This window comes from Dermacentor variabilis, chromosome 11, assembly GCF_050947875.1.
Source record: "Dermacentor variabilis isolate Ectoservices chromosome 11, ASM5094787v1, whole genome shotgun sequence".
Lineage (NCBI taxonomy): Eukaryota > Metazoa > Arthropoda > Arachnida > Ixodida > Ixodidae > Dermacentor > Dermacentor variabilis.
In genome coordinates, this window is record NC_134578.1 from 45,318,458 (window position 1) to 45,574,858 (window position 256,401).

Genomic DNA, 256,401 nt, shown 5'->3' on the forward strand with positions numbered 1-256,401 from the left:
ATGACGTGAAATGACTCATTTAGTATAAGTTCGGAGGCACGAAGTGGGGACCAAACAAAAGAAGAAAGCGGAGCAAGAGACACTACGTCGTCCGTCAGGTACACTACACCATCAATAGCTTCTACTATAACCGCAGGACAGCTGGTTCATAACCGACCAATTTCTATTGAACACTAAATTCGAAACACGGCAAACTACAGGAGGGACACGCACAGCTGCTGTTGAAAGCAAATTAGTAGACCATTCTGACATACAGAAATTAAACAGAAAAATAATAAGTAGAGTAACAGAGATATGAACCCATCAAACAAATGCGGGCCTCTGACCTCACGGTGTGTTCATCATTCGCACTTATTTTAAAACCCACGGATCAGTCAAAGTCGACTAGTTTGTCGCTTGCTTTTTCATGCGCGTCGTCCCGCACGTAGCCATTCCTTGTTATCTGACATTTGCCGGCCTCTTCCTCCTAGGGCCCTTCTGTCCCCGATCCCCTTATTTATGCAGAGCAGCATGTAGGAGCCTGCATATGCGCTGGCAGAATTCTTCATATTTCAACAAAGAACTTTCTCTCGCTGTCTCTATTTCTAACAATATGACTTGCCTGTAGATAAAAAAAGCGCAGTGCTATCACCTGACTAAGCACGGCTCCAGTCTGGGCGAGATAAAGCTGTTTCTATCCCGTTCAACGTGGTGGCACCCAGGGTAAGCATTCGAGCATCGTTTCTATTATGATATCTCGTCGGACTAATGGCCACCTCATCGAGTAATTTATATCAACGGTGAGAATTCTGCAATTCTGTCAAAGGCAGTTCTTTAAAAAATTTGAACTTCTAAAAAAACATCCGATGCCCGACCTCTATTGCACTCTAGCATTGTGCCTGCCTCTCGATCTTTTCTTCTTTTTTCGATGACCTATACTGCATTATACAGTTGCTGCAGCGGACACATAGCTCATTCTTTTGCGAATATTTGATCCGGTATGTTTTTGCCCTCAGGCAGGGAGCTCAGGCATCTCTTGGCAAGACACTGCCTTTTGTGTTATCGTGCAGATTCTTCCAGTTTGTTTTCTTTTCCTAATTTGTAAATCTCCATGGGGTCTCTTGTTTAGGTCATTTTCGTAACGTTCAGCATCTCTGGTTCTCTCCTTTTTTATGACTGCTGGTTGTCTATCTACATGTTCAATTATCCTGTATTTATATGCCGCATTTTTTATATCGTTTTCCTTTCCACGTCCCCGCTTTGGGAGTACAGATATTTCTGCACTTTAGCCACGCACTTATTTTTATCCGTGCTCCTAAGTCTTTCTTGACACCCAATTGTGATTTGCACTTCTATGAGTTCAAAGATGATTAACCTCATGTCACCATGCACTGCGTTATTGCTGGTTTGAAAGTGGACCCTAAATGTCACTCATCATCATCATCATCATCATCATCAACCTGGTTACGCCACTACGACACTACGACACTATGTCACTACGACAGCACACATGTTCAGATCAAACATTTCTAAGCTTCTGCATGTCATCTGATGGGAAAGGTGCCTTTACTTTTTTATCATAACCGGGAGCAATCATAAGTTGTTCCAAATAAGGATCGGCAAACGACCTTTAGTTGACTTACAACTCTGCCAACATCTCTTGTTTTGAGCACATATTTGGACTTTTCGAAGTTAGCGCTGTCAGCATTACTTTTTTTTTAAAGCACCCTCCCACCTCATATTTATTGCAGCTCCAAAGTGCTGTATATCTTATATTGCTCCATTCCGTTTCCCTGTCATTTTAGAATACAATGGTGTGTGTTTTGCCTTTCTGTCATGTGACGTCATGAAAACCGTGAAAAATCCCCATCCGATATTACGTGTACACACTGATTATGAATGATTACACCGCAGAAATTAAAAATAATTAGTTTCGATTCTACACCATTTTGCCAATAGCCCGCCGGTATTGATTGTGACGGCACAAAACCCACCAAAACTGAGCAGGTCACAAAGCCATGTACTCACTAAAGATGCATTAACCTGGAGAAAAAAATCGATATATTTTTTTCGGAAAGCCGCACACTTCCCTGCTCCTACATAAAAGAAAAGATGGCGGCCCGACAATCGCTCCGGCAGTGGCTACTTGGAGATGCCGGGGAGAATGAATTTTTCTGGGAATAATAAAAAAAATTTCCATGTCAGTATAACGTTATGCAGCCCTCTAGTCACGTATACAACAACGCTCTGCCAATTCTTCTTTGTTGAGAAACCGTTTTAAGCGGAATATTTATCTTTCGTTGAACGCCGCCGCGATTTTTGAACAGCAACCGCAAGCTAAGCAAGGGGAAGCGGACCAATCGCAGACACCAATACCACTCTTTTCCCTCCCTTATCAACTTTCACAACAGTAGCTTGGTCCCACCGAAGCCCTCTCCGCTTCTGCATGCTCCTCGCCTCTCGTCAGCCAATCAGCTAACAAAAATCTGTCTATATGCGCGAGGCTATTTGTTTTGAAAGCAAACTAAAGTGAATTCCTGTAAACCAGAAGAGTCTGCGATTGGGGCATTCAAACAACGCTGCGGGTCGCCTGTCCCAATGTTAGCGTCGGCGCTTACGTAAATTTCACGCCAGGAGATTTGAAAACAGATTGGTACCATTTTACGTCATAGAGCCCATAATTCATCGTTTCGCAATCGTATTTATATGCCCTTAATACAAAGCGCGAACAATGATGGAGGCAGAGCACATCTCTGCTTCAGTATTAGATGAATTTTTGCTAGTTATGTGAATTTCTGGCCTTCCTATATGATGTGCGCTCAGTGGTCTATGTATATATATATATATATATATATATATAGGCATATCCCTCTCAATAACTACATGAAATCGTCAGCTATGAGCTCGTGTTTTGGAATGTCCCATAGCAATTCCTTGTCTACGTTGTGCTAAACTCGATTAATATCTAAAAATGCTATCCATAATGGTTTATTGTGAGCTGACGAAATCTTTATGCAATGAGTCAGCAGAAAGGCATTATCCTCTAAGTGCTTGCCTTTGCTTAACAAGCCGCGTACTTCCTCTAATATATCATTTATCACCGCTCACTTCAACGCCCTTGGTTTTATTGCTGGAATCCCCGCTTTGCAATTATCTTTGACTGACACATAGAATGGGTCACTAAACGCCAACTGCAAACACTGGGCACAGAAAGCCGAATCTCGAGGGAGTTTAGAGACACAGTTGTGTTTCTTGAGCTGTGCGCATCCCTCTGCCAACCTATGCTGAAACATGCAGCTGGCGCTAGGGGCAGTACTTGACGGTGTAACAAAGATCATGCAGACAGTGTTCAGAAGAAATTTTTCTCTGTACATCGATATCGGTGCTCCCGGCAGGTCTGGCGTGAGTGGCAGCACCACTCTGCCATCACTCGATCTAGAAGATAAAGTGGGACTAGAAGTTATTATTTGTCTAATTTGTGGTGGCATTGATCTTTAATGATAACCTTGAAACCCAAGAACAGAATACTAGTTTCTCGATTGCTTTTCAATGCGCAATTCAGGCACGTAGCCGTTCCATGTTCCTTTGGGCGATAATCTTTGCCCGCCGTTCGGATGGACAGTGCTATCGCCTGACTAAACACAGCACGAGTCGCGGCGGTTGCCGATTGCCTCCCGAACACGACGATGACACCCTGGGGCAAAGTCGAAGCGCCGCTTCAAGATAAGCAGTGAAGGTTTCACTGTCGCAGTGCTTCTGTAGCCGTGCGAGCGCCGGGCCCCTGCATCCATTTGTCGCCATGCCTGCACAAGTTCATCCGTACACTGTGTTCGGGTTTTCCGAAGACCTCGACTGGTGCACCCTGCACTTCCTCAGACCCGTCGACGACATCAGGGTGTGCAGTGCATGCAGAGTGGTCGCCAGGAAGAGCGCTTTCCTTCCATGTCGCCATGTTCTCTGTGAGCACTGCTATGAGCAGTTGAAGGCCCGGGGCCACATCTGCGTTCTGGAGGGCGAGCTCTGTCCAGAAAACGAAGTCCACTGGAGGGAGTTTCCCGTGGAGAAGATGATGAAGAGTGAGGTAGGCGATGCGCGACGCAGGCTTTCATATGTGTGGGTCTCATGGGCTATTGACTGGCTTGGTTGCTAGTCTTGTCTTGAAAACTCTCACAAGTAGCCTCGATGTCGTGTAAGGCTGCTTTACTGTATCGGTCTGGCCGCACGCGAATGCGTACTACACGCATATCGCGAAAGATGCTTTTGGTAGGGTGCTCCACGTCGCCTATGATTGACCGACGCTGAAATAAGTGATGTCACATGAACGGTTACATCTAAGTATGTTCATGGGAATGGTCAAACCTCATGATATGCCCTTCAGCGTGAAGAGGAGGGGCGCATCTAGTGTAGTATATTTATATATTTATTTATTTATTTATTTAAAAATACCCTACAGGCCGAAGGAGCATTGGCTGGGGGTTTAGTTATTATAACGAAAGCTAGTAAAGAACAGGGTTACAGAGCAAATGAACACCAAAACGCAAGGCAGCCCAAGTTGGAAAATACAAAAGAAGGATCCAATACAAGCGAAGAAATAAATTAAGAAAGAAAACGCATCACAACAGAATAAGTTTGCGAAATAAACACTATAAGAGCGCTTGAGTGCAAGTGAAGAAGAAAATGCAACACATCAGAAAATAAGCAGATTAATATAATAATATTTGGGGTTTTACGTGCCAAAACCACTTTCTGATTATGAGGCACGCCGTAGTGGAGGACTCCGGAAATTTTTACCACCTGGGGTTCTTTAACGTGCACCTAAATCTAAGCACACGGGTGTTTTCGCATTTCGCCCCCATCGAAATGCGGCCGCCGTGGCCGGGATTCGATCCCGCGACCTCGTGCTCAACAGCCCAACACCATAGCCACTGAGCAACCACGGCGGGTAAAATAAGCAGATTAAGAACTTAAACTATGAATCCATGTTGCAGCGCTATTGCAAAAAAAGAAAACGTACCTCTACGTCGTGGCGAAATGTATTCAGGTTATTATCAGAGGCGATGTCATCGGGAAGATGACTCCACATATGGATGGCTTGTGGAAGTGCGGATGTGTTAAAAGCGTTCGTGTTACCAAATGTTCGCGTGAAGCTGAGGTGATTATGTAGCCTGCGCGACGTGAAAACCGAGCGTTCGAGGTGTAACAACGCTATTTTATTTCTGTAGACGTACTTGTGACCCACACAAAGGTGAGACATTTCACGGCGAATGGCCAGTGGTTGAAGGGACTGGTCGAGTTTGAGCTCAGTCACACTTGAATGATTGTCGTGGTTCCTCCAAATATAATGGGCTGCTCTGTTCTGAACTTAAAGAATGTTAATTTGATAATGAGTGGAAGAGGAACAAACGGATAAGGCGCATTCAAGCTGTTGGTGGACGAAAGTTAGGATAATTTGCGAACATTAGAGGGACAATGAAGGAGGTTGCTGCGTAAGCACCCTAATGTTTTTGAGGCTTTCGCCGAGGTAGCAGTGATGTGACTATAACAGGAGAGGCCTGGTGTAAGGTAAGTGCGAAGATATTTGTATGATGATGATGATATTCGGGACAGATTTTCTCCTTGTATGTGGCAGAAAAAAATTGAAAACCTCACAAGTGCGCCCAAAAGAAATAATTTTGCATTTGTTAGTAGTTAGGGTCACGAGCAAAGCGTTACACCAGTTAGAGATAATGTTAACATCGTCTTGAATGGTCAGGTGGTCCCGGGGGCGGTATCTTGATCTGGATAACATGCAGTCATCAGCAAAGATGCTAATACTTGATACGTTATTTTGCAGGCCGTTTATATCGATCAAGAAAACGAGTGGGCCTAGAAAGCTGCCCAGAGGAATGCCAGAAGAGACGTAGGAAGAGTGAGAGGGGGAATTATTAACCGTCGTGAACTGCTTGCGAAGGGAAAGAAAATTCCTGTCATGATAAAGGGCGGGAATTTAATGCAAGGGCAAATAATTTAGAAATAAGGCAGCAATGCGCGACATGATCAAAAGCTTTGGCAAAATCAAGAAAGATGCAATCGGTCTGTAGGCCATTGTTCACGCTAGAATGAAGGACAGCGGTGAATTACAGTAGCTGTGTTTTGCATGAGATGTCGTTCCTGAATCCTTGCTGGCTTGGAACGAAGAATTTATTAGCCTCCAGGTGATTGTAGACGTGGGAGACGATTATACGCAGAAGTTTACAACAGATGCATGTGAGCGACATGGGACGGTCGTTTTCAGGGGAATTCTTATTTCCATATTTTAAAATATGGCTATTAGATTAGCAATTTTACAGTCATCTGGCAGTAATCAAGATAATAGTGACTGTCGAAAGTTGTAGTTTAATATGATGCTGGATATTAAAAGGGTATTTTTAGCATTTGAAGTTACATCGATACCGGCTGATGAAGATACCTTGAGCTGTTTAATTTGAAATGTGATACCATCCACCGGAATTTAAATAGGCTGCATGTCTTGGTAGTTGTCTTCAGGGGCATATGGCACGTCCGAATGATCTTCGCGAGCGGATAAAGCGAAATACGAGTGAATAAAGTAAATACAACAGAAGGAAGGGGTAAAGCACATCACGCTCCATTTTGTCAATGAAAAATTTAGAGGGTGGTAGACAAAGCTAAGCAAGCCGCGGGGATCGCCGATCAAACACAGCACGAACCGACTTTTGAACTATTTATCTCTCTCGACAAAAGCTAGCAGAACTTATGTGTAGAACGCTAAGAACCCCATGTAGCGAAACACGAAAACGCGTAACGGATGACCAAATTTGCTTTGAGCGTAAGAACTGCAAGTGCCTTAGGAGCCCGCTCATAGCGTTCACGAAGTCTGTAATACTTTTCATGTGAGTTTCTGCCCGCTTAAGTGCTATGTGTGAAGACTCCAGAATAGCAAAAAAAATACGTTCTGAAATTTCCCATTGTCTTTACGGGTTTACAGCTTCATAGCTTCACAGCTTCACAGTGCTTCACAGTGCTTTTTATGTATGCCATGCCGACTTATATGATGTATGAGTTTACACAGATCTCCCAATGGCTAATATAAAGCGAAGCATTTCGAGGCAGGATTTTGTGTGCTGTGGTTATTTATATTATTTTAGTGCGCAGATGAGGAATTTATAGTTTGCGCGTCAAGAGAGAAGATATCTGAAAATAGGCTGCTCTGGTGATCACAAGTTCTGTGGAGAGCAGGATATATGCTGTCATCCGTCGCAACGGTCCAGTGGACAACTATGATCGGTCGATGGTAGTGAGGTATTACGTCCGGCGTCGCATGCTGTCTGATAGTGGTATACGCGACAAAAATCAGACACGTTGCCAACAACTTTTACCCACAGCTGTGTTTTTCGCTGTCATGCTTGCCATGTACTTCAAGGTGCTGCCCTGCAATGGCCACAGAAAACGCCTACCTTTCAAAGAGCCAACAGCTTCCAGAAAACAACAATGAACACAGACATATGTGTATGTCATATTGAACAATATTGTTCAATATAACATACACATATCCTTAAGACCCTTTCTCCCTTTTGTCTTCTTTAGAAGAAATTATTGTGTTCTACATATACAACGCTTAAACTGAAAAAAAAACGTTTTCTTTGTTAACACGGCTAAAAATGAAACAAAAAATAAGCACATTTTTTGTTAAGCCATAGGAAATTTTGGTGCGACAAAGGTGTTCTGTCACATTATTTTAGCGTCAGGAATGTCCGCCGCGGTTTCTAATTCTCTTCTTTTCCGACAGGTCAGCTGCTGGAACCGAGAGAACGGCTGCGAAGCAAGTGCGGTGGTTTCCAGCATAACTGAGCACTTTCGCCGGGATTGTGCCTTCCACTCCGCGTCCTGCCCAAAGTGTGCGGCGATGGTTCTTCGTCGAAACATTATCGCCCACCTGGACTCCCACTGTGCCAAGCATGTCCTGACCAGAAGGTCTGGGCCACCACCAAGCGAAGGAGTTGCGAAAGAGATGGAAGACATCCGGACGAGTCTTCAGGGCTTAGATTCGGCATGTCGAAACGCATCACACAACAATGCTTTTTTGCTCTCGCAGCTTCGGGAAATTTCAACTGTCCACGAAGAAATTCTCGGCCCTCTATCGTCTATGGCGAATGAAATGAAGAAGGCGTCGCAGACGTCGAGAGTGGCATTAAGCGCAGTTGAAATAAGCGCCAGAACTAAAGAACAGCAGATAGCACGTTTGATGCATTTAGGGGCAAGCTTGTGCACTCACTTGGACGGAATTAAAAGAACTGCCGATAAATGGTGTCATGACAGCTCAGCCCACGAAGCGACGACGGAGCGTCAGAAACTTCTTGAGGACCTGGCTGTGCTGCAGAGCGAGCTACAGAGCGTAACAATTAAACTAGAAGAATTGAAGAAGGGGAAGTCTCTTTGTGGAACAGCAAAAGAAGAAGGTACGGCCGCACTCCGCTTGTCAGAGGTCTCAATCGGGAGCGTCTTCTTTATAGGGTCAAGAATAACTTTCAGAAACAACAGAAATAATGAGCCAGTCGGAACTATCCGTATCTTCGAAGAAGTACCGAAAGGTCACAGCCATGTCGTATGGTGCGTGAAGAGGTGGCTGTCGATAAGGGATGCTCTGCAAGCCGATGACCGCTTCATCGAGAAAGCACGAATCTCTATTCTAAATAGCCACGTGACAGAGTATATCTTTCAGTTTTCATGTAGGGAACAAATGATCAAATTTTGTGCGCGTGTCGAGCAAAAGCTAGATGCTCCTCTCACTCTGTTCCCTAAAAAGATTAAGCTTTGCACTGCCAATGAAAAAGTGGCTCACATGTTAAACGTCGATGAATGTTTAGGTGCCGTTGAAGAAGGGACCCTAAGATCGCTATTGTACGTTTCGGATGAAATACTCCTTCGGAATTATGACGCTGGCGCAAGTGTTGAGCCCGACAACCTAGCACTGTGCTTCACGTTTTTGTACTGACATCTGAAATGGACTGAGATTGGCCTTAACAAGGCGCATATATCTGTTGCTAATCTAACCGGGCCAGAGTCATTGGGGTCAGCGTAGAAGAAATCATTGCAAGTTATCAGGCAATCCTTTTTCATATAGCGTCATAACCGTCATGTACTAAGTGCTCTGCCAGTTAGTGTTAGGCAATATGTGATACAGTCTGCGAAAGTTCAGAGTGATACTGCACGGTGACATTGCGTAGAGTTATGTTCATTCAATCGTCCTCGCTCACTTTTTTACTTGGATCCATGTATTTCATAATTTATCTACCATTCTCACAAGTGAACCTGCAAATATTCCGGCTCATCGGGACCTTATATGCTTGCCTATTCCGTTATCTGTCTGACCTTTGTTCTGAATTCGTGCAGCTGTATCGACGGGACAATCCTGGACCTCACTTAATCAAATAAGCCGTCTTGCTTCCTTTACTGACATTACAGCGACCTCTCATGTCTTTCTCTCTTTCTTTTTTTTTTTTGCTTTCCTTCATGCACAGAAAAGTGCAGCCGTCAATTCCATATGTCGACTCTATTTCTACTGGTGTGTGTTTTAATAAAGAATTCTGCAGAACATATCGACGATGTTTTTCAGTGTAAGATAAAAGGCTTAATCGTTTGTATGTTAAAGGAATGATGCGCTTGTAGGCGTATATCGGTCACAGCAAGGATGTTTAGGAAGTGGTCGTTCTTTCATTGCGGATTTCTCTATGAACGTAGCCGTTAACCAACACATGTGTGGATCTAGTACAGGTGGCTCTCATATGCCTGTTGTGACCTGCAGCGCGAGTGTTGGCGCAAAAGGTGTCTGCCATTCTCCTTTCCTACCGCCTTCTTCCTCTCCCGCAGCCACCACAGCAATAGAGGATGGCGGGAGGAAGGATGTCCTTCCCGAGCATTTAACCACAGCATCCAAACCACCGGAAGCCTCAAAACTGTCCCGCGGAAGCACGTACGCCTCAAAGTGGTACAGTACTCGCCGTTCGCTTTGGCAGCGGACCCACCTTGCCACTCGGTTGCACCAGAGCTCGCGGCCTGAACATCAGTGCCTCTTAAAGCGAAGCTTTCTTTGTGAACCCTCCTTGACTTTCCTGACTGAGACCGGTGCTGCTGTCTTTCAGAATAACTCATACTTAAAAGATTGAACTACGCATCCGATGGTAGGATCTGACCTCTGGCTTCCAGGTATGATTTGGTTTGCACAGGTTAATTCGGCATTGTTTGCCCGGTAGTGTATTCTCAGTTCCACGATTCGAATTGTTCTGGCCACCACTCAGGCGAGTCTACAATGGGGAAGAGAAACAACGAACACGATTGTTAACGAAACACGTATGTAATTAAAACAAACCATCACACACGCAAACCCCTTTAAAAAAACATGCCAAGACTAACAACAACGTTCATGCAGCTCTGGATGTTCGCACACAAGTAAACAATTATATAAAACAGCGAGGTCTGCGAAAGGTCACAATTAGTTGACATGCGGTACATGCAGCTGCAATGCGTCGGTCGCGTAGCATCAGTCGCTGCTTGCTTCTTTAGTATTATTTGCAGCTCGGCCAAAGAAAGAGTCACCGGAGGGGAGTAGTAGGATGTTCTTGTCTTGAGCACCATATCACCAGGACCCGTGTACACCCCAGCTTCAGGTAGGATGGAAGCCGTACCACCGCTGAAGTTTTGAAGCTCAGGCCCGCAGCGTGCAAGATTCGCTCCTCCGCCCGACGCTCCTGACATCTTGAGCTTCGCACCCGCAGCCTGACAGCCTCGCTTCCTCCACTCCGCACACCCGACTTTTTCTCCCCAACACAAAAAAAAAACTTCCGTTTTCTTCTCTTTTTTCCTCCCTCTTCCAGAGCTCGTGTGTCTTCGTGATTGGCTGCTCGTTGAGGTGCGTGTTCTCCAAGCTTGCGCCGAATCCCACTATTCTTTCTATTCCTTTAGAGCCACTGGCTGTCCGCCAGACCAGACACGCGCACATTAGTCTTTACACATGACAAAAGTCTCCCTTTTCAAGAAACTTTTTTGATGAGGGAATGAAAGGGAAAAACGGCGGCGGTGCACGTGTACTCCTGAGACTTCAAAGAGTACATCCATTAAACAGATTGAGTGACATACAGAATTCAAGCGACAGAAAAAACAGGAACGTCCTTACGCTTGTTTCAATAGATGACATTTACCTACTCAAATAATGAGCTAGAACATTTTACGAGCCTCTTGTCTGCTCGACCTAGAAAAAATATTCTTGAAGGGGTAAACTCCATCGAAGAACTCTGCTGTTAAGATACTTGGCCCGCAACAAATTCAATAGAGGTTGGTGGCCTGTTGGAATTGTTAATGTAGTGCCGTATAGAAAGCGTGCAACTTCTCGATCACCCATAATAATGCTAAGCATTCCCTTGCAATGGCGGAACATCGTGTTTCGAATATCGCCTGCTTCAGCTTGAAAGCTTGGTAAGACGTCTTCAGTTTCTGGTTCTTCTACCACGACAAACGAGGTAGTTTGCAACGCGGCTAGTGTTTGGCTCTCGTCATAATGCTTCACCATGTTGATGTGGAAAGTTTAGTGGTATCGCCAACGTCCAACCAGTAGTCAAAGTTATTTTTCTTACCAGTGACTACAAATGGTCCCTTCCATTGCATCATCAGTTTGCTTTCACAGGTTGGGAAGAGCGTGAGTGCGCGTTCTCTTATCTTCAGTGTTAGGCAGCAAATGTTTCGGTCGCAGTTTCCTTTATGAGTCGTCTTGGCTTTGCACAAGTTGAAGTGAGCTACCTTCAAGGTCTCTTCTAGTCGGTTTCTGAGGTCAAGGACAAATGTATATCGCGTTCCAACATCTTCGCTGAGCCGGTCTCTTGTCCAGAGACCCTTGAGTATGGCCAAGGGCCCTCGTACTTGACGCCCGTATATCAGTTCAAATGATGAAACGCCGAGGCTCGTTTGGGGAACCTCACGGTACGCAAAAGGAAAAGGGGTGAGTTATCGATCCGAGGCTTTCGGCTTTGCTTCGCATAGCTAGCGCAGCACCACCTTAAGGGTACCGTTGAAGTGCGCCACCATTCCATTGCACATAAGATGATAAGGCGTTGAGTTCAGATGCTTGATCGCGAGTAAAGCATTTATTTCTCTCATCAACTCTGACGTAAAACAAGATGCCTGGTCCCAGAATCTCGCGTGGGAAACCCATCCTTGAGAACATCTCAACCAGCCCTTGGTCTAGGGTTGCTCAGTCGCTCGAAAGTAACGGGACGTGTTGCGTGAATCGTGTTGCGAAATCCACAAGAGTGAGTGTGCACCGGTTGCCCTTAATCGATGTTGTACTCAAAGGGCCGACGATATCCACCGCGCTCCATTCGAATGGGGTATCAGTAAGCAGCATTCGTTCAAGTCGAGCCTTGTCCACTCTACCCTTGGGAAAGTTTGTTGAGAGGCATCACACGACCTCACCAATTTTTTAACGTCCTCTTGGACGCCGGGACAATCAAATTATCGAAGGACCCTTTCCGTGGCTTTCAGAATGCCTTGATTCCCAGACAATGAGTTGTCATGCCCAATGTTAAGGGCTTCGAGGCATAGGCACTTCGGTACCGCAGCTTGGTCGATTACTTTTCCCGGGCACATTTAATGGGATCGGTACAACGCGCCCTCAACCAGGTAGAATGAATGGACGGATGCACCTTTCCCGGAATATTTCTTTCCGCTTTCTTTCTACAAGCTGGAAGTGTGCCTTCCTGCTGTTTTGTCCGAAAAATTTCTCTCGACAGTTTCAAAGCTCCAACGTCTAATAGAGAACATGGCTTCGAGATCTTGGCACTCACTATAACTAGAAGAGAACGACTATCTTCTTTAGATGTGTTCATTTCACTTGGTGCACTTGCTACAGGAATAGACGAGGACGCTTTCCAATTGAGATCTGGTTCCACGGATCGGCGTGATCCAGGAACGTTACCAATGATCAAACAATGGCCTTTCCATGCACTTTGCAACCAAAACACCGGAGAAGTACGGTGATGAATTGTTTACCTCAGCCTCCGGAACATTAATGGAGCTACCGTCAGCCAGTAGTATAATACATTGAGTGCCTAGCATTTCTGTTCTCGGTACATGAGCTCGTCGCAAGAGTATACTGTTGCTTCCTTTATCCCTCAACTTCCACATGGTCTGTCCAAAAAGCTGCCCTTTCAACACCGGCAAGCCAAAAGACTTCCTCGGCCAGAGTCCCAAAGCAATGAGCGAAGGCTGTTCATTTCGCTGTTTGGTATCACTTTCAAAGCCTTCCCTTGCTTCTTTTTGCTGGCCGAGAGGTATTATGCAGCATGCTGATGAGCCCTTGGTACCAGCTTCATTCCATTTGCATGATTGCATGTCGTGTCCATATTTGCGGTGATGTCGCAGTGTAGCTGTTTTATCTTCGTACGGCAATTGGATGTGTTGCGCCCTATCTTTTCACATATGAAGCAGCAGACTTGTGACTTCACCGCTTGCTCATCATCCGTTCCTTTTCAGGGCTTTGTTCAAGCTTCTCCTTGAACACCAGTAAATTACGTTGTCTCTTAGCCTCGAAATGGTGATGTGCTGCTTCCGAGGCCTCATCCACGGTCTTGCACTTTCTCTTACGAAGGAAAAGCGCCAAACAACTATGGCAGTTGCTCAGGAATTGCTCTGCGACTATCAAGCCTCGAACCACATTGAACGTTTTCCCTTGGTTTGCTATTTCCACCCAGCGGTGGAAATTGCAACCTAAACTAAATGTTTCGCAACCAAATGCGGTGCCTGCAATTTTGTTTCCATTCACGTTACGCACCATGTAACCTAATACAGTAGTTATACGGTTGCGGCGACATATAGTTACTAGCGCGAGCAAGACTACGGAAAAAAGGTGGGACAGTACAGAGCGCCACGCTTCAATTGACAACCTTTATTCAGAGAACATGCAGAGAGGCCATTGTGTGCTAGGTGGTACGCTCGGTAGCATACGGTGGCCTCTGTGCATGTTTTTCCGAGTAAAGCTTGTCAGTTGAAGACTAGCGCTCTGTCCTGTCCCACCTTCTTTCCGTAGTCTTGTTCGCGCTAGTAACTATGTCACAGCAACTGCATTAGCACCGCTAGCTGAACTGTCATCGTTAATTAAAGTGTTTACGCGCCCCACAGGTCACAACTTCATTCTTATACAAGCTTTTATTCATTCACTGTATCATTCATGAGCTATACCTAACTGAAAATAAATACCACATCAGGCGAACACACACTGTGACAAGTCGACGAATAGCTTCCACAAGGACGAAGGGGATATTTGATGCTTCTCGAATAAAGACTGGTAATTAGAGGTGTAAACACAGAAAAGTACGACACAGGCTGCATAGACTAATACAAGGGCCGCACTTTGGCTCGTGGTTTTAGCGAGGCGCGGCCCCTGCACGGGACCTAGTCAATTGGTCTAATGTTCTAAGCAGCAGGAACTCCACGTATTCCCGCGGAACATTCCCCGATTTTCTCGTTTCGACGAGCTCCTCTTTCTTCTTCAGCCGCCGACGTACACAATTGTAGACGTCGAGTTTGCGGAAGGATTGCCGTGCCCTCGGCATACGCGAGGCCCTTGAGCGTCGTACGCCATCAAACGCTTCCTCTCCGTTGAGGACTGACAGATGAGCCGAAGCTGGCCGCGTTTACTGCGAAAATTTGCTATATAGAGAAAAGATGGCACCGGCGACTTGCGTGCTACCACGGAGGAACGCGGAGGAGCCGGTCGTGTCCGCTACCGTAAATCGGAGCTAACGGTGAAAGAAGTCAAAAAGGTCAAATAAGGAGGCTACATGCAAGCTTTGTTTGAGGGAGGTGACAGCCTTTGTAAGGGTACTTGCCGGTGACAGCCTTTGTAAAGGACTTGCCGCCGTCAGCTAAATTAGCGGGTTAAGCTTTGCGACAAATTATGAAATGTGGGGAATCAAAATGGCGAAAGGCCAGCCGACAGACCATGTTTTCCGCAAGTTTTGGTGACGTGAAACTAATTACCTTTTTTTTCAGTAAACTTTGGCCTCTGCAGCCAGAGACATACAGCGTGTCTGAGCGCGGTACGCGGCACGTTTACGTTTTTGTTAGAAAGTCTAGTAGGCAGTCTTCATCGCAGCCGACTTCGAAAAACACCCTTTATATAGTACGCACAAGTGGAAGGCAACGACAATGCTTAATGCAGTTCCCATCCTTGACGCGAGAGAATACGGCCACGAGCACGCCACCGTGTCTTTTAACTTTTTGTTTTACACGTGGCGCGCGACATGCAATAAAAGAAAGAAGTTTGATGTATTAAAATAAATAGAAAAGGCGACTAGTATAATAAATATGCATGCAGGTTTCGTGGGCGTATTGGTATACAACTAAATTAAACAAATTTAATAGATCGCGCGCCAACATGGCTATATCAGAACACGACAAAAAAAGCAGGAATGCGTCGCTACTTCTAGCGAGATTGGAAATCAAAATGGCTACTCACCAAATTTGGCAGTAAATAGTGGTCAAAACTTTGGTGTTGTCACCACCCTAAACTGAGCTTACATGTAGGTCAAAGTTCTGCTCCCGCAATATTGTACCGGCACTCGTAAATTCGCCGACGCGCGCACGGGAATCAGCGCACCGAAAGCTTCATTTCTCAGTTGCATTTTTTTTCCCACAAGTTCTATCTGCCAAACTGGAGGGTGCGGCCTATACAGTGGCTCTCTATCATACGGTATCCAAATGTATTTAGGAATTATCCACCCTAACCGTCCACTTCTTATATGACAAGTCCGCAAGGCCAGAGAACTGGGAGAAGAATTAAATTGCTACAGAAACCAACGAAAATTATTGTGAAAGTAGAAGCGTAGCCTGCGCAGACCGCAAAATAATATGGACACCCTAGCAGTACTACCGCAGCCTGCTAGCGTGGATAACGGTGCTTGATGATGGCGGCGCAAGTTCTCCTAGGCGTGTTTTACTAGACAACGTGACAATGACGACATTGGCACGCTGACGACAACGGCCGCACGATGACAACAAAATCGCGACAGCGTGGCGACGAGTAAGCGATGACGCCGACATGACGACAGATGACGTTTTGGCGCTTGCTCTCTTGCGGTATGCCCAGGAGACTGGGGTGCTCCATCACGCATGAGGAACTGCTTGATGCAGGATCTTCAGTGCTGCTCCTCTTCCCCCATTCGCTAACTCATTTTCATTTCCCCACTTCTACCACGAGCCAGCATTTTCGAAATAAAACACTCCATCCATTCAAGTCCAAGTGACTTGTGAAACAAGGTATATGCGATTATCTTTAAATCTAAAAATGCCTATCTGCATGGAGGTGACAATCACGAGACGGCATGTCCCCTTGCCTAGAACAATGGAAGCCGACGTCCGAAGACGCAGGTCTCTCTTGTTAGGTCGCCGTTGGTCACTTCAAAGCTTCTTCTGACAACCACTCATCTAGTTAACGAGTATTAGACATCCAAGCGAGAAAGAATCTCACGTGAAGGTGGAGGCCTGTATTGACGAACAGCGATAAAATCCCGGACTGTCGTTGAAGTCGACCTTTCGACAAGTGGACATGTGTACGTCATGACAGCAACGGCTACAGTTGCTGCTCTGGCGGAGGCGAGTCCTCCGAAACACACAAAATACTACGGCTCTTTTCGGCTCTTTGTTTTCTTTGTCTATTTCTCTCCAGGTTGTTCCACAAGCAATGCTTTGTACCTCGACGTCTGCGTACTCGCTGACTTTTTTTTAAAGCGCAGGCTAGTTTTGAACTACCAAGCGTGTTCGAATACGAAACTTTTCCAAGGTAAGTGAGGCCTAACTTAGGGGTAAAATTAAGCTTGAGCTAACGAGTCGAAGAGACGAAAATAATGGCAGAAAGAATAAATAATGAAATACGGAAGCCGGGTAAGTCGACCGATATGCCCTCAAACTTGCAGCAGCGCTTGAACGAGCAACACGAGAAAGATTATAGCAGTTTGTACGAGCACCATTACGACTACGATAAATTACGTTAATTACGCAGAATTATGTGACCCTCTATGTTGGTGTTTATGCACGAACACAAATTTTGTGTGCTTCGCTAAACAACTGCTTCAAAAAGCATCAGATTGACAGTGCGAACGCGATGAACTCCATCAAGAGAACGACAATCAACGTCGTGGTGATTATTCATTAAAGCTTGTATCTCTCTCTCTCTGTCTCTTTCTCTCTCTCTCTATTTTCCATTCAAAATATGATGGGAAAAGCCGAAAGACAAGCATTTCGAGCTGTTGCTAAGAAACTATCTTTTTCATTCATGTTAGCATTATGTAGACTCTATGGAATTTTTCCTACACCCAGTATTCGGCCAACATAAACTGTATTCGAAATTACCGATGCTCGCACACCACTACGCTGTGCTCACATCATAACACAATGTACGCCGGCTGTGACCGCCTTCTGGCCGCAACACTACTGCGATCTCCATGATTCTTCTTGTCTGTCCTGCGACGACTGTATTGGAAACGTGTATTGATCGCTCCTACTGTGTAATTTTTTTCTCGAACTTCATCAAGCCCGTTTCGCGACCTTCGCGCGACAGACCTTCTCCCTGGACGCATCCCGAGATGAAATGCTGGATACATGGCCCTCACTTCCGTTCCCTATTGGACTACGTGCACGAAACAAATCTGATGCTATATCTGTGACTGCGTATTTATAATGCCTAAAGACAGGCTCCACAACCAAAAAAAGCAGTTTAAAAGTATGCCGCGGACCGCGACGCAAGTCGCCCAACTCCAGTTTTATCCCACGCCTGCGGCGTCAACGAGATTGTCAGAAAAGCGAAAGATCAGCACTGTTCTCGGGGGCAAACACAAGTCCGGAGGGTGCGATAAGGGAGCGATAGTCGCCGTGCCAACGAGTAGAGAATACGAAGTGCATGGCCGTCTGCCTACAGCATAGCTCGGACGGCACGGCGGGCTTGTAAGCGGCATTTCGGCGCGTGTGTTTCAGTCCGCCACCATGCCACACGAGACGGACTCGTACAAGCTGTTCGGGTTTTCGGAGGAGCTGGACTGGAAGCCCCTGCACTTCGTCCAGCCGATAGACGACGCAAGAGTGTGCAGCGCGTGCGGATTCGTGCCCAAGAGAAGCGGCTTCCTGCCGTGTCGCCACGTGATGTGCGAACCGTGCTTCGATCAGTGCAGGAACAGAGGCCACATCTGCGTCATGGACGGCGAGGCGTGCCCGGAGACCGGAGTCCACTGGAGGGAATTTCCTGTCGACAAGCTCGTCGACAGAGAGGTATGTGATTATCGCTATGAGCGCTTCTAAGATGAAAGCTGTCTTATTGAGAAAGAAATTGTCCTACCTTCGCTTTATCCCTGAACAGTTACAACGATATCACTAATGAAGGAAAGCCTTTATGGAATCGGCGCCCCAGGTTGAAACTGATTGAAAACAAAATTCCGCGATCTTGTCTGACATTCTACCATCCGAATAAGATCGCTTTTGTTTCAGTGATAGAAATTTATGTGGCCGATATGACGTCCCTTTGTTACGCCAGCTTTTAGGGCACAGCTCTTACGCGGTTTTCCTGCGTTGAGCGTCGGCGTAACCGAGCGAAACAGCACGGCGAAGGAAAAAAAAGCGAACGCAGAGCGCAGCAGGCGATGAAAGGCGGCTATAACGAAGAGAGCGCGAGGAGGAAAGTGGGGGAGGACGGTGCCGCCGAACCATGAGGCGGAAAGCGGAGGAGGGTATGGCGAAAACCTGACATGAAAAGCGTAGTGCCACGTAAGACGGGCTCTGCGGCGACGAACGCTACGAGATGGCGCCAGTCTAGCGCACCGTCGTCCATTCACGGATGGCATGCGCAGACAGCGTCGACCGATACGATATATGTAAACAAAGCGCTGCATGAACAGAGGTCTTGTCTGCGGCGGCTGACGTGATACCTGATTACCCGATTATCGCGGCAGTCCCGGCAGATACCTGATTATTGGGGCAGTGGCGCCGCACTTCGCTCCGCTTGCAATGTGCCGCACGAGAGAGATTGTCCGCACTAGCCAATATATCGCGAAATGAAAACACCGTATTGCGCTGCACTCAAATTTCAGATTAAGGAATATCGTAATCGTCGGTGAAATTTTCATTGACTATGGGAAACCTTCTCGTGATAAAGGCTTGCGATATTAATATTTCTCGCACTTCAAGTCATTCGATGTTGCCTTCAACAACTGTTTTTTGTGTTCAACTATTCTGATACAAACCCAGTGTTAATACAACATTTCTTTTTGTTTTTAAACTGCAGGTCACCTGCTGGAACAAAAAGTATGGCTGCGAAACCATCCCTACAGTTGCAAGCATAGTCAACCACTTTTACGAAAAGTGCGCCCACCATTCCACGCGCTGTCACAAGTGCTCGGCGACGGTTCTTCAGAGAGACATGATCGCACACCTGGAGTCACGTTGCTCTGCCCACGTCTTGGGCAGGAAGTCCTCGCCATCAAGTTCAGAACGCTTAGGCAGACAGGAAATACAAAACGTCCAAACAGTACTACACGACATAAAGCAGTCCTTACAGAACGCTGCCACTGAAAACGAACACATAAGTTCGAGAATCGACGAAGTTGTCAGACAGCGCATCGATGCGCAGGGTGAACTGGGGGACGTCATCAGGGAAGTGACGGAGAGAATCAATCTGACACTGACGGTTGTCGAAGGAAACGTCGAAAGAGACGAAGAGGTTCAGCGGGAGTTCGATGCCCTGCAAGCGACTTTGGAAGAGCGAGTGGCCGCTGTAAAAGCGACGATGGAAGCTTTCATGCGGGAACACGATTCTCAAGCCGACCTCAGAACCAAGGCGCACAGTGACGTGGTGCAAACTGTGAGTGACATGCATCGAGAGGTGCAGCGCATGAAATCAGAGCTGGAAGACATCCAAGCACAAGATGTGTAACGAATCTCTCCTTTCGAACAGCGTCATCGACTGGCCTCTACGACCAACCTCTTAGTCTTATTATACTCATATGTTCAATTTTGTAAAGAGTGAATTTCTTTCTAGAAAGTTACCCCTCTGCAAAGGAAATACGCGTTCGAGAGTGCGCGATATTTTGCAAAGGAATGCTGTTAAACCAATCTAGTATTATATGAATACATTAAATATGCTTCTCCTGCGCCTGGATCCTCGTTTCACATACATTTGCACTAAACTCACGTGCATATGCGTTCCGCTGTTATGCATTTGGTCCCAGCATTTCAACTAAAAGAGTAGCAATTTGTTGCTGATGACAGAACAGGTACGCTACATATTCTGGGAACATATCCGCACAAATTATCTATAAATTCTCTATAACTTCTCTATGCATTCTCTGTAATAGCATTCAGAGCCTTTCTGAGAAACTAACTGCGTCATTATATGGTACTCTACCAAACGCAGACGATCCTAAAGTGGGATTACTTGCACACTAATGTTCTCCCTGGCACAGAGATTGAACATCAGCCATAGCTTAAACAAAGAGATGCCTTTGACTACCGAACCCGCGATAACATTAAAGGTGCAGTGGCACTAAACTTTCACTTTCTGCCTCTGAAAGAGGGCAGAAATCGCCCCACTAAGTGTCGGATCGGGTTATCGGTGGTATGGTGAAACCTGCACTGCTCTGGCGTTTCGTAGTCGTGCGCCAGAATCCGTCCGTCTAAAGTCGTACATCGTGACAGTGCAAAATGCAGCAGGAATGGCAACCGAGCCGGTTCCATACTATGGGCACATCAGCTTGGACGGTGACACGCAGGGCGCGTGCGCTTCGTGTGCGGATTAGGTCGGTGGTGCGAGCGTGCAACTGTCGAATGCAACTATCGACGAGCTTTTACAGTGAAGCTGTTAAGGGCTACTTCCTATCATATCGTGTCCGCGTATCCCGAAGATGGGACGAAGATATCGTATCCCGAAGACAGTACAATGCCGGGCCGACCCGCGGCGAAAGTTACGCAGGAGTTAAGCACTCCCCATACGTGGGCCGATCCCGAAGATAGTGCAGTGTCGGACCGACCTGCAGTGGAGGTGAAGCGGGCGTTAAGCACTCCCCATACGTGGGCTGTTCCCAAGAATAGTGGAATGCCGGGAGGAACCGCGGCGAAGGTGCAGTTCGCCATTAAGGGGCCCACATACACAGCTTCGCTAGTCATCTTTTTTCACAGAGTGGTAGGGCACTGAGTATCTTTAAGGCGAAAGCCTTAAATGGCTCCTGGGTCAAAAAATTCGATGTCCGGCGTTATGGCGCCAACATTCATAGGGAGTCGAAACCTCAACTTTTGGTCCTTCTCGAGCCCACGCCCTGTGGTGTTAAGGCAAACTTATTAAAGATCCTCGACCTTCGGTGGGAGTCAAACCCACGACCTTTAGTGTTAACCAGAGCAAATGAGGCCATAAATTTATTTATGAGAAAGCATGAACCCGAGGCGAACAAGCGTCAGTACGACCTGTGGTGTTAAGGCAAAGTTTATTAAGCTACAGCGAAATAAAATATAGGGAATTAAAGCCTTCGAACCCAGGACCTTTAGTGGGAGTTGAACCCACTTGGAGATATGGGCGAACCGGCCATATCTCCAAGTGAACCCCCCATTGCCATCGTGAAGGTCGAGAGTCGAGCTCACTACCTCTGGTGGTAATTAAGGCGAAGTGAATTAAGGCACACTGAATTAAGATGCAGTTCATTAAGGCACTCGATTCTACCATACTTGGGGAGAGTCGAACCCTCGATCTTAGGTGCGAGGTGAACCCGCTTGGAGATACGGGCGGATGGTTCATATCTCCAAGTTGGATTCCAATTGACCTCGTGAAGGTCGAAAGTCGAACCCACGACCGTTATGGTTAATTAAGGCAAAGTTAAGGCACTCGAAACCAGGACCAGCATGGAGATATGGGCGAACCGGCCTCTCCAAGTTGGACTCCAATTGGCACTGTGATGGTCGAGAGCCGAACACACTACCTTTGGTGTTAAGGCGAAGTGAATGAAGGTATAGTTAATTAGGATAAAGTTAATTAGGGCACTCGAGCCCACGACTTTTGGTGGGAGTCGCACCCTCGACCTTTGGTGTTAATTAGGTCGAAGATAATTAAGACAGTTTATAGAGTAGACTGAAGAAAGTCACTCGAACCCATGACCTTAGATGGGAGAAAAACAAGTAATAGGAAGTATCAACACATTGGAATGAAAATTTCTAGTAATGCAATGAATGTCTTGCAATCGCGCAGGCTTTCGCCTTCATCCTATTCAGCGTATCCTAAAATGGCTGTCGACTCTTTCTTAATTTTACGTTACCTAGGTGCTTAAGGGTGATAACACGGTAAAAGCTCCGCGACAAAGACACTACGCCCACAAGCTGCGATGAGCACATCTTTTCATAGATGGTCAAAAGCCTTGTGCAAACACGAACGCGCAAAGGCATCGAATCTTCAATGGACACTCACGAGAAAAGTAAGTTGAGCTGTAACAGTAAATTACTTACGTAATTTACTAATAAGCTAGTAAACTCCCCGGAATTTCACTCAGTGCGCGTGGACATAAATATCCATTCAGATTTTCGCATGCTCTGTTTGTCTTTTTTTCATCATCTTTCTTATTTTTCTGCGCTTGATTAAGCACGAACCATTATTTTTTTTTTGTCTATCATATCCATGCTTCAAAAAAAATTCGATAATCTACTAGCTCTCACTCATTTATCCCTACTATGGATTTCTAAGTTCTTGCCTGATGCATTGTTTTAAATCCGCCCCTTTATTGGCCGATCCCGCCGAGTGGGTAGGTGCTACTGTCCTTAATGTCATTACCATCATCATCATCATCATCATTTATCAACCTGGGGAGACGGCCTACATTTTTTGCCGCCCTACATGCTAATAAATGTGCTATGTATTTCGGACTACAAACATTGACGAGGGACACTTGTGGCACGCGTAAGTAAACCGCCACCACCTCGTACAAGTAATTCAGCACCACTAGTGGCTATTGTCCTGCAAATTATGTAATCCTGCATCACACGTACACATGTAGTGAAAAACTGGACTATCAAATTCGGAAGCCAAACGCAAGAAAACTGGCTGCTCCGGTTAGAAACATGATGAACAAATAATCTGCCTACACAATGCACCGTGTTGGAGTATTAGCAGTCGACCCATTGTTATAATTCTAACTGCGCGGAAGCAATTAGAGTCGCGATAAAGTTTAGCCTCGAGGGAAGCCACATATACTCAATCGCAGTTTATTAGCAAGGAACTTGCGCAAATCATAGCAAGCGATAGCTCGGATTAACTAATTAGTGTCGAGATTCCTACTAAAACTTACGAGAAAGCCATTTTCATATTCAACCTAATCATCACATGTTTTGCGCCTCGAACGGGTATCGTCTCTTGGGCGCCCTAACGGCGGGCTCCAGCACTACAGGCGCCGCAGCGAGTGGCATGGCATGCTGCGGCCACGCCAGGAGATACTGTCCCACGCCTTCGGTGCCCACCGCCGGGGGGCGCCCCAGTTTCCTTCCCGGTCCCAAGTGCCTCCACACGAGCACGGGCAGGGCTCCGACGGCGATGAAGGTGACCGCTCCGCCGCAGAGGAGCAGCACAGTCTCGTACGCGGGAGGTTCTTCTTCGGAAAATGACAACATGGCTGAACCGCCCTCCCTGAGCGAAAGGACAACCAGTACAGTTTTGCCACTGGGACGTGATTACGCCACATTCAGCCTGGTTCAGGTCCTTTAAATACGAACTGCCGAAAGTTTATATCGGGGCAAATTAAGCTATGGATGAGTGTATAAGATTATTTAAAACTGGTGGTAGCGCTAAAAGGGACGAACACACGGTGAATAGACGACACGATGACGAAGGAACGCTACTGACAACTGGTGAAAACCAGTTGTCAGCAGCGTTCCCTCGTCGTCGTGTGGTCTTTTCACCGTGTGTTCGTCCCTTTTAGCGCTACCACCAGTTTTAAAGAATTCATCGCCAACTAGCCCAGCACCAAGTTTTATTAGGTGTATAAGAGTTCGGTAATCTTGGCAGGCCTGCATGACTGATAATTTCCTTCCACTCTCTCTCTCTCTCTCTCTCTCTCTCTCTCTCTCTCTTAGCAACGTTTGAATAACACTAATCAGACAGCATCCGAGCCTCGTGCAACTCAACTGGTCAGCGGTGGCGAGGCAGGTGCCAGATCATGGACTCCGTAATTTTGGACGCTACTCGTATTTCAAACGGAAAATGCTTCACAGTGGCTGCTTCATGTCTATACAATGAGGAATTTCAATTTTTAACCGCACATTGCTTTATGATCGATTTTTCTTATTATCATCGATGACAAAAACAACCCATGAAATTAATCTTTTTTCGCCACAAGATTGCGCTGTTATACAGAAAGAAGCATCGACATCAACGAGCTACCACGCTGTTGCTTTTATCGGTGTGTTTAGCTGGGCAAGTGTTCTTTACCCGAATTGGTCTTAGAGATGGTCAGTTCGTCCACATACATTGTGATGGGGATGTGCGGCCGTATTCGCGGCATCTGAATAAACGGTTGCTTTGCGGGTCCATAAAAGACCCCTTGCTAGCCAGAGCTCCGATAAAAATGTATAATACCACAAGGCATTTCCTCGCTTTCAGGGCGTCATAGGAAATATTGGCGGTGGCGATGACAGTTGCTTAGCGCCAAAGGCTTTAGGAACACCCACCTGCACGAGACAGATTGGTTGCCATCGGCGCACGCACACGCGTAGTCCACGCAGCTTGCGCCCAGCCCAGGACATGTAAGGCCGTGGTGGCACTCTATGGGCGAGCACGTCTCGTATCCGCCAACAGCGCGGTACACATATCCGGGACTACAGACGCACCTGCGTTATGGATATCAGCGTCATACTTGGTTGACTGAAGGATGGCAGCTAAGGCGACCGCGGTCATACTTTTGTAGCGTTTTCTTCAGACAAATGCGGTTACGGTCATGTCGGCTCTTCAGTGTTTTCGCACGAGCAAACTTGCCGATTGTTGGAAGACTAAATGTTTTCTTACTCCTTGATGCGAAGAAGGTAATGCTTCCTTTCTTTCTTTTTTGTACTAATTGACATCTAGTCCACACCTTGTCCTTGTCTTATCTAATCTGGTCTAACCCTTGTCTTATCGAAAGGATGCTGTGGAAATGTCAATGCAACGCCCCCTTGTGCCTGGGTCACGTGCTCGCTTCACACCCATGTTATACAGTGTGCGCTTACTTAAGACTTGTATTTTCGGTACTGCACACATTAACTCTCCTAATAAAGCCTAATATACACATTCGGTCTGCCTTTTAAAGATGCTTTTTCACTGACAATTTAAGCATGACGTCGAGTGATATGTTTTCGGCATGAAAGTGATGCGTCCCGTCAGCCTACCAGAAACGATGTTTGGTGGTACGCCTCAGATGGGGAAAAAAGGTTGACTCATGGATCCCCATCTCTTTTATGTCCGCTGCAGTACATTAACAAGCAATATCTTTATGAGTCAGAAATCCTTACGCGACGATCACGCTACACCGAACGCGCCCACGTACGTAATGATCAGCGGCCGACAGTTGATTATCACTCCTTCCGGCCCGCTATCATGAGTCGCTGATATGACGGCGACAAGCACAAGCTACCACCGCATTGCATGTAGTTGGTCAGTCGGAGTACGGCTATATTCGCTGACAGGTCAGGAATGCAGCGGCAATTGCCCCGCAAAAGGGACACTATGCACTCGCTGGCAGTCGCCTTCTCCTGGTCTCGCTTTCCTTCCTTACATATTGTATCCTTGCTCGCACCTGCGACTTGCATGGGTTCTTCCTAGGAGTCAAACTTCAAGGTCTGCAGTGGGAGCAGCTTTGCGTTCGAGTGATACCAATGTGAATGGATCAAAGGGGCCATTCAGCCTTTCGTAACGAGCCTTCTCGGCGGTAGCCCTCAACGATACACTGGAGGAAGGGGTTGCTACCGAAAACGTGCTTCGTACAGAAGTTATTTACAGTTGCTAAAACAGGAAAGGTTCTGCCTAGAGCCAACGTTTCTACGAGGCGACTTGTCCTCTTCAGGGCCCTTTCACACCAAGTTCCTGAATAAAAAAACTAGCTCCTGCTTAATGTTTCCCTTGTTCGGCAAGTGTTTACGACTTAGTGCGAATCTCCCTGTGAACCTCCGTCTTGTTTGTATTTGCGCAGAAAGTTAGGCCATGCCTCTCCGGAGTCATTTTGAGATGACTTGCATGTGCTACGAACTACCTGCTTCCTCCCCCGCAATTATAGATTTCAGCTGTTTGTGCTTGTGATAAGCAACCGCGTCTTGTTCACTGTTGCTCAACTACAAGTTAGGACTGCGCTTCTCCGTGCCATTCGTGTCTTTAAGGAAGGTGGGCCCGAAATCACAAAAACATTTCTTTCGCTGGAATTATTCGTAAGAGAAAATTGCAGTTAATCCCGATGCTGGACATATCATTATCGGAGGCGGCGGGCCAGTGGTAAAGAGCCCGTACGAATAAAATGCCTTTTGAATGCGACCTAAATGTCTTTTGAAGCGCGGAGTGATACCACAGTAAGGGAATTACGTTCTGAAGGTCAAAGTGGTACAACCCCAAGGGAACTAGTTCTATAAGTTGGGATAGATGAAGAACAGGTGCCTCTACATGGCTTTTTCTTTTTTTTTTTCTTGCGCGGGGGGGGGGGGAGTCCTGCAGGCTCAATGCACCGTAAAACAGAGCACCTACATGGCCCCGCTTCCGCACTGGCTGTTGAGCACCGACGTGCAGCCCAAGCTGCAGCTGCCGAAGTACTCCCGATCGCAGTCTCCCTCGATGATTCGGTATCCCGGGAGACACACGCATCGACCTTGGACAGAAACATACGGAAATAACGCCATTTCAAAGCACTAGTCACAATATTCACAAAGGCATGTTCATTCTGAGGAAAGCTACAATGACCGGTCATTTTACGGTAGCCTTGATGGCATGGTATTACTTTCAACAATACTTTTCTTCTTTCTCTAGTATGTTACGACCTATTTGCCTGTGAAGTCCACTTTATAGGTTGTGTCCAAGCCATGCCTCACTGATTGCTGCCTCTGAGTGACAAGAAATAGATCCCGAAAGCTATGCTTTCCTAGACTGCATGCACCGCAAAAGATAGCGGAACCGAAAGCACGTTATAGCCTGCAACTTTTAGACATCACCAGTTTTCTAGCTGAAACACTGATAGGACTTCGAGAATAAAAGCTACTCAAGACTTGACAAGGATGCTGGCAAAGATGCAAAGTCGAAAGCAATCTCAAAGATCGTGTTTGTCCTGTATTGTTGGTGCCGGAAATAACCACTGACATGGTCACAATTTTTGTGGACATAACTAATTAACAGCGCTATCGAGCACAATAAAAATCCCTATAAAATAAAAAGAAAGAGAAAGCATTATGAAAGTTACAAAAATTAAATAGACGCTATTACTACAAGTCACCGGCACGAAACTAGTACCACCACAGGCACCAGAACCAGCTATCAAGGTCTAGTTATTGAGAGTGGTCTACACATCATCACACAGCAATAAAGTCCTGCACCCCACTGTTCAAATATACGCGACATCCAAACTAGCCCGTAAGCACAGTAGCGGAAAGCACAACAAGCAAGTGACACTCAATCTAATAAATCGTTGTGCACTAACAAATTGTGCGAAAAGCGCCCACGGCACACTGATGCTTACCGGGCTTAGCAATGTTCCAAGTGATTTGCTCACTGACAAAACGCGTCTAAAAATTAATTTCAGTGGCGTTACGGGCTGAAACGACGATCTGATTAGAGGCACGACGTAGGTAGGTGACTTCGGAATAATTTTGAAAACTTGTACTTTCTTTAACGTGCACCCAGTGCAAGCTGCAAGAGCGTTTTTGGATTCCGACCTCCTGCTCAGCAGCGTGACACCGCAGCCACTGAGCTACCGTGGCTGGTCTACAGCATCTGAACTACTGCTAGGCCGTTAGGAAAGTTATGCAATTGGGGGGGGGGGGGACATTTGGTAGCCAGCAGCTGAATTTACAAAATATCTCGCTCATCAGTGTTCCTTACCATCGGCTGGCCGCCTTCGCAATCAGCATTAGCAGAAATTCACTCTTTCAAACAATTCCAGCAGAGATGATTGTCCATATGCATGGGTCTTAATCTTTTCTCTGCCGGTCTTATCAGTTTAAACCTTCGTTGGCTGCCCTGAAGCATGAAAGACATTTTCAAAGCCTTCCGTTGAGGCCCGCGAGAAACGACGGTGTAATGTATGTCGGCCTACCTGAAAAACACTCAGTGTTCTTCCAGATGCAGTCGGCGTCCGTGGAGCACTCGGCCTGGACGCACCGTCCATTCTGCACCATGTAACCCGGTCGGCAGAAGCAGCGCCCGGAGACGCATGTCTCGTTCACCGAGCAGTAGACGTGCTGGCCGCATCGGTTCGGTACGCAGCTTCTGGAAGATAGCACGTCAATCGAGAACGGCATTGATCAAATCAGCGCGAACTGGTTCTCGCGGCTGCTGTACCTGCAGGGTTTTTGTTTGTAAGTTGTTGAACTCATAGCCAATGTTTTGCCAGGTGACTGGCCCAAGCGACTCAAAAATATTATTCAGCCACTGGAATATACAGTCGGTTTGCTATTGCGATAACTATACCGTTATTGCTAATGAGTGAAACAATTGACAATGTTTTGATAAACGACTTGCAAACAATGGAAAAAAATTACAAGTAAACAACCTTCTCCCAATGCGTTTTCACACAAATGCCAAAACTATTCGATTGCTGCCAATGAATACCAATGCGTTCTGTCATTCTGAATGAGAAAATGCAATTAGATCTTGCTGAAGCTAAACCAGTCGCAGAGGCATAGGCACAGTAGGCTCTGAAACCCTTAAGTGACAAGCCACCGCTGCATTTTACTATACCTCAGCAACGTCTATGAAGTGTACGTGGATCTAGCCAGGACAGATAGCCTTTCGTGCTATTCGACCATTGCGGATTTTTAGCAATTCTCTTAAATATTTTTTTGCACAATGCACTGGAATCTTTCTCCACGGATAAAAGCTGCGATCTGCGGCTCGACTGGTCCCACGATGTGTCGTACTTGACAACAGGTTACAAAAGGTAATGAACAAAATAGGTAGTATCGCTTGCAAGGAAAATCGTGAGAAAAAAATCCGACCCTCACACAACCAAACAAAACTGTGCTACGCAATATATCTTAACACTCTAAACCATATGTGAACCTAATTTTGAAATTCAGCGTACAATATAATGAGAAAATTTAGGGAAATATATACCTTTCTTGATGCAAATAACCTTATAAGAGCCATCAGCAAAACAATATACAAGTTTTATAACAAGGTGAAAACGAAGTTATCAGCATCAATAACAAGCATATTTCAAGTACGTCGCAAGTGCTCTTAAGGTGCTAACTTTTCACCAAACGACGGATGAAATCAAGCTCGGTATACAGGAAGGATTTGTGTGTCCAGGGCTTTTCTTTATCTATTCCTTTTCTCCTAGCATTATACACGGCAAATATGAAAATGTTTGCGGTGCTAAACATTACCTAAGAATATTATGGCAACTAGCTAAATCAATGTACATTTGAGGTGCAGGGTGGCCGTGCAAAAAGCAAACGCCTCGACGGTTTCCCTTACACAAGCACCGATTACATCTTGGTAATAAACATTTTGAAAATTCACAGACCTGCGTCAACGTTTAGCAAGCAACAATAGACAGGGAATAGTCCCCTCTTTTTGTCATTGTTATAATATGCGTTGGTTTGTTGTAGATTCCTGAAGTCTCTCAAGATGTAGCGGCGGCAACGACCGGAGGCTTCCCTTTATGCGCAGCCGTACGCTTGATCAAACAGATTGATTGATTGATTGATTGATTGATTGATTGATTGATTGATTGATTGATTGATTGATTGATTGATTGATTGATTGATTGATTGATTGATTGATTGATTGATTGATTGATTGATTGATTGATTGATTGATTGATTGATTGATTGACGTAACGTGCGTCGGGGCTTTGAGAGGTGCGTTTCCGAAGGTTCCGGAATAATTTCGATTATAGGTGCGTGTATTTCTTCACATTTTTTTTTCACAGAAATGTGGATGCTGCGTTAGACAAATTGAAAATCGCGATCTCGTGTCCTTCATCAGATTGTCATGTAGACGCATGGCCACAGCGCGGGCATGAGCGAAGTCTCTGAATAGCTACGCGTAAACCATGGTCCAAATGTCCGGGCCGACCTGTTGTACAGGTGCAGTCCCTCAAAGCACGCGCAGACGCCGCCGAAGCAGTGGCTGTGCTGCACGGAGTCACAGTCCTTGGGCTGAGTGCACGATGCCACGCACTGGCCGTCGACGGGGCGTCCGTGGTCTTTTCCCGTGCTGTCGGTGCACGAACAACGGCCCTGCAGCATATCCCAGTCGTAAAGATGCGAGAAAGACGTTTCGGTCATCATGACGAGAGTCTGGGTGTTTAGCCACCAAAAAACGCTGTTTCAGGCGCCTGTCACTTAAGGTACATATAAGCTCTCAGCTGTACGTAAGTTGTATGTACCTTAAGCTGTCACTTAAGGTACATATAGGTTATGTATCTGAGGAGAAATTAACAGTTCTCCAAGGTAATAGCCCCATAAATTCCTTGTTTTATTTGGTTAGTTTTATTTTTGGAAGTAAACAGAACGATGCATATTGCATAGTTTACAAAATGTGTATCAAGTCTAGCGCTATTGGATGCCGCCAGAGAAGTTACGAAAGCAGTGACAAACAAGCACCATCGGTGCTTTAGGCTTTATGTTGCGCCTTTTTACAGCGAAGCTGTACATGGCTAGCTGATTCGCCCGTCCGTCTGTCGCCTGTACGCCGGCAACTCCTACGGCGCAACCCCATGCGCATGCGCGAAAGAAAAGAGAAAGAAGTGCGTGAGTGGCTGCGCCAATAGTGACGCCGTTGCTTTCCGTCGCAGCCGAGCGCGCGCCCAGCAGTTTCTCTCCGGCTCCGAAATGGGTAGGCGGCGCGTCATACGTACTCCTGAGGAGCAGGCAGCTTTCCATCAGCCATGTCGCGAGCAGAACCCGGAACGAGCTCTTCTACGCCGTGCTGATGTTGCAGCCCAGACACAAGAACAGGGTCGTGCTGCCGAGCGCAAGCAGCAACTGCATGCGTGCCGAGGATCCGGCAGCCTACCAAGCCGTCGTTTAATGAAAAGTGAGGATTGACCCAGTGATTAACGCCGATGCCGCACGTTTCAGCTTCACTGGTTAACCATCTGTAAGCAGTGTTTGGGCGGTTATTTTTTCAGTGAGTATTAGTGTATAGCACAAAAGGAACGCTCAACATACACCGACGCTTGCGACATTTGCTTATTTTTCTGAACATCGGTGATCCAGTGCCATCTCGAATTTTAGAAAGTGGGCTAAAACATTTGACAGTTGTCTAAGTATACCAAAAACTCAGGATTCTTTTTCTGATACAGGTCGAAGCTTCAAACTAGCTCTCAGGAGTATTTGTCCACTAGGAATGGTAGTGAATATTTCCTAAACTTACAAAATGAACTTCACATTCTGCGAACGATTTGCGCACGAGCATTCAACTTTCTCAACGATGTCGCCTAAAAAATTGACGTGAGCGTATAAGTATGCAAAGCCACCTACAAGTGTATCGACGCGTAGAGTAGGTCGAGCCCTTCCCACAGCGAAGCTCTCGTCTCTTGCAAAGATGTTAACAACTTTTAAACTGCAAAGTACCTTACATCCTTGTTCACTCTCAGGGGTACAAGTTATTTTACAGTGTACACCGCTAAATATCTGTGGTGCTAATTAACTACCCTTACCAAAGCTCTCCAGCGCGTTTTGATATTTTAAGTAAACTGAAACAATGACACAGCACGGAAAAGCTCCATTTCAGGCTCTGAAAATTCAATGTAGGCACCAACATCGAAATGGGTATTTGGAGCCGCGATAAAGATGCTACTGAATTGTTTCTTGCCTTCTATAGTTCAAGCTCATATGATAAATAGGCGTGGAAAGGGTGCAAGAAAAAAAATGGCATTTTGCTGAAAGTTTAGGGCCCGTATTCACAAAAAGTTCTTACGCTTAAAGCGTTCGTACCAGCCAATAGTGATGTAAGACGCATGATTAGCAAGGGCGATCAGCCAATGAAAAACAGAACTTACGAACAGAAAGCTTTGCGATTTCGGCCCCTGGTCTTTGTTCATGATTCCTTACGTCACTCAGAACATATTTCCATGATCCCGACAGAAATTTTTCGAGTATTCATGGGCATGCCCGCAGAAAAATGTGACACCCTCGTTTCACTACACGGTCGCTTTCGCCGCTGTGGCCGCAACTTCTGTCGTAAGCAAAAACAAATAGTACTTAGGCCAGCTGGTTGATACTTGGTGAAGTCAATATAGAGCAAATAACACTAAATTAAACGAAAATGTGATAACATGAAATGAAGTGATCTTGTGCGCATGCGGTACGATATCTTCTTTTTTCTTCTAGTATTCTAAGAGACGGCGGTCCGGCCTTCTCTTCTTCGTGTTTGGTTTACTCAAGCTACAATGGCTTCACAAATGCCGTAAGCCTGGCGTTGTCTCCGCGCAACAATTTCAGTTCAGTAGCGGAGACAGAGAGCGCTGTAGTCTTGAAATGACGTGAGACTGACTGCCCGGACACCTCTCTCTTTCGAAACATTTCGTGGTCACTGTCACTTAAACGCATAATTTACTTCTTCTGCAAACGCCTGTTATGGTAGACAAGCTGCGTATTAGTAAACAGACGTGTCTTGCAGGCAGTGGCGCGTAAGGGGAGGAGGGCAAGGGGTGTACAAATATGACCGGCGACGGGAAGTGGGAGAAGGGGATAGCAAGGCAGGAAACGCCACATAATAACAAATAAATTTTGGAGGGAGAAGGGGAGGGCACGCAGCCGGTTGAATTGCCTTAGCAGTTACAGGCAACATTTTTTTCTTTAGTTTGGTAAAGTGAAAAAAAGAAAAACACTAGGGTATGTCCTGGCGAACAAATTCTTATCTTAGAACTATTCGTAAGAAGTAGTTCGAGCCCATAATCGTTTTGCACGTATCATTAGAGAAGGCGGCCGGCCAATAACGGACAGCTCTTACGAACCAGACGCTGGAAAGACTGTTTCACGCGCGCAGCGGCAGCTAGACCCAACTAGACCCAACCCACAAACCCCAGAAAACACTTGTGGCGTACGTGTTGGATCAGTCTAGTAATACCGAAAAATTCGTGTTCTTAAGTTGGTCTAACCTGCCGGATGACTCTTTTCGCGGGTTTTAAATATATAAATGGTCTATACTAATATGCATATTTATTCTTATATCTTACGGCATGATTAGGTTGTAAAGTTTTGCCTACCTGCAGTGTAAAAGTGACAAAAATCTCCTTGATTCTGTTTTTTTTTCCTTTATTTGCTATGTTTCTTTTTGTCAGTGCTGCCGTGTGCCGTTGCCTTTCAATCGCCCGCAGAATTAAACGCGTCACGAGCAAAGCCGGCAACCATCCAGGGTCCCTCTTTGTAAACAGCGAAAGGGTCTTGTGAGCCACATGTTTCTACCTTCATGCAGAACCCTTGGGCGTTACTGCAGTCGGCGTCCTCCTCACAGACGTCGCCGATCTGGTAGGTGCTCTTGGGCACGTCGATCTGCACCAACTTCGACGTCGGCGTGCCGGACAGCACCGCGGTCACGTTGACGGTGCCGCCATGTGTGAACTCCCGCCGTCGCAGGTAGATGGCGCCACTGAACTGTCGCCGCGGAGAGTCGACCATGACCTTGGCGACGGAGCGGCCGCCGCGCTCCCGGTCGCTGTGCCACCTGACGACGGTGTCGCCGTACGTGACCAGGTAGTAGCTGATCTCGAGCAGATCGAACTGCGTCAACACGCGGAAGCGGGACACAATAACGTTTCTTCGGTTATGCTTAGTTTTGGTGAAAGATAATCGGGGGGCTGGAGGGGGGGGGGGTACAGTGTGGTGACATTACACCAGGACAGGAAAGTTGCAAGTTCGTGAACAAGTCGCTGACCTGCATATGTTAAAAAACATGTAAAAACTCAAAATCTGTATGCACAGCGAATCCGAGAATGCGTTGCCCCATTGCTCAATCTCGAAGGCTATGCTCCTAATGTCGCCTTGTTTTAGTAATATAGCAGAGATGGCGCCAGCACATCGGCATTGTTTCATCTCTCTCAAGTACAAAATTTAGGCGGTAAACACTAGTTGCTGCCAAAACGTGCCTTGAGTTGCAAGCCGAACAAGATCGTGACGGCTGCCCGGCTCATAGGGAAATGGACGAAACGGAAACCTGAGCTACATAGCTCCGTCTGCTACGAGAAATTTTCAAGGAATTCAAGTTCTTAAGTCTGCATCGTTACAGAGTAGGACTCCTCACAGTTTGATATGCATGCATTATTATATTTACCTACTTTTCTGTTCATTTTGCGTGTAAGAAACTTTCTGCTTAATTAGCCTTCAGAAAATTCAGTTTACTATCGCATACTGCACTTCCTTCCTGGCGAATGTCCTAAGAATATAGTAACATAATATATCTATAAGAATGGGTGCAGCCTCGCATCGTGCAGGAAGCACCTTAGGTCCCTGCAATGAGAGTAACGCGCGCAAAAAAGTCGGCATGTCAGTCACTGTGGAAGCCACGTACAGCGTCTAAGCAAGGGCTCTTATATATGTAATCTGCCAGCGCAAGCTCCGATTACACTTTCTCTGCTAAATTTTTAAGATCTTTACTTAACAAAGCTCTGGTTGCCAAAGCAATTCTACCAGCTAAAAAGTGCGTAACGCATCATAGCAAATCCACCGAGGACACAAAAGATGGCAAAAACTGCGAATTTACCCCTTCTTTTTGTACCCCTGTGACACGTCAACTTTCAATTACCATTAAGCCAAGAACTATTCAAATTGGGAACATTAAAGCCCCATTTCCGGCAGATCGTGGAAGGGAGCCAAAGGGTTGGCGTATTTCAAGGTGTGTCGCTTAGGCGGTCTTTGATGAAAGTTCGCGTATGAAGTATGAGAGGATGCATACGTCACGTCAACGACAAGAAGCAAACCAAGAAATTATACAACGGTAGGTTTGCGCCAGTTGCATGTCGATCGTAAAAAGGGAGGGACAATAACTTCCTCTTAGGTGTACCGGAGTCATTCAATACTTTGGTTAGCCTCAGTTGTTCCAAGGGGCAGGGACTTTGGAAAGGTATATTTAGTGAGGAGGCACGAGTGAGGCCTCACTTCGCCCTGGCATAGTTTATTTGTTTTGAAACACTGGCTAAATTCACCAGTGATTAAGGGGTATTGGGCCTTCAAAGCTGGGGAGGCATGCGCTCTTCCTCTTACAATGAAATTTGTGGCAGGCGGGTGATCCCACTGCAAGCCCCCTGTTCCGGAATCGGTGCCAAGTGGCCAATCACAGAGGTAACAGCTTTTCAGCAACGACCAAGTCAATGACTGGGATGGCATAAATGCAAAAAAAAATGGATCTAGCAGATAATTACCGCGAAATCCCGCAAGGTGGATGAAGGTTCACGAAAGGGAACGATTGTCATCCATCCGAGTGCACAGCACTAAGCTTAGACGAAAAAAAGCGTACGGGTTTTCTTTGTGGCATCGTGCTACACGATTGAAACAGATGGGTCGTGGACCTGTGGTAGTCGACAACTACGGGCTCACCGATGAGCGGGGAAGTGCAGTCACCCTGGCGGTTAGGCTCAGCGCTCCGGCGATGCGGCACCGCCGGTGCCCCCTCTTGGAGAAGAAGCTCATGTCCGAGGAGCGGCATGTGCACAGGTCCCTCCAGCAGCTGTGACCCTGGGCCTCGGTGCACGACTCGTTGACGAGGCAAGCGGGGGGACGCCGCTCCACGGTCAGGGCCCACGACACGTTCACGACCGGGGGTTCACCGCCTCCCGGCACGGGCTCTCGGGCCTCGCACGTGTACACACCAGCGTCGCGGAACTTGAGCGAGCCGATGCTGATGGAGCGGTTCAGCTGCACCGTCTCCTCGCCGGGAACCTGTGGTGTTTTTTTTTTAATTTAATTTTAATATGGTCAAGACATAACACAAAATCTATCGCCTACACATATTGGCCCTAACCATTAGGACTTGTCTCGGTTCCATGTAATCATGCGACTCGGGTATAGATATAGACAAAAAAAATAACAACAGTGCAAAGCAAATATGATTTCTAGAAACTCCAGCATAAGAGCTATAGACTGTACGTGTACAGCTCAGACAAGAGAATACTTAAAAACTGTTAAAAGCAACGTTGTAATGCGTGGCTCTTACTTTGCTGGCACTCTAGCTGCAAATGCTTACTTAAGCTGTCATTGTATTGCACAAGAAGTAGAAATGTGCCAGTGTCGCCAATCACAAGTCTTGCAAAGTCCAGCGACTGTGCACTTGCCAGAAAAAGAAATTCGCTCACCTAGTACGCGCAAGCGTTCTCTTTCACAGTGTAACGCACGGTACATATGATTATAAAAACGAAGACAAAGGAAATCCTAGAACCTATACGCAGACTACTGACAAGTACAACAGAACTGAAATATTAAAGAAACAGCTCACCAAGATGGAGCAGAGACACAAAAAGTGAAAATAAATGACTTTACGCGAAGTCATTTGAAAGACATCTCTTATAATAAACTGTTTCAATGCAAAGGAAAGTTGCTCCTCATCGTAAAGGTGTTCCGGCTTTGGAACAAAGACTGCTCTTCTTGTCCCAGCCTGTTTCCTGCCTTTTATCTATGGGCTAAGCTTTTCTTTAAGATAATCATCCGTCAACGCAACATTCGCACGTCGAATATATTATTTTACCAGATACGCGCCAGGAAAATAAATTCCGCTTTACCATTACATCAATTAGCTAGAATAAGCAATAGTTATCTGTATTTCGGTCCAATAAAACTGTCGATTAGTGGAATAGCACTACTAGTGATATTGTAAAAACCAACTGATTCTCGAGTCCGATGCTTTCTGAACCTTGAATTACGTCTTAAGCTAACATAGCGAAAGTTTAAAAGGCCACAGTTTATCATAAATCGAATCTCCGTTTTTACAGCTTCGTGACTCAGTAACAAAAGCAGATACTTAGATCCGGGAATAGTGCCTGAGATGGCATTTAAGCAGTGGCGTAGCTAGGTCTTGTGGCAACCGGGGCCCATAGGTCTTCTGACACCCCCCCAGGTGTAGCCGGCGGAAGGAAGGGTGTCTGCAGCTGTATATGACACCCCCCTCTCCACAGGCCCCTTGCGCCCGGGGTCCACGGCCCCCGGCCCCCCTATTGCTACGCCACTGGTTGCATGTGCATGCTTAACAAGTGGTTTACCACAAATCGATGCGCGTGTGCTGAAAAGAGCAGCATGGGCGTCCTTGGCACGTCGTTTGGCGGAAATCCACGTGCCCGCTCTGCCAAAAGCTGCATGCGCATGCTTAGCTTGTGGTTTGGCAGAAAACAACGTGCGCGTCTACGGAAAAATGCATGCGCATGCTTAACAAGTGGTTTGGCACAAATCCATGGGCGTGTGCTGAAAAGAGCAGCATGGGCGTGCTTAGTACGTGGTTTGGTAGAAATCCACGTGCACGCTCTGCCAAAAGCAGCATGTGCATGCTTAACTTGTGGTTTGGCAGAAAAAACGTGCGCGTCTACCAAGAGATGTATGTGCATGCTTAACAAGTGGCTTACCCCAAATCGATGCACGTGTGCTGAAAAGAGCAAAATGGGCGTGCTTAGCATGTGGTTTGGTAGAAATGCACGTGCGCGCTCTGCCAAAAGCAGCATGTGCATGCTTAACTAGTGTTTTGGCAGAAAACAACGTGCGCGTGCTAGCAAAAGCTGCATGTTCATGCTTAACAAGTGGTTTGGCAGAAATCCATGCGCGTGTGCTCAAAAGAGCAGCATGGGCGTGCTTAGCACGTAGTTTGGCAGAAATCCACGTGCGCGCTGTGCCAAAAGCAGCGTGTGCATGCTTTACTTGTGGTTTGGCAGAAAACAACTTGCGCGTCTACGGAAAGATGCATGTGCATGCTTAACAAGTGGTTTGGCACAAATCCATGCACGTGTGCTGAAAAGAGCAGCATGGGCGTGCTTAGCACGTGGTTTGGTAGAAATCCACGTGCGCGCTCTGCCAAAAGCAGCATGTGCATGCTTATCTTGTGGTTTGGCAGAAAACAACGTGCGCGTCTACCGAAACATGCATGTGCATGCTTAACAAGTGGTTTGGCACAAATCTATGCGCGTGTGCTGAAAAGAGCAGCATCGCCATGCTTAGAACGTGGTTTGGTAGAAATCCACGTGCGCGCTCCGCCAAAAGCAGCATGTGCATGCTTAACCTGTGGTTTGGCAGAAAACAACGTGCGCGTCTACAAAAAGATGCACGTGCATGCTTAACAAGCGGTTTACCACAAATCGATGTGCGTGTGCTGAAAAGAGCAGCATGGGCGTACTTGGCAAGTCGTTTCGCAGAAATCCACGTGCGAGTTCTGGCAAAAGCAGCATGTGCATTGCTAACTTGTGGTTTGACAGAAAACAACGTGCGCGTCTACAAAAAGATGCATGTGCATGCTTAACAAGTAGTTTACCACAAATCGATGTGCGTGCGCTGAAAAGAGCAGCATGGGCGTGCTTGGCAAGTCGTTTGGCAGAAATCCACGTGCGCGCTCTGGCAAAAGCAGCATGTGCAATGCTAACTTGTGGTATTGCAGAAAACAACGTGCGCGTCTACGAAAAGATGCATGTGCATGCTTAGCAAGTGGTTCGGCACAAATCCATGCGCGTGTGCTGAAAAGAGCAGCATGGGCGTGCTTAGCACGTGGCTTGGTAGAAATCCACGTGCGCGCTCTTCCAAAAGCAGCATGTGCATGCTTTACTTGTGGTTTGATAGAAAACAACGTGCGCGTCTACCAAATGATGCATGCAGTGGCGTAGCTAGGTCGTCTGGCAACCGGGGCCCATAGGTCTTCTGTCTCCCCCCAGGTGTAGCCGGCGGAAGGGAGGGTGTCTGCAGCCGCATATGACACCCCCTCTCCACAGGCCCCTTGCACCCGGGTCCCACGGCCCCCCGGCCCCCCCTATTGCTACGCCACTGCGTTTAAGTATGTTGAATTTAGCATTGGGTTACTGGTTGCTTGAAGGTACAAAGGCAGCCGAAGAATTCATCATTTGCAAACAGGGCAGGCGCGCTAGCAAATGCACCTAAACTGTCAACATTCTGGAATTTTATGAGGACGTTAGTTAAAGTCCAGCCATCATCCCGTACTGAACATCAATTTCTCAGTAACTTCACATGCAGCAAGTCTTATACATGCAGCTTCAGTCATTCGTAATTAGAGTCTGTGCGTTTTACAGGCGCACTGGCTGTTTCCGTTAACAGGAAGCTTTATCCCATGTTCAACTCCCATTTCTCTATTCAAATACACGATAAATGCAGAAACACTTTCATTCAGCAACTGGAGGCTCATTTTGGAGTTAGGGCACCCTGTGCTCTCCAAAAATTGTCGAAAACTGATTTTGACAAAGCCAGGCCAGAACTTAGCGCTATCTAAGTATGATGCTGTAGCAAGCCTAAACTGTGATGATTGTGACGTATCGACGGGCGGATGCGTCACTAATGACCACGCACTCTCATTTATGAAAGTGACGTCTCAATACCTCGCAGCACTTTGGCGATTTCCCGCACACTCTGATGTGATCGCGCACTCTTAAAATGCGTCGAGTTTCCTGTTACGTAGCCCCAAAGTGAGTAAGTTCTGCCTATCAGGTTATATAATATATGCCTGACCGATGATGGGATTGAAGCTCAGCATTCCAGCTCAGCAGTCCAATGCTCTTAAACGTAGGCCACGATCGCACGCATGATTCTACCGTGTCAAAGTACCTCTTTGAAACGGACAGCACAGGCGTCACGGGCTAATTTCTCCCAGTCTTCCCTCGTGACAACTAGTGCCTTGAGACGCCGCGTTAGACTGCTCGGCTTTCGGGATCGGCTCACATTTTTCGTCAGATGGATGCCTACAAAGTCTGCGAAGTCCGCCTATAGCGCTATCGAATCACAACTGGAGCGCAAAGCGCATATCATACGAACGCATATCATAATCCTTTACACTCCATCTGTTAGATTGTCTTAACCGGAAAAATATAGTATTTCAATTTGTAGACTATGTCAAATTTCTACATTGTTCGCGTGTTTTGCAAATTTCATGCTCACAAATTATTGTCATAACCTAATTCGGGGATGATTTTCGCACGTTTTATTTGCCTGAGATGCGGCTTGCTGAATTTTCATTTCTTTTGATAATTCCTCAGTTACAGAGCTCGAACCTTGGTGATTCTCTTCCGTTTGGTGTTTTCGAAATTTCGGCCAAATTTTATATAAAATATTTTTGGCCTAGATTACTACTGGCTAACACTAGTCCGTGTTTTGAACTTTCACCGCTAAAGGATACAACAAACATCGACATTTCGTCAGTGGAAACTTAACAAAACCATTTAGCCGATACCATCTAATTGGGTGCGCATTACTTCGAGATAAATTAAGCTTCTTCTAAAAGGCAGGCTTGTTTGAGCACCCTAACTCTGATAAGCAGATATATCGAATTTTACAAACTGTATCTGATAGATCGTCTAGAGGAACATGCTGCGTTAGTTGAGAAGCTAGGTGAAATACCTAGATAGCCTTACGATGATTTTGCGAAAGCCCGACTGCGTAATTATTGACATATATGACAACGGCGTGCAGTAAATCGGTTTGACATAATAGTCCTGCGGAAACCCGCAAGGTCGAGAGAAGTAATTAATAAAGGGAAAATCAGACATCCGCCCATTCGTAGCGTTTGCGACAAAGAAAGCCCATACGGGTTCCTCGAAAGAAAAGCCTCACAGTTGAAGAAAAATTCGTCCTGGTCCGGGACTCGAATCTGGGACCACCGCCTTTCCGGGGCAGCCGCTCTACCTATCAGATGGCAGGGTGAAGTCGAATTTGTCGACAACACGAAGTACATCGGTGTAAGACATATTTCTCCAAAGGTGCTGTTCGCAACATTGTGATGCAGCGTGAGGGTCATGTTTCTAGTGGCCTATTGGTTTGTTTGTTAATAATGCGATTCTGGACAAATGTTTACAAAAATTTATGGCATACATTAAAATATCCGCTCTCAAGATCAGGAGATTTCGTGCGTCACAGATCATCAATCCCTGTTCGATGTTGGCCAAGTAACACTTTTTCTCCGTTTCCATGCATTAAGAGAGGATTTGCTCGGTTGAAAGTGCCTCGCAAGTGAACGATCAATCTAGCGGCATTGCCTCTAGGCAGCGCCCGCTGACATCCATACGCAATCATTTCCTCCAATATATGAGGCTTCTCACGCGTGCCACTTTGTAAGCTTTTCGTGACATCCATTCCTTTCCACTTTTATCTCGCCCATCGTGATGGCCGCCCATTTGTCGACAGCTGCCCAATGCTGCTTCGGTTCACCTTGTTGCGCAATTCACGGCAGAGCGCATTCCCCTGTTATCTGCTGGTTTCTTCACTGAAATCCCTCACTGGCATGACCGCTAAGTTTAGGATGCAGTGCTTGATTACAGTTCCAAATTCTCAGACATTACTCGCTTACGGAGATGGGGAGAATTATAAAGATCACTCAAATTCGCTGTGTTACTACTTACTGCCCTCCACCTTGTTTTGGAGGTTCTCCAAGAGTCCTCTCTATAAAAGGGCACCCGACAACTAGTTCGACCAGCAGTTCGTTCAACAGCAGCTCTGAAGTCACCATGGTAAGCCTACCTGGTCCATACTTCTCCCTGTAGACAATCAAACGGACGAATGACTCGGAGGAACTGTGTGCACATCTTTTTCTGATAAGTCATTCCAGATCGAAGCAGCAATGGTATCGTACCCGCTGGCTCATTCATTCAAATCTGCACGCACGGAATTACTTCTATAAAAAATAAACACGATTCAATTTACCCTTACTTGACAGGCAGTCAACTAAATTGCCATGGAACGCAATATTCGGCGGTGCTTGAAAGCCCTCTTTTGCAAGCGTAGCGAATTTCTCGGGTTGGTACTAACAGCCAGCTGAGAAGCGCGCGTATATTCGTTGAAATTCTAAGCGAGAATTAGGGTAGGTTATGTAGCTGCGCATATTGGAGTAGTAGAATGGGTGACAATGAATTAGAAGTACAGCATATGGCAGCAAAGCACTAATGGGAGGGATCAGATTACTAGATTTGCCGGATGCGGTAGCCCGACCCAAAACAAGGGCAATAGACCTCTAGGAGAAGCTCTCGACCTGTAGTTTACACGATAGGATTATTATGACGATGCTGCTGCTGATGATGACGATTACAATGCGGCAGATTTTTCAAAAGTAGTGTGATCATGGAATTAACGCTACTACCCTATTGAAAATATTCACAAATGTAAGATTAGACGGCATAAAGGGCACAGCCAATGATGAGGGCGATCGCATTGGATCCATGTAGCGATAAAAATTTCAAGGAAGCGTAAGGCTGCCGCCGTCATGCGGAGCTAAGTTCGTCTTTTTACTAATGTCTCTGCCGCCATGGCAATTCAGGCGATTTAAACGAACAAGTTATAAATAGGCACAATCGGCATTTCACAAGCGTTTTCACTTGATCTCAACGCAGAGGAACCTAAGGAAACGTTAACATGAAAGCAAAATATGGCAGATTTCTTTAAATGGAGATAAATTTGTCTACGTACAGGTGTCGTTACATTTGCGAACTAGATCTGTTATTCATTCAGCAGTGAAAATGCATAGTAGCGCGAGCTTGGAAAACTCCGGAGAAAGTTAAAACAGGACTAAATGTACTCTCCGCTCTCAGTTCGAGTTGGAGCTACTATGGATTCTTCGTGCTCTATATTGCTCGCCGTGATCTGTAGCTAGGGGTGTTTCATGAAAAGAGCAACATCAAAGAAAGTACGTTTGGCTGGGCTACGCAGATCCGCGCCTGCGTCCTCTTGGCTCTCACCGCCAGTGCTTTCGCTGTCGACATCGGCAACGGCCTCGACAGCGGTTATGGTACCGGCTATGGCTACACCCTTCGCTACCCCGGATACTCCGGCAACAGTCCAGTCATTGCCACCGTTACTCACACCGTTCCAGCCGTCGCCACCTACCACGCCACTACTGTTGCCACTTCTCTCGCTGCGCCATTCGCTACTTACGCTGCTGCCCCAGCTGTGGCCCCTTACGCCGCTGCCCCATTAGTGGCCACCAACATTCACCACACCCCAGTTGGGGCCACCGTTGCCCACGCTGCCCCGGCCTATGGCTACGGAGACAGCCACTACGGTTTCGGTCATGGTCTCATCGGCTACGGCCTCAACTACGGCTATGGCCTCGGCACCCCCTACGAGTACAGTGTACTGCTTCGCAAGAAGAAATGTGAGTGTATATCTTTCAGTCTCTCTCGAACCTATGAACTGATTAGAGCAGCTTACATTTATCGTTCTCTGCCATCGAGGACAGTACAGAATTCGGTGGTGTTATGAAATTTGGAGATTCGCAGACATACCTTTTAATGAGCTAGCGCAAGGCCAGAGTAATTGGCGATCGCTGGGAGAGGCCTTCGTCTTGCAATAGGCGCGATAGGCTGATGATGATGATAATGATGATGTCGCCTACTGTTAATACACTTGCACGGGCCCGATGTGCCACCTGATGGCTACGTCACTGGTTGCGAGGCTTTGGAAGAGCGCCTGATACCGTGCCGCGCAGCTCCATTGCGTTCCTCGGCGTTAAGGATTTTCAACAATGAATGGTTTCACAGCCGGATGATCATTTCACTGAATTGTCTAGTTACCTTAAAACTTCTGATAACAACGGTACATGAAAAGACAGAAAAGTGGAGCAAGAGACCGTCAATGCCGTGGCTCCGCCGACGAAGCACCCAGCTCGTGGAGCGTAGATTGAGCGTTTGGATCCCATTGCATGTCACTCTTCCTATGGTCTTTTGTTTTGCTTTCATTCCTTTCCAATTGATACGAATGTGAGTGAATGCGTAAAATCAATGCGTTTCTATAAAGTGAGTGAGCGCTCGCTGGTTATACATTCAAAGACTTCGTCCATCGTTTGGTGCCTAACGAATTGTTCTCTTTCCTTGTCTTTTCAGAAATCACATTACCCGAACATTTTTGAAGACAAAGAGAAGTTGCAAGCATTTTCTTCTGCTGTGCGCCAGCATCAAGCTCAAACACACTAAAGCGGCCAGTAAAATCGGTCTGCAGAACGATACGTGCTCGAATTATGCTGTCCGAGAAGAAAAATTGATATGTCAAGTCACTCTTGCGAAGAACTCGGTTTTCTTGTGGGACGCTAAGCATATTCTTGGTGGCCGTAGTGCGACAACGCGCCTAAAGTTGGCGCCAAGTGTGATGAGTCTTCATCAGAGCTAAGAAACTGGGCCTTTATTGGCGAAACTGATTTGACGTGAGAAATGAACTTGAAGTCTTTTTCTTTCTGTGGCACCTCGCTTTTATTGCACCTACTGGTTAAGAGTGCTGTCTCAACGACCGAAATTTGACCAATGACGGCTCGTCCGTGAGTGGCGGGAGTTCAAATTTCAGCCAATGGGTAAACGCTCTTGCGTAAGACACACAAGAAAGATAAAGGTAAGAATGCAATTTTAACTGGTTGGTGGTTGAATTCCCGACGATAATTTTCAACCAATCACTTTTGGACAATGACTTCCTGCCAATGACGCCGTTATATCACGGTGATCACGATATTACGAGACGATCGCCGCGGCAAAGGACCAATTGCGGTTTGGCGCTTACAGTGGAGGTCGCTTTGTTATTAAAACCCGTAATCCTTGCAAGCTTCTTGTGATTTCTTCCATGAGTTGTTCAGAGTTGGTTCAAAATAGAAAACAAAGCTCATTCACCCTCCTGCACTCGCATTCTTGGACAAAGCAGACAGGTACTGAAACGGAACAGGGGTTAATTCAAACTGACCTCAGAGTGACACCTCTGCACGGTATTACAGCACAATCTGTCCAACAGTTTAGGTGGAAAAGCCCTTCCTCGCGGATTTCTTTAATAACAGAGCACTGCAGTTTGCTTTGGGAGCCCCTTGACAGAACAAGTTCAATGACACATTTGAACATGCCGCGAGATAATTGGAAAATGCACGCCACGAAGGTTCACCTATATACCGAAAGCGATTTTCCGGTTCTACATTGCTGGAGAACCGGAATGGTCTAAACATTAATGGCAGATAAAAGGAAGCGCAACTACGACCAAGAGCGAAACGAAATAATCGAAAACAAAATATTGATTCGACGCTTATTTGAATATAAATTAGGACGCTACAGTCGGTAATTATACTAAAATGTCTACAGCCAGAAATAAGATACTGGCATAAGAATGGGTACCATTATTTAAAAGGTAGCTCTTACTAGCTTCATATTATTACGTCGCGCATTCGTTACTCTGTGAGAGCGATGCGTGTAACTACACCATTGTCATTTGTATATACCAATCACCCCTATCGGCTATCGTCACCTTCTTTGAGGCTCTCTGAGACACAACTTATTTATGTTTATTTATTGATATATTTATATATTTCGCAAATATTCGTCACTTTGTGAGATATATGAAAATACGTCACCGCTGTCATGTGCATATACTCACCACCACCATCATCATCAGCATCATTCCCTGTCGACTTCTTGGTTCGAGTCTGACTCAGGCGATTTCTCATAATTAAACGTTGAGGCAGCCAGCGCCTTGCACGTGCTGCACTTCGACTCCCATGTCTGTCTTGCTTGGTCCCTTATTTTGCGCTACTTGCAAAATACTAAAACCACTGGCACGTACTCATAAGACTCCTGCTTCTGTACTTAAACTCCCGCTCACTCCTGTTTCTTACTCCTGTACTCCTGCTTCAATTACTTATAGAGAGACAAATTATTAACAAGTAAGGATTGTAAGCTAGAAAGTTGTGTTTCATGACGATTACAGGTAAATGGCAAAAGGAACACTGCGACGATCAGGACAGATTGCTTGTTGTTGTTGCCACTGCCGCCTCCGTGTCTGCCTGGTCCTCCAACTTATCGCGCGTCAATTATGATAATTTAGATAATGAATGGTGAAGATTAGTACGGTTATATTCCACTGTTTCGAACTGTCTACAGAATGCTCTCGCGGTGCGGTTTCTACTCGGCTAGAGGAAATCGAGCGCTCGATACGCGTTCGACGGATACCTTTAGGGCGTCGTGTTCCACCTCAGAGCGCTCGGAGGCGCTCTTGCGTTTGAGCTCGGAGCGCGACCAAGATCGGACAGAAAACTCGATCACGTGGCTACTCCGATTGCTCTTGAAGCACATTCAGACATGGCTGCAAGTTCGGCTGGGGCAGGTTTTATCCCGCTCCAATCTCGAGAGGGCTCCGCTTCGTTGCAAACGGAGGTGGAGCTTGGTAACAACCTGCCAAATGTGCCATGAGTTTCGAAAAAGTTAAGACACCGACTTCCCAGCAGTCGACGGCCCCAACTCTTGGTAAATTAAACTCGGATCGATTAAAATTTCTCGCAATTTCTGGCACTTACCAGAACTTGTGGTACGCTCGGTTTTCTTTAGATTTATTTTCCTTTTGCTCTAGCGGAATAATTATAAAACATTTCAAATTAGTGCAAACCTATAATTTTCAGAGATATGCAAGCTGACAGCAAAATTATGGATTTAGAAGCGCAGGTCGCGAAATGGTACGCTCTCTATCCGACGTGGGCATCCACCTTCATTGAGGTATAGTAACATAAATAGTATGGAAAGTTCTAGTATAAAGGCAGCCTCTCCCATGCGCGTATCACGCTACAAAACATGAACATGTTATTCGCTTTTTGTAACACAATCTGCGATCAGACATCCGGTCATGCTTCAACTCGTGCTCCAATTTTTATTTTAAATGCACATTAAACATAATTGTTTAACGGTTTGTTTTTTCTCGAAATGGTGAACGGATGTTCTCGAGGTTATCATTCACTCGGCTAACCTCGGTAGTAGGTTCCGGGCAAGATGCGAGGGGGTGGTTTAACGAGTGTTTAGCGACGTGGGTGTACGCACCAGAACGTAGTACGAGGTGACGTGGTCGGCGTTCCTGGTACACTGGACGATGATGCCGACTCGGGTGCTGATGTTGTAGGTGAGCTGTGCGGGCTCTCCCACCCAGCCGACCAGGCTGGTCGAGTTGGTCGTGACACTCATGTTGACCTCACGTGCAACTTCAGAGGAGGCCCCGAGGATGACCAGGAGCAGTGCGACGATCAACATCGCCTTCCAGTATTCTACTTCATCTTCTTCAACTTGCGCCAGAACGGCTACGGCGCGAGTTTGCCAATGGATGATTCTGACCACGTGGTTGACACATTGCCAGTTGACTTCTTCGCGCTTGTGAGGACAAACTCTTTGTTTGTTTGCATGATCTTTGCCTTGCTACCTTGCATGTTTTGCTTTGCTTTGTATTGTTTTGTTTGCTTTACTTGCTTTGCTTCGTTTCTTCTGCTATTGTCAGTTTCGCTTTGCTCTGCTCTGCTTTGCTCTGTTTTGATCTGCTCTTATCTGCTGTTTTTTTCTTCTTTGCTGTGCTTTGCTTTGCTACACTCTGCACTGCTCTGCACTGCTCTGCTCTGCTTTGCTCTGCTCTGCTTTGATTTGCTTTTCTCTGATCTGCTTTGCTTTGCTTTGCACTGTTCTGCTCTGCTCTGCTCTGCTTTGCTCTGCTCTGGTCTACTTCTGATCTGTTCTGCCTTGCGCAGCTCTGCTCTGCTTTGATCTACTCTGCTCTACTTTGCGTTGCTTGGTTCGCTTGTCTGCTTGCACGTTTCTTTGCACGTTTGCTTGCTTTTTTTTTGCTTGTTTGCTCGTTTGCTTGCTTCGTGTGTTTGCCTACTTCCTTGTTTGATTGCTTCCTCGTTTGTTTGTTTTGTTTACTGTGTGCTGTTTGTTTGTTTGTTCACTTGCATGCTTGCTCATTTGCTTGCTTTTTTGTTTGCTTGCTTGTTTGCCTCAAGGATTGGAAATTCTGAATACGGCAACCAAGCATCCAAACTAGCTCAGTCAAATAATCCTGCATGCTGTGAGGCCACCGTATGGCGGATAATTTCAGCCCAGAGGACCTTACATGCGTAATAACTCCCTTTATTATTCCGCGATGAGGGGTTTTCCACGATAGATGATCCACGGGGCCCTTAACGCTACTCGCGTTCAAAATTAATGTGCACGATTACAAAATTTGATTACAAAAGGCGGGCATCTAAGCAGGCACGTTTCGGCAGCGCGCTTCGGAAGTTGCTGAAGGCCTTTTTGTAATTCTTGAATGCGTAAAAACTTCCTTGATTAGTCCGCGATAGACGGGTTTCGCTGATCGCGATAGGTGTCACAATATAGAATCATTTCTAAATAGTTCTAACCTCGTAGTTCCGGAATCTCACGTACGCAGTCGACCGTGAACGCGGCTATGTATAGAAGACGTTTCGACGACCTTGAACAGCACTCAAAATGAGCAGTGGGCAAAATAATGGCGGAACTGATCTCTTCTCTTGCCGGAAAAGCCACAAGACACGGAATACATTCATCTTGTGCGCTACTTCGAAGGCCAAGCAGTCGAGTGCGAATAAGATGCCCTGGCGCATACATATACCTAATTATATACGGAAAATTTCACTCACGAACAAATCCGAAGACTCCGACGCCGGATTTTCTACGATACGGGGCCCTTAACGGTACTAGCGTTCAAGAATAACGAACGCGATGCGCTCGCTTCGATTACAAAAACGGGGCCACCAAATCCTTGTCAATCATAAACGTGAAAATGCTGACGTTTCATTGTTGACCCACTCCCCCCATGCTGAGAATATAACAAAACGTCATAAACTCTCGTGCAGCACGAGTTGGCTGCGGCTTACCGAATACATATAGCACGAAGATATTGCAGCACGCTAGAAGAGCATTGGCTCTTTTCTCAATTTTTGTCTATAACGCGGCTACTCATATACACAGAAAGCGTCATGAGCCCAATAGGCATATATTAGGCATCCAAATACTCATGTGTAATCTCGATATGTCCTATCGCACAAAGGGTACATAAATGTCCCACGGACATCAATGCACATTTCTGACATATTCTAAGCACCTCCCGCTGATCATCCGCAGCGAAACCTGTAAAATTTGCAGAGCAAAACCTGAAACATTGACAAACGGAGATCTGAATGCTTTTCAGCAAAGAACAAGATTTATGATGGTGATGATGATCATGATGCTGGTGACGATGATGATGATGATTTGGGATTTTAATGACGCAGCAGCAGTGCAGGCTACATGCTTGTGACTATGACAAACTGACACTGAAATATGTGATTCTGCGCACGTAGTTTATTTCCCTTGCAAGAACATGCTATCTAACGTTATAAAATATGTTAGTAGCTATACATTACTGGAAACAGCTTATTTTAGCGCGTCATAAATAACGTCGGCATAACGCCAGCATAACGTAAGATCTCAACATGAAGCTCAAACTAGTGTCATATAAAGTATAAATTTGAACATGATTGAATATGGACAACAACAGCGTGTATGACAAGAGAATAACGAACAGAAGACACAGAGAGAGGCGGTTCATCTTTGCTGTTACTTGTTCTTACAGGCTATTTTATCTGACTAGCTTCATTTTTGTCGTTGATTTTTGTCATCGTAAGAAAGGCGCACTTTCAAAGAAGCTGGAAGTGGAATTGTCGAACTTGTATCATCAAAATGTACATTTTTTTTCATTAAAGCGTAAAAACCAAACTTCTCATTTTGCACTCAAACACGATGTTCGAAATGCTATTCAGGCGAGGTCAAAATAGGAATAAAACGATACATGGCACGAGAACGAATCTTGTTCCTTCTTTAGACCATGAGCGGACATTTAAACATTACGAAAACTATAGTCCGCATATATAAACGAATAAATCAATAAAGGTGATAAAGCTCTAACGAAAAATCTACGTCATTGCTTAAACACAGCCCATGAAGGCTGAACGCAAGTCGTGGCATTTAAAATATCACTTTGTTGCAGCAACTGAAGCTGCCTTGCAAAAACTTGATTCTTGTGCAGTACAACCAGGAGTGATATTATCAGACGTAATGGTTGCATGCCAGGCACTCCAGCGAGAATTCCTGCATGACATCTGCCTGCAGCGGTGTTTATGCAATATCAAGCATCTACTCAGTTTAGGATTTCCCCATATTATTTCAGCGGTTTCAATCACACGTGGGCATGTCCGGAAATGATGCTGCTCACGATCTTGCGCGCCATGGTCTAAGCTCAATGGTGAGACTACCACGACGTGTCCAGCGGGCATCTAAGATGATCGTTCTGAAGCACTTTCATTCCTTGGTGCCTCCATCATATCAGACCTGCGCGACCAAGGGACTTAGTCGAACGGTAGCACGCTCACTATCCCATGTTCTCACCCTGCAAGCGAGAACGCTGGCATGGTGACACAAGATAGGACTGTGGCCCTTACGAACGTTGGTGTTCGTAAGGACCACAGTTGTGGACTGTGGCTTAGCCCATTGTGGTATAAAACATTACTTTCTAGAATGCCCAGAGTTTGCGGAGAGAACCCAAAGTCTACTTTACGGACAGAAACATGAAGTATCGCCGTCCGCTACCGTGGAGAAATTGGTCTGCCTGCAAGGAAACTTAATTTTCACGAGAAAGGTGCTTAGCTTACTCCGAAAGTATTTTTTAAAAAAACATTACATATTCATCGAGTGCCGAACTTCAGCAAGTAATACTAAACTTTACCAATCACGTAATTCAACTGGTAGCCACATCGCATACGGAGTGAACTGTATGCTGTGATGAACTGCTTACCCATATGCATATATGCATATACACATAGGCATGCCATGTTACTCCCGCACGGTAAAAGACGTTTCGAACGAGCAACCACTGGCATGCCCCCACAAGGCTAGGTCCGCCCATAGGTTGCATCCTCCTCGCCCTTCTCCTTCTCTTAATTGTAGCACTGATTAGCAGGTCCGAAATCTAAAGGAGGCCGACATCTCAGCTTTCCCTTCATAAAAGGTGTATCTCTTTATCCCTCTTGTTTTAGCACTAGAAACTGAGTTGCGGCAATTGAAACAAACTTCTTGCGTTTTAATGCAGATCTTTTCTGCGTCAAAATACCTTGTAGCACTTAAAATCAACTTGCGGCAGACGAACGCAACTAACTACATGTACAGCACCAGCATAACCCTGAGTCCTGCTCAGGAAACAAGAATTTCTGTTTTTGTGGAAAAATATTAAAATATCGCATACACCCGATGCTATATCCGACTTGGGCGTGCAAGATGAGCGTAAATCTGAATTCTATATTTAAGTGGTGCCTGTGACGTCTGTACAACGAATATCCAGAGGTTCTGCTAGTTGGGACGCTCCTTTTGAAACATTTCTGAAGATCTCGAGAATATCCAGGCTCGATTAAGGATGGAGTTGCGGATACTAATCGGACTATACCGTCGAACACAGCCTGCTGCTTATAGGTGACAGAGCAGTCACCCTCGCAAGGTGACCACTTTACCATCCTTTACTGTGATTGCAACGAAAAAAATATAGAAACATGATGTTCTGCACGTGAAATCCTTTACCGTCGGCTGGGACTTTAGGAAACTTGGCTCACATGCATATGCGCGCAGTGCCATCACGTATTAGAGCAAAGTATCAAAAATTGTGGTACGTTTCCGAAAACACGAGGTGTTGTATGTTCATAATGGTTTTCTGAGTAATAGGTAGCATGATGACATACACTTGAAGAGTGGAATGAACATGGAGAGGTAAGAATAGGCATGACATGCTTGCGTGCATAGCTTTCAGCACAAAGCTACTATAGGAAAAGATTGTTGGGGCCTCCACCTTTAAATGAACCGCTATATACGTGGAACATGGTCATCACAGCGTACTTCATTAGTACAAAAGGCCACTGACAAATGTCATAAAACAAAAAAAAAGATTTTTTTTCGGAATCTGTACAACGCAACGTTAATCGTCAAAAATATTATTTATATATTGAAACCAATACAGGTCCCGAAACCTGATTCGTAGGAACCCGTGCATGTCCGGAAACGTGAATTCTTGTCTTTTTCACATGGGTAAGCGACCTGTTCCAAATAATGGTTTTCTCCTGCCAAGCGGTGTTCTGTTGAGATCTCGAAAAGCTCCGTGTGCTCCAGTTTATGCCAGAGTCGCAACACTGGACCACCAGTGCTGGTGGGGCTTCTGGGACTTCTGTGAACTGTAACAACCCGTGAATCCTAACACGTTTACGGGCGCTGGCTTAAAAAAAAAAACCTCCCTAAAAGTCCACGGAGAGGCGAATACTCTTGGTTGTGTTGAAACCCAGCATGCCCGGTCGCTGTCGCAGAGACTAAAGCAGTTTGTTCCAGCAAAGGCTGCCACCACAAGGAGTCACTCAGGCATAAACTGCGCGCGCCAAAAGTCTCTCGGAGGCACAAATGGCCACTGGGCTTTCACGACCCCGAGACCTTTTATTGCCGTGAGGGCACCGCGTTGTCGTGCAAAGCTCGACGTTGAAAAAAAAAGAGCGAAGCCAAAGGGACTCTTGTTCGTGGAATGGGAGGGTTCGGAACGGGACCAATGGCCCGAACACGCATTCCTGGGAAGCCCGCGGTGTTGGGTGCCCACGGGTTCAAAACCTTCGGCGACGACCTATCCCGCTCGCCCTGTTCGGGCCCTTTTCATTTCCTCCTCACCTCTATTTCCCTCTGTTCTTTTGCTCCAGGCTTTTTTTTCTTTTTCGGTCCCACGTGTCGCGTATGAGAGTGAAAGTACATCGATTATATTTCTTCGGCAGGTGACGGATTACACAACGAGTGTTAGTGGCGCTCGTAGACACGTCGTCACCTGGTACAGTGGACCGAGTGCTGCGACATTATGCATGTACGTTCGTTTCTATACACCTGGTCCGTTGCACACAGTAATGTTGTCCTCGATAGCTTCGAAGGTCCTCGCAGCTTTCCCAAGTTTAGCATTGTTAACCGTGGTCTTGTGAGTGCTGACCGCGAGGTCACTGATTCGATGAAAGCGCAAATAACCTTTCTTTTTTAATGCTCGTGTACTGTGTCTTGGTTGGAAGTTAAGGAAGCCCAGGTAATAAAAACTAATCAAGATGCTTTTATAATACCGTATAATAGCCCATCAGTTGCATTGGAGCATTAAACGACATGAATTTTCGTTTTCTGTCGTAATGCCGGCATGCGGGCATTAAGGGCAACAAACTTGTTCTTCTGCGTAGACTATGCGCACAAGTGTATATTGCTATAACGTGCCCAATGCTATTTCGTCGGCCTCAGCGAAAGCATTTCCGTAACTGTGTTAGGCAATAACGTTCGTGCAGTTAGGTTCAGCAACACTTTGAGGAACCGCAAGCGATCAATACATTCTTATGTCCCATACACTACAGCGTACCTCGTAAATCAGAGCATATTTTTGGCACGTAACACCCCTGAATGTAATTGAATTTTTAATACTAAGTGTTAGCGAGTCAAGGGGCAAGTAACCAGTGCCGCATTACCTCGCGAGCAACTTCTTTTTTTTTCTCTGTCACTCTCTCAAGGAAAAAGGCCTTATTTTGCGCGCACTTCAGAAGGAGGGAAAGAAAGCGACATTCTAAAGCGACAATATGATGCTTTCTTTGTTTAATGAAGATTGTTTCACCAACCAGCCCGAGCATATCTAAACTCCTTCTATTGCCCCAGTAGTAACAAAAAAAAAAGAGCTGTCATTTTCCCATCACGTCGTCTTTCCTGCAAAGCCCTTCGCTCGCGGGACGACACCGGATGTTGGGGAGAAGCGCAGTGAAGGTAATAATCGCTTCCGTTTTACTCTCAAAGCGACGCGGGCCTTCCGAAGAAAGCAACGGTCCCGCGGCCGTCCCGTTGTCAATTTGCGTTGCCCACCTTCGGACTCGCAGGAGGTCACCGGGCCAATTTTCGGCGCTGCCGCAGGTGCTTTCGAAGAGCCGCGAGGTCGCGACCAGCGAGAGGCGGAGTTCCGCTGTGGGCTGCTCAAGGAGCGCATGCATTGATTCGGTGGCATCCCGGAGGAAGCAGCGGCAGCGCACGCGAGCGCGCGCGCGTGCAAGCACGCACGCACGCATGCATTGACACGGCTGACTTCACGCGACGCGCGCGCTTTTGCGAAGATGCGCCTATCCTTATAGCGAGGCCCGTTTCCCCGGGGGAGGGAAGCGAGCGGCGATTGCCGAGACCTGTAAAGGCCAGCTGCACGCAGTGCGCGGCGACTGCGGCTTCGGCCGGAAATGGATTCGTGCGCGACGTGAAGCTCGTCACGGCGCGAGCATGAATTAGCAGTAAACGGCGACGAGAGAAAAAAAAATACGCAGCACCGGTGGGACACGGTGTGTCGCTATGTTCTATGTCCTGCCAGATACAAAAACGATTACAACGTTGACTATTTTTTTTCTTCTATTTTCTGTCACAATGATCTCTCCTGCGAATACTTCGCGCTGCGAATCTGTCCATATTTCTTTTTTTTCAATTTTTTTTGCTATATGACTGGTCGTGTCCCTGCTTTGGAAGTTCACGTCGTTGCATTTATTTTCATGAATACTATTTAAGTACTTGTCTTTCTTCTTGTAGTAAATAGCTGAATTGGTTCCTACTATATGGCTGTAGGCAAATCCTGCGTAGGGTCTGTGCCTACATTTATCAAGAACAAAGACAACAGTTCTTGATGTAGCGACCTTCCCCGTCTCCTTTGTAATTCGCAAATATTAATTTTGAAGTTTGAATAAGGCGAATAGTTTGATCTTATTATTGCTCGCTTACATTATTTTTGGCTTGCGCAAGTAACAAACAGATGTTACATCAAAACCAAAAATTAACGAATCCTGTTTGCAGCAAAGTTCTTCATGGAAAGGGTTCGATCAAATTTCCACGTGTGCGAGTAAAAACTATCATCATCAGCAATGGCTGACACCCCCCTAAGCAAGCAAAAAATGCCCCGTACGGTAGAGCAGTAAGGCAGAGGCTGCAAGCACTCAGCAAGATGAAGCGAACAGTGCTCACATTCTTTCTAATCACGCATACAATTAAGGAACAACACGTTGAAGACTGTGATCATCAATGTCTCATACCCATGAAAGCAATGGTTCATACCCCTGTATGTAATGGCTCGTATCCCCGTAAGCAAGCAAAAAATGCAATAGTTCATGGTCCTGTTCATGCCCCTGGTTCAATTCCTTTGTGAGCAGCACATGGACTCGTGAACAAGAGGTGTTGCCATATACGCAAAGGACACAATGTATGTTCATTTGTCCTCTTGGCTCGCGCAATGGATAATGGCACCGCTGTGGGGATGAATGTCTGTGCCATACAAACGGAAGACTGAATTGTGCTATCCACTTTACATATATCTCCAGGCACACATAAGTGTGATATTGAGAAGTTCATGACCACGCACTTTGCAGGGGTTAACCGTGATGACACTACGCCTGTGATCATAGTTGGAGACTTAAATGAACATTTCAAAGCCAGACAAGACATGGTTCGCTCAATTTGTACGAGGAAAGTCTGGTTTGAAGGGCCACACCAATCCGAGTCACTCAGCTACTCAACAATGGTCTTGTATAGATTTAACTTTGACCGAGATTCTTTCTAAGGTCGTCATCGAACCAATCAGTGTGTATTACAGTAATCACAAAGCCATCGTCACTCCCATTACAAAATCATTAAAATAAATACATTTACCGTTGTCTATAACCCTGTGCGATGTGCTACAGCTTCGCTGGTCACCCATTTTACAGAGTTGAATGACTCCTCAATTTGGTTTTTGTGCTTGCACCTCACCGTAAACAGACACCTCCCTTTTCAGCAACGGTGAGGCAATCAATAAAGCGTGACTCGAGCTCCTCAATCTGCAATTATCGCTTGACCGCATTCTCTGCGGCCGAAACAATCAGCCTGCTTAAGGCGCTTCTATCGACGCATAGAGTCGTGACGTCGCATCTTTACCAGTGCAGCTGGACACGAATGAATGGGCTTCCGTTTTGACCAGCTTACTCAGACTTCTTCCGCTCGAAGTCGGTTAAAGAAACTGTGGCTTTTTATTTAACTCTTCGGAGATATAACCACGCCATCGACTGCTTTCAACCTTGCGTTTATCGTATATTTGCACCAACACGGTAAATAATTGCGTCCTGTAGCGTCTGCCTAGCTTTTCAACACATCCGACTCTCTCATCTGCTTGCCAAGCTGCTTCTGTGCGGCAGTTCTGCTTCATGTCATCGATTTTCCACGTGTACGTTTCAGACCCTGTCGTCTGTTGCATGGAGCCATGACTTTTTCAAAACAAAAACCACATAATCGCATTAACCAGCTGATAGTGCTTAGAGATGCTGCACTTGCCATCGCAAGTCCACCTTTTGTAGAAGCTAAACTTCCGTCGCAAAGCGGTTAGACTAAACGCATTAAAGGCAAAGGACAACAGGCCAAGGAGTGCAGCCAATGAGTGTGAAGTAATTTCCGGTTTCGTAGCGGAAGTTGCGTTTGCCGTTTTGTATGTGTAGAGACGGAATGTTTTCTTTGATGAAAACCGACCAGGTGTGATTGTTTGCTCGTTAGAAGTGTGAGAAGCCAGTTAGACAAGACAAAAGGGCAACCGTAAAGGAGAAACGGATGAGCGGTTCCCGGTGAAGATGGAACAGGTAGCAGGAGTGGGCGGAGCAGTCGGGCGGATCCTCTTCACTGGGTGTAGAGAGATGGTATCTTCGCCTTTACACGCTAGGAGGCGTAGCGTGCGAACAAGCCGGAAAGAGCCATCTTTACCGCGTCGGAGAAGGACAGCCGTCATTCTTCTTTTTCTCGGGACTGAGGGACGAAACGAGGGCTGATAAATGACAGTATGCTAGTGCGCTGCGCATGCGCATTATCTCTCTCCTTTGTTTAAAACAATCATCGTCATTGCTGCAGCCGGAACCACACAGGCAGGATGTAAGGGCCGTGCTATCGAAGGCCGTGGAAGTCAGCAAACACTCAAACATTCGTGTGATCGAATGGCGTACGGCGTGGAGACACGCTAAGCTAGCCTTTCCCAACAACAGCAAAATTACACCGGTGGGCTTTTTTTTTTCTTGGATAGGTGGTGCAATCTTTTATTTGTGAAGGACACACTTTCAGCGTTGCTTCTTGTGGTTTTTGGTCTCAGCCTAGCCACACATCTGGCACGACGGATCTTTAGAGCGACATATGAAGGAACACGTGTCGACGAAGTACAAGAATAATAAATATGGATAATAAGTTAGGTTTCGAACATTCCAACCCACAATTCACAAACTTATTGAAATAAGAGCTCCAAAAGTATGAATGTCATGTAATGAGCTATATGAGGCCTCGTCATTGCTCTGGTCACGCAAGTATAATAGGAAATGCTTAACGGCTTATACCGTGGGCTAATAAAACAGCTTTCATTAAATGCTCGCGGTTCGTTCACGCCTCCGTGTGCGACCGACTGGTCGACATTCAGCTACATTATCCAACAGTATAATATGCGTGAAACGATACGTTTCAACTACACAGTTCAACTACAGTACATTCCACCGTCCAACTGCACACTTAATCTATACACGATGCATCTACCCGCGGCGCTCTTTCGGAGAGCAATCGACCCGACTCGGAAAGGTGCTCCGCAGAGGTCAACACCCCTCTCCACTCGGTATTGAGGAGGTGACGTCAGCGACATATGGCGACCATTCACAAGAGACCTCCCCTCCCGTGGCCAATTCGCGGAACCGGCAAGTGGCGCGGCGTAACATGCAGTCTGAAGAAGCTCGCTTTACAAATAAACAAGCAACCAAGCCATCGGAGCGGTTCGAACTCACTGTCTCCAGTGAGCCTTCTTTGGCTCCCGATAATCAAAGGGGTCGACGTAGAGCAGCTCCGTGAATGGGTCGCTGTGACGAAGAAAAGACGACGTTGAAAAAAAAATGAATTCCTTGTATACGCCCTTCTGGACGGGGCGGTAACCCCTTTGGTCCCCGTGGGTGCCCCTATCGGAACGTCGTGGTGGATTTGTTCCTGCGGCTTCCTGCAGCCGAGCGAGAGGTTGCGAGTTCAACTCCCGGTCGCGGCAGCCGCTTTGTGACGAAAGTAAAAAAAAAATGCGGACAAGCCTTATTTCCCAGCGAGCACAGACTGCAACGTTTGCTTAGGTTTCCCTATGATCATCATGATTCTCAGCCTGTGTCTGCCGCATGCAAGGCGAAGGGCCCAGCCAGTGACCTCCAGTTGATCCCGTCTGGCATCGGCAACTGCCTCCAGCGCCTGCTAGTTTTCTAATCTCATCACCACCCTTTATGATCTGCCATCCTCTCTGTGCTTCCCTTCCCTCGGTCATCCATCCCTCTACACTAAAGGACAACTCTCTATCTACCACAAGCATTCAATGACCTCCAGAACTGCACTCTTTCTCTTAATAACTATTCGAATGTACGCTGCACCTGTATGCTCTGCAGTCGCTTCTGCCATCTTCTGGCTCCTTAAAGGGACACTAAAGGTTACCAGAAAGTCAAGTTAAAGTGGTAGAGCATTGTACTAGAACGTCTAAGGCGTCAATCTAATCGCGAACAGAGCTTTAGTAACCGAAAAATTGAGGTAAATGCATGACACGATTTGAGACCCCCCAGCGACATTCCGGTACTAGCCCGATGACGAAAGCACTCCTCATAATTTGTGTTACTAATAGTCAACTACTCGTATTAAAAATATCATTTCATTCGATTATAAGACGGAAGAAAATGCTACTTGTCTACGTCTATTCGATTCTAAGAAAAAATAACATTTTGACGTTACCCTTCAGTAGTATGGGTGGTCGAGAGGTTTCGTTTTCGCTCGACTCTGCGCGCTCGACCCTGCGCCGCGCACGCTTTGGAGTTTAAGTATTCGTCGTGCTGTGCGGGTCCTGCTGGCTCGCGAAACTTTCATTTCGAACAAGCAGCGAGAATGCCACGTCCTTGTGATGTCGTGGGAAGCCCTGGTTGCTTTCCCGCTCCGGAGAGCCGGTGTCGAGGCCGCCGTCGTAGTACGCAACGGCGCCGGCAGCGCGAGCCCTCAGCAGCAGGTCGCGCTCGTCAGTGCTCAAATCGCTGAAGTTGAGCCCAGCATCGCGAGCCAATCTGTCGTTGTCACGGTCCATTGTGACGAGCGTCGAAGTTTGCGTCATAGAATAAAGTACCAGCTTATGGTCGCGCGTTTCTCCTTCCGCTAGCCACCATACTCCCGCTTTCGCTCTGCTGTCGGCTCTGTCTTGGCTCTGTTTCTGGCCGCGCGTTTGCGTTTTGCGCTGAAAAGCCGTAGCGCCGTCTGCGGACACCGTTCTACTCACCGATGGCGCAACGTCACTATGAGACCATGATGTCAGTACTCCTCGATCGGAGGGCGGGCGATTTGAACTGCGCTAGAGGTACGCGAACGCTTCAGAACGCATTTTCTCTTAAAATAAGTCTCTCCTTGGCACGAAACAAGCGTTTCAAGGTTTCTGGGATGGTATTTCAACCGTCCACGTTCACTTAATAGTAGCCTTTAGTGTCCCTTTAATATCACACGTGTTTATTTGCGTTTCCCCGCTCGTTGCGCGGCCCTGAGCCTCTTTGCAAGTTTCTTTACCCCGTATGACTGCACTATAAGTTAGTACTGCTAACAGTACTCGAGCGACGAACAGTGCTGAGATTTAGTTATATTTCTAAAAATACCATAGGGCCATAATCAGGCGCTCACCGCTACGGCATGATATTTTTTTGGAAGTTAAAGCATTCATTTATTCAATCTGTCCGCAATCCTCCTAATTTCCACGTTCCGCTTCATGCAAGCGCATGAAGTGTGTGCAATATTTATGGTTATTATCGGTTCGACGACAAGTCAAGCACCAAAGGGCATAAAAATAATTTAGTACATTTACTTGTTTAGCGACGAAAATTAAGCTAACCTGTTCCACACGAGCTTGCTGGGCGAGTCCGTTCTCCATCGTTATAGGAGCGACAAATGACATTCACGTGAAGAAACGTTAGCTAAATTCGTTATTGTGGCTTAAATTTTGCCTCCTGGCAAATTTGCACAACTGGTAAATAAGGACGTGTTAAGGGGAAGCTCAGTTTGGTACCCCAGAAACGGGTAAATGTCCTGGTTGCGTCGACTGAAATTAATTCAATAATTGAAGTATAAGAGATGCCTACTGGTGGGACGATATTGTCATGTCTGGCATCCAAGAACTGGGCGGCGTAGACGTAGCGTCGAAAGAACGTTTATTCCTGTTACTTGGCAGGCAGCCAACAGGTTACATACTGCGCGCGGTGGGCCCGTGCGAGCGGTCTTTTAAAACCAGCACGGGCTACCCGATAAGAGATAGCCGGGCAGAGAGCATGCGCAGACAGCACGCGATAACACGCGTGCTTGGTTTCGCGCGCACACAACATCTCCTTCCTCCTAATGAGCACAAAGTCCTTTTGCCACATTATACAATGCAACTAATGCTATGGCTGATATCTGTCAGGAGGTCGCCGGTCCCTCTGTGGATAGCGTCGCTCCCCTGGAGGGTCGGTCGTTGCCGCAGGGGCCGCAGCTGGAAATGGCTCGTTGGCGCTCTCAGGATCCCTGAAATCTGGAATAAAATCTTCCGTGATGCTCTGCTTTGAGCTGTCGATGCTGAGCAGTAGCTGGTCTTGATGACGACGCCAAATGAGCACCCCATGATTCGTTCTAACGCGAACCTTGTATGAAACGGGGCCAGACTGCTGAATGATAGTGCCAGGGACCCATTTCTCAGGACCTCTGTAATTCCTCACGAGGACCTCATCATTGATGTTGAAAAGTCGCTCACGTGCCTTGCGTCGCACCATATCGGAGAGCTGTTGCTGAGCCACTCTTCCCCCGACAGAAGGCTTGACTGCGTCGAGTCTCGTGCGCAGTCGTCTACCTATGAAAAGGTTTGCTGGAGTTTCTCTTGTAGTCGCATGCGGCGTGTTGCGGTACGTCACCAGGAACGTCTGTAAGGTTGCCTGCAAGGAGTCTTGGGGTCGTCCTTTCCGCAACGCAGATTTCATTGTCTGTACAAATCTCTCCGCAAGGCCATTCGTGCTTGGATGGTACGCTGCACTCACGATATGACGACCACCGAAGCCTTTGACGAAGCTCTTGAATTCTTCGGAAACGAACTGTGGTCCGTTGTCGGTCACGATGGTCTCGGGTACGCCAAAACGCGAGAACAGGTCTTGGAGACACTGAATTGTGTGGTACGCCGTAGTCCTCTGCATGACATAAACTTCCGGCCATTTTGAGTGTGCGTCCACAGCAACAAGGAACATTTTGTCTTTCATGGGTCCAGCAAAATCCAAGTGAACTCTTTGCCACGGCGAAGTCGGCCATGACCATGGATGAAGCGGAGCCGGTGCTGGTTCGTTCCGTTGCTGTTGACACTCTTCACATTTCTTCACGTGTTGCTCTAGGTCCGCGTCGATACCAGGCCACCAGACGTAGCTCCTCGCGAGTTCTTTGCATCTTACGATACCGGGATGACCCTGATGAAGTTCCTCAAGCAAGAAGGCTCGGTGTTTTGAAGGCACAACTACTCTCATGCCGTACATTAAACACCCTTGATGAACTGTGAGCTCCAAACGCTTGTCGAAGAAATGTTTCAACTCCTTCTCAGCGACATGCGACGGCCAGCCAGCACTTGTGAAGTTCAGTACCTTGCTTAGTAATGGATCACGCCTCGTTTCACGAGCGATGTCTTGGCCTGTGACAGGCAGCGTTTCCAAACGAAGCGAATAAAAAATTTCGCTTTCTTCTTCTGATTGCTTTTCGCTGCTGTCGAGCGGCAAGCGCGATAAACAGTCTGCTTCCGCATTATCGGAAGATTTCTTGAATTCAAGAGCATAGTTGTAGGCTGACAGCGTCAGCGCCCAACGCTGCATGCGGGCAGCTGCCATCGCGGGAATGCCTGTTTTCGGGCCGAGAATTGCTTGCAGTGGTTTATGGTCAGTCACAAGCGTGAAGAACCTACCGTAGACGTAGAAGTGAAACTTCTTTACGCCGAATACGAGGGCAAGGGCTTCTTTCTCGATCTGACTGTAGTTCTTTTCGGCACTTGACAAGGTGCGGGATGCGTAGGCAACCGGTCGAACTGATCCATTTATCATTTTCTGCGAAAGAACTGCGCCTATACCGTACTGAGATGCGTCGCAGGCAAGTTGAAGCGGTCGCTTCGGATCATAATGGGCAAGAACTGGAGGGGAAGCCATAGCTGCTTTTATCTCCGTGAAAGCAAGCTGGCATGACGCATCCCACGTCCACTCCGTTGTTTGCTTTAGCAGCCTGTACAACGGCTGTGCCAAAGTCGAGAGACGCTGAACAAACTTGCCGTAATAATTGACCATCCCAAGGAATGACTGCAGTTGCTGCTTGTCTTTTGGAGCAGGCGCATTTAGTAGTGCCAGTACCTTTTCAGGCGATGCGCAAACACCCTCGGCGTTGATGACGTGGCCCAGATAACGGAGCTCTCGTTGAAAGAACGAGCACTTATCGCGCCGGATGCGCACACCGCGTTCCTGCAATCTTGACAAGACGGCTTCCAAGTTACGGAAGTGCTCTCGCTTGGTCTTGCCTGTGACCAGGATGTCGTCAAGGTAGCAACTGACTCCTTCCAACCCTTTCAGCATGTTGTCCATAATTCTTTGAAATATGCTTGGGGCGGACGAAATGCCGAAAGCCAGACGGTTCATAGTATACAAGCCCTTATGCGTGTTTATCGTCAGTAGTTTCCGGGAGCCTTCCGCCATAACTACCTGCTGGTAGGCCCTACTCAGGTCAATCTTCGAAAATTCCTCCCCTCCTGCAAGCGCTGCGAGAAGGTCATCTATCCGAGGTAGCGGGTAGCGGTCTACTTCTAGACAGGGATTGACGGTGGTTTTATAATCGCCACACAGTCGGAGGCTTCCATCCCTCTTCACTACCGGTACCAAGGGCGTTGCGTATTCGCTTGTAGCAACAGGCGTTATGATGCCAAGCTTCTCCATTTTCACAAGTTCCGCTTCTACTGCACGTTGCAGAGCAAAGGGAACGCTTCTTGCCTTTACAAACTTCGGCTGTGACCCTTCGCGAAGGACAAGCTCGGCCTGCTCTTCCGTGATGGTACCTAGCTCATCCTTGAAAAGTTCGGAATGGCTTTCTAGCATGGCTTCCAGCTTTTCTTGCCAGTGCTTTGATATTTCTCGAGAGAGACCAAGGTGATTAAAAAAAACTAGGTTCTTCCAATCCAAACGAATATCTTGCAACCATTCTCTGCCGAGGAGTGCCGGTCCTGTAGAGTCCACGACGTACAGGGGAAGCTCCACGCACTGGTCGTTGTGGCGCACGACGACTTTCGCCAGACCCTTCGGTTTTACTATGGCCCCAGTATACGTGCGCAGCTTTAACGATGCTGGCTGAAGTCGCTTACGTGGAAACAACCTCTGGAATTCGCGCCATGATATGACGGATACGGCTGCGCCGGTGTCAAGCTCCATCGTCAGTAGGACACCGTCAACGTTCACGGGTACAGTAAATGGGTCTGCGTTGAATGATTTAAGTGAGACAGACGACTCGTTTCGGACGGACGTGAGCATCTTCACACGTTTCCGGAGCTTTGCCTCCCTAGCTTTCTTTCCTTTCCTGCAGGCGCGTTGAATATGCCCTTTTCGGTTACAATTGTAACATGTATCGCCGATATGAGGGCATGCTTCGCTAGAGTGATTGGGTGACCCGCAACGGAAGCAGCTTGCCGACATCACAGACTGCTTTTCGCCTCGAACCTTATTCACTTCGTACGCCGGGGATGCGCTGTTATGCGTGAACGCCGCGCTAATCGTTGCAGTTTCCATGGCAAGAGCTCTATCTACGGCCTTTTGGAAGGTTAGCTTTTTGTCTTCCGTGAACAACACACGCTGAATGTCCTCGCGGAGCAGGCCGCAAACGAAACAGTCCCGGAGCGCTTCATCCAAGAAACTTCCAAATTCGCAACTCTGCACCAGCCTTCGAAGTTCCGCGACAAATTCGGTAATGGACTCACCGCTTCGCTGTGACCGCTTGTAAAATTTAGCACGCTCTGCGATGACAGACGACTGCGGTGCCAGGTGATCGCTCAGGAGTTTCAGGAGACTGTCAAACTCTCGTGACGACGGTGCGTCCGGTGCCGTCAGCGACTTGAGCAGCGCGTAGGTCTTCGCGCCGATGAGACTCAGGAACGCAGGAACCTTCTTTGCTACTGGAACATCGTTGACCAAAAGATAGGCTTTCAACCTTTCCTCGTACGAGCGCCAGTCACTCGTGGTCTCGTCGAAAGGTTCAATGTGGCCGATGTGACTCATGACTCACTTGGAAGTTTCGGCTGCCGTGATGCCAGTTTCAGGAATTTCACCGCAGGGAAATCTTCGTGGCGGGAAGCTTTTACACAGAGGCCAGGTTCTTCACACTGCGAATTCCGTACGGCGGTCATCCCATCCTCGTCGCCAATATGTCATGTCTGGCATCCAAGAACTGGGCGGCGTAGACGTAGCGTCGAAAGAACGTTTATTCCTGTTACTTGGCAGGCAGCCAACAGGTTACATACTGCGCGCGGTGGGCCCGTGCGAGCGGTCTTTTAAAACCAGCACGGGCTACCCGATAAGAGATAGCCGGGCAGAGAGCATGCGCAGACAGCACGCGATAACACGCGTGCTTGGTTTCGCGCGCACACAACAGATATGCTAGCTGGAAAGGAGTCGCTGCGGTAATCAATCCGACGCTCAGCCAGCTCACCGAAAAATACCAGCACCAAGCAATGGCGATCCTGCTTGCTTGCGTGCGCAACTTTCTTTTTTTTTGTGTGTGTGGAAGAAAATAATCTCGTAGAACTTCAAACAAGGAAAAATGTTCTATTTGGTTTTGTGAAGCCATGTACAGTTTTGGGCAATATAACTCAAGGAAAATAACCGGTAGGTGCGCGGCAGGGGTAATTGGAGATCGCTAGAAGAGACATTCCTACTGCACTGGACAATCATGATCATGACGATAATCATAATGATCATGATGCATTTTATTACAGGACCCACTGATGGCGGCAAGCATCCCTGCACCGTGATGTAAAGAAAAGTGAAAGAAATGGTGTGACATCTCAGCGGTTCTCCGCCGACCTATCTACCACACTTTCCTACTTCCCAACCTCACTTCTATGACTGACTTCCCTCTCCGAGTCCCCTTCTTTCCTACCGCCGCCTGTTCTCTCTTCGACGGCTTTTGTTTGACGCCTCTTTGTAAATAACCACGGACAACCCGTGGCTTCCCCTATCGGAAGAGAGACAGACGAACAATGCCACTATTCGAGTTTGCCTCGAGGGCCAGATACGTTGCACATGCTTCACATCCACGCACGGGGAGACCCCCGGCGACCCCAAGCGGTCGCGGCTCGCGTCACTGATGGAATCTGCGTTCGCGCCAAAGCGCGCGTAAGTTCTCTCGTGGCCACCTCCTTCCCTCCTCCACCCTACACGTAAGGCCCGCGTTTGCAAGAGACCTTTCAAGCCTTCCACCGCAGGCTACACGGCGTTTCTTTCAACGGGACAAAACTGAAGGAACGCCGCGCGTGGTACAAATAAAAAAAGCGTACGCCGGCATTTTGTCTCTCGGCGCGACCCACGCATGAGGTCTAGCTTTGGCACGTCGCCGTCGTCACGACAGCGGGAGTACAACAAGCATTTGCATACATTATACCCGTGCCCCCTGCCAGGACGCCACGGCCGGCGCCACTCGAAGCGTAAGGTTGAACCATTCTTTTTTTTTCTCTCTCATTTCTATTCTTCTCTTTCTTTCGCTCCGCCAGTTCAATGTATCGCATTGTTGGAGGGGCGCGCTTTCATTCCAAAAGCCGCGCCAGAGACGCCGGCCGCTGCGCTCCGATGAGAAACGACCGCCTCCTGGTCCGTTCGTCGTCATCGTCAACGCGGCGAGATGCAAAGGCCAGCCAACGTCGCGCACCACCGCAGCCAACCATTCACTCCGCACATCGCGCAAAGCACGCGCTCGAATAGGGAAAAAAAAGATGCGACGCCATCGCCTCCCCCCTCCTCCGACCCCCATCTTTTCGCTACCCTCTCTCGCATAACATCTAGCGCCCCGCTGTTCGACCAGGACACTACATCACACCAGGATGCCTCTCACAAATGGCGCCCAACGTGAGGAAGCGTGAAGCCGTTAATGACGATGGCGATCGGGGGCTTCCAAGGGGAACGCGCCTTCCCGAGATGGCGTCGTTCAATTTATCGCCGCGTCAACAGGTTCAGGCTTTTCTAAAGGAAGAGAGGTCATGATCCTGGTTTATGAGTACGCAAAGGGCACCTTAAATCACGATCGACTGCCCCAACTAGAGGTGCCGATACTGACCCGGGCGTGAAGCCTTTAGTGGTGCTTGCGATTATGAACGGCACGTAGAGGCGCTGACGAGAAAGTACTAGTCCTCCTGGGATTCATCGAGCGAGAAACTGAATGGTGTATTTCTTGCGGACCCAATGGCAGTTCATCGCAAAAAGAGCAAATCTCTGAAAATGCTCAGTATGTATGTATGTATGACATTGTATGTATGTATGTATGTATGTATGTATGTATGTATGTATGTATGTATGTATGTATGTATGTATGTATGTATGTATGTATGTATGTATGTATGTATGCAGGCGTACATTAGTGCGGATGGATGGGCAGATATGTGTGCGTGTGTGTAGTTGTCGTCATGAGGTAAGCCCTGAAAAATGCGGTTAACGTTAGTGACTTGCACATTATTAAACAGCACGAAGATGCCGTTGACGCCATAGCTTATACACCTGGTATGTATTCATTTGCGATTTCTGGCGAAACGATGCCTAGTTAACGAGGGAGGTGACTTCATTGCTTGATCAAGTAAGCTAGAGATAGTTAGGAACCTACTGATGTAAGTTGTAGTCGAGCTAGAGGTTAAGAGGTTTCCTGGAAGGTGGCTGCAGCGTGTAGTGTGAAGGGGAAGGCTTAAAGAATGTTGTCTTTTTCAGTACTGTGAGAAAATGCGGCGTGCAAGAATGTTTACTAGAACAGTAGTACATCTTGAAGCATAAATATTCTTCAAAACTCCAGCTTTTTTTCAAGAAATAGAAGGACTCTCATGCTTGACAGGGGCTTTATAGGGAACAAAGCTTCTTGGTTGGCTTCTATTCTGCAAATAGAACACACGCTTTATATTTCCCGAACTAAACATGTAAATAGTGAATTTTTATAACATAATCATTGTAGATTGATTCTTCATATTTGTTATCCACTGGTACGGCAGCACTCCACTACGCAAGACAGAAAAAATTGACCTCTTTATTCTTGCTTTGTTGTGCTCTGTAATCACTTGAAATATTCTTTCAAACATACCGTTTATACCATCAAGCCAGTGGGACCAGCTTATCCGAACGATCAGTGGACTGTAACAAATCAATATTCTAATGAATGGAATCGATGAATCCGAAGGCAATAATAAATAAGGCAATATTGAAATGAACAATATAATTGAATATGAGAAATTGAAAACTAATAATATAGTGTTCTGCAAAAAAAAAAAAAGCGGGAACTCTGCCGCTAGTATCTACGGTAGGTGCGAGTGTTGCGCTTCCGGCAACAAGAAAAAATTGGTTAGTGCATGGATTTGCCCAAAATGTTGTACATCGGGCTTGAAACCGCTTTGCGTCCTTGCCCACTTATAAATTCCAACAGCATATTAAGTTATTAGTGAAATCATTCGCTAAGACTATACACGTGCGTGGAGATACCGCCTAGCTGCGTTAAAAGAGAAAAGCTGGGATTGCTCGAAAATTTAGAAAGATAAAGCGCGAACAAATATACCGCCAAATGGAACGGATGAATCCACAAGCACGAAGATTAAACAGATAACCCTTACTACCCATCGTTATCGTGGTAGATTAATTATCATGCTATCTAGTAGTTTTCGTATATAAGCTTTATGGAGTGAAAGCACAGCCTCCGAGATAACGCGGTGCGCGCCGATCTCGGATGCCACGAATGCATACTCTCAGCTGCCGGCAAGTGTTGCAGAGTGGCCGCGGGGATTTCCCTTGTGACACGCACCTCCGCTCTGTTCTCTTTTTTAATCTTTTTTTTTTGCTGCTTTGTGTGTGTGCACGCGCACTGCGCGAGCTGCATGGAGAGAGAGGCGCCGCTCTTTAAAAACATATCGCTGCTAGCGACACCTGCCAGACGTAATAGCCGCCGGCCACTACGCGGCGATCACCTGCCCGCCAGTTAGGTCCTGAGCCGGTGGCGCAATCCGGTGCAGTGGAAAGCCAGCTACAGTATAGAGACCGTTGACACTGCGAAGGTGTTGCGCTGCCGGTGTGAGAAGTCAGGAAGAAAGAAACAAGAGAGAGAGAGAGAGAGAGAGAGAGTCGCAGAGAGAAAGAGAGAAGCGTTGCTTCCTTCTTTCCATTGTTGCCAACATCTGCGGTGGCCTTGCCGCTCACAGCGGTGCCTCGGTGCCGCCGCGTGTTCTCTGACCCCATGAAGAGGACGTTGTCGAACGCAGTGAACTATGTAGGGGCCGAACCCATATTTTCGTTCTCATAGTCTATAGGGTTCGACGAAGGTTCGACTGCTATGGCATAGGCTGTAGTGAATCACACTCACTGACCAAGCCTGAAGAGAGATGGACGTTTCGGAACCGTGCACGGGTTTCTTGTACAGCTTACCGGTTCCTTGGGCGGCTTGAACAACTTAAGAGTTGTACGGCCCTTACCGGAGCTGCAAGCAGCTTCCTTGCAAGCAGCTTCGCTGACCCGACTGGCCGGCGCTCCCCTTTTCACGAACTTCCCTAGCATGCCAAATGACTTTTGAGTACGTGCCTTAGTCTGCCAGTTTCACTTCTAATTCATTCACCGATTTCGATCGCACTCTGGAGCTTGAGGCCGCTACGCTTTCGAATTGGCGCCCCACTGATTACTACTTAGGCAAATAGGTAGGTGCCTAGTCGGACACAACTTCAGTCTGCAGTGGAGCCCCGCCCGCGCTCTCGTAACCGCCAGCCACTGCTCCTCCGCGAGGCTGCAAGTAGTTCGTACTTCATACTTTCCCTGTTGCCTAAATTAGGCGGTGACCCCCAACATAAAATTATTAGCCCGTAGTTTTATGAATTTTCACTCGTATATTATAGTGGAACGGTGAAAGCCTAGTTATTTATTGAACTGAAATAAAACCCTTGCTTCGCTGTAGCTATTTATTGTCAAGTTTCACTTCAGTGGCTAGTGAAGTTTCGTGAGTAAAACGGACTCAGCAGTAAAATGAACTGTACCGCGGACTTTTCAAGAGTGAAATTCTCAGACTCCATACACTTTGTCCATTTTTGTTGCGCATCTTATCGCTTCCGCCGATGAAAAGACTCTTCAAGAACAGCAGACCTTCCGGAGGTATCAAGTACCACGCCTTTATGAAAAGGCCGCATGACAACGATTTTGTCTGCTTCTGTGATTGGCTGGTGGAGTAACACAATCCCGCGTGGTCCGTGCGCCTTGGTTGCCAACTGCTTTTTTTTTTTAGTTGTATCCCACTATAGAGGTGTTTAGGCTGAGTTGTAACCGTGCAAGGGAATCAAATAGACACATGAGCACATGAGCGAGAAGCCACAGTCCGAGTTCGCAAAGCAGTGCAGGGCTATATTTGTTCGTCGGCACAAATTTGAGGCACCACATACAGGAACATCACCTCCCATGGTTCTGAGTAAACCATAGTTAGAGCAACAGAGGATGTGAGACTGGGTGTCTGCGAGTTTCACAGACACTCAGTGAATCTCAGTAGATGAGAAAAAATCAGTGAGTGGGGCTGATTCGGAGCTGGCATGATCACGCATATATAAGCAGGAGGTGGGGGGGGAGGATCTTGGTGCATGCTTACATGTGCGCGTGCTTACCAATGTTGCCTGCGTCGGAAAATGGAAAAAAGACAACCGACGAGCATGCGGAGAAATACGCCGACTGCTTTTTAATAGTGCCCAAATTCATACCAGCCCTGAAAAATCCTACAGCCTCAAGAAATTTTCTTCAACGAGCTGAAGCACATTCCCAATTATCCCTCAGCTCACGCAACTCACGCAATTTCGTGGCACGGCCACGTATAATGCCGCCTACACGTTTCGTACTCCGGTCCACAAGAAAAAAAGCTCGAATAAAGTTGACCGCGAAAGGCCAGCGGGGCAGATCCCACTCCTGCCCCTTTTAGATAAGTTCGGCTCCTCCACCAAATTAAGTGTCTGCGCATTCTGTGTGTGACAGTGAAACCATTCGACCGCGGAACCCGTGCCAAGCTCCGAAGCTCGGACAACCTGCCAAGCAACGCCGCAGAACTAGCAGAGCGTATAAATAACCTGACAAAAGAAAGCTTCCTCTCACACTCCGCAACGGTGTCGTCGAGAAATATCGCCGTGGGTGCCGGCAGAATACCAAAACGAAGGTGGTTGAGCGAGCGCGGCTCCGCGATTAAACGCATCTGCTGGGCAGCATTTAAAACGCTCCCAAAGAGGCCCGTCGTACGGCCGTAGACCCCGATCTAATAGCACCGGTCGTCCGAACTGCATCGAGATGCGAGCATCGTCGCGTGGAGGACGTTGGCCCGCTGACACAGAAGGCGTCCGCATTAGCACGAGGGGAAGGCGGTAGGACTGAATCCCGCAGCCGGCGCAGCGGTTATCGCTTCCTCTCCAGGATAGTCCCCGCTTCCCCCTCCCCCCTTTTCTTCCGTCACTTCGCGAACACCTGCTCGGTATCGAGCGAACGCGCATAGTTGTGCTGGTCATTGTCTTCGGATGGATCGGCTGTGGATTGCTTGTTTGATGGCTTTTTATTGGGCGAGGTACTCGTTGGCACGTTTTGTTTGAAACCGAAGTGCTTGTTCGCGTACTTTTGTCTGACGATGAACTAGCCAACACGTAATGAATGAATGAATGAATGAATGAATGAATGAATGAATGAATGAATGAATGAATGTGTGGTGGCAGTCTCATCGGCATTGTCCGCAGTCTTGCTGAGCTGTCAGCTGGCCCAGGGCAACCGCAACTGCCAACGCTATGGGCGAGCGGGTGCCATGCAGGGTATATAGGGTAACGCAGCGCCAGCGGGAAATTAAAAGGAAAAGAAAACGCCAGTCGCCTCTTTTCTCTCGCTGGCTTCTGTCATCCTGTCTTGGAGCTCCACAAATAAATTACTAAGTTAAGCTTGACGCCACGTGCATAGAAAGGCTGCGAGCTTCTCGACTACCCGCTCGAGCGTCGTGAAAGAGAGCCGCCAATTTGCCTCTAAGAGGACAGTGGCTGCAAGCGCACCGTGTTGCGATTAAGAGTGTTCAGTGAAACTGCTTGCTCGACGGGAAAGCGATTTGTTACATATCAAACTGTCAGACTCGAATTTAGCGAGTGGGAAGTAACTGTTGAATGAAAACGAATTCGGCGTTCCTTCGGCAATATTGCTCACATTATCCCCGCTGTTTTTTGTGAGACCTACTGTTATCACAATACCCCACCGTCTCATGCCGTTTTCCGCGTAAGCATATTTCGCGAACAACTTCGCGCTCGTTTGGCATTTTGATATCTTCTGACGTCAAACAAACATATTTGAATTGTCGTGTTCCTTCTTATGTAAAATTTACTCGGCTTATTTTTTGCTTTCCCCTGATCGTTGTGAGTTTCCGGTGCTTTGTGCCACTACGACGCTCGCACTACTACTTCAATTTTACCTTTAATCACTCTGCGATAGACCCGCTTTCTCATGCCTCATAACGAGTTCCTCGACGTATTATAATTATATGTATCGTAAATGTACAAGTGTATAAGGGGAAACGAGGTAACGATGACAACTGCCGCAACAAGTACTCCGGCAACAGTGGCTCCAACCACGCCGAGAAAGAGAAAGAAACGTCGTTGGCTTACTTAGTACAGCTTATCTCATACGTTTGCACGCCACGCGCAACAAATTAAGCCCTCTTCGGCGCGGCATCTTCGTCGTGCGGAAACGATCACCACGTGTCCGGACATGTGCGCACGCTTCTACAACCGAACATCACCTGGAAGAGGAGTAGGCTATCAAGCGCTTGCGTGCAACAACCTTTGTCTTTCCACTTCTCTTTCTTTCTTTCTTTCTTTCTTTCTTTCTTTCTTTCTTTCTCTCTTTCTTTCTTTCTTTCTTTCGTTCGTTCGTTCTTTCTTTCTTTTATTCTTTCCTTCTTACGCATATCCGCGGCTGTTGCTCCATACACCCCCCCCCCCCCCTCCCTCCCGTAACAAGGCAACGACAAGCTGCGGGCGAACACCTTGACTGTCTTGTCCAGAGTACTGCCAGGTGATCTGGCGTCGACGAACGCGTAGAACAAGAAAGGCAGAGAGAGAGGGAGAAGAAGAAGGCCGGTGTGGTTTCACGGATCGCCGATCGGCGCAGGTGTTTAAAGGGAACGAATTGACCGCGATGTCGACGTCACGCCAGTGCGCCTATATAAGTGCCGAAGCACGTGGCAACGGTCGAAAACAGCCGGGACCTGATCAAGCCGCCTGCCTTACAGTTCTCTCAACAGCGCCTCGGGGCAGCATTCCACTTTCTCCACGAACGCACGGGCCCCTCAGCCTCCACACTAGCTCTCCCACCCCCCTTTCCCACTTCATACTCTTGTTGCCATCCCCGCACTTCACTTTCCCGCCATTACCGCATTTACCGAACTGTAGTCCGTAGGCTATGCATGACTAAATGTTAAATTTCTGTGATGCGCAATGTATAAAGGTGCGGACTGTACATTGTTTACATTATTCAAGGTCGTTGTGGTCTCAAAAAAACAAAAGGTAAAGACGCGGCCCGACGGCGCCTGGAAGCATTTGCCGTGCTATATCACATATTGAACTCAGCTGACAGTCTAATATCACGCTGACTGAATAAGGAATCTGCAGCCTTACTACCTGAGAATAACATTTCTTTTTATTCTCTCTCTCTTTCTCTCTTTGCTTACCCATGAAAACTGGTTGCGGACAAGCTCATACCTCCTCGTCAGCCGAAATTTGCCACAGCGGGCTGTAAAGCAGGTGCTAACTCTAGTCTGGAAAATGCGGTACATTCCCGCAATTCTATTGTCGACCACTTCTTTATATAGATTGCTTCTTTCGTTGCTGAACGCCGCGGGATGGGACAACAAAAAAATCCCCAAAACGCAGAGAATAAACGCTTCAACTGACGCCCGCTGGCGAAGTACATTGTACTCGCACGGGCGAGGGCGAAAAGCGGGCCTGAGCAGTTAGCGAAGAGGTCGCTGCATTGGATGAACGAGGCAGGTGATAGCCGATGTTCGGTGCGGTAGCATAGAAAGTTGTGTGTCAGTAGTGGTGGCTTGATCTGCACTTCGAGATACAGCCCTCTAGAGCCTTATTCCTTCCGAGTCAGCTGAAGAGAGATGTCCGCGAAAGAAAGCAGCGCTGGAGCCAGTAACTCGCACGAATTCATCCTGCCGAACGAGGTCACTAGGGAGCTTTAGATTTTCCGCTATCGAATTACCCTTTGTGGAAGGCCGAGATATGGAGACGTAAATGGCGAGTCGGTGGCGCAGTTGGACTAAGAAAGACACAGAGCTCTTGCTGCAGTAGCCCATCACATTTTACTTAGCAGTAGTTGTAAAGTGTCAGCAGCTACGTGATTCTTAACATGCAGTCCTTTTTTTTTTTCGTCGACAAAAGCACCCGTGTATCAGGGAAACCTGTCAAACGTGTTGTAGTCAAATTTAAAGGGCTTCGCTATAAGATTCATTAATGCAGAGCAGCAGCACGCACGTACTCCCAGTCGCTGCAACCCATCCTTCCACTAAATATATTCTTACGGCGCATTTGTACAGGGCCGTGGGCGAAAGAGAGTGACGAATAGGATGTTGTAGACTGTCTACTGGACCTGCGATCTTGGTACCAACCTGCGCGTTACCATTCTCCGAGAATATTGTTCATCTGTCCCCCCAACATTCACGCCTCATCCGCTTGGTATGAGTACCAGGACACATGAGACACACGGCAAATGAGTCAGCGGACGCACTATAGCGGGCGGCATCTCTTAGAAGCCCGGTACTGAGGATCCTGAAACATTCTGCATACATCACGGCTGCGAGATTTAGAAAACTTTGTGTTCAAGAAAAGCATGTTAAATCGTGTGTATTAAATAACGCCGATTTCCAGCACCTTAGAATTCATCGGCACAGCACGTAGTGTTCAACAAGAAAATTTGAAGTTTCTTTCACGAGAATGCGTCGCCGAATACCAATGCTTAATTTTTTTATTCCCACAGTTCTGGTTTGGCAGCTTCCTCTCAATGTTTTTAGTGCAACGAACCTGAAACTGTCGAACATTTCTTTATAGTATGTCGTAGGTTCGACGTGCACAGAAAATGACTTCTAGAACGTCCCCTTCGCCAACTTGCATTGGTCATCACGCTCCCTGTGATATTGTCTCTTGGGGCGTCCGCGCTAAGACACTGCAATAGGGACGTATTTGATTCCATATTTAATTCTGTAAGTGAAACAACGAGACTGCCATGTTAATTTTGTTGTTTTACTTTCGTCAATATGAACACAAAAATATTAACTTCGAATTTTAAAATAATACAGCCTGAAAATTGATAATAACGATTAGTGTTCACTTAATATCAATTTTAAATTACAAAATTCTATTTAAGTATTCTTCCCTTCTTACCAACTTCCGCCCGGTTCATGGCCGATTCTCCGTAGTGGGTTGAGCCATATCTGTGGGCACCAAACCAAACCAAACCAAACCTGCGCATTTACCACTTCCTGTACAATATATATCTAAATATATCGTAAATGGCCTAGACGGCGTTTCAGTTGCTTATGTAATCATATTTATCAGAACAAATATACATCACCCTCTGTTATCGCCATTACATGTCATTCGATCTCGAGAGCGAACAGCGTTGCTCTTGTACTATTTTGCATAGGCTAAACGTTTATGTTGAGCATATTTTAAAGCATATTTTAAAGATCTTTCCCCTAATTTGATAGTGCATGTTAATGTCGGGCCGTTTATGTGACCTCGAATATATATATATATATATATATATATATATATATATATTCGAGGTCACATAAACGGCCCGACATTAGCATGCACTATCAAATTAGGGGAAAGATCTTTAAAATATGCTTTAAAATATGCTCAACATAAACGTTTAGCTTTAGCCTATGCAAAATAGTACAAGAGCAAAGCTCTTCGCTCTCGAGATCGAATGAGAGAGAGAGAGGAGAGAGCACAGAAGCCTGAGGCTCTAACCATTAGGCCACGGACGAATACCAAAAAAGAGGGAATTGAAACACTTTACGAATCTCCATCCGCGCAGCTTCTAGACGACGATCAAGACAAAAGTTACGGGACCCGTTCGTCGCCGAAATTTGTTGCAGGCTTCTCATCGTACGTACTGTAGTGCTGCTCTGCATTTCTGTACAAGGTCAAGCACGCCGTGTCTTGTGATGCAACACTTTCTTAACTCGGGACAGTTTCGCCTTCTCTGCCATGTCCATCACGGTGGCTCACAGACGCATACGTCGCTGTAATTCGCAGCGTGTCTCTTGTCAGAATGCACCATTTTTCCTTGCTTGCTCATGAAAACTTCTTTTTTTTCTCAAACTGATTTCTACACTGCGTGGGATCTGAACATTTCTTCCCTATTCTTTTACTGCGCATAACTAATATCGGTACTCATCGTAGATTGTTGAGTACTTGCAATTTTTATATTCATTTACACAATGTCGTTGCATAGAGTAGTAAACATATTGCGGGATGGGCATCCCTTCCAGAGATCATTTAGAGCTCTGGGTCACAAATTTTTAATGGTTATGTACAGTTGCTGACAAAAGTGATTGGAACACGGGAGCTTTAGCCTAATAGCATCTCAACGCCCTCTAACAGCCTCAAGGCTGCTGATTGCCTCACGGAACTAGGGCATTAGGATTCAACTTCTGTGAACTTCGGCCTGCGCGCATGCGTAATACAATTGTGTTTTGCCTTTGAGGCTGCTGGAGGGCATTGAGGTACAGTGCGACCACAGCTCACGCCTTCTAACTACTTAGGTCCGCACCTGTGCTGTATTTCGTTTGGATACAAAAAAATTACGACTCTTCATTCGCCTTAGCGTACCGTTCTCAAAACAATCAAATGAGCGGAATTAGATACCAGATTAGACATTCCGATGCCACACAAAGAATTTTTATAAGCCTATTTTTGAGGAGGCTATGTAAAAACAATGTGATGAAGCTTGTGGAAGATTGCGTACTCTTTATCGTCATCACTTTGGCTTTGACGTAATAGTGCTGGCGGAGCCAGACATTGTAGCAGCATATTTTTCTTTCACGTTATTATTGTGAGAACGCATTTTAAAAAGCAGCTTTTCTCCCGGCGCATTATTTGCCGTCAGAAACGCAGACAAAGGCGGGGAAAAAAACACCTTGCGCCAGCGTCCTAGTGCGTTCTCTCCTCGCGAACCCTTCCGCGACGTTGCGATAGCGGCGGCTAGAGAGTGCTCCATTATGACGAGCCTAGAATTTCACTTTCATTGACTCACGCCTCAAAGGAGCGTGCGCGCGCTTTTATTCGGCGCCGTCACTCCTCATGCCGCCTCCCTAAACATCAACACGCTGCGGCTTCGAAAAGACCACGCTTTTTGAGCGGTTTCCCCATCGAATCGGCGACGCAACGGTGAATGGCTCCTGGTCCTTCAAAAGTGGGGAAAAAAGGAAAGAAAGGATGTGCACCTTCGATGCATCGCGACGCGTGCAACGCGGCGCGAGGACCTCCCGCATTGTTTGCTCCCTTTTTGGGGAAGAAAGCGCCGCGCTCTTCGAGGAGCGCCATCTAGGAGTCCCCCTTGCGCAAAGCGACTGAAGCGCCTCATTTGCGCCGACCACAATGCAAGCGTCCGCTCGTCACGGAAGCCTGCCAACTGTTTGCGCTCCACCTGCCCCTTTTTCTTTCGCTGCGTGTAAATAAGACAGAAAAGGTTCCGGCCTAAAGAATGCGAAGCGCAGATACCCAAGAATGCGGGAAAGCACAGTGCATCGATGCCTGATGAGACGAGGAAAGGCGCGGGGGAAAATCGAGTGGGAAGAATGTGGCGGGAACATAGGGAAAAGTCCAGAGAATGCTTGGGAGAGCGAAAGGGGATGGAGAGGAGGGGCTCTGATGAAAAGAAAATAGGCAACAGGGAACAGACATGAAGGTAGATGTCTGTTTTTAGAACCAACTGTTTTTAAAATGGGGGAATGGGGAAATAAATGAATCTTAGAGCGCAGTGGAACCTTGTTCACGCGCGATCAGAGAGGCACAAACATCTCGACGTGTTGGAATTTGAGGAAAATAAAAATTCAGAAGGACAGACACAGGAAGAAAGGGTCACATTGCAATGCTGGCTGTGGAGGAAGGCAGCTAAGAGGGAAAGTAGGAAGTGAGAGAGAGAGAGACAGTCAAACGTGCGTGAAGGCACAGTGATGCCTCGAAGTACTTCGTAGTTATGGTAATCAGTCGAGGGTCGGTGAATTCACTCCCGTTTCGCGGTTATTTTCAATCCCTGCGTATCTGAATAGCACATGCCGAGCTGTGTTCACCGAGGCACCGCATAACGTTCTTCAATGCCCCGAATATTGCAAAGCTTTTCTTTTTCTTTCTCTCCAGTTTCCTATAATCATTTTACCATCGTTGGTCATCCTCATCTTTCCCGACCATTGTTAGGGATCTTTTATTTTCCTCACCATGCATGCTCGCGGCGCACCGTTTCCCAGCAACGTCATTGTGATTACCCGCCGCTGGCAGACTTCGATGCGCCGCCGTTTTTTGGGGGGAGAATGCGCTCCCGCGGTAGGGAACACACCGCATGTGCGATGGAAGCGCTCTCAGTGGGGCGTTCGAGAGCCCTCCGGTGGTGCGATCGAAGTGCTCTTGAATGTTGGAACTCTCGCTCTCTCTCTTTCTACAGGGTGAGCGCACAAGTGGGTTCTCGGCACTCAATGACGCGGCATTTTGTGTGGCTGGTTGCATCAATGCGTGCCCGCGATGAATTTCGACACCGTCGCGCTATGCGAAACATCCGCGCATTGCGCGAGCCCTGTGCACTCCCAAAGCTCGGTCCCTTCTATGCATATTTCATATGTATACATACGTGAGCAGTACTGTGGTGGTAGAGCATAGCTACCAGCGTGTTTAGAGAGGCAATCGAAGGTGGTAATCACAACCCGCAAGCTTCTCTCGACGGAGACGTTACTACTCGCCCAGCAAACGATATATCTTCTTACGACGCGTCGTGGCGATTCTTCAGACGTTCCTTATGCAACAAGACATGGAGACACCGAACAGTTTCTTTGGTGGTCATCAAAATACCTAAGTGAACACTTTTCTTTTGAAGATCTACCAAAGTGAGGCCTTCCGCAAGTGTTGTTTGAAAAACTTGCGCTGCCAGAAGGTTTTGGCATAGTCAAAGGAAGTTTCACGTCCTCTACCCGGCACTTCTCGCAGCAATCAAGTGCAAGAGCCACAAGACCTTGCATGTTTTCAGAATTTTTTTGTTAGGACTGAAAGATACAGCATCGATGTTCTCAAGATTGCAACGTGCAACTGCAAGATGTTATCAACTTCGACGCCAGACATCATATTGTTGTGCTCCCCGATGGAGGAGCAACCAGTGTCTCGAGCCCCGGGAGCTCGAAGATACTTTCCATGATTGATAAGTCACTCAGCGATCACGAGCGTCGAGTTTTGATAGCCCTGCTTACGAAACATACCTCGGTATTCGACTTTGCGCAGCACGATGGCCCGCCATCAATTCCTGCGTCCAGAACTCGTCACCGCATCAACACAGGAGCCGCCCAGCCAATCCGACAAAAAACCTATCGTGTATCCCCGTCATAACGCAAGATAATCAGCGATCAGGTCCAAGAAATGCTATGCAAAGGCGTCATTCGAGAATCATCTAGTCCTTGGGCAGCCCCCGTGATATTTGTGAAGAAGAAAGACGGTACGTGGCGGTTCTGTGTTGATTACCGTCGCCTAAACGCCGTTACTAAGAAAGATGTATATCCGCTCCCACGAATTGACGACGCCATCGACTGTCTCTGTGCGGCATCTTACTTTTCCTCAATCGATTTACGGTCAGGTTACTGGCAAATTCCTATACACAAGGACGACAGAGAAAAGACAGCATTTGTAACACCCGACGGACTATTCGAGTTTAACGTGATGCCTTTCGGCTTGTGTAACGCACCCGCAACGTTCGAAAGGTTCATGGACACGATATTACGCGGCTTAAAATGGGAAGTTTGCATGTGCTACTTAGACGACGTTGTGATCTTCGGGCGAACGTTTAGTGAGCACAACAAACGTTTGGATTTGGTCTTGAACTGCTTGGAGAAAGCGGGTCTTGTGCTCAATTGTGACATTATCATACATGGCACAACAGGACGATCGGCGTGGTAGTTATATTTTGTTGGCTCATATGAATCTCCTTCAACTTTATGCAATCATTAGGTGCCATATCACCTTATTATACCAATATTTAGGGCACATATAACTAGTTATAAGCGCAACGAACTCCAGTTAACTATCAAAATGAAAAAAAATGAAATAATGCCCCCTTAGTGACATGGTTTCAACACACTCAAGACATGGTCAAATTTCACAAAAATTAACGATGTCTCGAACACAACCTTGATGGGCTAACATTCCTGTTACATTATGCTCTTCACCTACACTACGCATTGTTTGGGGTGCGACTAGCCAACCACTACATGAAACTTGAAAGGCCTAATTAACTTACCATAATCATATTGCCATAAATTAAATTACGTTACTAACTGCACAAACATTGTTGGATTGCTTATTTTTGGTTAGGTCTGAAGGTATCGCAGAGCAAACATTCTCATCTGACAAAGGCAGAGAAGTCAGGCGGCACAGCTTTGTCTCTGGCCTGCTGTGCTCTGTGTAGGGGAAAGGCAACAAGGGAAGGAAGAGGAGAGGGTGTGTGGATGATGATAATTGTATGCAGTGAACTAGGTACACATGAGATGCGCGTAAGTGCTCTGCGCATCTACCGAAGGTGTCGTAGAAGTTAACAAAAATTTACGGGGATATTACTCACTCAACGTCAGGCTTTGTATTGCGCCCTGTAACATGCCGCATGACGCCAGAGACTGAGGTTCACTCCTTAAGATATGAGTCTTTATAATGTCAACTTTAGCCTGGACGACAAGTATACGAATCATTCCAACATGCGCAATTATTACTATTACCTAGGGTAATGATCACCGGTTACGGAGAGAAAGTGAAAAACCTAGCTTCACTTTTGTAAATGTTGACAGGTGTACACTACATTGGCAGCATTATTTTTGACTAAATTATACTTTTGTGAACTCAGTTTAGCGGAGTCATGGTTGAGAACGGAGAGTCTACTGGCTTTATTCAAAAGTAAAAGCTTTCATGTTTTCAGAAATAAAAGTATTATTATTATTATTATTATTATTATTATTATTATTATTATTATTATTATTATTATTATTATTATTATTATTATTATTATTATTATTATTATTATTATTATTATTATTAGAGCAGGCAGTGGTGAGGCCTCAGTCGAACAGCCGCATCGGTTCGAGCAGGGGGCAATGACCTCCACGGCGGGGACGATGAAGTGACGGATAGCCGCTACAAAATCACTTCAACTCAACCAGTTAAACGGTTCCGAATTTTCTCTGTGTCTTTCTTATATATAAGAAAAATAAATAAATGCGATGAGTCTGCCTACTTCGAACCCTCCCTGCCGTGTAATAAAGAATTGCAATTACATTCTTTATTTCTGCAGATTTACTCGCGGGAAAAATCTATAGAAATTACGCCAGGATTCAATTACGCGTTGCGTTGAGCTGTGTTGCTCGACCTTTATCGCACTCCTCGAGCGAGCCTCGAGTTCTCACGGATGCGGATGGTTGGATTTTGGGTTTTTACGTGCCAAAACCAGGATTCCATTATGAGGCACGCCATAGTGGGGCACTCCGCATGAATTTCTGACCACCAGGGGATCTTTAACGTGCCCCCAATGCGTGGTACACGGATGTTTTCGCATTTCGGCCCCACAAAAATGCGGCAGCCGCGGCCGGGATTAATACCGCGATCTAGTGCTTAGCAGCGCCACACTAAGGCCGCTAAGCCACCGCGGCGGATCGCGCGGATGTCGAAAAGATTCCGACATAAGGCGTTTTCATTCGGTGACATTATTAAGTCTGACCATCCATATTATTTCCTGTAAAAAAAATTGCCAACGTAGTTGGTACCACTTTCGTTGACAAAGTCGTTCCAGCCTACAGTTGCGTCATTCATTCATTCATTCATTCATTCATTCATTCATTCATTCACGGCGAATGGTCACCACATTTTCTCCCAGTAACCACGCCAGCCCTGTTATATTAAGATTCTGTCAGAACCATCCAAGCCAGGACGGCAAATTCACTCTAATTTCCTGTTTGCCTTTTTTTTTTTTTGAACGACTGCAAAATAAAAAAAAGGAGGTTAAATGACCGTAACAAAACAGGAGCTTTTCCTTTCTACGCATCTACGCACATGCAACGCCGTGACTTTCACACGGTGACGCGCTCGCAAGAAAAAAAAAATAAAACGATGGAGGCATTCGTGTATACGCGAGCGTAATCAGCGAGAGCGCACGACTTTCCCGTCCGCGCACTTACGCAAGGGCACCGTGACCTCCTGGCTCCGTGGCCCCTCCGTCGCGCTCCACCCTTCGGTGAGTACCCGGCATCCGCGCCTCGTAGTAACAACAACCTCGAGGATGAGTAAAGGAAGACAATAGGGCGGTTGGTTCGCAGCTGAGGGGCATCTCCATTCATTGTTCTTACGCACGAGTGTTGTGGAACGTCGTAGGACCCTCCTCTCTTACGCACGCTCGCGGGCCTCCATTCACGTATAGAAGCAGCGTGGGACAGTTCTTCCCTCGGGGACGCAGGAGAGTTCGTACGGGGGACCGAGAGGTCACGTCACTGGCCACGGCATCGTGCGTGGGGTTCATCAGAGCAGGCATTTCCGTTCACCCGGACGCAAAGAGAAGGAACGCGCGTGTACGGCTAGCCACGCAAAGAAGCCGGTGGCGAGGGAGGTTAGTGACGCGGAGGGCACTGCGTGGGCAGGCAAGACGCAAGGGAAGGCGCCGGCGAAGTCGGAAGAGGGCGGGGGTGAGAGGTGTAGGACGAGAGGAGGCCTTTCCCGCATCGCTCCTTGACCTTGCGTACGCACTCCCTCCTCGACCGCATTCGCTTTCGTGAGCATCCTCCGAGACGCCGAGATGGGACGGCCCGCTGCGATCTTGTCTCCTCGTGTCCTTACCTCGAGACAAGCTATGCTACTCTGATCGTTCGGTTGCGTCTGGGAAGAACGTTTTCTTCAGGGGGGGGGGGGGGGGTAGGGTGGAGGAACGGCTGAAGTCTTCGGCACAACTAACGCGTCGTTCTTTTGTTTCTTAGTGTTACACACCTCCGCAAAGTTTTGCTTTCGTGGTACGTTTTTTTTCGGCCTGTCCTCGTTGCCTCCTGTTCCTGACCCCTCGTATACAATTAGCGGAACTGTTTGCTTGCGTTTTGGCTGTCGCTCTTTATGAATGAACGTCGTAGTCCATGGACTCGGTACGTGGGAACCGTTCTTACCCCTCGGGCATGCGTTGCTAGTGCCGGCGTTATTTCTGCACGGCGACAATGAAGGCGCCGTCACGATCATTGTCTCGGAGAGACGGCGGAAGTGCTACCGGCAGAAGTGCGCTGACACTTTAAGTCTTCGAAGTTCATGGTCGCTCGCGGGCGGGTATGCAACACCGTCGGCCTGTTGAAGCCTGCAAGCGAAGCAGCTCTCTCGGGATAACGGTAGAAGATAGAGACTGGAAGCAGTGGCAAGAGGGGATCGCTATAGCGACCTTTAAAATGTGAACCGGCAGCCAAGCAATCATGACGCAAAAGGCGGTGTTTCACGCTACAAAAACAGCTCCCTGATTAAGATATTGTTTAATATGTGAACCTAAGAGAAATTGGGGAAAAAGTTATTGTAATAATGAGTGATTTCTAAGCCCCCACATTCATTCATTCATTCATTCATTCATTCATTCATTCATTCATTCATTCATTCATTCATTCATTCATCCGTTCGTTCATTCTTTACGCCCCCTCAAGTATGTTAGTATGAGACATTACATTAGGGGACAAGTGTACCTAAATGAACGCTTCTATAACCTATGTCAGCAACCTGTTTCATTTTTTTCTTTATTTCTTCTTGCGATTGACGTAGCAATTTGTTTACGGCGTGACAAGGAACTCGAGATGGGCTTCGACTCCGCTCTTAGCTTCCCGCGCCAGCGCCACGTGACGTAATTCATTTTGACCGCATGTTTGCGGTGCTACATTACTGTTTATCACTGAATAAAAGACGCTGAGGTGTCTCAGTGGCTAAGTAGTTCTGAAGCACAATTCTCTGCAGCAGCCCCTACGTTGCGATGGACGCAGAATGCAGAAACAGTTGCCTAAAATTTAAGTACCGGTGGATACTAAATAACCTCAACTGGCCACTGTTAAACCCGAGCACTCCATCAACCATGTCGGCTGTTTTAACCCAAGCTTTGGAACACTAAATGCCATGAATGAATGTCCTAAATTAAGTAATTATATTAAAATGATTTCAAAAGCACACTCAACATATCAATTTTCGGCATCTTCTGGTACACTTAAAAAAAGGGTTTTCAATACGCGAGAGACCATCAAGTCCGTCACGTCACTCCATGGTTAGCATTACTATAGTTGAGAGGAGCAGGAGGAGGAAACAGCTTTATTTCGCCAATTTGGTTTAGTGAGGGGTGGCTACCAGGCAATGCCTTATAGCCACCTCCTCGGCTCTTTCGGTGGTCCGAAGTTTAACCTCTAGGCCCGCGTCCTGGACTATTGCTTCCCACGCCTCAGGCGAGGGAGCGGCCAGGCGCTCAGAAATTTAAAACTAGAACGCCTTCGCTTTGGTTACCCCCGCGAACTGCCTTCTGGTGAAGGAGCGAACTACTACGCCCCAAAAAAGATAAAGTGTGTCTGTACTCTTGAACGGAACACTTCTTATTGCGATAGCAATTATACAGACACTCCAGGCGCATTTTTGCTGTCGGTATCGGCGCCGCCGTCTCCCTGACGTTCCGTGTAAAGTACAAGGGCGACAACACCGTGGCCGTGTGCCGTATGCTGTATGTGCGAGTGAAAGCGTGCGAGGGGAGCCGACGATCGCGGCCAAATATCGCGCGCACAATGGTAAAAAGCGGGAAGGAAGCGCGCCGTCTTCCATCGCGCGCTAGGTCCGTGGGTATACGGGTGGGAGGGGGGCGCCGTCGTACTGCACATTTCGCAGCCACGCGCGCCGTACCTCCAAGTGGTCTGCGTTGAGGGCACGGTTTAAGTGCGCCGACCACTCATGTCTTTGTGCGTGTTGCGCTCTCGCCGCTCAGTTTGCGTTGAAGTGATAGACAGCACGAAGGTCGCTTCACTCCCTGCTGCTGCCGCGTTTCCTCACGCAAGCGTTTTGACAGAGAGTGTCTGCGCTTATCGAGTGTGATGTGTTCATATTTGCATGTGCGTGCTGTTAACTACTTAATGAGTTAGTTACCTAATTGTTAATTAGTAAGCGAATGTTTGCACGTTTATACGGCCGATGAAACAATTTTCCTTACTTTGTATAGCTGTCTATTACTTTGCTATCGTAATCAATGCTTCGCCTTTCGGGCGAAGCAGCTACTTTTCTTTCTTTTTTTTTTCTTTTAGGCCAAGGCTCCATCGTCGTTTAGAGCCGCAATCTCCTCGGAAACGTACCGCTCGTTTCCAGACAATAGACCAGAGCTCACTGCGTCACGTGGTTCGTTCATTCTCGTGTCGCGTGACGTAGCCACACGAGTTCGCTGCCAACCCCGTCGTTTTTCAGCTACAGGACGAGGTCGCGTCAATGTGCCTCGTTACTGCTATAGGCTTCCCGTCCGCGAGTCGTAATACGGGCGTAAACGGGTCGCTGCCGCGCCGGAATGCGCGCTTCCTGTCACTGTCGTTCGCGTTGGCTCACGCTACACCACCAACGGCGCTTGTCTTCTTTGTGTCCCAGGGTCTAGGACGCGCCCTCCTCCCCCCGATTCCTACGCGCGCGCTTTATTGTCGGCCACTCGACGAAGCGAAGAGAGGAGGAGCTCCATCTTAGAATGTCATGCTGGAAAGCCGCCTTTTCGAGCCCAGCTCCTGTCGAGACGGATCGGCTATAAACGGTGCAGCGGAGTGGAGCTACGTTTCATTGCACATTCGCTCCACCATTTCGCTCCACTTCACTCTATTTTCATTTTCATGCAGCAACAGAGGAGGCCCGGACGTAAAGGCTAGTTCACTTGAGAGGTGCCCAGCTAGGCCTCTTTCAGAAAGCAAGCAGTGCACATACTGTATTATCCGTCCCACGTAGCTTGTGGCCAAAAAAAAAATGTGCTAGTCCCAGAAAGCTGGACAGAACCAAAGACGATGTTGTTGCCGTCGATTCGAGCAAGTCATGATTTTTTTGCAGTTCGCCTGAATAAATAATGAGTTATTATTAATTATTCAACTTCTAAAATATATTCAGAGCAAAAGTGTCAGCGATAAAATTTTAGACCAGCCTGGAAAATTCCCGATACAGCTTTCTCTTGCAGAATACCTGCTACACAAAAGTTTTTCTGAGCCTTACAGAAGGCCTGAGAAACACAAATGAGCGCCGCGCCACTAGTCGCGTGACACTTTCCTGGTCACGTGGTACAAACAAGGTAGCGGGATCGTTTACCGGCAGCAGCGGCCGCATTACGGTAAGGGGCGATATGCAAAAACGCTCGGCTAGTTACATGAAGGTGAAACAAAACCACAGGTGCTAAAAATTAATCGGGAGTGCCCTAGAACGACATGCCTCATAATCATATCATGGTCATGGCACGTAAAGCTCCAGAATTTAACTTATCTTTTAAATGCGCAAGCACCTTTATGCCTATCCAACGAGTAAACCCGTCCTTCCGTCCATACGTCCCGTAAGACGATGGCTTTCAAAATAGGGTCCGCTGCAGCGAGCGAAGTGACCTTCGTGCTGCCTCTTGCTTCAACACAAAATAAGCGGCGAGAACACAACGCACACGAAGCTATCAGCACTCCGCGCACTCTGTCCCCATAGCAGATCGCTTTCGAGATGGATCCCGTGTGGCAGCGCCATACACAACCACCTATGGAGTACGGCTCATCACGGGTGACAATTAAAAAGAACTTAATTATGGGGTTTTGCGTGCTAAAGCAAAGATCTAATCATGAAACATGTCGTAGGGGGAGACACGAGCCATGTCGTAGGCATGTTGTAGAGCATGTGCGCGTGCATGTATGTTCACAATGTGTGTTGCATCGCTGACTTGAACAGCTCCACTCCAGTTGCCGCTAACCTGCACGTATCCTTGCGAGACGCTGTGTCGTCTTGCTTCGCAAGCCAACTTGGGAGAAAATAGCCGGATATGAACGCAATCCTGCTTGGTCCTTTCCAACGCATTCGTCTCGCGTGTCCGCAGCAGAAATTCCACCGACGCAGCCAACTGAAATTCGCTGCCCTTTTGTTTAATTTCTTAATCGCCGCAGCCGTCGTACATCACGGTCATCAAATGACGATCGCGTGAGCTAGCTGCTTCATGTGAACGGCGCATGCCTTTACGCAATTTTGCTTGGTTTCCACATGCCGGATTTCTTTTTATCCTCCGCGGGGCGTCCTACAGTGATGACAATGTAATTCGTGCAAGGCTCTTCTGCGAATCACGCGGTGCTTTGCAACGCACATTTCCCTTGCAAAAATCCTGGGCCTAACGTACTTGTGCGTGTATAGACTCATTGTGTACTGAACAGTCAGCTAATTACTTGCACCAACTCACTGTGGGCGACAGAGCTTCTGGCTGCGACTGGTCAAGTCACTGGTTATTAACGTTCATAGTTTCTTTTATTGGTGTAACCTTGAATGAAAGAGAGGACGATTTTTTCTTCATTGATGTTGGAAATGCTTTCCTGGTCATACGCCTAGCATGCTACTAAGATTCGAGGATGACATAAGACATACGGTATTGATACATAGCCCACATGCCACTAGCATACACAAAAAAACACAGTGACGAGTAAATAGAATGTCCCACAAAGGCGAAAAGCGTCTTCGTTATGGCGCAAAGCTCTAACAGCACTGCATCAAAGTCGAAGTACACTTGACGCAGACTAAAGCAGCTTCCAAGAAAATTTGGGAAAGATTTCGATAGTTTCTGACGTCACAAAGCGCGTGCAAATGCATAGAACCTGATTAAAGTAGTCGCAGACATTGAAAACGTCGCACAGTGTAGGACGCATCCCATTACATTTTGAACAAATAATAGTTGGGTAGGCAACGCTTGCCGGATATGGTTTAGCCGAACACCTACTGTCATGCCTTGTAAGGCCACTCGTCATGTGAAGGTTACATGTGCCGTCGATGCTACGAATGACATCGGGCTGTCGCTCCGCTTAACACCAGATGGCACGCCAAGAGCGCCATGTGAAGGCACCGAAGTGTGCCCGCCCTTGGTATGGAGAGCAGCTAACGGTAAGACACTGCCGTACGCTGCTCCGGCATCGCGATCAGCCTGAACGCTGCCCGCTATGCCAAAGTGAATGAGCAATCACGCACTGAAAGACAATGTTGCGTGACAGACTGCATGCTTCGCGACGCAGACAGTTGGTTCCTGAATAACAAGCCGATGTCGACTTCAGGGAGAAAGTGGCTGCCTAGAGACTCGGTGGGGATAACCCAACGACTTGCTGACTGGTTCTGATGCCTAAGTGGAAGCTGCAACCACCGCATCGAGATCCATGGCAGTGGTACGCGCCCCATGGTTGAGCCTGTAATGTCCCAAGAAGTTATCCCTGTCACACGGGAAGATTTAATGTAATTCGAATCGAATGGCATTCGCATATAATCCCACTAATCGGGATTTACACGGAAAAATTTTATGTCATTCGAACGGAATGACATTTGCCATCGAATGAGCTAGGGGAACTCATTCGCATTCGATTTCGAACCGAATGTATACTATTGACTCCAGATAGACAACAGTGACATACAACGCGAAAAAATAATGCGTGCATCAGCAAAGTCAGAAGATATCTTTTTATACTTATAAAAGCAATAATTATTTTTGCCGCGATGATATTTTCACCATGGGCTGTGCTCAAGCGCAATTACTCTTTGCATCAGGAGTCTGTAATGGTGGGCGGTCATACTGGACGTGTTTGTTTAGCAACGGCAGCAGTGGTGTTGTGTACTCTCGTGGTGGTTCGTCGGTGTTTGACATGTGGTGCCATGGCTACAGCTGCAGCGGCTGCGGAGCCGAAAGAGAAAGCGCACAGGAGCCCCGAAGAGACATTCGCCCTTATCAAAGTATGGGAAGACCATCTAAATGACTTAAGAAGGGTGAAGCGGATTTGCTTTTGGCTTTAGTTGTGACATGGCTTGTGATTAACGAAGTGCCGATAGTTGTGAATAATTGGCGTCAAAATGTTTTCGTCCGTTTTAAAAGTGCTCGCAAAAGTTCTTAAACGTCTTTAATAGGCACAAAATTTCTTTGAATTTACCAATTTTGTTCCAGATCATCATTGCTATCATTTGCGAATGCCATTATATTTTACTGTGTAGCACCACAAGAGACCTAATGTCATTCGATGCATCGAATGCCATTCGATTCGAATGACATTAAATCTTCCCGTGTGACAGGGGTATTATAGTCAGGAACAAAAATCTCAAGCTGATAAATAGAGCCAGATAACAGCTATAGAATACATGAAGGTATTCAGGTACCCAATACATGAACCAAATATCGCATTTAGCTACCCTGGCTAGCTATTTCACTAGCCAGAGCAAAAAGTCCTTGACAAGAGTGTATTTCTTAAATGCGCTGTAGTCGTCATACTTTATAGCCGGTTGTTTGTCGGAAGTATTTGGATAACGGTCGACAAGAAACGTAAGGTTGCATGTGTAGGCTGTCTGTAGAGAACATACGACACAACAAAACTGCATATTCTGCAGAGGGTTAAAACATATATTGCTCCAACACCACTGGTCTAGACGGGTTTCGGTACTCAAGACTTTAAGAGCTTTGCTCAAGTTTTTATGGACATGTGAACTGTGCGACCGCCTTTGACTATTGTTGCGCGTAACGTCGCCGTTACTGTGTGCATTTTTCTTGTTTTGTTCTCTCTTCCTTCTCCTTTTATTTCCTTTACCTTTTTCCCCAGCACAGGGTAGCCAGTCGGTACTTACACTGGCTAAACTCCCTGTCTTTCCTTCCCTTTTCTCTCTCTCTCTCTCTCTTTCTCTCTCTTGCTCCAACAGCGGTTGAAAACTCGAAACGCGCTTTGCTTTGTCCTCACGACCATACGTTTGGGTACAATGGCAGATATTGCTGTTATCGTGCCGTCGTCACGCCGCCTCGCCATTGTAAGCTTTATCCTCGCCATAGGGCAAATGAAAAACTTAGCAAGCAACTCTACTACGTTCACTGCTCCTGCTACAGACAATTCAAGCCAAGCTGGAAGGAATCCAAGGCTGTGTAACGTTCCAGTGGCAGTAAAGAAAAAGACAGTGCCAAAATTTGCATTAATAATCGAAACCAATTTGACTTTCTGGCCCAGAAAGGGAAACAACACTCAAATTCCAATGGCAGCGGGCGCAGTCGTCGGTATAGGCAGGCAAACTCACTAATGAGTCGATTCACTCGGACTCGGACTGACCGATGAACTTGCAGATGAGTGAGTCTGGCTGAGTAGAATTTCGGTGAGTCTGAGTCCGAGTCAGCCTGGCAGAATAGAAACTTTGTTGTGTCTGAGTCCGAGCGAGCCCGTCTAAGCAGAATTTCGGCGACTTTGAGTCCGATACTGAGGTACGGACGAGCATAATTCTTGTGAGTCTTACTCCAAGTGGGCACGGCTGAGTGTACATTTACAGAGCCCGAGTCCGAATGAGGTTCGGCAAAGCAGAGTTTTGGTGAGCTTCGGCCTGATTGAGGTTCAGCCGAGCAGAATTCTTGTTAGTCTCAGTCCGAGGGAGCACGGCTGTGTGTACTTTTACTGAGTCCGAGTCCTAATGAGGTTCCGCAAAGCAGAGTTTTGGTGAGCTTCAGCCTGAGTGAGGTTCAACTGAGCAGAATTCTTGTGAGTCTGGGCCCGATCGAGCACGGCTGAGTGTACCTTTACTGAGTCCGAGTCCGAATGAGGTTCGTCAAAGCAGAGTTTTGGTGAGCTTCAGCCTGAGTGAGGTTCAGCCGAGCAGAATTCTTGTGAGTCTCAGCCCGAGGGAGCACGGTTGAGTGCACTTTTACTGAGTCCGAGTCCCAATGAAGTTCGTCAAAGCAGAGTTTTGGTGAGCTTCAGCATGAGTGAGGTTCAGCCGAGCAAAATTCTTGTGAGTCTCAGTCCGAGGGAGCACGGTTGAGTGTACTTTTACTGAGTCCGAGTCCCAATGAGGTTCGGCAAAGCAGGATTTTGGTGAGCTTCAGCCTGAGTGAGGTTCAGCCGAGCAGAATTCTTGTGGGTCTCAGTCCGAGGGAGCACGGCTGAGTGTACATTTACTGAGTCCGAGTCCGAAGAGGTTCGTCAAAGCAGGATTTTGGTGAGCTTCAGCCTGAGTGAGGTTCAGCCGAGCAGAATTCTTGTTAGTCTCAGTCCGAGGGAGCACGGCTGTGTGTACTTTTACTGAGTCCGAGTCCTAATGAGGTTCCGCAAAGCAGAGTTTTGGTGAGCTTCAGCCTGAGTGAGGTTCAACTGAGCAGAATTCTTGTGAGTCTGGGCCCGATCGAGCACGGCTGAGTGTACCTTTACTGAGTCCGAGTCCGAATGAGGTTCGTCAAAGCAGAGTTTTGGTGAGCTTCAGCCTGAGTGAGGTTCAGCCGAGCAGAATTCTTGTGAGTCTCAGCCCGAGGGAGCACGGTTGAGTGCACTTTTACTGAGTCCGAGTCCCAATGAAGTTCGTCAAAGCAGAGTTTTGGTGAGCTTCAGCATGAGTGAGGTTCAGCCGAGCAAAATTCTTGTGAGTCTCAGTCCGAGGGAGCACGGTTGAGTGTACTTTTACTGAGTCCGAGTCCCAATGAGGTTCGGCAAAGCAGGATTTTGGTGAGCTTCAGCCTGAGTGAGGTTCAGCCGAGCAGAATTCTTGTGGGTCTCAGTCCGAGGGAGCACGGCTGAGTGTACATTTACTGAGTCCGAGTCCGAAGAGGTTCGTCAAAGCAGGATTTTGGTGAGCTTCAGCCTGAGTGAGGTTCAGCCGAGCAGAATTCTTGTGGGTCTCAGTCCGAGGGAGCACGGTTGAGTGTACTTTTACTGAGTCCGAGTCCGAAGAGGTTCGTCAAAGCAGAGTTTTGGTGAGCTTCAGCCTGAGCGAGGTTCAGCCGAGCAGAATTCTTGTGAGTCTCAGTCCGAGGGAGCACGGTTGAGTGTACTTTTACTGAGTCCGAGTCCCAATGAGGTTCGTCAAAGCAGAGTTTTGGTGAGCTTCAGCCTGAGTGAGGTTCAGCCGAGCAGAATTCTTGTGAGTCTCAGTCCGAGGGAGCATGGCTGAGTGTACTTTTACTGAGTCCGAGTCCGAATGAGGTTCAGCCGAGCAGAATTCTTGTGAGTCTCAGCCCGAGGGAGTACGGTTGAGTGTACTTTTACTGTGTTCAAGTCCCAATTAGGTTAGGCAAAGCAGAATTTTAGTGAGTCCGAGTGAGCACGGCTGAGTGTACATTTACTGAGTCCGAGTCCGAATGAGGTTCGGCAAAGCAGAGTTTTGGTGAGCTTCAGCCTGAGTGAGGTTCAGCCAAGCAGGATTCTTGTGAGTCTGAGTCCGATCGAGCCCGTCTAAGCAGAATTTTGGTGACTTTAAGTCGGATATTGAGGTGCGGCCTAGCAGAATTCTTGTGAGTCTCAGTCCAAGTAAGCGCATCTGAGGGAACTTTTACTGAGTCCGAGTATGAGTGACGTCAAAGTAGAATTTTGGTGAGTTTAAGTCCCAGTGAGGCTCAACCGAGCAGAATTCTTGTGAATCTGAGTTCGAGTGAGCCCGTCTAAGTAGAATTTTGGTGACATTTAGTCCGATATATATGTACGGCTAAGCAGAATTCTTGTATCAATCCAAGGCAGCACGGCTGAGTATACTCTTAATGAGTCCGAGTCCTAGTGAGGTTCGGCAAGTAGAATTTTGAGGAGTTTGAGCCCGAGTGAGTCACAAGCAAAAAGCATAATTTGTGAATGGATTTCAATCAGTTCCGCTTATTTTGCCGAGACATGCGTCAAAGGAAAGTGTCCTCTGTGTGTCTGGGCGCAGGTCTCACCAGAAGAATACGCTACTATCAGAAAGCCAGCTTCCAGGATGCCATAAATCGGTAAACTGCTTACACGTAAGCGATTGCACCATTGCCATAGTCGCGGTGACAAAACGTGGCACAACGGGTTCGAGAGAGAAAGAAAGCACCGAAAATAAAAGAAGAAAAGCTGCTCCCAAGTGCCACGAGTATAGTAATTACCCCGAGCTCTAAACCATCAACAAACAATTTATTCCACGCTGCTGGATCCATTTGCGTACCTGGCTGTGTCGTAACATTAAAAACAAACGTGACTCCATAAAAGTCTCGTAACCGGAAACAACGAGCGTTTATTACTTGTTCGCACATGACGAAACTGCGATTGCGCGCCAGAGCACCACTTGTACGACCGCATGTACGATGCACACAGGTTGGCGCCGCGTGTCGACTGTGGGAGAAGCAAAACTGTTCGGGTGAGAACATCAAAAGAAAGTTCGGCACCTTGCTGCACCGTAAAGCGCACTTGTGCTCAGGCATGCGTGCCGAGCTACCAGAAGGGCCTTTGCGCGCGTTCACCTAACTGCGCAGCCCGCTTCGATAATTGTGTGCAGCATTGGTTACGATCCTCTTATGCATGTATGGTTTGCTGACATGAGGTGTTCCGAAAGCGAAAGTTTTCTGACCGAAGCGTTTGTTTGAAAAATACTAGCTTCAAACACAGAATCAAAAACTCACTCTTTCCTTTATGTGAGATCGTATTTACTTGCGTACACTCCTCCCCCCCCCCCGGTTTACTGTATCTGGCTACATTTCCAGGCCTCGAAGCTGTGCGCAAGTAGTGGTATACAGTAGAAGTAGTAGTAATAGTAGTAGTAGTAGTCTTAGAAGTAAATTATGCTGATGCAACACGCACTTTATCATCTACCTGAAGCAAAGCTTTCGTGAAGCGGTTAATTAGACGCTATACTACGAATGGCGATACGTACGAGTAAGCCTACTTTCATTCTATACATTTAGTAATCTCGTGCAGTGTTTATTTTTATCTACCACAAAGGTGGCAACTTTAATGTCAAGCAGTTTTTTAAGTTTAGGCTCAAGAATAAAATGATATATGTAAGAAATGTGTTTATATTAGTGGGGTTCGAAACAAGAATGGCGTAGCTGCGATGCGGGTGCTCTTTAACTACTCCGCAACCGCACTGCACTGCCTGCTCAGAAATAAAGCAAAAAGAAATAGAAAAGGGGTAAATATGTTGTAATCTTTCTGTGTTAACCGGTAAATTGCTTCTACCGTATGCCTTCAAATGCATCCCTACGAAACATAAACACGTAAGAACTTATGAATCCTGACACTGTTCACCCTAGTACTGATATGCTATTGGATTCTCATCAATATAGTGATCAGACGAGACCACTGCAACGATCTTTCTCCATATAGCGAGAAAAGAAAAGGAACACAGATATGAAAGACGTGAGCAAAATATCCATTGTATTCACTTCAACGTTACCTTTGACGCCTTTTGGAAGTCCGTTCGACTGATAAGCTTGCAATTCGTAGCAAAAAAAGCGAGAGACTCCCACAAGCCTCGGTGGACTCGCACAACGGTCACCTCAGCCATCAGATCAACCTTATGCGCAGTGCTTAACGGCAAGCAGGCTCCTACCTGAACAGCGTTGTCTCGATTCTGGGCCAAGTTCGAATATTTGAAGAAATTTACCGTTCTCGAATCGCAACGTTTAATCTGTCTTCCAAATTGAAAATATCTGTTCACATTGATTACAAGGCCATTCGTCGGTTCAACCAACCGTTAATTCTAGATCAATCTTTTTTTTCGAATGTCCTGCAGTTCCTTTGTTCCTAAGATATGTTTCGAGAATGTTATGGATGGTGACAGTACATATCATGATGGTAATCTTGCGAGTTCATTAGAACAAGTGCGCGTACAACACACAAGTAAATTATATATCTTAAGATGAGCAAGAATACGAACCTTGAGAGGGCCTTCTACTATAATTAAATAAAAATGAAGCAGGGACTATCCTTGGTGATTATCTGTCCTGCAAAGCGTTTCTTAAAGGTACAGACGACGCAGCTGTGAGGAGTGGCGACGATGGCATGACAACACTGGTGTGTCGACATCATGAAGACCGTGGGATGAAGACGATGGCACGATGGCGACGGTGTGAAGACCATGGGCTACGACCATGGTATGACCACGATGCGGTGAAGACTACCGCGCATAATGATTATGAGACGACGACCCTGGAGTGACGACGACGGGCACTAGGACAACGTCATTGTCATGACGTGACAACAAAATAACATCACACTGTCATGAAGGCACTGAAATGACGACGACGGATCGAAGAGGGCAGCATGACAACGACAGCTTGTTGCTGTCGGAGCTCGCGTCCGAGCTAGCATGCATCACATGTCGCCACCAGCGGTCTTATATTCGCACTGTATCCGGCGTTTGTTTGCACTACGTCCGATAGCTTTTCTAGCTTCGCGGTCTCCGGTATGGGCCCACATTTATCCAAGACAATATGGCGGCGTGCTTGCGCGTGACCTTGCTTCCACCTTGGCTCCGACAAGCAAAGTATCGCTTCGCGCTTAAAATGAATTAGTAGTACCCACATCTGTGAACTGAGGCTAGCGTGGTGATGAATACGACGGTGATGATACAACAGAGAGGTAAAATCCAACCGCCCAGGTAGTTTAGCGGTTATGGTGCTGCACGAGTTCAATCCAGGCGGCTGCAGCATTTCGATTGGGGACGAAGTGCCAAAAACACTCGCTTACTTCGATTTACGCGGAAGTTATACCATCCGAGGTGGTGCAAATTATTGCGCGTTCTCCACTACGGCATGCCTCATTTATGAAGAAGAAGAAGAATTTTACTTATTCACTCACGAAAATAAAAGCACTGTAGCAAGATATACAGAAGGAGGTCCCAAAACTCAAGACGTAGGGGGACCTCCTTATTATCAACCTTGTAACACCCCTTACGCAATGCCCCCATAGGGCCTGTAACATCTATTAAATAAATAAATGAATAACTAAATATCGTGGCTTCGGCCCGTAAATTCTCAGAAGTTTGCTCTAGATCAAATGTAACATGCGCCGCTTTTTTTTCCGGGCTGCATGCAACTGCCGAAAAGGCAATTCAGAAAAAAAGAAGGGCGCGTCCATTAGGCCTAACGATGCACTCCGACGGCGCAGGCGCCGCGTGCAGCGACCCCTGGAGAGAGCCAGAGCACGTTTACGGCCTCTTTGACATGTTCTCATTGACGAGGCCGCCGAGTTGCGGCGTACCGTGAACGACGCACGATCGCGGCTGGGCGCACAAGTATAAGGCTGCACTCTGTCGTAGTAGAAACAGCAGCCAGCTGAGCTGACCAATCGCTCTGCGCTCCACTAGAAATGACAGTGGCCATGGCCAATGTTGCGTGAAACGGCGGCGCTGCAGACAGCGCCGTCTGGTGTCGCCATTTTTGTTTTTTATCCCACGTGTGAGGTTTACACGCTCGTCACAGCTGAGGCAAACAAGAAGGGAAGAGGCATTCGTCATTTTCGTTCCTCCAGGCGTCGGTAAAGGACAAGAAGTGAGCCCAAATGAGAGTAGCATTCCTGGTTAATGATGGAGCGACTAATTTAACTGCTTAAAATATGGTTACGCGAGATATTTAGACCATGCAGTGTATAAAACGTTCTTTTCTTTGGGAGGGGGGGGGGCTACATATTGCTAACAGTGGTGGACAGTAGCAGGTGTGTGAAAAAAAGTTATAACTAATTAAAATAAAATATCGGTAATTGACCTTTAAATCATCTTCTACGGGCATGTTGCGCTTATTGCAATTCCGAAAGCTGAAGCTGGTCAGTCGCCTAGGCATTTCCACTAAGTGTGCATCTTACATTATAGCAGCCGTTTCAAGATATTTGGTCTAAAGCTCGTCAGGGAAAGAATGAAGGGAGATTGGAGGGGGAGCGGGGAGCTACTTGCAATGAACGCGCATTTCATCGCACATTTGGGGCTGAATTCTTCTTCCCAGAGTGCACCATGCACAAGTGGCAAGCACTGCAGTCGGTTCTCTTCGACGCAGGAAACATTGACAATATTTTGAAGGACCGTATTGTAAAGTTCTTGATTCATATCATTTGTATCAGTTTAGGTGGTCTATTGTTATCTGAAAGTTGCCGACTGTCTAAAATGCAACGTAACAATTTATACTCTAGGCGTCGAAATGTCAACTAATGGCACGACCATGCCATTGTCCTTCTTCGGCTTTGATGGCCCGCTGCGACCATAAAAAAGCGCTAACGAATGCCTTATATCAATTTCTATGGGCACTCGGCAACAAGTATAATGGTGATTTCGATCCTCAATAAATACCTACACGCACGCCGGGAACCTCACATTGAGTTCCCGTCCAGTCAAGCGACAAGTGCGGGCAATTAAACGCGTCCAGCAGGTTACAGGGGCTCATTGTTTCTGTTTCCCATCGCCACGGCTTCCTGGTTTTGGCCGCCATGATGCGTGCAATGGTGTGCCCATTTTCGTCTGCTATACGTACGCCGTCTGCGTTTGCCAGTGTCACGCACACGTATATGTTCCAGCAGACGACGCGGTTGCGAAAGGGAAATAAGGTTCGGCAATGGGGGAGGCTTGCGGGACCGGCGTCATGTTGACGACGAGGAATAGCTGGTCCGAAGCGGAACACCTGCCGTTTCAATGGAAAATGGCCCGCTACGGTCACGTGACTCTCCCCTCCCTCTCCTCCATTCCCATCCTCAGTCCATCTGAGCGTAGCAGACGACGCGCGGGCGGGAACACACGCGGCTTGCAAATAAGCAGACGACACGTGATGATTTCTTTCTTTTCTTTTTCCGCATTACGACGGTATACCTATCAAGGCTCTTTCGGCCCTGACGGTTTTCAGTGTTTTAAGAAATAAAGTTGCCTTGTCCGATGCTTGTCAGCAAATAGTGTATATTAAGGTGGAATGCGGCCACAGGACAAGAGTTCCTGCTGTTTAAACGCTACCTATAGGAATCGCGAACTTCAATGACGATCCCCTTCCCCAGACTATAACAGCAAGCTGGAGTCACATCACTCACGCCGACTTCTCCACTTTTCTCTTACTGAAGTCCTCCACCTCTCTCTCTCTCTTATCGAGCAGGAAGAGGCTACTTTGTGGAATTTGTTTCTCTCTCTTCTTCTTCTTCCTTATACCGCGTGTCACCGAATTTCGCAGGTCATTTACTGTCGCATCAGCGAAGTCCTTGAACTATTGGCAGCGCCCCTAGAAGTTCACACTAAAGACACTAGAGCGAAACGTGGCGCTAGCGTCTATACTCCGTTTCTTAAATAGCAGGCACCGCTACGAACGCTACAGACTTCTCTCACTGCTTGCATTGCTAAGCAACAAAAAACTAGTGCGTCAGATATCAGTGCTCCGTCCCCTGCTCCATCAAGTATGCATCCACGTATCATTAGAGCTATTGTACAGACTGTATGGAGTCACTGCTTGTACCGTATGCACTAGCTATAGGCATTGTATGTATATAGATATAACATATAAAGTTACTGCACAGCGAAACTGCATACGCAGCATTAAACCGCAGCGCCACCTTTACCCTGGTTGTTCTTACTGCTGAGGGCCCCATAAGCTTCAGAACCATGTAACGTCGTGCTTGATAAATCTCCCTCCAAAATTGCATGGGAAACGCGGGTTTGGTTGCATCACTGACTAAAACCCTGACAACACGACGCCAACTTTATTAGAAGCGTTGGGTGGGGATGTCCAAGCGCTTTTCTCTCATCGCATGTTCATTTATTTTTTCTTTTATGTGAAAGGCATACAATTGAAGTGTGTTCTGGCTCTCTCGCAGGCCATTGGTAATCTACCATACCGTTCACTTCGCCCCCCTAGTAACCAAAAGTAATGTTACGTATTTTTGCAATCTAGAAGCACTTTATATATCTTCTCTTACACTATGTCGTCTCCATTTTGAGTTCCATTTCTGGCGATATAAAATCTATTGATTTTCTACTCTCTTCTAAGCCGCGTTGGCATAATCATCATTATTGTTCTTATGAAATGTGCGCATACAGTCCCCTCATAACAGTGCCCATATAATGGTATGTGGTTTATCAGCTAGCAATGCCACTCTTTGAGACCGTAGGAGTATAGTCTGCATACTAAGAGGCGCTGACACTAAATTCTTTTAGTTAGAAGGTTTTTTCCCGCCGCCTCATTCGAAGCTAAGCAGGCCACATGCGGTCACGCTCAGACTCCTGCAAACTAACTCCTACCCAAATCAGGCGTTTCTTCAAAGCATATATCCTTACATTTACCCGAAGTGTTCTTGCGCGGCCTGTGGTGAGGCTGCTACTTTGTCTCACGTGCTCTGGGAGTGCGGGTCGTTGGCCCGAAGTTCACCAAGGAAGAGTGGGACGCGCTCCTGCGAAGTCCCGGCTTTGAAGACCAAATCCTAGCCTTCCAGCGCGTCAGCGATCGGGCCGGCCGGCTGGACTTGTCGGTCCCGTCGTGGGATTAGCCAGGTGGGCGTTTTATCGTGTTTTGCTGGACCCAATGAAAGTTTATTCACTCACTCTCTCACTCACTCACTCACTCACTCACTCACTCACTCACTCACTCACTCACTCACTCACTCACTCACTTCCTCACTCACTGTCACGTGCGCACATTGCCTTCGTACTTTTTCCTCCTTCACTGCCACAGTAAGTTGTCCTCGAGAATGGTGAGCTTTCGGGAGTGGGATCCGAGGTCTCGACTAAGGCCTGTACCCAGGGTCTATCCTGCGCCCTATAGGGGCAGAAAGTTCCAACGCGAATAGCTTTTAAATCTTCGGCGACGAGAGCGTAGCGTAGTATGCGCCAGTGGGAGAGAATTATGGCATGCCGCCTTCTACGCCAGCGCTCGCACCGTTGGGACACCATGCAAGTCGCGCTGCGACTCATATCTATAACCGTCTATATATAACCTTTAAAGATGTGCTGCTTGAGCTCGGTGCTCCGCATAATTACTCAATGAAACGACAAACGCTGCAAAAATATTCTCAATGTAAATATATACGCCTCCAAGCAGGTCATTCCCTTAATAAAGCCGATAGCTCTGCAGAAACGTTCGGCTATTCGCCTGCATTGACTGTCATAGTCCATGGTTTCTGCACAACATTTCGCGCTGCATTTTCTTGCTTTTTTTTGTTTTCTGCGCAATGTAGGCGACTCCACTGAGGCGAATCCCCCCGCCAATTCTAACACCTGCCGGCCACAGCGAGACTTCTCCGAAATACTCTGGCACCTTTTTACTATTGGTTGTGCCGAGCGCAGGCATCGCATCGGCGATCACGTGCTTCGGCACGTGCACCTGCGAAGCTTGCGAGCGTGGAGCAATACACGACGAGCACACCGCGGGCGACGGTGCGTGGTGGACGTGTCATGGCAAGTGTATATATATATATATATATATATATATATATATATATATATATATATATATATATATATATATATATATATATATATATATATATATATATATATATATATATATACATATATATATATATATGTTGTATTGAAGTAGACGTGACTCGTGTTTCCGGTAGCAGCTCGAAGACGATGACGACCCGTGCTGTGATTTCGAGAAAGCTCGGGCTGTTCACTGCTGCTAGGCTGCTGCTAAACTAATTACCACCTTTTAATTAAATCTCAGTCCATTCGTTGGAGGTGCTGTGAGAGGTGTCTCTCACACCATCGACAACGGTTCTCGTGCCCCCTTGAGACAACATGCGTATCGCATTTCCACGGGAGGGCGCCGAGTTATCACGCAACAAGTGGACGACATGCGGCGGCTCGGCATCATTCAGCCTTCTCAAAGCCCTCGGTCGTCACCTGTAGTTCTAGTTCGCAAAAAGAGTGGCTTCATTCGATTTTGTATCGGCTATCGCCACCTAATTAAACAGGATTACAAGCAAGGACGTTTACCCACTTCCTCGTATCGACGACGCTCCTGACTGTCTGCAAAGAGCTGAATACTTCTCTTTAGATCTCCGCTCTGGCTATTCGCAGGTTCTAATGACTGAGGTGCACCCCTTAAAGACAGCTTTTACCACTCCCGATGACCTTTACGAGTGTTAATGTTATGCCGTTCGGACTCTGCAATGCGCCCGCCACCTTCGTGCGCATGATTGATACCATCATTCGCGGACACAAAGGGAAGGCTTGTTTATGTTACCTGGATGACATAGTTGTTTTCTCAAAGAATTTTCCGACACATGTCGTCCGTCTGCATGACATCCTGCCGTGTCTCACTGCAGCTGGCCTGCAGCTCAGCCTGAAGAAGTGCCGTTTCGCTGCCCGAAAATGAAATGTCTTGGGTCACGTTGTCTCGAAAGAAGACATCCTTCCCGATCGCGACAAGCTTCGCGCAGTCGCCGAGTTTCCAAATCACACATCCATCAAGGGCCTGCGACATTTCATAGGCCTGTGCTCTTATTTTCGTCGCTTCGTCCGGAACTTCGCATTTATCATCGCACCCTTGACGAAGCTGCTTACCGCAAGCAAAGGCATTTCCGCGTGGTCATCAGCATGCGATGAAGGCTTTTAAAAGTTACGCGGGTGGCTGACATCACCTCCGAATCCTCACCATTACGGCCCAAATACGCCAACAGAGGTTCAAACCGACGCCAGTGATGTCGGCCTTGCTGCGCTCTTGGCCCAACAGAAATCCACGAACGGAGAGTACGTCGTCGCTTATGCGAGCCGTACCCTTAAGAAAGTTGAGTTGAATTACACCGCTATACAGAAGGAATGCCTACCATCATTCCGGCATTGGGCAAGTTTCGTCCTTACCTCTGCGGTCGTCCTCTTAGCATCATCACTGACAATCACGCCCTTTGTTGGCTCGTTTACTTGAAAGAGCCGTCAGGCCGCCTCGGCCGTCGGGCGCTTCGCCTGCAGTAAGATGACATTCGTGTCGTATACCGCTCTGGTTGAAAGCATTCCGACAATGAAGCGCTCTCCGGCTTACCGATGACAACTGATGTGGCTTCTCTTTCCGTTCCTCCTACGACCTCAGACCCGTCACTACTAACCGCCATTGATATGCCCTCCGAACAACGCAAGGACCCATCGTTTGCCCTCCTGCTCGACTACTTTGCCACTCCATCGATCGTTCCTTCAATGCGGACGCTAAGCCGTCAAGCAACCCACTTCGCGGTGCGAGACAGCACCCTCTACCGCCGCAGCTGTATGCCTGACGGTCGGAAACGGCTTCCAGCTATCCCTCGCCGCATGCGCTCCTATATCTGCACGTACTTACATGCCGAGCCCCAAAGAGCCCACACCGGCGTCCTAAAGTTCGGCAGCATTTTACACTCCTGTAACACTTGAAGACGAAAGCCTGCTCCACACGTGGTAATGCATTAATTTATGCGATCACAGGTGTCAGGACTTCTTGCAAGACATAACGAGCCGCAGTGTGAAGTAAAAGTATGGCGCTGTAGGTTGACCTCCTCAACGACACATGCGAGCACCTAATGCTCTATATCAAAGGCTCTTTCGTTCCTTCGTTCGTTCTTTCTTTCTTTCCGTCTTTCTTTCTTCCTTTATTTCATTTTTTCTTCGTTCTTTCTTTCTCTCGTTTCTTCATTCATATTCAGCCATTGCATGTTTGCTTGACGATGATGATGGCCTCATGCTATGGCTTATACCTGGGGAGTGGCCAAGAATTGTGCGCTGAAACTTGAACCTAATGTTTTCAAGTACCACCTACTCGATGTTAAAAAATGAGACATAAAACACACAAAAACAAAAAAGAACATTAAAAACATTTTTCGTTTAGTTGACTGTATGTAACCGCAAACGGCATCATATACGCCCCTGTAGCTAAAACCTATAGCTTATGCACCTAAGTATAGTATTTCAGATGATAATATTAACCCTAATTTAGCACGCGGAATTTCTAGAACTCTTTTTCTTAATCATTCGTATCGGCAACACAACAAAAAAATAGCGATCTTGAAATTTTGTTTCTTAGCAGTATTTGACGTTATTGCCTCTGTGTAAATTTTGTAAATTTACACAGAGGCGATAACGTCAGACCATTGCTGTGTAAATATAGGCTTGAAGGGCGAACACCGCAGCGTAATATGGTGATCGCTACTTCCGATTTCCTTGATGGACACCATTGGATTTTCCATGGAAAGTTTAGGGGCTGAAATTCGGTTCATATTGTTATAAATTCAATGACATCTCTACGAATTGAATATTTTCGATATCTTGTCGCTTTTATATGCCCCACTACTAGGAGAACCGACATTATCGGCTCATTCAAGAGTGCTCGCACTAATCAACTTGCTATTTCATTTAAATGTAATCCACAGTGACCTTACACCCATAATAGCTTTAGAAAATTCAGCTGTGAAGGAACTGCGTTAGAAACGTCTTTACGGTTGGTGAATTGGATGAAGCTGTAAGCTAAGTACAGACAGAAAGAGAATCTGTTATAATAACCGCACTTATTGCGTTCGAAGGGAGTTTCCGGAGTGCTAAAACCATTGCTAAAATCGGCTTCAAAAGCGCGACTGAAATCGGGCCGTCTCAAAGAGAATGGCCAGCCAGGCGAAAGCGAGAAAATGCCTACGCCCGCCTTATCGTTGTTCACTGAAGCGTCTGTGGCTATTACGTTATTTGTTCGTTCGTGTCCAAGGCAATCTTACAACAGTTTATTTAACGAGCAGTAAACAGCGCTAAACAGCAGGACGAAGATAGGGACACAGACTACAGCACTGACTAACAACGCTGAGTAACAACGTAACAATGTCTTTATTCTTTCAGTAAGCATCTACATGTACTCTACCGCTATCTCAAAGCACAAAATCAACCGAAATTCAGCATGCGCAGGGGCAATAAATCGCAATAAATGAGATAGGAAGGCTATCTCCTTCTGAAGGAGGGAAATGGAGGGAAGGCTGACGCATGATTCACCGCTACTATGAACCGACCAGCCCAAATGTGTACTCTTCGGCAGGTTATTTAAGAACATGACTGATCGAAACTTGGGCTTTCGGGAGAAAATGTCATCAAATTCTATCGCAATATTCTGATTTGACTCAGTTGATGGAATTATCTGTCGAATGTTCACATTTAGGCTTTGCTTTTGCACAAATAAAATCTGTGGAGAGGAAAAAAGAAGTCAATGAGCAAGAAAGCAGGAATTTGGATCATTAATAAAGGCGTATCAGTGCGTCTAAGCGGAAAGCTGTAAAATTTCAGAAATGTTTGAATCATTAAGATGCGAAATCTGCCGGGCTATTTAATATTGGTAGGCGCACTTCTTGATAGATAGCATCCTTAGGCACAAACTAGGGGAGCCCCAGACACAGGCGCAGGACTTCCTGTTCCAAAGAACCAGAGCCTTTGTTTTATAAGCAGCGCAGCCTGAGAACAAACAATACACACCCGAAGTCCAATATTGGGCCCATATACATTTTGTAAATCATTAGCAGAGAATTCCTACGTAGTCCATATTGTCGGTTTCTCAGTCTGCGCAATAGACCTAAAACGCGTTGCGCCTTAGATTCTAAACTTTCTGCGTGGACTCCAGTTTCTATCATACATGATTCCCAAATATTTTAGACTTAACCTGGGGAATGGGTTCTTGTTTATAAGATGTAGAAATTGAAATCTGATCCGTGAGTGGGAACACTAAGACTGCTCTTTTCATCATCATCATCATCATCATCATCATCATCATCATCAGCCTGGTGACGCCCACTGCAGGGCGAAGGCCTCTCCCATACTTCTCCAACAACCCCGGCCATGTACTAATTGTGGCCGTGTCGTCCCTGCAAACTTCTTAATCTCATCCGCCCACCTAACTTTCTGCCGCCCCCTGCTACGCTTCCCTTCCCTTGGAATCCGGTCAGTAACACTTAATGACTATTTTCATTTATTTGTTGTTTGAGACATACAGCTGTCTCAGGTGCTGCAGCAAAAGGCAGTATTCTTGCCTGACAGAGGCTGCAGCACCCAAAGCACGTTGACACTCTGAAGCAAACAACAGCACAACAAGTGTTACAATTTTCGAAATATGATAACATATCAAAAGCGATTAATAATTCGAATCTCAATCAGAACACGTTAAAAAGGAAAACAAAACAATTACATTGTGGTACATAAGGAAGTTATACAATAAAGCAGCGAAGAAAATACGTTTCAACAGATTTCTTGAACCTCAATCTTGATTTCGAGGTTTGTAATTGTTCCAGGATTGTGGGATTATTGTTTAGTAAGGTTGATATTTGAAAGTCTAATGCCTGTTTCCCGTAGTTCGTGCGAGTAAGCGGTATAGAGATTGGGTCACGTCAGAGATTATACGGAGTTTCTTTGGTGGCGAAGGTCTGATTAAACTGTATGTGATCAGCTTGACGGAGACGGAACGCCTCGAGCGATAGTTTATGCAAAAATAGGTGGTCTATATGGAGTATGCCAAGCTTATCAAAAAACGGTTTAGTGTGTGCAAGAACAGGTAGGTTACAAACTGCCCTTACGGCTCTTTTTTGCAGCCTATATAGTGACATAAGGTTAGTTTAGGTAGTAGTTCCCCAGACCAGAAGTGAATAGTGTAGACGAGAGTGTATTAGTGTGTAATATAGCTGTTTCTTTAAATTCATTGGAATAAGATGCTTTAACATGCTAATCATTCCCGTCGCTCTACGAATGTCGGCTCTGAGGGTCTCCACATGAATGGACCAATACAGGTTTTCGTTAAACCATACGCCTAAAAATTTTACGCACTTCGTATTTTCTATAATGCGCCCCCCAAAATTTAACTCGTAGTGACCCATCAGCTGCTTTCCTTTAGGTCTAAATATGACGTACTTTGTTTTTTCGCAGTTCAGTTGTATTTTATTTGAATTTAGCCAACAGTTGAGGTCCCCCATCCATCTATTGGCTGCGTTAAATGCTTCTTGAATGTTATGATCACAGAAGAACACGCTGGTGTCATCTGCATACAAAGTTATGCACTGTGTGTTTGGGATGTTAACAATATCATTGATATAGAGAAGAAACAAAGTTGGGCCTAGGATTGAGCCCTGAGGAACACCGCAGTTTAAATCAAGAAGTTGGGACTTAGAATCATTTAGGCAAACAAACTGCTTACGGGAACTGAGATAGTTCTTAATTAAAGTATATGCTACACCTCTTATGCCATACCAGGGTAACTTTCGGAACAAAATATCGTGATTAATAGTCAAAAGCCTTTCAGAAATCCAAAAACACTCCAATAGTGTAAGTCTGTTTTTCAAAGTTCTTAATTAAGTGGTCTTTCGCATGCAAAAGCGCGTGCTCAGTAGACTTTTGTTTCTGAAACCCGAATTGTGCTGGTACTATTGCTTTGTTTTTTGTCAAGTGCCCAACTATTTTTTTATTTAAAAGGCGTTCAGGGATTTTAGAAAGGATAAGAAGAACTGAAATGGGTCTGAAATTATTGAGGTTATCTAACGCAGCCCCCTTATGCAATGCCACTATTCTCGCAATTTTCATGAGCATGGGAAATTCACCAGTCGATAAGACGAGGTTGCAGATATGCGAAAGCGGGTGACATATAACTTGCGCTACACTCTTTATAGGCTTTGTACTTATTTCGTCCGCTCCGCATGCGCAGTTATTCTTTAGTGTAGATATGACGTCTGCTATCTCGGCTGGGCTTGTTGGGTACAGGAATATAGTGGGCATATCAGAACATCCTTTGTATGCTTCACATCGGCCTACAGGAGCATCGCTACACTGCGCAGCAGAAACCTGGAAATGCGAGTTAAATTTGTCGGCTAGGCATTCCCCTGATAAGGGTATCCCGTCGATAACTATTGACTAAGGACAGTTCGCTTTGTTGCCCGTCAATAATTCTCGAAATGTTCTCCAAAGCAGTGAAGGATTATTTGCAGCCGCAGTAAACTTATTCTGATAGTACTCGCGTTTAGCCTTCTTCATTTTAAAGTTTGTTTTATTTCGAAGCTACTTGTAGGCTTGCAGGACGTGTGGATCTTTCGATTTAATGAATGTTTCAAATAACTTTTTACGGCGTTCAATTTCTTTATATAGTTCGTAAGACACCCAAGGCTTTCTCATTTTTCGGTGCGTTTTGCGCATTTCTAGTGGGAGACAAGAGTCGTAAATTTCTTTAAAGAGTGCTATAAACTTACTGTAAGCCTGGTCAACATTTTGTTCTCTCTCTATTACAGTCCAATCGGTGTTAGTTACAAGCTCCAGGAACTTCGTAATGTTATTGTCACTTATTTTTCTACTTGCTCTCGCTTCTTTCCCATTCTGCGAAACACTACGATGGTTAGAGCGCGGTATAATGCAAAAGATTGGTAAGTGGTCACTGATGCCGCTAGATATTATGCCCGAGACCACTTCATCACATAAAGGGTTCGTTATACACAAGTCTAACAGTGTACGTGTTTCGACATTAATTCTTGTTGGCGCTTCGATTAAATTCCGACAGCCATAAGAGTGAATAACATCGAGTAGATCACATCTATGAGAGTTCTCAAGAAGGAGGTCAATATTAAAGTCACCAGTAACACGGGCACTTTCAACAACAAGCTGTGCTCCAGGATCTTTTCAACAGTTTGCAAAAAAATATTCACACTACCTGCAGGTGGACGGTACAGGACAGCAAGAAGCAGGCCGTCACACTCAACCACAAGTGATTCGCAATCATCGTTAACCATACTGTACTCTTTTAACTCGTTGTACAATACGTCATTGCGAAAATAGAATGCAACGCCACCACCTCTTCGTTTACATCGCGAAACAGACACACAGCTGTAACCTTCAAGTTCGGGAATAAAATCATTAGAACTGAACCAGGTTTCTGTAAAAGCCAAGACATCGAAACTATAGTGCAGAGAGTCAAGAAGCATGTTAACTTCGTCAAATTTGTTCCTGAGGCTTCTAGCATTCATGTGAAAAACTGAGAAGCATTGCCTGTTATGAACATAGTTGCCCACATCTACTCGGAACGTTGTTTGACTATAGTATTGGTTGTCTCTTTGGCTAAGTAGTTCTGCCATTTTATATCAGTGTTACTGACATTGTCAGTTTCTATTCTATCTTGGACAAGTCATCTTCTGATTGAACTCTAATTGCGCGATCCCCATGACGTTTCCTGACGAACAGCTTTCCTTCCTTTATCCATGTAAACATGTAATGCTTTTCAGTTGCCATTGCTTTCATTAGCCAAAATAGTCTATTGTTCGTAGCTGTAAGGTTCTCACGCAAACCCACAGTTGATTTCTCCCTCAAGACAGCTCTCTTTCTGATCTTCCCTCCTCATTACATGTCCTGCCCATGCCCCATTTCTTTTTCTTGATTTCAACTAAGATGTCATTAAGTCACGTTTGTTCCCTCATCCAATCTGCTCTTTTCTTATCCCGTAACGTTACACGCATCATTCTTCTTTCCATAGCTCGTTGCGTCCTCCTCAATTTAAGTAGGACCCTTTTCTTAATCCAGGTTTCTGCCCCGTACGTGAGTACTGGTAAAACACAGCTGTTATACACTTTTCTCTTGAGGAATAATGACAACCTGCTGTTCATGATCTCAGAATGCCTGCCAAACGCACCCCAGCGCATTCTTATTCTTCTGATTATTTCAGTCTCATGATCCGGATCCGCGGTCACTACCTGCCCTAAGTAGATGTATTCCCTTACCACTTCCAGTGCCTCCTGTAAACATGCTGTGAATAGCATTGGAGAGATCGTATCTCCCTGCCTGACGCCTTCCTTTATCGGGATTTTGTTGCTTTTCTTATGGCGGACTACGGTGGCTGTGGAGCCGCTATACATCTCTTTCAGTATTTTTACATACTGCTCGTCTACACCCTGATTCCGTAATGCCTCCATGACTGCTGAGGTTTCGACAGAATCAAACGCTTTCCCGTAATCAATGAAAGCTATATATAAGGGTTAGTTATATTCCGCACATTTCTATATCACCTGATTGATAGTGTGAATATGGTCTATTGTTGAGTAGCCTTTACGGAATCCTGCCTGGTCCTTTGCTTGACAGAAGTCTAAGGTTTTCCTGATCCTATTTGACTTTGTAGACAATGAACAGTAAGCTGATCGGTCTATAATTTTTCAAGTATTTGGTGTCCCCCTTCTTATGGATTAGGATTATATTAGCATTCTTCCAAGATTCTGGCACGCTCGAGGTCATGAGGCATTGCGTACACAGGGTGGCCAGTTTTTTTAGAACAATCTGCCCACTATCCTTCAACAAATCTGCTGTTACCTGGTTCCCCCCAGCTACCTACCCCCTTTGCATAGCTCCCAAGGCTTTCTTTACTTCTTCCAGCGTTACCTGTGGGATTCCAAATTCCTCTAGACTATTCTCTCTTCCATTAACGTCGTGGGTGCCACTGGTACTGTATAAATCTCTATAAAACTCCTCAGCCACTGGAACTATCTCATCCATATTAGTAATGATATTGCCGGGTTTGTCTCTTAACGCATACATCTGATTCTTGCCAATTCCTAGTTTCTTCTTCACTGCTTTTAGGCTTCCCCCGTTCCTGAGAGCATGTTCAATTCTATCCATATTATACTTCCCTATGTCAGCGGTCTTACGCTTGTTGATTAACTTGGAAAGTTCAGCCAGTTCTATTCTAGCTGTAGGGTTAGAGGCTTTCATACATTGGCGTTTCTTGATCAGATCTTTCGTCTCCTGCGATAGCTTACTGGCATCCTGTCTAACGGAGTTACCGCCGATTTCTATTGCACACTCCTTAATGATGCCCACAAGATTGTCGTTCATTGCTTCAACACTAAGGTCCTCTTCGTGGGCTAAAGCCGAATACCTGTTCTGTAGCTTTTACTGCTCTTTTACTTACATTTAATGACATGCAGATTGTCTTAAGCCATACCTCAAGCATACTCATGTATCTTTGCAATTTTTGGTATAGAGCGTAAATGCCACTGTAAGCCGCGAAGAATGCAATGCCATCTGCATGCACATAAACTTGCACGTCGGGACAAGTGGGGATGCAACTTATCAACATATTCAATAACATTGGAGACAGATAGAGATAATACTTAATGGGAGAAAGGTAGAGAGGTCAGCCTGAGGGAAGTGCCTTTAGCTTGCTAGTCCACGCTACGGAAGGGGATTGGGGGAACAACAGAAATAGGCTGTGAAGAGGAAATAGGGTGGTCGTATGGTAAATGTGATGAGGGCTGCACAGCATACTGTTTCTGTGCAATACGTACTTGTACACTTTACAGCACAGCACAGCCATCTTCGCGGGCAGAGGCATAAGTTATTGTAGTGTAGCTAGGAGATTGCCTATAGCTTTCATAATTTTTGCCGCTGTTAGCACGACTGGCGTATTTGAACCAGACATTAGTAGCTGCATGGCGTCGAATATTTGTCGCAGCATGGCTTTGATGACAGAGTCCGATGGTGGTACCTGAGTGCACTGTCCTTGCTGGCGCCAACAGCCTAAGCCCCGTGGTCGTGGCGGCAAGCGTGGCCATACATTCGATTCCAGGCTTGCGCGGCTGGCTTGAAGCAAAGGTTTGGAGAGACCTATCGATGCCGATTCAACTACCTTCTGGTGGACCTGCGGAACTGGAGCCCGGGAGCTCTCATTTGGAGCTACAGCTTGTCCACGCTGACGACGCGTTCGTCCCCTCCGGTTTTGCTCTGGCGCTGCCTCCTTGTTTGACATACTTAGTTTGCTCACGTGGTTCAGTATTTTTATCTCCTTTTTCTGTTTAGGACAATCCTTGGAATAGCCTCGTGGGGTCCATCGCAATGCGAGCACTTTATTTCTTTTACGGTGCATCAATGCACGTCATGCCGTGTGGCCTGTGCACACAATGCTGACATGACCTAGCTTTAGGCACTTGTGACGTTGCAGTGGTCGGAGCACATAAGGACGCACAGTGTGTCTCACATAGCCCACCTTGACATGATCAGGTAGTGTGTTTCCCTCGAAAAGAAGCTTGACGCTCGTCGAGCGACCGAAGCAGTGAAAATCGATGGCCTTCACTGTTGAACACAAAAGCCTCTGTAGCTGCTCTTCGATGATGTCAGTCACAACATCGGAAATAACAGCTGCACTAGTAGGACCACCATGCACGATGAAAGACCGGACTTCTACGTGTCTTAGTATGCGCACGGCTTTCAATTTTTCTAGGGCAGCCTGCGTCGCTACTTCCACTGTTGCTATGTTTATTTTTAAATGTTAAAACGCACTTCGTTAATTCCTTTTGGAGCCGCACTGCCAAGATAGGTGTTAAGAATTTCCCTGCATAGAGAATTTAAATTCTTAGAGACGTCAAGAGGAACAATAGCAATCCTGTAAGTCCGAGTAGGCGGTCCATTGGCTCGCTGTTGGGAGAAACAAGAACCGGACACCTCCGTGTCTACGTGGCGAGCCTTACAAAAGCCAAAATCCCTTGGCCGAAACCTAGGCGGGGTCCACGCCCATCCCACGAAATCGCAGGGAACTCAGTAAAGTTATTTGAATGATTGCCTTGTCGAACAAAGTTATGCACCACGAATCTTTCCCTCTGCGATCAAGTCTGGATTCGAACTAGCTGCATGCCGTCAGCGCAATCGTTCGGGACAACGCAAGCTTCAAAGTGGGCTGTGCACAACGCGTTTCTTAGGCTTTGTTTTTCTGGACATGTTTTTTAGGAACTACTCCTTCTGCTAAAATGCCTTCCGATTCGAGAACTATTTAAAAAAATAAATGAATTGTGATGATGGTGTGGGTAGTGATGATTATGATGATGGTGGTGTGGGTAGTGATGATGACGACGACGATGATGATGATGATGATGATTATGATGATGATAACCTGACCATTCCTTTGTGTAGCGTAAACGAGCCGTCCTTTTCACGTGTGTCCCAATATTTTACCGGAAAAACGTTTATTTGCTTGCTTCTCGATGGTAACATGGTGCTTACGCAATATGGTGTGTTACACGCGAAAGGAAGAAACGAGGGAATGTTGAAGCCGTAATACTAATAATGAAGCTGGCTAACCATTGTTAGGGAGGATAATTGCGCTCAGTTTGCAAAGGAATGTCACGTTATGGAGTAGTAAACAGTGCTGCCATTCTAGCAATTTTGTCGCTAGATTTAGCGACTTCTTTCTGTCCAGCGAAATTTCTTTTCTATTAATGCGAGTGGCGACTTTTTCTTAGCAACATGACAGAACAATATTCCGACATTTGAGCGATTCCACTGTTCAAAAAGTCGCGCGAGAAATGATTTCCTAGAACACACTGCAATTAGCAAAATAGGCGACCGAAATTGGCTGTCGTAGCCTTGTTAACAACCTGTAATAGCTCATGTCGCTGAATTTAATTCTCGTTTCAGAGCACCCAACGTTAGCAAAATTGGAGGCATAACCTCCACTAAGTGCGTTAACCTCTGCACAGATCAAGTTAGCCATGTCCATTTGAATTTGTCAGTGCTGATCGCACATGAGAGGCACCATTTAGTCCAAAATAGGCGGCGTCAATCCGAATTTCCATTTGTGCAATTTTCTCTGTTACAAAAGCTAGGTTCCCGCCACGAATAGCGGATTATTCATTACACAAGCCTGGCCCTTCAGTGCAGTTCGGCCTAACATTTTCATTGGTGTCCATTTAAATAACTTTAACCAGCAAAAGTAGGGACAGATGGACAGTTGAGAGTCAGCGCACCATCTTGTTGTTGTTTTTCTCTGTCTGCGTGCCTGGCGCTGTTTTATAATTATGTTACCCTTAACCAGTCAGTCAGTCAGTCAGTCAGTCAGTCAGTCAGTCAGTCAGTCAGTCAGTCAGTCAGTCAGTCAGTCGGTCGGTCGGTCGGTCGGTCGGTCGGTCGGTCGGTCGGTCGGTCGGTCGGTCGGTCGGTCGGTCGGTCGGTCGGTCGGTCGGTCGGTCGGTCGGTCGGTCGGTCGGTCGGTCGGTCGGTCGGTCGGTCGGTCGGTCGGTCGGTCGGTCGGTCGGTCGGTCGGTCGGTCGGTCGGTCGGTCGGTCGGTCGGTCGGTCGGTCGGTCGGTCGGTCGGTCGGTCGGTCGGTCGGTCGGTCGGTCGGTCGGTCGGTCGGTCGGTCGGTCGGTCGGTCGGTCGGTCGGTCGGTCGGTCGGTCGGTCGGTCGGTCGGTCGGTCGGTCGGTCGGTCGGTCGGTCGGTCGGTCGGTCGGTCGGTCGGTCGGTCGGTCGGTCGGTCGGTCGGTCGGTCGGTCGGTCGGTCGGTCGGTCGGTCGGTCGGTCGGTCGGTCGGTCGGTCGGTCGGTCGGTCGGTCGGTCGGTCGGTCGGTCGGTCGGTCGGTCGGTCGGTCGGTCGGTCGGTCGGTCGGTCGGTCGGTCGGTCGGTCGGTCGGTCGGTCGGTCGGTCGGTCGGTCGGTCGGTCGGTCGGTCGGTCGGTCGGTCGGTCGGTCGGTCGGTCGGTCGGTCGGTCGGTCGGTCGGTCGGTCGGTCGGTCGGTCGGTCGGTCGGTCGGTCGGTCGGTCGGTCGGTCGGTCGGTCGGTCGGTCGGTCGGTCGGTCGGTCGGTCGGTCGGTCGGTCGGTCGGTCGGTCGGTCGGTCGGTCGGTCGGTCGGTCGGTCGGTCGGTCGGTCGGTCGGTCGGTCGGTCGGTCGGTCGGTCGGTCGGTCGGTCGGTCGGTCGGTCGGTCGGTCGGTCGGTCGGTCGGTCGGTCGGTCGGTCGGTCGGTCGGTCGGTCGGTCGGTCGGTCGGTCGGTCGGTCGGTCGGTCGGTCGGTCGGTCGGTCGGTCGGTCGGTCGGTCGGTCGGTCGGTCGGTCGGTCGGTCGGTCGGTCGGTCGGTCGGTCGGTCGGTCGGTCGGTCAGTCAGTCAGTCAGTCAGTCAGTCAGTCAGTAAGTCGGTCGGTCGGTCGGTCGGTCGGTCGGTCGGTCGGTCGGTCGGTCGGTCGGTCGGTCGGTCGGTCGGTCGGTCGAGAACTTCAGTGTGGTCCTGAGGAGTTTTAAGCCGTTAGAGATCCCATGCGGGGAGCTCCTCGGGCCGAAACCGTAGGCGACGCCCAAGTCGGGACGGGAACGTGGTGACGCTCCGTCAGTTCTTGGGCCCTCTGGACGGCCTTGAGCTGGAGTTTGAGGTCCGGGCTTTTGAGGGCTTCTTCCCTTCGGGCTCACTGGAGAGAGGGCCCTATGGTAACGCGGTACATTGCCATAGCATTTGCGAGAGTGAACAATAGAGTTATTGGCAGTCTGGGCAATTTGCCGGGATGTCTGAGTTATAGTGACTCAGTAGGCCTCGTGACGGATACGGACGGATAACCAGACTATTTCTTTTTTTTTTGCGAGCCCTCCCCGTTTATCCCGACCATGGCTTGCTGGTCGAACAGCTCATAGTTACAAAAAGTTAATAATGATATTGACCTAATGCTTTAACTTTTGTACCATAGTCGCATGTGTACTTCTATCGTGCCAACGTCAACCAGCTGATCTCCGTATGTCACGTTATGTAGTACGCCAAAGACTTAGCAAGCCAAATAGGTAACACGCCTGGAATTAAACGGACAAATTGATAGCGTAAGTTCAAAATATAACACAGATTCCAAGATGTGCGTTTGACCTGCATATTCTTTTTTTTTATTGCTGTTTACGTTTCCCAGCCTTTCCTCGAAGCAGGTTTTGTCCTGACTTTCCAGAAAATTCTAATGTCGCCCAGCCTGTGTCTCCCTGCGTTGGTCCGTTTCCCGCTTTTTCCACATGCACTCACTGCCAACTTTCCTTCAGTACATCACTACTTTCAAGTCCCCGCAGGATTAAAATTTCTAGAAGGAGACAGAGTTACCAAAGAACTCACATAGGAACCGCTAATCGCAAAAATAATGGCACCGTCTTTGACAACTTTTTGGCCAAGCGAAGTGGGTGGGATCGTTAGTAGTGGGGTTTTACGCTCAGTAGCCATTCTTATAGTGACCCTCTCTCAAATAGACGTGCTCTATCCTGTCTCTACATGTCAAACAACTAAGCGTCGCTGTTATATTGATGGGCTCGCGTTCGCCCCAGTAATTGTTTTTGAGCAGCAGACGACATTGTTTCCAGCAGCTCATCCTGCGGCACATGCCTGTGTGCTTAACCTTGTAATGGCAGAGTTCAACGCGAAGGGAAATTAACTTGTGTCCGAGTTAGTCCTAGTCACGGGGTTTACATTCGTATGACAAGAAAGAATGAACAGTAGCTTTTTTTTAAATCTAATCGTTATAATTGCTGTTTAAGTGGTAATTGGTTTACTGAACTACCTTTAGTGGAAGCCACTCTCCAGGACGTCGAAAAGAATATATATATATATATATATATATATATATATATATATATATATATATATATATATATATATATATATATATATATATATATTCAAGAACATTCCTCCCCTCAACGCTCCTGCTCGAATCGAGAAAACCTGCCGTGGTTGCTCAGTGGCTATGGTGTTGGGCTGCTGATAACGAGGTCGCGGGATCGAATCCCGGCCACGGCGGCCGCATTTCGATGGGGGCGAAAACACCCGCGTACTTAGATTTAGGTGCACGTTAAAGAGTCCCAGGTGGTCGAAATTTTCGGAGTTCTCCACTACGGCGTGCCTCATAATCGGAAAGTGGTTTTCGCACGTAAAACCACATATTTTTTTTTTCGACTCGAGAAAACAGGTGCCTGGATGCCAAGCCAACTTTCAGGGCGGGAACCCGGTTTCCGCCGGCGCCATATTGGTTACCAGCTGCGCCCGGTCACCTAGGGGGCGCATACGAGAGCCGTCGTAATTTGTCGAAGTCGTCCATATTTGCCCGGGAAAAGTGAGCCAGAACCCAAACTTTGGTAAAAGGAAGTCTTCGGTTTCGTAAAACATTCGCGGGAATGTTTTAAACACGAAATTAGCCATTTAAAAGAAAAGTTCAGTTGGGAGCTTCTGTTTACATACATGTGAACGGAAAGACTCTTTTTTCTCGTCAACCAGTGCACCGATTTCGAAGAGGTTTGTTTTATGTCGAACTAAAATTTCATTTACTGTACGGTATACATGCATATATATGCACGCACACAAACACGCAAACACATAATCTCAATCACTCACAAACATGCGCACACACAGACACACGTGCATAAACACATGCGTCCGCACAAGCATGCAGCATTAAAGGCGCGCGCACACAATTGCTCACACGCACGAATAGCGAATTCGTGCGTGTGAGCACGCACATACAGCGAACAAGCACGCATACACGAAAGTGCGCACGCATAAACACGCCCGCATTCCTACACAAACGCCAATCAATTCCTTAAGCAATTATCAGACTTGCAGTTTCGCCCAGATTGATTCAGTATTATATAGACCACTCAATGTTTACCAATTTAGCCAAAGTAAAATTTCGTTGAACTTGGCCTTTGAGGATGTCGAATGTGTCTCTTTCTTTTGTTCATTCTTTCTTTCTTGCATTGTTTGTTTCTTGCTTTTTTAATGCATGTGCCCTGGGCTTGTTTGTTTACATTGCAGAGAATGCGTGTGCGATGGTGAATGACGCACAGGTAGCGGGAGCGTGTTCCGTGTTTTGTGTGTGTGCGTGCGTGTGTGTGTGTGTGTGTGTGTGTGTGTGTGTGTGTGTGTGTGTGTGTGTGTGTGTGTGTGTGTGGCTTCAACGTTTGTGATTGATAAGCGCCTGCACTATACGTGTGCGTGTGCGCTGTGGTACGACAACCTTGAATTTCGTGGGAAACGATAAACATTTCGCTAGAATTTCCGCCTGCGACTGCTTGCTGACGTCGTTGCTCGCGCTAAGTCGAAGCGCCGCGGCATTTTGACACTGGCAACGACTTGTGAATCTCAAAAGGAGTGCAGGACGCTATTCTTTTCAGAAGACATTCCGGCAGAGCCCACGTCACGATGATTGTCGGCGTCAGTGCGATTAGCGTTGAAGAACTGCAGCGGCACACCGCATTTCGAACGTCAAAACATTCGTGCAGAAGGGCGAGCTCCCTCTCTTGCGCGTCGCACTGCACAAGCGGCTCCATCTAGCGCCGCCGCCGCGAAGTTCGAGCGTGGCGCGTGTGCCATTACGCCGAGAGCAGGAGAAATTGTAAAGCATCTTGTTTGTCACCGAAGAGTGATACACACGCAGTGACGCATACCAAATTACTGACGTAGGCGTCAAAGAGGTTCGTTGAAGAGCGGCACATACCTACAGTAGGACGCACCCAGTGCTCCAAGTTGGCATGAAAGAGGTTCGTTTAACAGTGCCACATACCCACTTCCAGATACCCAATGACGCAGGTTGGTTCGAAAGTCAGGTTCCAGCCCCGTTCCCACAGCAGAGCAGCGCGATGCGCAGCCCTTTGGACCATGGACGTACCTACACATTACACAAGTTGATGGGAAAATGTTTAGAGACACACATAGATAGATAGATAGATAGATAGATAGATAGATAGATAGATAGATAGATAGATAGATAGATAGATAGATATATAGATAGATAGATAGATAGATAGATAGATAAATAGATAGATAGATAAACCCCGGAAACTTCGTGAAGTAACTTAAGAATGTTAATGGTATTAAAATTTGAGGCGGTGTACAGTGATTTAAACATTAACATTTTCAATATCTTTTGTAATCATGGTATAGCGTACGAAATTATGCATTCGAATCTCGATAGTGTAGGTACTTGTGAAGTTAGACTTGCTGGTTTGCATAACTGCGGCAACAAAAAAAAAAGAGACAATGTCAATTGAGGACACCAACAGCGGTTTCGACTGGTCTCCTAAATTCTTTAGACGCTTTCATCGCAAATTGTACAGAATTCCTTTTTTTTTTCGCGGCTCCTCACTGGTCATCGCTCTCACATTTTTTTTTCACGAAAGTTATAAGCCCGCGGCTAACCTACTAAAGAAAAAGAAACAGACAGATCAATTCCAACTGCACACATAGACCAGAAACCTAAAGGAAGAAGCTTAGTCGGCCGCTGCGTTCGTAATTCGGAACGCATTCGCGTTAGGAATAGTGACACAACAGGTATAACCTGGAGCTCCAACCCCCAATGTCTGGTGTTGGCCAAACTCTTTTTCGAAGAGAACGACCTTTTCCCTGTACTGAATTTCGCACATGACGCATTCCAACAGACCCCGCCACCTGCGCTCTCAAATATCGCGCTTGATTATCGCAACACATGATATCAAATTATCGGCCAGCTCCCAACAGGGCGCGCCCTGACTCCACACTGAACCGCCCGCCTCCCCCTCACCCCTCGTTTTCGCACCATGCATGGATGATGTCTCATCGTCGAAACAAGCCACACAATACAGCTCTCAACAACAACAAAAAAAGTGCACCACGTTAGGCGAATCGTTCATCTATTATCTGTTTGTCCATTTTACCGCCCTCCCGTACTGCCCTCTCATTGCTTGCCCGATTCTCCATATGCTAACGTACAGCACACGCTAACGGAACCTCCTCTCCCACAAAACATTCAAAATAAGAGAAGGAGAACACAACGCCAGCGCCACCGCACCGGCGTTCTCCGCATCCTCGCTCGAAAAGTTCGCGGCGAAGCAGCAGCCGACCGTCGGTGCTACTCACTCTACGATCTCGGCTTGCTCAGTCGGCGCGTTACGCCGCTGTCGTCTGCCCCGAATTCAAAACCTCAACGGGCTCAGCCGTGTCTCCGGCGTTGACGTGACTGTCCGTTGCGGCGTGATAATAGCGTGGCAGCGAGCGGCTTCTTCGTTTATCCCCTCGTCGAGACCCATAATCGGATTAACCTCACCGACAAGCTGGCTCCGACAACGCTAAACGCGCTGCCTGCCACTCAGTCGACGGCGATGGACGACGAGTGCTTGGCGCTGATGTGCATGGAGGCGCCCCATTACGGACAGATCGCGCGCGCGTCGTACGATTCGGCTATCGTCGGCGATGCCGGTGTCATGGAGAGGCTCATCGGACTGCAGAGCCGCTACACGGTCACCTGCGACTACTGCGCCCGGGTTCAGACTGAGGTGCAGAAGCCGATGAGAAAAACGTTGGCGCTTTGGATGTCGGAGGTAAGTGCCACTCGCATGGTATCCGAGCGTGTTCCTCTCTTCAACTGACGAGAGCCCGTATCGACATGCCCCTCCGCCCCTCGTAATTGAGACTCGCGCGATCTGAATCAAATTACGCGTGTCAGAACGGCGTTTGATTTCTTTTACGCGTACAGCCGCGTTTAACGTTAAAGTTATTCGTTTTATATCGGCAGCGATGTCGCGCTCCGCATATGTCGACAAAGCCACGTCTGTCGCGCCAGGGGCCAGTTGCAAACGGCTTCCGGCATGGTCGCTTCTTCGACAGCAGTTCAGAATTTTGACTGCTGCCGAACGGATTGCATACTTCTTGATCGTATGAACGGTATAAGTGCGTCCTTGTGCGTTTGTGCAGCATGTCTCGACTGCGCGTTCTTTGGTAAGTCTATAAGTGAGAATGCGTTGTTTCTATATCGTTTTTGAAGCGCTAACGTGGTTCGTTTTTCTATTTTCTTTTTCGCGCCGCACTGGCCTAATGGCGCTATTTTTCTTATGTTTAAGGGGAAGCCGCCGGCGGAATTCGTCACCATTACTATCGGGTCAGATTGGCGGTCGAGTATGTGTCAAAGTTACTGCCACGTAGTCGCTGGTCAGATTAGTTTCGTTTGGGGCTGCGTCAGTTAAAGTAGGCGTTGCGGTGGACTTTTCTGAAAACGAAGTTCTCTCGAAGTCGATCGCTTTCCTCAATACGTGTTAATTTTAAGCAAGACCTTTGGCATTCACTGGCGACATGTTGGCTTTTGGTGACCGTTCTGTAACCGCGCTTTGAACATTAAGTTGCCGTCCGTGGTTGAGCGAAGTTGTACAATCGCTCTCATTTATCTCTATGAAGTTTAAGTCTGTTTAATGTCATTGCTTTCGCTGTTCTGTCGTGTTTTGAAGGGGCATTGTAACTGAAAGCTTATCTTGATTTTTTTTTTTTTTTGCCCTGTTTTACCAGCACTCATATTCTCAATTCGTTTCAAGCTTTTGCAAGTACTAACGCTAATTGCTTTATTTGCTTGTCAGTTCCTTTGTCATCGTCTACTGAGCTCGCCTGATGTCTGCAACTGATTTCCTTTTACTTTTGAGGACGCCTGCGTTCTTTCTTGGTTCTCGCGTATTTTAATTTCGCGCGCGCGCTAATTAGCGGCGTGTCTTCTGAATCGCGGTCTTCGTTCAACTGAAGGCTTGTTGTTAGCGTAATGGGAGGGATTGGGATCGCTTATAAAGTTTTATCAATGTCATTACCAGTCTCATTATTATGTATAAGTTCGTCTGTTCCACGACCCACTACAAGCCTAGACCTACACAGATATGCGGCTTCTATGGGAACCGCTGGCGCCCACTTTCGTTTAACCGGTGGCCGTAGGTGGCGCTTCTGTCCCTGTTCGTCTGCTACTCGGCGTTCGAACGCGCGCCTGCTCTCCTGCTGTGGATGACTGCTAGCATATGTGACAATTTCTTGCGAAGACAACAGCTAGGGTGTCAAATTTGTTTAAGTTTACTCAATGTGGTGATATGTAATAACGTTTCAAATAGCACACGAATTATGCGGAACGGTCGCGCCGCTCCATAAAAGGAATAGAATTTACCGATGAAGTGATAGTTTACTTCATTGTTCGGGCATGTCCAATGTGCATTGGGAAGCTTTTATGAAACTGGCAGTCTCAGCATTAAGACGGTGTATGATGCGTCACTTAGACTCAGTGCTTCTATTAGGCAAACTTCCTGACGGGCAGCATCACGATCGAGATCATAAGCGAGGTAGCAATTCTCCGTAAAGAAAGCGACTACAGTGCGGAAACAGACGAGATATGGATAGCATGAACAAACTCACGCACCGTAGCCGCTGCCGCTGTGGATTACCGACTTTTCCGCTCATAAAGCATGTTGCAATTATCCGTACGTCGCACAACGGGAAACTAATCGCCTGGTGCCCATTGCCAGCTACAGTTAACCTCCAAATATTAGCGTATCATAACAAACGCACTGATAAGGCCACTGACATAACCATCCGAGGGATTTTTGCTTCTTGGTCGAGTGTCTGCATAATTATGTATGTGCGATGTGATAAACAGCTAGCCTTTTAGGGCGCAGTTCCTAGACGCCCGTTCCTGGGTCGAGCGTCGGCTTTACCGCGCGTTCGTCGTAGTCTCCTACCACAGCTGGCTCGATGGCGCTAATGTAGCGTTGTCGTACCGCTCCAGCCTCCGCTAAGGTGCTGATGGCACTGAGCCACTACCAATCGTTGCGGTGATTCCGGTCTGAAATTCTTTGCCTCTACATATCGCTCGCGCCTTTGTTGTCTTCCACAGCTGGCTCCGATTTCGGTCATCATTCCAGCGTTCCCATACTGCCCCTCCCTCTTCGAAGGCTCTGACGGCACTCGCCCACAGCCGGTCGGAGCGCTTTCTTAAAAACAAAAGTAACTGGAACGCTCATGCATTTCCTCGGACACTCCGAAAATTGATGTGTCGGAATTGGTGCTGACCAGAGAACTCGTTCCAAGTGGATGCGCCGTGCGAACTCAGCGGCTATAATTCGCGGATTGAAACTTGTGGCCCAAAGTGATTAATTAGAAGGTTGATTAGCGCAATTACGTTAATTATTCAACTGAACGTTTTGATTTCTCGTGGCAGCAATGGCCGCCTCGTCGAGTAATTTAGATCAAGGGTTAGAATGGTGCAATCTGCCATAGGCAAACTTTGAAAAGTTTGGTGCAGCTAAAAACAACAGACACCCTGTATGTTCTGAGAAGATGGTCGTAATTATGTGAGACGCAGGTTTGATTTCGTTCAGCACCGGATAAATTTTAAAGCATTTCTTTTTCAAAGCGGGGCATACCCTTTGGCACATACCAAGAGACCCAAGTTGTCATGAAAGAGGTTCACTGAAGAGCGGGGGCATTTTCAAATATTTATTGTTAGTATTTATAATCACAATTATTTAAATAAGCGTAATGCACACCACTAAGTTAACCAGAAGCGAGGAATTATGTTTCTATTACGAAACTTAGCCAATCGCCCCCTCGTGGCGATTGGTAAAGGGCGACACAGCAACATAACTCAGTGATCCCAAGTTAGCGTCAAAAAGGTTAGACACCAACACACATACCGCGAACACGGCGAAGTTCCCAAAGAATGCTAATCGCAATAAAAACGCCGAGATAAAAACCGTAACAACTTGTTGTGGGTTGTCATGGAAGAAGGAAAGCTTAGGATAGGCACTGGCTAGTTCGGATCAGTTGGAAGAGAGTGTGGCGGAAGTCACGTGGTATTTTTCGCAAAGGAGGAGCACTGGGACTGGTGTGCGAAACATCAACGTTGCCGTAGCATCCGCGCTCCTGAAGCTCTCGCTGCTGCCCTCGTCCTCTGAAAAGTGAAATTACAGTTCTCGGTTAGTGCCTATCTCGCAGCACATTCTGTTGGCGAGACAAGCTGACTTTGGAGTGCGGTTTGTAAGCTTGAAAGTTGTGTTTTGGGTCTGTGAGTGTGAGTCGTTAGCAACGGAGACATTGAAGCAGTCACGGCTCGGGCCTTCGTCGTCTTCTTCAAGTTGCCACAGAAAAACACATGGGCGCGTCTGCTTCACGAAAACTGTTACAGATGTTTCGTAGGCTTTGTCCAGACGCGAGTCCGCAGCACACACTTCCGGCGGCTCGTAGCAGTGCAAGTTCAAAGCTGACGCCTATCAGCTCCGGCGAGCTGATTGGAGGCACAACAAGAGATGGCACACCAACATGGCGGCACTTCCGGTTTCAAGAACGTGACGTCGATGCCTCTCCTATTTTGTGCATCCTCCATCTGGGTTTGCCACGTCGACGCTGCGTCCAGAAATTTCAAACGCCATTCGGCGTTGTTCGAAACGCAAGTCACGGACGCTTCTCGCCGTCTGTGACGTCACGGCGGTCTGTGTGACGTTTTTAAAGCCCGCCCCTTGCAGTTCCGCGGTAATCCGACTTCATGCATGGGAGGAACATATTGCGTAATCCTTTTGTTTTTCCCGAGTGTGTTTCGCGGTTCGAAATCGACGTGCAACGTAATGTGCAATTCGTCTCATTAAGATGTGAAACGCAGCAATAAAAGTGGCTTTGTAGAATACTGCTAAAATGGCGGGATCGAATCCCGGCCACGGCGGCCGCATTTCGATGGGGGCGAAATGCGAAAACACCCGTGTGCTGAGGTTTAGGTGCACGTTGAAGAACCCCAGGTGGTCCAAATTTCCGGAGTCCCCTACCACGGCGTGCCTCGTAATCAGAAAGTGGTTTTGGCACGTAAAGCCCCATTAGTAAATTTTTTTTCCAACATTCTTTTATTTTGTATTTTTATTGCCACTATCAGTGCCTTTTCTGTGTTTTATGACATCTCGTTCTAATCGTAGCATTGACGTATCATTCGCACTACTGACGTCTGTCTGTGACGTCATTTCAAGGCGTTTGGAGCTACGTGCGTTCTTAAGACTGAAACTTCGTCGCGGTATTCCATCGGAGTCTAACCGCTTTATCATCATCATCTTCATCTTTCTTTTTTTTTCATTGACATCTTTATTTAGCCACTCGAGCTCACAACCGGCCGGAATCTCCCGTCGCACATATAATTGACGCGGCTACCTTTAATAGCCATGTCGTCGGAGGGCAACAAGCTTTCAACTTTATATCCATCATACAGAGAACACTTGACGCTAATTCCAGTACCAGTATCTTTGTAGTTGTACTTTTTGATGAATAGCCTTCGATATTTTGCACGTGGGCAGCGACTGAGTTGGAGTATAACGCTCCCGAGTGACTCGAAAAGCGAGGCTCCGACAACGGTAGGGCATATCTGTATTATTATTATTATTATTATTATTATTATTATTATTATTATTATTATTATTATTATTATTATTATTATTATTATTATTATTATTATTATATGTTTTTAAATGCTGTGTGCACAACTGGGTGCGCCAGGATGGCGCGCCCAAAAGCAAAAGCACTGACGAAGATACTGATGTCTTTAAGACGGTTCAAGCACATCAAGCACACACAAAAAGAAATGGGCATGGGCAGGACACGTAATGAGGAGGGAAGATAACCGATGGTCATTAAGGGTTACGGAATGGATTCCAAGGGAAGGGAAGCGTAGCAGAGGGCGGCAGAAATTAGGTGGCCGGATGACATTAAGACGTTTGCAGGGACAACATGGCCACAATTAGTACATGACCGGGGTTGTTGGAGAAGTATGGGAGAGGCCTCTGCCCTGCAGTGGGCGTAACCAGGCTGATAATGATGATGATGATGAAGCACATCCTGAGACACTTCCGACTGGACTTCGGCTGCAAATGCGGATAACAGCGCAAAGTGGATTTAGTGAAATGAGTCGTAAAATAGTCGTCGGTGTGTTTCTTTGCGCACGGTGCCATTTCTGTTGTCACGCGTTAGTATGGGTACACCTCTTTCGTTGTTCCTGGCGATGGTTCTTTCTTTCTTTTTTTTTTACATCATGCTTATCTCTTCGAAATGGCTGGGTTTCCGAGCGTAGGTATCGGCGTGCAATAGTAGGCGCTCTCTATATGTATAGGTCAAAAGCGTGGCAGTTTGGGCGAGTAGATATGTCATGACTTTCTTTAGTCTTATAGCGCAGCTCAGAAAAGAGCAAAAAGGAAGGTGGAAGAGGTAATGAAATGGAACGGAGAACAGATTGAGCGCTCACACTGCTCTCGGTTCCATTTCATTACCCCTTCCACCTTCCTTTTTTTGCTCTTTTTGAGCTGCGCTACAAGCCTAAAAAAAGTCTATATATAGGCTTTATTTACGAATAAGTGGCTTGTTTACATCGCAGAGAATGCGTTTGCGGCGGTGGATGAGGTATGGGTATACCGGGAACGCGTTCCGTGTTTTTTTCTTGCGCTTCAGTGCTTGTAATTGATAAGCACTTGCACTGCACGCGTGTGTGTGTGCTCTGTGCTGAATATATATATATATATATATATATATATATATATATATATATATATATATATATATATATATATATATATATATATATACATATATATATATAATGCGCGCAAGCACAAGCGATCAGTCTATAGAACGTGAATGCGGCGATGCGTGCGCAAATGTCCGACGGACTTGACCTGCAAACTCGCGTTTCGTCGACCCGAGGACTGCATTGCTCGTCACAGTCGTTGCGATTTGAGTGTTTCTCGTCTTCCCGGGCATAATTAATAGTTGGCCCAATAAAAAAAAAAGAAAGTCAGATTATCAAACTGAGACATTGAGCATTCGTTCGGTTCTTTGCCCTCGCCACGTCGTGACGATCGTGACGTAATCTATCAGTTCGTATCTTCGCCCGCAAGATGTCTGGAAGCTGTGGCTTGCATGCAGCCGCAAGGACCATCCCAGTCCCGGCGAATGCAGATCAAGTGTGGAAAAGCGTAGTTGACCAGACTAAGCGTAACTAAGCATTGCCCTTTACCATCCCTTTACAGACGCACCTACGGCGGCTGTCACTTCTCGTTTTAATAAATGGGAATCGTTCCAGTACATTAACGTCCCTAACGCCGTTGACGGTCGTTAACATTTCGCGTTGACGAAATGACCCAGCTCATGTTGATCGGTGTGACCTTGACGATTTCGTCTGCAGCTATTGACGTACGAACGCTGCGGGGGCGCGAATGACGGTTTTCTTTAGCCTCGGATAAGCAATCCGTGATTTATTTATATATTTAACGTTCGTTTTTGTTTTCTTTTAGTACACTGCGTTCTGCGTACGGTACGTAGTATGCCGTGCCCCCTCAGTGGCATTCCGAGAATGAAAGGTCACTATAATTTCCTTTCTTTCCTTCGGGAGAACTGACCTCCGCCAAGGCACATGGGGTATGTAAGAAAATCAAACAAAAGCTTGCCAGACTGCACTGTGCCGAAGCTGAAGCAATGTATCGGCGGACATATTGTACGTCAGCCCACGAGCGTAGTTTTCAGGAGCGTCTGGCTTCAGTTCAGCGTTCATTCTTTTTGTGTGTGTGATCTGAAGTATTTTTTTTAAGTTGTGCAGAGAGTCCTAGTCGTTTTCACGATAGCCTTGCCGGCGTAGGGCTCTATCATATTGCTGCACAAAAGCGCGCATTTACGAATATTTACAAGAAACAAGAACAAGAGGTTTCAGTCAGAACAGCATCCAAGATGTGCACGGTGTAGCAATTGGTCGTTTATCTAAATAAACGAATAGAAGAAAGAGAACGGAAGGAACTTGCTGCTGACCGCACTGTTGCAGTCTAGCGCAGTCTGCTGACACCCGAACGGCGTCGTGCATAAGGAAAAGGGGGGGGGGACTACGTATTAGTTTACATGTGTTAAGTCGCCAGACGTAAACCATGCAATGGTGTAACAGCGGATGCCAATTGCGCCAACCCGCGCCGAGAGCTGGCCTTTGCTCCATCCTGCGCCAAAACGGCATCTTAGCGGAAAATTGCGCCGAGCCTGCGCCAAAGCATGCGTAAGAGCGAAACCTTCCTTCCGTCGACGCTTCACAGCTAGCAAAAGAAATTAAAAGCGACAGCACACTATCATCATCACAGAAGGAAGCAGAGGCCTGCTCACAGAGTTTCTCACTGTATAGTGACAAACTCTGTGGGCCCGTTGGAGTTGTCCGGTTGGTCATTCGCGGAATTTTTCCCTGATGGATGTGCAACGTAGGGCCGCTGTACTGTCTTGCTGGCGCTTTATTTCGGTGTCCATCGAGCCTGCGTTGTGCCGCGGTGTTTGCCGAATGAGGATGGCAGATCCTTTGATTAAAGGCAAGCTTTCTCGATGCCCCGCAGCTTGTCCTCGCTACGACGTACAACGCCTCTCTCTCAGGACAACTCTAAACCGACTGGACTCGAGGCCGTTCTCCGAGTTAAAAGATACTTGGACAGTGACCGCACCCTGTACTGGCACGAAAAGCTATTCATGCATTAGTACACTACTTGAAGTGCATCGGTTTAAGAGACCGCCTATCGTGTCCCTGTGCATCATCCCACGTGCAATAAGTGCTCACTCTCTCCCTCTTTTCCTCTTCCTATTTCCCCTTTCCGTTACCCCCAGTGCAAGGTATACTCTCTCCCTCTTTTCCTCTTCCTATTTCCCCTTTCCGTTACCCCCAGTGCAAGGTATACTCTCTCCCTCTTTTCCTCTTCCTATTCCCCCTTTCCGTTACCCCCAGTGCGAGGTATACTCTCTCCCTCTTTTCCTGTTTCCCCTTTCCGTTACCCCCAGTGCAAGGTGTACTCTCTCCCTCTTTTCCTCTTCCTATTTCCCCTTTCCGTTACCCCCACTGCAAGGTATACCAAACGGGGCGCTCGCGTGCATGGTTGACTTCCCTGCCTTTCTCCTCCTTGATCTCACTCTTTTTCGATGCTAATGGATATTAACGGGGCTTTGCATAAGAGCCGATGCGACCAAAATCGCACGTGGTGCGTAGTTAAGAATGGCATTGGTGAATAAGTTCGAATGTGGTACGCGGCGAGAGCCCCGCCAGTTCGATGAGTGCCGCCATCTTGGTTGACGCAAAACTATATTGCGTCTAAGTTGGGTCGCTGCCTTATTTCTAGGAAATATAGCATCGCCGACGCAAACGCAAAACCCTATTTGCGTCTCGCGCATGTGCAGTGGCGCTGACGCTATCTTTATTTTTTTTGTGTGTGGTGCCTGTACGAAAACTCCCTAATTTGCATGGCATGACGAGTATTTTGCATGACGTTCAGTGCAGGCGCGCGTGCTCGATCTCCCGTGCGGTGAGCCTTTGCGCACAAGCCGCGACTGACGCACTTTGTGGCATCTTGGGGCAATAAACGCGTCTGTCGACGATCTATTCTTTGATGCCTTCCCTGCGCCGTATCGCCGCACCTGCCGTAGCGCTCCTTGTGCGTCGAGGTGTGGAAAAGCGCCACGTCATTTCCTGACCGCGCTTGCAGGCTAATCCTCGCGCACATCCGTCTCCGCAACGTATCGACTATATATATATATATATATATATATATATATATATATATATATATATATATATATAGCGTACAGTGTGCATGGTATTTGGTAAGGACACGTGCGTTTGGTTTCGGCGTGAAATTCAAATACTGATACTTGGACCTTCATTTTCTCCTCTAATAATCAAACTATTTTTTTTAAATGACTGCCTGCAGTGTTCTTAAACAATGCTTCATTAGTCTAAACTGATTTATTGTTTCGCTTTAGTGTCCTTTTAAGAAGGAAAAAGACGCTATGGTGTAGAAAGCTGTCGTTCCAGTTCATAAACATAGGAAGACAGAGCGTTGGCAGGCCATGTAATGCGTATTGCAAATTATAGGCCGTTATATATATATATATATATATATATATATATATATATATATATATATATATATATATATATATATAATGATGTGGCAGGGCAACGAAAGCAGTCTGGATAGCCCGGAAGTTTCCCGATTTACATTAGTAGGTTTGCTGGCACACGATAGAGTTAGCGGAAGGCTTAACTGTAAGCGGAGGTCGGCGGGGCCGGCCTTCATTCATGTTCACGGACAACGAACAGATCACGGCCTCAATAATGTCCAACGACGGGAAACGTCCAGCAGTGGACATTCCGCGTCGAGGGATGCTCGTCGGACACGCGTCTCGTGAATATTCGGCTCTCGCTATATATATATATATATATATAATTTACTACTAAGTCAATTATTTGGGTTTTACGTGCCAAAACCACTTTCTGATTTTGAGGCACACCGTAGTGGGAGAGACTCCAGAAATTTCGACCACCTGGGGTTCTTTAACGTGCACCTAAATCTAAGTACACGGGTGTTTTCGCATTTCGCCCCCATCGAAATGCGACCGCCGCGGCCGGGATTCGATCCCGCGACCTCATGCTCAGCAGCCCAACACCATAGCCACTGAGCAACCACGGCGGGTATACTATTACTACTATTAGTATATATATATATATATATATATATATATATATATATATTCAGTCTCTGAATCGACATGGAACTGTCGGCCCGACGACGGCGATGTCGGGTCGTTCACAATATTGTTCCTTTTTTTCTTTTTTCTTTCTCAACTCGTAGGTGTGCGAGGAACAGGGCTGCGAGGACTCGGTGTTCCCGACGGCCATGAACCTGCTGGACCGGTACCTGTCCGTGGCGGTGGCGCGCAAGTCTCACCTGCAGCTGCTGGGCTGCGTCTGCCTCCTGCTGGCCTCCAAGTTGCGTCAGACCCGCGCCCTGGCCGTCGACGTTCTCGCCTACTACACTGACCACTCAGTGACCGTCCAGGAGATACAGGTGAGTTGTTTTCTTTTTTGACGCGAACATTGGACTCGTATAGCTTCACTAACGCGCAATGAGACAACGGGCAATGTTGTTGTGGGGCCCTGTTGCAGGGCAGTGTTGCAGACTTTGCGAGGGAGTCGCTAAATATAGCGAGTTTTCGGTCACCTTAAAGGGACACTTGATTGTTGTGTTCATAGGAGGTTGTGGCCAAGTACTGCACCAGGGTGGCCAATCCTGCTCTGGGGAGGGAGTGCGTTACCGGTTCTGGTCACCGGGATCAGGCCACACTCCAGGCCTGTTAGTGCAATTTTATCAACACGCGGATTGTTTTTTTTTTTTAATCCGGTGGAAAATTGCCGGCACCGGGATTCGAACCACGGACCTCTTGCACGCGAGGCGGGTGTTCTACCTCTACGCCACCGCTGCAACCTGCACTAAAGAGAAATATGATTTCTTGTGCACCCGTAAATTATCTTTCTACGACACTAAAAGCGCCACTCTTACCACAATAAAACGCTTGGTAAGCCAGAAAAAGCGCAAGAACGAAAGACGGGTGGTGACGCCTCCTGTACGCTCCCCGCACTTGGTGGCTGTGACGTCATGGATTTTGATGACATTTTCTAGCACCTACTTATATAGCGGTAGAGATTGACTACATTGTGTTCTAAAGAAACCGAATATTGAACACAGCAAGTTTCGGGAACCTTTACTCAGCCAAGGCGGCCCAAATGCGAAAACATACTTTGGAATCCCTGACGTCACACGGACGTACCGGCGTCGGGGTTTCGGCGCGAAATTGAAATACTCACACTTCGACCTTCATTATCTCATCTAATAATCAAACTATTATTTTGAAATGACTGCCTGCAGGGTTCTCAAACGATGTTTTATTAGTCTAAACTGATTTATTGTTTCGCTTTAGTGCCCCTTTAAAAACTGCCCCCTCCCCGACTTTCCTTTTACGTCTTAGCGTCAGCTTCAGTGACACATTCGGGGACGCAAATAGCCAGTAAATTGATCTGGTAAAATTTATTGCGGGACTTTGGCTAACTACAATGCCTCGCACTCCCATTTTGTCACTGTAGCCTTCCAAAGACACATAGCAGGGCTTATTTGTGAGCCAACGGGGTGCATCAAAAGCTGATTTTCTAGGCAAAGCGCACTCTTCAGATCTCACACCGTTTTCGAAAATCGCAGGTTGTTTTCTCTTACCGCGTTCCCATCGTTGACTCGCCAGTCTAAGGCAATTTAAAGCTCTTGTTTTTAAAGAATAGCGAGAAAGATATCTGGGAACATTTAAAACATTAGAAGAGCAAAATTACGGGCTAGTCATCGTCGACGTAACTTAGCGATTGCCCGCAAAAGAAAAAAAAATGGAGTGACCTGGCGACTTTGTCCAGAACCTAGTCACCAACAGAGTGGCGTCGGGTTCGTGCTCTCAAGGTTGTCGGTTCGAATCCCTGTATACAAGACACCAACATCTTTCAAGCTAAAAGCGGTGCTTGATTCCGAAACGAGACGTGTCGAAGACCAGTGGTATAACATACTGTACCCGGCCACGACCCTATAATTCAGTACTGCCGCCTTCAGATTTAAACCGAATGACGAAAACCAATATCTAGTGGCTTAATGATAACAAAGCAAGTGTTAAGTAGCAAAACTTGAGTGGTTTAGACTGCAGACTCGTTAAGCTGGCACACTTAAGGCAGCCCAACAAGAACAAATCTCGAGCAGCATCCGCATAAGAAGCAAGACATGCGCTTAAAGATTTAGCTCGGAGTTCGTTAATCAAATACATTTAAAGCACAGAAATGCTTTCACAGACCAGGACTGTCACATGACTGGAGTGACTGAAATAGGATTGTTGCACTTGAGATATAAATATAGTTACTCTAGGAAGCAGAGTTCTGGTTTAGTGCCTGTAATTTTGCACGATGATTATCAAATAATTGTAAACTTAAAAAAAGAGGATGGAAGCACGAAACTTACAAATTCGTAACCCCGCACCAAACACAGGTGTCGCAGTTCTGTAAGGTGCATCTGTTAGAGAACCTAAAGCACGCAAACTTAATAATTAATTTACAGCTTACGTGGAATTGGTAAAATGATTACGAGAGTTTCGGTAAAGTCCTACTCACGATTAGTGGTACGTATATATTTTAGATCGGTGTATGATGACACATCACATTTTGTCCGCTTTATATGTATTATTTGTGGTTTACAGAATTGATATCGAATTTCAGTGCGGAGCTACAGATTTCTAAACTTGGTAGTTGAGCATTGTTTTTTATTATTGCTATCTTCAAGCATATGTCTAAAAAAATTGACGGCACAAATAAAAAATCTGCTTTCTATAGTCACTAGGTATTAAGTTTTTCTTGACAATGCAAAAAAATAAACATAAAATTCACTGTAGCTGTTGCTGAGCAAAACGATTTATCCTCTACAAAGTATTTAGATCAGGACCTGTCGAGGTAAGGAGGCCTCTCTAAGTGTGTTCCGGTTAAGTATGGCGGAACCTGTGCAAGCTCCGACCACAGAACCGCAAAGCAACTGCTCTCTGTGACTACGCTCTCCAAACCATAGTTCAGCGGTGTTTAGCGACCAATACAGCCGCGTTGTATTTGGCCTTATGAGGAACTCGCTAGCTGTTGTTCCGCGCCTCGCCCAGTGAGGTCGCCAATTCCCGTAGCCGCAGCGCCAGCGTGTTGACCTCTGACCTCCGGTTTTAGTGGGGGAGGTATTACCGTTCGTAATAGCGTGCGTAGTTCATGCCCTGTTTCAAGGATGTCGCTCCGTGGTTCAGAAGCGGCGGGGAATGCCTCATTCGAAGCCACCGCCGCCGCCGCTGTTTAGCGACTCTCCGTCTCGCCAAATCCGTGCAGCACACTCATGGCTGTGGATCTCGCGTCGACCAATCAAGAACGATAACCAAGCGAATAATAAAGGAGTTCGTCCAAACTTCCGCCATTGATCCCTCCCCTTGTGTGAAGACGGATCGATGAAAGGATTACGGCCGGATTGCACGGGCACGTCTGGACAGTGGGCTTTCTCTTCTTCCCGTTGCTGCGTGGCCGACGCGATGCGTAGCTTTGACTGCGATGCACGGATTTCGCGGGGCGGAGCACAGTAGCCACGCGCACGGAAAGGCGTTAGCTGAGGGCCTGATAGACGGGAGGCGGCGTCCTAAAAGAGCACAGGGGTTTCGTGACGCATCGCTGCGGGGGGGCAAAGGTCACCGGGGGAGACCGATCGCTGGGAGAGGGTACGAGGCTGGAGGAGCCAAACGCTGGTCGGCGCTCCGTATACTTCTGTCCAGGATGGTTGAGACCGTCCCTGACACTTTTGTTACCGCTGTCGAAGGATTGTTCGTCCCGCTTCTTCGTTGAGTGCTTTGCCGAACGCTTTGCAGTTCCGCTATTCCACGCGCCCAGCACACGCCCGTCTGAAACGGAGAACGCGTGGCGGCGAGTGTTGAAGACTTGACTGTTGACGTCGGAATGGGCTGCCCCCACCGCCGTCTGGACAGTCTGTTCGTCTGTCTCTGAGTTCTTGCGTCCGGTCGGCGTAGCCTCGTCTCCTTTGTTTGCTTTTTCTTTATTCTCGTCTGCACCGATGAGCATCCATCTGGGCTTGCTTCACTTTTTCTGTGCACTTCTGCTAGCCGTCTGTTTCGCTCTTTTACTTTACTTTCCGTCCGTGTTCCGTCTGCTTACTTTCTCTCGCATACACGGTTGTTTTTCTTTTTTTTCTGCTGCTGCTGCTTCACACTTTGCCCGTATATTCTGTCGTGCTCGTTACTTCATTAACGTTCTGTCTTCCCATTTCCGCAGCGGAAGAAAAAAAGTCCGCAATTTGCCTCGCATGTCCGCGGTCAATGACTTCCCGTCCATCTGGTGACCAGCCATATCGTTGTCAAAATCTTACGCGCCATAAGCTTATTTTCTATTCCGCGAGAGCGCGCTGTCTCCTCAACTATACGCTACGGAGGAGCCTACACGTTCCTGCCTACGCCAGCGCTTGATCCCGTCCCTTGTGCGTATGAAGGCTTCCTAAACTACGCGTGCGAGCTGGCGAACAGACTGCCGCACGCAGTCCGGTTGCAGCCGTCTTGAAAGGCGGCAGCTTTGGTGTTAGTCAGTCTGGCAACTTGACAAATGCATTTCTCTCTCTCTCTCTCTCTCTCTCTCTCTCTTCCGCTGCCTTATCTACTGCTTCTCACCGTTATGTAGCAGTTCTGATCGCTACCTGCTGACGCCCGGCTCCTTTTCCCCGCGTATGCATCAAATGGGGTGGGGAGCTTGCGGGAGAGGTGTTTGAGAGATAAGAGGCCTGCTTGACGTTCCCATTTGCCCGCCGTGCACCATTAGCCACCGATTATTCAAATCAGCTCTTGCGAGTGGGATGCAGATAGTATATAAGGGAGACCGCAATTCTGCTGCATTCTGTCGTGTTCCTCGCGCTTTTTATGTTACTTAAAGAGCGTATGGTGGGCACGCGTACCACTCGTCCATTCTGTTAGCAGCGTTAGGCAACTGCAACACCAGGTGGCGCCGCTAGCAAGCATAGCGGCTAGGGGACCCCGCCCCGTTCTTAATCAGCGTCATCAGCGGCGTCCTTGCGCGAGGCAGCAAGATGGCGGTGCGGACGCAATAGCAAACGGGTCAGCGGGTATTTTGGTTGAGATTGAAAAGAAGAAATTGTGCTGGGCAGGCCGCGTAATGCGCAGAGGACATTTTGACGGCAAACGGGAAGGTGACACAGAAAAAGAAGGCCATCGGACAGCGTTTCTCCTGTGCCCTTGTGTTGCCGTCATAGCGAACTTGAAACAAGTCGCCCAAGTTTACACTATAAATGTCGCAGAGCACTCGCTGATAGTTAAATTATATATAGAAACAGAATGGGTTCCCAAGGACAGGGAAACGCTGTTTAGAGCAGTGAACGATTAGGTTGTGTGCTGAGATTACAGATTTTGCGTGCATTGGGGGGGGGGGGGGGCGTGATGGAATCGGCTTAAGACAAGAGGGATTTCACAAGGCTGGGAGATGGTCTTCCTCGCGCAGTGGGCATAAAGGGTCATGATGATTATGATGACAATGGCACACAAAGCGAGGATACCTGTTTAGGGAGGCATTCTGGGTAGTGCCAGTGCGTGTACGTGGGTGGGAAGGCTTCCGCTGTAAGAACGCGTATAGGTATCGTTGAATTAAAAACAAATGCGCATCTGTGGGTCCTATAGTCATATCCTTGTGGTGGCAGCTTGGATATTTAATGCCTTGGGTTGTCATTTTGGAGACCTCTACTGGCGGTAATTGCATATCCCAGACGGTGCAGCAGCTTGCTGTGTACACAGGGCGAGTTGGTGTGTGAGCACTGTACATTTCTCAAAGGGCCCCTCACCAGGTCTGTCCATCTTGAGCTGACAAGGGCAGAGAATACAGTGCGCGCCAACGATCGTGTTTGCAAAGAATTACATCGCTACGCGCCGAGGAAAGGTCTGAAATTTCAATCCGAACGCTGTTTTCCCTTCTCCTCGCGGCCGCTGCGCTCCAAGCCGGACGGTGACGTATTCGCGTCCCAGCGCCTACGTACTCGGGTCCGCAGTGTGACGTCGCTCGTGGGGACACGTCACTTCGAGAATTATACGAGGCACCATCTGTTGTTTGTGTGATCTGTTCTTTCAATTGATAATTGAAGTTTAGAGAAATAACAGAACATACAAACGGAATGTCTGCGTGTTTTTTTGTTTTACTTCGTACCGAAGCAAGAGAGATGTGCTTCCGCTTCGTCTGCTTGTTCCCATGGCCCTGCAGTCACGTGCGCAGGTACCGAAACTGCGCCATTTTCTAACGTGTTGCAGCGTGCGATCATGCTCTGCCGTCTGCTTGTTCTGCCTCAGCATTCGTGTAGCACTGAATTATACCGCTAGTCACGTGCTCTTGTCCACAGCGCGCAAAATCGTGCACTGCGCGAACGAGACAACAGCTCGCGCGCGACGTTGTCAGCGGAAGTGCGTATCGCCGAAAAGGAAAGCCAGGAGAAAAAAAATGAAGGCGGGGCCTGTGACGTATGCGTCACGCGATCCTCGAGTTCCGGTATGGGAGAACGTAGGGAAGGAATTTCGCTTGCGGAGGCTAGACGGCGCGAGAGGAGAGAGCGCCTTGCTTGGCAGTGGAGCCCGCCTGCTGAAATCATTGATTCGCAGCACTGAAACATTTCTATCTCGGCTATTAATGAGCCGATTTGAAAAAATTTTTGCGGCAGAACGCTCCCCAGAGAACATGTAACAACTTGCAGCATGTGACAAAAATTTACTACGGGGCCTCGTGAGGAGACTTCTAAAAACCTAAACGCCCACCGACTCTCCAGCGGCAGTGGCCACTCCTATCGATGAGTCGAAATCCGTGCTCCAGTACATTGTATCCTCTCTCTCTGTTGCCAATGTCGAGCTATGTCATAGGTCTATAAAGGCATCGCTAAGTCGGACGGAAAAAAGTCTTAGTCAAAATCGAATCCTGGATCGCGGGACCTTAGGCTCCACGTAAACATCCAGCTGCTGCGTTCTATGGGCCTTCCGTCTCCACGAACCGGGCTGGGAGTCACCGAAGCAAATCAGCGCGCGATGCTTGCGTGATCTGTGCCCCACGTATACGAGTCTCGAGTAACTACACATCCTTCTGTACATCTATATGTATCCCTGTTTGTATAAGATCGACGCCCTCAGAAGATCGCCTCAGCCAAAAGGCTGTCTTCTGCGCAGTTGGTGACCACAAGGCCATAAGCAGCAATGTCAAGATCGTTTTCGAAGCCCGTAAACCGTCCGGCGTTAGGACGCACGCTCAATTTCCAGCTGCTCGCACTTGACGGCTGATCCGGGCCTTCCTTGGGGCCGCGACTCCGTGAGTGCTTCGAGGCAGACGTAGCTCGCCCAATAGACTTCTCTTTTCTGACGTCGTGTACAGTGAAGTACGCCCGCGCAAAGCCGAATGCGTGTTGGTTTCTTCTTTGCAAGAAACAGAAGTTCGCACGGCGTTTGCGATATTCCCAACACAATGCCACATTGTGCTGCTTCTATGATTGAAGATGTTCTCGTTTCGCACTCGAGAGCATCAACTAGGCTGTTAAATACGAGCCCGTGGTAGCGTTTGCGCACGGTGCTCTCGTTCTGACTTCGGCTTCGGTTGCGACCCTACGTCCTTCCTCCTCGTGGTCTTAATAAGCGAACCGTCTGTGCGTGCAAAAAAAAAGAGGACTTTGGGACAGACGACGATCAGTCCAGAAGGCCGTCTGTTCCTCCAGTACTGGTCTGGCCTGTTTAGCCTCTTTCGATATGGGCGCGCGCTAAAACACTGGTCACGCGTAACGAAATCACGTTGCATAATACGGATGGGTTGCGACCCCGATTGATCGTATACCGCGGTGACACCTCCGAATCTGTCCTGGCGAGCTTCCAAAAAGCCTTCGCTGGGTCGCTTGAATCCTCTTGCGCTTCGACGCAGGCCGTTCATCTGGTCTTGTTTCTCGTACATGCTTGACGAGATCGAGTCAAGCGAGACAGATGCGCCATCGTCGAAGACAGCTGTCCCGGGGCTTTCAGAAGAAAACGCCATTCGGCGGCTCAAGCCCATTGTACCTTTTTTTTTTTTCGCCTTTCTCACTGTTTCCCTTTTCATCTTGTCACGGCTGTCCTTGGAGGCACGAAAGACTACGCGTGTTGCCGGAAGCTGTCTTTATTTTTTTCACTTTGGCTGTGACATTGTTGTTTGTTTACACTATAACGCGCATCTCGCGAGTGCTTGGTTCGCTAATTTATTGTTTTTCTCATCAACTTTGCGGCGCAACTGTTTCGTCGACGATAAAGAAAGAAAGAAAGAAAGAAAGAAAGAAAGAAAGAAAGAAAGTAAGAAAGCATGTGTTTCCCCAAAACCCTTACGTTCTCACAAGTGTCACATTCGAAACACCTTTGCGAGACCCGTCGTGCGCGCACGCTTATTTGTCTCCATTTTTTTTTTACGACGCTTCCTAGCTGTCACCTCGTGCTGGCGAAAGCCAAGCAACACGCGTCGCCAGCGCGACCCTCTAGAATTTGAAAACTCTCGCCCCCTTTCCCGTTCTCACGGAGCTACGCGGGCGGGGGAACCTCGTCATTGCTCAGGGCGCTGTCTCGCATCCTCATGTTGTTCGCACTTGTCACTCCAATTACGAGATTGTGTCACTTCAATGTAGAGATTGTGAGTATACTGACTCAATCGCTTGCGCTGCGCGCCGTTGGCACTTTCCCAGGGATACACGAAGTAACACAAGTCGCGGGCTTGGCACTCGTCACTTTGTAGAAAATTGCCGCACTGCTTCCTTCTCCTGTGGTTGCGGGAAAGCGATATATATCTGGACGTATACTCGAGACATATTTGAACAGCTGTATACGCCGAATACGGACAACGGTGCAGGGTAGCTGCTTAATCGGTTGGACATATCGGGCGAATCGCGCTTTATCTACGCCAGGAAGACCGCTGTGTCCTTTTCTTTCTTTCTTCATTTTGAAGGAGTCCTATATGAACCTTCGGCAAATGTGTGCAGTGTGTGTTCGAGTAAATAAGTACGCCTGTCTTCTGCTGCTGAACGACTTGTACGTGGCTAGCTGATGGGCTCTTTGCAACTGTGCTCAAATATTTGCAACTACCACATACTAGGCCATCCATTCACTACCATGCAAACAAGGACACACAACGACATAGTTCGCAAAGCGAGGGGCTGAGGTAGGGGATAAAGCCCGCAAGCGCACTGCTTCCTATTAAAGCGAAAGCCCCAACTGACTCATGGGTCGACAAATCCGATGTGCGGCATTATCGAAAAATTTACTGTGCGGTGTTACAGCACCAAAATTGGTGAGAATCGAACGCACTGCCTTTGGTGTTAATTACAGCGTAGTTAAATGAGGCACATTTAAATACGGAGTTAACAGGCACTCGAACTCACGACCTTTGGTGAGAGTCCAACCCACCACCTTTCATGTTAATTAAGGCACATTTATGTAAGGCAGAGTTTATACTAAGGCACTCGAATCCACGACCTTTGGTAGGAGAAAAGTAATAGGAATTAACAACGCATTCGAATGAGAATGCCGAGCACCTTAATAAATGTCTCGTGAGCGCACAGGCTTTCGCCTTCATCCGCTTTAGCGTGTGCTAAAGTTACTGTCAACTTTTATTTTTCTGCTGTTTCTCCAACGGCACTCTACACGCGAGAAAGGATAGCGCGACACAAACACCTAACGTAACCTACACGCTACGACACGGCACCGCTAACTGTAGCTGGAGCTGTCAACAAACCTAGAAGCATCGTTAACGAATCTAAACTTGTGACCGTACCCTCCGTGGTAGCCCCATATCATGTCAGAAGCGTGAGGTGCATTCCGCCCTGTTTCCTCTCCTCTTGCACCAGGCATAAATGGTGTCTTTCGCGATCTTTTAATAACGAACAACACGGTTAGTAGTCTTCAGCTATACGGATAAATGTGTCGTGCATAAAGCTCGCATATACTATATTACCTTGGTGGCAAAAGGCTGTTGTTTGAAGGAATGTGAATGTATGACACAATGTCACCTGTGAGGGTGGCATCTTGGCGCGGACTACCATTTTAAATGCGAAGCATTTCTTGGCGAACGTTTGCCACTTTGACAGTATCTATCTATCTGTCCGTCCGTCCGTCCGTCCGTCTGTCCGTCTGTCCGTCCGTCTGTCCGTCTATCCATCTATCTGTCCGTCTATCCATCTGTCCGTCCGTTTATCTATCTGTCCATCCGTCCATCTGTCCGTCCGTCCATCTATCTATCCATCTATCTATCCATCTATCCGTCCATCTATCCGTCCATCTATCTATCAGTCTATCCGTCCATCTATCTATCTATCTATCTATCTATCTATCTATCTATCTATCTATCTATCTATCTATCTATCTATCTATCTATCTATCTATCTATCTACATATCCCTCTGTCCGTCCGTCCGTCTGTCTGTCCGTCCGTCTAGCTGTCTGTCCTTCTATCTATCTGTCTGTCCTGCTATCTGTCTGTCTGTCCGTCCTTCTAGCTGTCTGTCCTTCTATCTATCTGTCTGTCCTTCTGTCTGACCGTTTATCTATCTATCTATCTATCTATCTATCTATCTATCTATCTATCTATCTATCTATCTATCTATCTATCTATCTATCTATCTATCTAGTCACCTATGTCTTGGCGTTCTCATGGTCGTTTTGTCACCTTGGTATGTACCAAAATTGGCGTAGTACAAGAGTGTATCACGAACATGAATGATCAATTGTGATAGGAATATCATGACGTGTGTCATGTAGGTCTTGAAACAGCCGCCTACGTCTTGGTGCTCTCATGGTCGTTTCGTTAACTTCGTATGCACCACAATTGGCATAGTTAGACAAGAGTGTATGACAAACATAAATGACAGGTCGTCACATGAATATCATGGCATGCGTGTCATCTATGTCACGAAACAGATGCCTACGTCTTGGTACCCGCATGGTCGTTTCGTTAACTTGTTAGACCCCCTGCACACGTGCTCCTTCGCATAACATCGATTCCCACGTGGCGTGGGATCTGCAGGCTTTTTATTCTCACATCGCTAAATTTAGCGGAAAGCCGACACCCCCGCCCCCCTTTCCTCGTCATATTTAGCGTATGGCAGCACGTACAGATTCAGAAGATAACGCCACCCAACTTAATTTACCCACTCTAAAACAGTCTTGAGACCGGGCTATTTGCATGTTGTTCCATGTTACTGCGACTTAGCACACACTGGGATGAGGACGAAGACGGGTCTTGGTCGTTTCTGGTCCTTGTCCCGGTGTGAGCTGTTAAAGGGCAACTCCGGCGTTTCTTTCTTTTTTTTTATATAGTACTGTCACCGGTAGGGTGATTCAATTTGCATAGAAAGCCATCGATAATTTTAAATAACCAATAAACGAGATACCGAAACGGGTAGCTGATTCGTGGGAAGGCACGATGAGTCGATGACGTCAGATCCTGCACTACCATAACGTAAACGCGCAGAACGCGTGCTAACCACGGCAGTACACTTCACGCTAACGCCGAAGAAGCGAAGCCGATGATGTCTCCTAACAATACACTGAGTCTTTATATAGAGTTCCCAAACTTGACAGCTGCGATTTAAGCGACGATTTCAGCGGCTGTGGCGGTTTCGTGTTTGACGTCACAAACACAGGGTGTCAAGTAGAAAGTCACGAGTCGGAGACGAAACTCATCTCTAAAATTCATTTTCCAAGAAAACTGAATGACTTGCAGCCATCTAGTTTGGCACAGGTAATACATGTATTCAACATTTTAATAAGAACGATGGACATTGAAAAAATCGCCGGAGTTGCCCTTTAAGTCACGGTAACTGGAACAGGCGTTCGTACGAACGCTCCTTAACCGCCTTAGCCTGCACAGAATTCGGTGAGCTAAACCTAGTAGCAGTTCATTTGAGATTCTGGAAAGCCCTTCAAAACTTCACGAGAAGTTGCGTGCAGTGTACGCAGCGACAGCGCCGTGCTTTTGACGTCCGTGTCTGGCATGTGTGTGCCACTTCGAGTTGAACTATGTATACGAAGTGCACTTCACATATTTCTTCAAACCGGATCTGTTGCTGCGGACGTACGTACGATGTATTTTACGTCGTTCATATGTCGTGAACTCACCCGTGTCGCTTGTGCGCGTCACTGAAGAGAAATGTCGCCGCCTCGCAATGTCACTGAACCGAATGCGTCAAACCGTGAAGTTTAATGATGATAATGACGAAGGTCATCTGCAGTGCCGACGTTTGCATGGAATCAAGATTCGTGTGTAGGCCGCGTGGAACAGCCCCCAGAATGGTCGGTTGTCTGGAGGACGGTGAATTCTGTTCAGCGATATTGCTCTCCTATACAAACGCTAAAGCGCTTCAGTAACCTCGCCGTACAGTGTTGGTGATTGCTATGGAGACAAAATCGTTGCTTGTCCTAATTTCGCGCTGCAATCTCGCCAGTATGACTTGACGAATTTTGGGACGGTTTTCTCGAATTTCAGTCGCGTTTCGGGGGAGTAAAAGGATGTCAAAACCTGTTAGACTGGTGCTGTTCGTTTATTTTTTTGCCTCTCTCTTAGAATGCAACGTAGTGCTGCTTTACCGATAAGCTCCTAATTAGACCCGTCTAAGATTCTGTCGCAGTCTATGACGTTGTGGCGACATGTAATGCGACAACTTTTCGGTGGCATCGACACAGCCGTCTTCCGTTTTCTTTAGACGAGTGATCAGATGACGCCGTAGCTCAATTGGTAGAGCATAAAAAAGTACAAGAGTATTTTGTTGCACTTCTGTTGCGCAAGATCTAAAGCGTCCAGCCGTGCGCTATATAGGTATGATTCAGCGGAGATGATAGAGGCAATGTTTTCTCTTTTTTTTTTCACCTTTCGAAAATGCGCATATATACTAGCCCACGCTTCATTAACTACGGTAAAGTTTCGCGCACGACATACTTAGGTTGTGGGTTCGGCTTCCACCGGTGGCAAGTTGCCTTTTCTTCCACCTTTCGAATTCCTCGTCATCATGATTTATACATTTCGATTAAAAAAAAGAAACATTTTAATTCCCTTACGCTTTCCTCGGGTTCATTGTCTGTGGGCTCCACATGCTCGTTAATGCAGCGCATATACGCATATGCCATACACGCACGTCGATTCTGATGACCCCCCGAGTTCGCCTGCCTACCCGTGCGTCGCTGACGCCTGTCGAGAGAGGCATTCCAGCGAAGTCGCTCACAACGTCTCGTCGCCCAACTGACGCCCGCGGTGTCAGCCGTCGGCGCCAGGGCGTCGCCGCCGCTTCGCACCTCGCGCGAGAAAAAGCCGCGCAAAGGGCACGCGCGGTAAACGCGTCAGCACGAACTGAGTCGTCCTTTATTTTTTTTTTCTCTTTTTTTTTAACTATAGGTGTGGGCTTATGTGTCGCCGTTTTGTACGCCGCGTGACCCAGCTAAGGTCAGCGAAGCTTTTCAAAAAAGAAAAAAAAAAGAAAATCGCGGTTCAAGATACGATTATAATACTTACGGTGTTCGGCCTTCAGATGTCTCACGATATCCTAACACCGCTGGTCTTACAACCGTGTCAGCTTGGCTGAAAGCTTAGCTGGGACACGCGGGATGTAGTTGCGCCCTTGCTCTGTCACCTGGGTACTTTTGGGCCTGCTTCGGCCCCAATACAGTAAACTTCGGTACAACAACCGCAGTGGTTGCTTGAGACTATATATATATATATATATATATATATATACACGCTGTTTTACTGGTTGAGAACGAGTTCCCGGGTTTCTCAATTCCGCGGTCCGCATTTCAATAGGGGTGGAACGCAGAAATACAGGTGCACGTAATCTGGGGTGGTCGAAATTAATACAATCGCTATCGCAACATAATGAAAATGATATCAATTATATTAACGCATGCAGCCCTATGTGATGCTGCTATACTGCAACAATGAATTAGCGAATTGTTTTTGCGTTATCCAATAGGCGTAGCCCTCTGGAACATCAGGCTTGAGCTTGACCCGCCGCGGTTGCTTAGTGGCTATGGCTGCTGAGCACGAGGTCGCGGGATCGAATCACGGCCACGGCGGCCGCACTTCGATGCGGGCTGAATGCGAAAACGCCCGTGTAGTTAGATTTTGGTGCACATTAAAGAAGCCCACGTGTTCCAAATCTCTGGAGACCCCCACTACGGCATGCCTCATAATCAGGCAGCGGTTTTGGCACGTGAAACCCCATAATTTAATTTTAACTTAAGCCTTGAGCTTGCCCTCCCTGAGAATGCAGTGGCTGATATCCAGAGTACCAGGACACAGCCACAAAAGATGACGTCTGTTTACCGCAGACACAGGCGCCGGACACTATAGGACACGTTGAAGCGTTGTCGCATGCCGATCCGCAAATGCAAGTCACTGCATGTGTTAGTTGTGTGGTGTGTGTGCGTGTGTCTGTTTGTTTGCATATAGGGAGGCGCCAATATCTCACAAATATGCGCACGCTTTCTCTTCGGTCGCAGGCTTGGGAGCTGCAGGTGCTGGACCGGCTCAACTGGGACGTGGCGTCGGTGGTGGCCAACGACTTCGTCGACCACTTGGTCGCCATGTTGAGTCTCCCCGACTGCGGCGACACCGTGCGGAGGCACGCGAACACCTTCATCTCCCTCTGCGCCTCTGGTAGGTGATCGACTGACGTTTTACAGTACATAGTACATGCTCCAACTGATTTCGGCACCTTTCGTACGTGCGGCTTACACGTTCTTCGTCATAGGAGCCGCCATGCAGCGGAAGGAGGAGAACTGCGAAACAAACAACTGCGCGCATATTTGTCGATTCGTTTGTGTGCAACGAACTGTAACGGTGGTGTGGACTTAACGTAACTGCCCGTGCGTTGAAGACGGCCGGATTTGCGTAACCCGCTGCGGTGGATCAACTGCGACGTCTTTGTGCATGCTGAGATCGAGATCGAGGTCGCGGCTGCGATCCCTGGGAGCGGCAGTAACGTTCCAGCGGAGGCAGAATGCAAGAACGCTAGCGTGTGTCCTTTTCTTTAAGCGCACGCTATAATGAACACCAGGTAGTGGGCGTAACATATAGGACGCACACAGAGAAAAACAGTGCCGAAGTTTTATACTGAACTGTGTGTCCTAAAACGTCCCCAAACACTGGACAGTCTCTTATTATGCTCCCCGTACGTCGTGGAAGGCTCCGGATTAATTTAGAGCAGGTGGGCTTCTTTAACAAGCACCTAAAGCATGGTACACGAACGTTTTTTTGTCTTTTTTTTTTTTCATTCCATGCATATCGGAACGGGGCCGATGCGGTCGGTAGCCGAACAAGCGACCTCGTGCTTAAAGGAACACTAAAGAGACGAATCATTGCACTCCGTATCATTAACTTACTCATCTAGACAACAACACACAAAAAAGAAACGCCACGCTTACCACACTTAGGCACTTGGTAAGCCAGGAAAGCCGCAAAAATACAAAAGACGGGTGGCGACGCCGCCTGGAAGTTCTCGCAACAGGTCGCCGTGACGTCATAGATTTTGACGGTGTCTGCTAGGGCCTTGTTAATTGTTTCTGAGTAAAAATTGACTAAAGTGTATTGTAAAAGAGTCAACCACTGGATTTGGCTTTAACCAAACCAAGGAGACACAAATACGAAAAAAAATTCTTTTAAATCTGTGACGTCACACTGACGTACGAGCGCTGGAGTTTCGGCGCGAAATTCAAGAAAGCTTAACTTCAAAATTGAGATCTTCTGGTTTAATAATCCATCCATTATCGCGAAATCAACGAAAATCGAGTTTTCAACGAAGGCTTAATCAATCGAAACTGATTTAGTGTTTCATTCTGGTGGTCAATTTAACAGCGCAATGCCATCAGCCGCTGGGCTATCGCTAGGGGGGGGGGGGGGAGGCAGTTTCGAAGCTTCACGTGTAATTACAGTAAAAAAAAACGAAACTGCCGTACCTTAGAAGCAAGAAAGGGCCCTGAGCTGCGGCCGCTTCGACGCGATACATGCGTCCAGGTGCTTCGGGCTAGTCTCCATAGAAGAGAAATAAGCAAACGCAAACAGAATGGAGACGTAGAAAGGGTATGAGGAAGACCGGTGTTCATGGCTCTCTAACAACAATGCCCGTGCAAGATCACTTGCCCGCTTGTTTCAATACGCAAGGCTCATAACAGGATTTGACGCCTGGCGCGCGTGAGGCCATTGTGCGGGGGCCGGACGGCGTCGAACAATGCCCCGCACTTTCCCGTTGCAAGGCTCCTCGCGTGCGTATCACCTGCCCCAAACCAGTTCTCTCGCGTACGCGTACTATACGGAAGCCGGTCTCTTTAAAAGGCGGAAGGGACGTAGGCGCCTTTAACAGAGAATCTCTTACCGCAGCTGTAGCGGACGATTCCCTTCACCCCTGGTCTTCAAGTTTTGCGAGGAAAAAACGGAATCTTCTCTTCCTTAGAAAAAAAAATATAGGGAGGAGGTTGTTTGAAGAACCGTTGCATCTGGCGTCATCGAGTGGGCCGCCGTCTGCGCGAGAAACCGGCGAAGCTTTCTCCTCTAAAGTGTCGTCTGCTCCCGAAGCCAGGGTTCGTCGACGCTTCTCCCCACCTTGCCCCTCGGTTGTTCGTGTTGGTGGCGGCTTTTGGTGTCCTGCGGCATCGGCTTGACTTGCGGCTTCCCTCCCTGCGCGCTTGAGTAAACGTTCCGCGCTGTGTCTGGCAGAGGAAGTGGTTTGCGTTTGTTGTAAGGGGAGCAGGACGTAAGCTTTCACTCTACACCAAAGGCCATCTTCCGTGGTCTTGCGCGCGTGCATCATTTGATCCTTGAGGCTGCGGGTGGCAGCGTGCTTCTTTGGCTCGTAAAAAGAGATCACCTGATGTACGTTCGTGAAGTGCTGACCCCCCCGCCTTTCTTTTTTCCATTCTTTTATTTTTCCGTACGCGATTCATCTCTCCAGTGCTTGCCACGCGTCTGCTCCAAGCGGCGTGTGCAGAAGCGACCTCCCTGCCTTCCAGTCTGTTGCTGTAACCTCGGTGCGTGCATGCATACGCGCACACAACGCTATTGCCAGAAGCGTCCCCGCTATACTGCTATGCGGGGACAATGGCATGACGCGCCGGACAGAACACCTGGATGCATCGGAGTTCTTACCGCTGTTGCCGCCTCCCTCCCCGCCCTAACCTTCAGACCTCCCCCCCCCCCCCCACCTCCTGGTACAACAATGAAGGCACCCGGCACACGCCGTACGCGTGCGGCACGTCTTTTGTGTCGCGCGCCACCGCACCGCCGTTTCCTCCGGAACGAGTTTTTAGTCTTTATTACTACCTTTAACAACCCCCGCCTTGGCCTATAGCTAGCGGATAGAATGCCTTTGCAGGCAGGCTTCTGCGATGTAGGCTTCTTTTAGCCGCACGAGAGATATGTCGTCTGCTTCACCTCTGCTGTCATGCGCTTTAGTTTGTTGCGTCGTCGTCTGTTCGTGCCCCCCCACCTCCTTTGCGGGGGTTGTCGTGCGAGGTCGTCGGCTGCTGCTTTCGTCTGTCTTATTTTCTTTCTTCCTTTAGATGGCTGTCGCTGCGAAACCTAGGCTTACCTTTCTCCTGGTCTGCTACGTCGTCTGCATCTTTGTCTGCAATGGTCAGCATAGTTTACCGATCTACGGTATCTTTTACTCTCCTCTTTTGAGAAAGATAGAGAACAGCAGCCCCCGCCGGCTCCATTCACATGCTCGGCGTCTTAAAACAGGTAGGACTGGGCCGATAGGTGGTTATTAAACAATGGAGCAGTGAGCTAGCTTCAAACAGAAACATAAAAATAAAGGAGGGTCTCATCCATGCTCATCTGTAGGGACTCGAAGCGGGGTTAGAGCCCCCTACCACCTTCTTCGGCTTCTGCACCCAGCTGTTTCCGGTCTTTCTAGCTCTTCATCTGCTTTCGCTTCTCCCTGTGGCACGCACTTATTGATTTCCACGTCGGAGATTATCCTCGATCCGATCCTTCCCCGCTCTGTGTTAAACACACATACAAAAAAGCCTCGCACGTGCCCGGTCCCTTTGTGTTTGGACTGCGATTATTTCAGCGGATAAGAATGGGCTTGCGTTGCAGCTTAGAGCTGTCGAACTCTGCGGAGGTTGGGGGATGGGGAGGGCTGGTGAACCAGTCCGCCATAGCGGAACGCCCTGGAGGAGCAGAGGGGTGCTCTGATTACGGAAGCTGCGAGCGGATCCCTTTTTCTCGAACTCGCCCTATGCCGTGACGAGCTGGCTACCGCTTGGTTCCATTTGCGTCACGCACACCACACCCTCTTGTTAGCTCCCCTACGGAGTGAGTCTGTTCTTTTTTCTCTCTTTCATTTATTCAGCTGTTATGGTTCAGTGGCCCGATAATCTCGCGTTCTTATTGCTCCGGCCGTCTGTCCGTCGTCTGTCCAGTGTCAGAAGCTCGTCTGTTGCGTTTTTAGCCCTTCTGCTTTCTCTTCTGTCGGCCGCGGTGCAGAAGCCTGCAACTTCTGTTCCAAGCTATTCTCGTGGACCTTTTTTTCCTTTTCTGCTGCTTTGTTTCTGCCTGGCATTTTCTGCCTGTTTCCACCTTATTCATATATCTGTGGTTAGTGTTTTTTTTTCTTCTCTCTGACGTTCCTCCTCGCCCGCTCACCGCTACTGATTTCGGCCTGCCTCGGTTCCCGAACGCGTCCATCCCTTCCTTTTCCTAGCTTTCCTCTTCGCGCTAAGCGAAGGCACCCAGGTGCGAACCACGCGCCGTAGCATAGCGGTACGTGCAGCTAATCGATTGTTCTGTCCCCTGCCCCCACCGTAGACAGAGGGGCATATCTACATATCTATCCATGCTGCAACTATACAGTCTACGAGAGTGTTGGCGCCTGTCACGTGCGCCACGAGAGCGCACCCCTCCGACCGGCTGTTGAGTTTATTTTCAGCTGTCTGCTTGCCGGTTGACGAGCGGACTGGTTTTTTTTTTTCTCGTTAATAAGTATTACCGCGGTGACTTGTAGCTGCTGATGGTCGCTGAAGCCTTGCGTACTATGAACTTCAGCTGACTTTTTTAAAGACTTGCGACAAGCCTCGCGAAAAATTGTTGCGTGCTTAACTTTATAGAGGAGCTTTCTGGGCCTCTTCCCAGCAGTTTGCAGGTACTGGCTGCTGATATGTTTACGATTATATAACTTGGGCACTGGGTATTTGCCCGAACAGACTACTTGGGTCATTGCGTAAGTGCCCGTATGGACTACTTAGTACACTAGGCATTCGCAGCTGGTCGTATTCCACTAGGTATGTGAACATTCTTGGTCAATCCCCTAGGATGGGTATGTGCCAGTGGGCAAGGTGGCCGAATTGACAAGCAGAACAAGAGGCAAGAAGCGAATTCGGCGACATAGAACTGGAAAAGTCGCCAACAGAAACAGAGCGAAGTGTCGAGAAAAAGGGGAAGGGAACAGTTAAGATGAGACCAGAGCATGTGTTGAGCGAGGAGCGCTGACGCACAGAAAAGTAGAGATGTGAATGCATTTCAGTAAGCGTCAAAGAAATCTTCGCTTCTAATCGATTTCCCCGCATGGTGCGTGGGGTGCGCTGATTTCCTTCCAGTATTTCCTTCAGCCGTGGTCATACGTTCCTTTACTCATTTGCTTCTGTAGTTTAGAGTGGCATTCGTTTGGTTCAGTTGATAAGGCATGATGAAAACGGATAGTGCGTTACCCAGGACCGAAAAGATAAACATATATCGTGAAGTGTGCCCTTCCGGCCCAGTTATCTTAAACCTTCGTCCTGTGTATGTCCCTTTCCGTTTTGACTGTGCCTCTAACCATGATCTGAGTGGCACTAAAGCTCTGCTAGGCATAACACTAAAATGCAGGAAGGTCACAGTATGGATCAGTAAGCAGGTGGGGGCGGCTCGAGCTTGATAAGCAAATAACTGATAGTCTATTAATAAATACACTAAAAGAATGGGTACCGGTGGATGGAAGGCGTGGGTGGTTAGGTGGCCTGTTAAAATGAATAAATTTGCAGGCATAGGACTGAGTCGGCTGGCGCAAAGCGGGGGAGATCGCTAGGGGAGGCCTTCGTCCTGCTGCATACGCATCGAATAAGCTAATGGTGATGCTGATGACCGGCAGAGCATGAGATCTAGAAGTCAGGATGTCAGGGCTAGCTTTACTGGGAGATTCTTAGCATACCAGGGGTTGAACTGCAAGGTCCCGCTCGTTATACCATGTTGAAGCAAAAAGTATGTGAAAGGGGAGTTAACGTCGCAAAACAACACGGGCTATGAAACGACGCTGTAGTTTGGGAGCTCCGGAGTAATTTCGACCACCTGAGGTTCTTTGACGTATACCGAAATCTAAGCACACACAAACGCATCACTACTTGTTGCTCAGCTAGTTTGTTCGTAGTTATTAGGGCAGAAAAACGTGAAATCAACGAACAGCAAGGGCAATTATTTCGTGTCGAGTGGTTTCTTCATGTGGTTTCGCGTCTTTTTCAGCACACTACATAAGCGCCCTTATCAGGCAACGTTCTCTGCACTGAGTATATTGCTATATTTAGACACACGTGGACCGTGGCTCTACTATGCGATACTTTGCCATGCGAACCTAACCGGATGGTATTAAGCGTAATTTGCGCCCTTTTACGTCTCGGGAACGACGGCTTTAGGAAACCGTGCGTATCAAACAGATACGTATCGACATTCGAGCAGTTTCGTATCGGTAAAACCCATCGCATCCACGTTCCCGTGAAATTTTCTTGTCTCCGCCTTCCCGCCCCGCTATACTTTCTTATTTTTATTTTTTTTTCGTAGACCGCTGTCCGAGTCACAAGGGCCAGTAAACATGCGCCCCAGGTGGTCTAAGGGCAGCACAGGGGTACGTGAATTGAAGAGAAGGGTGTTCGGGCTCTTTGAACGGCTGCTTTTAAGCACAGAGAAAGATCAGACCCGTGGGGGAGCGAGAGATAGCTAAGCCGCCCGTAGGAGTGCCACGGTTTCGGGCCGCGCTGGAGGGGGTCGAGATCCCCGAGCGTCGCTGAGCGTCACCTGCCTGTGGCGCCCCCTAGAGCCACCCCGACGAACTACCGGTGTGTCGAGACGGGTCTTTATAGTATGAATGCGACAAGCCGGTCTGGGTGTAGCGGGGTTCTGGGTGGCTAGACACAAGTTCACCAGCCGCTACTCGTTTTTGTGGCGTAGAGCGGAGGCAAAGAGTTGGTGACCGGCCCGTTTGAACTTTGACCCCCGCAGTGGAGTTGTCGGATCGATCGTGCTCGTCGTGTCTTGGTGGACGCCCGCCTAGCACTGCCCATCTGCGTGCGTTTGATGGCTTCTGTGGTCTGCTGGCTTCTGCGTCGACGCGTTCTCGAAATGACCGCAATGCTTCTTTTTATTTAGTGTAAGCACGTTTCTACGTAAGTTCTGTCCCATGTGGAGCGACGGGTTGTTCCGAGTATGCAGTCAGTTTTGCGCTGACCAAACTTACGTCTGATTACCGCTGCAGGCCTGTTATGTCTGATGACCGAAATGTCTCATGTGTAGCGACTGACGCATGCACTTTTTGTCTGTGTGCGTCTTTCTTATAGATATCCTTTGGCATTTGTATTTCTGCCCTCTCTTTCGTGAGAAGGCAGGAGTTGCGCCATAACAGTTGCCTGCAAGCTGCTTGCTTCCTTTCCTCACGTTTATATAATTTCCGACCAAATAATAATAATAATAATTTGCACCAAAATGGTAATGTTCAATCTGCAAACACTGAAAACGAAAGCTGTTATCGTGACTAGCATAGAGGAGAAGAAATAACATGTCGCTGCAGTACTGCACGACTAACTTATTTTATAAATAGTCCCCTTAGTGGCTTCGGGAGCCTCTAAACAGTGACGGTGGTTTCTAATCGCGCCATTGGCAGATTCGCTTTCTAGCTTTCTTTTTTTTTATCTAGCTATTTCATTCCTCTTTTCCAGCGTAAGCTTCCACGAGTCGAGCCAGCATTCTCGATTAGTACCGCCGTAGAGTAGTGGTCAACCTCACTGTGTCGGGACCACCCTCGGATCGGTGTATTCAGGCACCCTACCCCTACCGGCACGCGAATACCCCCCTAGAGGCTTACGTTCAGCGCCGGGCACCCCTCGACCTTAAGGCCTCTGCCGGACATCCGAACCACCCGCTGATCTTCTTAACTTTCTCTCTTCTCCCACCCGCCCCGGCTCCTGAAATCTACCCAGCCGATTTCCCTTTCACTTTAAGGCGCTGATCCGTGCTCCCTAAAGAGCTGCAGAAAATAGCGTCTCTTCCTCTCCACAATCATTCCCTGTCACTTCTCTACACACGGGCCGCCATGCAAACAAGTCGGGGAGCTTAAGCCTTTCCTCTACAGCTTCCATCGTATAGTATCGTTTTTCGCTTTGTAGTTCGACTCGTCTATCTCGTTCTGTAGGCAGCAGGCAGCTTCCTGAGGCACTTCAGAGTTTGCGCGTGGCCGTACACGCATGAACCCTGTGTCTTCTTGCGTCTCTTGTGCCTTTTCCTGCACTACAATTCGCTCTTCCCAGGAAGAATGGCGGTGACGCAGGCGTGACCAAGCATAGCTGGTGGCGCCATCTTTTGACGTTGAGTTGAGCCAGGCCGCGCAGAACTGTTTTCGCAAAAACGTGCTTTGCGGTATTGAGTTGCTTGTGTAAGAGCGTCTGGGCAAGAGCACAATCATGAATGTATATAGTGGCGTCAGATAACGCGTTGTGGTGGAAGAAGGCGTCACAAGATGGCGCCTGGAGCACAACAGCACAGCTGTTTACGAAATAAAGCAGGTAAGCAGGATTCTAGGCTACAATATGGGAACACATAAGCAACTCACACACACTATAAGTGTCTAGTGGTCGCCACCATGATTCAGAGCGGATGCCCGCTATCATGATGACTGTCTGCCGTTGGCGTTCAGGCTTATCTGTTGCTCAGTGCGCGTATTCGTTTGCTTATTGCTGATCGCGGCAGCACTGAATGCTCTTTTTGTTTCACTGCGTGTTATCAGCCGACGTTTTCTAAGGACACACAGCTCTTTCATGCCAGTATATGCACAAATATTGCAAGGTAGACTTGTATGAAATATAAATGTTGCCTTCTTAGATGAAATAGCAATCACGTATTTCATTTAAAAGGCGCCATTTTGTTTAAAAGGCGCAGTGTGGGGCGTGGACGGAATTGATGTTCTGGAAAAGGGCGTTTCCCTGACACCTCGAAATGTGGCGTGAACACTGATTTGTTCACGGCAGATCGCGAAAGAGGACACATGAAACAAATATGTTCGAAGCGACTGAACTCGCCAGTTCAGCTAGACACGTGACCTGTACCCTAATTTACAATGTAGCACTGCAAACTGCAGCCAGATGGAGCAAAGCGCCGAGCAGCAACAAGCAGACGACGGGCGCTGCAAACGGATGCCGCAGCCTTGCAATGTGCGTGTGCGTAGTGCCCTCGCAGACGACACGGTCGCGAAGCGCAAACATCGGGGTTTTTCGTCGCAGTCGAAATCGAAATGCATGGGAGAAAATGGGAAAAAAGAAAAAGAAATGGCGGCTGGCCTGACAGCAGGCTGCAGCTTCGCGAGCGTGTCGTGACGAGGGGCGCGTGTCGCGCGGCACGTGGCGTCACGCATGACGTCATTTAATCCAGCCGGCCCGCTTGTTTCGAAGCAGCGGGGCTCTCCGCGCAACCGGACAAAACGCCACGCTGTCTGCCTGTGCCTTTCTCGTCGCTTCCAGGTACCGGTGTCTTTGCCTGGCTTTTTGCACACCGCGGTGGTGTGGTGCGCGCTTGAGTGATGCCGTCTGCTGTCTTTGTTGTCGTCTGCTAGAATGGAAACTAGAGGGGAGAGAGAGAGGTAACAGCGGCTGCATCGCTTTGTTGCGTAGAGTTATGGCGACAGCGAGGAGGAATAAGCGAGGGTAGGCGCGTATGCAGTGACGTAAGTAAGCGAGACGAAATAAGCGGGGTGTCTCCATGTACTGCTATGACCTCGCCAGGTTTGCCGGGAAGATGGTAGCAGCGTAGAAATAAAAGGAACAGCCGTCTGCTAGAGAGAAGCTGCGGCAGATGCACCACAGAAGCGTGTCTACGTGCGGGAAGTGTCTCAGCACGCGCTACTGCGCATGCGCGGGCGTGAAAGAGCAGGTTTTGTAACGTCACGTGCTACGTGCGCCCCGCCTCTATGTGGCAAGATGCACGTTATGTTTTTAAAAGTATGTGTGCCCATCCCTGGCTGCTGAGTTGTTACTGTCTTCGCCTTCGTGCACTTTTGCTTTAACGATATTTTATGTCGTCTCCATCGCAGCTTTTACATGAAACAGCTGCCTTCTTGCTTGTGCCGTTTAGCACGAAGTATGTTAGTAATACGTTGTCTTCGTAAACTACGCTTTAGTAATCCCGTAAGGTCTGAAAAAAACTTTCTCAAGACGGAAGTACTCACCATTTCCTTGTACCTGTTGGGATGCTTTCATTATGGGTTTACTCTGTGCTTGGATGCTCCTGAAAGTGATGCTTCTCGTGTTCAATCGCCTTGTCATGGCAGCTGTTCAGACCCAGTGGTTCACCTTTGGCTGTCGGCGCCTCCAGCAGCTGATCGTTCGGTGGTTTAGCCCCCTTGTGAGGTCCGTACGTTTCTCTGGAAAAGCGAAGTTAACGCAAAAGCGCTTACATGTGTACTGTGATTGTACTGCTCACAGAAGCTTGAAACCCTTCAATGAACACGCTTAAGTTAGTTTTAACTATAGCTTGCAAAATTTTATCCCATACCTTACATTACACAACACTGCCACAGCTGACATTTCATGACCATCTCAAGCCCGCAGCTTTTCACTTCGTCCTCTCGCATTAAATCAATTTTAGACATATCATCTGCATGTCCGCCGTAGCTCTGGACAGTTCTAGATGACCTAAAGCAAACCAGTGTCATTTCATTGTGTTACAACTCTTCCTTCGGCAAAAAAAAAAAAAAAACTGCAGCTTTCTAGTGCTAAGCCCTACTGATCATTGCTGCCACTGAATTTTTTTCTCGGCATTTCTTCCGTAGAACCCCATGTGGGGACCATTTCTCATCTGCGAGGCTCTCCAGCCCTTATTCTCCCCACACCCTTCTCCGCCAACCACGTATGCAAATTAGGGGACGCCTGCGCGCGCTCTTTATGGTAGCAGACGGACAATGCGCCGCGAGAGATGCTGAGCGCGCACGTCTGCTGCAGCAGGCGAATCCCCGGTTCCAGCTCTTCTGTGCCTGCGCATTAAAAAAAGAAAACTATATACACGGAGGAGCAGGGCGCCCTCTCGACGCCACACGGTTTAGAAAGACAAACGCCTTAGTGTAGACTATAGCGGAACGCCAGATGGCGCGGCGGGATCGCGCGCGCGCCATCTTTATTTCTCATGCATGAACTTTTCGTCTGCTCCTCTGGCGCCACCCCCCCCCCCCTTCCCCTGTTGATTCGATTTGAAAAGCAGACGTACAGCGTTTTCTTTTTTCTCTCTGTAACCATTCATTCTTTAGATTTGATATTAAAAGCAGACCTGCGGCGTTATTTTGTCTGTAACCATTTGTTCTCTTGAGCGGGCCCATATGTTTTCTATATGAACGTGTGCCGCTGCCCTTGCCTATTTTTACGACGTCACTTGCACGGACGATTTAGTGTTTCATTTACTATATAGCACCCCATTAGATATAAGGCATTACAGTTGATAGCGACCATATGGGATTTCTGCGAAAAAGCGTGGCTTTTCAAAAGCTAGCTACAGAATGCGAAAAGTGTGTAGAAATGTTCGCGTCACGATCATCGTAATATGTTGCCTTTCAACGCTTGTTTGATCTGTGTGCGATACAGCCCGTAAACAGTCGTTACGATTCGAAGGCTATAACATTTGTTGCCGTTCTCAGTGCGATACGGCTCTCAAAGCATTGCGAGTCTTAATCTTGGAGTTCTCCAGTCTGGGTGATTCCGTCTGCAGAAAACTCTCCGAGACGTCTGCATATGTAATATTCGCAGTGGCCGAATTTGGCAAGTTTCACATATGACTGGTCGGTTGCTTTGTTGTTTTTCTGCGTAGAAAGGTCGGCTCGACTATCATCGGGCGGTGAAGTTGGGTCAAGAGGACACGAAAGGATTTTTTCAGATATTAGCTTACACGAAATTGATACGATTAAATTTCGATATATATATATATATATATATATATATATATATATTGAGTGACAGGTAATGAAGCCAGATGAAACGTAGAATTTAATTGTCATGTTTCAGATATGCGAGCATAATTTGGGTGAGGATGTTTCTCTATATTGTTAAACAAATATCATCTCACTTTCTGGTTGAGCTCAGCGCTACACAAGTAATGCTATTTTTGCAATCTATTCGTACCAACCTTCGCACTTCGCTCTCTGAGAGCCTCGCCGCTAAGAAAGAGTGATTCGCTGATACAGCTCTATCCATTGAACACTTATAGGCGAACTACAACGTATATTCAGGCGACGTACTTTCATGTACCGTAGATATAAGGAAGCCTCCGTGGAAAATCTTGCGTTTGAAATAGGAGTGGATGCGTCACAAAAAGGTCGCGGTTGTAGCAGGCTTTTGAATTAAAACAGGCACTGATCGTACTCGCAAATCTATGAAGTATTTATTTGGTAGTTGGTAAAGGAAGGAAAAGCATTGCATAACGATCGTTTCCCCATTTGTATTCTTTGGGGATCGTTGTTTGGTCCGATCTCTTTTGTCTTTGCAAATTAGATTGGCTTCGCGATGTCGTAGCGCGGCTGCTACCTGCACGCCATCTGGGCTGGGAGGGGGCAACGTTCTTCGTCTGCCCGTGTCAAGGCCAAGCGGTAACAGGTTCAGACGCGCTACACGTGTTGTCACATGTCCGCTCTCCCCAGCGCACTTCCATGGCCGCCTCCGTATACAAAATAGTTTGTCGGATGAATGGCCGCAGGTTGCGTCAGAGGCGAATAGAAAGAGCTCTGCGGGCGTCGTATGAGAGGAGGGAAGGGAGAGAGGGCACAGTGAGAAATCGTCTGCTTGTCGTCGGGCCTCGCGCGATACAGACGATGCCTCAATGCCGTCTGTATCGGGCGAGGCTGACGATAAGCAGACGATGACAATGCGGGTGCCCTCGTCATGTGGTGCGACGCTGCATCAATTCTGGGCTGTCATGTGTAATCGCACTACAGGGTGGGCCATTGTAACGTCTACAGCTCTATTTCTCGATAGAATAGGGATCATTAACATGGCGTTCAGGTACATCTCTATCTGAAAGACCGATCTTTCCTTGAGCATGAAGCCCGCGCATGGCCGTTGGATGGCGAAAGGCCTAAGTTCAGACAAATCCGTCTACTGTCCATCATTAGAGAGGTTAGAAGGTTGGTTAGTCCCACGACAGAAAGTTGCCCAGAGCTTTCCCAAAGTCTGACGCGGAGTTCTTGAACCACATTTGTGCAACTGCCTATGAACGAAGAACTCTATAAAACGCCGTGTCTCCGTCTGCTCGGCGTTGTTTGTGGCGGAGCCTCCAGATGGCTCTCGATGCAAGTTGCCGCAGTTTCAAAAAATATACTACCCTGTTTCTTTGCTGATTTTACACCAACAAACCAATCCATCTTTTGGCGGGTACTATTCTGTTGCCTGGGTTGCCCGCCGAGTAGTATAATGTATAAAGTGAGCACAACGCCCCATGCCCCCACCTGACCCCGCGCCCGCCTACGTCTTCTTTTTTTAAATTTACAATGTATTAAACCGCAGTATTCGAGCCACTTGCGTACCTTCGACGCGACGTGAACAAAAGTGTGATGGAAAGGCGGTGCGAGAAAGTTATACAATCGTCTTTTCCGCAGCTGCATTGTCTCGCTTGAGCTGCCATAACAGAGACATAAGAGGATAACAGCGAAAAACATAGCCACAGCTGAGAAGGGCAACCAGGTCCCCGGTTGGTGAACGCGTTACGAATGCGGCAGCTTGTCCATCCACTGCAGCACTACGCGGCATACACCAATACTATATTTCTTTTCCTTTTTTTTAAATTTCTCTTCCTCTTGATGTTCACATGGCGGTTCTTTGAAGTGTTAATTAGTATCCGTGTTCGCAATGCCATAGTCTATTTCTTTCTATTTTTACTGTGACACCAGTACGGGGAATACTCCCACTCATTTTTCTATGTTGTAGAATATACCGCACGTTTCTGGCACGTAAAAGTATCAAGTACTTTGCTGGTAGAGGCCGATATCACGAGGCCTTTCTTTCGTAAGCGCTCTTTTCCACTGGCTGGCCGGCTTTGCTAATACGTTCTGCGTCCGGATTGGCCGGCGTTTCCTCTTACGAACGATTCTAGCATAGGGGATTTTCGTCAATGCAGGGCCTACAGGAGTGCAGCACGCGTTTTTTTTTTTTTTTTTGTTGTTGTTGTTGTCTCTGTGTTCAAGCGACGGGGCTGCGGTGATGGCAGAAATACAGCGAGCCGCCGTATCGTGACGTCATAATGACGTCGTGTGCTGATGTCATGATTCGTAGAAACACGTATTAATCGGAAGTTGTTCACGGCGCTCGGACGCTTGCCATTTTTCCCAGACAAGGGCCCGTATTTACACAGCAGTTCTCGCTCTAGTATATTGTTCGTAAGAGAAACTTTCAGCCAATCTTGACTCTGGACATATTGGCGAAGGCTTCCAGTCAATGGCCAAGAGCACTTACGAACAAAAAGCTTTATCAATTAGGCCCACGATGTTCTTTGGCGAGTTCAGGTCGATTTGGGCTGCATGGGTTCGGGATTTCTAGCCACTTTCGTCTGGTAATTTCTACGATTCGAATATTTCTAACGCATGCAGGACAGCAAAAAAAAAGGCACCGAAACGAAGCCTGGTATGAAAAAGACGCACCAAGGTAGCATGGACCTATACGTACGGAGCAGTAATAATGCTTAATTGGCGCAAAAAGGGAGGTTGAATTTAAACTATCCCAAAGTAGTGAAGTGTAAACAACCAATGCGCCCAAGAAGATATTGGCTTTCTTCGATGTCAACCGCTTTTGAATCGCCTTCTTTTTTTCTGTGTGTGGGGTTTAGTGGGTTTGTATGCACGAACTTGGACGTAAAATAAAAAAAAAATCATCGCCTAAGCACTCCGCATAGATGATTAACCAGTGAAGCTGAAACGTGCGGCCGCGGTGTTTATCACTCGGTTAATCCCGACAGTCGATCAAACGACGGCTTGGTAGGCTTCCGGATCCTCGGTACGCAGTTGCTGCTTGCGCTTAGCTGCACTAGCCTGTTCTTGTGCCCGAGCTGCAGCATCGCCACGGCGTAGACGAACTCGTTCCAGGTTCTGCTCGCGGCGTTGCTGATCGAAAGCTGCCTGCTCCTCAGGAGTACGTATGACGCCTCGCCTACCCATTTCGGAGCCGGAAAGAAACTGCTGCGCTCGCGCTCGGCTGTGAAGGAGAGCAACAACGTCACTACTGGCGCAGCCAATCGTGCGCCTCACTTTCTTCTTTTCGTGCTTGCGCATAGGGTTGTGTCGGAGGAGTTTTCGGCGTGCAGGCGACAGACGGCCCGACTAGTCGGCTCGACATATACAGCTTCGCTGTCATAATGTAACATCAGTGACCGCTTAAAAGCTCGAGCCAGCTTTCCCACCACATGCGTATCGGAACTCGCGGGTCTTGTGCGGCAGTATTTGGGAGCCGGACGTGCTCATTCGTGGAGCGAGGCCTTGCGCACATCTAATGCGAAGGCTCAGAGATGTGTCGATGTCCGTGCGTATATTTTGGAGGCCCCACAGCGAGCGATACTGTAACGGGCGAAGACGAAGTTCTGTGTCATCACAACGAAGTTCCCTGAGAAGATGTCGCAGTGTCCGCTCTGATATGCAATGCTAGTCTGATATGAGCTGATTAACTGCAAGATTTGTGAGGCTGTATGCTTCACTTTTTTTATTTTGCGATATTGTCAGAATTAAGGTAACTTTTCCTTATCAACCTTATCGAGACCGGTTTTTTTTTCACAACCTTATTGAAATATCTTATATCTACGTCTAGATCGTCCAATGAAATGCTGAGAAAAAGCACACCATTCATATGCATATGAGCTCCAGGAGTAAAGCTCGCTCTTGGAACGACACATACAAATTATGTTTTTTAAATCATATTTTCTACAAATGGCGTGATCCGTCAACTTAAGGCGGCGATTAATAACTCCAGTCCACCCGGGATCCCGTGGGTAACGGAGTTAATTGCCCAAGAAACTAGGTACTTGTTTATATTGTGAAGTTCTTAAGAATGTCTTAAGTATTTCCTTTACCTGTGGTGCAATGACAGACCTCCATATGGCGATCACGCGTTGTATATATACAGGCGTTACTTCACTTGGCTAAGAGCCGTGGCTCGGGTTGGATTAGGTCATTGTTGTTGCCGCCGCGACTCTGTTATTCTTTTTTTCATTTCGCTCGTAACTTTTTTTATTTCATTTTCCGTCAAGGGGAGTCGCGGTGCTTTCCTGTGAATAGAAGCGTCAGAAGAAAAAAAAAAGCCGTTTCTTACCCACGAAAGAAACAATGTGTCTGTCGCGCTATCTGGCTGCATTTTTTTTATCCTCATCCTCGCGCAATTGTTACGGGACAATTTATGACAGTCTCGACCCAGAACAGCTCGGTTGTACTGAGTACAGAACAAGAGAGGGGTGGGGGAGTTTGTGGTCGCGACTTGAGAAGCTGGTGTACTTACTATGGCACCTAAAGTTTTTACTGGCACGAGTAATGATAAGGAAAAAAATGTAAGCGTCTCGTACGCGTTAAAGAAAATTAGAAGAATAATAGGAAGATAAACACGTTCCCACATTTCTTTAAGCTCTTTAAAAAATGCAGTCAGTTTTTAAAGCTCTAGCATCGAATGAGACGCCCGCGTTAGGGTAAGATTACGCAGTGATTTGGAGTGCGTTGTCCTCGGATAGAAATAGCGTTGAGACAGCGAAACCTAATACATGCCTATCGTTCCTTCGCAGGCATGTATGCGTCTTCTGTCGCCTTTCTAACGCGACAGCGTTAAGGGCACCGTGTCGCCGAATATCTGGCGTCGGCGTCGTTGTTCATATGAGAAAAATGATCCCGATCCACGCAGGCGCCGCGCATGGCACCGAGGCGTTACTGAAATAATTTAATTTCTCGAAGTAAAATGCGTCAGAAAAATTCGTAAAGTATGACTCACACTCTACCTCCAGACATGATAGCGGCGAATTGTAATTTAAACATACGAGAAAACGTAATTTTCTTACGCGGAAAGTCGAACGCAAACCACTTTTCCAGCTGCCGTTTGAGGTCTGTCTTAGTAGGTGCGGCGCGCCACGTTCGGTTCCTTGCAACACCATCTAGATGGCGCGCGCATCTGCGGCAGCGGCGGTGCCCGCCGTGGGGGGGGAAACAAATAAAGAACCAGAAAGCTCGCCTTCGTGCAGAGCGTTCGCAGTCAGCGTTTCCAGGAAAACATTACGGTTACATTAGCTGCATTTGCCGGGAGGCGTCAAAAGCATTCAGGAGTCTTTCAGCGACGAAGCTTAAACGCCCTCCAGTATTTATTTTTTTTTCTGGTTAGGTGCATGATGTATTCGTTTGTCATAGTGACCATATACCTTGTTTTGGGGAAAACCGCCGCAAAGACCGTTTGAAGTAATAAATGCAGGCTGGGAGAAAAGACGAATCAGGGGAACTTGCAGGGAGCCATGCAGCATGCAATGCGTGTCGCCATGAATCCTAAGCGCGCGCGTACCGTCATGAATTGCAAACTAAGCCGTACCAGTTTCCGCTGTGGCTTCGGGGTAGGCTTACTAGCCGACAATGTAGCCACTCCAAAGCTGGCCAACCCGGCGACGGAAGATCTTATTCTGAGGCCTACCTACCACGTGTATGTCATATACCACTCGTAAGTGCGGCTCAAACAATCTTCGGAACCTTTCTTTCGCCTTTGTGGCTGCACCGTTCCGAAGGCGTGGAGGCACCGCCATTGCGAAAGGCAAACGAGCCCGCGGTTCCCGAATTCGCGTAATCCCGGGGATGGCCCTTCTTCCGGGTTTCTCCCAAAACCGCGATCTTCGAGTGGTTTGCAAACCCGTAGGGTAAACGTACTTGACTCAACCGCTCAGCGTCCTGAAACGTGGCAGAATAAAAAAAAAAAGTTTATGTCGGTCACTCGTAGGTCCCCCCCCCCCCAATCCGTTGTAATCCTTGCTTTTTTTTTATTTCTTCAATGTGTCGCCCGTACACGCTCGAATACAAATGCGCGATCTTTGGGAATTCCGTTTCGCGCGGCACCGCCGACAGGCCCATTGTGTCGTAACTACACCGTCCCGAAGCCCTTCTTTTGGTGGGACGTGCAAAATGCGAACAAGTCTCGCCTCGCCTCGCTTCCGAGATTGGAGCAGGATTCATCGGATTCCAAAAGTCATCTTTTCTTCATTGCTACTTTGTTAATATATAGCAGGGAAAGTGGCCGTTTGACTGTAGTTACAGGGAGTCACCCTTCTGTATAGTACATTGTGTGCGAACTGGGTCTGTGAGGCCGGTGAGTGAAGTGTGTCGCAAGTGTGCCTGTCTCTTTCATCTGTGACCACCGCCTTTATTTTTCTTTTTTTTTTTGCCAAATCGGTCGCATTCAAGGCAGCAGCCTCGTTCACCTTGTGTTCAATTCACATGGGTCCCGGACAACAGAGTTGTGCGACTGGTGTTCTCCTGCTGCGAGTCGCGAACAGTGTGAAAAATCATTACAAACTTGAAAACGTGAAACTGCAACGTGGGCTTCGTGTCGCTTGCCGTCTATTCCGCTGCATGTATTTTCTCAGCGTCAGTAATGTTGGATATTTCTCTATGTCCTTCTCTGGGAAATTGTGGAGAGGGGGCGGGCGAGGGGTGTAGTTCGGCCGCCGTAGTAGCGGCTGACAAAATTGTCAGCCGTAGCAGCAGTGCATTTATTGATATGGGAAGATAAATACGAGGCGGCAAGGTTGCATGCGTGTCAACGTCACTTCCTTGTCTGCCTGCAATCTTATCGGGCGTTTTCCCGTATAGGAGCGTTTTCGTTTGCCAACAAAGATGAGTTGAGAGAGAGAGCGCTTCGTCTCGCGTACCTTGTCCATCTGTCAGCACTAGTGTGATATATGTGTAGCTCTACCTCTCTTTTCTTTTTCTTTCTCGTTGGGGGCTAGTTTGGAGTTTCAGGCGCATTTCAACAATCCGCGGACTGTTCCCGCTATTCACACAAAGCACGCTGGCAACGCCTGTTTCGCTACGACCGTGCCTCGAAACCGCCCGTGTTCCAGAAGAGAGGGGTCGAGAACCGTTCAGGACTGAGGAGACCACTGCACGAATGGTTGAAAAATTTGCCTCCGCGCAGGTATGACTGTCCACTCTTTTATTCAAGGATCGTTGCGACGCCCTGTCTTCTCGTAAACTCTTTCTCACACACATGCCAACACACACAAAAAAAGAAGAGCAGCACTAAAGCAGATACGGAGAGGCTCGAGTACTCGCTCATTCGGAATGCGTAATACGACTTCTCCTTCGCAAAAAAAAGAAAGAAAGAAAGGCACCCTGGTGTCGATGAACCCGGGGCCTCATTGCCGACACCGAAAAGCCGGCGCGTTCCGCGATGGGTGTTAAATAGAATGGCAGCCTAGGAAAAGAAAAGACAGATACGCAGAATTGAATGAAATCCACCGCGGAGACACGCAGATTACAAATGGGAGAGCGTCACCCACCGACGGCGCTGCGTCGAAACCTCGGGGAAACATACCAGCCATAGTTTCCCATAAGGTGCACCCTACCTTCCCTCTCATTCCCTCTCGCACTTCAGCGACGCCTGGGTCCTGTGTTTCGCTCAATCCCATCCGGCGTGATATACAACTGAAAGGGCGACGTATGCGAATCAGCCGCGTGGAAAGAACAGACCGACCAAGCCACCAATGGAATGCCGAGTGCGGAAGCCTTCCTCTCCCCCTCCCCCCTGCCTTTTTTTTTCTCTCCACTGGAAGCAGTCTGCTAGACAGGCAGGGAGTGGGCGACATATTCCCATCCAGCCTTTGTGAGATGTCGCATTGTTATTGTTAAAGACTTCGCGACGACGCGACATTCGGATTGGCTCGACTCGGCTTCCAGATCGCACCTTGCGTCTGCGCGCAAGAAGTCGGTGGAGCTCGGCTCTCGGGTTAAAGGAACGCCGCTCATAGTTTCTCGGCCGCAACGGACGCAATGTCTCGGCCTTTTCTTGCAGCGTCTGTGTGGACATTTGGTTTCATTCGAAAGCTGGCGCGTATCGTTTCGACTGTTTGCTTCTCTGCAAGGCAAACCGCGCTGAGCAAAGCGGTGCGTCAGGCCTACCACGGGCTGTTCGTTCGTTGCGTGGAAGGCTGCGTTGGTATTGAGAGGCGCTTTTTCTCTCGCTCTCTATTGTGTTTTCCTCTCTCTCTCGCTCTCTCTCTCTCTCTCTCTCTGTTCGTGTTCAGGATGAGACACGTTCAAATGGGAGGGTGCGCGCCTTTTTGAGACGGCCCAAACTTCGTTTGGTGGATGCATTGGGAGGCCGTTGTCAGTCTTGTGTGCGACGCAGCGAAAGGGTTAGGTGCCGCGATTGGATGGTTGCAGGCGTGTTGAGCTTGTTGGTTTCGGCCGTTGGCGCACGTCCGGCTGTGGCTCCTCCTGTTGGGAACTGCGGGATTGAGGCGAAACCACTAGAAGGGCAGGCGAGTGTAGGCAGGTGATTGAAAGAAAGACGAAGGGAACTGTGTGGTCCTCGACGGAGCGGCCGGATTTCGGAGGAAATAATGAGGAATGCAAGAATTCCTTTGCGGTCTGAAAGGGACTTTTTTTTTCGGTTTTTTAGGGGACAACAGAAAGAACGACAGATGCAGATGTTTCTCACGTCGCCCGGTGTGTTATTTGCAGCCGCTTCGCGACTGCTTTGAATGAGAGTTCCGCCACGAGTGTGTGCAGCTTTATTACTTTAGCCGCACGTTTTGGTGGTGCCGAGCAAAGCAGTCCTTTGCTTAAATTCCTTTGGAGCAATAGATGAACGTGAAGGCCGAAGGCGTGCAGACAGAGTTCTCCTAGTATAGTATATCTGGAACCGCGCGAAATGTGTTCGTCCACATCTTGTTTAGGAAACGCAGCCGTGGCCTTCAGAGTATTCGGACGTGTAATGAATTGAGGAAATTTGCATGCAGAGAGTGTGTTGGGGATCGCTGGGATAGCCTTTTATCCTGTAGTGGGCTTAAATAGGTTGACGATCGGAACGATGAATGTAAGATTTCTCTTTTTTTTTCTTGCGCAGGCTTTTAATCACCTGGTTTGAATAGTAATCGTTCTCTCTGTCATCGAGATAAACTAATTTTTAAAGCATTTTTGTTTTTCACATCAGTCCCTACTATATGATAGCTGTGTTCGCGAAAATTCATATATTTAGTTCGAATGGTGGCCTCTTCTACCCTCTCTAATGAGGAACAGTTCGCGGATTTGTCTGAACTTAGGTCCCTTAATTACGTATGCGGAGTTTAAAAAGCTTTAGCGCTAATTCTCGGGACTGTCGGTTTGTACTTGTACTGCAGGTAGACATTTGTAAGACACGCTTCCAGGAGTAGGAAGATGTATAAGGCTGTAAGCGGATCTAGCCTTGCAGGGCGTGCCATCAATTGGTCCGCCCGAGCGCCTCCTTTCAGAAAAGTTACACGCTCGAGTTAACGTTCTCGCGTCTAGTTTCAGGACATTACTGTCTGAATTCGTCCGCTGACTAGAAGCTCACCCCCTCATGTAATACTCCTTTATTAGGGGTCTCTGAGGTATTCCAAAAGAAAAAGAGGAAGGTCGAGCGATAAATTAGAGAATCTGTAGCAATCGCATTTCTGCTGTATTCCATTGGCTGCTGATTTCCTCCAGAAAACAGGTTCGTTCGACACACGTCAGTTCTCGTGACTATCACTATCATGTTATCCATTGGAAATTCCAACCTCTTATTTTGCTGAACTTCTATTGGCAGGAAGAACTATTATGCGCCTAACAGACTTATAAAGTAGACTGATTTGATTTATTTATTGCGCTTAACGCGTACGAGAGCAGTACGCAGGGTCCTAGAGTCGGCGTAAATGGGGAAAATGGGAAGAGGGGGGTGGGGTGGTCCTAAGTGTGCCCAAAGCACAGCACACGAGCTTCCCTTGCACTCCGTCGCAGCGTGGCCGCTGCGGCCGGGAATTGAACCCGGGACCTCGTAAGGGAAAATTAAAGAGGCCTGGAAAGGTTATCGGATCTCTTCCGAAGTTTCGTCGAGTACGATAGCCAAAAAAATGCTAGACTTTCGAGCGACCATTCAAGAAGGCCACCTCGAGCGAGGTCAGGTTCCCACCGTTAAACGGCGCGACAATTAGCGCGTGAAACTTTGCGAAGCGCCGTACATCATCCCTACATAGCTATAGTACGAAACAGCCTCATCATAGAAAATAATAGATTAAAGCAGCAACAGAGATTACGCTCTGTGAGCAATCACACAAACTCAAGGTTCCTGCGCGTAAAGACTGCGGGGTCCTCTCCGGCGTCGAGTTAACGAGAGACCGCTTCTGGGGCATTATTACTGCTTTACGGAATACATATATACATATACACACACACATTAAGAGCAGATGCGAATGGTCACACATGCCCATACGGTTTCCACGGTTGCGTGATTGCTGCTGCTGCCGCTCCGCCTCTACAACAGATGGCGCCGCCTATTGTAACACACCCTCTCCGCTCCTCTTTCCACATAGGAAGGCGTATGTCCGGCCTGGTATGAGGCGCGTCCGCGGGCACAGGCGCGTGCAATTCAAACGCAGAACAGAAAGACTAAGCTTCCCCCGCCGCAATGTGCTACTTGCGCTATATTTCCCTGGCAAATGCACGCCGAAAGAAGGATGAAACGAAAGAACGGCTGCATTTCCTCTTCTTTAGTGACGCGGTTCTGATTATTTTCAGAAAGGGGCGTGTTTCTGTGAGTGCGTCGCAGGCAGGAGGCGTCGGTGTTTCACTGATGTTGCGGTTTTCCTCGATTGATGGTCATCAGTGACCGAGGATTGGGGGCTAATAGCCCTCGATGTAGGCGACGTCATCAGCTGTGGGTTTGGGCAGAGATTCCCCTCAGGGGCATTTGGCGGGGATCGAACGTGTGCACATATCCCAGAGTATCGTGGGCGATTCCTGTGTTAAGTGACTGATTTCCGGAAAGAGAAATGTGTTGAAGAGCACATGGGTGCTGTTGTTGGTCTCCTGCTTCTCCTTCGTTTAATATTAGCGTTTAAACAGCTGAACGCGTGCGTTCATTCACATACGTACATACATATACAGGATATTTCAGCGAACTCTTTCAAAATTTTTTATAGGTTGCCTGTGGTACATAGCTCAATTCTAGTTCATGAGGTGGTCTAGTCTATGCGGCGGACACTACTTGCACAAAAAAATGGAAATGCATAATCAACAAATTAACAAAAGTTCAGTAATCAACTTCTTAAGTAGAAACGTTATGACCCATACTGCAATTTACAAATTGTAGCCGTGGGGTTCGCAACCCGGATCCATTTGAAACGAATGCTGAGGACGACACCTGTTCTGAGGTATTAATTCCCAAGCTTTGCGAAGAAATGCAGTCCGTTATACGTTGTACGCAGTTCGCTATGTACGCACGAATCTATATATAGGTGTCGATGTATACATAGCTAAATGCATTGTGTATAGGTGTATACAATTTAATTAGAGTGAATGGTCGTGTTATGCGGCGGCAGCTGTCGCTCCGTTTACAGCTGTCGTTTCTGCATCCACATCTGAAATGCAGAATCGAAAGACATCGCGCCGCGCTCAGTCGTAACACGAAATTAAAAAAAAAAGGAGACCACCGGATGTGATACCGTGTCCACTCGCACGCGTGAAGTGGCGTCCGCTGGCTCGTGCGTACATCTGTGCGAATCGAACCGACACGCACCGCGACCGGTGTCGTCGTGTCGCCCCCACTGCGACGCCCGGGGGTCCGAAACGCGTGCGCATCGACGGAAGGAGAGGGGGAAGAGTCCTCGCGGCTTCCGGCGCACGCGGCCGGAAACTTTAAAAATGGCCGCCGCGTCGACCGAGCGCGTTTCAGCTGCCCCTGTCGAAGCGAAACCAGAACAGCAGGTGGTCCCCTCGGACGGGACCTTTAAATGGGAGGGACCGCGACGCTATCCCTCGGCTAGTTTTCTTTCTCTCTCTCTCTCTCTCTCTCTCTCTCTCTCTGTGTGTGTCTTCGTGGAGTGTAGCCGAAGTTTTCGTGCCTGCTTTCTTGCTCTTGTACCTGCGTAGCACAAGGACGTCGCAAGGGAGACGCGGTGGCCAGGTTGGTTGAGCGAACTCTGGAGAGGTCGCGACCCCTGCCGTTTCTGAGCTAAGCAGATGAAGCGCTCGTAAAACTGGTTGCCGCTTCTTTCTAGAAGGGGCATCGGGAGAGGGGGTGCACATTAACAATTTGCGCTTGTTACACGCAGCGGCGGTATTTTATTTGCTCTTTTGTTTATCGCTTATTCTGCACTGACACGCATGGAAACGACCGACCAGGAGCCCGATCGCACGCGCACGTTCTCGCTTCGAGCTGGAGTCAGCTATGGTAGTCGGTGATTACGACTTTTCGAGAATGCGTGGTTTTCGGAACGTGGCACGGATCTGGTGGTAGTCACGTCATAGAGTTTATTATTACTATCATCATCATCATCGGTATTATTATTATTATTATTATTATTATTATTATTATTATCTGCATTTGAAAGTAATAACGAGTTAAATAGCATTCCCGTGAATGTCAACTGACCGGGTCTGTTTCTTATGTGACCATTCGAAGAAGTTCATACGGCGTGCAACAAGTAAATAGCTCGTGAGTAGTAAAGTTGCTTAGATTTCTGTTGTGCTTTTTTTTCTGTCGACGTACATTGCCAGGCTCTCGCGTTCAAGTGCACGTTGGCGTAAAAGCACGGGAAACAGTAAAAGGAAATTTCGCGCGCGCGCCGTAACTCGGCGTAACCTTAACCGTAGGACACCGCAAAGTAACCCGTGTGTGGCTGTGCGTCCATGTTCCCCAGGAATTTGTAAGAGCAACCGAGGTCGCGTCACTCTGACGCGCGCGATCGAAGCGACTTTCGTGCGCTTCCTCTTCTGGGGGTGTCTTTTCTGACCCAATTGTTCTCAAGGTACCCGAGACCTTCTATATCACCCCTCTACCTCTAAAAAAACAGTCATGACGTACCGTAAAAAAAATCTTTCGAATAGAAGCTGCCCGACCAGCCCTTTGCGCTAGCGTGACAATTAGTGTGTGTGTGTGTGTGTGTGTGTGTGTGTGTGTGTGTGTGTGTGTGTGTGTGTGTGTGTGTGTGTGTGTGTGTGTGTGTGTGTGTGTGTGTGTGTGTGTGTGTGTGTGTGTGTGTGTGTGTGTGTGTGTTTAAGTAGGCGGGTGGATGGGTGGGTGCATTTGTTTGCTGCTCCTGTTTTGAGTGACAATTTCTTTTTATTTCTGTTACCATCAGTGCATCGTTCTGAAAGCTACATCAGCGACAAGAAATAACTGAAATACATTGGTCTTATTGCTTGCACTGCCACTTTTTGTCGCTTGCTTCCGAAATAACACTTCCAAGTGGTTCATCCCTTCCTTCGCAGTAGCATTCTCAACAATATGCGGCTTTTAACATACCTGGCGTGTAGAAGCTAAAACCGTTGCACTTGTGGAGGAAAAGGAGCGGCGCGTATGTTTGAATCTGTGCCATCACGTAGTGGAACTAGACTGCTTTGACGCGGCGAGTGATTCTATCCGCTCCGTGGTTTGAACTATCCTGGAGTCCAGGCATCGAGGTGTGCCTGGAGAAGAGACGGGGAACGGAGAGTGGATAGAAAAAGCAGAAAATAATTTTAGAAGAAACGAAGACGGTGCTGAAGTCCCTCAAATGTTTACTGACTCCCAAAGCTTCGGCAAGAGACAGAAAGTTCACTTCTTTTCCTCTAAGTGTTTTGCGTGCCTAACTTCCGTTTGTGTCCCACCGGTTATTGTTAGCCTTTGTGGACTCCTTGCAAAGGGAAATGCGCGTTCACGGTGGTCTAACCTAACGAAAGATATGTAATCGTACAAGAATGTGGCCAGATCATTAAATGCCTATGGGGCAATGACCCAGGCTCCACTTTTCTTTTTCAGGGTAAGGGGGTGTCACGTATGAGGCCCTGGCATGGTTACAGGAATACTAGTTCCCAGGTAGCAGGTCTGTGGATAAGACAAGTGAAGTAATTTAGAGGCAATCCCTAGCAGCTCCTAGTCTAGCAAATTGCTAAATATTAGACTACATTGCCCATTCGTACATAAACATGATCAATTTGTCTGCCGAGACTTCTAGATATTTTCCACACACAGAGACGCAGACATAATAACCACAGTCTGCCAAAGTGCCGGGAATTCCCTAGCTTCACGTTGACTTCATCGGTGATGTCAACGTGACAGCAGCAATGGTGTCAAGACTAGCACTGTCAACTGTCCCGAATTTAGCGGTACGGACCCGACTTTTCAGCAAATCTTCCGAGTCCTGACTTCACGGAGTCGAGAGAACCAAATGTCCCAACTATAGTTTTTTTATTATTGAATAACGGTCAACAAATCCTATTTCCTTTTTATCATGCCAGCATGCTGACAGCTCCTTTGGGCATTCCTTTCTTTTGTCTTGTGTTGCATTGTCATGAATGAAAACATAATTGAGTGCAAAAAAATGAATTGTGTATCAAAACAGCACGTTATTAAGCGCAAACACTGACACATGCTTGCAAATGAAAGAAACCTTAAATAGTTGATGGTTTATCTTGGGGCCAACTGCGATTTCTCTTTCGAGTGCATGCAAAGGGCATAAATGCTCTCACTAAATAGCCTCTGAACCAATTCAAATGATTTGTTGTACCTTGTAGAAAAAGCTGGATTCTACAGACTGTGGGAAGCAGAATGTTGATTTAAGCTAGATCTCGGATTTTTATAAACATTGCTGAACTTGGCAGGTCTTTAAAAAAGTTCAAGCAAAAGTTTACAAATCCGTAGCTTTGCACCAAAAATAGATATCTCAGTTTTGTAAACTGCACCTGTTTAAATAACTGAAGCCAACAATTTGATAGAGCTTGTAGTTTACATGTCAGTTTTACTGTTGACGAGGTTTTCGCAGAAGTACTGCTTGCAAATTGGCCGTGTATTTCAGAGCGGTGTGTAATACATTGATTTTGGCTTCTTTAGATGTCCCAAGGTGCAGCTAATAGAATTGGGACATTTTTTGTTGCTTAGTCACAGAGTTCAATTCAACGGAATGATTTATTTATCTTTCTGCGAAAGAAAGCAGCAGTCACAAAAAGTTACTACAGCGAGCAGCTTGACGAGGTGGCTGCCCCCTCCAGATGACAGCAATGGGCTGTTCGCAGAACAAAACAGAGAGCATAGGGAACACATTACTAGGATAGTTGAAATATTTAAATTTTAGAAGAGACAGCCTTTATGTATAACAAGCAATTTAGGGGAATTAAAAAGATTGTACAGAAATAGATAATGTGACAATGTAATATGTTAACATATCAAACAGTTCAACAGTGAAGAAGATGAAAGAAGAAAATTGCAAAGTTCAGTAAACACCAATGAAAGGCAAGAGATTTGTTACACGAGCATGTCACGAACTTCTTGCAGCGATATGTTTCCAAGGTCCGCGCCATTTTGTTGTTGCAAGTTACTTAGCAGTGAAGGTAACTAGTATCGAATCATTTGTTTTGCATAGTTTGTGCGACAGTGTGTTAAATGCCATAGTTCCGGATTACGAGTATCATATATGACTGTTTCTTTTAAAATTGGCAAGAATTTGCAATGCAGAGTCTTTCTTCTTTACACATATATTATAGCAGCGAGAAAGCGTGAATTGATAAAGTGAAGAAATTTTAACTACGTGTAATTTCGCAAATAATTCAACCGTGCGAGACAAATAAGGCATTTTGCAAACTAATCTAATAATTTGCTTTTGTAATAATATAGCTTCGTAATATTAACATTTGTATTTGTGCCCCAAACAAGAGCACCGTAATTAAGAAAAGAGAATATTGAGTTTTATAGTAGTAGATAAGCAGATATCGAGAATGTTGCACAATTCCGCTGCAAGAAACCAATAGTGCGCGAGAGCTTGCCAACCAAGAAGCCAGTGTGTGTATCTCATGACATAGTCGCAGAAAAATAGATGCCAAGAGTTTTGAAGGACTGAACGCATTCAACTGAACTGCCATTGATAATAGAAGCTACAAGGGAAGCTCTTTGTGACACGGGTGAAACATTATTACTTTAGTTTTACGTGGTTTTGTGTCGACCCCCATAGCTGAATTAAATCTGAAGTAATGTTCGCACGATTGGCTAACTCAGCGGTGGAGCGACCAGAGAAGAGGCTAGTATCATCTGCGTAGATGACGTACTTCACCGTCTCATCAATGCTTACGATATTGTTGATACATAAAAGAAATGAAAATGGGCCTAAAATACTTCTCTGAAGCACTCCTAGATCTGTTTCAAGGACGATGCGAACCCGTTAATCTCTACATACTGTGTACGGCGTCGTAATTACAATGATATTAAAGAGTGGACATTACCACTTATACCGTAGTGATGAAGCTTTTGGAGAAAAACTTGGATGGCTAAGGCTGTCGAAAGCTTTTGTGAAGTCATGGAACAAGCTTAAAACTAACTTATGGTTTTCAAAATATTCCAGTATAAATTTTTTATGAAGTATAAAGTTGTCAACCAGTCAACTCAATTTTACATTAATTTTAATGTTTTCAGCAGTTAAGTAGAAAAATATTCATGACATAAATATAAAAGCTCTTACCTACAGTCAGTGGATTATAAGTTTTAAAGTGCAAATAACACACCTCATTGAATTCAGTGTACTGGACGCTAGAGGAAACGATTTCTCCTTTCCCAAGTATTTAGAAAGTAGCTGCTGAAACAAAGCTTTTTCTGAAGGAAAAAGCACAATGACAACAAACACAAATTATTCTATGTTCGACTGTAGTATGTCTCTCAGAGTTCCAAAGAAACCTTCTCTTTCAAGGCCATTCACAGTGCGTTGTCCAAATGTTGCCCAAAGTAACAACTAATAGGGTGTAAGCCTAGTGCTATCAATTTGTAGCGTTAGCTAGGTCCATTCTGAACGTAGGTTCACTCTTTATTTTTTTTATTTTATTTCCAATACTGTTCCAATAATATATAATTACTCACCTTGTTTTTTTTCGTCATTTACAGAGTACCACTTTATGAGCTACAGCCCCGCCCTGTTAGCCACTTCCAGTGTGGCTGCAGCTGTCCACGGACTCAGAGGACCACTTTATACAACACGTGCACAGGACCAACTCACGTCAACACTGGAAAGGATCACACACGTCCGGACGGTGAGTGTAGTGCTGGTTTGAAGCATCTGAACCAAATATATTGAATCAGACAGATTTGCTCACTAGTTTTGCTAAGCTCATCTCTAACCAACTGACTCTCATGACTATAACAATGTGCGATGCTCATTACACGTTAGAGATCATAGGATAAGCAATGTAATATGGAAAGTGATGGATGTAACGTAGGACAGGAGGTCGGGTGTATGGTTTAGAAGGCTAATGTGGCAATGTATTTGGCCACGTCATGTAATGCAGAAAGCAGATGAGTGGGAATGGAACAGATGCCTAAGGAACCAAAATTCAGTAGAGTATGACAGATGTTTAGGTGGTGTGATAAGATTAGGAAACTTGTGGGCATAAAATGGAATAAGCTGATGCAAGACTGGTAATTGCAAGTGACTCGGTGAAATGTTGATCCTGCAGTGGGATAAAAATTGCCTTATGGTGGTGTGATGAAGTTAAGCTCAATAACATAACTCTGCTAAACAGTATTTTGTGGACTGTGTGTTGAAATGAAGAAGCTAGACTCTAACGTTCAACTTCATTTTTCTACTAACCAAGTCAAGGTGTCGGTATTCCTTTCTGGCTGATTTTTATGGTGTTAGGACATTATTCTGCCGTAGTATTACAACCACAAGCATCAAAGAGCAATAATAGCAATGTTGGGTTGTGCATAAGCGAATGCAATTAGATACATTGCCGTGAGAGGAAGAAAGGAAGGCATAGTATATACCCCTGAAATGGGGGCATGCATTTTAGTTATATAAAATAGATGCAATGAAATTTTTTCTCCCAAGATATGTGTGGTCACTATTGTGCATTGAAATGCCACAAAGAAATTTCAGTGCAGGCAGTTCAAGCTATTTACTGTATGGCCTGGCATGTTGAAAACACGAGCAACCGTATTATTCACACAGTGTATTCTCTACCTCTTATCCATTAAATTTCGTGCTGTAACATAGCAACCATTGTGTCTTTCTTAGTTCCCAATTCTTTGGAGCTTCAAAATTATTGTTCCCTAAATCAATAAATAATAACCTAATCAGTTTCATATACTTTCACAGGTGGACATCCGACGTTGTGTCCTTGAAATTGAGACACTGATGGCAACCAGTGTGGCTGCATTTCAGCAGCAGCAGTCATATGCTAAGGGCGGCAGTGCAGCGGTGACGTCATTCGCAACCAGCAAAAACAATGCACTTCTAGCGCCCTCCAGTGCTGACCCCAGCTGCAGTCAACCGAACACGCCAACGGATGTTCAAGACATCAGCTTCTAAAAGATGGATCCTCCTGTTGTTCTTTGCCGTTTCTGTTAACATGTTTGTCTGTTTTGTCTTGTTCCTGTTACGTACCATGTCTTACGAGTGTTCTTGAAATAGCCTGTTGTGGCGTCCTTTTGACTTTTGAAAGTTTTGACACTTCCGTTGCCTATTTTAAAGCATTGGCTTCACGTTAAAGTCAGTGATACTTTTACAGTCTTCCAAACCACTGCCTTGGGTTAGCAATGTTTTTTTTTCTACATACAAGCCATTCAGTATTCCGGCAGCATTGACAACTCCATTTAATAGGGGAAGAGCAGTTCAAGACATGTTGAATGCATACAGCGCTGTAAACTACTCATCTTCTTTCTTTCTGAAAATCTTGTTTTCCTTTTTCTTTGCATTCTTATGACAAGGGTTGAGCAGGAGATGTACTTCATCTGCGAAACCATCTCTGCTCACTTGCTAATGTTCATGTCTTGTGTAGGATTTTTAAAAAATGTGGTCTATCTTCTGAATTACTTTGTGTGATTTGGAGTTCTGCATCTCGCATTATGTGTTCCACATTTATGCATATTCAAGTGCTAGATTTTTGTGCTTTGTATCACTAGTATCTTCATAAAAAAACGACAGCAATCATATTTCAGGTTCATTTAAATGCTAGGTATGTAAAGTACATAGGTCATTCTGTGTGAAAAAAAATTGTTTTTAGTGTTCAATGCTAGCATATTATAATGTCTGCACATGAGTGTGTGTTTGTGACGCTACACGTTCGTTACCTGGCAAAACAGCAAAACCAAATCAGTGCTAATTTGGCACCATGCATATTATACATATCAGACATAGTTAAGCTCTTGTGGTCTTTATACCCTGGTGCTTTTAACGTTCACTGACTAGTCCATGGCTTTTTGCCAGCGGTTTTTTAATCTTTTATTGAGATCTCATGAGATTACATAAAGGGCATCTTTTTACTTGCAGTCAACTGCCTGTTTTTATCTTGCAGTTATGACTGTCCATTTTGCTAGGCTTAGTATCATAAAGGCTTATGTACACTTGAATAGGGTGACTATTTTTGAACCGGTGCTAAATAAATTTATTTCGTATTTTAAGGAAAGGTCTCAAATTGGAATAAGGAAGCCTTGTTTAGGAACGTGCCATCCAGTAAAAGAGAAGGTGGTGCAACACCACTTGAAATTCACATATTGTACTCTGTACGAGACTGACTGCTGCATTGGATAGCTTGTTGCCTAGGCTGTGTCTTAATATATTCTACCTGTGTGTTTTCTTGTGTGTACAACATAGTATTCAGTTATAAATAAATTTATTTGGTATTTTAAGGAAAGGTCTCAAATTGAAATAAGGAAGCCTTGTTTAGGAACGTGCATCCAGTAAAAAAGAAGGTGGTGTAACACCACTTGAAATTCACATATTGTACTCTGTACGAGACTGACTGCTGCATTGAATAGCTTGTTGCCTAGGCTGTGTCTTAATATATTCTACCTGTGTGTTTTCTTGTGTGTACAACATAGTATTCAGTTATAAATAAATTTATTTGGTATTTTAAGGAAAGTTCTCAAATTGGAATAAGGAAGCCTTGTTTAGGAACGTGCATCCAGTAAAAAAGAAGGTGGTGTAACACCACTTGAAATTCACATATTGTACTCTGTACGAGACTGACTGCTGCATTGAATAGCTTGTTGCCTAGGCTGTGTCTTAATATATTCTACCTGTGTGTTTTCTTGTGTGTACAACATAGTATTCAGTTCAGCCATATTTTTATGTGTGTTCTAGCATTCTATGCTGTAATTTATTGAATTAGCACTGCACCAAAGGTCAATATGGTCCAGGCATGTCTAGTCCCTTTATTTCTCTTCGTTCAACAGATATTTCTTATATGCACACTAAAAAACAAAAAAAATATCTTCCTGAATGACTACATTTCCAAGCATATCTCTCACCGCCAAGCTGGCACCACTTGACACACCACAACATACACATAAGTCCCTGCCATTATCACCTCACACACATCTAGTTTTCTTGCTTTTCTTTTTACCTTTCTCTATTTAGTATTATTTTTGTTCCCAATTTGATCATGATTAATGTCCACCCCACCGAGCATCAGGAAAATACGATTATACTCAGGTGCCCTTCAGGGCCATTCCTTGGCTTCTATGTTTCCCAGAAAATTCTGTAGCACGTCATTGTTGCATGTTGCTTGAACCATTACAATGGCCCACCTGGTCTGCCACTGCTACTGGAGTAGGTTGGAGACATATTAAAAAGTCCAAGCAGGCTAGTATACAAGCTCACGGAAATCCCCGTATGCAGCTCGAAAAAATGTGCATGTGAAGGCCCTGCCTTTGCATGCACATGCATGTGGTGCCATGTTGATAATACACGCAATACTGTATCTCATGTTCGTGTGTTAAAGCTCCATCATCTCAACCAATGCACGGAACTACTACCGGTTTTGAATCAGGTGCTGATATCTCCAGCCCTTTCGGAACCGCACAACCAGACCCTCTATTGCAAGCGTAAAAAAGCCAAAATATTATTTAGCAAGCTGTTCATTGCATATGTTTTTCTCGTTTGTGTTTTTGTGACACAGTTACAGTTTGATAAGATAAGCTGTCCTCCATGACAAAAAAAAAAGTTGACATATATATTACCTTTTTGACCTAGGGGAGGAAGGGACATCCTCTGTGCACAGTTGGAGAGTTCGTATCGAACTCATGACCGTCCTCATTCTTTCTTAATACCATAAGTCATGTGTAGACGTCTTTTCTTTAATAGATGTTCACATATGGCGTTGCGTTTTGCAAATTGTTCTCATAATGTTCATATGTGTGTACCTCATTAGTGCACTCTCAGAATGCACACATTGTTTACGGTTGAAACATCGATGAGCATCGAGTTGATGCATTGTCCAAAGCTTATGTTATTGTTCCACATGTACTGTTATGCCAATGTTTTCACCATGTTTCTCAGCCCACTGCCAAAGAACGAAAACATTCCACTGATGGACTGTTACCACCTATATTGTGTTTGTCTTCTATATTTCACAACGTTTAATGAAGATTTCATAGTAATGTTTCATTATCTCGGTGCTATAACATGCTGCAAAGCACCTTTGGTAGATATGTGTGATATGTATGTGCAAGAAGTCTGTGATATTACTAGCGAATAGCACCAGTAGACTGTGATAGTAAACAGTGCACTTGCAAACGTAGTTAAGCCTCATGTACAGCACAGAGTCGTTCACTACTTCTCTTTTTGTGAAATTCCCACCCAAGTTTATTGGAATATTGCTTTCCAATCGTCAACCCCTTGTGGTTGGTTGTATACTCAAATAGCTGCTGAATGCAGCTTTTTTCATGCTGTCCTCACCATTTAGGTACATTTTGTTATCTACTGATGTGCCATTATGGTGAAATAAACCAATCTCACAAATAATTTAGCGGACACTAATTAACAAGCCTGATGAGTATATGCCAAATGCATCTTTCGTGCGATTTTAAATTTCACGATTATGTTACGCTATGCATTTTGTGCACCAAACCTTACTATGTGCTGCAGCACTCAAATAAAATAACTTGATTAGGTTTGTGAGAATTAATGTGTTAACCATGGCTATTCGTATATGTGCACATTTTTCCAGTGCAAATGAAATTGATATTGATGCAAGATCATGGTAACACTCCTTAGATATATCTTAATTGGATTCCAACCTCTGCACTCCATACACCTTTGAAAAGCTGTATATATAAAGCATCAGGATATCAATATCACAAAATTATGTTCACCATTTCACCAAGTTTGTTATGTGACACTGTATTGTAAAATGGTTGTTTGACCAAACACATCTCACAAGTTACCTTGAAATGTGCAAAATTTCAATAGGCATTGAATGTTTCATTGATATTCCATTGAATTTTCATGCACAAATGCACGAGTCATGGCATGTAAGTGATATTCAGATGCACTCAACAGCAGTTGGCTAAAAGCTTCAAAGCATTTAGCGATGTCATTGTCCTTCATTTTCACACTTGTAAAAGAATTTCATGACATAAACTGAAGGGCTCTCTCACAGGAATTGCATTATTCTTGTACTTGATGCTGGGGTACTGTAGTAAATTGTACGAAGCCTTCAAACAATGCAGTATGCCGCCTTGTAGCTGTCATTAACTTGTACAAAGGCAGGCTAGGTGTGTGTTTGTAAAAAGTTGAAGGTTTCTCAGAGTGAGTTCTAGTGTTCATTTCTATGCATTATGAAACAATGTAATAAAGTCATTACATTACAGAATTTACTTGTGGAGTCACCATGGTGCCTTTTGTATTTCTGTGCAACTATATGCGTGGTGCGCACAAACCTGCAAGCACCAGTCATCTGCACGTGCTTGCATGTTGCTCTTAGTCTGTTACCACGTTGAGAACAGAACAGCCTGCAGCCCAATGATCAAATGCAACTTAATTGAATCAGCTTATCACCGGAATCTAGTGCGTGAAGTAGTCCTAAGAGAGAGAATAAACTTTATAAAAGAGAACACGAGCGCAGATAGCTCTGCAGTGGGTGGTCCCCTCAGTCCAGGAGTCCAGCGGCCTTAGCTTCTCTTCTCGCTCGGTTAACCAGGTTGAGCTGGTCCTTCGAGTCTGAGCTGGACAGCACTGCCTCCCATTGCCGTGTGGTGGGGCGTGTTACCAGTGTGAGCTGTGGTGTGCTCGCGCAAGCCCATACCGTGTGGTCAAGCATTGTACATTTATCGCAGTGTGGGCATTTATAGAAATACAGCGCAGGGTGTATGGCGTGGTAGAGACTCAAGTGAAGATATGTGTTTGTAGTTTTCGCCATGTTGTGGCTTCCTCTCATCAGAGCATTATGAGGCGGCGGTAGTGTTCTTTGTGAAAGCGATGGTGTTGTAGGATGTGCATGGTAGGTTAACGGTGTGGGCTCGGGGTGCCCGGCGTGACCCTCTCACGCCTCCCAGTGTGCATGCACTCGGGCTTAGGCATGTGCCTGCTGATTGCCGCGGGATTAGCTGTTTCTGTCTACCTTGAACAAAGACTTGTAAGGGTTCTTAGAGCAAACACGAATGGAGTCACTCAATCGCGTATGTCTGCCAGTGCATACGGTACAGTGCGTAATCTACTCATGTCCATTTTTAAGAATATTAAGCTGCGTAGGTAGATTACACTTGCGGAACGCCAAATATGCAGTATTAACTACTGGCTTGGTAAATCGGGAAGGTTGCACAAACAAAAACGATGGCAACACCGCCTTGAAGTTAACGCCTCAGCTCTCTGGCGAAACACATTTTCACAATGTTTGCATCGAGCTAGTTCTTCACCGATAAAGATCACACTGCACCAAAAGTTATCTTACAGCTTTTGCGAACTTTTTTGACTAAAAGCGTCCGTAGAGACATAAGCACCGTGACATCTAACTCACGTCATCGGCTCAAAGAACTTACGGAAAGCTGGACCTTGGGTTTCTCCGGTAATCTTCACTCCATTGAGGTAATGTTCAATCCGTTGTTTTATAGATTTTAAATATGTTGATGGCGTCTCAAATCTGGGAATGTGCTTCGTTTAGGCAGGCGCTTTAATAAATTAGTGATGTATGCTGAAGATTCATACGGTTTGGTTGGTTTAGTTTTCTGCCCCAACCTTAGTGTCACTAATGCCTTATACGCCATGCGCAAAATGCCGACAACGGCGCCTCTCGTCAAGGCTGCGAAGCGTAGGCGGGCTCGGGCGAGCACTGTTCCCGTCAGCGCCTATGCGCTTGCTGTCATGTTTGCGTTCTTCATCGTGATTTGACGCCTCGGTAGTCCTTCGGCGATGCCTTCAAACATCTGTTGCGTAGTTGGGTGCATTAACACGTGCAAAAACTGGCCAGGTCCACTCTTAGTTTCCGGTGCTGCTTCACGAGCAAGAGTGACGGCGGCGGTGGATCGCGGCTGTTCGACGGAGAAAATAAGCAATCGCGCTTTGTTTACTGCAGTTTTAGAGCGATTACCGTGTTTTTATTTTTTGTTGATGTCCTGTACCTTTAGTGAACGCTTCCGCATTTAAACTTACATTAGAATATTCGTGAAGGCGGCGGGAGGGAGCCAATCGCCGTCAAGAATTTCGATCCGGATCGGTCTCGATTGCGATCAAAAGTGGCCATGTGACACCGGTGTTGAGCAGCAGGAATATTCTCGCTATAGCGTACTTTTGTCTGCAGGCACCGGTATCAGAAACGATAACTAGCTCGGAAGGTTTTAAGTTGATCATGACACACCTTATGCACTTTTCTCATTCAGCGCGGTGAGTTGTCAGTTTGTTCGCTCGCAAGAAATTTAGAAGCAACTGGAAACAGCGCTCGTTTCAGAGTTGGAGCGCTCGACCTGGCAACAGGCCGCAAGTTTGCCCCCTAACACTGTGCACAAAGCTGAATTCCATTACAACTGGTTCGAATCGTTTCGAAGTCGTGCACTTACGCAAATACAAGTGACACTGCTCAAAAGAAAACCATCACTAAATTTCGGAAACCTATTGGAAGGAACGCAACGTGGTTCGACTGGTTATTTACTAACCACGTTTCACCGAAATTTGAGAATTCCTACGGTCGACAGTGTCTGCTGTGTCCCCAAGCCTGCGCCCTACCTCGATTAACCTCGATTATTTACTGCGAGAACAAGCGCCAGTCATCAGGCACAGACTACCTTATCAGACGGATCAAAGGTGCACCCCAACTCATAATTAAACAGAACTCTCATTTGTTTTTATCCAAAGACACACTGACCAGGTAACGTAACAGTTTTTTAGCCTCCTTATATCAGTGCACAATATCCGTGTTTACTTCCTGGAAGCACAAGAGACGTTACTGCCTATATATTGTGGTATGCTATGTGATATATTGAACCCGAGTCACAGTACCGAGTTGCCTATGAAGGTCAAAAACAGTCGAGTATCCTACCTGTAGCAATGTAGGAACGCCGCGAACAAGTGCTTGCAGCTTTCGGTGTCCTGCCGCGCACAAACACTTTCCTTTTTTAACCTCCGGCTCGCTTGAAAGGTCACATGTCTTCAAATAAGGACTGCTGCTGCTAGCAAGGCAGGACGGACGTTTGCACGCACCGTTCAACGGCTTCCGTGGTTTCGTCGCTGAAGTACTCAAGTTGTGACCTACCAAACTATGGCAATCGACAGCAAGGACCCTTTCGGCTTCGACAAAACTGCTGGATTCTACGCCACACACGAGAAACTTGAGCGCAGCACCAAGCGAAAGAGCAACCGTGAACCTCTGACGATGCCTGCGGTCACATCTCTTTGCATCGGGAGATGAACGGGCAATGCCGGATCAGGCCACAAAAGAAATAAAAAAAGGAAGTCTTCTACACACTCAAAAGAAAATGTTTACACCCTTCGAGTCGTGCCTTGTCCCACAGCGATAATCGTTCATCTGTCTTGCCCGCATTTCCTTCCTTTAACGCTGCGAGCCCGGTACTTGCAAGTCACGGAACGGCGCGTGCGTTATCAGTGTGACACAGCATTCTCGAAAGAAAAATAGCGAGCGCTGAGTTTTGAAGAAAAGAAGCGCAAGCACGGCCGATGACGACTATCGGTATGGAACAAGATAAGCCCCCCAAAAGGTGCAAACTTTTTTTAAATGCGTGATGGGACTCTGCCGGCACATCTGCTGCCGCCTTCACAGTTTTCAGAAAACTCTGCTGCCGCGGCTGTAACTCGCAGCGCCACTGTTCTAGCCGCCTCTTCGTTGCTTCCACTGCATCTCTGCGGGGAGGCGGCCAGGAAAGCCTCGCGCCATGGCTAGTGCGCCACTGCGGGGCTGGGTGGCGGTTACAGCAGGATGCAAGCCCGGACCTGAGTACACCACTGTGGGCCTCGCACGTCAAACCGCTGCCTCCGGATTGTCGTAGATTTCTTTGGCGATATCGACCTTCTTCGCCCGACTTGCCGTCCTCCATCGCGCGGTATTTGCCCTCCGCACCGTCTGCCTTGTGCCGCACTTTGTTTATTTGGACACGGATTCTGGAGTTGCCAGTAGCATATCCTATGCATTGTTATGGGCCCATTTTCTCTCGGTGTTTTAATGCGAAAGCATTATGTGGCTAACGAGACGGAAAACCGACGCTGTCGGTGTTGGCGTGACTACAAGATGGTCCAAAAAAGTTGCGGACCCTCGACCATTAGGGGTAATTAAGGCGAGGTTAATTAAGGCACAGTCAATTAAGATAAGTAAGGCACTCTAACTCGTAACATTTGTTGGGAATCGAACCATCGACATTTGATGGCATTCGAACTCACGACCTTTGCGGTTAATTAAAGCGAAACTACTTAGGATAATTAGGGCACTAGAACCCATGACCTTTGATGGGAGTCGAACCCACGAAATCTGGTGTTCGCAAAGGCGAAGTTAATTAAGGCACAGTTAATTGAGATAAGGCACTTGAACTAACATTGGTTGGGATTCGAACCATCCACCTTTGCTGGCATTCGAACTCAGGAAGTTTTGTGTTAATTAAGGCGAAGTTAAGATAATTATGGCCTCGAACTCATGACCTTTGTTGGGAGTCGAACCTTCGAACTTTGGTGTTCATGAAGGCGAAGTTAATTAAGGCACAGCTAATTATTATATTGAGGGCACTCAAACTAACGACCTTTGTTGGGAGTCGAATCTCGACCTTTGGTGGCATTCGAACTCACGACCTTTGGGGTTAACTAAGGCGAAGTTAATTAAGATAAGGCACTCGCTCCCATTACCCTTGGTTTGAGTCGAACCCTGGACCTTTGGTGTTCGTGAAGGCGAAGTTAATTAAGGCACAGGTAACTGAGATAAGGCTCTCGAACTCACGACATTTGTTGGGAGTCGAACCCTCGACCTTTTGTGGCATCCGAACTCAGGAACGTTTGTGTTAATTAAGGCGAAGTTAAGATAATGATGGCCTCGAACCCATGACCTTTGTCGGGAGTCGAACCCACATTTGGTGTTCTTTAAAGCGTAGTTAATTAAGATAAAATTTATTAATGCAATTAAGGCACTAGAACTCACCACCTTTGTTGGGAGTCGGACCCTCGACATTTGGTGGCAATCGAACTCACTACCTTTGGTGTTAAGGCGAAGTTAATTAATGCACAGTTAATTAAGATAGAGATAAGGCACTCGAACCTACGACCTTTGGGGGAGTTGAACTCACGAGCTTTGGTGTTATGGCCAAGTTAATTAAGGCCATTTAGTTACGATAGAGTTAATTAAGGTACTCGAACCCATGACCTTCGGTGGCAGCCGAACCTTAAAGCTTTGGTGAGAGTCAAACCCACGACTTTGGGGCTCATAAAGGTGAAGTTAAATAAGGCACAGTTAATTAAGATAGAGTTAATTGAGGCACTCGAACCTACGACATTTAGTGTGAGTCGAACCAATAATCAGGCGTTCCAAGAACCAGTTACTCAACGACTGAAAGAGAAAAGGCATCGCACGGTGGTCGCAATGCTTATGCAATCATCCACGAAGGGACAACTAAGCGCCCCATCAGTTTCTTGTTTTTTTTTTCTGGTTCTAGAAGCAGGAAAAGGAAGTGGATGTTCAGTTCGAGTCGATATTCGACATCCGTATTTTTCTAACGATCGTATTTCATTTGATTCGAAAACTACTGGTTTCGGATAGTTTCACTGTTCGAACAAAGCTGTTCGAACAAAGGAGGTATCTCCAGAACAAAGTGTTCTCGAGATACCTCCGGATGGTGCGATGCGTATGCCAATCATAACACTGGAAATAATTAGAAAAATAATTGCAGATATACATGCCGTACGTGCTTCGTTAACACTTGCCAAGAACATTTCACGGCGGTGATGCGGAAACGAATAACACTGCTTCATGTCTGAAACCGCTTACTGGAATGATTTTATTCAAGTGTAAAAAAGGCAGGGAACGTTCTAACAAATGCCCCGAGGTCGCCGCACCGGAAACCAGCTATAGCGTAGGCAGTTTCCGCTACCATACCCAGTGACTAAAAAACCAAAGCAAACGCCTGGAGGAGCACTGCTTCATTCATTTGACAGCATTACTTCAAACGCCGGTGGTCATTTGTGATGACGTAGTGCCCCCACCCTTAACTAGCAAAGGCAAGCCGTTATAATTTTTTTGGCCTTACAGCGCCTGAATCGGTTCGTACGCCGCGCACTGTTCTCACTGCATAAGCAATTCACAGGAAACGACTCTGTGTTCTGGTCCCGCAAGCGCACCTGTTGCGACCGTTACGCCACCTAAGCACGGTTACAAAGACGATACCTGAATGTAAACAAAAAAAGCAAAAATGAAGGCACGTACAATTCGCCAACAGACAGTTCTTCAGCACGCAATGTTCTTTTGACTCCCATAAAGATGACGCGCAGACTCCTTGTCCAGTTCGGCGGCGATGGCTGCTTTCGGAGGAGTCGCACGCTGCGCCCCCTAGCGTGTGGCAGCGGAGATAATATCACGGTCAGCGGGGAGGAGCCACTAAATGGCTCCTCCTTATCCGTCTTCGTTCCATCTTCACCGAGAATGGCTCATCACTTCTCCGTCGCGAATTCCCTTCGTCTTTCTCCTTTCGAACTTTCTTTACGCACTAGCTAAAGCGCACACTAGCACATCTGGCGGGCTCTTACTAGAAGTCGCTGCGCGGAAATATAAATGGCAATAATACTTCCGCTACGGAAGCACGAATTCCTCCACATCCGCAGGCTCTTCTCCTTTCAGTTTTTATGCGAAGCATATTACTAGAGCTCAACCCAGCTCCTCAGGCGCGGCGGTGTCGCCTTCAAGGCTGACCACGTGACACCGTGACGTCACGACAGAGGAGAAACGGGGCTCCAACTCGCGCCGTCGCTCGCGGCGTCGCGGCGGTATATAAGCAGCTGCGCTTGTTTCTAGGTGGCTTTGGCCTTAGAAACGAGCTGTTTCTAAGGCTCAGGCGTGCGTCGCTTGCTCAGGCGCACATTTCGTTGCCGCGCCGAACGCTGCGTTGCTCGACGCTCACCGCGTCCAATGCGGGGCGCGTAGTCGCTGCGCCGTAGCCCATTGTCTTACACACCTTGGCGGGTCGACGGGAACGCTGTCGCGTTCCACTCTTGAAGGCGAAGCAGAGTAACGCATGAGTTGTTTCTTCGTCTAGCCGAACCAAATATAGCCAAGCAACAGCAGTTCACCAGGCTAAACAGTGGTTCAACAACTAAAATAAAGGCTAGTAGGCTTCGCATCCTGGGCTTAACCTTAGCTAAGCCACAGCCATTTTTTCTGCATGTTTTTAAAGTCTAGCCGTTCCGTAAGGGGAGCGCTCGTCAATGGTTTGCAGGCATCCGGAACCGCGTCCCCTTCCACACGCACACATACACAACACACGCACACACACGCGCACTTGGGTGTCGTCCAATCAATGCTACCGCTGTGCTTACTCATAGGGACAAGCCGGCAGCAGGAATTTTCGTCATAAAACGCGACCCGCTTCATATGCTATGTTTCTTCTGCACACCTGCTCTCCCTCGGCTGTCAAACCACGTGGTCCGAGACCCTGCTCTTTTTAATGTCTCCCATGCCAACGACCGCCACGCTTCGTTCTCCCTTGTGACTGTACACAGCAGTTACCCCGCTCGCCAATTAACAGGAAGCTTTAGCTCGGGTGCACTTATCTAAATTACTGTAAAAGGAGAATTCGTTTTTCTCGGCAACCACTGCACCAAATTTGACAAGGTTTGTTGCATTTAAAAGAAAAACTTAAAATCTAGTGCCTGTTTGGGATTTTTCACTTAGGTCGTCATTCTTTTACTAAATATTGTCAATATTCCAAATTTTAGTAAAATTAGACTATCAAATTTACAACTCAGCAATGAAAAATGATGTCACATTTCTGTGAATTGCATCTAGTAGTAAATCTGAAGCGGACAAAATTATGTGTTACACATCAATTTGAAAAAAATTAGTAATATGGAAATGCAGCTTTTGAAGAATCCTTGTACACAACGTAACAAATTCACATAAGATATAAATTGACATATAGAATTTGTCCGCTTTGAATTATCTAATGGATACGTCGTTTACAGCACCGCCATACCTATTCTTCATACAGGGCTATTAATCCGTAAACTTCGTGCTTCTATTTTCTTCAAACTTTCGAATTCTTGAAAAACTTTGTAAGCGAGATTCAGGCCCTAAATCGAAATTCCACTTGCAACAGTCACTAGTACGTAATTTTCTCTCTCAAACTCAACAAATTTCACTAAAATCGGTCCAGGGGTTATCTCAGAAAAGCATTTCTGCATTTTACATGTATTTGAATAGGCCGCATCCGAGTTGGGCCGCAGCTAAAGCTTCCTTTTAAGTGCCCCAACCTGGAGGCGCAATCCGTTGTTGTAGGATTCGCATACACTCTGTGGAGACCGTTGACACTGCGTCGTTACGCTGGCATTCAAAACGCAGAAGGTGTCTGTTGCGAATGGGAGCGGGCTAGTACTTATGCGAGTGTGAGGAAAGAGGCATAGCGATGTTCGCTTCCTTGCTTTTCTGCCATAACAGCACCTGCAGTGCTGTCTCATCACGAGCCTTGCATAATATGCGATGCACCTTTTTATCCCCCCGGCTTCATGTTCGAACAACTTGTCCGAATCGAACGCTTGTTCGTCCGTCTTGTGTGCCCGTCGAGCTGTATAGGCACAAGTATCTATAGGACGGCCTTTATAACGCACATGAAATCTGAATTGCGCAGTTCCACAAGTGAAGGAACGTCGTTAAATGCAATCATATCTCACTCACACGTTCCTGTTTGCCATATAATTGTGGTGCCGTTTGTGCGGATTCCGTTTTTAAACGAAGCTTCCACTTGTTCCTTTTCGGAAATTTTATTTTTCACTGCCCACAGCCAGGATAGGCTAACCTGTGGCGTAGCCAGAAATGTTCTTCGAGGGGAGGGGGATGGCTGGGATGGAGAGGGTGAATGGGTGTAGATGGGCACTAGGCAGGCCCCATACTGAAACAAATTTCGGGAGTGAAATTTGCGGCACTTGATAGGTGCGCACCTGAGGCCACCACAACCAAAGCTGCCACACCATTCTTTTCATAGAAGTTTACTTTCTTCTTCTGGGATTTAAGGGTCAATATCACCATATTCTTAATTTTCACCAAATGGTTTTCTTTAACGTGCACCCAATGCATAGTACACGGGCCTCTTCGCGTTTCGCTCCCATCGAAATTCGTCCGCCACGGCCGGGATTTGATACCGCTGCCTCAGTGCAACTCCAAAGCCACGACGCCACCGGCAGGTGGCTTATTACTTAGTTTTACACATACATACATACATACATACATACATACATACATACATACATACATACATACATACATACATACATACATACATACATACATACATACATACATACATACATACATACATACATACCGCTCAAGCTACGTACGGCGAGACGCGAGCGTACCACAGAGGGCGTCGGCCCGGTGACACACTGGACAGGTTTGCCAGAGGGCCTCGCCAGCGTAATCCAGACGAAAAGGAGGGGGGGGGGGGAGGCTCACTTGCAGCAGGCACAGCTGAAGCTGTTCCTTCCTCTTCGGACGATCCCCTTTTCCGTTCTTCCAACGAACACCTGCGTGACACCACGCGAACTTGCGGAGCATCGGCCTTTGTCCCAGGTCAACTTATATCGGTACGATTTATTGAAGCGGCACGCGGCTATTAGAGTACATAGCTGTTCGAAAGAAGACCACGTGCCGTGAGCACCTGCGTGCATGCATGGTGAATGAACGAATGAATGAGAATGCAACAACATGGAGGCGACACGAAACATGCGACTACCATGGACGCCAGGACTCATCACTAGAGCAGAGATGAACAACGTTTGCGAAAATATATCTGTTGCTAGCACCTATAAGAGAGACGTGTTTCATTTACCTGTAGTTTGTTCAGCATACATGTTCATTTACGATGTATGTATGTATGTATGTATGTATGTATGTATGTATGTATGTATGTATGTATGTATGTATGTATGTATGTATGTATGTATGTATGTATGTATGTTTTAAGGGAATTTGTGGAAAAGGTGAATTGCCGCGACGCCTTGCACACAAAACCTGCAATTCATTTTTTTTAGTTGGTATTCTTTCCGACATACACAGCGATCCGTTAGGTTAGGAGCGCCATCCCTAATGAGATCGGAAAGTTACATTTTCCATGGAAGTCGAGTAGCGTAAACTTTTGTAGCCGACTTTAACTTATTAACGAAATGCACAAACGAATACCTCTACATCGCCTCAGGTCGTCGAGCGTCTCTTTACCCAACACATGTACTTCCTCAGAGCGCTTCGCTTCTGTGTGGCTCATTTTATCACCTGCTCGAGCATTTGCTACAAGCCGCTGGTAGCAGCTATCAACTCTCTCGTTTTTTCTGTTTATCATTCAGCTGCCGGGAAACCAAAACGAAACATTGAAAGCAATATTCCGGAGCAAGGTCTGAATCTCAATGAAATGCAGCAGAGGGAGAAATCGAATACGACACGATAACACTATAACATCTGTTTCTTTTTTTTTATTCGTGAATGCAATCTTTAATCGAACGTGACGTAGATTATTATCTCCTTTCCCCCCTTACATAGCAGCGAACCGGACGTCCGCAAGGTTAACATCTCTGCCTATTCACGAGCTCATCACCCGAGTTGTTGAGTTCTCTCGCGTCCTCTCGCGCTTTCATTGTCACGAATCTGCGCAAACTCGCCAAGTTCGCCGCTTGGCTCTCGTAAACTGTGCCGGAGAGGAAGCCGTGGCCTCCCAGCCAGCTCCGTGGGCCTCTGCGAACTTGCCCCCATTCGACGTGTGCGTGGCACTCACGCACCTATACTGTCTAGAAGGATGAGCGAAGTAAAAAAAAATGAAAACTATGCTGGAAAAGGGGGAAAGAAGTGGTTAAGGGAGAGGGGATATTCATTCATTGTTCTTGCGCACCCACGTGAGTATAGCGTAATATCTTGCCGCTCTTACGCGCCACCATTCGCGTAAAAGCGTGGGACTGTTCTTCCCGCTAAGACAGCGTATGAGGGAGGTCAACATCAGGGGAAAGGTCAAGGGGGACGGTCTACGGAGCAGTGTGAGGAGGGGAGAGGGGCCAGCACGCAATCAGTGCACGGTATTTCCGCTCGTCCGGACAAGTGTGGAGTGAATGACAAGGCAGGTCGCAAAAATATCCAGGGGGGTGCAGGAGAAAGGGCGCGGAGGTGAAAAGCCTCGAAGGTTGCGTGCTGGCGAGGTTGAGCGGAGGCCACTACACGCAAGGGATGTTCGCGTTTATCCGGCCATTCCTTCACCTCGCGTACGCGGTCCCGCCTCGACCGCTTTCGCTTTCCTGGGAATCCTTCGAGACGCCTAGCAGACACCGGCTATGGCTATCTTGTCATCCGCTGAGCGCTGCCTCCTTCCGTTTCCTGCGAGGAGGCTCTCACTGTTGGTGCGGTCTCCGCTACGATGAATGATATGTTTAGACGTACTATGCACCACGCTCACGCATTCTAAATGCGCCGTTATATTATTTGTTGGTTCGTGCTATTTGCCCTCGTTCCAGCGCAACGGTACGTTGGTTTTTTTTCCTTGTTAGCTGTTCCGTCGATCGTCTGCTCGTTTTTTTTTTTCTGGCATTCAGGCAAGTTATCTTCAGACCTGTCTGCTTGAGTTTTTGGCAGTCGTCGCCCATGAATGAACGTCGCAGCTGATGAAGAACGTGGGGCGGAGCCCCGTCTTAACGGGGCTGGCTGTGCCGACGGCTGTTTAGCTAGACAATGAGTGCGGCAGTAGCGCATTGGCGTGGGTCAGTCGGTTCATCTATGATTAACCTAATACGTCCCAAGACGTAGACTCGGACAGCGTAGACTCGCACGAAGAAGGCAGATGCAGAACAGGAGGAGTGCTCCTGTTGCAAATGTGTATTCTCTGCGTGATTCTTTTTTGAGAGTTATTGCGTTAATTTCATTTAGACACGGGCGGCACACTTATTGTCTTAGGCGGATGTTGAAAGCACTATTCATGGGATTTTTTTTTCAATGATTATTCAACATTCGAAGTTGGTCTGCTTAGCGAGGGCAAGTCAAATCCTCACAACGGTAGGAAAATAGGAGGGAGTTGGGAAGTCTTAACAGCAAGCGTTTGAAGTCCGCTGAATCGTCCAGCATTCGTTAGGCTGGTGCGCTAAAACACACACACACACACACACACACACACACACACGAGCGCGCGCGCAATCCGCGGGGTAATGAAAAGGAGATATATTCAACGCATGATAGTGTCTAGTGGGTCAAGTAGGACGATGCAAGCTACGGGCGGACATAGCGTTGCAGAAGCATGGCGCCAATTGCTCCGCCTGAGCGTCTTCTTTTACTGCGCGGGGATAAACATGCATACAAATAAGCAGTTCGTCGCAGCATACAGTTCACTCCGTACTTCCATTGAGTCCATTTCGACTGCATTGTATGATTGGTAAAGTTTAGCATTGCTTGCCAAACTTCAACCCTCGTTCAATAGATCAGTGTGTTTAAGGAACTTTAGCAGGAGACGACACACTTCTTCCCCCAGAAAATCTATAGTGTCCTTGTGGGAAGATCAATTTACAGTAGCGCACGGAGACACTGAATTTTTCAGTTCGCCAAGTAGAGTCTTAGTTGGGAGACAGCAAGGGAAATGGGAGGCATTGGCAATAATAATAAACGGCAATGAAGAGGAAAGCGGTTAGGCCTTTCTTGTATAAAATTATGCAAGCTGTATACGTGGGGAAGGAAATAGTTCCCTGTATGAGATTAAAGCACACATACCTACACTCACAACTTATTTTATTCGTGGATTGCACTCCGAACCGCTCAACATCGGATTAAGCGATATTCCATACAAACGGCTCTTACGGCCCCCGCTATTGTCCAAGTGGCCTAAGAACTTGGGCACGCATTCAATAACACACGCTGCACAAAACGCCATGACGTTTTGAGATTATCCGCGCGGATGAAATGCACGACCGACTGACGACGTCACATGTTAGCCGGCTACGTGCTTCTCGCGTCACGAAATCGCGTGCTGTCCTGCGGCCTTTCGGATAATACGACCACACTTTCACGTCGCGTGACTTGCGCTGATGACATCGTCCCCCGCCGGTTTTTCAGGCGAAAGACGAGAAACCGGCGCCCATGCACTACGCACTACGACACGGTAGAAATACGGGTCACTGCCATGCCGGAATGCCCGTTTCCCGCAGCGGCTGCGTAAATTGGTCATGCTATACACCACAACGGATTCTCTCCCTCTCCTCTTTTTGTTCTCAAGGTCTAGGACGCGCCCTTCACGAACATCGGTACGCTCGTTACGCTGAGTGCATCGCAAAAAAAAAACGTGGAGAGGAGGTAACGCGTCTTCTAAAGTCACAAAGGGAAGGCCACCTTCCGTGTCCTTCATGGATAGCCACGCGATAAACGTCTCTCACGGTAGGTATTTCCTGCGTATCAGCTGTTCGCCTCGTTCTGATTTCTTTCTTTCTTTTTTTGTATACTGGGGGAGTATTAACGGTTGGAAACTTCGTCACTTCACAGCACTCTAACATTTTGTTCAAGTCGGTGCGATGGGATAACAAAGTACGAAAAGCGAGTAACACTACCAATGCCAACTAAATAAGAATCACACACAGAAAAAAATGTCGATGTGATGTTGCGTTCCCGAAACCTGCCATGTTCAGACTTCTTTGGCTCCTATAGAACACGATGTAGTCCACTTTTACCGATAAACAATTAACTAGGCCCGAGAAGACGCCCTGAAAATCTACGATGCCATGGCAAGCTGGTATAGGAGTTCCAGGCGGCGTCACTGCACGGTTGCTTTCTTCTAACGCGACAGCGTTAAGGAGCTCGCGTCGCAGAAAAGCCGGTGTAGTCGGTGGCGTTGGCCGTGAGCGAAAAATCCTGGAAGGCAATTTATAAATAAAAACAACTTGCAAGGCGGGCTGGGTAGGAATCGAACCAGGGCCTCTGGAGTGTTAGACGGAGACGCTACCACTCAGCCATGAGTTCGATGCTTCAAAGCGCGACAAAAGCACCTCTAGTGAATGCGGTGTTGCCTTAGAAACTTGCCGTAGAAAGTTGTACTGCGGTGTATATTGGTAATTATGAGCATGTAAATTACAGAAGTCGCAGTTAGACGAGCAGCGAAGTACGTTTCCGCTACATTTCTTCTGCGTTTGGCGCACACGCAGAGCCATCTTGCGGCAAACACAGAAGACCCCCTCCTTGCAATGTACGGCGCTGCCCCGACAGGTGGTGCGCCACTCACCCGCTTCTCCCCTTCGTCTCGTTTGAGCGCATTGGGGCCGTGCGGGTACCGGTGCAAGGAGCGAGAGAACTTATTAAAGTTTTCTCGCTCTCTCCCCTTCCAACTTCCAGCGTGCGTCACTCGAATCCTCGTGTTTAGGCGACGCGGCTCCTCTTTCCGCTCACAGCGCGGTTCCTAGGTGCAGAGTCCGATGCGGGACGCCTCTGACGTGATCGCTGCGCCGTAGCGCGTCTGGTGGGAAAGCGTCCCCTGCGATGTGTGCCGTGCTGCTGGCGAGGAGTCATGCGTCTGCGTGGTGCTCCTGGAACAAATAATTAGAAAAAAGTTGTGCTGTGGACTTAGAAGTGTTGTATATGAAAGCAATGTCTTTGTGTGACTCAAGAGCATGCCGAGTGAATGAGTGGGCGGTGCGAACGCGGTGCGATAACGCTATCGCGTTCCACTCTTGAAGGCGAAGCTTAAGCGTCCTCCAATTTTTTTTTTTTTTGCCTTTTTGCACCTTTTCTGGCTTACGAAGACGCGTCTTCCCGTGGTAATAATGAATGTTTTTGTAACTGTATAGGGCGTTCTAAAATTTACGCAAAAAGTAATCTTGATAGGAAAACGCTGATTTAGAATGATAAATTGCAAATGTTTTACTGATTCATAAACTGCACGGTATAGGGATATCTATGACTAGCATATCAAGTAAATGGGCTCCACGGCTTTGCTGGCACAAACGCACTCTTTTGTTGAAATCTTCCATGACCGTCTCGTACAAGTGTGGCTTAATTTCGTTGATACTGCACTCAATTTCCTCCTTCAACGTGTTTGTGGCACAAAACATTACACTTAAAAGAAAAACGAAAAAAAATGATGCTCATGTGTGTCCTGTAGCGGAAAATATGCCATAACTTAAAATAATTTGGGGCGCCAATTTGAACATCTTTGTCTTTTTTCTGGTAAAAACTGGTATAGATTTAAGACGAGGATTCAAGATTGTTAGCTCAAGACAAACTATTATCTTGAGCTAATGATCTCCAGATGCATTTGTATGCATACGCCACTGCTGTTTCGAATAAAGTACTCTTTTCTACTCCAGGCAAGTGAGACGAATCAAAATGTCGCCTGTTTTAAAGCCCTCTGTGTGCTCTACCACATGCAATACATCATGAGGCCTACGGAGCATCCACACAGCCACCTGTAAGGGGTAGAAATTTGCCTCCGATAACTTAATATAATTTGGCGTGGCAATTTGTACATTTTTGTCGTTTTGCTGGTTAAAACTGGTACAGATTCAAGACGAGGATTCAAGATTCTTATCTCAAGAAAAACTATTGTCTTCAGCTAATGATCTCCAGATGCATTTGTATGCATACACCATACACTGCTGTTTTGAATAAAGTATTCTTTTCTACTCCAGTCGCGAGAGACGGGTCCAAATGTCACTTGTTTTAAAGCCGTCTGAGTGCTCTACCACATGCAATACGTCCCGAGGCCTACGAGCCTCCACACAGCCACCTGTAAGGGGTAAAAATTTGCCCCGCCCCCCACCACCCTCGGCCCCTTCCCGCTTGGCGGATGCACCTGTGGGATCCGCTCCTGTTCTGGTCTGAATCGCCTCCTGGTGGTGCGCTAGTCGCTGTGTTCCAAAGCGGGGAGAAAATTGCAGGAAACGAAGCGCATTCCTGACGGACGACATTTGAGGGGCTGCCCGAGCATGATGACACTGCGTTTCTCGGAAGACGTTCCTCCGACGCAGCCAAGTGGAACTCATATCTCTGACCACGCAAACGCGCAGCGGCACAGTGCGCGTGAGGTCGCGACGCGGGACGTAAAAGTCAGAAGAGTCAGGAGTTGCCACTGAAGAGACGTACCTGCCCAAGCAATAAATATGAACACCCAAATTACTTCCCAATTGACCGTAAGGGTTAAACGCACGTGCCCGGCATCAAAGTCTTCAATGAACTGAATTTCACTGAGTGCTCACTGAGACTGAATGTTCAAACGGAACGCTTCCTGCTACATATAATTTAGTATTGTTTGATAGCCTTAATTATGAATGAAGGCATGAACCGGTTTGGATGTGTAGATCATGAATGAGTGAGTCAATCAAGCGATCAATCAATCAATCAGTGAATGATTCAGTTCACGACCATATTTCACAATCCTATGATCAGTGACGTAATAAGAACAAGATTTACATTTGCATGCATTTATTATTTTTGTAGTGACAGTCTTAGTGACAGTCGTAGAGTAGACAAACGTTGGACCCTCAGGGTGACAGAATGGGTACCAAGAGAACGGAAGCGCAGTAGAGGACGACAGAAGACTAGGTTGTGTGACGAAATGAGGAAATTTGCGGGAGCTAGTTGGAATTGGCTAGCGCAGGGCCGGGGTAATTGGAGATCGCGGGTAGAGGCCTTCGTCCTGCAGTGGACATAAAATAGGCTGATGATGATGATGAGTGAGAGTCTTAATGATCTTGCCCGGTGCATAGGTGTACCTCTTTGTATATATATATATATATATATATATATATATATATATATATATATATATATATATGTGTGTGTGTGTGTGTGTGTGTGTGTGTGTGTGTGTGTGTGTGTGTGTGTGTGTGTGTGTGTGTGTGTGTGTGTGTGTGTGTGTGTGTGTGTGTGTGTTATTGCGACCGCAATGAGAAGGCCTCTCCAGGCAAATTTCCGCCGTCGCTGTCGCAGCATGTTCTGAATTATAGTCCGAGAGCTATAAGATTTCGCACTGTACGCTGCGCATGCGAAGGAAAGCGTGTAAGAGTGATCGTGGAAGGATCGCGGTGGCTTGACGCACACCGTCTTCAAGCGCACCCATTATTAAATGTCACATGATCAAGCGAGCGCGAGGGGGCGGGTGTGAACGCGCAGTAACGTTATCAAGCGTGGCGTTAGGGGGTGGGGGTGTAAGGCGAGCACGGTCTCTTCTTCTAGGCCGGCCCTCGCTGCACGCGTACCGGAACACGTTCTCTATCCTGGAGATAATCTCCAGCATGTGCAAAGATAGGGCAAGTCGAGATGGCTGGCTGCTACATGTGAGCTGTCTTGCTGAGCACCTAGTATGGATGGTCGCGTAACCTCACGTTTAGGAGATGTGTTGAAGCTAGAGGCAGCATGAGGCATTCGCTCATCTTTGCTTGCACTCCTGATCACGTCAGCGTTGTGACAGCGAGCGTTCGCGGTCATCGAGTGTCATCATTTTAGAGCGCAGCTCTTAGGCGCCCGTTCCTTCGTTGAGCGTCGGCGTGCCTCGGCGTAACCGAACGAACAATCACAGCGAATGATGAAAGAGTGAACGCAGAGCGCAGTGGGGATAGCGGCGGAACGCCGGCGATAGCGAAAAGAGCGCGAGGAGGAAAGCGGAGGAAGCCACCTTGAAGCACCACCAGGTGGCGCTTGCGTCGGCGCATCCGCGGCAGTGGCGGCGTTGGTCGAGCGCGGCAAAGAAGAAAAAAAAAGGAACCGGAAAGGTCGACTTCGCGGATAGCGTTCGCAGGAAGCGTTTCCCGCTAACGATTACGGTTGCATGAGCTGCAGTTGCCGAGAAGCGGCAACTGTTTTGAAGGTCTATACATAGCGCCGCTCGTCGCGGCTTTGCCAGTCGGTGCGCTGATCGGGGCGATGCTTAAAATATCGCGAAATGTAACCGCATATAAAGCGTCACTCAAATTTCGCATTAGGGGGTATCGTAATCGTCGGTGCTTTTTTTTTCATTCTCGCATGTTCGCGCAGGGCATCATGCTTGTTAATTTAATTATTAGGTGAATGAGTACTGCAGTTCCCACTGTTCATAAAACTACTAATCTTATACCCCGGCTTGTTATTTAATACTTGGCTATCGCTATCAATTTTTATATGTATGTTTGATATGTATGTATGATATGTATAAAATATGTTTGCTATCGCTAACATATTTTTTTTCAGTGATAGGCTGTTAATGATACGCTCTACCGCGGCGTTTTCAGTACGCTTATCATACTTATGTCTCCTCCATCGCAAGCAGAATTTAGGAACACTTCATTACTGCCACCGACAACCATCTGACACTCAGTTAGCGATACCTATGTACACAATCCACTATATACACATAGAGATTTATACAGTACCAGTGGCACCCACAACGATAATGGAAGAGGGAATAATCAAGAGAAATCTGACATCCCACAAGTAGCGCCGGAAGAAGTAAAGAAAGCCTTGGGAGCTGTACAAAAGGGGAATGCAGCTGGGGAGGATCAGGTAACAGCAGATTTGTTCAACGATGGTGGGCAGATTGTTCTAGAAAAACTGGCCACCCTGTATAAGCAATGCCTCATGACCTCAAGCATACCGGAATCTTGGAAGAACGCCAACATAATCTTAATCCACAAAAAAGGGGAAGCCAAAGACTTGAAAAATTATAGACCGCTCAGCTCACTGTCCGTTGCCTACAAAGTGTTTACTGAGGTAACCGCAAATATATCAGGAACACCTTAGACTTTTGTCAACCAAAGGACCAGGCAGAATTTCGTAAAGGCTACTCAACAATAGACCATATTTACACTATCAATCAGGTGATAAAGAAATGTGCGTAACGTAACCAACCCTTACATATAGCTTTCACTGATTACGAGAAAGCGTTTGATTCAGTCGAAACCACAGCAGTCATGCAGGCATTACGGAATCAGGGTGTAGACGAGCCGTATGTGAAAATACTGAAAGGTATCTAAAGCAGCTCCACAGCCACCATAGTCGTCCATAAAGAATGTGAATGAATGAATAGAATTTATTGATAGGAAAGACAGAGAGGTCGACCTGAGCTTGTGCGCTCTAGTCTGCTACTCTGCACTGGGAAAAGGGAAGGCGAGAAAGTAACAAAATCCCTATAAAGAAGGACGTCAGGCAGGGAGATACGATCTCTCCGATGCTATTCACAGCGTGTTTACAGGAGGTATTCAGACACCTTGAATGGGAAGAATTGGGATAAGAGTTAATGGAGAATACCTCAGTAACTTGCGATTCGCTGATGATATTGGCTGGCTTAGTAACTCAGGGGACCAATTGCAATGCATGGTCACTGACCTGGCGAGAAAAAGTAGAAGGGCGGGTGTAAAAATTAATCTGCGAAGAACTGAATTAGTGTAACAGTAATGTAAAATAATTTAACAGTCTCAGAAGAGAACAGCAGTTTACCATAGGTAGCGAGGCACTGGAAGTGCTAAGGGAAAACATCTACTTAGGGCAGGTAGTGACCGCGGATACGGATCATGAGACTGAAATAATCAGAAGAATAAAAGTGGGCTGGGGTGCGTTTGGCAGACATTCTCAGAACATGAACAGCATTATCCCCTAAGAGGAAAGTGTATAACAGCTGTGCCTTACCAGTACTCACCTACGGCGCAGCAACCTGGAGGCTTACGAAAAGGGCTCTACTTAAATTGAGGACAACGGAACAAGCTATGGAAATAAGAATGTTGGGTGTAACGTTAAGAGATAAGAAAAGAGCAGATTGAGTGAGAGAACAAACGCGAGTATTGACATCTCAGTTGAAACCAAGAAAAAGAAATGGGCATGGGCAGGACATGTAATGAGGAGGGAAGATAACCGATGGTCATTAAGGGTCACGGACTGGATTCCAAGTGAAGGGAAGCGTAGCAGAGGGCGGTAGAAATTTAGGTGGATGGATGAGATTACGAAGTTTGCAGGGTCAACATGGCCACAATAAGCACATGACCGGGGTAGTTGGAGAAGTATGGGAGAGGCCTTTGCCCTGCAGTGTACATATCCAGGATGATGATGATGATGATGATGATGATGATGATGATGATGATGATGATGTACAAGGTGAAGAGCGGCACGTATGCTTACATGGCCACATACTCAGTTACCCAATTTGCCCGATCGTTTCCGACCCTGTTACCTCAGCACAGCAGCCCGATACGCTACCCATTCGACCGCTAACTACCCAGTGACCCAAGTAGGCGGGAAAGCGGTTACATACATACATACATACATACATACATACATACATACATACATACATACATACATACATACATACATACATACATACATACATGTATACATACATACATACATACATACATACATACATACATACATACATACATACATACATACATACATACATACATACATACATACATACATACATACATACATACATACATACATAGCTGTTCCGCTACCCATGACCTCTGAACCCTTGTGCTCTGGAGAGAATTAGAGGCGAAGGAGCGGGGAGGGATGTACAGAGGTCACTTTTAAGGACGCCGCTCAAACAGCGAAATATAGCGACAGGGAATTCCCTTTTGCAAGCCTGCGCTGCGCGGACGTGTAAAAATACAATCGAACGAAATGGGGCTGAATGATTGTCTGAGAGGGCGCATTCGAAGAGTCGAAGGCCTCGCGACGCCTCGCAGCTGGGGGTAGAGGTCAACAGAAGCAACGGAGGTGGAGGAGGCGGCGGCCGGGGGAAAGACCAGACGATGACCGGACCTCTGTTCAAGTTCAGGATGGACGAGTTCCGTCTCTTGACACTTTCGCTTCCCTCCCGTTGTTAAAAGGGTTGCCCGCGGGAGCTCTTAGCTCGTTTTTTTTTCACCTCTTGTTGCTTCTGCCAGAGGCGAGACATGCTTCTGTCGTCCCGTTATTCCTCGTGCCTGCCGTCCTCTCCATGGGACAAAGAGCGGCCGGCCTGTGTTGAGGGCTTGTTTGTTGACGTCAGAGGGGGCTTCCCCACCGTCTGGACAGTCGTCTGCGTTTCTTGCCTCCAGTTGCTGTTAGCCACGTCTGGCTCGTTTTGCTCTCCTCATCTTTTTTGTCCACTTCTGCTTTTCGTCTGCTGGCTTGAGGCGTCTGTCTGTGAGTTTATTCGTCTGCCACCCTTTGTCCGACTGTACGTTCTGTCTGCTTCGCCTTTTTCATCTTTTCTATTGTCTGTCCTCGTCAACTGATATAGTTCTTCCTCACTAACATGCAGTGCGCATCATTGCACTCTTTGTTTGGCCGTTTAAAGTGCACGTCATCGTTTTGTGCTGTCAGGCACGTGTTCTTTCTGCTCGTCGCGTCCACTGAAAATGCTGTCTGGCCTGATCGCTTTATTGTCGTTCTCCATTCTTTTCACTTCGTTGTTTTTGAGACCCTTCATCGATTGCCGTAGTCAGTGTCTTTCCACTGACACCGCGGCATGATCTAATAAAGCCGAAAAAAATATACTTCGATCATAATTGGGAACTACGAATTAAGGAATTTCTCTCCACCGACGCCTTCGGTAAAACATTTCCATTGCCTTTCCTTGCTTCGCAACAGCCAAATTGCCTCAATAATCGTCTTTGTGGTCATTTAGCTATCATTTGCAACTGATTCCGCCTCAGGCATGACAAATGGCGCTTGCTTCGGCCGCTTTTTCATGCACTCACCGTCATTTAGTAGTTCTGACGTCAGCAATTTTCGCGCATATCCGCTAGAGAAAATGATGCGAACAGACCATGAGATAAGCTGCTGGTGTGGCTTGACGGGTGCAGTTGTTAGCTAACGGTTATCGAAATCCGCTGTTACGACGCAGCTGTCGGAGAGGCTGGGGCTCTGCAGAGTCTTTTTTTCTTTGTCCGCTTATGACCAAACCTTCACGCGCCTCTTGAGGTAGTACAATTATATGCCCCTAGGTGGCAGCTCGTGTTGGCGCCAGCCGACTCGGTCAATCGATGATGGACCTCCGGAAAGCCTGAGCATCTGTTTTGAACGGCCAGTGATCGGAGGATAGCGCCGGAAACGATATGAACGAATGCACTTTCGAGAGCAGAGCTGCTGCAAGGGACATGTATAACTCCGAGCCTGAAGCAAAGGAAGTTTAGAAAAAAAACGAGAGAAAACTTAGCGGGAAAATGACAGAGAAAAGCGTTGGCATTACGTTACGCCCCTCTGACGTCCCGGATCCATGGTTTAAACCGTCTTCAGTGTCCTTCAGGAGGGCACAAACGTCCGGCCTCTTCGAGGAGCCAAGGGCAACTGACCGTGGTCCAGAGCAGACTACCGTCAGTTGCGCTATATGCGTATATACCTCTATCACGTGATTGTATTTCCCGCTTCACACGTGTACATTTTTTCTTCCAATTTGAGACACCATAACGTGCAAAAGAATACATTCATTCGAATCTCACGCATGATAGTGGCATGGGGAAAGCTTGGAGATTATCTTGGTCCAAAATGTTGAGGTATGGTGCGACAAAACCGTGCTGCCCTCTATCGATTCATGTCTGAATTTGCCGTCATATAGATGTGCCTCATGAGGCCAGAAGATGCGTGAATGACTCTGATGGCGCAGGCTTCGTAACGTTTTTTGTAAGCATTACGTTACTTAGCTTCGTTAAGTAAGCGAAATCCCGCGATCCGCTTACTACGAGCGGGCTCATCATCTTATTCAGGTTAAACCGAGAAAACAGGCAGTCTTTAACGTTTGTTTGTTTATTTGTTTATTGACAAAACAATGCTCAAGAGCGGTTTTGCCTTGGTGCCAAGGCAAAAGGCGGCACTAAAAGCCACCTGACTAGGCCTTTGACACCAGACAGCACGCGCAGCACACAACATGAGCGCAACATGCTTCAAAGCACACTGCAAAATATCAAACACATATAAATAAAAATGCATGTACAGAGTATCAAACACGATAAAGCAAGATAAGGAAGAATGACAATTTGTCGTCAACACATTCACCATCAACAAGACATAGAACTATTAAGGCCAATGGACTACAATTGGATTTGAAGAGAACAAAACAAATGTACAGCAAAATTACAACTGTTGGAGGAAATACATTTTAGTTAGTTTTCTGAAGGCAAGCAAGGAGGGAGCACTCTCCATTGTATCTAAGAACGAGGGATAACAATTCAGTAGGTTCGGAATTTGCCATTTTAATAATTGCACACCGTATCTAGTTCTTGTTTTAATCTTTACAAAGTTTTTATTTCTAAAATAATATGGTGTCTCTGTATTTGTATATGTATGAAAAAACAGCTCACGATTTGCTTTTAATTCGAGAAATATCAATTCTAACAAACGCTGTTGATATAACATTTCTATGTGAAGTATTCGGTTCTCGGCAAAGTATGGGGATGTATGATCACGACTAGATAGGTTTTGAATGAACCTTATACTTTTCTTCTGCATTATGTATAGTCGTTCCAAATTATACTTTGATGTAACACCCCAAACTAGTAGTTTGGGGTGTCAAGTCAAGATGCCAGTCAAGTCGAAGCGAGACAGAGCTGGTGAAGGCTAGGGACACGCTAAGCGTTAGAAGTGTCGTCTTAAGAGTTGAGTTACTCTACACACGCGAATTCACGTTTCCTTTTCAGTAATGTGGACGCAAGTGCTGGGGAAGGTTGCAAACCACAGAATGCTGTCTTGAAGTTAAGGTAATTCTGTAGTCACTGCAAGCTAGGACATCTAAAATTATTGTACTCTCGGGTGCGAAACACTTTTCTGTGCCCTGGTTGGTCATCACAAGGCCATTAGCCGCAATGTCAAGACCGTCGGCAAGGTGAGGGCAATGCTTTCGCGTGTCACGTGTTAGATTCATTCTGCACGGTCTGACATGTCTGGCGCCTCTGGGTTGTCCCCACGCGTCGCAGCCATGGAGCCAGCATGACGGGTTTCTGTTTTTCTGGTCACTCGTGCGAACGCTTCATAATTTTTGTTTTCCCTACCTTTTGCAGCCACTGTACGACAACACCGTCAAGTTCGCGAGCTGCGATAAGCCCTAAACACAATACCTCATTGTGATCCCGCCATGATGGAACGTCAACCATGCTGCTTCCGCGGTCTACGGAAGGGGCTTGCCGTACGGCATACGCTTCACCCTCACGCGCTCGCGTGCCTGGCTGGCTTTGGCTGCGGATACGTCTCTGCCCTGTCGCGTGACTCAGTCGCGCCTCGAGTGCAAAGTGTCTGGCGACGACAGCAGACCGCAGTCTCGTGTATACCCTTGGCTGTTCACGCGTCCGCTCTCTTCCTGTTTACCCGCGAAAACGAGCACTAGAAACTTGTGCGGGACTCCGCCATGCGTGACGAGATCTGGCCGGAGGAAACAAATGCGGCCGATGAAAATCCAGACATCCCCGAAGACAGCTGTCATCCGCGAACATTCGTGGAGCTAGACGGTGTCACCATTTTCTGGAGACTGCTGCCTGCCTGGTTGGTTGACTGTGACAGTGTTCGGGGGAGAGGGGGAAGAGTGCTTTTGTTCTTGAAAACACTTTCGCTGTACGCGGCCAATTATATACTTGTCTTCTTTTCTCTCTCTCGTTATTCTGTGGCTTTTCAGATTGCACGGCAGCTGCCTAGCTGCCTCGTTTGACGAAAATTTCACACATGCGATCGTCCCGTAGGAAGACGCGACAGCTATGTCAGGGCGAACGTCATCCGGGCACGACTTCGCAGGCAAACGTGTCCGCCCTTGCTTTTTTACGTTCCCTGTCAACTCTCGTCGGGGAAGAGCGGAGCGCAGTCGTCGCTGGTGACACCTTTGGGGAAATTCAGTCGTTTCCCTGTTCCGACGAGGTACGATAATATACGTGCATCAGACACGTCATTGTTCAGGGCGGTGGCTTGCTTCGTTCACTTTTCGTTCGCGAAACCACATGGTCGTACTGTCGCACAGCTGGGATCGCGTGTGACGTCGGCATTGTTCTAGGGATCACATTGTGCTACAAGCCGCATCCTGCTTTGCATGTGCGCTGTGTCGGTGCCTGCTTTGTATTGTCGCTTTTCCCGTGGAAATGTGTGCAAAAGGGACAAGACTTTGGTCGCAGGCGTGACTTTTTGAGAAACGGATGATTTTGTCGGGTGCGTGCTTCTTGTGTATTAACGTAGTTACGAAGGTTTCAAAATGTGTTCTTTGTATGTATTGCTTTGAATCTTGAAGAGATGAGGCATTTTCTTGCGAGCGACGATTCATTCGGACGATCATCCGGTTTGCTACCCTACAAATGGGTAAAAGGGCTAAAACAATAAACAAAAACCTGGAGGTGGCACTGGATCATGGGCGAGTGGTCAAGGGGACATGTCAGTGGAATCTGAACGTGGGTGAGCACCAAATATATACACCCGGGCTCGTGTTCCCCCAAAAAGTTCGTATGAGGCAATCCAAAGGCTGTTACCGCGATTTTAGACTTATTAGCGTATTGGCGAATGGGTGAATGAGAAACGGTACTTACGAACGAAAAGTCTTGCGAATTTGACTCCCGATGTTCTGAAAAGCATGCTTTGCGGGTGCGACAGACAAATAAGCTGCCGTGGGGGGAGAGCGGTCTCTACCTGACCGTTAGCCAAGAGGTGCAAGGACTGTCGAAGGAAGGAAGGAAGGAAACAGTGGAGAAGGAAAGGCAGGGAGGTTAACCAGTTTATCCTAACCGGTTTGCTACTCTACACATGGGAGAGGGCTGGTGGCGATGAAAGACGGGGAAGGGAGAGAGAGAGAGAGCACATAGCGCAGCACACACACCTCGTCGGTTAGAGTCCATCAATCTGGCATGGTACGTGATATCACTGTCATAGTCGCTTGTCTAAACCCGTCACTTTGCACAAGCGTTGTACTGTTATGAGCGGATAGAATAATGCGTGTACAGATTAGCTTAATGGCTCAACCGACAGCCATTTACTGATGTCACTGTCGGTGCCCTGCGCGTGTACCCTATAGGAGCGTACTCAGAATTTACAACGCGAAAAAAAAAAGAGAAAAAGCAGACACAGACAAGGAACTAGAGACGGCTCGAGTTCTGTATTTCAACTAAAGGTATAGTGACAACATTAGACCATTAGGTATAGACAGGGTGAAGCATTTAAATGCGCTTCACCCTGTCTTAAATGAGAATGAGAACGCACGCAAAACAAGATGGAAGCAAGATCAAGCAGCTACAAAGGGACAAAATTAGCAGGCACCTAAGAAAAAGCACAGTTACGTTTGGTCTCGGTATGCGAAGTTATGCTGTAGCATAACCTCCAAGATTCGGTGTGGCGCGCGGTGTCCCACGCGCATCACCCGATCTCGGACGCCATTCTTAGAGCGTTAAGATTTTGTCAACATTTTTGCCTCGTACATCCATCCTCCCTTTTGTTGTGCGCGTTCCAGTTTTCTACGTTTCATCCTGCGTACTTAGCCGGCAAATGCTTTTAAATTAACATTTAGTTCAGAGACAGTGCTCTTGCTTTTCCTTGCCTATGTCCGCTTGGCGCTGTAAGCCATCGATCTGTACCAGTTGGCTGGATTATCCTTCACCACAGGAGCGGTGGTCATCGTAGTCTTGACCGAACGCTTTCGAAGGCGTTACATACGTGGCGTCCTGGGGGACGTTTGAGCAGAGTGAAAGGCATTTGCTCCACTGGTTTAGTCTGTCATCGTCCGCTCAAAGTGACTTATACGCCCGAAATCGATCAACCAGAATGGGCTTGCACGTGATTCCTGTGCGCGTACCTGGCAATTCAAATATTCACGACAACGTCCTTGGTCTAAGGAAGTGGTAAACTCGTTGGTCTGAAGCAATGAGCTGGCTTAAACGGGTTCGCTAGTCGGAACGCTAAATGCCGAATGCGACTATAACGAATTATTGGATACATCGAAGTGTACTTAAAATTTGGAAGGTTATGCTATATATGGGCGGGTTTGCTACGGAAGGAAACCAGAAGTACAATCTCCGTAGCGATATTGGATACAGCGTAGATAAATTATTTGCTCGCCGCTCGCAACACTTATTATCTAACGAAGCTTCGGATTCTTCAAATAAGAGCAGCTTGCGATGGCACTTGCCTACTTGCGGTGCCGATGTGCGCGCAGATTTACACGAGCTCTCCATTTGCATAGATACGATCGCGAGTTTTAAAGCGAAAGCTTTACTGGCCGCGAACTTGCGATTTCGCCGTGGCCGTGCTCCGAGGAGCCACATGACGTCACATCACGTTCCTCGTCGTTGCATTCGCCTCCACTCGCTTCGCCAGCTGCGTCGCATGCCTGATAACATGTCGTAGGATTGAAAAGGAGAGATCGCGTGCGCCGCAACCACAGTTGAGGCGGCAGTATGGACGGCGACAATTCTGATAAGCAGGAGGAAGCTGGAGTCGACATCGGAACGAAACGAAGAGGAAACGAATCGCCCCGGAAACAGACGAACAGCGCGCCGAAGGACTGGCTAAACGCGGCCACATAGCTAGACAACCAGACTAACCTGTACTTGCAGTCAAGATTAACCAAGGCTAACCATTCTATGCCTTAGCTTTCGCTACGTACATCCTGCCAATTTTGCTTATCTTCGTTATCAGTGCGTGCTTTTCAATAACGAATATCGCATATAACGAAGATATTTTCGCTTCAGGTTTGCAGTCGTTATAACGAAGGCCGGTTGTATTTCTCTTTGATATCCCTTTGCAGATAGGTGCAGGTTGATAGCCTCGAGTGTCCCAGAGGCCGCACCCCTTACGCCCTATCTGCCCTCTGCCGAGGCTGCCTTCGTGACTGGCGCGTTGACCTCTTGAATCCCACGGCTGGCGCACTATAAGACGATATGCGGTCGGGAACCTGAGATGGTTCCAGGCTTAGTCGCCGTTTAGAACACGGCCACTGCGCAATGCAATGAAAAAAATATAAAAATAACGAAATTGCAAAAGAAAACTTATCGGAGCTTAAAAGCATTAGGTATTGTTCAACGGAGTGACCGCTAAAAAAATGGCTTTCACTCCCATATATTTCTCTGCGAGGGTCTCGAGCGGGGTCTTGAGCACAGCCTTTTTTACATAGCCTGCGTGTTTGTGCGTGAGTTAAAAGGCTGTATGCCATCTCTCTAAAAAAGCGTACGCATCCCTCCTTGTTTTTTCATATTTTTTGTATTGCTCTTTCATTTGCATATCAACAAACCCGTACGCAAGCATTTAAAGAAACTCGGGGACCGGTTGAAGCATCGCCCAACCATAATGGTAACACGGAGGGCAAGCACTGCGTTAAACACGCGGCGAGAAAAAATAAACACCTAAGAAATCGCGCTTCTATTGCAGCCCCAGCGAGAAGTCATCTGGAAAAAAAAAAGAAAGGATATAGAACAATATACAGATCAAAAGCTCAGGACGAAATCTAAAACGGCATAAGCATACATATATATCACCTTGCGGCTGTGTCCCCCTGCACTTGCCAGTCGACAGGTTGCGGCGTCGTTGGGTGCTGCAGCTACGATGTGTGTGCATACGTGTAACCCGCACACCCTGTATCTATTTTTTTTTTTCAGACTATTCTTTAGGTCTGTGCCTTCGCGACCTTTCTTCACACGCTTTCTTTCTTTCTTTCTTTCTTTCTTTCTTTCTTTCTTTCTTTCTTTCTTTCTTTCCTGACGTCTTTGATGTGCCGTTCACTCCTTTCGCCGCGTTGCCATCTGTTCCCTCGGCATCTCGTGTAGCTCTCGCGAAGTCTCGTGCGGGTCGCCGTGTTTGTTGCCCGCTACCCGCTACACTCATCTTCTCTCCCTTCCTTCTCAAACGACACCCATCTCGAGGCTCGCGAGCTTGCACTTGCCCGATAGAGCTTCTTCGCCTCGCCTTCTCCTTGAGATGCGAGAGAGGGATGCGAAGACCTGCGTATTCTTTCCACGTCTGTGCGTTCGTTCACAGGGGAAAAAAGGGGATCTCTCTCTCGATTCTTTCCAAAGAATGGCGCGTCGCTTTGAACGGTTTGCAACTCCGCGCGGTGTATGGTTGAGGAAGGCATCTATTGGAAGCCATGGACTTTCGTCTCGTCTTCTCCCCGGAGGAATGGAAGGTCTGTCGGGAGGATAAGCCATGAATGGCTGTAGGTTCGATCATTCGAGCTTTGTTTGTGTGCGTTTGTGAGGTTGTTTTCAGTTATGCGAATCACTCGGCGGCGAACACCGTGACCTCAACCATCCACGTATCGACCCTTTAACCCCCGTCATCACCTTAACGGAGGCAGAATGGAGGCAAAACTTCCTTCACCTTCCCTTTCCTCCGAAGCACCATCGAAGTCCCTTTAATACTTCTCTACCTACCTGCAGATTCATCGACCGTCTCAGGGCTTTTGATTTTTTTCCTTTTATTCTTTTCAACCTTACGCTACTGCTTTCCACTGCCTCTCCTGAGTTTGCGGATTCATTGATCGCATCGTTGCGTCTTTTCATCAGGCTGCGATCGAGCAAGGTGCACAGTCCTGTCGTCAGGTGGCAGGTCGGGAGGCTCTCCCGTTGTGGCGCATGTTGCTGCTGCAACAGTGGGAACTGGGGAGGACGCACCCTTCGTGTACCTGCATCACACCTCTGCTCGCCGTCGCCTTCTTTTTCATTTCGGTTTGGTCGCAGGCGAAAGGGTAAACGACGCGTGCAATGAGGTTACGACCGTGTTCAGGGTCGTCCGCAAGGCGTGCACTTGTTGTTGCGTGTGCTTGTATATAATTCTCGTTCCCGGGGCTTTAAATTTATCTCGAGAAGGGTTCAAGGTCGGGGTCGTCTCAGCAAAGTTGGACGGGGGCTTCCTGTCGGGGGTCCGTTTGACCGCGCGGTGAATGTGCTACCTACCTCGCAGGTGGTGGGAGCGATTGGAAATGGCCCGAGATTACGGGGAGGGCCGGACGGGCGAAAGCATAGTGTCTGCGAGCATTGTGGCTGGCGAGTTGCCAGCAGTAGAAAGCTTGGGGCAATGGATGCCCGGCGAAAGTGCATTAATTGTTGCACGTGTGGCCATTCTCGGTAGAACGTAGAACGCGTTCTCGCAAGCGTTCCCGAACTTGCTCGTCGTCCTTTTAGTGTGGAAAAGTTGTTTGGTCCATTGAAACGTTTTGCTAAAGATACCTGCTCTGAAAGCCGTAACATTTTTTTTTCACATGAAAGCGATTTTGTATCCATGTATTGACACTTAGCATGGGCTATTTGTTTTAGGGGATTTTTTGTTACTGGTATTTTTTTTAGTATAGTGAATTTTAGTAGCGGAACACACAGAGCACGCCGGTTGCATACTGCATTCTTTTTATGCTAGCTGCTCACGCGCATTTGCGAAAGTGTGTTATTGCTGGAACACTTACCTCTCTTGATGTTATCATTTTTTCCTCATTGAAAAGTTTATTGTTTTACAGCGACGCTGTTGGCCTCTAGTTGGTCAGGACTTTTCGTGGCGCGCTCACCCAAAAACCGGCAACTGGAAAAGGGGTTTGTATTTGAGTGTCTGCGTAACAGAATTATGTTTTTTCGTATATTCGAATTACGATGCGATGCTATCGTGTCTGCATATAGTTGTGTCTCAGTCGTACTTTACAAATTTTCTGACACATTTTACTTTGAGCAATTCGATTAACTCAATAATGCACTTGCGCCAGGCGGAGGGCCTACAAGAATGAGGATGTACCTCAAACGGCACCTTGAGAAGGGCTGTGTTTTTCACTTACCGTGTAACAGAATTATGTTTGCACGTAAACTCGTATTACAGTACGAAGCTATCATGCCTGCAGCTTGTGTGTAAGTCGTAATTTACGCATTTTCTGGCGCAATTTGCTTTTCAACATTAATTTAGTTCACTAAGGCCCTTGCGCTTGGCGGTCGGCCTACGTTAATGACGATGCATGCTGCACTTCTGCACACGTGTGCGCGCACGTGACGTATGTCGCTTGCGGTGCCGGTGCTTGTGTGACGTCGTCTAACGTCCGCACCAGCTTCGCTGTAGATCCACTTTCACAACGTGCAACGGTGGCGGTGCTTCTTTAGAAGTCGGCGTCGCGGTAGTGGCCGGACATTTCAATTTTCGACCAAATAATTGAAATCAATATATTCATAAGTCATCACGTGATTCAGTTCCTTCTCTCTCGCTCGTTGAAACTCTCCTTTCTTCATTCCTTAAATGCAGTCGGCTATTACAGATTGCGGAGCGTGCTGGGTTTTCTCAAGGCGCGTTCTTTGCTATGGACAGGCAGGTTCACGCATCCCAAGGTGTCTCCTCGGATTTTCTATAGTTGTCAAATTTGCTATAGCGTGTGCACAGCATGGTCAACCAACTCCGGTCGTCATCTTTCCCGTCTTGAACGCTGCGACAGACTTCGACGCCCTTCAGGAAAAAAAAACGCGTTGATAAATAGGAGCGCGTGAAAATCAACGAAATAAATGCGGTGCACGAATGAACAGAATGGACACTTCAGGAGCTGAGCGCTGCACTTCACCGTGTGGCATTTACTCCCATCGCTATAGAAGCGTTATTTTCTGTTGGAAGATCCTGCACGTTAAGCAAGGTGAGAAAGCTCCCTGCGTGTCTACGCTAATCGCCACCGACAGAGACCCGGAGAGAGAGAGAGAAATCAAGGAGAGGAGAGATTCGGAGGTCAACCAGACAAGCGTCCGGTTTACTCCCCTAAACAGGGGTAAGGAAAAGGGGGAATGAAAATAAGGGAAAAAGGGAGAGAGTGAGCACTGCACGCACCCAGAGGATGCACAGCAGGACTACAGTCGGTCACTCAGCTCGGTACACTTGAACAACTGCACTAGTGCACGAGTGGCTTTTAAGGATTTAGCATTCTTAGGGTACTTACCGCACTGCGAGGCCAAATGTCTATCTGTTTAGCGTTAGCATTCCTGGGTATACTTCACGGACTTTCGGGGGCTATCTATTTATCTATCTATGCATTGTGTATGTTTGTATACAACCGTTTTCCCGCTAACCTGGGTAACTGTGTTAATCCGTGGTGGAATGATTAGAGCACCGGGCTGATGTGCTGAGGGAACAGTGTTCTAAACCAACCGTCGAACCAGTTTGAAGCGCTGAGTATGTGGCAACGTGTACATAGTGCCACCCTTCGACGAACCTCTTTCCTACCGACATGGGTCACTGTAGATGCCAGGCTAGGTATGTACCACTGTTCAATGAAACTCGTTGAAATGAAACGACGACTTAGAGCACTCGGTATGTGCCATTTGGTCTGTGCTGATCTTCAATGAACTTTTTTTGATACCAACATAACTTACTGAGTATGCGCCAGTAGTAGTGTGCCGTTCTACAATGACAGAAAAGATCCTTTAAATTTACCCGATGCTGGGCGCAATCGAAACCTTCGTAACATGGTGACGTCAACGACAGCGACCCGAAGATCTAACAGGCTGCGCCACAAGCGCACGGGGTATGTGCCGCTCTTCAATGAACTTCTCCGCAACCTAGGTCACTGTGTATGTTCCATTGTGTGTGCGGCAAGCGAGGGGACAATTCTCAGCCCTCGCACGCACCGGCGCGCCACACTTATCGTCGCGGAGGACACGCGCGGACTTCTCGGTAGCGCCACCAGATGGCGCAGCGAGTTTAGAAAGAAGCGCGAGAGAGAAGCCCGGGCAACCGGCGTGGCTTGTTTCTCAGCGCTCATCATCATCATCATCATCATCATCATCATCAGCCTGATTACGCCCACTGCAGGGCAAAGGTCTCTCCCATACTTCTCCAACCACCCCGGTCATTGGAGCAGCGCTCGCCACGCGCCAAGTATTTCGGTGGCCCTGCACAGCCGTCACGGCGGCACCGCTAGATGACGCCGTCAGTTCTTGGAGGAGCGTGAAAGAGGAGTCGGGCTACAGTACACGCCTCGTACACAACTGGCTTTAACGGCTTTCGCCGTATTGCGACGTTTGCGCGGCTATATTGATTCAATGCTAAACGAATCATTGTCGACAGTAATCGTAAGCATTGGTTCTCCCGAATTTTTTTCTGCCAGCGATAGATGTGACTACAATCCGAGTCCGTTTGACTCGGAAAGTTGTCTCGAGTCAAGCCGGTTTAATGTTCTCCGGAAAGAGAGGCGTTGGACGTCGTCGGGAGTGACTGAGCTCGATATCTCAGTCGTATAGCTGCAGCACCTTCGCCTTCTTCTCTCGGACTCATGGTAAATTGTTGTACGGTAGATATCTGGCTACGGTAAAGACAAAGTGGTAATGATAAATTGCGCTTCTCTGACACAAAAAAAGGCTGGTCGTACTGAAAGCAGATGTTTGGTAAACCAGAAACACACAAACACACACCACACACACACACACACACGCACACACACGCGTGCACACACACACAGTGCTCTTTTAATAGGCAATTGCTACCACGTGATTCTTTCTATTTGTAGTGTTTGCATATGTTTACATGATTATAAATAATAATAATCCGTCCACAGACTTCTAGAAGATGCGGAGGAGGAAGTGTTCGCGAATGCAGCAAACGGGCAACTACAATGGTTACGTGTCGCCAACATCTAGGATCTACATCTGCGACTACACTGTGTGACTAGGGCCCCTCGTGGGTGCGAGCCATGTTCCGAGGCAACGACTATGACGAGTGCGCTCAAGCCTATTTGACCAGCACACGGCGGCCGAGACACCGTAGAACAAGCGGGATCGCGCCGCAGTGTGGTAGGCGTCGACACATAAGGAAGGACACGTGAACAGTCAGAGAACCCTTCGTACAATCCCTCTTTAATCATCGTAACACATGTATAAACAGGCTTGGTAGCAAGAGACGCCATCGACGCTTGGTCACTGCAGGTGTAGGGCGTCGCATTCGGCGCATGCATGTACGACATCACAAAAGTATCTTCAGGGAAGAATTAGCCAAAAGTTTGCCAGCCAGAGCGCCGGTGAGACCAGTGTTTAAGAGTTATGCTTTTGTGTTCTACTCTGAAGGTTCCGACAGAAGCCTCGTTTACATGAACACGGCGCGAGTGGGTCGAGTCAAAAGACGAATTGACTCAGCCCGACCCGACCGTAATTACATGTGTCTTCAGTCAGGGGATCGGCCCGACGCTCAGTTGGTCGGATCTGCCAGCGTTTACATGAACATGACAGGATTGCGGCCCTACAAGCCGACTCCACCAATCTTTATCTGGTTCACGTAAACGTAGCTTACAGACCCCCTTAACATTGTGCAGTGCATGACTCTTTATGTCTCCGCTGCCTTCTTTCCTCATTTGAAGATCGCCCGTTTAAACCAGCTTTCTCACGTCATGGCAAGTGCCGTGCTGTCCGCGTGGACGTTCAGGCATGGTACTTTCAAGGCTTTAATAAAGAGTCATACTACTACTCCAAGGGGACAGAAGGACAGAGACAAAAAAAAATTTCACAGGCGATTATGATACTTCCCAGTGCCAAGTTAGAACGCAGCTGTATACGAAGTCTGTTAGAAAAGTATCCGGCCTTTTTTTTTTGCGAACACCTGATGGATATGAAACAAGCGCGCTTGGATCAGCTAACCTTGAACATTCGTGCGCATGCGCGAATTTTTTCCCGCCTGCCGATAGCGTCAGTCGCTGCCCGTTTGAGTGAGGTAGTGCGCAGTGCTCTCGTCGGTTTTCTTATTGCAAGGAAAATGGCGGAGCGACTGGAGCAGTGCTACTCCATCAAATTTTGCAAGAAACTGGGCGACAGCAAAGTGGAAACCATTCAGAAGATTCAGACGGCTGTGACGCTGCTATGAGCAGCATACAGATTAAGGCGTCGTACAACCGGTTTAAAGACGGCCGCACATCGGTGGAGAGCGAGCCACGCTCCTGTCGGCCATTAACATGCCGAAAGGACATGGTCATTGCCGAAGGAAGGAAGGAAAAAGTAGAGAAGGAAAGGCAGGGAGGTTAACCAGTTTAGCGTAACCGGCTTGCTACCCTACACATGGGAGAGGGATGGGTGCGATGAAAGATGGGGAAGGGGGAGAGAGAGAGAGAGCACATAGCACAGCACACGAACATCGTCCGGTAAAGTCTATCAATCTGGCATTGTACGTGATAACACTGTCAGAGCCGCTTGTCCAATCCCGTCTCTTTCAAAAACTGAAGTAGTCCCTTTGTCGCCTTCACCTGCGATGTCTTCTGTCGGCGGCATGTGAAAATCGTGTCGAGGGACAATGGTCTAGTGTCAAGGTGCGCGAGAACGGATGCCAGGGACTGTCGCTGAACATTATATTCAGGACAGTCGCACAGAATGTGTTGCAGCGTCTCCTCGCAAAGACAGGCATTGCAGAGAGCGTTGTCGGCCATTCCAATGCGGAATGAGTAAGACTTCGTGAAAGCCACCCCTAACCATAAGCGATAAAGCAGAGTCGCCTCGCTTCGGCGGAGTCCAGTTGGCATATAGAGATGCATCAAAGAGGGCAGGTGGTATTGACGGTTGCTCTGGTTGGTCTGGCTGTTTGGTGTGCACCATGAAGAGAGCGTCATCTCCTGTGCAAGCACTCGAAGTCTGCTAGCTGCGTCGGATCGTGAAAGCGGTATGGCCTCTTCTTGTGCCTCTTCAAGAGCTGCCCGAGCTGCATTATCGGCGTCTTCGTTTCCAGTGACGCCGCAGTGACTTGGCAGCCACTGAAACGTCACGTGGTGTCCTTTCTCCTGTGATGTATGGAGTAGGCATCTAATATCGAATACGAGCTGTTCGAATGGCCCGCGACGCAGAGCTGATAGTACAGATTGTAGGGCTGCCTTTGAGTCGCTGAAGATGGACCATTGTCGAGGTGGCTCCCGACTGACGAAACGGAGTGCAGCGCGAAGAGCAGCTAGTTCAGCAGATGTCGATGTTGTCGGGTGGTCAGTCCTGAAGCTGATGGTAATAGCTTTTGGGGGACCGTAGTGTGACTATCCGAGAAATTGCAGAAGAAGTGGGAATCAGCACTTTCTTGCACATTCCATTATGACCGAAGATTTGGCCATGAAGAGAGTTGCGACGAAATTCGTGCCGAAGCTGCTCACGGTGGAGCAAAAGCAACTTCGTGTTGAAGTCTCACAGGACATGCTTGATTCCACAAACAGTGACCCTGACATCATGAACATCGTAATCACAAGTGACGGGTCTTGGGTGTATACGGGTACGACCCGGAAACCAAATCAAGTCGTCACAGTGGAAGCATTCCACATCAACAAGACCAAGAAGGCCCGCCAAGTGCGCAACAACGTCAAAGTGATGCTGACTGTTTTTTTTTTACTCCTGCGGTGTGGTACACCAAGACAACGCACCACAGGGTCAAACAATCACCAAAAAGTACAACAGGGATGTCCTCCATCGCCTACGTGATGCTGTGCGGCGCAAGAGGCCGCAGTTATGGTCAACAGGAAATTGGCCCATCCATACGAAAATGCTCCTGCACATTCCTCGCACTTGATTCAGACTTTTTTGGCGAAAAACCAGACTCATGTAGTTAACCAGGCTCATTACTCTCCTGATATGGCTCCTTGCGACTTCCGGCTGTTTCCCAAAATCAAGAGGCCTTTGAAAGGAGCGCGATTTCAGACAAGAGAGGACATTATGGCTGCAACAACAGCTGAGCTAAACTGCATTCCGAAAGAGGCCTTCTCTGAATGCTTCCAACAATGGCATTACCGCTGGGAGAAGTGTGTGGAGTCCCAAGGAGACTACTTTGACGGTGATTAGGTTTCCAACGCTCCAGTTATGCCAGTTTTTTTTTTCTTCGGCCAAAGGTCGGATACTTTTCTAACAGGCCTCGTACGTGTTTTCATTTCGCGATATATTAGCTGTCTCGTGCAGCACGTTGCGAATTGTGCGAAGTGTGGCGCGACTGCCTCGCTAATCGGGAGATCGCGAGAGGCAGCGCATGAGTGACGCGCGGGCACGATTCACAGCCGCCGCCGCGGGCCCACCTTTGCTCATCCAGCACTTTGTTTCCTTACAGACAACGCGCGCTACTCTGGCGCCATCTCTTTGCCATGTTTGCCACAAATTCCGTCATACGCAGCACTACGCTTTCCTTCTCGCGTTTTCTCCACCCTCCTCCTCCGCTTGCCTCCTCACGCTCTTTTCGCTATCGCAGTCCTTCATTCGCGCTCCGCGTTCGCTCTTTCATCCTTTTGCTGTGCTCGTTCGCTCGGCTGTACGTTGTGTTACGACGCAGACGCTGCAGGAACGGGCGCCGTAGAGCTGCACTCTAACAGAGAGAGAGAGAGAGAGAGAGAAAGAGATGCAAATGAGAGAAAGGCAGGGAGATTAACTAGAGTTAAAGCCTCTGGTTTGCTACCCTGCACTAGGGGAAGGGGAAGGAAAAACGGAAGAGCGGGGACAAAAAGAAAAATGTGAAAAAGAAAAAAAGACAGGGGTGAGGGGGACGGGATGGGATCATTATAGACTTTTTAATAGGCCACTGCCGTGTAAAAAGGTCAACAAACCGAAGAAACTAGGAGCTTGTCACACAGACCATGTTACAAGGTCAGGTCGTATTACAGACCATCACTTCAACAGCGCACGCTCTTTGCTTCTCTGGACTTTTAACTAGCGGTGAAACGGGATCTTTTTTTTTATGTGGGAGAGGGACAAGCTTCTCCAAATCACCGTTCCATCGAATTGTTGCGCACGGTTTTTTATGCTCGCGAGCCGGCTCGCCTCCTCATTGGCGGAAGATGTAGGTGCTCGGGAAAGGCGTTGGGTGGCTTCGGCACTGGCTTGCCTTGCGGCTGCTTTCTCTGCACGATTCGGTGAAAACGCTCGCTTTTGTGCCTGCGGCGGATGTGGTCTGTTTGTGTCTGCCGGGGTGGGAGCGCAACGTAAGCTTTTCCTTGGTCGAAAAACGCCATCTTCCTTCTGCGTCCCGGCGATTCGTGTGTTCACGTCACTCCAACCCTGAAGTCGCGGGTGGCACCGCGTTCCTCCTGCTACCCCCCCCCCCCCCCCCAGAAAAAAAGTTTGCCCGCGGCATCAGCAAGCTTATGGCGTCCCTCCATCACCTCCGCTGCTCACTGCTTTTGATTGGCGATTTATTCATGCATTATTTTCGCTCCTGCCTGCGCTGGCATTCGCGTTTTCGTCTGCTTGCGACGCGTTCGCGTGGACGGCGCATGCGTGAACGTGCCCTTCCATTTTTGGTGTGCGTAAATGTGCGAGCGTATGCCCATACGCCGGCGCGGCCCCAATATGGCCGTGCTTGTGTATGGGGACAATGACACGACGTGCCAGGCAAGACAGAACACCTGGATGTATCGAAGTTCCTACCGCGGCTGCCCTTCCCGTGCCTCCCCTCCCCCACCTGTGACCTCCTCTCCTCTTCCAACAATGGGGGCAGCCGGCACGCGTACAACGCGTGCGACGCACGGCCTTTTGTGTATGGGACGCCGCTGGTGTTCCTTAGAATAAGTTTTTTTTTTGTTTTATTACTTGCCTGCGTGCGCGTCAGTGCGTCCATGGACCACCTTTTGCGGGCCCGGTGGAAACGTTCTCCCGTGCTGCTTTTCTGCCTGTTTAGCTTCGCTCGGCGACGTCGTCCGCTGTATTTCGGTCGCCAGACGTGTCGGGGCTATTGCGTCGTCTGCTCGCAGACCCCCCCAGTCATTGCATGGTCGATGTCGTCTTCAATATTGCTGACTCAGCTGTCCAACTTACAACGTGGCATCGAGTTCTTATTTTTTCTTTTTATTTGTTTTCTTTGGAAATGGCGATGCATTGTCGTTCAATACACTTGTGTGCACCCTCTGTAACCACACGAGGTTGTGTTGGTCTATCTTTATTGTCTTTGCGTAGTATTTGTTCCTAATTGGACAACTTGGCCCATATGCAGAGGTGTACCTATTAACGGGACACTAAGGAGCAACATCGAATAAGTATTCTTTCAAAATTTTATTGTCGTTCATTTTTGAGAAAAGTGAAGTTTTCACTGGGGGGTACTAAAAGAAAACGAACTCCAATTTCTTCTATTTCTTGCATTCTGCACCGAAACTTCGGCTTCGGTATGCGTCAGTGTGATGCCATGGATAGTTGCGTGCGATCAGGTCGACGAGAGCTTCTGCCCCGCTTGTCCGACCCAGAAAGTCCCCAGGGAGAAAAGTGGGGACTCTATGTTGGGGAATCTCGCCTGTCTTATGATTGAAAATGTGCCTTTGGCTAGGTACCACGGAGAACGCCGCGCTTTGCCTCGTCGGCAGCCTAAACTTCAATCCAAGCGGGATCATATATCAGCCGATAATCTCCCTAATGGCGAAGCGTCAGCTGTTTGTAATCAGTGGTTGGCCCGTGTCACTGAGGCGGCACGTCACGTATCATAAGGTTTACCACTTATCAGTGCGCCTTCGGTGCTCTGCCATGGCAAGGTTGTCGGCGACGGGAGGAGTACGTGCCCCATGCGCCCGCTATGCGTATGCACCGGCCAGGCATGAACAAGAAGTTCAGTATAACTTGCGCTTGAATATTTAACACTAAACGAATCCGCAGTAACAAAGTGTCCTTATTAATTGGTCTGTTAAATTATTAACTCGACGCTAAATAAGCATCTACCTAAGCCGCCTCCTCTCCCCCCCCCCTCCTCTTCCCCGCTCGCGCTTCGCGCCCCTTGGCAGACACCTTCCGTGTAAGGCCTGTTGGTGAAGCGTAGGAAAATAGCTACTGCAGAATTCAAGGGAGGGGGGGGGGGATTGTCATAATGCAGAAACATCAAAAGTAACGTAAAGTTAAGAAAACAAATCGAACATGTGATTCGAGCAGAGGACCTCCATGTCAGGAGCGCTACGCTTTGACGCGGCGCCACAAGAATTTTTTTCTTCTTACATTGAACTTGTGCATTTCACACAGTGTCATGAAGGAGCATCACCTGATCGACAAACTATTGCTACTCATAATTACAGACGCTATGGCGCAATGATTCCAGCACCACATATGTGAACTTGTGACATTAACCAGATACTATTGCACACAAACCAGATTCACCACAAAACAAGTTTTCCACATTACAAGGGAGTTCTTCAAAAGATTACGTTTCACTAAGAGCTCGGCAAGGATAAACATCCCACCAAGATGGGCCTCGAAAAACGAACACAGAACGTGCTTATATTGTAGTATTTATCCGCTGGCGCGTAGCGCAGCTTGGCTATATAGGGGTAAATGGCGCAAAGCCGGTTCTCCTCCACGCGGTTCTTTAGTACCTAGGGAAAGACGGATTCCTAGAAGCGAAACGCCCCACAATGTCTCTCACGCAACTTACGCATGCGCACAATGGTTGGACAAACGCGAGAGTGAACACCTCGTAGCAGGTGTTCTGAAAACTTGTGACCTCACGGCGAGATAGTCTGGCAATTTCACAGCGTCGTCGCATGTCTTTCGTTTTTAACGTTCTATTTCTTTTTTCTTGCAAGGCTCCCGTCACAGTAATAGCGGCCGCTTTGTCATTTTGTAAGCTCACTGTGCCAATACAAAAACAACTTATTGTTGTGTTTTCGTATCTCTTCGAGTATTCTTCGAGTATTGTTCAAGGACTGCTAACACGAGATTGCGACTGTAAGCACTTCAAGAGTTCCGTGCTGTATTCGAGACTCCAACCTTCCGCCCCTAAATCGCTTTTTGCATTCAGCTGCTTCCGGTTGCGTTAGCACGCATGTCTCCGTTCTCTCACTCATATCCGTTCCCTCCATCCCCAAGGCTCGCTTATTGATTTTTCGACAGTGGTTATCCACAAGCCGATGCTCACTAACGCTTAAAAGAAAGAAAGAAAGAAAGAAAGAAAGAAAGAAAGAAAGAAAGAAAGAAAGAAAGAAAGAAAGAAAGAAGGAAAGAAATAGGGAAACGTAATTCCGTTTCATGAGTCCTGCCTTTCTGTGCAAGCGCTGCGATTATTTCTGTGGCAGAGGGAGTTCAAGTTTCATCACGGTGCTAGGCTTAGCGCTCTCTAGCAGTTAGCGCGCGGGATGATAGGGGGAGGAATCAGCCTGACAGAACGGAGCTCAAAGAAAGGGAAGAGGGGGGGGGGCAGCTTTGATTGCAGACTATCTGCAGCTCTACATGCACTAGAAACTACTCTGCTGCCGTGAGCAGCCTATTACCGATGTTACCGCAGAAAGAATGAAAGAGAGAAAGCAAGCAAGCAAGAAAGAAAGAAAGAAAGAAAGAACTGCACACAGACTAACTTGTTAATGACCAGCTTCGCGCGTGGCGGCTACTTTTCGTTCTTTCGTGCGTAACGACTTCAAAATTGCTCCCGTACTTTTTTTTTAATTTGTTGCAGTGTTTCTTGTTTAGCAGATTCAACCTCCCTTACGCGGTCTTTTGAATTGCTTTGGCCCGCCTTTTGAGAGACTACTGAACAGAAGCGTTCGGTTCCTGCCATACGTAGATCCCTCTTTTATGCTTCTATCTTCACTTCCCCCGTCGTTCTCTTGCTACATGTTTGCCTTCATAGAATCTTTGCGGCTGATTTTACCTGCTTTAGCCTGCCACCAACTGCTAATCTTGACGTCTCTCGGATCCAGGAGGTTACTAGTGCATCATCCCCCTCCTCTCCGAAACACACACACACACACACACACACACACACACACACACACACACACACACACACGCACTTATCTCGATGAATGCCGCCAGGTGAGAACCACGCGCCGCTAATCGATTATCTTGAGACGCCCCCCCCCCCCCTCCTACATCACCCAACACCTTTCCTTTAGGCTTTCTCAAATGGCAGTACCTATCTATCCGGCTGCTACCGAATGACCTTTGTGACTCGCTCCGAGCGTATGGCACTCGCTCATGCGGCTTCTGGGTTCAGTTACAGCTGCTCTCTGCCGATAAGATCGGTTTATGTATTTTTAAAGGATGTTAGAGGCGTGCGCGTATGTGTGGTGTCGGCTCTCGCCACTGACACGTTACGTTTGCATTTCGGCTGGCTTTCCATGCGGCGCTGCTGCTTTCGTTTGCATGACTCTGTTTTTTTTATACTTGGTTATCAAAAACATTATTTACTGTTTACGCACTCTTTCTTTCTTTCATTGATGTAGCTTAATGTCACAAATTCATAGAGGTGTGGAAGATTCCGTAAAGGACTCCGGACAACACGCAAGAGAAAGGTACATGTATGTAGTTTCACCTATTGAAGTTCGCCAATCACCTATAGGCTACTTATGATAACCATTCTTATTAAGTTTGCTGTGGGCAATGACATATTTCGTGCGCAAATTGCCTTCTTTAAAGTAGCCTTCGCAGCCGCAAGACCTATTGCCGAGTACGAGTTTAGAGTTCTATAGCCGGCCGCATTGCTCTGAGACCAGTTGCGAAAACGTCCACGTACTTAGGCTTAGGTGGGAGGTAAGAAACACCGGGTAACTCGGACTAGCTTGTGACAATCGGCTTTGACGCGACTCCTTTTGACTAATAGCACCAGTGACCCTTGGGCACGTTAAGCGCCATCAGTCAAAGATTGGTGGTGCGGTTCCTTTCACTTAGGGAGCGTGATTTACAATACCGACCATTTCCTCTCTGGTTCAAGCGAGTGGCCTGCGACACAAAAAGAGGCTTTGATTGCAGGTTTATTTCGGTAATCTATACTGGCATCTTAAAGATGGTGCTTGTTGCATTGGGCTGTCACGCCCAGTCGTGCGCCCGTGGAAACTATTCCCCACCAATGCGAAACAACGAATCCTGCTTTATTCGTTAGTGGTGCATATATTTATTTTTATTTATTTACAGAATACTGCAGGCCCGAAAGAGGGCCCAAGCAGGAGGGGCAAAAGTACATAAAAATATATCCAAACAACGCGTGCAAATATTATCATATAACAAGATCATACCCCTAGCAACAAAGAGGAGTAATAATCATAACAGCAGAAAACTGAAAAGAAAAGAGGCACCAACCGAACAAATATTAGCAAATAGCAACATCAAGTGCAGGGCAATGAAGCGTATACTATAGCAACACAGTGATATATAAAGTTGTTTACGCACTTGAAACACAATCAAATTGTCAAAAGCATGTCATACACGCAGATACGCACACAAAAAAAGAAGAACAAGCAACATTTTACGAGGCCGTTACTGCAGCCAAGGAGACACCGAGACACATATAGCGGTGATATGGCCAATTGCAGCGTCATTTGGGAACCATACGAAGTCTCGCAGCACAACAGCGACAGTATACGAGTGTCTGAAGCAGCGACGCGTGTCCCATGAAGCCGAGGCGCGTGATGGACGTCCGTCCGTCTCCCCGTCTATCTGTCCGTCCGTCCGTCCGTCCCGCAAAACCCTTTCTGCTAGTTCCCCTCTCCCTCCCTCCCCCCACCCCAATGGAGCTAAATCCCTCATTTTGCGCCATTAGCCACCACGGTCTCGACAGCCCTGCTATGCTCCTGCTGTGAGCCGTCCGTCAGATGTGTATCGACTTTTGAGCGCCTTATCACCAAACGCCATCGCCCGACGCCTTCGCTTGTCGGCCATTTAGAGGGCCTCCCCCTTTCAGCTAGGAGGCAGACGGGCCTCCGTCCCAACCCCCGAGGTCCGCAAACAAACTCACCAGGGTTTAGCTGCCGCAGATTGCGGGGCGTTCTCGACGGGAAGGGTGTTTGGTTAAAGTGTTTTGGACTGAACCTCTGCGTCGTACGAGAAAAGGCGAGATTCGCAAAGAGATAAAAGAAAACCAGGAAGCGAGCTCATCCTTTGACCTGTTCAGTATACATTGAAGGAAGGTAGTGGTTTTTTTGCGAAATAAGTTCACCCTGAAAGAAATATCAATGTTGATGTTTTTTTGAAGGCAGGGTGGTTACATTAAATTAAAACAGGACAATTTAGGGCTTCATGTTCATGACTTTCTTGCTTCAACCCCTCCCCCCCCTCCCCCTGTCTTCGCAACAGCGCTTCGGAAAACTTCAACACCAACATCGGGAAAGTAGCTCGAATCGCCATTTTCCTATTTTCCTACAGAATTTCCTATTAAAGAGCACGTTATGGCAAGGCACCACGTGTTCTCTGTTACTTGGTCAATTTTTTTGGCTCTCTCTGTGCGTGTGAAGACACCGCTAAAGAACGCTTTAAGTTAACAGCGCTGGGCAAATGGAGGTTTTAGTCCCAGCGTTGAGCAGGCAAGAGACGACCGGAAAACAGTCTGTCACCGCCCAACACTCGCGAGTTACCGTACTCGAGCTCTGGGTTCCTGCAGTGGAGACAGCGGCGATGCCACTCCCTCTGGTGTGAAACTTTATCTGCTTCACTACCATATATATATAATGAACTCAACAAGTTGTTTATTTTGACGTCCAAACCGGGAACCGGCTATACATTCCACGTGTGCCACACAGATTGTACCAAACCTTTAATACATGCAAGTGCCACGTAGCTCGACAGAACCAAGGTAATGTTCACCGTCACTTGGAGCAAGTAAGACGATCTCTTTTTTCCATTTCGCATAATTACAGAGTTAGTTATTATTAATTAATCAATTGCCCAAACATTATATTCAGAGTAGTATTGTCCGTGAGAATATTGTAGACCTCTTCCTAACACCTATCTCCCAACCCCAGTGTAGGGTAGCAAACCGTAGACTAATATCTGGTTAACCTCCCTGACTTTCCTCTTCATCTCTCTCTCTCTTGTGGACCATCCTAAAAAGTTCCTTCCCAGCTTTCGTCGTTGAATACGTGCTACCTAAAAGTTTTCTTTTAACCCAGGCCTGAGGGAAAGCCCGTGAAATACGAAAAAGTGCCTGGCGGCTAATCGCGCAGAAGAGCCGCTAGATCTAGCAGGAAACACTGAGGGTGAAAGGCAGGCGAGGCACGAGATGAACTGTACAATAATTTGTGTGTCAGCGAAATGCTGAATGGCCGTGGAAAATGTGTAACATAGCGAGATTTCATCCGAGGCAACAGCGACGGCGACAACAAGAACAAAAGAAATTGGCAGTGACTTCGCTCGGCTATGCCAGGATATATGTAGTGAAAGCTAAGGCATAGGTTGGTTAGCCTTGGTTAATCTTGATTGCAAGTCTAGGTTTGTCTGGTTGTCTAGCTATGTTAAGGCCGTTATACTTAGTGGTACGGGCTGGAGCACCTTTCTTTTATATTTTTCTTTTATCTCCTAAATAATTTGTCTAACTATGTTGCGGCGTTTAGCCAGTAGTTCGGCGCGATGTCCTCTGTTTCCTGGGCGATTTGTTTCCTATTCACCTCGTTCCGATGTCGATTCCAAGCCTCCTCCTGTTTATCAGGATTTTCTCCGTCCATGCTGCCGCCTCAACTGTGGTTGCGGCGCGCGCGAGCTCTCCTTTTCAATCCTCCGACATGTTATCAGGCATGCGACGCAGCTGGCAAAGCGAGCGGAGGCGAACGCAACGGCGAGGAACGCGGTGTGACGTCATGTGCCTCCTCGGAGCACGGCCACGGCGAAATTGTAAGTTCGCAGCCAGTAAAGCTTAAAACAAAAACAAACACGGAGAGACAAATTATGGCGGTCATGACAGACACGACTGCCCGTAGGTCCGCGAATGTCTCGTGACAATGGGCGCGTGTCGCAGCTAGAGAGGCGCGTTTGGCGTCATGCATGACGTCATTTGACCCAGCCGGCCCACCTGTCTCGTACCAGCAGGCTCTCTGCGCGTAGCAGGATGAACGCCGGTAAATTGCTGCAATTCCCTTCATGTACGTACCTTACTTTCTCACGCTGCTCATCCATATATATATATATATATATATATATATATATATATATATATATATATATATATATATATATATATATATATATATATATATATATATATATATTTAGATGTATTGTATGACCGTTGCCCAGTTGCCATTCATCGTATGGAGTAATTTCTTGCAGTTGTCCTGAAGAAAAAGTGAAGCTGAGGAAACGAATCGTACACTTTGAACACGGTAACTTTTCAAAAGGTGCACGTTAATACTGGTGTATCGGTGGATTTCGCCTTATATAGCAGTAACAGTCGCGTGGGCTTAGATGCTTTTGTTATATTCCATCAGATGGGGAAGTAGCCAAGGCGTTAATAAATTTCATGTATGCTTAACTATAAACGTAACTTCAATGGTAGGATAGGAGTCATGTTATCCGTGTAACATAACATGAAACTTGGCGCTGCTATAATTTAATCTTCGCTCATGCATGTTTTACTTCGCTCGATGTCAAGTTTAGGGCTGCCGAAAAAACTGTTCAGACCATCGGAACGAATTCCTGTGAATATCCCTATTATTTAGGGTGATGAGCGCTGAGGATCTTATTAACTGTGAAAATGTGTACTTTATCTAAGACGAAGTTAACGCCTATAGGAACGCCGTATGTATAGAAACGCCCAGTTATAGAAGTCCATAGACTTTCCTTCAATAATAGCCCCAGGATAATCTGGCTCCATTCTTAACGAGGCATTATACTATTAAAGGGCGTTGTGACTTCACGGTAATGCCGTACACTAAGTTCGGCTTGTCTCGAGCCTGGTTTGGCTTAAACGTTGGCAACAACTTCTCATATATCTTTTGTGGAATCGAATACTCATGGCACGTCATCATTTTCCCGTGAAGTGATTCAGTCCTGTGCTTGAGTTAAACTGTTGCCATCGCTGCCATATCCAATCTCACCGCATCACAACCGCATGAACACTCTGATGACGGTAGCCGAAATTTAAAGGAGCACATTTCCATATTTTTTTAAGCCAGTGGCTCTCTTTACTTTAATGAACGGCACGAGTCACATGGGTTAGGATGTTCTGATAACTTTCTGTTAGACCTGAAGATGGCATCAGCGTTAATGAAGTCTCCAAGGGCTATATTACGCTTAACTTTGGATAGCAGAAGCCATGTTCAACATCCCTCAGTTACATTACTTATGCGGCTGGCGCGGCTGGCGAGGCTGGCGAGGCTGTGCATACTGTTGTTGGATTCTGTAAATTTCATTCTGTTTATGTAAACTTAACACCTTTGCATTATTGAGAACAAAAGAGTTCAATAATTATGAAACATTACACTATTTACTTATTTATTTTATTCATTTAGCGTACAGGTCTGCAGGGATGCATTGAGGGAGAGGGGTTATGCGTAAGCATCGACGTAAAAAAGCATCTGTCTATAAAAAAAGCGACGAGGCAACCAGCACAAGAAAGCGAAAATTGAATGGAAAATACACCACGGAACAGAAACTCTGGTCTCGTCCATTAATATATAAGAAGGTGCGTGTTTACCAAAATCCGCGCCTGTATTCCATGGAGTACACGCACGCACACATACGGAATGCCTGAAATCAATACCTTCGGCAGCGCCACCTACATTAGGCCCCAGGCTTACGCGCACAACAACAACAACAACAACAAAGAATGCGCGTTCCGAGCGTGCTCGTGGCGTCTGCCTCCGCCGCTACGTAACGCTGTCTTCGCGTTTAGGAATACATCCAGAAGAGAAAAATGAAGCATTCGTGCTACAAACACCAGCAGCCCGATCCCCCGTTCTTTAAGAAAGCGGTGCCCTAGAACCAGTTCTACTAGTGCGTCGTCTGCTCCGTCATAGCCGACCGAAAAGAGGTCTCGACCTTTCTTCTTCTGGGCAGCGCTAACCTTGCAACTGCAGGTAACACCAGCGTCGTCTGCTACACAAGCAAACGCACCTAAGAAAAGATCGCCGGGGGAGCGAAAGATACGAACAAAGATAACCGAAACGGTGCACAATATACAAAAATAAAAAGAAGAGCGCGGGGAAGGCTGCAGCCCCACCCATTTAAAGGTCCCCGTCGGAGGGACAGGCCACCTGTCCTGGTTTCGCCTCGGCAAACAGCGGCAGCAGCTGAAAAGAGTCTCCGGCGTCGCGGCCGCCATTTTTAAAGTTTCCGGCCGTATGTTCCGGAAGTTCGAGGACCCAGCTCGGCCTGCTTTATAGTCGCTCTGGGTTGCTCGGCGTCAGTGCCGGTGGGACGCCGCCCAACCGATGGCCCGGCCGGGTTGTGCAGATGTACGCAGAATTGGCGATGGCGACAAACTACGGGTTTTGTCGAAAGAAAGAGAGGCGAAGGGTTGTAGATAGACGAGGAGAAATTCCTTCTTGTCGAAATTAGAATGTTTGTTGCTTTGATGGTTGATGCGAAATGTCTAATTCGCTTCGAGGTGATTTTCTTTGCTAAATTCGTAATGCATATCTTTTTCTACTTTTTTGCCAAATTCATAGTATACGCTATTTCCTGTGCACGTCTGTGCACGTGACTTTGTTTTGTGAAAGCTCTGCCCAGTTATAGCGAGAAAGAAACCACGCTCGTTGAGTTACGGGTAAACTTAACATGTGCGTGCCCCCCCCCCCCCTCCCAATGTGGTTTCACTTACATTACAGAGTACTTGGTACACACGACCGCTTTAGTGATTGCACTTACATGTCTTACGAAACGCTCGGCGTGCCACATTCGGTCAGCAATGCTGAATGAGCAGTCTTTCTTTACTCATGATTCCTGGACGCTCTGCAGCCACTAGTTAAATTGTTCATGTGTTCCGAGCTGTCGATTCGATATATTTTGGGAAATAAAAAAAAAAACCTGACATCACTGGCTGTACACTAAATTGAAATTAAAATTTTCCGTAATTAGGGTGAATCCCTATAGACAATGTACGAATGAACATCCCGTAACACCCTGACTTCCTTTCATTAGGGTCTGTAGCACCCCAGAATAAAGCTACGTAACGTCTGCGCGTTTATTAGCCATCCATTATGATTCGAGTCTGGAAGGGCTGTGTCATTCCACGTTTTGTTTAGTTTTCCCCGGATGTGTGAATTGATCTTCGGACAATACGAAATGTTTTTTTTTTTACTGATTCCGTGTGATTCTTGGCCAATCTACAACGTTGAGCATGAGCCACGTTTAGATGGGAGACGAAACTGAACAACGTAATGTGCGCATGCGCAAGCCTCAGTTCTTTCGTCCCTAAAAGTTGCAGCCGGTGGCTCTCCGAGCTCGAGGAAGCTATACACGCTTGGTGGCATCAAACATTCGAAGAAACGAATTCAGAAGAACGAAATTATTTCTCCGGTTGGACATGCGGAAACCACAATATGACTGTGAGGCACGCGGTAGTGGGGAACTCCAGTTTAATTTCGACCACCCGGGGTTCTTCAACGTGCAGCCAATGCATGGTACACCGGCGTTTTTACATTTAGTTCCCATCGTAATTGCGGCCGCCATCGCTGGGACTTGATCCCGCGCCCTCGGGCTTAGCAGCGTAATGTCAAGTCAAGACCAGTCAAGTCAAGTCATGTCAAGTTTATTCACAACATGCACAAAGTACAGTGTTGAAGGTCATAACCAACACGCCACCAACCAGGGTGACGAGAATTAACAGCGGTTGAGCTGGCTTTCAGCTGAAGGTACTTTTTTTCAGTTGACTGATTGATTCGTTTACTGATTCGATTGCTGAGTTTGATAGTCAAGAAGAATAAGGGCGGATCCGAGGGGCCCAATGTCTCATTCGTCATTACCGTAAACTACAGAAAACGAAGCCACAGAAAGCTTTGGGGAAAATAATTGCAATGTTTACCTGAAATTTCAAAAATGATAACGCAAAAGAAATTGATAGAAGAGGCGAAAACTTAACTTGCCCCAGGTGGAAGCCAAGCCCGAATCCTCCGCATTACGCGTGTGGTGGTTTATCGATTAAAGTATAGCGATGGCCATATTGCCGTCCCCTTTCTTGGATATTTGTGTGCAAGGTTAGCCCTGGAAGCTTTAGGCAACTCCGTTCACTGCCAAGGTGACATCCGCCTCATTGAAATTGAGTTCCGCGGTAGTTACTCCAGTGGCCACTCAGAGGCGCCCAGAAACGTAAAGCAGTTGTTTGCATTTAAAGAAGCGCTTGGATTTTAAGGGGACGGAAACATCAACCGGTCAGCAGTTCAGATAAAGAAGAGACGTTTAGAGTATCGGTGGATAAAAAGCAGGGAAGAGATTGATACGACCGGACCCGTCACTGGCATAGGTAGCGGTACAAGGTAGACAAAGAAGTTTTGGCGAAGAAAAAAAAAATCACAGTTTTGCCATAAGGGCGAAGCGATGAATGCGATAACAGCACGTTACAATTAGGCAAGAAGTGTGAGACTCGTAGCTGCGGTGGCAGTATGAACTGAAGTAAACGTAAGCTAAGGGAAAACGAGATGTTGTGCTGGGGGTCCTTTGTTTTAATCCTGCGATCAGACAATTTCATTTATGTTTATTAATTAAAACCAACGTCTCTCTTAGCGACTTTACCTCTACCTTTCCATATCGGGTATGTCTCAAGCCTCTTTCCTGGGCCGATCCCTGAGGTAGAGCACGGCCACGCCAACAAAATTACATCATTTCCAGGTTTGAGCTCCAGTACTGTTTCGCGCTTTTGCGAGCTCATCAAAGGACCTCACAGTTTAAAAAAAAGCTTTTCTTCAATGAGACCACGAGCCATAAGCTATACTACTGACGATTAAAATATGTAAAAACACATGTGCCGTTTACCTAGTATAATTAGTCAAGGAACTAAAATCTCGAGAGTGCAGGCTGCCCGAAGGAAGGCATCCTGCACGTCTGTGCTGCACTAAATTTGCTTGCCTCCTTCAATCGCCCGCCCACCTTTACTCTTCTTTCAAAACCTTTCAACTTTCCCACTGCGCAACGGAAAGGCCACAACAGAAGCAGCAACGGCCGAGCCCACCAAATGCAAGAAGCCGGTTGCAACCGTGTGTTAGTATCCTGGCCCTTTTCTACATCAAGTACATCACGCTTTTTTCATACCAATAAGGTTCTGTGTTTCAAAAGGAAGCAGACCTGTTTGTGTATAAGAAGCTGTGACTCATATAAAGACAGGAAAATAAAAGGGGGGCAAGGGACTCTAGACACAAACAACGTAAGGCGCATCCGTCGTTCCAAGCACAACCGGACAGCCCAGGGTAAGTCTGACATATCGTTTTGTTCAATGATGACGCCGCTTGCGAGTGGAAGAGTTAAAACTGTAGCTACTCCCTGCTTGGATTTGGGGAGAGGACGTATAAAGAAAGAACGAAGCAACAAACGCGAACTACTGCGAAAGGCAAGAGCTCGCCCTGCTATTGTGCGAGTCACTCTGAAGCCAAGCCATGCCTTTGCTATATGGGCATCTGAATGCGCGAGGTACGAGCACGCGCAAGGTGCGACCCGTGCGCGAAGCCGTCCACAAGCCAAGCCGATCCACGGGCCTTGCTTCGCGGGCCCTCCGTCGGTCTTTAACAATAACAAAGCGAGACGCTTCACAATGGTTGCCGGGATATATCTCGCAAATCCCTCTTCTCGAAGTCTTCTGGTCTTATGGGGGAAGGAAAAAAGGGGGGTCTGTGCGCTCCGTACAATCTACGAGGCACGGCTCGGTCTGTTCTGTCCTCTCTGAGCTGCGTGTGCGACTGAGAAAGTGGCGGAGGGCCCTTCGAAGAACAAGAAACCACGCCAGGGCGACGTCTCGAGGTGGAGGAAAGATTAAAAAAAAAACAAAGAAGAGAAAAAAGACGGGTCAGTTCATGGGAAACTATGACTGGTATGTTCCCCGCGTTTTTGATGCAGTGGTGCATACGTGTGGCATTGGCCATTTGTAAGCTGCACCCCTCGGGCGCGGATTCATTCCATTCTGGCTCGAACCTTTCTCTCTGCGTTTTCTTCTTCTGGCCGTACGCATTCTTCGGCGCCTTCTGAGAGCGTGGCTTCGGCGGCCCGGAGCGGCTAGGACGAGATTTCCATCGAAGCTGGGTTCGTCGACACCCTTCCACATGCGGATCTCTCGCGTTTCCCCGTCCGGTCTCTTGCTTTATTTCACTCCTTCTTTTTTATTACTTTATTTGCGTACCAGTGAGAGGCAGGTCATGATGAGAAATACCTGAATGGACGACGGGACAGTCAGACGCCCCCGAAAGGCTAATTTTTCAACCATTCAAGCGATGTCCTTCCAGTCGTGGACACCGCCCAACCTTGTCTCTGGGACGTCTCCTGACGGATGATTCTGCACAGATTGGTCGCTAACGTACAGCGAACGCCTCAACCCTTTTTTGGAAGCTCCGCAAGTTATGTTGCGGAGAACGCACTACTAGGAAGTGTAAGCAGAAAGAGATATATAAATAAAAGAAATAAAAGGTGCTGTAGGCAGGGGACAAGGGTTTCAAAACGAAGTTGATGCGGTGGTTTCATGCTTGGGATTCTGCTATTGTACTTCTACGCGTAGAAGAAGAATAATCTTACGTTCTTGACACTCAGAAACGTGAAGTGAATGCAGGGGAAAACGGGCAGCATGTCTGGACTCGCCCGGATTGAAAAAAGAACGGAGCTTTTCTTTTTGTTTCTTAGAATTTTTTGCGTAAAGGAAAAGAAGGAATCGGGTGCGCCTTTGAGCAAAAAAAAGGGGTGGACTCCGGACATCTCCTGCCGCGCGTTTCGCATCACGGATAGACGTTGAACCGGAACTGGTGGAACGGTGGTGGTACGATAACACGGCCACTTTGTGTCAAAGAACAGCGACTCTGGGAATCCGAAAAATCTTGCTGCAATTGGAGAAGCCACATACATGCATGAATGGCGATTCGCACCTTCCACTGGGACTCACGAGAGAGGACAAAAACAGAGAGACCATTGACGTACAAAGAGAATTCGCTTTGCAATTCGCACATTTGTCGAGCACATGGAGACGGGATGAAAAGAATCCTGTCCGCGCTTCGACACCCCCTTCCCCTTATTCGAATATTTTTTTTTGTAAACTTCTCTGCGACTTCTGCCTTCGAGAGTCGAGTACGTTTGTCTTGCCGGTTTTGTAAAGCCATCGAAGCGGCAGATCGTGGTTTTACGAGAACAAAGTACAACTCCGGAGCACGCGCGAATTCGAGAAATGCGAGTTCCTTCTTGGCCCGACACAAAAGAGGCACGGAGCAGCGCGATAAATGGAAAACCGCTGCGTATTGTTTGAGGCGCTCAAGGTACGAGTGGGTATGCGGTATACCTCATGGTCTGAAAGTCTGGAAAGCGGGCTTTCTTCGCTCACAACAGACGTCTCGCCAGCTCGTTGACTTTTTACCTGCCAGAAGTCGCAGAAGAAACCCCGTGCGTTGGCCAGATTAGAGCCCATGAATTTATCTGCAGGTCGGCCAGTTTACCAGGAGCGAAACGTTGTTATACATACAGTGCTCGCCAGGTGACGCTTCTGGTGCTTTTTGGCGAAAATATGTACGATAACTCGAGCTGGTTGCTCAAGCTCAAGGGGCATACCCGAGCAAGTAATTGCAACATGACGGGGCATGTGTCTGGTGCAGCGAAAATACCGAGACCACTCGGCACTTCCTAATGGAATGCGAAGATATTCATCCAGCGGGATCCGTAGGTAACGTACACGTTCCAGAAACGTTTGGATTTAAAGTGGATGGAAGCGTGAACCGGTTAGCAGTCGTATAAGGAAGGGACGTTTAGCGCATTGGTGGAAAAAAACGCAGAGAAGAAATTGATAGGAGCGGACCTGTTTCAGGCATAGTTAGCAGTACGAGGTAGACATACAAGTTTTAAACAAGAGAAGACATAACTTAAGGAGATCCGTGCAAAATGCCGGAATGAAAAGCACGTATAGCATACTGATTGATTCAAGCAAGCTAGGTGACAATTCTTCACCAGCCTGCTTCAAAGGGGATGCCGTGAAATAATCATATTCATCGGAGGCCCTCAACCGTTGGGAACACACCGACAGTTGCAATAGGATTTGATACCTTGACATAGCACAGTTATTCATTTCATTCTTCGCTTCTTTCATCTACACACACTCGTAGCCTCACTAGGCATATCCAATTACTTTGGACTGTGTGTAACATAGTGCCGCAATCTCCTTGTTCGTCAACAGCATGCCGCAGTTGGCACGGAACTTTGGTTTTGCGAATGCCACACTCCGTAAGTTGGGTGTCGAACCTTTTCTTCACATGCATCTGAAAGATTCCTTAAGCCTTTTGCTTATTGGGGGACACATGCTAAACCGACTATTTTACATAGCTATTACTGTATTTCATGAACACAAGACGTTTTGCATAATATAGAGGGCTATAGCGCCGATTCGCCACTTTTACTGCGCTAGTTAGGTTATTCGATAAACAAATTATGCAGTACTATCACCGCCAGTAACGTCTAAGGTTCTACCGAAGGGCAGCTGACATCAAATAAACAAGAAGGACCAAGAAGCAGACAGTGCGTCTGTAATCAAGCGAAGCGAGCGTATCCCGAGTTGCTTACGAAACCCTTTCACAGACATCACGGCTAGTCGAGGTTCCAACAATAACTGTTGTTATTGCTACAGTGATTGCTCTATAACGTGCCCAACCAGCGCTGGCCCTGGCCCAACTCGCTCTAGCAACTGCATGCATCTGGCCAACACACCCGTCCGCCTGTCTTCGTCTATAAGTTTTCGATCGTTAGCAAATTTTTAAACTGAGAGAAGGACGCAGTACAGCGCGCCAAACACAGCAGTACAGTCCAGGATAAGAAGTGGGAGCTAAGCACAACGCACCCGTACTGCGTCGGCGAACTTATTAAGCTTGGCAAATAAGTTGAAGAAGATGGAGGAGACTGCCATGGAAAAGAAGAGGGCAAAAGAAAAAAAGATAGTTTAATTTAAAAGCGGCCACCAGCACGACAACTTCACAATCCACCGGCCTCATCTGTATACGGTTGGCCACAGACCGTGCAGCTGGATTGCACGCCAGAACTTGCGCGACTCTCCACACGGGGGCGCCACCAACGTGCTCGCGCGCGCCACAGCTGAGCTTCTTACAGACGTAGACGTGGGTCCGAGGCAAGAAGGCGCGCTGCGGCTGCACAGTGTGACGATTTTCAGGAACTATGCAGTGGCAACATTGTGCAGCTCGCGCACACATGACGTACAACAAAATACAGTGAACTGTAGGAAAACGCGCACTACTGTGAATGTTTCCTTCTGGTACTTTTTATTTCGTTCCACAACAGCGTTTCCAAACAAACGGAAGCGTAAGATTATGACGGGACTCTAATGTTTCACGTCGTCGACACACGCAGTAATTGTATATAACACTGCGTTTATCGTTGTGATCACTTTTTCTTTCATTCTTTCTTTCTTCCTTTCTTTCTTTCGTTTTCTGTTTTACTGCAAGTATTATGTGGTCGAACTATTGCATCTCGTCTGTCAGCAAGCACGCGTTCTCTAATTTATTCTTATATTTCGCGTACTAAATAAATCGGGTAGGTCGACAGACACCTGTATGCATGCTGTCCCAGCTAACTTTAAACAACATTACCTTGGTTCTGTCCAGCTACGTGGAATTCGCATATTGTTGAACTGTGGCTAAAGTTAGCTAGGGCGCCCTGTATATAGACAAAGAATTAACGAAAGCTGGGTTTGGTATGCGTATGAGTGTCATGTAGTTGCGAAGACGACACAGCGCATGGAAAGCAGACCATATATGTTTTACCCCTCCATCGCTGTCTCGTGTTTACATCCTGCGAGCAGCCGAGATTAATCGCTGGGTGCAACCGGACGGCATCCTGCAATAACGAAAGCAGAACATACGCAGACCAGCAGAAGACAATCACGGCATGCTTCTTCTAATCACCCTCAAAGTTCGCCATATTGTCAGCTCTGATTCGCTGGCAGGCCGGCCACGCCGTCCCTGATTGGCTCAAAACATACACATGGCGTATTGACTTGCAGCTTACGTAGATTTTGTACAATGTTTACATTGGCTTTGCAAAAGAACGACTCACAGATTGGCAATACAGTTCACAGGGGTTTATAATGTGCAGAGTTTGTCCGCCTTAGATGCATTAGATAATTCAGTTCACAGAATTTGTATACCATTTTTTATTGTTGAATTTCTGAGTTGACAACTTCATAGTTTCGTTTTCTGAAAATTACCAAATCTCAACAATCTATATTAAAATATTGACGGCCTAAATCAAAGATCCACTCACAGCAGTCACTAGACTTGAACTTTTTTCTTTTATCAATACAAGAAATATCATCAAATTAGGTGTAGTGCCGACAAAAACTATTTCTCATTTTTCATGTATTTAGATAGGAGCGCTTGAGCCAAGCATACGTGCGGAGCCTTATCGGGGTGTTCATTTTTAAGATTTACAGAATTTTCAAAAATCACTTGGATTATCCTTACAGGCGGACACTACTACACTCTTTTTTAAAAACAGTTGCACCCTTTGGGGTGTATATTTGCCACACAACAATAATCGCGATCTGTGATGCCTGCATTTCCTGTCTTTAACGCTGCGAGTCCGGTACTTCCAAGTCACGAACGGCACGCGCTATCAACATGACAGAGCATTATTGACAGGAAAGTAACGAGCGCAGTGTTTTCAAGAAAGGAAACGCAAGCAAGACAGACGACGATTATTGTTGTTTGGCAAATATACGCTCGAAAACAGGTGCAACTGTTCTTAGAGTGTAGCACAAGAAATCAAAACACGTAAATTAATTAACGAAAATTGGTTAGTTATCTTCTTATTAACTGCTTTACGGCGCATATTACAATTTACGAATTGCAGCTGGCAGATGTGCGAGGCGTATCCACTAGAAATGAATTTCGGAGATGATGTCAGTTCCCACATATTACTTCCCAAAATGTGCGACGAAAAACATGGGCGTTCCTGTTATTTTCGTGCTTCACTGCATACGAGAGCGTTTTGTTAAAAAAGTTTGTGGAACAACGATGCATTATTACGGCGAGTTTGATTGCGCTTATCTCCGAAACGGTCTCATCCTGGAAATTCATTCCAAGTGAACACGCCTTACAAACTCATAGGCTACAATTCGTAAATTCAAATATGTGCCGCGAAGCAAACGAAGAAGTTATTTTTCTTAATGAGTTGAATAGGTGTTTCGATTTCTCGTGCAATCAATGTCCGCTTCTTTGAATATTTCAGCTCAAGCAGCAAAATTATGTCACTTCAGCGGGTGATATACTTTTTTTCATTTCGGAAAGCTTAAAAATGATCACTCCGTATATCCAATGACCAAGTTAGTTATGAGGGAGCTGTATCAACCTAGAATCGTTCAATAGGCTTCGTGTGTTTGATATGAAGAATAATTTGTCTTATCCATGGTTCCTTGCATTTTTACTATTTGCGTCATATAGCGTCGGAAGACGCAAAAAGTGAGAAGGTGGAGTCATAGGTTGGTCATAGATTAAGTCATAAACGTACGGTTGGTCGCACTCGTTTCTGTCATACGGCGGGTAGGAAGAGGGCGGCCTACACACACACACACACACACTACACACTACACTACACACACACACACACACACACACACACACACACACACACACACACACACACACGTGTGTGTGTGTGTGTGTGTGTGTGTGTGTGTGTGTGTGTGTGTGTGTGTGTGTGTGTGTGTGTGTGTGTGTGTGTGTGTGTGTGTGTGTGTGTGTGTGTGTGTGTGTGTGCGTGTGTGTGTGTAAAGAGGAATTCTTCAGGCTGCCTTTCAAACGTACAGAACTGGAGCGGTGCTACAAGGTGAACAGAACAAGTATTTAATTTCAAACAGTTTCGACTGGTGGACCGATCTTCATCAGGGTTTACAAGAACAACCTTGATGAAGGTCGGTCTTGTTGAAATTAAATACTGGTTCTGTTTACCTTGTAGCACCGCTCAAGTTCTATATATATATATATATATATATATATATATATATATATATATATAAATATACACTTTGCGAAGGAGCGCCAGAGGCAATCGCGTGCATAATTCTGTCGGAGAGGAAGTCCATTCATGGTTGCCCAGCTGCAGCCAGCGCCCGGAGGGCGAGGACGTGACGTCACGGCTCTGAGTGCCCGGAGGAGTGTGCGTCACGCCTATCGCTTGTTGCGCAGCCGATCAGTAATTGGCGATCAAGGGCCTCGGGTCACGCCTTTGTGATCCCATTGTCCGCACGACCGAACCGCGAGCGCCCGGTCAAGTGGAAACCTCAGCGAAGACTTTCCAACCTTCCGTGCCCGCTGCCTTGAGTTGAGCGAAAAGAAGAAAAAAAAATCAGAGAACCCTCGCGATGCTGCGATGCCCGTTAAGAGCGGAAGCAGCTTCTGTACAGCTATCGAACCGGATGCGATGACGTCACGGGCGCTTCGAAACAGTGAAGCGTCGGTGGCTCGTCTTTGGCTGTTTAGACTTTCGTTCTGTAATTTTTTTTTCTTGCGTCGTCCCTATTTCCGGTGAGACATCGATGGACTGCAGCTTCGACCTTGGAGCCTGGCACCACAAGAATAATTTAGTTTACTCGCTGACGAAGCTGCTAGGAAAGCACACGAAGGAGCAACCTTTGTTTCCGTACCTTTATCGCGGACTGACGCAGCCCAACACTTAAGCAAGCTAGCGCACCGTATGACATTGGAGAAGTGGCACACACCTGAATTGACTCAACGTCGATTGCATTCCCTCGATCCATTTACGCAACTGTGGCTGTTACCAGGGCTTCCGCGTAATGAGGAAAGAGTGCTGAGCCGCTTACGCTTGGGCGTCGCATTCACCAATGCATATACGTGTTTGATTGAAATGGCTGATAGCGCCGAATGCAATACCTGCGGTGTCGAGGAAAGTATAGAACATCTACTGTGCTACTGCCCATCTTTTCAAAATGAAAGGCATGACCTCTGCAATGCCCTCAACCAGTTAGATAGAAAACCGTTCACCTTGAACAAGATCTTGGGACCGTGACCTCGCATATCGCAGCTACAAAAGGCCACAAAAGCGCTGCTGCGATATTTGAAAGCTACCGGATTGAGTCAGCGTCTGTGACCAGGACTGAGTGACCGAACGATATCCCCAGTGGACTTTCTCTTCTTTTAACCTTTCCGTCCCCTTTTCCCTTTCACCAGTGTAGGGTAGCCAACCGGGCTCAGTCCTGGTTAACCTCCCTACTTTTCATTTATCATTTGCTCTCTCTCTCTCTCTAGTTTATTCAGGTCATCATGCGTAATGCTGTACTTTCTTTACCCCGAGGAGTTCTACGCTCATTCACGTTTAACTTGTCCCCAAACACTAATTGCCCTTTGTCTTGCGTACAGTACTCTTAAGCCGAGACCACACGTACGCTTGCGGACGCGCGCAAGCTCGCGTCCGCGCGCCTAACGCCTGCCGTGCAACGCGAGTAATGGCGGTTTGCATCCACAAAGACGCGCGATAGCGCGCACTGACTGGGCTCGCTCACAGAGGCCTTGGCAGGCGCCGCTTCGCACTTTGTTATCGACAGTATTTCAAGATGCTTCAATATCTATAAACGTAATTGTTATATTTTTATAGCTGTTAGATCAACGCAAAAAGGAAAGAAGAAGCACTTTATTGCATGATACAAATCTGCTTCACTGAGAGTTGAACGTTCCGTGCCGTATAGCTGCGTAGCGAGGCGCGCCGACGCGAGGCAACCCAAGCGCGCGATAACAGGGAAGAGCTGTTCCCCAAAATCACCCCGCGTTTCGACGCGTACGAGCCATGCCGCGGCGTCTGCGCATGCGTGGGCGCGTGAACGCGAGCTTGCGCGCGTCCGCAAGCGTACATGTGGTCTGGGCTTTAGTCGACACTCTGCGCTCGCTACTGCTTTGCTGTCAGCAACGCTTTGTCACGCTGATACGAGCAAGTTCTTCCTTACTTTAAGGTACCGATAACGCAGCGATTTATTTAAATAATTTAAAATTTAACTTGAAATAAATCCATGGGTTTGACGTGCCGAAACCACGATCTGATTACGAGGCACGCCGTGGTGTGGGACCCGAACTAGTCAGCGAACGTTGTCGCCCTGCGTACAGGACCTCGTGCTCGTGCATTGTTAGTGGCGCCTCTTCGGGTGCACACTGAATTTCTTGACTCCTTTATTGCACGCTCAGCTATAACCACGTCATTTGCGCCTGAGTAATTCGAGCTCATTGGCCAGGCACTACACAATGGCGCGCCGGTCGATTTCCTGCCGCATGCATGCATGTCTAAGGGTGCAAATCGGTCTGCACCTCCCACCTTACACCCACAAAGGAGTAAGAGCGTGAGTTATAGATAGAAAGCGTGTTTAATGGTTCAAATCGGCTTACCGTAGGTCTACACCTCACACCTTACAACCATAAAGGGAGTAATGGCGAGAGTTATAGACAGAAAGCACCCTTGAGGGTTCAAATCGGTTTACTGTAGGTCTACACCTCACACCTTACACTCATGAAAGGGGTAATGGTATGAGTTATAGAAAGAAAGCACCGGTTCAGATCGGTTTACCGTAGGTCTACACCTCACACCTTACACTCATAACAGGGGTAAGGGTATGAGTTATAGACAGAAAGTACCCTTAAGGGTTCAAATTGGTTTACCGTAGGTCTACACCTCGCACCTTACACTCATAAAGGGGGTAAGGGTATGAGTTACAGACAGAAAGCGCCCTTAATGGTTCAAATCTGTTTCCCGTAGGTCTACAACTCACACCTTACACTCATAAAGGGGGTAAAGGTAGGAGTTATAGACAGAAAGCGCCATTAAGGGTTCAAATCGGTTTACCGTGTACTACTAATTTTCCTGCAACAATAACTAGCGGTGACTCTGTCAGTAGTGTCAACAGGAACTGCGAGCAGGGAGGTTCAGCCAGCGTGGAAACGACGCGCCGTAGTACATGGCTTCGCCTAAACTTCGTTCTGGCTTCAGACGGCTTTGTGACGTTGCAAGTTGATAATTTTCAGGAAAGCATTGTTCTATACCTGCAACACTTTCTAATGATTATGCGTGTGATCGCAGTCTTACTGGCAACATAGGTTTCGAAATAGACGATTGCTCGGGAGTTCCTCCCTATATAAGGCAGATAAAGGTTAATGAATAAAGCCATAAGAACATTTGAAGCCACAAGTACGAAGATGACACAAGTTCCACGCCCAGCTACCATCATTCTCCTGGCAGCTGAATAATCGCGGCGCGCCAGAATATCATCTAGTCATTTTGGTAGCAACGTCTACACCCAGTATAACCGGTACACCAGAGGGGGTACTCTGGAAGATATGTCTATTTCGTCTGCTGCTGAAGCGCTGATTGGCCGGGGGTGCCTCTCTCCTTCTGACGTGAACCGTAGCCCAGCCAATCAGCACATCAGCAACGGACGAAATTGGCATGTATACACTATGTGGACGCTTACAGACTAAACCCCACTCCCCGACCCCTCCCCCGGTTTCCTCAACACAGAAGATGGCTTTTGTCTCAAAGCCACTCCAATGAGGCGTACCTCGGCCGTCTGTGCAAAGCACACGCCGTGACGTCGGGTCAACCGCAGAGATGCGCGTATACGCATAACAAGTTCGCGTGCTTCGGCATCTCCGCTGTGCATGCCGAGGTTCGAATCAACGCACGCACGTAAGTTGCTCGCCACTGAACGTTCCGCAGTGCTCGTCTCCCCCCCCCCCTCCCGAACGCGCCGAACGCACCTGCGCCGAGAAAATTGGTCTCCCGTGAACCCACCCACCTTTACCGCTCATCGCAAAAGGAAACTGCCAACGGGATGAGCAGCCGGAACCGTTGTGTTAGCCTTCTGCTTTGAAGATGTAACGGAAGTGCGTTTCCTTTTCCTTTTTTTTCGTTTTCCCGGCTATTCACTTTAAACGGACGCTAAAAAGTCACATCAAGAAATTTAGTACGGCAAAGTACTTTTCAAACTGTATTTTTATTCACTCGACGGCAAAGGGTTGGTAACTATATACGGTAAAACAAAAAGAAAAAGAAATGTCTTTTTTATTATTGGGATAGCCCTTATGTGGAACCCCGAGGCGCATTCTAGCAGTCGGCGCCGCGGTCGTGCGATCCAGTGTTTCGGCAGACGGGGAGTGCGTTCGGCTACAAAAATGACGCTGCAAAGCGGACGCACCTCTGAACGCTATACACGCTCACTCGGCTAGCGTTGTGCGCACTATAAGCAAAATAGCATTCCTGCTGAGCCGCTGTGTGAAGGATCCGGTTTGAGCGGAACGGTCAGTCAGCGTCAAGATAACATTTATCCAACGTTTCAGCGTAAGCCGACCCTTGCCCGTCGATCTCACTCTCGGGGACAATCGAGATGAGGCAGCGTTGTGAGACGCCTGGTAGCTGCCGGGGTGCTGTTCCTCCTGCACAGCAAGAGTGACCTTGCGTGCGGCGTCGCGCCAACGTGTCCCACCCGGGTAGAGTTAGGACACCGTCCGAGGAGTTCAAACGCGACGCTGAACCTTGATATCGCTGTCAACGCATCGCGCTTCGGGTGAAACTGCCGAGCTTTTCAAATTTATTTTAATATAATTTTATCCTAGAATGTCATTGCCGTACCGGGGATGACGTTGCAGGACGTCATAATTTTCGAGTTATTTTCTTCTTCTATTTTCTCCCGCCTCCTCCCACGCGCACTTGGACGACGAAAAGTTCTCATATCTTTCTTGGCTGAGTAACATTATTTTAAAACGCAGTGTAAGGCTCATGCTGATGACTTGCTTGACGCATATAATAATGCTGTTCCACGTGTGTGTAGGAAACGCATCCCATAAATAACCGCTTCATATTTCCTACATTTATGTCTTTCTTCTTTGTTTTTTGTTTTGTTTTGTTCTGCTAAGCCCTGGGTTTTTAATCCCATTTTGGGGGGAGACGATGACTTTGATACTTTAGTCGGTCCTTATATAATTTATTGCACTATCTAAAGAGAGTCTATTGTATTCTATTCGTCAGAACAGCCTATAGGATAACAAGGCTCGAGTGGCCGCTTTCAAAATCCACGGCGCCGTGGCGAGGTCGCGCGGGAGCATCGGGGGATTCCCCACTCGGCACGTGCCTGAGGCATTGTTCCTTTTTTTTTTCTCTCTCCGCCGCACATTCGTTACGAGCCGCCGTGGTCAGAGACCCCTCCCTTTAATGATGATAATAATAATAAGACTACTCTGCCAGCGAACCCTATGTTCTTTCCTTTCTTTATTTTGTTACGCCATGTATTTTTTGCCACGATTACAAGTTTCTATTTACCATTCTTATTTTGTATACGATGTTTTTTGCCATGTTGTTTGCCTTCCTTCCTTCCTTATTTTGTGATTTGCCTCTGTATTTACTTCGCCCCTCCCCTCTGCAATGTAGAACCGTACCTTGAGGGTATGATAAATAAATAAATAAATAAATAAACCCCTGAGACATTAACGAAGTGCGGCGCTGTGCGCGCCGGTCACCTGCCCACCAATTAAGCCCCGAGCAAATAGCCGCGCTATTCGGCGCAGTATGAAGCGCTGGTTGACCGTTGGAACGCGTACGACGCTGTTCCGGCGCTGAACTAAGTTTAGCGCGGAGGAGAGGCCGGTATCGTCATTGTTGCGAGCAAGGAGGTCGAGGGTTCGCGTCCCCCTCTCGCTCGCTCCTGGCCAACAGCTGCGACATCCTCCGCCTACTCTGCCGAGTAGAGGAGGCAGTCGAAAACACTGCTAACAGTTTCCTCCGGTATTAGACGGAAACATCTCAGTGGCACTCGGAAGCTCGCTGAATTGAAGCCAGCGGACGCCTTGCGTTTCATTTGTGGGTATCTTGTTTGCTTACTGCTAATTTAATAAACTTAAAAAATAACGAAATTTACACGGCTTAGAACCGTCATAGTTAACGATGTCAGCGTGATGTGCCATATCAGAAAAGCTTTCCGAATGAAATGGGAGAAATGTTGAAGACAATATTCAACGTTTCTTTATCATTATTTTAATTAATTTCCTAATTTGAACAATACAAGAGTTCTCTAAACGGCGAGCTCTTTCGGAAGAGCTTCGCTCGGTGTTCTTTTAGGCGCCACCATGGCTTAAATACACAACGAAAGTTCTTGCGCTAAAACTCATGATCGGAGGCGACGAGTTGTCAGCCAATCGCGATGCTGGGAGTATCATAAGTGAAGGCGCGTAATCCAATGGCAAACAGCCCCTATGGAAAGCTTTAATTGTCAATTCGACCCCAGAACCGCAGCGCCTTCAAACTCCTGCACTGACGCCTCAGTGTGCCCTTGACGTCACGTCCTAATACTCATTACAACCCGTTTCTCGCGCCGACGTACAATATTCTCCTTTCCCTGAAAATATTGCTCCAGATAGGCTAGCGCTGATGTCCTCTCTATGGCATATCACTATACTTTGCTTTTATTGCTATTTTTTTTCCTTTTCGGTGTCTGTAAAACAGGCGAATTTCCTCTCCTCGAGTAAAACAGTTCGATAAACTCGAACGTCCTGGAGTGCTGACGCTTCCTGCACAACCAGCCGGCGACACTGCGGAACCAGCCGAGCGTGAAAAACCACGCAGTTCCTTGAGCTCAGCTGTCTTGTCGTTGGGAAGCCGGCTGCAACTGGAACAGCAGAAACACATATGTATAAAAAAAAGGGTGGTTGCACGGACGCCGTCAATTAATCGCGCATCTGCCCTCTCGCACTCAAAGCATAAACCGGCTGTTTAGCTATGGCATAGCACCCGGCCATAGACCCGGCTTTCTGCTTCGGATTGTCGTATACGCAAAACGCTATGTATACTCTGCGTACGATAAACGCACCTACACGGCGAGATGCTATAGTGGCACCGTGCGGAGGACGTTGGCCCGGTGACACAGAGCGGCCCCTCTGCCAGAAGGCCTCAACACCACTAAGCAGAAGGAAATCATGTCTGGAGGGGGGGGGGGGGGGGGACTCACTTGCAGGAGGCGCAGCAGAGGTTGTTACTTCCACTCCGGACGATCCCCTTTTCCGTTCCTCCGACGAGCACCTGCTTGGCACCACGCGAAACTGGCGGCGCGTCGGTCATTCTCCTGGGTCAACCTACGGCACGACCTACTGAAGCGGCACGCGATTATCGTTTTCGCTCTTCGCCGGAACAGTACCTGAAGTGCATGCCAGCAAACGAACGAACGAACGAACGAACGAACGAACGAACGAACGAACGAACGAACGAACGAACGAACGAACGAACGAACGAACGAACGAACGAACGAACGAACGAACGAATGAATGCATGAATGAATGAATGAATGAATGAATGAATGAATGAATGAATGAATGAGCCACTACATGGGCCTTCATGACGAGCCGCAGTACAGCAGACTACCTGGGCAGCCGGAGCGAGTGCCAAAACGTAGCGAGGCGCTGCCCCCACGTGACCACCTTCTGCTTTATGACGTCACGACGCGCACACTTCTTGACAAACGACACCGAAACAAGTTGTCGTAAAACACGGTCACAGGACGCTGTTAGGCTTGCCAGTGTGGTTTCTAGTGTTTGGAAGTCGGGGAGACTTGCCAGTGTTTATTTTTTATAGTTAAGCGAAATTTGGGCTTGACGGTTCATGATCTTCGTGTTGTATAGCACAGAGGAAAAAACAAGATGACACACAAAGAGCAAGTGTTTAGAGGTCGAGAACCTCGATATAGAGCGAGAAAAAAAGTCGAGAATGTCATGCGACTGCTCGTTTAACAGAATATGTTGACGTCTCTATTTGTTATTACCTACATTAGCATTCTTTCGAACCTAAAGCCACTTGATTTCTGACTTCGTTCAACCAGACTACTGAGAAGAGTGGACCACCTTCCGACGGGGTGCGGCGCCACAGTTGGGGGAATCCTTGGTCGACTTCGTTCAGGAAATTCTCAATGAAGAAGACGAAGTAGTCAAGGCCCGAACACCGGAACTACAAGTAAATGTTTGTTACCTATCTATGTTTCGTAAGACCAAGAGAGGGTTCAACCGTCAATTCTATTTGGATTACGGCACACGTGAATAAAATGTCATTTCTAGCCATGTTCGTATGAAAGCCTTTCTTAGTCCAGCGTTCAAGGAAACACCGTTTGCCTACGGGCGCACAATTTGTTACAGCTAAACTAACACTCCCCGGAGAGAGAAAAAAATAGAAAAAAAAATTATTACGTTTTGCGACCCCCACCGGTCTCTCGTTGCCAAAAAGAAAGTTTGGCTGTGCTTGTTCTTGCTTGTTCCATTCCACAATGAATGTTGAAACAAAGAAAGCACTCGCAGCTGACATGTCCGCATACGACGCTTCTGGGGCACTGCTTCCTTTACACAAACGCAACGGCGCCTTCAGTTCATCGGCTGCGTGCAGCGACCATTGCCTTCTGTCGCAGCCACCCTCACACTGCCCCGGCTTTTGTTTCTGTCTACAGCAAACACGAGAAGCGGCACGAGCCGAGAGGACCTTGGTTCTAGCGCACGGAGCCCCCGTTTGTAGGCTGAGTAGACGTCGAAGAACAGAACGTGGAAGTAGTGCAGTGGAAAGAAGCGACCGGGTGGCGATTCACGAATCGCTGATTGGCGCAGGTGTTTAAAGGCGACGAACGACGCCGACCATCGGCGTGCCTGTAGAACGGGGGCGCCCCCGAGCCAACGGCCGGGAACCCAGAAACCATGACTCCTGCCACTTTGCCTTCTAATGCGAAAGCTTTACTGGCCGCGAACTTGCGATTTCGCAGTGCCGGTGCTCCGAGGAGGCACATGACGTCACAACGCGCGCTTTGCCGCGGATATTTCTCTCTCTCTCGCTCTCTAGTCAATACTGCGCATGCGCCACTAGTAGCACCGAGCCACACGTGTTCCGCCGCTTCGCAGCGCCGCGCCTTTCCGTCGCCGCCGTTTGGTGTGACGTCACACCACATTCCTCGTCGTTGCGCTCGCCTCCGCTAGCTTTGCCAGCGGTGTCGCATGCCTGATGACATGTCGGAGGATTGAAAAGGAGAGCTCGCGTGCGCTGCAACCACAGTTGAGGGGGCAGTATGTTTCTTCTTCTTTTTTTATTGGCGTCAGTGCGTCTAACGGCATCAACTGATTAAAAAGACAGAGACCTGTCTCCTAGGTGAAGTCCAGTAGAGGCCGGTCAAGGGGACCGTGGAAAGACGCTTGACCGTGCGTCCAGCGTCTTAGGTCAGGTGGTCGACCCGGCTGGTAGCGAAGGCCGAGGAGGTGATGGGTGCGGGCTTCATGCATGCCCGTACAGGTTCCCAGGAGGTTATACAACGCTGCGGCTTTGGACTGGGCAGTGCAGAATGGCGGACTAGTGGAGGAGGCTGTGCACCGAACGTCCAGGTCAAGGCGGCGCGTAGGCGCCGCCTTGACCTGGACGTTCGGTGCACAGAAGTCAAGGCGGCGCCTACGCAGATCCTCCTGCGCCGAGTGCTCCCGGTGAGTTAAGTCGCCTGGAAGGCCCGATCCACGCGGAGGAATGAGTGCGCGCGTGGAGCACCGGAGTGAGTCCTTGTGCAGGATTGGGCTGTCCTTTGAGGGCACACGAACGAGCACGGCAGTAGGGTTGCAACTTCCGCTGGCCGGCATTGCGTGCCCTTCATGCATTTGGTTCGATAAATTTGGTACCTGATGGGTTCCTATAGCCACTGCGACGTTCCCAAGCAACGGGGTTGGTGGCGCGTCAGAAGCTTAACGTCAGACATGTTTTATCCCACTTTCAGATAATCATGTGCGCTACAGTTTATGTCAAATGTCCGTCCGAATACAGAGAGTTTCGTAGTTTGAAAATGGTGGTCAAAATTTAGTTCTACATTACAGTGATCCGAAAATACAAAAAAAAAATTCTTTTGACGTTGAGTTTACTCGCGTCTATTGTAAACCGAAAAAAGTTGTTTCACTCACTCACTCACTCACTCACTCACTCACTCACTCACTCACTCACTCACTCACTCACTCACTCACTCACTCACTCACTCACTCACTCTTGGAATAGCCATATTCTCGTACTCTGTATCTCTAAGCGGAAAGTAGTAGCTGTCACCAACGCAATGCGATTAAGTTTCATTTCTTACTTTCATTTCTATAAAAATAAGAGAGGACTAAGTGAGGACCTTGAAAGGGAGGCGGACCGGTTAAGGAGAGCGAGGAAGGGCATTTTCATTCATTGTTCTTACGCAAACGCGTACGTGCGTGACGTAGTTCTGCCATCCTTACGCGCGCTCATTCACGTAAAAAAGAAATACCGTGGGACCGTTCGGCCTGAGCGACGGAATTGGTGTAGAGGAGAGAGGTCACAACTCTGCGGGGAGCACAGGGCGCACGGACTAGTACCACGGGAGGCGGGGTCATCAGTGCGAAGCATTTCCGTTCGCCGACGCAACCAGCAAAGGCAAGACAATCTACGAGTGAGAAGCACGGCTGGTGTAAGGAAAAGGGCGTGGAGGTGAGTAATTCCGAGGAGGTTGCGTGGCGGCAAGATTGAGGGCACGCAAGCAGGTTTGTCTTCTCCGCATGCCCGCACACCACGCGTACTCGGCGCCCTCTGTGCCGATTTTGGTTTCGTGGCCATCATTCAAGGCGACGAGAAGACACGGCGTATGGCAGTCTTGTCTTTGCTGAACACAAGGACATTCCCACTTTATTGCCTATCTATCTATCTATCTATCTATCTATCTATCTATCTATCTATCTATCTATCTATCTATCTATCTATCTATCTATCTATCTATCTATCTATCTATCTATCTATCTATCTCTCTGGCTATCTATCTATCTATCTATCTATCTATCTATCTATCTATCTATCTATCTATCTATCTATCTATCTATCTATCTATCTATCTATCTATCTATCTATCCATCTATCTATCTATCTATCTATTTCTGTCTCTAACAGTTTCCCCACCAAATTGGTTTACTAGGTCATATGTTCTAATGGGAAGCGCATCGAGCTGCTGTTCTGAGGGAACAGGGTTCAAACCCAACCGTCGGACCAACTTGGGGTCACTGGGTATATGGCTCTTCAATTAAACTGTTTAACGCCCATTTGGGTCGCTGGGTATGTGCACCGGGTATGCCACTTTGTAAAAATTTTCTATTAACCTCTTTGGCACCAACCAACTTGGGTGACTGGATACGCGTCACCGCACATGTGCCATTCTTCAATAATAAAAAAAGGACAATTTGAAAATTTGTCCGGAGCTGAGCAGAATCCACGTGACGCCACGCGCAAACCACGCGGCTCCGCCACTAGATGACGCAGCGCGTGCAGTGGAAAGCGCGAGAGAGGAGCGCGTCTGCATGCACATTTCGGTCTTGGCAATGCGGTTTGTCGCTACGTTGCTTCAGTGCTAATCGGATTAACGTCGACGTTCATCGTGAGATGAGTTTCGCCAGTATATTTTATCTCCCTGTTCTACCTCATACCTCATCATTATTATTTCATAAGTTGAGGCGGTCAACTAGCTGCAACATGAGCTAACGACAATGACAAAGCGTTAAGTTTGAGAAACGATTTATCCAGATTGCATAGTATTTCCGCACCCATTGACATCGACGACACAATAAGAAGAAGAAGAAAAGAAAAGAAAACGTGTCGTCATAAAATCCTGGTACTAGAAACAACAATCGTTTATGACTTGTAGGAACACGATCGGCTTGCGATGTTGGGCTACTTAAAGGTTCACATAGTGCCGTGCGCAGGTTTATCCCTCGTCAGCTGGCACCGGCCGTAAACACGTGCTACGAGAAAAAGAACTAACACAATCATCCCTACTTATGAAGCCCACTTGTGCTCAGGCGTGCGTGCCCAACGAGCCCAAGGGTTCTTCAACCCGCTTACACGTGCAGTACATGTATCGGCAAATGTGCGCAGCAGTTGCGATAGCTCGAACATCGGCTACTTTCGCTGGGTCAGCTATATGTATAGAACGCATCCCTCCGCCAACGCGAATCGATCTTTCTCGTTAGGTCCCCTACCTTCTGCGTCTATAAGAGCGACAAGGTAGCAGTACTCATGATCGCCGCATTGCTTCATTTCACGTGAAATGCAGCTATAATATTTTTCGTGTGACAGTTACGGACGGGGAACTATTTTGTTGTGCGCAAGGTGAAGTGGTCCGGTTTCAGGGCCATCTAATGGCGACAGTTGTGAAGCACTGCGTGAGCCCATCTTGCAGCATGGAGCGCGGAAAGGGAAGAAAACTTCGGACGCGCATCGATTGTCGCGCAATAGTTGACTTATCCGTCACACTAACATGTCCGTCTGCCACATGACAGCAGCTAAGGCGAGGACTCTCTATTGCTCATGTACGCGATCGTATTCTTGTTCACTATACAAGACTTCGTCGCAAGGACCAGCTCTGGATTAAAAAGGTCTCTTCCCAAGCGCCACTCGCGTTGCGCTGCACGCAATTGCGGCGACTGCGCGCACACGTCTGCCCCGCGTGAACTAGGCCTAACGATGGAAGGCGCAGTCACCGCGCTCGCTCGCAGCGCCCCCTTGACGGGCCGCTTTACGGCCTCTTTAACAAGTCCGCGGCTGGCGAGATTTCCGAGCTGCATGCGCACAGGCGTGAACCGTAGTCACGGTTTCAACCCACGCCTTCCTTGCTCACTGCAGCCGCAGCACGCGGAACTCGCGTGTGAAACGATGGCCGCGTCTCGGAGCCATCACTCTGCGCGAAGCTATAGCAGAGACGGCGACCATCTGCAATGGTGCGTGAAACGACGGAGTCCCAGCCATACGTATATGGCGGCACGGTCGCCATGTTTGTTTTGTACGGTCATCACAATCCACCCCGAAAAGCGTTCATCGCATCGTGCTTATCGCTTTGCGTGCCGTCAGGTGTAGCTGTACGTCGAAGAAAACGCGCTGGTTTTTTTTGGCGCACTTGTTGAATCCAGTGTCAGACGATATCGCTCCACCCGCACTCCTGCTTACGTATGCGTCTTCAGTGTTCTGCGATGCAAATATGCATCCACAAAGGCTAAAACTTTCTAACCGCCCAAAGCCTTCACTGGGACGCCCGCTAGAATCAGTCGCCCGCTCACCTCCTCGACGCTCGTTTATCGGATAATGTACACTTTCATTTTTCGCTGCATCGCGATACCTGTTAATGGCTACAGTCACGGAGAGAGAGCAGCAGGTCCAGGACCAGTGGGGCGACAAGTGCTAGCAATTAAACGGGTCCAACAGATCCCCATGGCCCTTTCTATTTCCCATCTCCACGGCTTCCTGGTTTCAGAGGTCGTGATGCGTGCGATGGCGTAGACCCCTCTCGCCCTGCCAGTGACAGCGTAGTGTCCAGCTCGCTTACGTGTTCGGCCAGGGTATGACGTCACAAAAGGAACAATAAGAGCTGGCGATGCGTGAAGGGATAGCTTGCGGGACCGGCGACATGTTAGAAGAGGAACGGAGAGCTGGTCCGAAGCGGGACACCTGCACCGTTCCGATGAAAAGCAGCCCTCTAGGGTCACGTGATCCACCGGACCATCGGAGCGTAGCAGACGACACGCGGGTGGACACACATGGTTTATCCCTCTGGACCGACCACATGTAGCGCCTTGCGCCCCTCTGCGTGTGTTTCAGCGGTTGGTTACAAGATCAAAAGTAATGTTTCAGCACGAAATCAATCACAACTGTAGGGAAACTTATAAATAATCAAAATAACAAGGAAATGTGCGCTTGCCGTTTTCAGGCCTGTGTTTGTTTTATTCGCTAATAGCTCAAAAAGTCGATGACACATGACATGCGCGAGCAACAGAAATAAATACTTTGCTTAGCGCAAAACGACAGACACAAGAAAGACGACCAGGACTTGTGTCTGTCGTTTTGCGCTAAACAAAGTATTCATGGATTCGCACCAACTAGCCCGCCAACGCATTGTGCTCGACAGAAATAAGTTGAAACCGAATGCACCAAACTGTTGGACTGACGTTTCTTAATATACCTCATTACGTTGTCGTGCAACGTCTTGGAACCTCCTCCGAGTTCGATTTCCTTTCGTGTTGCAACCATAACTCATCCTTATTACCTGCATCAGAGTGAGCTCCTATTTTCCCATTACGTGGACAAAGTCCTTCAGTTCCTTCTTCCTGCACCTTGGCTGCGATGTTAGCTACATTCATAGTGCCTCGGATACAGTCCGTTTCAATTAGCGGCTATAGCGTATGCGCAGAACGACAAAAAGCTGAGCTAGTTGGTTAGGATTCACAATGCAAAGAAGGGGTAAGGTGTGCAGACACGGACACAAGAGAAGAGAAGTGGATAGCACGAACGCCAACGCGAACAACACGAACGGGACAAAGCGAACGACAACGATAATGACAACACGGCGTTCGTGTTGTCCACTTCTCTCTTCTCTTCTGTCCGTGTCGGCACGCCTTACCCCTTCTTTGCATTACTTGCGAATGCGTGACGTTCCCATTGCAGAAGGACGCTACGAATGAGGCATTCATGTTTACATCTGCCTATCCGATTACAGCATAGATGGCGGTGGCTCCCATTCCTGCACAATATTATTAGAAATTACGTTGGTTCAGGAGGTTATTGAATCAAGAACCAAGTTACTCGCAACAAAAGCTTCCCGCAAAATTCAATGCTCTAGTTACTCGATACTCCGTAAATTGTCCTACTTAACGTCACCAGCGCATTTAAAGCTACAACCCAACTCAACAAATGAACAAGACAGAAGTTATTGGCAACCAAATAAAATGAAATATATCGACATAGGCAGGTTCGATCCCGGAAGTCGGAAGGAGTTGTTGACAACCAACTATAGTGTCATCTAAGATATACGTGCAATAAAATCTGAGCGATTAGTACGTAGTTCAAAATAGTGAGTACTCCAAGATTATACGCAATATAAACGACAATGTGGAACACCAACATTTCACGTGCACAAGAAATAGACTTCGAAAACCGAAACAGTGCATACACATCGAATTCTGTTTTAGTACGTTTATTTGCAAGAAAAATCTCATCGAAATTTTCGAACGTGCTTTTCAGATGAACTTGAGTTCAATTTACAGTCTCTTAGGCAGGACTCTGATGCTCTCCTAAAGATATATGTGGTCGTGGCCGCCATTAAGTCTGGCGACCTGTTGCGCCCCCTCGTGCTCACCAGCCGCAAAGTACGAAATACCGAAGTTTAAACACACTGTAGATCAAGCTCTGGCTTTGCGGCCCCGTCTAGTGCCGCCGAGCTGGCACAGTCGATTGGCCACCGCTGAGCAAATGGATCCTTCGGCCAATGTGGCTGCTTCCACTCGTTCGCACTATATATCACCGCCATCCACCCGTCTAGCGATGTCGCACTCAAGCGCAGCGCCACCTGTGCCCAGTTCGTTCTGCTGCTGCGGGTGCCATCAGCTCCAGAACGCTATGGCGACACGCATGATAAGTCTCGCATGGCAATCGCGTGGGAACGCGCGCCCAATACTACGCATGCGTGACAACGCGCCAAAAGAGAAAGCTTTGTTGGCAGCGTGGGGACTGGAAACGTAGAGTCATAACATCGTGGTCATAACGTTACGCCAGTGTTTACTACCTGCAACAGAACGTGGCGCTTATGGCCTCTGCTGTTGTCCAGCGTTGCAGTGTGTGACATAAGTGGCTAGCTCAGATGCGTTCTTGCGACAGCGAGCTTCCGATAAGAGAATCTGTATCACGTGAGGAGCCGTAATGGTCTGCCAGGTTAAGGCATTCGAGTGACTTCTGACCCAAAACACTCTAATCCTTAGAGTTTCCTAAAACTATACTAGAGGAAAGCAAGCCTGACACTAGTACCTGCAGGAGCTACAAGCAAGGCCGTTCAAGCGAGCACGGGAATGGCAGTTAGTGCGCGATTTCACCTAAACTTCATCCTCTCGGGCTTGAAATGGCTTTGTCGTATTGCAAATGTATCGTATTCGACAAAATGTTGAGCTAAGAATGCAACAATTGTCAACGATCACGCGTGTGCACAGAGACGGGTAGCATTTGCAGGGTTTCGAAAACTAGGATCGCTTGTGAAATTTAGAATGTGAAAGTGTAATAAGTAAAACCACAAGAACGGCTGAAGCCGTAGCACGAAGAACAAACACATCCATGCAGTTACTAACCATTATTCCCGTAGTAGCTGAACAGTTGCAGCGTCAAAGTTCTCTCATTTTATTTTTGTAGAAAACTATGATATAAGCGACATACATGACATACAGGTTTCACCGCTGTTGCCCAGCAAGTTCCGTGCACAAAGACGTGACCCCTGTTGTCGGCGGCTGCTTGATTTAAAGTTTCGTCGTTTCCTAACGCGCAACGCAAAGTTCAGAACACGAGCGTTTTTGCTTAGTGTTCCTAACTCCTGTATCGAACTTGAACTGCATACCAAACAGGCGTTCTGCATCCAAAAAAGCAGGGGGCAAGTGAAGGCACTCCCTTCATTAGTACTCGGCCGTAAAAAAATTAACTATCTCGAGAAAGGCTTCAGAGTTAATTCTTTGATTGGCAGCATATCTGTTCGATTAGCTATCTCGAGAAAGGCTTCAGAGTTAATTCTTTGATTGACAGCATATCTGTTCAGATAATGTGTCTTTGGGACGATGTTTGCGCATTTGAGTGACGTCTTCAGTGCACAAACATCGCGTAGTTTCATCAGTAAACGAAGTTAACTGCTCCTTTTCGTCCGGTGTCTTTTATTGCTCCTAAGTTTTTCCTAGCCTTAGCAAAGATGCACGAACTTCAGAGTCAGAGTCAGAGTCAAAAGTGGTTTTATTTAGGCATAAAATGAGCTGAAAAAATATGTGTATACAGAAGGAGGTCCCATAGTCACAGACTGAATCGGGACCTCCCGTGGTAGCGAATGTAGAGAAATTTATTAAAGCAGCAACTTGTAGCCCAGTTGTTGGCTATGCTCCAGTATGCGATAACCCCGTCAACCAATAATACATATCGCGGAGGCGAAGTCAGAGGCTCAGTGTGGCAGGGTTCATTCCCAAGTAAGGCCACGTTGGGACATTTCTTTTTCATCCCGTCCTTGTGCGGCGGGTGTCATGTAACTCCGCTCAGGCGAATCCGAACACCCCTCGTGGATATACGAACACCTGCCGTCGGCGTTGCGAGAGACGCTTCTGCGAAAAACTCTGGCGCGTATACCGACACAGCCGCAATCGTCGTGCGTGTCACGCAGGCGGCGGCGGCGAATCGCACGCACTTCAGCACGTGCACGGTGAAGACGAAGAGGACATCGCGCCGCGAGCAATCGTGCGTGTTGGACGTGCCGCGGTGACAATGCGTCTCGTGATGTGCACCAGTTCTGATTGAAACCGGTTCTGCATGCGGTGCGCGTCGTTTGTGCTACGAGAGCGGTTTGAAAAGCAGCCCACATAAGCCTAACTTGAACGATCAGTAAAAGACACATATACTTTTAGAAGGCGACTGTAAAGCGAAAGTTCGATGTATATCGCACAGAACCGCAGTGCACATCCTCAAGGAGACATCCGAGGTGGTTGAGTTCGAGGGACATAGCGAATGTCCCTGCCGTCGTAACCTGTTGTATTATGCTTCCAAGGCAGCTGCTCTTATAGTTAGGGGTATAACCCTTCCCTGTGGCGTGTCCATCAAGAACACCCTGAATGTGACGTTGGCGTTCAAACCCCTTTCAAGCTTTGAAAACAGCTGATAACTTCGGGCAGCAAAATATCACATGTGACATAGAGAAAGAAGTGTTGCCAGTGGTAAGACGTCATACAGGCATTTTAAGTTTCTCCAGCACGTGTTGGCCATTGTCACTGATGACATCGAAAAGTCAGTAGTGGCTATTTTGAAGCAGCTGCAGGAGACATGGTAAACACTAGGGACTTTCTGTGCACGAGGACTTGGGGAACCAGTTGCACGTGATGGCTTTCAGTCATTCCGGACGCCATACATGCCCCAAGAGTAGCTACCCGCGAACCTATTCGACTACGCCCCATTCAATGTGGCATCCTGGCTCCGAATGCATAAACCTGCTAAATTTCATTGCCGTATGGGCGATAAGCAAAACGAGAAAAAACCTAAAAGCGCCAGTGAACGTGTCGACAAGCATACTTATCTTTTTTGAAGGCGACATAGTACCGTACGGGGCATCATAGATAACGAGATTACTGAACAGCTACATGAGTGGCCTTTCATAAGTGACGTCGGTCATAAGTGACGTCGGTTGCCGAACACGCCGCAACCACACGTGACGACCGATGACGTCGATGATGACGACACGAAAGCTCACGCCTCAGTGGCGCCATCTCACGCAGTGAGCCGCTACTGCATAAATGTGAGGTAGTGTAGCTCAGGGGTCGCTAAAGATAAGTTGAGCTTTATTAAGTACTAAGCAGCAACTGTGTCGTCGTCGGCGTTGTTCGTGCGTTTTCCGTGCGTTAAACGTGAACAAGAACTCCCGATGAAAGTAAAGAATTAATAAAATTTGTTAACAAGTCAAAGAATGTTCGCAGTGATGCCAAACTTCTCAGGGAGCTTCCTGTAACCAATGGAAAGTAATTGAGCTGAAAATAAAAATGGTGTTTAAGTTGAAATCGAACCCAGGACCTTCGGAATGTGAAACGGCCATGAAGGCTTCTTGGTTCAAGCGTGTTAGAGGGGGTCGTAGTGAATGCTTTGTGGTGTTTCGCTCAGTTAAGTCTCTTAAGGAGCTGACTGTTGCGTGCATGGTAATCATGAGCACGGTGATTAAGAATGAGCTAAGTCGACTGAAGTGAATGCAAGTGTTGGGTTGGCTCATTGTGATTAAACAAATGAATGGGTCTGTATGTGTGATGTATCGATAAGCAGGTTGTGTTCTGACTTGGTAAAGTGCCTTAGAGAAACGTACTGGCGCATAAATTGTATTTGTGAGCATGCTAATTGGCAATTACGTAATTAGATTGAAGCTATGTGGTGGTTAATTGAACCTACAACGACTGTATGCATGTGTATGTGCGATGTATCGATGAGAAGGATGTGGTTCGAGTATTTGGTATCGTTAAAGAATGCGTTGGCAATTAGTAAGTCAATTACAGGTGTCATATGAGTGTTTGGATGCTTCATTGAATTTCAATTGAATGTGATTGTGAATATGTCATTGAGGTGAAAAGCAGGTCGCGGTGAGAAACGAGAGCATGAGAAGCAGTCAGGCACCCTTTAATGTAATCGCGTTCTATTCTTAAAGGCGAAGCTTAACTTCTCCAAATTTTTATATTACCTATTTTCTGAGTACTCGAAAAAGAGTCACTCTTCTTGCGAGTTGAGGTTTATTAAATCATCAAAAGTGATAAAGACAAGACAGATGGAGACTCTGCCTTGAAGCTGCCGCAGCAACCAGCTGTGACGTCATGGATTTTACGGACGTCTGCTCGAGCCTCGTAAATGTTTTTTTATCGGGAAACATCACCTATATTGCATTGTGCAGGAGTCAAAGACAACTTACCAAGTCTCGAGAACTTTTTCTGCACCACAACGACCCAAACAGAAAATATATATATATATATATATATATATATATATATATATATATATATATATATATATATATATATATATATATATATATTCGAAATTCGTGATGTAATGCAGACATACCTGCGCTGAGGTTTCGGTACAAAATTGAACGATATAAACTTCTCAGGATAACGCCAGTTTCAAGATATGCGCTGTAAAACTTGCGGTAAGAAATGTCTGGTTGTTCCACGTAGTTCTTTAAAAAGATATTGTTTCATATGCATTAAGCCCAAAAATAAAACTGCGAAGCCAACTGATTTTGTCGCTCGCTTCGGCAATGAACACTTGAAATGACTGTGATCCTGAGAATTCATTCAAAGTGAATATGCCTTGCAAACTCATCGGTTACAGTTCGTAAATTGCGATATGTGCCGCTAAAGTAACTGGCTAAAATTAACTAGAGAAGCGTTGTTAGTGAAATCCACCATGCATTCCGATTGCCTGTGCAAAGCAATGTCTGCCTGTTCGAGTAATCCAGTTCAAAAACTGGAATTCTCTAATCTGCCACAGACGATCCTTAAAAATTCTGCATAGCCTAAAAATGAAAAGCACCCTATTACTACTGAAGTAGTCGTACAAATGTGCCATGGTCGGAAGTTGTCCATTTTCTTATTACCAACATTTAAATATCACCTAAGCAGACGATGCGTGCACATGGGCTTGAGAGAATCGTGACGAAAATCTCAGAACATCGCCGCCAAGATTCGCAGTGCTTCGCTGCAGCCGTCTAATCTAAGAGGTCGTGCCAACGAGACGCGCTGGTGCTAAATGTTCTCGGTTCTGCGTCATTTCCGGGTACGCCGGCATTTTCCTTTGTGTATTTTTTTTCGTTCCGGCAGCGACAAAAAATTCCGGCAGAACCCATCTCACGATAAACGTTAATGCGGTTGGCACTGAAGCATTGCAGCGACACACCGCAGCGCCAACGCCGAAAGGCATCATGCACGAGGCGTGTATGCCGTCGGACACCTACTCTCGCGCTTTCCACTGGACACGCTGCGCCATCTAGTGGTGCCGCCGCGAAGTCCGCGCGTGGCGCGCATTGAATGTATATTCAGAGAAGATTGATTATGTAAAACGCGGGTTCAATTCCGCCCAGCACCGAAGACATTCAAAGAAATTTTTTTTTCAGTGATTGAAGAGCGGAACATACCTATAGAACATACCTCAGTGAGCAAAGTTGGTCCGGCGGTTGGTCCCAAACCCGGTTCCCTCGGCACAGCAGCCCGCTGTTCTGCACATTAGAACATGGGCTAGCCAGTGACCCAACACAAACCGGTTAGAGGCATGGAGTGCGTGAAGTATGCGAATGATTACAATATTAAAGACATCTATTATTTCCCCAGCATACTCGTGACTGATCCTGTCGAATTTCAGGCGTAAGGTTTTCCACAGACGCTGCTATGTATAATATGCATGTAGACTACCTGAAACTAGTTGGCTTTCTAAGCGGTGCAAAGTCGGCCTCTAGTACAGAGTGCTTTAAAACGGGGTCGCGCGACCACTGTCAATCGCCACTGTGAATACACCTTTGTCGCATCGGTAAACGCCGAACCAGGCACGCAAACCATGGTTAGTCGGCACGTAAACCGACAAAAGCCAGACGGCGCACGTACTGGCGCTGAGCGTGTAAAAAAAAAAGAATCCACATCTTTGGGAGCATTCTGTCATCTGCCGACGGTCCTCCACTTTATCCGGCGCCCCCTACACCCCTGTTTTCTTTCTCTCACTTTTACCTCGCTCCTGAGGTT

General features: G+C 47.3%; 3 protein-coding genes across 3 annotated transcripts; 2 read left to right on the forward strand and 1 right to left on the reverse strand.

Moving 5' to 3' along the window:
* The first annotated feature begins 17,928 nt into the window (after nt 1-17,928).
* LOC142564936 (uncharacterized) lies at nt 17,929-20,166 on the forward strand. The gene is made up of 2 exons (XM_075676145.1): nt 17,929-18,288; nt 19,298-20,166. Exons 1-2 carry the CDS (start codon nt 18,007-18,009, stop codon nt 19,943-19,945), a joined length of 930 nt encoding a protein of 309 aa, XP_075532260.1. The 5' UTR covers nt 17,929-18,006; the 3' UTR covers nt 19,946-20,166.
* A 3,094-nt stretch (nt 20,167-23,260) lies between these two features.
* On the reverse strand, nt 23,261-153,786 carry LOC142563700 (uncharacterized). The gene is made up of 9 exons (XM_075674299.1): nt 153,377-153,786; nt 153,051-153,245; nt 35,752-36,093; nt 33,625-33,939; nt 30,287-30,450; nt 28,302-28,474; nt 26,744-26,864; nt 24,709-24,867; nt 23,261-23,668 (listed from the first exon to the last, which is right to left on the reverse strand). Exons 2-9 carry the CDS (start codon nt 153,051-153,053, stop codon nt 23,365-23,367), a joined length of 1,581 nt encoding a protein of 526 aa, XP_075530414.1. The 5' UTR covers nt 153,054-153,245; nt 153,377-153,786; the 3' UTR covers nt 23,261-23,364.
* On the forward strand, nt 118,204-177,636 carry LOC142563701 (G1/S-specific cyclin-D3-like). The gene is made up of 5 exons (XM_075674300.1): nt 118,204-118,719; nt 128,809-129,024; nt 143,095-143,251; nt 171,925-172,070; nt 173,135-177,636. The coding sequence occupies exons 1-5, from the start codon at nt 118,501-118,503 to the stop codon at nt 173,345-173,347; spliced, it is 951 nt and encodes a 316-aa protein (XP_075530415.1). The 5' UTR covers nt 118,204-118,500; the 3' UTR covers nt 173,348-177,636.
* Nucleotides 177,637-256,401: the final 78,765 nt, after the last annotated feature.

Bases quoted from the DNA above. Each gene is read 5' to 3' on its own strand.
- LOC142564936 (XM_075676145.1), top strand. From the start codon at position 18,007: ATGCCACACGAGACGGACTCGTACAAGCTGTTCGGGTTTTCGGAGGAG. The intron at 18,289-19,297 runs GTATGTGATTAT...TTTAAACTGCAG, and splicing joins ACAAGCTCGTCGACAGAGAG to GTCACCTGCTGGAACAAAAA.
- LOC142563701 (XM_075674300.1), top strand. From the start codon at position 118,501: ATGGACGACGAGTGCTTGGCGCTGATGTGCATGGAGGCGCCCCATTAC. The intron at 118,720-128,808 runs GTAAGTGCCACT...CTCAACTCGTAG, and splicing joins TGGCGCTTTGGATGTCGGAG to GTGTGCGAGGAACAGGGCTG. The intron at 129,025-143,094 runs GTGAGTTGTTTT...CTTCGGTCGCAG, and splicing joins TGACCGTCCAGGAGATACAG to GCTTGGGAGCTGCAGGTGCT.
- LOC142563700 (XM_075674299.1), bottom strand. The intron at 26,865-28,301 runs GTAGGCCGACAT...TTTCTGTCCAAG, and splicing joins GAACACTGAGTGTTTTTCAG to GTCGATGCGTGTGTCTCCCG. The intron at 24,868-26,743 runs GTAGGTGCTCTG...TCCATAACGCAG, and splicing joins CAGTGCGGAAGCGGGGCCAT to GTGCGTCTGTAGTCCCGGAT.